Below are 288,358 nucleotides of genomic sequence, written 5' to 3' on the forward strand. Positions count from 1 at the left end.
CTTGGTCGGATTCAATGCTGCGGGGGAGTCCCCATCTCGTAAAGATGTGGTGGGTTAAGATCTTTGCGGTGGTCTTTGCCGTGTTCATTCTGGATGGGAATGCCTCTACCCATTTCGTAAAAGTGTCTATGATGACTAATACATACTTGTAACTATTCCTGCAAGGGGGCAATGGTCCTATAAAATCGATCTGGAGGTTAGTCCAGGGGCCATTAACGGGGTGGGTGTGGCTACGTTGAGCTTTCTTTGCGTATCTGTCCGGATTGTTCTGGGCACAGATAAGGCAATTCTCAGCGTAGTGCATTACGTCTTCTTTTAAACTCGGCCAACAACAGAGCTGCCTGAAGTGGGCTGTAGTGGGATCAATTCCCTGATGTCCATGACTGTCATGGAATAAACAAATAAGCTGATTCCTGTCCTGTTCAGGAACCACATAAAGGGTGTCTTTTAACACCACACTGTCATGTGTGGTCAGTGCATTTTCCAAACAAATTGGTTTACCGGATCAAGTGAAAGGTGGTGGGAGTTCAAAGAGTCGATTCCCAAAATGTGTTCTGCTGTGTGGGGTAGATCGACTAAAACTATGGGGTGCTTTGTCGTTATATTGACAATCTGAATAGGTACAGGGGCTGTGATGTGTCCCTGCTGTGAGTGGCCTGTGAAGCCGCTGAGGGTGATGATGGCTGTGTTGGGCCACGTGTCTTTCTGGAATATGGTGGAGGAATTAATTGTGGTGCAGGACCCTCCTGTGTCCCAGAGAAATTCGATGGGCTGTCCCCTTATCTCTGCTGCAACTGCTGGTCGGCTGGACCTATCCCAAAGGGTGTCGCAGACCCAACTGGGGAAGCCCGAACACCGTCAGTCCGTCTGGTCTGAACGGGTGCTCACACTATGTATGGGCTCTGTCCTATTCTTATTCAGAGTGCCTGCCTGCTGGGCTCTCTGTGGGGCATTGCATTCTCGTGCAAAGTGTCCTAATTGTCCACAGTCGTAACACTCCTGTGGCTTTTGTGGGGGGCTGTTCCTGCCTTCGTTCAACCATGCGGGGATCTGGTGCGTTTTCACCGCTTGGCTGTCTGTTTCTGCCTGCTGTTCCTCGGGTTTCCTAACTGTGGGTTTGTTTTGTACAGACTGCTTCCAGGCGCGGGACAATCTTTTTAAAACCCATTTCTCATTGTGGGCTTCCTCTGAGGGGTCATAATTCGTGCAGGCTTTTTGTCCTGCCTCTGTGGCATGGGAGATAAGGGTGCGGGTCCATTTCGCCATACCTTCTTGGGACAAATGGGCGCAGTTTAGATTACCGAAAACTGCTATGAAATGAATCCACAGGCGTCCAGCAAACGCTGTGGGGTGTTCTGTCTTTTTCTGCCTGCAGTTATACAGGCCTTCCACGGGGTCACCTGTGTTGTAGCCGATCGCGTCTAGGATCGCTGGTGCATTTCTGCAAGGGTGCCTCCTCCTACATTCTGTGGGTCGGGAAGAGCTGCTACGACCGAAGGGTCTAAGCTCAAAACTGTGAGCTTCACGTGCTCACGCTCGTCCAGGCCGTACATGGTCACCTGCTGCTTTACTCTGGCAAAGAAGTGGTGGAGGTCTGAGGTGGGGAGGAACGGTGTGATTTTCTCGCATGCGTCCCATAATTGGGTCACGGTTAAGGGGGTGGTATAAAGAAATTCTGTATCTCCGTCCGATGTGACTGTGCGGTGGGTGGTTACTGGATTCATTGGTGCCTGAACTATCTGCTCTGTGGGGGGTTGGGGCGCTTTTCTCTTCTGGGGCTTTCCTTGCGCACATGTTCCCTGAACCTATCTATGCGCGGTCTCATTTAATTCTTCGCAATCCGGGCCGTCTTCTGTATCTAACTGGGATCCAAAGGTGCTTTGGAATCCATTCTGAACTGAAAGCAAAGACTGCAGTTCTGCAATCTGCTTCTGGCACTTTGCATGATCTAATGAGCTTTATCTGTGCTCCGTGGTGGTAGCTTGGAGTGCTCGTAATGCTGCTTTCAGGTCGATACACTGCTTTTGCAATGCCTCTACCTGTTTCTCTGTTTCCTCTCTTACCAGGACTGCATGTTGCGTGTCCTGATAAGCCTTTTCGTACTGTGTCTGGAAGCTGTTTACGTGCGCCAGACAAGACTGGTGTGCCCTCTCGGCATCATCCACCTCTCTGTCCTTTGCTGCTAACTTCCTTCTTAATTCTAGGTTCTCTTTCTCAACCTCACTTACATCGACCTTACTCATTCGATGTACTCCTTCTATCTCTTTATGGAGCGTCCGAATGACCTCCTCTGTGCCTCGCAATTGTGCCAAACAGGACACGATTGCCATTGGCTTGCGAGCTTTTCCCAAGCTTTTCTTATGAATCTCTGACAGGTTCTCCCACCAAGTACGTCCTATACTCCCGGGACCTGTTTCCTCATTTTCACAGAATTTGCTCCAAAGGGGCCATCCTTTCCCTTTGAGGTATTTTCTGATTTCCTCTTCCCAAACGGGACACTGTCCTACTCTACTGCTGGTCGCTGCGACCACGAGTTCTTCGGGGTTCATGAGGCGTTGCATTGCCTGCATTGCCATCTTTCCTCTCTAAATACTTGTCTTAAAATTTGGAACAAGGGGTATTAAGGCATTGCAAAGGCAGTGTATCGACCTGAAAGCAGCATTACGAGCCGTGAGGCAGCAATGCTAACCATTATGCTACCGTGCTGCCCTGAAATCAATGTCGATGGTCTGGACACTTGGTGTTCAAATAACCAAAAAGTGTAGTATGCAAGGTAGGTGGATTGGTCACGCTAAATTGCCCCTTAATTGGAAAAAATGAATTGGGTACTCTAAATTTTTTTTAAAAAAATAACCAAAAAGTATCTCAATCCTGTTTTCTCAATTCTCAAATGGCCAGCATTCCAAGGGAGGACAACTCAACCACTTCAAAAAAATACACTAAAGCTCTCCTTGAAGCATGGCAACATTCACTGGGAGGAGCTTGCTACCACTTGTTCTACATGGCAACAGCTTGTTCTTCAAGCTGTATCATGCTTTGAGTCACAATGTCTTAATGATGAGACAGAGCAGTTTCTCTCCAATAAACTTACCATTCTACTTGTGCATCATATTCATGAAGCCTCAGAAGGAGTACCAGTCATTTACATACCTGTTTGCAGGAAGACCCTGGATGTTTAGCTCAGGGAAGTAAAAAACTTTACCCCGCTAGATATTCTCCCCATACTGCTTATATTATGTTTCTTTGCTATTCGTGCTACAGATCAGCCTGTGTCTGTTTTTCTATCAGCTGCTCCCATGTTTAAATATAGAAGCTGTAAATCTACAAATCTCTTGGCACTTCTAGATATGTTTTATTATTGACTGGCAAGGCAGACAGCAATATTAATGGTCCAGTGGGAAGAATGAGGCAAAGAAACAAGTGGACTGACCATCCAGCTGTGGAAAAGAAAGAAAGAGGAATGAATATACAAGAGAAAAAATTGCATTTGGGAAGAATAAAATGAAAGTGTAAAGAAAATGTTAATATTAAGAGAAAATTAAACGTAAATGACAATACAGTATAATCACTGATAGTGGTCTGAAAACTGTGATTGTGGAACCAATTATTTCAGGAAAGTCTGTCCTCAAACAGCAGTTCTGCTAAACAATGCAACAGGGACTGTGATAATCACATACTCGGACAAAGCAAAGTCAAAGTCATATACTATAAATAAATTTTCAAACTCTTTTAAAATCTATTTTTGGCTAACGAATGAACAGAGTGGGTGTTCAGTTTGAGATGCAAATTACATAAACTACACTTGTCAAGGTGAATGAGGACAACTAATGTTTTAAAACTTGAACTATGAAACTATTCATATATACTTACAATATTCTAAATGCATTTTGCTTCTTTCTAAATGCGTTGCCACTGACAGAACGTACGCTTACTGCCGGCGATCAGTATGTTTGGTATGGAATGAGATGTGCTTTTTCTTTTTTTTTAACAAACAATTTTAATGAGGTATTTTTTGGCGTTACAAACAAACACAGTATAAAAATAGAGTACAAAGAATAATAGTCATAGTGCAACCGCCGACATCCGTCCCTCCAAGGCCCGCCTATTTAACCCCCTACTCTATGCTACCCTAGCCCCGCCGCTGACGATTAATTCTCCACAAAGAAGTCAATGAATGGTTGCCACCTCCGGGCGAACCCTGACACTGACCCTCTCAAGGCGAACTTGATCTTTTCCAGGCCGAGAAAGCTCGCCATGTCGGTTAACCAGGCCTCTGACTTCGAAGGCTTAGGATCCCTCCAAGCTAGTAATATCCGTCACCGAGCTACCAAGGAGGCAAAGGCCAGAACATCTGCCTCTTTGTCCTCCTGGACACCCGGATCTTCCAAAACCCCAAAAATCGCGACCCCTGAACTCATTTCCACCCTTGTCTTCAATACTCTGGACATGACGTCCGCAAACCCCTGCCAGGAACCCCTAAGTTTTGGACATGCCCAGAACATGTGGACATGGTTCGCTGGTCCACCCGCACATCTGACACACTTGGCTTCCACCCCAAAAAATCTGCTCATCCGGGCCACTGTCATGTGCGCCCGGTGCACCACCTTGAATTGGATCAGGCTGAGCCTTGCGCATGTAGCGGTCGCGTTGTCCCTGCTCAACGTGTCCGCCCATAGGCCGTCCTCCATCTCACCCCCCAGTTCCTCCTCCAAATTACGCTTCAGCTCCTCTATCTGCGTCTCCTCCGCCCCCATTAATTCTTTGTAGAAGTCCGAGACGCTCCCCCCCCCCACCCATCCCCTAGACACTACCCTATCCTGGATCCCCCTTAGTGGCAGGACTGGGAAGGATGATACCTGCCTGCGCAGAAAGTCCCGCACCTGTAGATATCTGAAGTAATCCCTGCTGCCAACCCAAACTTCTCCAGCGCCCTCAAGCTGGGGAAGCTCCCTTCCAGAAACAGATCCCCCATCTTCTCAATTCCCGCCCTTTGCCAGACCCGAAACCACCCATCTAAGCTCCCCGGAGTAAACCGATGGTTGTCACATATTGGGGATCAAACCGATGCACACACTGCACCACCTCCTCCACTGACCCCAGATCCTCAGGGCCGCCACCACCACGGGACTGGTGGAATATCTCGCCGGCGGGAACGGCAGAGGTGCCGTTATCAGCGCCCCCAAGCTGGTGCCCCTACATGAAGCTGCCTCCATCCGCTCCCAAACCGCCCCCGTCCCCACCACCCACTTCCTTATCATCGCAATATTGGCCACCCAGTAATAATTACTAAAGTTTGGCCCCCCCCCCGCGATTCCTCTCGAGCATCACCTTTTTCACCCATGGGGACTTACCCGGCCAAACAAAGCCCAAAATAATTTTGTTGATCCTCTTAAAAAAGGACCTCGGGATGAAAATCGGGAGGCATTGGAACACAAATAAAAATCTCGGTAGGGCCGTCACCTTAACCGTCTGCACCCTCCCAGCCAGTGGCAGCGGTAGCGCATCCCATCTCCTAAACTCCGCTCATCTGCTCAACCAACCGGGACTGGTTCAATTTGTGTAACCAGCCCCAGTCGCGCGCCACTTGTATCCCCAGATATCTAGTTGTCCCCCACCAACCTGAATGGTAACTTCCCCAGCCGACCCTCCTGACCTCTTGCCTGGACTATAAACATCTCGCTCTTTGTCATATTCAGTTTGTATCCCGAAAACCGGCCAAATTCCCCCAGAATCGCCATAATCTTCCTCATCCCTGCCCCTGGATCTGCTACATATAGGAGTAGGTCATCCGCGTACAGCGATACCCTATGCTCCACACGCACCCCCCTAACCAGCCCTTTCCAACCCCTTGAAGCTCTCAGAGCAATTGCCAGCGGCTCTATGGCTAACGCAAACAGCAGTGGGGAGAGGGGACATCCTTGTCGTGTCCCCCGGTGCAGCCTAAAATAGTCTGAGGTCGTCCTGTTTGTCCTTACACTAGCCTCAGGGGCCTGGCACAACAACCTGACCCAGTCGATAAAGCTCCTATCAAACCCAAACCGTCCCAACACCTCCCATAGATAGTCCCACTCCACCCGGTCAAACGCCTTCTCTGCATCCATGGCACCAACTACCTCAACTTCCCTTCCCTCCGGGGGCACCATAATCACATTAAGCAGCCTTCTTATATTGGCCATTGTCGTGTTGGGTGTCCTGATACACAAATGAGCCAACATGGCTGTAGATGGTACAACTTGATTTTATTATGTTAACTAACAGATGTAACTAACTATAGACTAGGGTACGTTCGCTACCAGCTAACCTATGGACCTTGCCCTATCACTAATGTTGGTGAGGCACTCAGCACATGGTCTATGTCTGAGTGTCACGCTGCAAGCTCTGTGTCCCGAGCTGTCTCCTACCAGAATCAGCGGGAACTCTCGTGTTCCCCCTTTTATAGTGCGTGTGCTCTCACTAGTGATTGGCTGCGATGTTGTGTGTGTGCTGGTTGGTCCAAATGCCTGTCCATCAGTGTGTGTGTGATTGCACCATGTAATGCTGATCTGGATACCATGACAGCCACCAACTGCCTACCCTTGACAAATCTGGTTTGGTCTTCCATAATCACCTCCGGCACACAATCTTCAATCCTGGAGGCCAAAACTTTGGCCAGCAGCTCCACGTTAAGCAGCGAGATCGGCCTATAGGACCCACACAGCTCCGGGTTCTTGTCCCACTTCAATATTAACGAAATGGTGGCCTATGACATCGTCGGGGGCAGCACCCCTCTATCCCCCACCTCGTTAAAAACCTTGACCAGCAACGGCCCTAATATCCCTGAAAATTTCTTGTAAAATTCCACCGGGAACCCGTCCGGCCCCAGGGCTTTACCCGACTGCATTGCCTTCAAGCCCTCAGATATTTCTTCGGCCCTAATCGGAGCCCCCAGCCCATCCACCAGCTCCCTGCCCACCCTTGGGAAAGTCAGCCCGTCCAGAAAGCGTCTCATCTTCTCAGGCCCCATGGAGGTTCCGAGCGATAGAATCCACTGTAAAAGTCCCTGAACGCCCTGTTTAACTCAGCCAAGTCCCCTACCAGGTTCCCATCTCTGTTGACCACCTTATCAATTCCCCTGGCGACCTCCCTCTTCCTCAACTGCTGTGCCAGCATTCGCTGGCCTTCTCCCCATATTCATAAAACGTCCTCCTCGCCTTTCTAAGCTGTTCCACTGACTTTCCCGTGGACAGCACCCCGAACTCAGCCTGCAGCCTCCGACGTTCCCTTAACAGTTTCACCCCCGGTGTCACCGCATACCTCCTATCTATCCGTAAGATCTCCTTGATCAATTGGTCCGTCTCTGCCCTGTCCGTCCTGTCCCTATGAGCTCGGATTGAGATCAGCTCCCCTATCACCACTGCCTTCAGCCCCTCCCAGACCACAGCTGCTGAGACTTCCCCCGTGTCATTGACCTGCAGGTAGTTCTGTATGCACTTCCTTACTCTCTCGCACACCGCCTCGTCCGCCAACAAGCCCACGTCCAATCGCCACTGCGGGCGCTGGAAGCTCTCTTCACTGACCTGCAGTTCCACCCAGTGTGGGGCATGATCCGAGATAGTGATGGCCGAGTACCCCGAGTCCACCACCCCCGCCAGCAGATCCTTCCTCAAAATGAAAAAGTCAATCCGGGAATACACTTTATGTACATGCGAGTAGAAAGAGAACTCCCTAACCATCGGCTGCCTAAACCTCCATGGGTCGACCCCTCCCATCTGCTCCATGAACCCTATCAGCTCCTTTGCCATCTCTGGCACCCTCCCCGTTTTTGAACATGACCGGTCCAGGCTGGGGTCGATGACTGTATTAAAATCCCCTCCCATCACCAGCTTATGCAAGTCCAAATCCGATATCTTCCCCAGTACCCTCTTTATGAATTCAACATCGTCCCAGTTCGGCGTATACACGTTAACCAATACCACCTTCCTCCCCTCCAGCTTACCGCTCATCATGACATAACGGTCCCCCCTCTCCGAGACTATACTACCCGCCTGGAATTGCACCCGCTTATTAATTAAAATCGCCACCCCTCTCGTCTGGGTATCCAGCCCCGAATGGAAGACCTGACTGACCCAGCCCTTCCTCAGCCTAACTTGATCCGCTACTCTCAGGTGTGAAATGAAAAGAAAATCGCTTATTGTGACAAGTAGGCTTCAAATGAAGTTACTGTGAAAAGCCCCCAGTCGCCACATTCCGGCGCCTGTTCGGGAAGGCAGGTGTGTCTCCTGCAACATCACCACGTCCGCCTTCAGAGCCCTCAGATGCGCGAACACACGGGCCCTCTTGACAGGCCTATTCAACCCTCTAACATTCCAGGTGATCAGCCTGGTTGGGGGGCACCGCGCCCCCCCCCCCCCCCCCCCCCCCCGCCGATCAGCCATCCCCCTTCCTGGGCCCGCCCCCATCCCATGCGCTGCGCCTCCATCGGCCTGCCTCCAGGAAGCCCCAACCCCCGACCTCCTCTCTATCCCCGCCCCTAGGTCCTTCCCTCATCAGCAGAGTAACTCCCCCCCCCTAACCCCCTCCACCCAGCAACATTGCCCTGTAACCTCCCCCCTGTCCTATGTTGAACCAATACACAACCCGCACTATGCTTCCATAGACTAGCTCTTCCAGCTAGCCCGGTGGCCCTCGCCTCTGTCGCCAAAACGTCTCCCACCTATTGTTCCCTACTCCCCTCCCCCCCCACCCATCGAAACCACTTCCCTCATCAAACCAAGACCGAACAATCTCCTAATTTTCTATTCTCCTCCTGGGGAGAATAGAAAAGCAATAGTTGTAGGAGATTCAATGGTTAGGGGAATAGATAGGAGATTCTGTGGTCGCGAGCGAGACTCCCGGAAGGTATGTTGCCTCCCGGGTGCCAGGGCCAGGGATGTCTCGGATCGTGTCTTCAGGATCCTTAAGGGGGAGGGTGAGCAGCCAGAAGTCGTCGTGCACATTGGTACCAACGACATAGGTAGGAAAAGGGGTGTGGAGGTAATAAACAAGTTTAGGGAGTTAGGCTGGAAGTTGAAAGCCAGGACAGACAGAGTTGTCATCTCTGGTTTGTTGCCGGTGCCACGTGATAGCGAGGCTAGGAATAGGGAGAGAGTGCAGTTGAACACGTGGCTGCAGGAATGGTGTAGGAGGGAGGGCTTCAGGTATTTGGATAATTGGAGCGCATTCTGGGGAAGGTGGGACCTGTACAAGCAGGACGGGTTGCATCTGAACCAGAGGGGCATCAATATCCTGGGAGGGAGGTTTGCTAGTACTCTTCGGGAGGGTTTAAACTAATTTGGCAGGGGAATGGGAACCGGATTTGTAGTCCAGCAACTAAGGTAGCCGATATTCAGGACGCCAAAGCATGTAATGAGGCAGTGGGGAAGGGAACACTGACAAAGGAGAGTATTTGCAGGCACGGAGATGGGTTGAAGTGTGTATACTTCAACGCAAGAAGCATCAGGAATAAGGTGGGTGAACTTAAGGCATGGATCGGTACTTGGGACTACGATGTAGTGGCCATCACGGAAACTTGGATAGAAGAGGGGCAGAAATGGTTGTTGGAGGTCCCTGGTTATAGATGTTTCAATAAGATTAGGGAGGGTGGTAAAAGAGGTGGGGGGGTGGCATTATTAATTAGAGATAGTATAACAGCTTCAGAAAGGCAGTTCGAGGAGTATCACCCTATTGAGGTAGTATGGGTTGAAGTCAGAAATAGGAAAGGAGCAGTCACCTTGTTAGGAGTTTTCTAAAGGCCCCCCAATAGTAACAGAGATGTGGAGGAACAGATTGGGAGAAAGATTTTGGAAAGGTGCAGAAGTCATAGGGTAGTAGTCATGGGCGACTTTAACTTCCCAAATATTGAGTGGAAACTCTTTAGATCAAATAGTTTGGATGGGGTGGTGTTTGTGCAGTATGTCCAGGAAGCTTTTCTAACACAGTATGTAGATTGTCCGACCAGAGGAGGGGCAATATTGGATTTAGTACTGGGTAATGAACCAGGGCAAGTGATAGATTTGTTAGTGGGGGAGCATTTTGGAGATAGTGACCACAATTCTGTGACTTTCACTTTAGTAATGGAGAGGGATAGGTACGTGCAACAGGGCAAGGTTTACAATTGGGGGAAGGGTAAATACGATATTGTCAGACAAGAATTGAAGTGCATAAGTTGGGAACATAGGCTGGCAGGGAAGGACACAAGTGAAATGTGGAACTTGTTCAAGGAACAGGTGCTACGTGTCCTTGATATGTATGTCCCTGTCAGGCAGGGAAGAGATGGTCGAGTGAGGGAACCATGGTTGACAAGAGAGGTTGAATGTCTTGTTAAGAGGAAAAAGGTGACTTATGTAAGGCTGAGGAAACACGGTTCAGACAGGGCATTGGAGGGATACAAGATAGCCAGGAGGGAACTGAAGAAAGGGATTAGGAGAGCTAAGAGAGGGCATGAACAATCTTTGGCGGGTAGGATCAAGGAAAACCCCAAGGCCTTTTACACATATGTGAGAAATATGAGAATGACTAGAGCGAGGGTAGGTCCGATCAAGGACAGTAGCGGGAGATTGTGTATTGAGTCTGAAGAGATAGGAGAGGTCTTGAATGAGTATTTTTCTTCTGTATTTACAAATGAGAGGGGCGATATTGTTGGAGAGGACAGTGTGAAACAGATTGGTAAGCTCGAGGAAATACTTGTCAGGAAGGAAGATGTGTTGGGCATTTTGAAAAACTTGAGGATAGACAAGTCCCCCGGGCCTGACGGGATATATCCAAGGATTCTATGGGAAGCAAGAGATGAAATTGCAGAGCCGTTGGCAATGATCTTTTCGTCCTCACTGTCAACAGGGGTGGTACCAGGGGATTGGAGAGTGGCGAATGTCGTGCCCCTGTTCAAAAAAGGAACGAGGGATAACCCTGGGAATTACAGGCCAGTTAGTCTTACTTCGGTGGGAGGCAAAGTAATGGAAAGGGTACTGAAGGATAGGATTTCTGAGCATCTGGAAAGACACTGCTTGATTAGGGATAGTCAGCACGGATTTGTGAGGGGTAGGTCTTGCCTTACAAATCTTATTGAATTCTTTGAGGAGGTGACCAAGCATGTGGATGAAGGTAAAGCAGTGGATGTAGTGTACATGGATTTTAGTAAGGCATTTGATAAAGTTCCCCATGGTAGGCTTATGCAGAAAGTAAGGAGGCATGGGATAGTGGGAAATTTGGCCAGTTGGATAACAAACTGGCTAACCGATAGAAGTCAGAGAGTGGTGGTGGATGGCAAATATTCAGCCTGGATCCCAGTTACCAGTGGCGTACCGCAGGGATCAGTTCTGGGTCCTCTGCTGTTTGTGATTTTCATTAATGACTTGGATGAGGGAGTTGAAGGGTGGGTCAGTAAATTTGCAGACGATACGAAGATTGGTGGAGTTGTGGATAGTAAGGAGGGCTGTTGTCGGCTGCAAAGAGACATAGATAGGATGCAGAGCTGGGCTGAGAAGTGGCAGATGGAGTTTAACCCTGAAAAGTGTGAGGTTGTCCATTTTGGAAGGACAAATATGAATGCGGAATACAGGGTTAACGGTAGAGTTCTTGGCAATGTGGAGGAGCAGAGAGATCTTGGGGTCTATGTTCATACATCTTTAAAAGTTGCCACTCAAGTGGATAGAGCTGTGAAGAAGGCCTATGGTGTGCTCGCGTTCATTAACAGAGGGATTGAATTTAAGAGCCTTGAGGTGATGATGCAGCTGTACAAAACTTTGGTAAGGCCACATTTGGAGTACTGTGTACAGTTCTGGTCGCCTCATTTTAGGAAGGATGTGGAAGCTCTGGAAAAGGTGCAAAGAAGATTTACCAGGATGTTGCCTGGAATGGACAGTAGGTCTTACGAGGAAAGGTTGAGGGTGCTAGGCCTTTTCTCATTAGAGCGGAGAAGGATGAGGGGCGACTTGATAGAGGTTTATAAGATGATCAGGGGAATAGATAGAGTAGACAGTCAGAGACTTTTTCCCCGGGTGGAACACACCATTACAAGGGGACATAAATTTAAGGTGAAAGGTGGAAGATATAGGAGGGATATCAGAGGTAGGTTCTTTACCCAGAGAGTAGTGGGGGCATGGAATGCACTGCCTGTGGAAGTAGTTGAGTCGGAAACATTAGGGACCTTCAAGCAGCTATTGGATAGGTACATGGATGACGGTAAAATGATATAGTGTAGATTTATTTGTTCTTAAGGGCAGCACGGTAGCATTGTGGATAGCGCAATTGCTTCACAGCTCCATGGTCCCAGGTTCGATTCCGGCTTGGGTCATTGTCTGTGCGGAGTCTGCACGTCCTCCCCGTGTCTGCGTGGGTTTCCTCCGGGTGCTCCGGTTTCCTCCCACAGTCCAAAGACGTGCAGGTTAGGTGGATTGGCCATGATAAATTGCCCTTAATGTCCAAATTGCCCTTGGTGTTGGGTGGAGGTGTTGAGTTTGGGTAGGGTGCTCTTTCCAAGAGCCGGTGCAGACTCAAAGGGCCGAATGGCCTCCTTCTGCACTGTAAATTCAATGATAATCTATGATTAATCTAGAACAAAGGTTCGGCACAACATCGTGGGCCGAAGGGCCTGTTCTGTGCTGTATTTTCTATGTTCTATGTTCTATGTTGATTACCATAGGAGACAGCCCGAAACAGACAAAGACCCCCACAAAGAACCCCCCTCAATAGTGCAAATTAAAGTAATACAGAATAAAAAGCACCCACCAACCACCCCTATCAAAACACTGAAAACCCAACAAAATACGAATAACTTTTACTTTCCCATCTACACCGAAACTTCAAAAACAGAAAAAAGACAACAATCAAACCGTATATACATCGCTCAAGAAAAGAGAAAGATACTGCCAGTTAAGTCTGAAAAGTTCTCAGTTCTGCGCCAGACCCTTCTGCTTGGCAAAGTCCATTGCCTCTTCGGGCAACTCAAAATAGTGATGCTGGTCCTCATGTGTGACCCAAAGGCACGCCGGGTAGAGGAGCCCAAATTTCACCTTCTTAAACAGGATCTCTTCACTTGCCTGAAGCCTGCCCTCCTTCTGGCCACCTCAGGTCCTGATAGATGCGCAATATGCTATTGTCCCACTTGCAGCTCCTGGTACGCTTGGCCCACTGGAGAACGCACTCCTTATCCAAAAATCCTGTGGAACCGAACCCAGAAACTTCTGGAACATACTCGCCACAAAAGACCGACAATTCTTAAGTTCTGCCGCCGAGCTCTGTTCTCCAGATCTTGCACCTTCTCCAGCAGCCTCTTCTGCTGATCCTTCAGCATCCCCACCTCCAGCTCAACCACTGTTTGGTGCTCCTCCTGGTCCGCCAGCACTTTCTCCAACTTCTGGATCGTCCGATCCTGGGCATCCAGCCTGTGTTCCAGCCGATCGATCGACTCCTTTATCGGGTCGAGACAGTCTCGTTTCTGTCTGGCAAAGCCCTCTTGGGTGACCTGCATCAGCTCCTCCATCGATGGCTTGGCCGTCGCAGCAGGAGTCCGAACATCGGTCACGTTATCTTCAGTGGCCACTTCTACCCTGCCCTTGCTTCTCTTTCTATTTCTTCCTTTACGGTCCCTTGGGGTTCTCCGTTCCATGCACCACTGTGTGGATCCAGTGCCTAAATGTCCGCACCTTCAAAGCCAAAACTCAAAACCACGAAAAAGTCGGGGGAAAAGGTCCAAAAGCCCGGCCAGATTGGGAGCCACCAAGTGTGTGATTTACTCCCTCATAGCCACCACTGGAAGTCCCGAGATGTGCTTTTTCATACTTACTTTGAGTGTGTATCCCAATTAAATAATGCAGCAGGAAGTTTTTGAGAGTTAAAAATAAAGAAGGTTGTTTATTCTCACATACCCTGAATTAAACACAACCTTCTATACACTCATTCTCATTCACATGCACAAAGATTAGATACAGATAAAAGTCATGTACTTATCCCAGTCTTTGGTTTATGACTTCTGGTCTCCCACTGGCAGGCCTGTTGTTAATTGGATGGGTTCGAGCCTTTAAAGGAAGGTTATTATACAGCATAGAATTCACACCAGGGTTGTGAGGTTTTTTTGAGTCACATTTCTCAGCTTGTTTCTCAGGGAAACTTTAACTGGAACAGGCTGCACGGTAGCACGGTAGTTAGCTCTGTTGCTTCACACGTTCTCCCCGTGTCTGCATGGGTTTCCTCCGGGTGCTCCGGTTTCCTCCCACAAGTCCTGAAAGCCATTCTGTTAGGTGAATTGGATCTTCTGAATTCTCCCTCTGTGTACTTGAACAGACACTGCAATGTGACGACTATGGGCTTTTCACAGTAACTTCACTGCAGTATTAATGTAAGCCTACTTGTGACAATAAAGATTATTATTATTAGATGAATTAGATCTGACCTAGGCTCTGTACATTTGAAACATCGCATCCTAATTTTTGTATTTCAGCCTCCTTAGGCTAAAGGTCAACGCTAAGTTAGTCTTTTTGTCAAGAAGGGGTACTTTTTTTGTTACTTTTTGTACCTGTATACTGGCTTTAGGAATTTGTGTACATGCATCTGCAAACCTGGATATGCACCTCCCTATTCCTTCATCCAATTCATGGTTATATATAGTATGGAGAAAAGTTGGGGCCTCTGAGAAAACCATTTGTCACATGCTACCAGTCAGGGAATGTTCACTTTATCCCTGGTCTCTGTCTCCTGCCTTCCAACCAATTACCAATCATTGTCACAAGGTTCCCTCCAATTTCATGTGTTTCAAATTTTGCCAATATCTGGTTCAGAAGCTTACCAATACCTACTGGAAATTCATATAGACAACATTTTGTCTCCGATCAGAGATTTGAGTAAATTCCCCCAAACTGGTTTTAAATAGAACCCAGAGAATTAACAAGTGTGTTTGGAAGGCAGTGGAAACAAAGGTTAGAAAATAGACAACATGAGTTTGTCAGTGTAAATATATACTCCAGTATATATGGGTGGAAGGGATGTCAGTTGGGGTGTTCTTTGGTGGAAGTGATCATAATTCATTTAAATGTAGGGTAGTTTAGAAGGTTGGTTAAGCTCAGTTGGTTGGACAGCTAGTTCATGACACAGAGCAAGGCCAACAGTGCGGGTTCAGTTCCTGTACCTGCTGAGATTGTTCATGAAGACCCTTCCTTCTCAACCTTGCTCTCACCTGAGATGTGGGAATCCTCAGGTTAAATCACCACCAGTCAGTTCTCCACCTCAAAGGGGAAAGCAGCCTGTGGTCATCTGGGACTCTGACGATTTTACTTACTTTTACGTTAGTTACCGAAAAGGACAAAGATTGACTCGGAATAAAAGTTATCAATTGGGTATTTTTATTAAGTTGAGATGTGCTTTAGCTAAAGTGAACTGGAAATAGCTACTTGAAGGTAAGTCAGTGTCAGATCAGTGGGAGGTATTGGAAGAGACGGAACTAAATATTTCCATAAATCTCCAGCTTAATTTTTGACTCCACTTTCCTATTTAACTACCATGCAGAGACATGATGGTAAGTTTGCTTTTAGTTTTGATAATCAGATCATTATTTGGATTAAAAACATCATAAATCCAAATGCCGACATCTGCAAAATTCTGCTCAACATCTTTTTGCAAATCCTGTGACTAGTCTGTTTCGTATTTTTGGCTTTTAGCTGAACTACTAATTTTCCAAATATGACTTTTGTCAAAATGTTTGCGATAATTCAATTGTATTGTAGTAAAACCATGTACTCTGTAACATCCTTAAATAAGTTAAGGAAGTTTTCCTCTTTCTAATTCTATACTCGTTTTTAAAAATTGAAGCTGCTGGTGACCAATATTGATTTATTAAGTGATTTCATCACACTTTTAAAAATGTATGGATGTGTTCTGCACATAACCCAGAAAGATTTAGTGTAGCTTGGCAATAACAAACATTGGGAACCACATAGTGTGCTCAGGTGTACTTTTGTAATCAGCTGTAATTATACAGTTCACCAGTGCAGCCTAACAATGGTGTAAAGAATAATCTTGGAGTATGAGAAGCAGAGTTTGCATCCTGTATAAGAACGAGAACGTTTCTTTATTATGTTTTTATATGACTTCAAATAAACAGGTTCAATATGAAAACAGGGTTCAGCTACCTGCGGCTGAAAAATAATGGATTTGTTTCTGTGATGGGATTGTCAATACATGACAAATCCAAAGATATCCAGTTTCGATCATTGAGAGACAGCCTTTATTGATAGTGCCACTGCCTGATTAGATCAAAGTGTGTTTGGCGGCTGGGCTATCCTTTGAAAACACTGATATACATGGGTCAGCAGTCTGAAGAAAACAAACACAATTAATTATCTTAAATGGCTGTAGCATAAAAAAGCTTTGTTTTAAGAGGAATGCCAAAAACAAATGCACCATTAGATGTCTAGGGAACTAATTTTGCATATCATATTTGTTTAAATTTTAGAAAATTTCCATTGCTTAACATGTGAGAAGAATTAATTCCAAGATCAAATTAAGTTGCTTGAACATCAAAGTAAAATCTGACATCACTAAAGGACAGCCCTCTGTTCTCTGAGTGCCTATGGTCTCAATTACAAAGGGCAACTAAAATAGGCTCCGTATGAGGTCACATAACTATCAGAAGTTCAGTCATAAGCCATTAAAATAAGTGCAAATGCGTTGGACTGCTTCATTGTGTTTTCAAACTGAATTGTTTAAATTACCTAGAGTGTTAGAATGAACTCATTCAAGGAGTCATTGAGGAAAATAGCATAGATGCAATTAAGGAGAAGCTCATCAAACACGAGGAAGAAACAAATAAATATAAATAAATAAAAGGAACTAACTTTGCAGGGCTATGGGTTAGTGAGCGATGGGGACGCACTGGATTGCTCTGAAGAGAGCAGGCATGGACATTGGCCAGAAACTGAACAGGTTCATATAAATAATATGGTTACAAGAGCAGGTCTGTCACGAGGAATCCTGTGGCAAGTAATTCACCTCCTGACTCCCCAAAGCCTGTCCACCATATGCAATGATGTGGAAATGCCAGCGTTGGAGACTGGGGTGGGCACAGTAAGAAGTGTTAAAACAAAGAACAAAGAAAAATACAGCACAGGAACAGGCCCTTCGGCCCTCCAAGCCTGTGCCGACCATGCTGCTCGACTAAACTAAAATCTTCTACACTTCCTTGGTCCGTATCCCTCTATTCCCATCCTATTCATGTATTTGTCAAGATGCCCCTTAAACGTCACTATCGTCCCTGCTTCCACCACCTCCTCCGGCAGCGAGTTCCAGGCACCCACTACCCTCTGTGTAAAAAACATGCCTCGTACATCTCCTCTAACCTTGCCCCTCGCACCTTAAACCTATGCCCCCTAGTAATTGATCCCTTTACCCTGGGGAAAAGCCTCTGACTATCCACTCTGTCTATGCCCCTCATAATTTTGTAGACCTCTATCAGGTCGCCCCTCAACCTCCGTCATCCCAGTGAGAACAAACCGAGTTTATTCAACCGCTCCTCATAGTTAATGCCCTCCATACCAGGCAACATCCTGGTAAATCTCTTCTGCACCCTCTCTAAAGCCTCCACATCCTTCTGGTAGTGTGGCGACCAAAATTGAACACTATACTCCAAGTGTGGCCTAACTAAGGTTCTATGCAGCTGCAACATGACTTGCCAATTCTTATACTCAATGCCCAGGCCAATGAAGGCAACCATGCCTTATGCCTTCTTGACTACCTTCTCCACATGTGTTGCCCCTTTCAGTGACCTGTGGACCTGTACACAAAGATCTCTCTGACTTTCAATACTCTTGAGGGTTCTACCATTCACTGTATATTCCCTATCTGCATTAGACCTTCCAAAATGCATTACCTCACATTTGTCTGGATTAAACTCCATCTGCCATCTCTCCACCCAAGTCTCCAAATGATTTAAATCCTGCTGTATCCTCTGACAGTCCTCATCGCTATCCGCAATTCCACCAACCTTTGTGTCATCTGCAAACTTACTAATCAGACCAGTTACATTTTCCTCCAAATCATTTATATATACTATGAACAGCAAAGGTCCCAGCATTGATCCCTGCGGAACACCACTAGTCACAGCCCTCCAATTAGAAAAGCACCCTTCCATTGCTACTCTCTGCCTTCTATGACCTAGCCAGTTCTGTATTCACCTTGCCAGCTCACCCCTGATACCATGTGACTTCACCTTTTGTACCAGTCTACCATGAGGGACCTTGTCAAAGGCCTTCCTGAAGTCCATATAGACTACATCCACTGCCCTACCTGCATCAATCACCTTTGTGACCTCTTCAAAAAACTCTATCAAGTTAGTGAGACACGACCTCCCCTTCACAAAACCGTGCTGCCTCTCACTAATACGTCCATTTGTTTCCAAATGGGAGTAGATCCTGTCTCAAAGAATTCTCTCCAGTAATTTCCCTACCACTGACGTAAGGCTCACCGGCCTGTAGTTCCCTGGATTATCCTTGCTACCCTTCTTAAACAAAGGAACAACATTGGCTATTCTCCAGTCCTCCGGGACATCACCTGAAGACAGGTCCAACAGGTTTATTTGGAGTCACTAGCTTTCGGAGCGTAGCTCCTTCATCAGGTGAGTGAAGAGGTAGGCTACATAAACACATATATAGTCAAAGTCAATGATGCAAGATGATACTTTGAATGCGAGTCTTTGCATTGTCACAGATAAAAGAGGTGTGAATTGTCTCAAGCCAGGACAGTTGGTAGGATTTTGCAAGGTCAGGCTAGATGGTGGCGTTGGTGGTGGTGTGGGGGGGGGTTAGTTAAATGCAGTGGGACATGAATCCAAGGTCCCGGTTGAGGCCGTACTAATGCGTGCAGAACTTGGCTATCGGTTTCTGCTCGGCGATTCTGCATTGTCGTGCGTCCTGAAGGCCGCCTGGGAGAACGCTTACCCGACGATCAGAGGCTGAATGCCTTACCTCTTCACGCACCTGATGAAGGAGCTATGTTCTGAAAGCTAGTGATTCCAAATTAACCTGTTGGACTTTAACCTGGTGTTATAAGACTTCTTACTGTGGCCACCACCTGCAAGGCACAGGTCAGGAGTGTGATTGAATACTCTCCACTTGCCTGGATGAGTGCAGCTCCAACCACACTCAGGAAGCTTGACACCAACCAGCACAAAGCAGCCTGGTTGATTAGCACCCCATCCACGAACATTCACTCCCCCCACCACAGATGAATAGTGGCAGAAGTGTGTACCACGTACAAGATGCACTGCATGAACTCACCAAGGCTCCTTAGGCAGCACCTCCCAAATCCACAACTACTACCATCTTAAAGGCAAGAACAGCAGACACAGGGGACCACCACATGGAGGCACCCCTCCAAGCCATTCATCTTGCTTACTTGGAAATATATCACCGTTCCTTCACTGTCACTGGGTCAAAATCTTGGAACTCCCTAACAGCACACGCAGTTCAAGAAGACCGCTCATTACCACCTTCTGAAGGGCAATTAGGGATGGGCAATAAACACTGGCTTAGCCAGCGATGCCCATATCCTATGAATTAATTTTGAAAAAGATGTGCTTATGGCCTCCTTCTGTGCTACAGTGGTTCTATGAATACAAGGATACGTTGACAGGTTTAAATGAGGAAGAGTTGGAGGAAACATAGAAAATAGACGCAACCCCATCCACGCTCTCAAGACTAACCGCAACATCATTATCAAACCAGCAGACAAAGGAGGGGCCTTTGTCTCCTCCTTTCATACTGAACAGAACAGACTACTGCAAAGAAGCACACCGACAACGCAACAACCAGGAACACTACAGACAGTTACCCGCAGATCCGACCAAGAAATACACCTGCCAACTCAACAGACTGATCAAGATGACGGATCCAGACCTTCAGAATACCCTACGTGCTCTCATCCCACGTACTCCCTGCGTTGGAGATCTCTACACAAGGCCAACACGCCAGGCCATCCTATCGTATCAGGCATGGGACTCTGTGTGAGAACCTCTCTGGCTACATCGAGAGCATCTTGAAACCCATCGTACAAGGAACGCCCAGCTTCTGTCACAATACGACGGACTTCTTCCAGAAACTCAACACCCATGGACCAGTTGAACCAGGAACATTCCTCGTCACAATGAACGTCTCAGCACTCTACACCAGCATCCCCCATGATGACAGCATTGCTGCAACAGCCTCAGTACTCAACACCGACAACTGCCAACCTCCAGATGCAATTCTTCAACTCATCCGCTCCATTCTGGATCACAACGTCTTCATCTTCGACAACAAGTTCTTCATCCAGACACATGGAACAGCCATGGGGACCAAATTTGCACCTCAATATGTGAACATCTTCATGCACAAGTTTGAACAAGACCTCCTCACTGCACAGGACCTTCAACCGACGTTATACACCAGATGCATCAGTTACATTCTTTTCCTTTGGACCCACAGCGAAGAATCACTGAAACGATGACATCAATAAGTTCCATCCCACCATTAGACTCACCATGGACTACTCTCCAGAATAGGTTGCATTCTTGGACACACTGATCTCCATCAAGGACGGTCACCTCAGCACTTCGCTATACCGCAAGCCCACGGATAACCTCACGATGGTCCACTTCTCCAACTTCCACCCGAAACACGTTAAAGAAGCCATCCCCTATGGGCAAGCCCTCGATATACACAGGATCTGCTCAGACGAGGAGGAGCATAACAGACATCTACAGACGCTGAAAGATGCCCTCATATGAACGGGATATGGCGCTCGACTCATCGATCGACAGTTCCAACGCGCCACAGCAAAACAACGCACCGACCTCCTCAGAAGACAAACACGGGACACAACCGACAGAGTACCCTTTGTCATCCAGTACTTCCTCAGAGCGGAGAAACTACGACATTTTCTTCACAGCCTTCAACACATCATCGATGAAGATGAACATTTTACCAAGGTCATCCCCACACCCCCACTACTTGCCTTCAAACAACCGCGCAACCTCAAACAAACCATTGTTAGCAACAAACTACCCAGCCTTCAGAACAGCGACCATGACACACACAACCCTGCCAAGGCAATCTCTGCAAGACGTGCCAGACGGTCGACATGGGTACCACCATTACACGTGAGAACACCACTCACCAGGTACATGGTACATATTCGTGCGTCTTGGCCAACATTGTCTACCTCATACGCTGCAGGAAAGGATGTCCCAAGGCGTGGTACATTGGCGAGACCATGCAGACGCTGCGACAACAGATGAACGAACATTGCGCGACAATCGCCAGGCAGGAATGTTCCCTTCCAGTTGGGGAACACTTCAGCAGTCAAGGGCATTCAGCCTCTGATCTTCGGGTAAGCGTTCTCCAAGGCAGCCTTCAGGACACGCGACAACGCAGAATCGCCGAGCAGAAGCTTATAGCCAAGTTCCGCACACATGAGTGCGGCCTCAACCGGGACCTGGGATTCATGTCGCATTACATTCATCCCCCACCATCTGGCCTGGGCTTGCGAAATCCTACCAACTGTCCTGGCTTGAGACAATTCGCACCTCTTTAACCTGTGATTTTCCCTCTCTCTGGATCTGTAAAGACTTAATTATATGCAAAGTGTAGCCACCTGGGTTGGCCACTTCCCGACTTAAAATGGTGACCCGCAAAGACTGCAGGGAAATTCAACCAACACAGGCAAAAACTAGCAGGTGCAAAGTTTCCTGTGTATTAGACTTTGCAGAAACCCAGACAGCACTGAAACCAGCAGCCACCTGCATATTAATGAGCGATCCCCGGGAACAACTGAAACAGTTAAGGTGAATAAAGCCAAGCCAGATTCCTCGGGGCCAGCAGGAGCCAAGACAAAAGAAAACCAACGGACACTCAGGGACCGCCCAGCGATCAGGGAACGGCTCCAGTATTGGAGAAATCGATCCAAGTGATCGGAACGCAGTCCAATCACTTGGAACCAGGTACGGGGTCCGCCCAAAGGGGAGGGAAGCCCTTGGGGACTATAAAGTAGAGTCCCCAAGTTCAAATCGTCCTTCTTGGCAGGGTCACTCAACAACTCAAATCAATCCTTGACAGTGAACGGCCTAGCTGCCACAACAACCAAGTAAGTCTCCGGTCAACGCACGCTACGAGATAGGCGCTCCCAGCTACCAGTCCATACCAGCTTTTGAATCCTGCAGACTCAGGATCGAACGAAAGGCCATTTGTTCCCCTGACCTGGTGGGCCAGTTCCGAAGCTAAGTATAGGCCTTTTAGTGATAGAGATAGCCTAGTAAGTAGAGTTTTATGCATGAGTAGTGTGTTACTGTGTATAATAAATGTGTTTTGATTTGAATCTTACTAATTGGTGTGTTGAGTTATTGTTCAGTACTTGAACTTGAACCTCGTGGCGGTATCATAAAGATACCTGGCGACTCTAGAGCAAAGGTTATAGAAACAGAGCAAATTAAGTAAAGATACAACGGGCAACATTTAAGAGCCAACCAAACGTTAGCAACATTTAGTGGCGAACTCTGACGGGACCCAACTTAGGAGTGGCCTAACCACTCCGGGAGAAACCAAAATTTGAATTAGAAGTCCAATTGGGAACAGAAACAGTCACAAGTGTTCAAGCAGTTCTGATCAATCCTCATAATTCGGAAGCGTGTTAATCCATGCGTAACTAACAGGGCTATAAGGTAAAACTGATAGATTTTGTTGCGAAAAACTGTCGGGAGTTTGTATTCCGGAAAGTAGCGAACGCCGTACCCGTGTTTACAGCACCGCCTTAGCACACCTCGTTCCAAATTTAAAAGAGCATTCAGATAAAAAAAATGGCAATGAAGGCAATGGAACGCCTTATGAACCCTCAAGAATTTGTGGTCGCAGCGACCAGCAGCAGAGAAGGACAGTGTCCTGTTTGGGAAGAAGAGATCAGGAAATATCTCAAAGGGAAAGAATGGCCCCTTTGGAGTGAATTCTGTGATAATGAGGAAACAGGACCCGGGAGTATAGGACATACTTGGTGGGAGAACCTGTCAGAGATCCATAACAAAAGCTTGGGAAAAGCTCGCAAGCCGATGGCAATCGTGTCCTGTCTGGCACAATTGCGAGGCACAGAGGAGGTCGTTCGGACGCTCTGCATCGAATGAGCAAGGTCGATGTTAGTAAGATCGAGAGAGAGAACATAGAATTAAGAAGGAAGTTGGCAGCAAAGGACGGAGAGGTGGATGATGCCAAGTGGGCACACCAGTCTTGTCTAGCGCATCTGAGCAGCTTCCAAACCCAATATGAAAAGGCCTATCAGGACACGCAATGTGCAGTCCTGGTAAGAGAAGAGACAGAGAAACAGGTAGAGGCATTGCAAAGGCAGTGCAGCGATTTAAAAGCAGCGTTAAGAGCACTCCATGCTGCCACCACAGAGCACAGACAAAGCTCAGTGGATCATGCAAAATGCAGGAAGCAGATTGCGGAACTGCAGTCTTTGCTTTCAGTGCAAAATGGGTCTCAGAGCACCTTTGGATCCCAATTAGATGAGGAAGATGGCCCTGATTGGCAAGAATTAAATGAAACCACGCATAGGTATGTTCAGGGAACATGTGCGCAAGGAAAGCCCCAAAAGAGAAAAGCACCCCAACCCCCCACAGAGCAGATAGATCAGGCAGCCATGAATCCAGTAACCACCCACCTCACAGTCACATTGGAAGGAGACACGGAATTCCTTTACACCACCCCCTCAACCGTGACCCAATTGCGGGACGCGTGCGAAAAGATCACACCGTCCCTCCCCACCTCAGACCCCCACCACTTCTTTGCTAGAGTAAAGCAGCAGGCGACCATGTACGGCCTGGATGAGCGTGAGCAAGTGAAGCTCACAGTTTTGAGTTTAGACCCTTCAGTTGTAGCAGCCCTTCCTGACCCACTGAATGTAGGAGGAGGCACCCTTGCAGAGATGCACACGGCGATCCTAGACGCGATCGGTTACAACAGAGGTGACCCAGCAGAAGGCCTGAATAAGTGCAGGCAGAAAAAGACAGAACACCCTACAGCGTTTGCTGACGTCTGTGGATCCATTTTACAGCCGTTTACGGCAATTTAGACCGTGCCCATTTGTCCCAAGACGATATGGCCAAATGGACCCGCACCCTTATCTCCCATGCCACAGAGGCAGGACAAAAAGCTTGCACCAACTATGACCCCTCGGAAGAAGCGCACAACGAAAAGTAGGTTTTAAAAAGATTGTCCCGTCCCAGCAATCTGTCCACAACAAACCCGCAATTAGGATACCCGAAGAACAGCAGGCAGAGGCAGATATCCATGCAGTTAAGATGCACTAGAACCCCACATGGGTAAACGAAGGCAGGAACAGCCCCCCACAGAAACCACAGGAGTGTTACAACTGTGGACAATTAGGTCACTTTGCACGAGAGTGCAATGCCCCGCGAAAGCCACAGAAAGCCCAGCAGGCAGGCACTCTGAATAATAACAGGACAAAGCCCATACATAGTGTGAGCACCCGTTCAGACCAGACAGACCTGAACGGAACAGACTGTCGGTGTTCGGGCTTCCCCACCTGGGTCTGTGATACCCTTTGGGATAGGTCCGGCTGACCAGTAGTTGCAGAGAAAGTACGGGGACAGCCCATCGCATTTCCCTGGGACACAGGAGGGTCCAGCACCACAATTAATTCCTCCACCATGTTCCAAAAAGACACGTGGCCCACTACAGCCACAATCAACCTCAGCGGCTTCACAGGTCACTCACAACAGGGACACATCACAGCCCCTGTACCCATTCAAATTGGCAATATTAAAACAAGACACCCCATAGTTTTAGTCGATCTACCCCACACAGCAGAACACATTTTGGGGATCGATTTTATGAACTCCCACAACCTGTCTTTTGACCCAGTAAACAATGTGTCTGGAAAATGGCAAAATCCGCAAGAGCCCCCTCAACGCTCACAGTAGGTGAGTATGCAAACAAGATTAGCGCAGTTGCCGATTTCTGGTTTGACCCGACCACGATTAGCACAGACAAGCAGGTTAGGGCAGTTCTGCAGAAGCACAGGACAGCATTCGCGACCCACAAACACGACTGTGGCCGGATGACTGGTTCCGTTCAAATCACAGGACCTGATCCTAGACCCCAAAAGCAATACCGATTTCCCCAGGAGGCAGAGGGAGAAATCTCAAAAGTTATCGATAGCTTATTAGAGTAGGGCGGACTTAGATCAGTAGCCTCTACTAATAATGCCCCGATTTGGCCAGTGAGAAAGCCCGATGGATCATGGCGACTGACCATTGATTACCGGGAACTCAACAAAGTCACCCCCGCAGCAGCCCTCACGGTAGCCACAAGTTCCGAGACCATGCTCAAACAGGGACTCAACTCACAATATTTTACGGTTTTGGACATCAGTAACGGATTCTGGTCCATTCCATTGGCAAAAGCGTGGCAATACAAATTTGCCTTCACTTTTAAAGGTCAGAAGTACATGTGGACATGCCTTCCACAAGGATTCCACAACTCCCCCTCCATTTTCCACCGACAGCTGGCAAATGGTTTATCGAAATGTTCTCGCCCCGAATGTCTGGTCCAGTATATAGATGACCTATTACTGCAGACAGACACCAAGGCAGAGCACATCGAGCTTCTGTCCGAACTCCTGGAACTCCTACAGCAAATTGGATGCAAAGTAAACCCCCCAAAAGCCCAAATTCTGGAAAGCAAAGTGGTATATTTGGGAACGATTATCACGCATGGTAAACGCGAGATCGAGAATAAAAGAATTGACTCGATTGTCAAATTGCCCCTTGCCCAGAATGTTTCAGCCCTCCGGTCGTGTTTTGGACTGGTTGGCTACTGCCAAAACCATATTGACGGTTTCGCCACCAAAGCAGCACCCCTCTCGGAACTCCTAAAGAAAGGAGCCCCTTGGGAATGGCTTCCACAGCACACGGATGCTGTAGATGTTTTAAAGCGCGCACTCATTGCAGCCCCCGCACTACAGGTTCCAGACCCGCTTTCCCATTATGCTATAGAGATAGCTAGCACAGATCGTACCCTTTCGGCCGTGCTCCTCCAGGAACGGCACGAACAGTTAAGACCCATGGTTTACGCCTCCAGAGTTTTAGGTCCTGTGGAGCAAGGATTTTCGGCCTGTGAAAGGCACCTGGTCGCAGTTTTCTGGGCAGTTCAGTACTTTTCACACATCACCGAACTAAACCCCATCACAATCCTCACGGAACACATCCCCACCCAACTTTTACTAGACAGATGACTTAAGGACGGTACAGTAAGCCAAATCAGAGCAGCCAGATGGACCCTTCTGTTGCAGGGACGGGACATCACTGTTAAAAGGACCAAGACCCACATTTACCTAGCTGACAACCTTCAGTACCCAGGCACCCCCCACGAATATGAAATCATCTCTCCGCACCACAACACAGGCCCGTTTATCGCAACAACACCCCCCAGAAAGATAGGTAGTTCACACCAGAGCCCCCAGCGCACAGACACGTGCGCACCGTTGAGAATATATGTGGATGGTTCTTCCACTATATTAGACGGGAAGCGCATTACAGGATGCGGCATCTATGTTGAGGACGCGCAGGGACGCGCCCTAGAAGAAATCTCATTAAAACTACCAGGACACTTAGGCGCGCAAGCGGCAGAACTAGCAGCTGTTGCGTACATTGTGGATCACCCAGATTCCTTCCCCAGCCCAGCAGACATATACTCGGACAGCCTCTATGTCAGTAACAGCCTCGTAGAATTCCTACCCCTGTGGAAAGCAAGAGGATTTGTTTCCGCAGACGGAAAACCCCTCCCTTCAGCCCCATTGGGGCTGGTTTAGCACACTGGGCTAAATAGCTGGCTTTTAAAGCAGACCAAGGCAGGCAAGCAGCACGGTTCAATTCCCGTACCAGCCTCCCCGAACAGGCGCCGGAATGTGGCGACGAGGGTCTTTTCACAGTAACTTCATTTGAAGCCTACTTGTGACAATAAGCGATTTTCATTTCATTGCTCCGCCACATTTTCGAGAAAGCACAGGGCAGGACATTTGGAATTGTTAAAGTTCGAAGTCGCCACCGTTCCTCCCCCCCTGGAAATGTAAAAGCCGACGCACTGGCTAAAGCAGATTCCAGACATGGATATTTTTGGAATCCCCCGAAAGCACCTCAGTGAATGCAGTTCAGGTCTCGCAGACTAATGTCGAGGATTTAGTGCAGGCCCAGAAGCAAGATAGCAATCTCAGGGAGATTTTGAAAGGAAAATTTACAGCACCTTACGTTAGGTTTAAAAATGCACTGGCCACACATGACAGTGTGATCCTAAAAGACACCCTTTATGTGGTTCCTGAACAGGACAGGAATCAGCTTATTTGTTTGTTCCATGACAGTCATGGACATCAAGGAATTGATCCCACTACAGTCCACCTCAGGCAGCTCTGCTTGTGGCCAAGTTTAAAAGAAGACGTAACGCACTACGTTGAGAATTGCCTTATCTGTGCCCAAAACAATCCGGACAGATACGCAAAGAAAGCTCAACTTAGCCACACCCGCCCCGTTAATGGCCCCTGGACTAACCTCCAGATTCATTTTATAGGACCATTGCCCCCTTGCAGGAATGGTTACAAGTACGTATTAGTCGTCACAGACACTTAAAAAAATATATATATATTTATTAAAGTTTTTTAACACAATTTTTCTCCCTTACAAAGAATAACCCCCTCCCCCCCCCCCCCGTAACAAAAAAAAACGATAAATCGCGCAGAGCAAGATATATACATGGCAAAATGATATATTTACACAGCTTTGTACACTGGCCCTCACCCGTACGTGCCAGTTTCCCCAACCCTTCATGTTATTGTAGCGCACAAAGACTCCGTGAGACGAATAGAGTGAAGTCGATGAGGCTTTATTAAGCGTGTCTGTTCCCCCGCAGCTCGATAGTAGAATGGCCTGCGGGGGAGGACTCCGGCTTCTTATACTCCGCCTTCAGGGCTGAGCTAGAGGTCAACGGCCAACCAGGACCCGGGGTCTGTCAGCCAATGACATTAGGGCTTCCAGTCCCACATGACCCCCAATACATACTACCACATTCACCCCTTGTCAAAAATGAACCCGGCGGGGTGATGCTTCGTATGGTGGTAAGGGTTTACAGGGCTGGTCCTGGGAGGAAAACATTCACATGGCAATACAGTATTGTACAATTTTGTCCTGTTTCAACTATTTACAGAATGTATCGGGAGAAAAGCAAAATGTTCTTGTGAAAAGTCCATATATTGATTTAGATCGACGCCACAAGTCGGTCGGGCGGTCTGGTCGTCCGTGTCGATCGCCTCAGCCCCGGTGGTGGTGGTGGTGCTTGTACCGGTGTTGTCGTCTCCGGGAGCCTTACGGTTTCAGCTTGGGCTTTATTCTTGGTCGGGCCTGAGGGGAGGGGAACCGATCCTCCTGGGAAGGGGGCGGTCGCGGGGTGCGGCGGTGGCAGGAAGGGGGGGGGTTGGGTGAATGGTGTCGGGGGGGTGTGTGTGTTGCCGGCGGGCGCCAGATCCCGCAGGGAGACCGTGTCCTGTCAGCCGTCGGGGTACTCCACGTAAGCGTACTGCGGGTTCACGTGGAGGAGGTGAACCCTTTCGACCAACGGGTCCGCCTTATGTGCCCGCACATGCTTTCGGAGCAAGATGGGTCCTGGGGCCGCCAGCCAGGTCGGCAGCGACGTTCCAGAGGAGGACCTCCTAGGGAAGACAAGGAGACGCTCATGAGGCGTTTGATTAGTGCTCGTACATAATAGCGACCGGATGGAGTGGAGAGCGTCCGGGAGGACCTCCTGCCACCGTGAAACTGGGAGGTCCCTGGACCGTAGGGCCAGTAGGACGGTCTTCCAGACCGTGCCGTTCTCCCTCTCTACTTGCCCGTTCCCCCGGGGGTTGTAGCTGGTCGTCCTGCTTGAGGCTATGCCCTTGCTGAGCAGGAACTGGCGCAGCTCGTCACTCATGAAAGAGGACCCCCTGTCGCTGTGGACGTATGCGGGGCAACCGAACAGTGTGAAGATGGTGTTCAGGGTTTTAATGACTGTGGCCGCGGTCATGTCAGAGCAGGGAATGGCGAATGGGAAGCGGGAGTATTCATCCACCACATTAAGAAAGTATGTGTTGCGGTCGGTGGAGGGGAGGGGCCCTTTGAAATCGAGACTAAGGCGTTCAAAGGGGCGGGAAGTCTTAATCAGGTGCGCACCATCCGGCCTGAAAAAATGCGGTTTGCATTCCGCGCAGATGTGGCAGTCCCTTGTGACTGTACGGACCTCCTCTAAAGAGTATGGGAGATTGCGGGACTTGATAAAGTGGAAAAACCGAGTGACCCCCGGGTGGCAGAGGTCCTCGTGGAGGGTTTGGAGGCGGTTAATTTGTGCGTTGGCACATGTGCCGCGGGATAGGGCATCGGACGGCTCGTTCAGCTTTCAGGGACGATACAAAATCTCGTAGTTGAAGGTGGAGAGCTCGATCCTCCACCTTAAGATCTTGTCGTTTTTGATTTTGCCCTGCAGTGCATTATCGAACATGAAGGCTACCGACCGTTGGTCAGTGAGGAGAGTGAATCTCCTGCCGGCCAGGTAATGCCTCCAATGTCGCACAGCTTCCACTATGGCTTGGGCTTCCTTTTCCACTGAGGAGTGGCGGATTTCTGAGGCGTGGAGGGTCCGGGAGAAAAAGGCCACGGGTCTGCCCGCTTGGTTAAGGGTGGCCGCTAGAGCTACGTCGGAGGCGTCGCTCTCGACCTGGAAGGGGAGGGACTCGTCGATGGCACGCATCGTGACCTTTGCGATATCCGCTTTGATGCGGCTGAAGGCCTGGCAAGCCTCTGTCGACAGAGGGAAGGTCGTGGTCTGTATTAGGGGGCGGGCCTTGTCTGCGTACTGGGGGACCCACTGGGCGTAGTATGAAAAAAAACCCAGGCAGCGTTTCAGGGCTTTTGGGCAGTGCGGGAGGGGGAATTCCATGAGGGCGCGCATACATTTGGGGTCGGGGCCTATTATCCCATTGCGCACTACGTAGCCCAGAATGGCTAGGCGATTCATGCTAAAAACGCACTTGTCCTCGTTGTACGTGAGGTTCAAGGCTTTGGCGGTCTGGAGGAATTTTTGGAGGTTGGCGTCGTGGTCCTGCTGGTCGTGGCCGCAGATGGTTACATTGTCGAGATACGGGAACGTGGCCCGCAACCCATGTTGATCAACCATTCGGTCCATCTCCCGTTGGAAGACCGAGACCCCGTTGGTGACGCCAAATGGGACCCTTAGGAAATGGTATAATCGCCCGTCTGCCTCGAAGGCTGTGTACTTGCGGTCACTTGGGCGGATGGGGAGCTGATGGTAGGCGGACTTGAGGTCCACGGTGGAGAAGACTTTATATTGGGCAATCCGATTGACCATGTTGGATATGCGGGGGAGAGGGTATGCGTCTAGTTGTGTGTACCTGTTGATGGTCTGGCTATAGTCTATGACCATCCTTTGTTTCTCCCCTGTCTTCACTACTACCACCTGCGCTCTCCAGGGACTATTGCTGGCCTGGATTATGCCTTCCTTTAGTAGCCGCTGGACTTCGGACCGAATGAAGGTCCGGTCCTGGGCGCTGTACCGTCTGCTCCTAGTGGCGACGGGTTTGCAATCCGGGGTGAGGTTCGCAAACAAGGACGGGGGTTGCACCTTGAGGGTTGCGAGGCCGCAGATAGTGAGTGGGGGTATTGGGCCGCCAAATTTGAACGTAAGGCTCTGTAGATTGCATTGGAAATCTAATCCCAGTAAGGTGGGGGCGCAGAGTTGGGGAAGGACGTTTAGTTTGTAGTTTTTGAACTCCCTCCCCTGCACCGTTAGGGTAACTATGCAGAATCCTTGGATCTGTACGGAGTGGAATCCTGCAGCTAGGGAAATCTTTTGTGCGCTGGGATAGGTGGTCAAGGAACAGCGTCTTACCGTGTCGGGGTGGATAAAGCTCTCCGTGCTTCCGGAGTCGACTAGGCATGGTGTCTCGTGGCCGTTTATTAGCACCGTTGTCGTCGTCGTCTGGAGTGTCCGGGGCCGAGCTTGATTGAGCGTAATTGAAGCGAGACGTGGTTGTAGTAGTGGAGTGGGGTCCGTTGTTGCCGTCCAAGATGGCGTCGGGGATGAACAAAATGGCTGCCCCCATACATCGCACATGGCTGGGGGGTCACAAGATGGCGGCGGGGTGGACAAAATGGCCACCCCCACGCGTCGTACAGGTCTGGGTTGGTCCAAGATGGCGGCTCCCTTCCTCCCCTCGTGGTGGCCGGGACCCAAAATGGCGGAGTCTGCGGGTCGCACATGGGGCGCTGGGGGGGGTGGGGAGCGTTAGGACCGCGCGGGGCTCCCTCATCTCTGGGGTCAGCGGTGGTCGGGACCCAAGTTGGTAGCGCCGGCGGGTCAGACATGGGGCGCGGGGGGGGGTTTGGGGGGCGTTAGAGACGCGCAGAACTCCCTCTTCTCCGGGGAGAGTGGTGGTCGGGACCCAAAGTGGAAGCGCCGGCGGGTCATACGTGGGGACGGGGGGGGGGGGGGGGTTGGGGAGCGTACGCGGTGTGCAGGGCTCCCTGTTCTCCCGGGACCGCGGTGGTCGGGACCCAGAGCGGCTGCGCCTCTGGGTCGTACATGAGGCGCTGGGGGGATTGGGGAGCGTAAACGGCTTGCAAGGCTCCCTGTTCTCCCGGGACAGCGGCGACCTCGCGGGACTGGCACACAACCGCGAAATGGCCCTTTTTCCCGCAGCTCTTGCAGATTGCTGCGCGGGACGGGCAGCGCTGCTGGGGGTGTTTCGCCTGGCCGCAGAAATAGCAGCGGGCGCCCCCGGTGCGACTTGGCGTTTGGACCGCGCAAGCCTGTGGGGTGTCCGGGGGAGGGTGGGTTTGTCGCGACGGGTACGTACGGAGCCCAATGGGCTGCCGCGCGGTCGGGGCCGTAGGCGCGGGTATTACGCGCGGCCACGTCTAGGGAGGCTGCTAGGGCCCGTGCCTCTGAGAGTCCTAGCGACTCTCTTTCTAGAAGTCTTTGGCGGATTTGGGAGGAATTCATACCTGCCACAAAAGCATCGCGCATTAACATGTCCGTGTGTTCATTTGCGTTCACCGAAGGGCAGCTGCAGGCTCGTCCTAAAATCAGCAGCGCGGCGTAGAATTCGTCCATCGATTCTCCGGAACCTTGCCGTCTCGTCGCGAGCTGGTAGCGAGCGTAGATTTGGTTAACTGGGCGGACATAGAGACTTTTCAGTGCTGCGAACGCCGTCTGGAAATCCTCCGCGTCTTCGATGAGGGAGAAAATCTCCGTGCTCACCCTCGAGTGCAGGACCTGTAGTTTTTGGTCTTCTGTGACCCGGCCGGTGGCCGTTCTGAGGTAGGCCTCGAAACAAGTCTGCCAGTGCTTGAAGGCTGCTGCCGCGTTCACTGCGTGGGGGCTGATCCTCAGGCATTCCGGAATGATCCTGAGCTCCATAGTCCTTTTTAGGCACACTTAATAAATTGTAGCGCACAAAGACTCCGTGAGACGAATAGAGTGAAGTCGATGAGGCTTTATTAAGCGTGTCTGTTCCCCCGCAGCTCGATAGTAGAATGGCCTGTGGGGGAGGACTCCGGCTTCTTATACTCCGCCTTCAGGGCGGAGCTAGAGGTCAACGGCCAACCAGGACCCGGGATCTGTCAGCCAATGACATTAGGGCTTCCAGTCCCATATGACCCCCAATACATACTACCACAGTTATCTCTTGCTCATCCACCCTCCCAGGCAGTCCCCCCTTCCCCCTTTCCCCCCCTCCCAGGATGTCCCCCCCCCCCAAGGTTGCTGCTGCTGACCGACCTTCCTCTAACGCTCCGCGAGATAGTCTAGGAACGGTTGCCACCGCCTGTAGAACCCCTGCGTAGACCCTCTTAAGGCGAACTTAATCCTCTCCAACTTTATGAACCCAGCCATATCATTTATCCAGGCCTCCAGGCTGGGGGGCTTCGCCTCCTTCCACATTAGCAAGATCCTTCGCCGGGCTACTAGGGACGCAAAGGCCAGAATTCCGGCCTCTTTCGCCTCCTGCACTCCCGGTTCATCCACTACTCCAAATATTGCTAGCCCCCAGCTTGGCTTGACCCGGACTTTCGCCACCTGAGATATTGCTCCCGCCACTCCTCTCCAGAACCACTCCAGTGCCGGGCATGACCAAAACATATGGACATGGTTCGCCGGGCTCCCTGAGCACCTTCCACATCTGTCCTCCACCCCAAAGAACCTACTCAACCTCGCCCCCGTCAAATGTGCTCTGTGGACCACCTTAAATTGTATCAGGCTGAGCCTGGCACACGAGGAGGAGGAATTAACCCTACCTAGGGCATCAGCCCACAGACCTTCCTCGATCTCCTCCCCCAGCTCCTCCTCCCATTTACCCTTCAACTCTTCTACCAGCGCTTCCCCCTCTTCTTTCAACTCCTGGTGTATTTCCGACACCTTGCCCTCCCCGACCCATACACCCGAGATCACCCTATCTTGAACTTCTTGTGCCGGGAGCAACGGGAATTCCCTCGCCTGTCGCCTCACAAAAGCCCTCAACTGCATATAGGGGCAGCACGGTAGCCTTGTGGATAGCACAATTGCTTCACAGCTCTAGGGTCCCAGGTTCGATTCCGGCTTGGGTCACTGTCTGTGCGGAGTCTGCACATCCTCCCTGTGTGTGCGTGGGTTTCCTCCGGGTGCTCCGGTTTCCTCCCACAGTCCAAAGATGTGCAGGTTAGGTGGATTGGCCATGATAAATTGCCCTTAGTGTCCAAAATTGCCCTTAGTGTTGGGTGGGGTTGCTGGGTTATGGGGATAGGGTGGAGGTGTTGACCTTGGGTAGGGTGCTCTTTCCAAGAGCCGGTGCAGACTCGATGGGCCAAATGGCCTCCTTCTGCACTGTAAATTCTATCTAAAGGCATTTCCCGGGGGTAACTCAAACTTCTCCTCCAGTGCCCCTAGGCTCGCAAATGTCCCGTCGATGAACAGGTCCCCCATTCTTCCAATCCCCGCCCGATGCCAGCTCTGGAACCCCCCGTCCATCTTCCCCAGGACAAACCGGTGGTTACCCCTGATCAGGGACCACACCGATGCTCCCATTGCACCCCGGTGCCGTCTCCACTAGCCCCAGATCCTTAGCGTTGCCGCCACCACCGGGCTCATGGTATACTTTGTCAGCGAGAGCGGCAGCGGTGCCGTCACCAACGCCCCAGGCTCGTTCCTTTACAGGACGCTATCTCCATCCGCTTCCATGCCGCCCCCTCTCCCTCCATAACCCACTTGCGGATCATCGCCACATTTGCTGCCCAGTAGTAGCTCCCCAGGTTTGGCAGCGCCAACCCTCCTCGGTCCCTACTGCATTCCAGGAACCCTCTCCTTACTCTCGGGGTCTTATTCGCCCACACAAACCCCATAATACTCCTGCCTACTTTCTTTAAAAAGGCCTTAGTGATCACGATGGGAAGGCACTTAAACACAAACAGAAACTTTGGAAGGACCACCATCTTGACCGACTGCACTCTACCCGCCAGCGAGAGCGGTAACATGTCCCATCTTTTGAAATCCTCCTCCATTTGCTCCACCAACCTCGACAGATTCAGTTTATGTAGGGTCCCCCGACTCCTGGCTATCTGGATCCCCAGATACCGAAAGCTCCCCTCCGCCCTCCTCAGCGGTAGGTCCCCTAGTCATAGACACTTTTACGAAATGGGTAGAGGCATTCCCATCCAGAACGAACACAGCAAAGACCACCTCAAAGATTTTATGAAAGGCACAGAATTTTTATTACGACTTGACTTGACCAGCCCCGAAGTGACGGCCCTCACACACGAGAACACAGCCAAGAAATTGGTTGAAAATGTAAAAACGGCTCAGCTAGCAGCTGCAGTAAAATTAGGCACTAGAAAGAAACAGAGCAAGGCCTGTTTCGACAAGACAGTGCATGCAACTGAGTTTGAGGGAGGACAGCAGGTCATGCTCTCCATTTACAACCCCAGCACATTCCTGTCACCGAGGTATTCGGGTCCGTACTCCATTGCGGACAAAGTAAGCCCCTCCATCTATAAAATTAAGTACCCCAATGGAAAGACCGCGTGGTTCCATATTAACCAGCTTAAGGCATATGGCCCACAGTCCAACCACACACACCACGTCATTGCTCGACGCAGCAGTCCACACCCCGCCCACAGCCAACGTATCCCTGGCCTCCCCCAACACGTCCACCCCACCCACGGACTCGCCCTCGACTCCGCCCCCGAACTATACATTCCGCCCCGAAACGCCCACAGACAGCAGCAGCAGCAGCGACAGCGACTGTGACACAGACGATCGCCACAGCACGCCTCCCTACTATCCCCATGTAACAGGCCCCACACCCAGCGAATCTGAACACGAGTCGAGTGCTCCCTTCCTGATCGCATTCCTCAACAAACCTCACTAAGATCACCGCCCTACGATGACGACTTTGACTCCGTCCCCACAGAATTAGACACAACTTTTTGGCACCGTGACAATTCATACAGGCTCGTCTGGGACGACGAGATGGGCCCTAAGTCACACCATGCAGCTTTATCAACTCTCATCCATTCCAGAGTATGGCATCCGGGAGAAGAGGATGACATTGAGTCTGACTCCCAAAACGAGAACCTCTTTGCGACCCTGTTCGCAACTGATAATTGAGGTGTCCAGATGATGTTTTAAAAAGGAACCGCTTGGGAGAAACGGTGTCCTTTCTGATGGAACCTACAGCATGTTGTTCAATGTTTGTTCGTTAGTGTTATTGTTATGTGTTGTTTGTAAACTCGGACGTTCCACGGCCACACACCATATTTGTCGGCAGAAACCTGCGAAAACTTGCCAGCACGCTTATCGGCAGAAACCGCTGAGAGCTTGCCCCCGTTCATAACTGCTCTTCTGGTTCGACAGTAGAACCTTTACAGCAACTCCCCACGATGACTACATTTTTGCCCGTTCTTGCCGGTTGCTCAGGCAGTGGAGAAACGGCATTAGTCTCCGCCCTGCCTGAGGACCCCCCCTCTGGTCAGCTACGCTCGGGTAGAGCACATACGGCATTGATCACTGTCCTACCCGGGGATTCCATCCAAATCTTACCCGCCGCGGCCCATACGCACCTCATTTCGGCAATTTTCGTTCAAAAAGTTTTGTTTGTTTTCAGGCGACCCTTAGGTTGCCAACCCTGTGCTATTTACATCTTCAAACATTTGGATGGTAAATCGCACAGTCTGCGAGACGGCTCGCACTGTTTCAGTATTTTTTAAGTGTGTCTTGTCCTGAATATTCGCTTTTAAAAAAAAATGAGGGAGTCACACATGGTGACAAATTGTGAAGGGAAATTGGCACTAAAGGACAGACATGCTAACGCACGAGATATTAACCAAGATAGTAACAGAAACTATGCTTGATCCACAGAATTCCAGAAGCTCCAGGAAGAGAGAAGAAACGGAAAGGAAGAGACGAAAAGGAAAGAAGAGAACAATGAAGACGGCATACGTGTTTTTCGTCATAATGTGTATTCGGTTGCGCGCAGATGCTACCCCCCGACCCCTACCACACAGGCCGTGAATGATTCCCACCCCTACCATACACTACACCCTGAAATAGTTAACCCCGAGATAGTTACCGACACCCCGACCTGGTGTGGTACGTTTATAACCTGGTATTCACTATCATTCGTAATTGAATCCCTTCTAGTATTGGCGATACTCTGCAGCATTGTGCAGACTATCCGCATGAGGAAATGGCGAAGGAGAGCCTACCGCTCTCGCACCCCGGTATACAGAATAAGATCCCCTAGTTTCGGTTATCACCGGGACCCGAACCCCTTGATCTACAATAAAGAACATTTGTGTTGCATCTTTTGTAAATAAAGAAATGTGTTTTGTGTACAATGGAAATATTGTACACCTCTGTGCCTGACTGCCAAGCCAGATGAAAATGTGAATGCTGTTATTATTTTTGTATTGTTAGGAAGTTAGTATGATTGGATGTTTATGTGAGTGTAGTTTATGAGAGATAGTTAGAGGTACCGTTTTTTTTGTTTCTGTAATGCATGTCCCTATTATGACACAGCGCCACTTAGAATTGTTAGTTAAAATTTTCATTGCATAGTTATGGTCAGTGTAGAGGCCATGGAGAGTGCTCGCTGGGTCAGGGAATGAAGACAACACAGTTATGTGATCCTTCACGCTTCGCGTTAGAATCATAGAATTTACAGTGCAGAAGGGATCACAAGGAGGGAGTGTAGCCACCTGGGTTGGCCACTTCCCGACTTAAAATGGTGACCCGCAAAGACTGCAGGGAAATTCAGCCAACACAGGCAAAAACTAGCAGGTGCAAAGTTTCCTGTGTATTAGACTTTGCAGAAACCCAGACAGCACTGAAACCAGCAGCCATCTGCACATTAATGAGCGATCCCCGGGAACAATTGAAACATTTAAGGTGAATAAGGCCAAGCCAGACTCCTTGGCGCCAGCAGGAGCCAAGTCAAAGGAAAGCCAACGGACACTCAGGGACCGCCCAGCGATCAGGGAATGGCTCCAGTATTGGAGAAATCAATCCAAGTGATCGGAACGCAGTCCAATCACTTGGAACCAGGTACGGGGTCCGCCCCGAACGGCGCGAAGCCCCTGGGGACTATAAAGTAGAGCCCCCAAGTTCAAATCATCCTTCTTGGCAGGGTCACTCAGCAACTCGAATCAACCCTTGACAGTGACCTGCCTAGCTGCCGCAACAACCAAGTAAGTCTCCGGTCAATGCTCGCTACGAGATAGGCTCTCCTAGCTACCAGTCCATACCAGCTTTTGAATCCTGCAGACTCAGGATCGAACGAAAGGCCATTTGTTCCCCTGACCTGGTGGGCCAGTTCGGAAGCTAAGTATAGGCCTTTTAGTGTTAGAGATAGTCTAGTAAGTAGAGTTTTATGCATGAGTAGTGTGTTACTGTGTATAATAAATGTGTTTTGATTTGAATCTTACTAATTGGTGTGTTGAGTTATTGATCAGTACTTGAACTTGAACCTCGTGGCGGTATCATAAAGATGCCTGGCGACTCTAGAGCAAAGGTTATAGAAACAGAGCAAATTAAGTAAAGATACAACGGGCAACATTTAAGAGCCAACCAAAAGTTAGCAACAAAAGGCTTCCATTCAAAGTATTGTCTTGCATCTTTGACTTTGTCTATATATATGTTTGTGGAAACTACCTCTTCATTTACCTGAGGAAGGAGCGGTGCTCCGAAAGTTAGTGATTCGAAACAAACCTGTTGGACTTTAGCCTGGTGTTGTAAGACTTCTTACCATAGAAAATAGAAGCAGGGGAGGCCATTTGGCTGCATCCGTTATGATCATGGCTCATCATCAAGTTCCATACCCTGATCGCACCTACCCCCCATAACTCTAGATCCCTTTAGCCTCAAGAGCTATATCAAATTCCTTCTTGAAATTACACAATGCTTTTGCCTCAACTACTTCCTGTGGTAGCGAATTGCACAGATTCACCACTCTCTGGGTGAAGAATTTTCTCCTCACCGCAGTCCTAAAAGGTTTACCTCTTATCCTCAAACTATGACCCCTACATACTAGTGCCAGTTGTCAACAGTTCTGCCTCACAGCACCAGGGACCCAGGTTCGATTCCAGCCTTGGGTGACTTTCTGTCTGAAGTTTGCACGTTCTCCCATGTCCCGTGTCTATGTGGGCTTCCTCTGGGTGTTCTTGTTTCCTCCCACAGTCCAAAGATGGGCAGGTTAGGTGAATTGGTCGTGCTAAATTGCTCCTTTGTATCCAAATATGGGAAGGTTAACTGGGATTACGGGGATAGGGGCAGGATAGTGGGCCTAGGTAGGGTGTTCGTTCAGAGGGTTGCTGTAGACTTGATGGGCCGAAAGGTCTCCTTCTGCTTTGTAGGGATTCAAGGGATGGATTCTAGGACGAATGGTCTGTTTTTGTGTTGTAAATACTGTGGTGAGCCACTGTTGTTCTATTATTACTGTTGTCATCGACATCCACTATTGTATATACTTACTGTTGTTGCTGTTGAATTGTTGTGTTGATGCTGCTGTTGGCTCCGCCCCTCTGAGGAGGTATATAACAGGCTGTCAGTGCGGGAGAAGCTACAGGTTGGCACACATCTAGAACAAAGAACACAGACAAATTACAACACAGGAACAGGCCCTTCGGCCCTCCAAGCTTGCGCCGATCCAGATCCTCTATCTAAAACTGTTGATTAAAGCCACTGTTCTTTGGTACAAACTGTCTCAACTGAATTGATGGTCATCAATTTAATCAACTAGTTTTTTTTCCCAATGGACGCTGCTCTGAAACCTGATCACCTTGAACTCAACCTGCAGGCAGCTGAAGCTATGGCTATCTTCGAGCATTGGCTCAGTTGTTTCGAGGCCTGCCTCGACTCCTCAGCCGCCGTGGTCTCCCCGGTACTCAAACAGCGTCTACTCAACGCCCGGGTGAGCTACAGAATTTTTCGGCTAATCAGGGACGCGGCCTCGTACATGGAGGCAGTGGAGCTGCTCAAAGGACAGTTTGTGAGGCCAGTGAACGAGGTACTCGCTCGACACCTCCTGACCACGGGGCGTCAGGGCCAGGGTGAGTCGCTGGCTGAATATCTGCGCGAACTGATGGTACTCGTCCGGAGTTGTAACTGAACTTCCAGTCGGTCACGGCAGTACAGCACGCAGAGCTGATGATCCGAGACACCTATGTGGCAGGAGTCAGGTTTAGCTACATCCGGCAACGACTTCTCGAGAAAGGGTCCTTCAATATCGAGGAGACGGTGGAAGTGGCCTTCCAGAGCATGGATGCCTTTCCATCCGACCACGTGGCATCCTCGGGGGCGTCGGAGGGGCAGCCACCACCCGACCTGGGCGTGCCCCAAACCTGCGCCGCGCGGCAGTCTGCCAGCCCCGGAGGGACGTAGTGTTCCTTGTGCGGGCAGGGCCAGCACCCCAGGCAGCGTTGCCCAGCTCGAAACGCGACCTGCAACGAGTGTGGCAAGAAAGCGCACTTTGCTAAGGTATGCCTGGCCCGACCTAAAGTCCAAAAATCAAAAGCCTGCCAGGCCCGGCCTGAGGGTCACAAACCCTGCAGCGTGGCATCGTGCCTGCCGGGCCTACCTCTTCTGATGCATCGTACGCCTCGTGCGACCAGTGGGGGCAGCTATCTTGGTCACCATCTTCGACGCCACCCGCCACGAGCGACTGGTGGGGGCCGCCATTTTGGCTGACATCCTCGACGCTACCCGCCACGTGCGTCTCATCGGGGCCGCCATGTTGGGACCATCCCGCCACTGCCGCTACCTGTCACCCGCAACTCGGCTCGATTCAGCTCGACCAGTCCCGGCCTTATCACCTTCAAAACGCCATGATGACCATCCGACTCAATGGACAGGAGACGTCCTGCTTCTTCGTCTCTGGCAGTACAGTTAGCTTCGTCCACCTAGATATGGTAAGGCGCTGCTCCCTCCGGGTCCTCCCCGTCTCACAAACCATCTCCCTTGCTTCCGAATCACACTCTGTGTAGATCCGGGGGTATTGCATCGCTAACCTTGCGATACAGGGCATCGAGTACGCCGATTTCAAGCTTTGCGTCTCCCCCATCTCTGCGCCATGCTGCTACTAGGTTTAGACTTTCAATGCAACCTCCGAAGCCTGACCTTAAAGTTCGGGGGTCTCCTGCCCCCTCTCACCGTCTGCAGCCTCACGACCCTGAAGGTCGCCCCTCCCTCGCACTTTGCGAACCTCACCCCAGACTGTCAGCCCGTCGCCACCCGGAGCAGATGGTACAGTGCTCAAGACAAGGCCTTCATCAGGTCAGAGGTCCAGCAGCTCCTGAAGGAAGGGATCATTGAGGCCAGCAACAGCCCCTGGAGAGCACAAGTGGTGGTCGTCAGGACCGGGGAGAAGAACTGGATAGTAGTCGACTACAGTCAGACGATCAACCGGTACACGCAGCTCGATGCTTACCCTCTCCCCCGCATATCTGACATGGTCAATCAGATTCCGCACTACCGAGTCTTTTCCACGGTAGACTTGAAGTCTGCGTACCACCAGCTCCCTATCTGCTCGGAGGACCGGCAATACACTGCCTTTGAGGCAGACGGCCGCCTCTTCCATTTCCTCAGGGTTCCCTTTGGCGTCACCAATGGCATTTCGTTCTTCCAACAAACGATGGACCGAATGGTCGACCAGTACGGGCTGCGGGCCACGTTCCCGTACTTGGATAATGTTACCATCTGCGGCCATGATCTGCAGGACCACGATGCCAATCTTAGAAAATTTCTCCGCACCGCCCGACTCCTTAACTTAACGTACAATAAGGAGAAATGCGTTTTCCTCACAACCCGGCTAGCCATCCTCGGCTATGTCGTGGAAAACGGAGTCCTAGGGCCTGACCCCGACCGCAGGTGCCCCCTCCTGCAGCTCCCCCTTCCCCACTGCGCCAAGGCCCTGAAGAGATGCCTGGGGTTCTTTTCTTATTATGCCCAGTGGGTCCCCAATTACGTGGACAAGGCCCGCCCAGTTATTAAGTCCACTACTTTTCCCCTGACGGCTGAGGCCCGCCTGGCCTTCAACCGTATCAGAACCGACATTGCCAAGGCCACGATGCACGCCGTGGACGAATCCATCCCATTCCAAGTGGAGAGCGATGCGTCAGACTTTGCCTTGGCAGCCACTCTTAACCAGGCAGGGAGGCCTGTCGCCTTTTTTTCCCATACCCTCCATGCCTGAGATTCGATACTCCTCTATCGAAAAGGAGGTGCAAGCCATTGTGGAAGCTGTGCGACACTGGAGGCATTACCTGGCCGGCAGGAGATTCACTCTCCTCATAGACCAACGGTCGGTTGCCTTCATGTTTAACACACAGCGGGACAAAATTAAGAACGACAAGATTTTGCGGTGGAGGATCGAGCTCTCCACCTCTAACTACGAGATCTTGTATCATCCTGGGAAGCTCAATGAGCCCTCAGATGCCCTTCCCGCGGTATCTGCGCCAATGCGCAAGCGGACCGGTTACGGGCTATCCACAATGACCTCTGTCATCCGGGGATTACCCGGCTTCTCCACTTCGTCAAGGCCCGCAACCTGCCCTACTCCACTGAGGTCAGGGCCATGACCAGGGACTGCCAAATCTGCGCAGAGTGCTAACTGCACTGCTAACAGCCAGACAAGGCCCACCTGGTGAAGGCCTCCCGCCCCTTCGAACGCCTCAGCATTGATTTCAAAGGGCCCCTCCCTTCCACTGACCGTAACGTGTACTTTCTCAATGTTGTTGATGAATACTCACGTTTTCCCTTTGCCATCCCATGCCCCTGTCATCAAGTCCCTGCGCAGCATCTTCACCCTGTTCGGTTTCCCTACCTACATACATAGTGATTGGGGCGCCTCTTTTATGAGTGATGAGCTGCGTCAGCACCTGCTCAGTAAGGGCATCGCTCGAGCAGGACTACCAGCTACAACCCCAGGGGAACCGGGCAGATGGAGAGGGAGAATGCTACGGTCTGGAAGGCCGTCCTTCTGGCCCTATGGTCTAGACGTCGCCCAGTCTCACGCTGGCAGGAGGTCCTCCCCGATGTGCTCCACTCCATCCGGTCACTCTTGTGTACTGCAACTAATGAAACCCCTCACGACCGGCTATTTGTCTTTCCCAGGACGTCGATCGCCGGGGTCTCGCTTCCGTCCTGGCTAACGACACCTGGGCCTGTCCTCCTCCGGAAACACCTGAGGAGCCATAAGGCCGACCCCCTGGTCGAGAGGGTCCAGCTCCTCCACGCGAACCCTCAATATGCTCACGTGGCACACCGCGACGGACGGCAGGACACAGTCTCCCTCCGGGATCTGGCTCCCGCGGGTACCCCAGTGCCCGCCATCACCGCGCCCCTTCCGTCTACCTCCCCATCTACACCAACATCCCTCTCTGGGTCCATTAGCTCCGCCCCTGCGCCGTCGCCCTGTCCGGGACCCTGTTGTGAGGACGATATGCTCCCTCAGCCGAAGGTCTCGACACCTGTGCCCACACAGCGCCGTTCGCAGCGGACGATACGGGCTCCTGTGAGACTTAACCTATGAGCCCGCTTCACTCCCGCAGGACTTTTATTTTCTTAACAGGGAGTGAATGGGGTGAGCCACGTATGGTTATTGTACATACTCACTGTTGTCCTATTATTACTATTGTCATCGACATCCACTACTGTATATACTTACTGTTGTTGCTGTTACCGTTGCTGTTGAATTGTTGTGTTGATGCTGCTGTTGGCTCCGCCTGTGGCTCCGCCCCTCTGAGGAGGTATATAACCGGCCGATCTGAGACAGGCCCTCAGTGCGGGAGAAGCTACAGGGTGGCACATGTCCAGTTGATTAAAGCCACTGTTCTTTGGTACAAACTGTCTCGACTGAATTGATGGTGACCAAATATTATGCAATGCATATTGTATCATCTGACAATCTTTTTCTGCCTTTGTGTAAAATCTTACATGTCAATAAATATCTCAATTTTAGTGTTAGTAATGGTTTGATCACGCAGCATTTACTGCTTTTAAAATAGGACAGGAGAAAGTGATAGGCAGCTATGTACGTATTCTCTGGTGCATTGTAAAATAATTGATAGATCCATCCTACTTGTGAGCACCTATAAAGAATATGTTTCATTCCATAGGAAACATCCTCTGATCACAGAAATGACCTTTTTGCTACTAGCAGTGGGGGAAATTGCTAAAAAATAAATAAAGCCTGAATAATAGCATCTGGGGTTGATTTGGTTGTAAACGATATTATTAAGAACTGAAGATTTTACAGGACATGAATACGACTGCGTGACTAGTGCATGCTTGAAGTAATGGAAGCAGACAGCCTGAGTGGAATGAGGCCTGCTGTGCAACGCATCACAATGAAAGAAGCAGCAATGAATGTTAAATATGCGAATGATTTACTACAATTCCTGTGGCATTGAAGTTGTAGCCAGGGCACAAGTGGGAGGGGAGGGTTTAAGATTGCGGAATATGAGTCAACAACAAAACATCTCTCTCTTGCAACTGCAGAAATCCCATTGCTGTTGAAGAAAAGGCGGGCCAGCTTTCCTGTCAGCAGCGGACTTTCTGCAGAACTCTGCCACAGCGATCCATCCAAACGTGCTGTGTTTTTCCCAGACATCATTCCAGAGGATGTCCCGGTACTAGCTGCTGCTGATTGGCGGCTGCTGGGCCCAGGCCGCTGCTTGTGCATTGGCTCTGCCGCTGTCACTCTCCGCCCTACCTACCCAGGGATAGGCCGCTCAGACTGGGGTAGGAGGCCGCAGGAGGCGCAGGTCGTGCGGCGAGAGTCAAGTATGGCGGCTATTATAAGGAGGTCAGCGAACTTCTCCCTCAAATACAGTAACTATGTTCGCCACCGTGTGGGTAAGGCGTCTTTATTTATTTTGTCCACAGTTAACTGCCGGATTGGTTATAAGCCATGTTGATACTGAAGGTTTTCCGGTTTAAAAAAAAAACATGTTCCCTTAGGAAGCAAAGTGAAAACCGATGTACCTTGGTGGGATTTCTGCTCTTCTCCCTCGGTTGACATTTCCCGCAGAAACACTCGACTTGCTTCCCTTACTTACCCTGAAGTAATAAAGCTTGAGTCCCAGCGTGGGACATTTCTCACTGATTATATTTGCAGATTGTGGAGTGTTGCACACTAGTTGACAGTATTGTTTTTTTTTGGGTGTTGCTCACCCATCCTGAAAGGTACCAATAGCTCAATATCCAGGACTCACAGTAACTTTAAGCAAATTTGGCTTTCAAAGTTTAAATTTTTTTTTTTTTTACACATGTCATTGTTGGCATCAGATGTTTGCCCTTGATGACATTTGTCGCATCCTGTTGGTCCAAAGCAAATCAGTTGTGAAATATGCTTGGTGTTCTTATTAAATATGGAATTGGATTGGACTTTGGCTATTCAATTCGGTAACAAATGAATTGCGGGGTTTTCAAGCAAAAGACTTCAAAATTGAAACTTGGTCTTGCAAAATTGCTGACCACCTTAAATTGTATTACTGTTGTGTTGATTTTCCTAAGCCCACTTTACCTGAAGTTTAAAAACGGAACCGATTGACTGGAGGCACACTGCAGAGGGGAACATTTTTTAATCGTACTTTTTCCTTCATTTTACTGCTCTGTAGCAAACATGCATCGAGGCCAAGGGTGCTACTCATCATATGTTTGTTAAACAAATATTGACAAAAGCTTATGTAATTATAAAGGGCAGTCTTGTTTATCGACAAGCATTCTCATTTGCCCCCATCATTTTTTTATTCATATATGCCCCATCATTTTTTTATTCATATATGGGATGTGAGCATCGCTGCCTAGGCCAGCATTTATTTTGCATCCCTAGTTACCCTTCAGAAGGATCTTCTTATTCTATGCAGACTTTTTGTCGAATATATTGAATTCAAACTTCTCTTCAAATTAATTCATGCTCTTGTCTCCCTCTACTTTTGTAACCAGTTCCAGTCGTGCCTCTCCCCAACACCCTTGTTTTTTAAAAATAGCTTTCGGATCCTCACCATCTTTTGTTGCGGCGTCCTCATATTTTAGAACTTGCTCCTTAATCCCACCTGCTTTTTTTGCCCCTTCAACCAAAGAATCTGGTGCATGACCAAGCATCTTTAAAAAAAATTTCTTGCATTTTAGGATGTTTTTCTATGTTAAGGACATCATGTACACACATTCTTTTAAAATCCTACATTGACCCTGGTGATGCCTACATGCAACCTTCAGCTGTTTTTGGCGTAGAGTGATCGGGAATTCTTGGTGTCAGGGATTTGGGCAGGACATTTTGCACTACAAATGTTTCCCCAGCTGAGGTCAGCTGTTGATTGAACCAAGATTGACATCTTCACAGGTCATTGGGAAAGCTTTTCAAAACCAATACAATTTATACTCCGTGTCCATATCACCATAAATGCTGGTCATTCAATGCACTTAATTACATTTATATAAAACACAAAGTGAAAAAATACTGTGGGAAAGGATAGGAGTCAGAGTTTTAGGCGAGGTGGAATTAATCTAGAATGGAAATGAGAGATCAAATGAAGACATTGGAAAAATTGAGATGACAAAACATGTTTCAGTGATTGAAAATCTGAGCAGGACAGAGATGAGAAGTATTGTGGAGTAAATTACTTTGGCTACAAAAATCATGTGGGGTTTGGAATTTAGCTCTATGTCAGGTTGAATGACAAGATTTTGGATGATCTGCTTTCAGCTGAGTGAGTTTTTCTAGGGAGAGGTTGATAGTGGCAAGGGAGCGTCTGGTTTTATTATTTAGCCCAAAATTAACCACTTGCTCTTTGGAATCTTTAATGATAGATGCTTTGACTCATCAATGGGTTCAAATCAGATAGGTTGCATTGACATCACAGAGACAGTCAAAAGTATTGGAGAAGTAATGGTGAGTTTCATCCGTACATTATATTTATTAAAACTGACTTTGTGATCATACACAACATCGCCAAGGGGCACCGCATAGATATGGAAGAGATGGGGGTACAAGGAGGGCATCTTAGGAGCAATGGGAAGAGAAGCCAACATTGGACATGCAACAATTTCAGATAAGTGAGAGTGTAACCATTGAAGAATATTCACATATAGTTGTACCATAGAAGAACAGGGGTGGAGGGGTTGGCATGGTAAGACCAAACTGCAGAAAGATCAAGGATGGCAATCAAGGCAAAGTCATAGTCACAGAACAAATCATTTATAACTAATGAGGGTGATGTTGATTCTGCAGTGGGGCAGAAGGTAGTCTGACGGAATTTGATGGGCATGGAACTGGGTGAAGATGATATGCTTGAGGACATCGGTGAAGAAAGGGGGACTGGAGGTGTGGCAGCAGTTGAAAGAAACTAATGGGTCAAGGATACACTTTGAGGAGGAGGAAGGAAGTAGATCAGTTGGGTATATTTACGTACTGAGATTGACCCATGACCCTATACACCAGTTAATTAGTAACATTAGGATGCCAGAAATCTTATCTTGAGATTTGAGTTCTTCACAATTCAAAACTAGTTGCGGCATTGTATCAGCCTGCATAGTTACTACTCTTCAAACTGTTCTTAATTGACAGTAAAGTGCTTTGGAATGTCCTGAGATTGTGATAAGTGGAAGTCTTTCTTTTTGTGTCAACAGATTAAAAATGGTACATCACCAAATACCAGACATTATTGTTTGCTCCATACACAAACTTATTTCTAAAATTCATTAACCTCCATATCTGTTGCTGAAATTGAGGAGCAACTTTCCGTTTGCAAAGATCCCAATCAAAAAATTAAACTTAGTGACCTAAACCTGTTTAAGACAAATAAATGTATCCCAACATCATAATGTGGTGTATATTCAATACTATAAAAGTGCTGTTATTAAAAAAAACCTATATATCATATGATTTCCCTTGAGCAGCGTTATAGGAGGCAATCGGATAAATGTACCAAATTGTTCAAGGTGCAAAAGAAAATATCCAGTATTTTAGTGCTGGGTGCTTGTGGTATTCACCTGAAAATAGTGAAAGCATTTCAACCTGTGAAATTTCCTGGCCAAACAATGATTGAATTGGCTCAAACAAAAACAGAGCTGATGTTTTGAGTGTGGATGACTCTTTGTCAAAGCTTTGAATTGGCTCACCTCAGCTTCACAATAGATGCGGGATTTAAAACTAAGAAGTCTTAAGTATTGTATGTCCATCATATTTCACACGGCACATTTTGTTACTGATCTCTGATTAACCTCAATATTTTACAAGCAGTTAGAATTCCTATGATTCCCACAAGAGGACAAGAAGTGAGAAGAACACAAGATGAAATGCTTGGTCTAACGTTTTAAACATAATCATTATCCTGATCTCAATCTCAGACTGTTCATCATGGACATTTATCTGTAAGAACGTAATCATTTCTTTGATTTCAAAATGCAAAGCAATTAAATATCTCCGCTTTAAAACCGCAAAAACCTATACTTTAGCAGCAGCATTCTACATGATATAAAAATGAGAAGCCCAACAGGACCCACCTCCATGCCACCACCAAGGCAAAAGCCAGGTCATCTGCTCTGCACCAGTCCACAGCTCCGAGGCTGTGTTGCCATCAGTCGCCATCCTTCATTTGTCCTCCAGTGGCTCCGAATTCTCATAGAATGCCTGAAACACTTCAGTCCACTTCTCTGGGGGCGGAAACCCTCCTGTCCTGCAAATGCCTAACCTGCACAATCTCCCTGGCTGCCTCTTGCCGCCTCAATTGGTGAGCCAAGGGAAGACTGGCCTTCTCTCCATACTCATACACCGCCCCTTTCGCCCACCTCAATTGCCGCACCGTCCTATCCATGGACAGCAAGTCAAACTGCATTTGAAGATTTACCTTGCACGTCAAAAGCTCCAGGGTCGGGTATCTCGCATACCTACAATCCGCCTCCAGAATCTCATCCTCCAGTTTCTGTCGCTCCTCCCTAGCCTCCCTGTCCACATGTGCCTTAAACGCACTAATCTCTGCCCTGATCATCACCTTCAACGCCTCCCACAAAATTGAGGGTGACACCTCCCCGTCATCATTATTTTCCATATACTCCCGTATGGCCCTCGAAATCCTCACGCAAAACCCCAAGTCCAATAGCAGCCCTAATCCAACTGCTACCCCCTGTGATGCTCCTGACAAACCTCCAATACCAAGTCCACCCAGTGTGTGGCATGGTCTGAAATAACCATCGCCGAGTACTCAGCTTTCCTCACTTCTGTGAGAAGAGTCCGACTTATAATAAAATAATCAATCTTCGAATACACCTTGTGTGCCAAAGGGAAAAAAACAAGAACTCCTTCCACCATCTCCTCCTCCCTCCAATCAAGGATGCGTAAACTTCCAGGATCCACCCCTCTCACCACCTCCATCAACGGCGATAATACCATCCCAGCCGGGACCATTGATTTTGGCCAAGAGCGATCCACCTTTGGGTCCAAAACAGAGTTCATATCACCCCCCAAAATCAATTGGTGGGTGTCCAGACCCTGCACCGTCGCCAGCAACTGTTTCATAAATGATGCATCGTCCCAATTCGGGGCATACTCATTCACTAGAACCACCTGCTTCCCCTCTAATTCAATTCCCGTACTGGCTGAGAATTCTGAATTCTCCCTCTGTGTACCCGAACAGGCGCCGGAATGTGACGACTAGGGGCTTTTCACAGTAACTTCATTGCAGTGTTAATGTAAGCCTACTTGTGACAATAATAAAGATTATTATTAATTAATGCCTCTACTACCATCACATATCGTCCACCCTGATCCGCTTCTATCCTCTCTGTCTGGAACTGAACCTCTTTATTTATTAGGATCGCCACCCCCATGCCCTACTATCAAAACCCGAATGAAACACCCGGTTCACCCAGGCTTTCCAAAGCATAGACTGATCACGTATCTGCATGTGAGCCTCTTGTAAAAACACCACGGCGGCTCCTAGACTCTTTAAATTAGCAAACACCCTGACCCTCTTTACTGGTCCTCCCAGACCTTACACATTCAAGGTGACTAACTTTGCCGGGGGCCTATCACCCCCCTCACCCTTGAGTCGGCCATTATCACCGTGATGCGTCATCCCCCCCCCCCACACACACACACACCACACCCTGTTCACTAGCCTACCTAAGGTGTCCCCCCAGGTCCAGCCCCAAATCAGTCAGAAGAAAGGCCTACAACCCAATCACCCAAGCTCATACACGCCTGACTCTCTCCTCCCAATCCCAGCATACCCACCATGCTTCCCTTTCCTTCCAATTACCATAAAAATCCCCTGCGCTCTACCATTCCCCATGACCCTAGTTCCCAGGAAAGAAATCCCATCACCATCGGACCGCATCTTGAGCAGTCCCATCACTTGCCCAACCAGCAGGCGCGTAGATGCATTAGCTTCGTTTTAGCGAGTCTCCACAGGTGTTTGTGGCCTCCGCACTGGCGTTATCAACCACCTCCTGAGTGTGTACCCCCTGTCCACGAGGAGACAGCCATCGAACCACAGCTGTCCCTCAAAAACGGCTGGAATCTGCGAGCGTCCCAAGATGTAACTGTTATGGATGCTCCCCGGAAAATAGGCACATACCTGCATTATGCGCATCATGCGCAAATAAGTTGGACATTGAGGGAGTGGTATCCCTCACGGTTCATGAATGGGGCTGTATGTTGCCATGTGGGTGCAATTAATCACACCCTGCACCTGGGCATGCCTGCTAAGCGGGCTAAGTCCATGGCCCTGGCTCGTCTGTCCCAGTCCAAGTTTATATACATGTGGGCCGTGGCATATAGAGCATCTGTTACCTCCTTATGCATTTGTGTGCAGCTGACTGGAAAATGCCACACTGGTCACTGCCCTGAAATGAGCTGCCGGCATAGAAGTTCAGAGCGGCGGTAACTTTAAGGGCCACGGGCAGTGGGTGTCCTCCCATTCCATGTGATGGCAGTTCTTGAGGACCTGTAAAAGGTGGTCCACTGTCCCCTTGGACAGACGCGGTTCTTATGGTTGTGAATCTCTGGAATTCCTTGCCCAGTGAAGCAGTTGAGGCTCCTTCTTTAAACGTTTTTAAGAAAAAGATAGATACCTTTCTAAAGAATAAAGGGATTCGGGGATATGGTGTACGGGCCGGAGAGTGGAGCTGAGTCCACAAAGATCAGCCATGATCTCATTGAATGGCGGAGCAGGCTCGAGGGGCCAGATTGCCTACTCCTGTTCCTAGTTCTTATGTTCTTATGAATGATGTGGTACTTGAGGGCAAAGGGTGTATGAGTGCCCAGGAAAGGTAATACTCTTCTGAGGTTGGTGTATGGATCAGCGGATGAGAAGTGCCGCGAGAAAGAGAGAGCAATTGGAGCAGGAATATCTTTGTGGTGCACCACAGGTAAAGATGGCGGAGGGCAAGAGCAGCGCTGTCCGCCCTGTGGTCAACAGAGCAGATGGTGCAGTGTTTAAATGACAAATTCCAGTAGCAGAGGAAAGAGGCCTTGGAGGATTTGGCCAAGATTGTGGAGCTGCTTAGGGAGGCGATTAAGCGGGTCGAGCAGAGGAGGAGGCTCAGGGTCTGGCGATCCAGAAGGTGGAGGAGTCGGTGGTAGAGCATGAGGATCGCTGACCTCGCTGGAGGCAGAGATGGGGATGGTGATGAGCAGCCAGAAAGGGCAGAGATAGAAATTGGAGGACCTCGAGAACTGCTCCAGGAGGCAGAATTTGAGGATTGTTGGGATGCCTGAAGGCACCGAGGAAGCGGAGGCTGCCAAATACGTGGCGAGCATGCTGGAGAAGCTGATGGGGGAGAGGGCATTTGACTGGCCCCTCGAGGTGGATCGGGCACATAAGAGTGCTGAGGAGGAGGCCGCAGGTGGGAGAACTGCCGAGGGCTTTGGTGGAGCGGCTGCATCGGTTCCTGGATAAAGAAAAGATCCTGAGGTGGACGAGGCAGACCAACAAATGCACTTGGGAATGAGCTGCTGATTTACCACGACCTGGGTATGGAGCTGGCTAAGCGAATAAATGCGGACTTTTGCAAGAAGGGGGTGAAGTTTGGGGTTTTGTACCCTGCCCCATGTAGATGACACATCATAAACAGGAATTTTATTTTGACTCGCCGGAGCAGAGTTTGAGAGACTTTGAGAGACCATGGACTGGGAGGACAGTGAAGTGTGGGGCACATTGGATGGATAAATTGGGGCAGGTTTCAACGGGGGAGCGGTGATGGTTAGTGTGTCTTTTGTCTCTCTTTGTTTGTTGGTGGTTCGGGGGGAGGGGTGGGCTGTGAGGGTGAGGGAAGTCAGAGGCCTTGGGCGGAGGCCATTATGCTAGCTGGGCTGGCTAGTTAAGCACCGCACTGAGTGGATTTGAACGTAGTTCAGGGGGAGGCCCATTGGCCGCAGTGGAGGCTTGATGTGGGGCTGCTGGCGGAAGAGGGTTTGTGAGAGCGGGTGAGGGCTGCCATTTGGGGGTATGTGGAATTGAACGATAATGGGGAGGTCACAGTCCCAACACTGTGGTAGGCACTTAAGGCTGTAGTTAGGGGGGAATTTATTTTGATCCGGCACATAGGGAGAGGGTGGAGCGTGTGGAGAGGGTGAGGCTGGTTGAGGAGATTCTGAGGGTAGATCGGAGGTACTCGATGGAGCCAGTAGAGGGGTTGTTAAAGGAGAGGCAGAGGCTCCAGGTGGAGTTTGTTAGGGAAGGGAGAGGGGCAGTGTATGAGTACGGGAAAAAGGTGAACAGGGTGCTGGCCCATCAACTGAGGAAGCTAAACAGCGGTGAGTGAGATTGGTAGGCTGAGGGACAAGGGGTAAGGTGGTGACGGATCGGGAGGGGGTGAATGGGGCGCATTTGACGCCTTCTGTAGGAGGCTGTATGAGTTGGAGCTTCCTGCTGGGGAGGAGGGGATGCGGCGGTTCCTGGATGGGCTGGTGTTCCCTAAGTTAGAGGGTGCAAGGACTGGGGGCCCCGATTGGGTTGAGGGAGGTGATGCAGATGAGGAAGGCCCCAGGGCCGGATGGGTGCTCAGTTGAGCTCGGGCCGTTGTTGGTGACGATGCACAATGAGGCGACGGATGGGGGGTTGCCCCTCCCCACATTGCCGCAGGCATCCATTTCCCTGATCTTAAAGAAAGATAAGGACCTGGATCAGTGTGGGTTATACTGCCCGATATCACTGCTGAACATTGATGTGAAGCTGTTGGCGAAGGTGCTAGCATCGCAAATTGAGGACTGTGTGCTGGGGGTGATAGAGGAGGACCAGACGGGATTTGTGAACAGAAGGCAGTTGCGGGCGAATGTGCTACTTAATGTAATTGTGATGAATTTATGGTAGAAGTAGTGGTGGCAATAGACGCGAAGAAGGCCTTCGATGGGTGGAATGGGTGTATTTGCTGGAGGTGCTTTGGCGTTTCGGGTTTGGGCAGGGGTATGTTGTGGATTGGGTTCGGTTGTTGTAAATGGGCACCAGTGGCGAGTATTTGGATGAACTGGATGAATTCAGGGTACTTTGGGTTACATTGTGAGATGAGACGGGGGTGCCTGCTCTCTCTGTTGCTTTTCACGTTGGCGATAGAGTTGATGGCAATGGGCCATCATTATGGACCACATTATTAGATTTAGACTGTGGATTAGTATTAGGAGATTTATCAACTGCTCGATGCAGAATTAAAATATGGAATAGTTTCCTCTGAAAAGCAGTGAGTTATGCTGATTAGCTCCTTTTAAAGAACTGGGAAAATATGGGATTGTGATTTATAAGACATGGCTGGGTAGCGAATTAATCATTGTAGAAATGAACAGGACAGAGTTGTAAGTTGCCAAGTTGGAAGAATTGAAATTGGCTAACTTGGCATAAACAAGACATTGACCTGCACCTTCCCAATCTGTGATTTACTACTATTTTAGATAATAACTCTGCAAACAAGCCAATCCCATATTTTTGTTGCTGTCACTGATTTTTTTTTTTGTGAAGTTTGAATGTAACTTGCGAAATATGAAATGCATCATTGTGTCATTTGTTAAAAATGATCTAACAGTGTCTTCCAGATCAATGGCTTCGAAAGTCCCAGTGGGATTTATTGGGCTGGGCAACATGGGTAATCCAATGGCAAAGAACCTCATAAAACATGGCTATCCCATTGTTGTTGCTGATATCTTCCCAGAGTCGTGCAAAGAAGTACAGGATTTAGGAGCACAGGTAATTCGATAATATTTAATTTTAATGAAGCATGTTCATTGTGACAACCAGAAACAAATCACCTTTTATCTTGTTATTGCGACTCATTTCTACGTCCTAATTTTACACTATGAATCAGTTACTGTAGATAAAGTAACCCTGGATGAGTTTCATATGACGATAATTAAATAGCTAGCTAGCCAAATTACTGAGGTCCTTACCCTTTATCTTTAGGGAATTGGTGCAAATCGATTTAGGAACTGAGGTTTAGAAAGTGAAAGGGCCATGTCACGAGCATCGTTAATTGTGGGTGAAGTATTAGAAGGCAGGCTTGCAATGGGTGGGAAGGAGCATATGAGGAGAGAGCTGGGTTAGTATCTGACCAGAGGCTGCAATATTTGTGGAATTTCATATATAGACAGTGAAATGTTGCTTAGGGCTTGTTTTGCATTGTGCCATAACTGAATTCCAAGAGGCTTGTTTGCACTTAATTCTTTCCATTCAAAGAAATAAGAAAATACGATTAAAGAGTCTAAAGGGTGACGTAGTGATGCTGCAGGAGACCCATCTGAGGGTGAAAGATCAGGTGAGGCTCAGGAAGGGTTGAGTGAGTCGGGTTTTCCATTTCTGGTTCAATAGCAGGGCTTGGGGGGTGGGGAGAGGGTAGCGGTATTGGTGGGCAAGCGGGTGAGGTTTCAGATGGATAAGGTGTGGCAGACTAGGGATGTAGAGGGGAAGTTGGTGGCACTGGCGAAGGTGTATGGCCCCAACTGGGATGATGCAGGGTTTGTGCAGAGGGTGCTGGGGCCATCCCGGATCTGGATGCCCACGAGTTAGTAGGTGGGGGCGGGGGGGGGGGGGGGGGGGGGGTGGCGCTTGTTGGCCTAGTCAGAGGGGGGGAAGAGAGAAATGGGTTCGAGAGAAATGGGAGGAGTGGACCCGTGGAGGTTCCTGCACCCGAGGGAGCAGGAGTATTCATTTTTCTCCCCAGTGCGTAACGTGTACTTGAGAATAGACGTTTTTATGGTTGGGAAGGCGTTATTGGCCGGGGTCAAAGGGTCGAAGTATTCAGCGATATTGATTACGGTCCATTCAAGCAATCATACTGATTTAGCTGTGAACTTAGCCAAAATGTTCTTGTATAGTTGCAATATTGACATGTACCCAACAATGAGGAAAATTGCACAGTCCGTTTAAAACAAAAGTAGAACCAAGTAAAACTGAACAGTTTTTATCCCCTTATCTAAGGAAAGATATACTGGCATTGAAGGCAATCCAGAGAAGGTTCACTTGGTTGATCCCGGATATAGGTGGATTTTCTTATGAGTAGAAGCTGAGTAGATTGGGCCTGTACTCCTTGGAGTTTAGAAGAATAAGGGGTGACCTTATTGAGACATATAGAATTCTTATGGGGCTTGTTGCTGAGAGGTAGTTTCCCCTTGTGGGAGAGTTTAGGACTAGAGGGCATAATCTCAGAGTAAGGGGTCACCCATTTAAAAGAGAGATGAGGGGTCGACCATTTAAGAGAAGGGAGTGAATCTGTGGAATTCTTTACCGCAGAGGGCTGCGGAGGCTGGGTCGTTAAGTATGTTCAAGGTTGAGATAAACAGATTTTTAATCAGTAAGGGAATCAAGGATTATGGGGATAAGGTGAGAATGTGGAATTGAGTATTATGATATTGCATCGGTCATGATCTCATTGAATGGCAGAGCAGATTTGATGGGCCGAATGGCCTACTTCTCCTACACCTTATGGTTTAAATCCAATCCAGCCAATTACTGCCCCATGAATTTACTTTCGGCTCTCAGCTGTTACGGACAGAGCGAAAGAGATGTGGGCTAATTCCCCCCCCCCCCCCTTCTCTCACTCTTGGCTGACCGCACCTTTGAGTGCTGTGAATTAAAGAACTGATTTAGTGCCCTTAGTGTTGGGTGGGGTTACTGGGTTATGGGGATAGGGTGGAGGTGTTTACCTTGGGTAGGGTGCTCTTTCCAAGAGCTGGTGCAGACTCGATGGGCCGAATGGCCTCCTTCTGCACTGTAAATTCTATGATAATCTATGATTTTGAAATTGGCTTACTTGCAGGTTTAAATCAGTAGTAAGGATAAATATTTATTATCCACAACACCCGAAATATAGACACAGGCATCCATTCCTCACTCCCACCAAATACACACATGTACACAGACGGAAAGATGACTTCTAAAGATTCAGCATGTACTGAGTTATCTTAAAGAATAACAAAAAGGTTACTTCTAATCAGTCCTCAAGATGGTAGTTGAAACTGGTTGTAGACAAATATAATGGTTGGATGTTTCATGGGATTGATTGACACTGGTTCATCCCAAGCAACAGCAAACTTCTGGCTTTCCAGTTGTAGTTGGTCAACCCCTGGAGTGAGGAACTATAATATTTCAGGTAAAAACAGATATCTCCAGTTCCCTACCTAATGTGATTTCTGAGACAGGGTCCTTCCTTGTGTTTTTCCAGATATATCTTGCCTCTAGTCTTGGTAAGGCAGACTGAACTTTTTGGGCTGTTCTTGAAATAATAAGTTTAATGGGTCTGCACCAGAATCCCAATCTTTGGTTAAGATCCTGGACTAAAACCCAACTTTTTACTTTGGAAAAGTGTGAAGAAATGTTACTGCACCGCAGGTGTCATGCACTGTCCAGCAGACAGCTTTTATGGTAACATTTTCTTTAATTTAAACATAGAATTAAACACAACAGCAACAAAGGAGTAACTTAAATTTAACAGTTACAACATTTGGCTTGTTTTCTAATATATTATATATATATAAATATAATATAGAATATACTATATCCTCTATATTCCAATTAAGCAAACCCATGTATACTACAACACCACTGGTGAATAACGTTAGCAATCAGGTTTAACTTGCTTTTCTTGAGACTCTTTTAAAAAAAATAATCTTTTTATTCTCCTCATTTTCAACATTTTCATCAACAAACAATTAAAGATAACTAAATCCCTCTGTGGAGAGATAACAGAGTTAACCTTTTGAGTCTGGTGACTCTTCATCAAGGTCAGCTTTGTCTGCCACTGTTTATTTTAGTTAAAAGTAGAGTTATGAGATTTGTATTTGTACACTGCTTTTTTAATGCATAAGAAGACACTAAAATTGTCAGACAAGTAATCACGTCATGAAGGAGATGTTTGATCAAAAGCTAGTGGAAGAGTTGAACTTGAAAGAGATATTAAAGGAGTGGAGGAGTTTAGGCAAGGAGCTCTTGAGAGTAGGCTTAGGCAGATGAAGGAACAGCCAAAATTTGAGGCGAAGGGAGGAAGAATACGCAAAAGATCAGAGTCAGGAATCAGTGGCTTGGTGACGATTCTAATACTGACGGGTGGAGCTAGGAGGGTCATTGAAGAGGTTTAAATGTAAAGCTAAGAATTTTAAATTTCAGGCATGGGTAAGTTTTTCAGTTGCCTGAGGTACAAGCAGAGATGGCCTATGTTAAAAGTGGATAAAGGTTCCTTGGTGATACTGAGAATATACAGTTAGATATTGGCTCAGTTGAAAACAGGGGCAGAAGTTTTGAGGGTTTGGAATTTATGTTTGGGGTTCAAGGTCATGGCTTCAGGGAGGCAGCTCTTTTCCTGCATTAGGAGGGTATTGAATGTAGTTATGGCACTGGCGGAGAGGAGGGAGACAGAGGTGATGGTGGCTTGAACGCCGAGAAGCATTTGACCGGGTAGAGTGGGGGTACTTGATAGCGGTTTTGGAACGGTTTAGGATTGGGCCATGATTTGTGGAGTGGGTAAGATTGGTATACAGGGAGCCGAGGGTGAGTGTCCGCACGAATAGCATGAATTTGGGGTATTTTGCTCTGCACCGAGGGACTAGGCAGGGATGCCCTATGTCTCCCCCTGTTGTTTGCGCCTGAGATTGAGCCTTTGGCCATCGCGTTGAGAAGTTTGGGGGTGTGGAGGGGGATATTGCGGGGGGGGGGGGAGTGGGATGGAACATAAGAGTACCTTTGTACGCAGGCGACTTGCTATTATATGTGTCGGAACCGAGTGCGTCGATGGGGGGTATACTGCAAGTGTTTGGGCCTTTTTCGGGGTATAAGCTATATTTGGACAAAAATGAATATTTTGTGGTGTCCCGACCAGGTTAGGGGGGCTGCCATTCCGTAGGGCGGCAACTCACTTTAGATACGTGGGGATGCAGGTGGCACGGGATTTGGGGTGCAGGTGGCACGGGATTTGGCGGGCTTCGTAGGTATATTGCTAGTTTAGTGAGGAGGGTGAAAGCGGATTTGGCAAGGTGGGATGGCCTTCCTCTGTCGCTGGCAGGTCGGGTGCAGGCAATTAAGATGACCCCGGTTTTTATTTATTTTTCTGTGCCTGCCAATCTTTCTGCCAAAGATGTTTTTTAAGGAAGTAGAAAATATGATTACCTCGTTTATTGGGGGAGGGGTGGGGGTGGGGGCAGGCTTAGGAAGATGCTGTTGCAGAGCGGATGGCAATCGGGGGTTGGGTCTCCCGAATTTATTGTGTTGTTACTGGCCGGTGAATGTGGAGAAGGTGAGGGGCTGGGTTAGAGGGGGGGACTCCCAGTGGGTTAGAATGGAGGAGAGTTTGTGCAGGTGGTCGCAGCTGAGGGGGTTGGCAACAACACCGCTCCCGATGGCCCCGGGAAAATATTCGGGGAATCCGGTGGTCGTGGCGACGCTGAAGATCTGGAGGCAGTTGCGACAGCATTTTATGCTGGGGGCGGGGTTACGGGAAATTCCGATTCTGGGGAATCATAGATTTGAGCCAAGGAAGTGGGATGGGAGTTTTCGGAGATGGGAAGAGAGGGGATTTAGGGTGTTAAAGGATTTGTTTCTGGGGGGCCGGTTTGCGAGGCTGGAGGAGCTGGGGGAGAAATATGGTTTGGGGCAGGGGGAATTGTTTAAATATATGCAGGTGCAAGATTTTGCTCGGATGGAGGTACAGAGCTTTCCGGTGGCGCCGGCCCCCACACTGTTGGAAGAGATACTGATGACAGGGGGAATGGAGAAGGGAGTGGTGTTGGCGATTTATGGGGTGATTCTGGGAGAAGATAAGGTATTGCTGTATGGGAATTAAGGCAAGGTGGGAGGAAGAATTGGGGGAGGTTATGAAGGGGTTGAGGTGTGAGGTGCTCCGGAGGGTGAATGCTTCAACTTTGTGCATGAGGTTGGGACTGATACAGTTGAAGGTGATGTATAGGATGTACCTCACAAGGGCGAGGATGAGTCGACTCTTTGAGGGTGTAGAGGATATTGGTGAACACTGTGGGGGAGGGCCCGCAAATCACGTTCATATGTTTTGGTCCTGTCCAAAACTGGAGGGGTATTGGAGGGAGGTCTTCAGGGTAATCTTGAAGGTGGTGCACGTGAGACTCGAACCAGGTCCCCATAAAGCCATATTCAGGGTGTCAGCTGGGTTTGGAAGCGGGTGCAGGGGCAGATGTCTTAGCCTTCGCCTCGTTGATCGCCCTAAGGTGGGTCCTGTTGGGGTGGAGATCAGCTTCTCCATCCTTGTGCATTGGCGTGGCGGGGGGATCTGTTGGAGTTTTTAACGCTCAAGAAAGTGAACTTCGAGTTGAGGGGAAGGATGGAAGGATTCTGCAATCATGGGCTTTGTTTATTATACATTTTGAAGAATTGGATGGCATTGATCATTGGGGGGGGGAGGGGGTTGGGTGGGTGGTTTGGAATGTATAAGTTATTGGTGATTATGTAGGAATTGATGGTGGATTCCTGATTCTTTTTCTTTGCTGTTTTGTATTTAAGATGTTGGGAGCTGTTTGGGGGTGGGTGGGATAAAGGGATTGTTGGCCAGGGGATTGCCACTGTATTTGTTACTCTTGATTATTTGTTGGTGGGTGTAAATTTGATGAAAATGTGAAAAAGGAGAATAGAAATATTAAAAAAAAGAAGGTCCTGGCTTCAATCTTCTTAACGTTTTCAGTGAAGAAAATTGAGCTCATCCAAGACTGGATGTTTACATGGTTTGCAATAATAGAGGTAGTGGAAGAGAGAGTGTTCCGGGAATTGTGAGCATACTTGTGGAAGCTGACCGATGATGTCACCAAGGGACAGCATATAGTTGAGGAATAGCAGCGTCATGGAAGAGAAGCCAATACTGGAGGTGTTCTGATGACAATCAGATTGGTAAAATGGAACCAAGTGAGGGAAATTTCACCTGAGCCGGAAACAGGAAACTAGTTGGAGAAGAATGGTCTGGTTGATCATGTCAAAACAATGCACTATAGTTGCGGTCACAAATATGACTTTGGCTAGGGCTGGTTTAGATCTTTTGCAGAGATGAAACCTTATTGGAGAGAAATAAATGGTATGGGAAAATGGAAATTGGTTTGATAGCTGCACAACACATTCCAGGATTTTGGCGAGGAAAGGAAGTTTGGAGATGAAATGGTAACTTTCAAGGAGAGTGGGATTGACGGTAAAGCATGGCTGTGTTACGCCACTCGGGCTAGTGCGCGGTCCCAGCACCACTTGAACCAAAGTCGCAACACAATTAAAATATTTTAAAAAGTAATTTAAAAAAAAAATGTTTTTAAATATTTTTATTCTCCTTTTTCACATTTTCTCCCACATTTACACCCATCAACAATAAACAATAATCAGCAAGATATGTCAATCCCCATAATAACAACGATCCCATCCGCCCACCAACCCCCAAGTAATTTTTTTTTTTAAAGAGTACCCAATTATTTTTCTTCCAATTAAGGGGCAATTTAGCGCGGCCAATCCACCTACCCTGCACATCTTTGGGTTGTGGGGGTGAAACTTACGCAAACACGGGGAGAATGTGCAAACTCCACACAGACAGTGACCCGAGATTGGACTCGGGTCTTCAGTGCCGTAGGCAGCAGTGCTAACCACTACACCACCGCCGCCCGCACACAATTGAAATGAACTATTAATTCATAGAAAATAGCTCAAACTTTTGGTCTCAAAAATAAACAATATATCTCAAAAATGAATGGACAGATTTCAACAAAATGTGGTATGCATACATGGTATGCCGCAAGGAGGAACTTATAATCTTTGGGCAAGGTGTAGATCCGGATTCAGGTCCTGGAATCTTTCTAAAGGATCCGTTAAAATTGGGAGGTGGGACAAATTGACTTTTTTCTGGGGGTTTTATTTGAAATGTTGGTGATTATTTTAGATGTTATGGATTGTCTGAGTTGATGTGGTGGAATTTTTTCACTGCTGTCAAAATGGGAGCGGAGTTTTCAGAGAAGGTTGTGAGAAGAGTTGTGGGAAGGGTCCAGAGGAGGTTCACAAGAATGATCCCTGGAATGAAGAACTTGTCGTATGAGAAATGTTTGAGGACTCTGGGTCTGTACTCGTTGGAGTTTAGAAGGCTGAGAGGGGATCTTATTGAAACGTACAAAATACTGCGAGGCCTGGATAGAGTGGATGTGGAGAGGATGTTTCCACTTGTCGGAAAAACTAGAACCAGGGGACACCATCTCAGACTAAAGGGACAATCTTTTAAAACAGAGATGAGGAGGAATTTCTTCAGCCAGAGAGTGGTGAATCTGTGGAACTCTTTGCAGCAGAAGGCTGTGGAGGCCAATTCACTGAGTGTCTTTAAGACAAAGATAGTTATGTTCTTGATTAATAAGGGGATCAGGGGTTGTGGGGAGAAGGCAGGAGAATGGGGATGAGAAAATATCAGAGCAGACTCGATGGGCCAAGTGGCCTAATTCTACTCCTACGTCTTATGGTCTTATGGGACGTGAATTGGTTTGAAGCCTCCTCAGTGAGGTGGAAACTCTTAATTTATAATGTTGGGTTAACACGGCGTGGTGGAGGCATGCTTTTATTGAATGCTGACTTCACTTGTTGCCCTTGGGAAGGTAGTGCTGAAGGTAGCCCGCCGTCTCAAACTTGCCCCTCACCTGAGATGTGGTTATCCTCAGGTTAAATCACCACTAGTCAGCTCTACCCCTCAAAGGGGAAGGTAGCCTATGGTCATCTGGGATGATGGTGACTTTACACTTACACTAAGTGTTGAGCTGCCTTCTTGAACTGCGGCAGTCTATGTGGCATAGGTATACCCACAATGTTGTTGGGAAGGGAGTTCCATGACAAGAGGGAGCTGGGGGGCAAAAGCAGCTGAGCTGATGGCCTCAATCATGGTAACAAAGTCATCCATGAGCTCCTTGCATTTGTTGTTCTTGAGGTTGAGAGGTGTTTACAGTAATCATCAGTATTGGAGAGAAGAAACCATGAGTACATTTTGCTCTTCAGCATGACCCTGAAGTTTGAGTGTCCTTGACGGGGGAAAGTAGGACCTGTTAGTGTTTGATGTGGTTTAGTTGGACCTGGTGAAAGACAAGCAAGCCAGTGCCGGATACACTGAGATCTGCCTCCTGAATTTGTGGCAAGGAAGAGCCTCGGCAGGAGGCAGTGACGTTTTTGTTGGGGCAAAGGTGGAGATGAAGGAGTGACTGAAGAAATTGATGACTGCTGAAGTACCTTGGAGAACGTGCAGGGGGAGAACGTGCGTGGATTTCCTCCGGGTGCTCTGGTCTCCTCCCACAGTCTGAAGATGTGCAGGTTAGATGGATTGGCCATACTAAATTGCCCCTTCGTGTCCAAAGATGTGTAGGTTAGGTGAGGTTATGGGGATAAGGCGTGGGTGTGGGCCTAGGTAGGGTGCTCTTTCAGAGGGATGGTGCAGACACGTTGGGCTGAATGGCCTCCTTCTGCACTGTAGTGATTCTATGGGAGCAATTCCCCAGCAAAGTGTTATTGCAGCTACCTGTTTCATAACTACCAAATATACTTAAAACTGTAGAATTCCTACAATGCAGAAGGAGGCCATTTGGCCCATTGAGTCTGCACCTACCCTCTGAAAGAGCACCCTACATTTACAAAAAGTAATTTTGCATTCGACCAAAATGTACTATAACAGACATTTACTTTGATAAAGAAACGTCAGTCGATGGAATACTCATTTTTGGTAGCAGCATTTTTGTTTCCCCAAAATGTTACATCTTTTATTTTATTAATGTTTTTTATTGGGTTTTTGAACAAAGTATATTTACCGTTATGTACACAGGATAAGAAACACACATATATAGAAGAGAAGGGCACACCCAAACATACCAAAGAGAAGAAAATAGTAAATAGTAAAAAAAAATACAATAAAAAAAATATATAGAATAACTGGTAGGGTAAGGTGCACCAGCACCAGCTCAACTGCAGCAACTCTGTACAACTGGCAAAATTATTTACAACACAAAATAGGCGACTGTTTGCGGGGGGGGGGGGGGGTTGGAGACCGGGGAGGTAAATATACATTCGGGTACCGGAGAGACCGTTGCAGTGGACAATACTCGAATGGATTTGGTGTTGTCGCTTCTCCCGGACGGATCTCGCTGCCGTCTCACGCTCACCGCCCCTTCTGCCGTTCCTCCCGTCTTTCGTCTTCATTCTCCTCATTCTCTACTCCTGGAGATGCCCTGTTCGTTATTGTATCTCGTGCCTTCCTTCCGGCTCTCATTTCCCCCCCACCTCTCTGATTCTCTTCTCTTGTTCCCTGTCTCTTCCCCCCCCCCCCTTCCCGTGGTTCGCCTTTCTTTCCTCGTAGGCTTAGCTGCCCCCCCCCCCCCCCCCCCCCATGCCCCGGCTGCTCCCCCCTGATTCTTGGTCACCTCTCGTTCGTTGGCCACAAACAGGCCCTGGAACAATTGCGTGAATTGCTCCCACATTCTGTGGAAGCAGTCGTCTGATCCTCGGCTGGCGAATTTGATTTTCTCCATTTGGAGAGATTCCGAGAGGTCGGCCAGCCAGTCTGCAGTTTTGAGCCGTGCTGCTAACTGCCAGCCGAACAGGATTCTACGGTGGGCAATCAGGGAGGCAAAGGGAAGGGCGGCCGCCCTCCTTCCCAGGAATAGATCTGGCTGGTCTGAAACCCCAAAGACTGCCACTTTCGGGCATGGCTCCACCCTTATCCCCACCACTTTGGATATTGCCTCGAAGAAGGCTGTCCAGTACCCTGCAAGTCTGGGGCAAGACCAGAAAATGTGGGCGTGGTTGGCCGGGCCTCCTTGGCACCGTTCACATCTATCCTCCACCTCTGGGAAGAACCTACTCATACGGATCCTTGTTAAGTGGGCTCTATGTACCACTTTTAGTTACGTCAGGCTGAGCCTTGTGCACGTGGAGGTGGAGTTGACCCTATGCAGTGCTTCGCTCCAGAGTCCCCACCCTATCTCAATCCCCAGGTCCTCCTCCCATTTCTTTCTTGTTGCGTCCAGTACGGTGTCGGCCCTTTCTATCAGTCGGTCATACATGTCACCACAGTTTCCTTTGTCTAGTATGCGCTTGCGTCCAGTAGTTCTTCCAGTAGTGTCTGTCATGGCGGTTGTGGGTACGTCCTTGTCTCCTTTCGTAGGAAGTTTTTGAGCTGTAGATACCTTAGCTCATTCCCCCTGGCTAGCTGGAATTTCTCTGTCAGTTCATCCAGCATTGCGATCCTGCCGTCCGTATATAGGTCCATGACTGTCAGTGTCCTTCCGGCCTGCCCCCACCTTTTGAAGGTGGCGTCAGTCAGCGCTGGCGTGAACCTATGGTTATTGCAGATGGGAACTTTGTCCGACATTCTGGTCAGGCCAAATTGCTGCCGTAGTTGGTTCCAGGATTGGAAGGTGGCTATCACCACCGGGCTGCTGGAATGTTTTTTGGGTGGGGATGGGTATGCCGCCGTGGCGAGGGTCCGGAGGGAGGTCCCCATGCAGGAGGCCTCTTCCGGTGATCCATCCCCTTGTTCGCTCGGCCGTCGCCGCCTAGTGGTAGAATTGTAGGTTTGGGAGGGCTAGTCCCCCCTGGATTTTGTTTTGTCCAGCGCTTTGAAAAAGGCCTTGGGGATCAGGATGGATCTGAATAGGAAGAGGTACCTGGGCAGCACGTTCATTTTGATCGTCTGGACTCTCCCCGCGAGGGAGAGTGAGAGTGTGTTCCATCTTTGCAGGTCCTTTTTTACTTCCTCCGTCAGACTGGTGAGGTTCCATTTGTGGATCCCTTTCCAGTCATGGGCTATTTGGATCCCCAGGTAGCGGAATTTGTGTTGGGCTTGTTTAAACGGCAGTCCCGTTAGTGCTGCCCCCCCCTACTTGTGGGTGTCGCTTTTGCTCATGTTGAGTTTGCAGCCCCAGAAGGCGCCAAACTCTTTCAGGAGAAATGTCACATCTTTGAAGTAAAGACTAAATTATGATAAAACTAAGAATTGTTGGTTTCTGCAACGTAAACTGTCATGAGACATTATGACATTGTAGAGGTAGCGGAGAGAGAACTGAAATGAAAGTTGCCATAGTCCCGGAGGACCATAAGCTTCACTCCCCTTTGAGAGAGAGCTGACTGGTGGTGATTTATCCTGCGGGTCACCACACCTCGGGCAAGGGGCAAACTTGAGAAAGCGGGGCCTTCATGGATAACCTCAGCCAGTAGGGGAATTGAACCTGAGCCGCTGCCATCGCTCCGCATCACAAACCAGCCATCTAGCCAACTGAGCTAACTACCCGTAGGAGTTGAGAGTGTGTTTGTGAAAGCTGACCCAGTGTCTCCAGATGATGTTTGCCAAGGCAGATAAGCCATTGCTGGAGGTGCTCTGCTGACAAATTGGTAAATATGGAACTGGTTCCACCTACGACAATGAAGGCAAATAAAACAGAAATATCAAAAGAAGCTGAACAGTGAGGCAATCTCACTTGAGGATTTGACTTGTGAAAATTGCAGCAATTATCAGGATGTTGGATGAGAGTGTGTATATTTAGAAGTTCTACTGTTTCTTGTGGGGGTTATAAATTGCTAATAAAATAATTGAACATTGTCTTGTCCTTTAACTGTTTTCTTTAGAGATTTTACTACTGATGTTAGAAAAGGCGAGTATGATACAGGGAATTCAAGCGACTGTTACAGCCTTAAATTCAAAGCAGCAGTTCTGTTACAGTAACCGTGTGCCTGCCGCCTCTCTTGTGGATCCAATAATAAACTATGACAAGCATTGATTGATCACTCATTTTTTGATTTAAGAACTACTTAATAGCTGCTAAATAGCTTGATGAGACCAGTAATAGATTGCTGGTGTTTCTCTGGCTTGTGGAATTCAGTTTATAAAATTGATGTGAACACTTCAGCTGTGTGGGCAAACTTGTCTTTAATTGCATGCTGTTCAAGTTCCAATGGAACAATCTGTGTCCAAAGAGGTTCCTGCCAATCTATGCTTACTTTTAGGTTTATTTAAATGGAAATTGTGCACAACCTAATGGAGACCTTTAAGATAATGAGAGGGTTTGTTAGGTTAGACATACAGAAAATATTTTGAATAAAGAGAATATTTTGACTTGTGGGTGGGAGGTGAGTCCAAAGCTAGAAGATAGAATTATGATTAAAAAAAAAAACAATTTCCAATTAAGGGGCAATTTAGCAGGCCTGCGTCTGCTATGGCCGAGGTTGTTGGCCTTTCGGCCATAGTTGCAGCCTCAAAGGTGTATGGCAAAGCTGTCTTCTTTTTGAGAGCCATGCGGGCGGTCCACCTCGCCCTGGAAAAAGGGCTCACGGTGGGCGAGATCTGCCTGGCGGTGGACCCACTGGAGGCCACTGCCGAGAGAGTTATCCTCTCTAATGTCCCACCTTTTATTCCCACTGAGCTCCTCCTCGCCCAGCTCCATCAACTGGGGGAGGTACGATCAGGGGTGATACCGCTCCCGCTCTGCCTCAAAGACCCCACCCTCAAGCATATTTTCTCCTTCCAGCGCCAGGGCTTTGTTTGCCTGGCACGGGAGGAGATCCTGAAGGGGCATTTGAGATCCCTTTTGGGGACAAAACCTTTTTAAAAAAAAATAAATTTATTAAAGTTTTTTAACACAATTTTTCTCCCTTACAAACAATAACCACCTCCCCCCCTCGTAACAAAAAAAAAAAGGGAAATCGCGCAGAGCAAGATATATACATGGCAAAATGATATATTTACACAGCTTTGTACACTGGCCCTCACCCGTACGTGCCAGTTTCCCCAACCATTCATGTTATCTCTTGCTCATCCACCCTCCCAGGCAGTCCCCCCCCCCCCCCAAGGACGCCCACCCCCACCCCCCCCCCCCCCCAAGGTTGCTGCTGCCGCTGACCGACCTGCCTCTAACGCTCCGCGAGATAGTCTAGGAACGGTTGCCACTGCCTGTAGAACCCCTGCGCAGACCCTCTCAAGGCAAACTTAATCCTCTCCAACTTTATGAACCCAGCCATATCATTTATCCAGGCCTCCAGGCTGGGGGGCTTCGCCTCCTTCCACATTAGCAAGGTCCTTCGCCGGGCTACTAGGGATGCAAAGGCCAGAATGCCGTCCTCTTTCGCCTCCTGCACTCCCGGTTCGTCCACTACTCCAAATATTGCTAGCCCCCAGCTTGGCTTGACCCGGACTTTCACCACCTGAGATATTGCTCCCGCCACTCCTCTCCAGAACCCCTCCAGTGCCGGGCATGACCAAAACATATGGACATGGTTCGCCAGGCTCCCTGGGCACCTTCCACATCTGTCCTCTACCCCAAAGAACCTACTCAACCTCGCCCCCGTCAAGTGCGCTCTGTGGACCACCTTAAATTGTATCAGGCTGAGCCTGGCACATGAGGAGGAGGAATTAACCCTACCTAGGGCATCAGCCCACAGACCTTTCTCGATCTCCTCCCCCAGCTCCTCCTCCCATTTACCCTTCAACTCTTCTACCAGCGCTTCCCCCTCTTCTTTCAACTCCTGGTGTATTTCTGACACCTTGCCCTCCCCGACCCATACACCCGAGATCACCCTATCTTGAACTTCTTGTGCCGTGAGCAACGGGAATTCCCTCACCTGTCGCCTTACAAAAGCCCTCACCTGCATATATCAAAAGGCATTTCCCGGGGGTAACTCAAACTTCTCCTCCAGTGCCCCTAGGCTCGCAAACGTCCCGTCGATGAACAGGTCCCCCATTCTTCCAATCCTCGCCCGATGCCAGCTCTGGAACCCCCCGTCCATCTTCCCCGGGACAAACCGGTGGTTACCCCTGATCGGGGACCACACTGATGCTCCCATTGCACCCCGGTGCCGTCTCCACTGACCCCAGATCCTTAGTGTTGCCGCCACCACCGGGCTCGTGGTATACTTTGTCGGCGAGAGCGGTGCCGTCACCAACGCCCCCAGGCTCGTTCCTTTACAGGACGCCATCTCCATCCTCTTCCATGCCGCCCCCTCTCCCTCCATAACTCACTTGCGGATCATCGCCACATTTGCTGCCCAGTAGTAGCTCCCCAGGTTTGGCAGCGCCAACCCTCCTCGGTCCCTACTGCGTTCCAGGAACCCTCTCCTTACTCTCGGGGTCTTATTCGCCCACACAAACCCCATAATACTCCTGCCTACTCTCTTAAAAAAGGCCTTGGTGATCACGATGGGAAGGCACTGTAACACAAACAGAAACCTCGGAAGGACCACCATTTTGACCGACTGCACTCTACCCGCCAGCGAGAGCGGTAACATGTCCCACCTTTTGAAATCCTCCTCCATTTGCTCCACCAACCTCGTCAGATTCAGTTTATGTAGGGTCCCCCGACTCCTGGCTATCTGGATTCCCAGATACCGAAAGCTCCCCTCCGCCCTGCTCAGCGGTAGGTCCCCTTTCCCTCTTTCTTGGTCCCCCGCCTGTAATACAAAGAGCTCACTCTTCCCTACATTGAGCTTATAGCCCGAAAACTCCCCAAACTCCCTTAGAGTCTGCATGACCTCCACCATCCCCTCCATTGGATCCGCCACGTACAGCAACAGGTCATCCGCATATAGCGACACCCGATGCTCTTCTCCCCCTCGGACCACCCCCCTCCATTTATTAGACTCCCTCAATGACATGGCCAATGGTTCGATCGCCAATGCGAACAACAGGGGGGGCAGGGGGCACCCCTGCCTCGTCCCTCGGTACAGTCGAAAGTACGCCGACCTCCGCCGGTTCGTCACTACACTCGCCATGGGGCTCTGGGGACAAAACCTACCGTATCTTCTGCTCCGCGGGTGGTGTGCGGTGCCATGCCTGCAAGAAGGTGGGGCATATTAGAAACAATTGCCCCACCTCTAACACTGCTGCTGATGGTTCCGCCACCCCCTCTACTTCCACTGGTGTGGAGGTGAGGGGACAGCCGCGTGGCTGGAAGGCTGAGAGGAAGACCAACAGGGCGATTCGCCAGCGGTCAGGTTTGGATCCTTCTGACACTCTGACCCTGACTGACCCAGTGCCCCTGGGTACTGACTCGGGTACAGCCGTTATGTCTCACCCCACCATCAGCCAGCAACACCCTCAGCCCGGTGACATTTCGCCATCGGATGCCGGGCACGGTGACACTTCTGCGCAGGCCCTTGTGGGTGGCGGTAGTGAGATGCGCGACCTCAAACCAGAGGGTGCTCTGTCCCAGCCACAAATTCTGGAGAGAAGCATTGAGGGACAAGGAGTCAGCCTGGAGGGGCCTCCAGAGATCGAGGTGTGACCCTCTCCCCTGCAAACGGCGTCAATCCAGGTTCTTTTGCAGAGATGTCACGCCCAGTCCCCAAAAGAAAGGACGTGGGGGGATAGTGAGGAAGCTGCTGCTGTCCCCCAAGCAGGGTGCTTTGGGGTCGGACGGGACCCTAGAGGGCCCGTTCCACCCAGTACAATTTAGCAGCCCAGACTTGGTACATTTTACGGGTGAGGCGGTCAGCGATAACTCCTTGCTTCTTAGGTTCTTAGCGGGTCATAGTTTGTAAGACCCTCTGTCCCAAACGCTGTCTTCGGGCACCTCTGCCACCATCCCAGATCTGTTTCCCGAGTTAATTTCGGGGCCTTCCGAAAACCAGGAGGTGGGGGTGGAGCAGGCATCTGCACCACCGCCTCCCACTGGCCCAGGACCCTGGGAGGAGCCTGAGGAGATCCCGGTGGCGGGATCAAAGCAGGCCCTGGGTTGGTTGGTGGGCCCAGTGTCCGGAGAGGAGGGTGTACATGAGGCTCTTTGCAGTGGGGTGCAGGGCTCACTCGTGCCTGACACTGTGTCGCCCATCACCCGCTCTGGGGGACTCCCGGAATCTGGCACATCTGAATTGAAGGTTCTTTTGTTTTTGTGCCTCCGTAGATAGTTCATGCAGTATCCTATTGGGTCCCCCTCCACCAACATCCCAACTTCCTCCCTCCCCATCCTCCTTTCCCCTCTCTCCCCACCACTCCCCATCCTTTCCTTGCTGTTGGTACAGAGGCGAGGATATCTGGCCTCTCCAGCACAAAGTTTAGTGAATGTACCATTTGTTTTTTGTAGATATGTGTTGTGAACTGTTCTAATGATCCTAACCCCCCCCATCCCGTACATTGGTACTGAGGGGAGGGCACTCTGTTTCTCCAACACAAAATTAGTGTTTGACTCTGTATATATTTTTAACTGTTTTAATAAAAAGATATGGCCAATCCACCTGCCTGCATATCTTTGGGTTGTGGGGGTGAGACCCAGGCGAAATACAAGATGTTTAACAGGGAATTCATTCCCCAGAGTGGCAAGTGTGTGGACCATGCTGCCTTAAGGAGCATTTGCGACAAATGGTACATATGTCTTTAGTGAAAGCTAGATGAGCACAAGAGGGAGAAATGAATAGAGTATGCTGTTAGGGCTAGATGAAGAGGCCAACGGCTCTATAGCCAGCGCAAGCAACAGGGGGGAGAGGGGGCATCCCTGTCTCGTCCCCCAGTGCAGTCTAAAATAGTCCGATGTTGTCCTATTCATCCGTACACTCTCCACAGGAGCCTGATACAGTAACCTGACCCAGTCAATAAAGCCCTGTCCGAATGTGAACCGTCCCAGTATCTCCCACAGATAGTCCCATTCTACCCGATCAAAAGCTTTTTCTGCATCTATTGCGATCACTACCTCCACCTCCCTACCTTCCGGGGGCATCATGATCACATTTAACAGCCTTCTTACATTGGCCACCAACTGCCTGCCCTTAACAAACCCCGTCTGGTCCTCCCCAATAACGTCTGGAACACAATCCTCGATCCTGGAGGACAAGATTTTGGCCAGCAACTTGGCATCTACATTCAACAGGGAGCTCAGCCTGTGGGACCCACACAGCTCCGGGCTCGTGTCCCGCTTAAGAAATCGTTGCCTGTGACATCGTCGGGGACAACACCCCTCTTTCCCTTGCCTCATTGAATTTCCTCAACAACACCGGCCTCAATATCCCTGAGAACGTTTTATAAAACTCCACTGGGTACCCGTCCGGACCCGGGGCTTTACCCGCCTGCATGGCCTTCAGACCCTCCACTATCTCTTCCATCTCGATCGGGCCCTTTTACCCACTCCCCGTCCATCTTTGGGAAATTCAGCCCCTCCACGGTGTGCCTCATCCCTCGGGTCCCAGACGGGGTTCCGACCTGTACAGCCTGCTGTAGAAGTCCCTAAACGCCATATTCACCCCTACTGAATCACCAACCAGGTTTCCATCTCCATCCTTTACTTTCCCTATCTCCCTAGCTGCCTCCTTCTTCTTAAGCTGCTGTGCAAGCATTCTGCTGGCCTTCTCTCCATGTTCAGAGATCGCCCCCCTCGCCTTTCTCAGCTGCTCCACAGTCCTCCCTGTGGTCAGCAAGCTAAATTCCGTCTGTAACCTTCGCCGTTCCCTTAAAAGCCCTGCCTCTGGGGTCTCCGCATACCTCCTATTAATCTGTAGTATCTCCTTTACTAGTCGGTCCGTCTCTGCTCTGTCCACCTTCTCCCTATGGGCCCGGATCGAGATCAGCTCCCCCCTGACCACCGCCTTCAGTGCTTCCCACACCACCGCTGCTGAAATTTCCCCTGTGTCGGTGACCTGCAGGTAGTTCTGAATACATTTCCTCAGCCGCTCGCACACCCCTTCATCTGCCAAAAGTCCCACATCCAACCTCCAGTGCGGGCGCTGGTTACTGTCTTTACTAACCTGCAGGTCAATCCAGTGCGGAGCATGGTCTGAGATTGTAATCGCCGAGTATCCTGTGTCCACCACCCCAGCCAGCAAGGCCCTGCTCAAAATAAAGAAATCAATTTGGGAATACACTTTATGCACGTGAGAGTTGCAGGAGATCTCCTTCACCCTCGGCTGCCCAAATCTCCATGGATCCAACCCCCCCCATCAGCTCCATGAACCCTCTTAGTTCCTTTGCCATTGCTGGCACCCTGCCCATTTTCAAGCTTGATCGGTCGAAGCCAGGGTCCATAACTATGTTGAAGTCCCCTCCCATGACCAACCTGTGCGAGTCCAGGTCCGATATCGCCCCCAGCATCCTCTTCATCAACTCCACATCCTCCCAATTTGGCACATACACATTTACTAATACCACCTGCACCCCCCCTAGCTTCCCACTGACCGTAATGTACCAACCTCCCACGTCCAAGACTATTCTACCTGCTTCAAACACCACCCACTTATTGATCAGGATCACGACCCTTCTAGTCTTTGAATCTAGTCCCGAGTGAAAGACCTGACTGACCCAGCCTTTCCTCAGTCTCACCTGGTCCGTTCCTCTAAGGTGCGTCTCCTGCCCGCCCCCCCCCGATCAGCCATCCCCTCTTTTAAGCCTGCCTCCAGCCCGTGCTCCGCGCCTCCACCGGTCCACCCCCAGGCAGCCCCCACCCCCAACCTCCTCTCTGTCCCTCCCTCGTCAGCAGAACTTTCACCCCCCCTCCTGTAACAACACCCTGTAACCTAACCCCTTTACTAAACCAAACATATGCACCCCCCCACTGCGCTTCCGAGAGCTACCTCGCCCAGCTAGCTTGGTGACCCCCATCCCCGGTGCCAGATAGTCTCCCACCTATTGTTCCCCCCCCTTGCTCATACAAACAACATCAAACAATCCCCACACAATTGCCCAACAGAAACACACCAAGATCAAAACAAGCACACCTCCATCCCCCAACAGTGCAAATGAAAACCTTAACTCACTCAGCTCTACCGCTGGTTCCAAATCAATGCAAACGGCATCATAAACATCTTCCATGAAACTCAAAACGAGAAACGTTTTACAAAAACAGAGAAACAAAAACATGAACGTTGCAGCCAAGTTCAAAAGTTCTCAATCCATCACCAGCCCTTTCTTTGTCGCAAAGTCCAATGCGTCATCAGGCGACTCGAAGTAGAAGTGCTGATCCTCATGCGTGACCCAGAGACTGGCTGGGTATAACAGTCCAAACTTCACCTTTTTCTTGAAAAGGATCGACCTGATCTGGTTGAAGCCTGCTCTCCTCAAGGCCACCTCTACGCCCGGGTCCTGGTAAACCCAGAGGATGCTATTGTCCCATTTACAGCTCCGTGTCTGCTTGGCCCACTGTAGAATGCGCTCCTTATCCAAGTACCTGTGGAATCTCACCACGATTGCCCTCGGGGGGGGGGGGGGGGGTGCCTCCCATTTGCGGCTTCCTCGCGAGTGCTCTGTGAGCCCTATCCACCTCCAAGGGACGGGAGAGTGCCCCATCCCTCAGCAGCTTCACAAACATGTCTGCGATGTATGCCCCAGCGTCCGTTCCTTCGGACCCCTCCGGCAGCCCGATGATTCTTAGGTTCTGCCGGCGGGACCTATTTTCTAGGTCCTCCACCTTCACCAGGAGCTTCTTCTGCTGGTCCCTCAGCATCCCCACCTCCAGCTCCACCGCAGTCTGATGTTACTCCTGATCAGCCAGCGCCTTCTCCACTCTCTGGATCGCCCAATCCTGGGCGTCCAATCTATGCTCTAACCGCTCAGTCGACTCTTTTATCGGGTCCAAGCAGTCCCGTTTCTGCGTCGCAAATCCTTCCTGAATGACTTGCATCAGCTGCTCCATAGACTGCTGGGTCGACAAGTCAGAGGTCCGAACCTCCACCATGCTGTCTTTTGTTGCAGCTACAGCCCAAGCTTTCTCTATCTTTTTGTTTCTGCCCTATTGAACACTTCTAGTCCTTCTCACCATGCAACGAAATGGGAATTCAGTAAACAATTGCCACTAACATCCGTTTTACAATTCAAGTTCAGTAGGAAAACGGGGGAAAGGTCCAAAAGTCCGACCCGAGCGGGAGCCACCAAATGTGCGACTTACTCCTTCATAGCCGACACCAGAAGTCCAGGTGGCAGTTTTTCTGTACAGTCTGGTGCACACAATGAAGCTTTAAAATAAAATGGATTTAATTCACAAAATGTAAGGAACGCACCTGAGTGTGGAGCTGTGCTCCTCACAATCTGGGGTAGGCTTGATGAGGAAAGTGGAGTGCTTCTGGGCAGGCTTAGAACATAACAGGTGATAGTTACTGACCACTGCCCTCTGATTACCTATATCTGGTGACCCTCTCTCCCCACTCCCCCGCCACGCTCTCTTGTTAAAGTATGTAAAGTTTGATTTTCATTTTGAGAAGTGAAAGGATTCAAAGAAACTCTTGGCATCACATTAAATAAAGCATCCATTCAGTCGTGCATGTCCACTGACCGTTCTAAACCTTATTTTGTTGGTTTGTGGCATCTTCTAAACAGCACATTTGATTAACTGCATGTCTCACTAGCAGCAATTCCTTACGCTTGCCAGGGTGAGCACTGGACGTCAGTCTGCTCTCTGCCTTGGAGAAGACTGAAAGATGAGGAGGCGGTCACTGCCTGGGCCCCAGTGCAGGGCACAGACTCAGAGGAGGAGGACCTCGTGAGCCCAATCTCAGATTCTTTGATTAATGGCATCGTGACTCATGGCTTGGGAACTGCTGTCTTAGAATTTTTTGAGGATCTAAGTGAATGTCATGTATTTGAATTTTCAAATAGCATATGATAAGGTGGCAGATAAAAGCTGTTCGACAAGATAAGGACTCATGGGTTTGCGGGTAATATATTGACATGGGTTGATAATTGGTTGATAGGCAGAAAGTAGAATGAAGGAAGTATGAGGTTGATTTTGGTTGGCAGTCTGTTGCTAGGCACGTGCTCAAAGGTTGGTGCTTGGGCCTAGGCTAGTTTCAATCTATATCAGTGTTTTTCAAACTTTTTTTCCGGGACCTATTTTTGCCACCGGCCAACCTTTGTGACCCAACCCGGCCGATCTTCGCGACCCACCATTTTCTCTTACCTTGTTTCCTGCTGACAAAATGGAGGAATCGCAATCGCGCCCAATGCACGTGATGTCAATGTTCGGGGGGGTGGGGGCGTGACCTGCTCTCTGCCTCCCTTCAGGCAGGAAGATCACATGGAATTTTTAAAAAATCTTCTGCGTCTCCGATTGCGCAAATTCGGGGGCACAGCTGCAGCAGCCGGTTTTTGTTTTACAAGTTCAGGGGGGGTTTTATTTGATAAAACTTTACGGGAAAAAAATGCAGAAACTGAAAATGTTTTCATCCTCCAGAAATTGGAGGTTCACCACATTTCACCTAAACATTACAATTAAAAATGTAAAAAAATCAAAGACACTTAAAAATCAATGAACTGGTAACGCCTCCAAATACGACCTGCAGGCACTTTGTTTTGGATTGTTTAAAAATCAAGATTAAAAAAAGTTGACATCTCCTGATTGAAGTTACAGTTGCAGTGAAACCATTGTTCGATCACACACCATTCTTGGATTAAGAAACTTCCACTTAGCAGCATCAAAGTTCAGAAAGCAACCAATCACATCATTCTCCCTGAACATTTTGCAGCCGGCTTTTAACAATCCAGCTGTGAACGGCCTTCAAAAAGGCTGCGACCAGATTTTTAAAAATGCGGCCGCACTGTGCATGCGTGCCCGCTCATTGGTGCGCATGTGCAGTGCGGCCGCATTTTAAAAATATGTTGGTGGCCATTTTGATGCCCGCTTGCAGCCGGCATTATTAAAAGCCGGCTGCTGCGTCTGTTGCGCGCGGATTTGCGGGAACGGGATGGATGGCTCCGCGACCCACCTGCAGGGTCGTGCCCGACTTTGACAATGCCTGATCTCAATCAATTACGTAAACAAAGGGACTGACTGTGTGTAATGTATGCACATTTTCTGACGATAGAAAGTTTTAAAAAAACTGTATTTTATTACAAACATTTATCAAAAACAGGTTACAGCAAATAAACACCTTGGGAAACATGTATTCCAGCAATCAACTGTACAGTCTATACAAATTCTTTCCCTTTTTCACCACTCCCCATACCCTGCGACGAACAGCTCCTCAAACACCGTCGCAAACATCCCCCACCTTTTCTCAAACTCCCCCTGCTGATCCCCTTAACTCATACTTTAACTTCTCTAATTGCAGGAAGTCGTACAGGTCACCCGACCAAACCGCTACCCCCGGTGGCGATGCCGACCGCCACTCTGGTAAAATTCACCGCCGTGCAATCAGAGAAGCGAAGGCCATGACATCGGCCTTCCTCCTCTCCATGAGCTCCGGCTTCTCTGAAACCCAAATATCGCCACCAAAGGGTCCGGGTCCACGCCCTCCTCCACTATCCTGGCTAAGACCGCCGTGAACACTCCCGCCCAGAATCTTCTCAATTTTTCACAGCCCCAAAACATGTGCACATGATTCACTGGCCCCCGTCCACACCTCTCACACTCATCTGCTACCCACTGATAGAACCCACTCATTCTCGCTGGAGTCATATGCACCCTGTGCACCACCTTAAACTGTATCAGACTCATCCTTGCACAAGAGGAGGCCCCGTTTACCCTTCGCAGTGCCTCACTCCGTACTCCCCAATTGATCTCCCCTTCCAACTCAGCTTCCCATTTCTTCTTGATTTTCACCAGCCACTTGCCCCCCTGCTCCCCCAGCCACTTGTATTTATCCCCTTCCACATCCGGAAGCAGCAGTCGCTCTGGTAGGGTGTATCCTGGCTACCTAGGGAACCCCCTCCAGACCTTTAATGCAAAGCCTCTGACCTGCAGATACCTGAACTCACTCCCCACTCCCCCTCGGCTGCTCTACCCTCTCCCTAAGCTCCTCCAGACTGGCGAACCCTTCCTCCAAATACAGATCCCTCACCTTGACCAGCCCCACTTCCTTCCACCTCCTGTATACACTTACCCCCCCCCCCCCGACTCAAACCCATGATTCTCGTAACACCGACATCCCTTCCACCCTAAAATGCCTCCTGAACAGATTCCTTATCTTCATCCTGGACTGCACCACCAGGCTCCCTGAATTCCTACCTGGAGCCATTGGCAACGCTGCTGTCACCATAGCCCTCAATCTAGACCCCTTACAAGACTCTTCCTCCATCCTAACCACTCTATCCGTTTTCCTTCCCACCACCGCCGCACCTTGTCCACATTCGCCGCACAATAATAATGAAGCAGGTTCAGCAACGCCAACCCCCCCATGCTGCCTCTGCCTCTGTAGCAGGGTCCTCCCAACCCGTGGCACCTTCCCCACCCATACTCCAATTTCCGAAAAAAGTCCTTTGGTATAAAGACCTGGAGAGCCTGAAAAATAAACAAGAACCTCAGCAAAATATTCATTTGCACCCTTTGTACCTGCTCAAAGCCTTTTTTTTGTAACATTTTGGAAAGCCGCTCCCCACCCCTCCCGCCGCCCGCTCTGCTGTAGATTTTTCCACAAGAAGCCTCCACATGTCAGTCTACTTTGACCAGCTCCTGCTTTATTTCAGTGAAATCTGACTTCCCCCTGATCCAAAACATTTTTTGCAGACCATCTTTTTCCTTTTCCGTAACAAACGTAATTGTACGATATTGTGGTTGCTCTCACTAAAATGCTCCCCCACTGCTATCTCGAACACTTGGTTCCACAGAATTAGATCCATCACTGTGCCATTCTTTGGGCCTTGTACACAACGACATTAAAAAACTCTCCTGAATGCACTTGAAGAAATTCACCCCCTCTAAACCCTTTACACTATGACTATCTGAATTATTGTTGGGGGAAGTTGAAATTCCCAATTATAATTACCCTATTGTTATTTTTACACATCTCAGTGAATTGTTTGCATATCTGCTCCTCTATTGCCCACTGACTATTTGGGGGCCTATAATACACTCCTAGCCTTGCCTTCTTGTAATTCCTAAGCTCCATCCACAAAGCCTCATTTGAAGACCCTTCCAAGGTATTGTTCCTCCTTACTGCAGTAACTGACTCCTTAATTAATAATGCAGCACCGCCTCCTCTTTCACCTTCCGCTGTCTCGCCTGAAGATATCATACCCTGGAATGTTGAGTTGCCAGCCCTGCCCCTCTCAACCACATCTCTGTAATGGCAAAAATATCACCATTCCCCCTGCCAATTCATGCCCTTAACTCATCAGTCTTACCCATAATGCTCCTAGTATTAATGTCGAGGCCACCCAGACTCGCCATACTCTCTTGGAACTTAACATGGCTAAACTCCCTCTGTCTTTGTTCCTCACACAGTACTGACGCTTTCCCCCTGCCGAACTAGTTTAAACTCCTCCCAAAGCACTGGCAAACCCACCCACAAGGATGTTGGCCCGGTCCCATTCTGGTTCAGGTGCAACCCATTCACTTGTACACGACCCAGCTTCCCCAGAAATGATCACAGTGATCCAGGTATCTAAAACCCTCGCTCCTGTCCCAACTTGAGCCACGCAGTCATCTGCCATATTCTCTTAGTTCTGTACTCGCCTTGGGGATGCACCACAGTGTCTCCAGCCGCCACTTGAGCTCCGAAACCTGGAGCAATCCAGAGCTCAAGTTACTGCAGTTGGAGCATTTCCTGCACAGGGGGTCATCTAGGATGCTGGAAGGTCCATGACTTCCCACATATGACAGACCACACATTCCACTTGACTGACTTAATCTGCCATGTCTTAAACTTACTTTGTCTTACTTGCAAAATTTAAAATTACCTAACATTAAAAGATACTCCTCTTACCTTAACTAGGTTTCTGTGCCCAATTCTACTTGAACCTTGTTTATTTATTGTAATTACTTTTGCCAAGTACAAAATTATTAAAATGTTTTAATTTAAAAGCTAGAACTCTGACCTTTCCTGAATGTAGCTTTAAATTGGAGAGAAACAACTTACCCCTACTGACCAATCAGCTCTCTCTCCCTTGTGGCCTCTACTCCAGTAGCAGGCCAGGACCACGCATGACCAATCAACTTATAGCTTTCATGTGATGTCACTGCACACTTTGTTTTCAAACTGAATGTGTTCCCAGACACGGGGGAGCTCCTCTCTCAACACCCGTGGGTACCTCGTCCTAACCCGTGGGTATCTCCCCTCCTGACCCGCGGGTATCTCCCCTCCTGACCCGCGGGTATCTCCCCTCCTGACGCGCGGGTATCTCCCGTCCCGATCTGCGGGTATCTGCCGTCCTGACGCGCGGGTATCTGCCGTCCTGACGCGCGGGTATCTGCTGTCCTGACGCGCGGGTATCTGCCGTCCTGACGCGCGGGTATCTGCCGTCCTGACGCGCGAGTATCTGCCGTCCTGACGCGCGAGTATCTGCCGTCCTGACGCGCGGGTATCTGCCGTCCTGACGCGCGGGTATCTGCCGTCCCGGCGCGCGGGCATCTGCCGTCCCGACGCGCGGGCATCTGCCGTCCCGACGCGCGGGCATCTGCCCTCCCGACGCGCGGGCATCTGCCCTCCCGACGCGCGGGCATCTGCCGCCCCGACGCGCGGGCATGTCCCGTCCCGGCCATCGGGTATCTCCAGCAGGTCTGGTTCTCCGCACCCGCGGGTATCTCCCGCAGGTCTGCTTCTCCCGCAGGTCTGACTCTCCGCATCCGCGAGTATCTGCCGCAGGTCTGACTCTCCACATCCGCGTGTATCTCCCGCAGGTCTGACTCTCCGCATCTGCGAGTATCTCCCGCAGGACTGACTCTCCGCACCTCGAGTATCTCCCGCAGGTCTGACTCTCCGCATCCGCGAGTATCTGCTGCAGGTCTGACTCTCTGCATCCGCGAGTATCTCCCGCAGGTCTACTTCTCCTGCACGTCTGACTCTCCGCACCTCTGGTATCTCCCCCTCAGGTCTGACTCTCCGCACCCGCGGGTATCTCCCGCAGGTCTACTTCTCCCGCAGGTCTGACTCTCCGCATCCGCGAGTATCTCCCGCAGGTCTGACTCTCCACATCTGCGAGTATCTCCCGCAGGTCTGACTCTCCACATCTGTGAGTATCTCCCGCAGGTCTGACTCTCCGCATCCGCGAGTATCTCCCGCAGGTCTGACTTTCCGCATCTGCGAGTATCTCCCGCAGGTCTGACTCTCTGCACCCGCGGGTATCTCCCGCAGGGCCGCCTCGCCGTACCCGCGAGTATCTCCCGCAGGTCTGATGCTGCTGCTCCTCCTGAAGGCAAGTGCTGAAAGCCACGTTCCTTGGGCTGTATTTATCCCCTCTCCGGTCCCGCAAGCATCTCTGGCAGGTCTGCCAGACATTGTATTGCATTTGCCAAGTATTTGCCCACTCAGCCAGCCTGTCCAAGTCACCCTGCAGGCTCTTTGCATCCTCTTCACAGCGCACACTGTCTCCCAGCTTAGTGTTGTCTGCAAATCTGGGTATATTGTACTCAATTCCTTTGTCCAAATCAGTAATGTATATTGTGAACAGCTGGGGCCCCAGCACTGAACCCTGTGGTACCCCACTAGTTACTGCCTGCCACTCTGAAAAGGACCCGTTTATTCCCACTCTCTGCTTCCTGTCTGCCAACTAGTTCTCTATCCACGTCAATACATTATCCCCAATACCCTGTGCTTTAATTTTACTCACTAATCTCTTGTGTGGGACCTTGTCAAAAGCCTTTTGAAAGTCCAGATACATAACACACTGGTTCACCCTTGTCCACTCTACTGGTCACATCCTCAAACAATCCCCGAAGATTTGTCAAGCATGATTTCCCTTTGGTGAATCCATGCTAACTTGGACTGATCCTGTCCCCACTTTTCAAATGCCTAGTTATTTCATCCTTAATAATTGACCTCTAGACTTCGATGGTGACCATGGAGTGAGTGGTCGCGCATTTGATGGCTCCCGCTCGTGGTGGACGTTTTGGATCTTTTCCCCGGCTAACTGCGGAGCTGAGTGTTTGTAAAATATGCAGGGGGGGGTTTGAAGAAGAGAGTATCTCACCGTTGTATGGATTCGTGAACCAGAATTTGACGAAAAGGGTTTGGGCAGGGTTTTGTAGACTTGGTCGGGTTGCTGCGCCAGGCACCGGTGTCGAGCGTGCGGACGAACCGAGTGAGCTTGGATTATTTTAGGCTGCACCGGGGGGGCGAGGCAGGGATGTCCACTTCCCCCACTGTTGTTTTCCTTGGCAATAGAGCCACTGGCAATGGCGCTGAGAGCGTCAAAGGACTGGCAGGGGATCGTACGGGAGGGTGGAGCACAGGGTCTCTCTATATTTCATTTTTCATTTTCATTTTTCATATGCGAACAACCTACTTTTGTATATTTCTGACCCGCTTGGAGGGAGGGGGGGGGGGGGGGGGCGCGCGGGGGGATTGGAGAGATTATGGGGATTCTAGGGGAATTCGGACGGTTTCCGGGGTACAAATTGAATTGGGCAAAAGCGAGGTCTTTGCGATTCAGGCGAGAGGGCAGGAGAGGAGATTGGAGGGATGCCGTTAAAGGTGGTGGGAGGGAGCTTTCAGTATTTGGGTATCTAGGTGGCAAGGGAGTGGGAGCAGCTACACAAGTTGAATTTGGCTCAGTTAGTGGAGCAAATAAAGGGGGACTTCCGAAGGTGGGATACGCAAACGTCAGTGGCGGGGAGGGTGCAGAGGGTAAAGATGACGGTTCTCCCGAGGTTTTGTTCGTATTTCAGTGCCTGCCTATTTTTATTCTGAAGGTTTTTTTTAAGAGGATGAACACTGTGATCTCTGGGTTCGTAGGTAAAGAAGCTGCTGCTGGAGTGTAATCGAAGGGAGGGGGGGCGGGCGCTACCGAATTTCAGGAACTGCTACTGGGCGGCGAACATAGCAATGATCAGGAAGTGAGTAGTGGGGGTGGGGCCGGTGTGGGAGCGGGTGGAGGCGCCTCTGCCGTTCTCGCCGGCTCGATACTCCACAAGTCCAGTGGTAGTGGCAGCCTTGATGGAGTGGGGACAGTGGTGGATGCACATGGGAGTCGAGGGGGCGTCGGTATGGTCACCTATTTGTGGCAATCACCGGTCGGGAGGCTGGATGGGTGTTTCCGGAGGTGGCAGCGAGCTGGGATCGAGAGGTTTGGGGACCTGTTTGCTGACGGCAGTTTTCCGAGCTTGGAGGGGGAGTTTGAGCTGCCGGAGGGAATGGGTTCCGATACCTGCAGGTGAGGGACTTTGCATGGAGGCAGGTTTCAGCCTTTCCACACCTACCGCCCCAGGAGATACAGGACAAGGTAGTGGGGGAGGGGATGATCTCAGAAATTTATAAAGAACTCATGAATTGGGAGGGAACCTCGATGGGGGAGGTAAAGCGAAAATTGGAGGAAGAGTTGGGCAAGAAAATAGTGGTGGGATTGTGGGAGGAGGCTCTGAGTAGAGTTAATGCATCCTTGTCGTGTGCCAGGCTTAGCCTGATACAATTCAAGATGGTCAACAGGGCGCATATGACTGTGGCCCGTATGAGCAGGTTCTTTGAAGGGGTGGAGGATTGGTGTGTGCGGGAGGGCCCCCAAATCCTGTCCACGTGTTTTGGGCATGTCCAAAGCTTAGGGGATTCTGGCAAGAATTTGACGATTTCACGTCCATGGTTGAAGATGCAGGTGGTTCCAAGTCCAGAGGTGGCGATGTTTTGTGTGTCGGAAGACTTGGGAGTCCAGGGGGTGAGAGAAGCTGATGTTTTGGCCTTTGCCTCTCTGGTAGACCGGAGACGGATCTTATTGGCATGGAGGGACTCGGAACCCCCCAAAACCGGGGGTATGGGTTAGTAACATGGCTGGGTTTCTTAGGCTTGAGAGGATCGATGCTCAGGTTTGCCTCAAGGTGGCAGCCTTTTATCGACTTCTTTGGGGAAAATTAAGCTGTCGGCAGATATAAGGGGGGGGGGGGGGGCGGGTGGGGAGAGTAAAAGGAAAGGGGGAGGCACGGGGGTGTTGTTTGAGGTGGGAAAGTGGGACGGGGGAACTGTATATGTAAGCCACGTTGGCTGGGTTTGGTTGTTGGTTGGGTGGGTGTTATTTGTTCTGTTGTTTTTGTTCCTCTTGAAAATTGTTTACAAATTATATAGGCCTTAATAAAATATTTTCAAAAAACAAAATTGACTCCAGCACTTTCCCCACCACCAATGTCAGGCTAAACGGTCTATAAGTCTCTCTCCTTTTAAAACGTGGGGTTTCATTATCTACCCTCCAATCGATTGGAACCCTTCCACAGTCTCTAGAATGCTGAAAAATGATCACCAATGCATCCAATATTTCGAGGGCCACCATCCAAGTGCCTAAACACTCTTTTCAAGCGAGGCAGCGCTTCAGTGCACCTCCTTCAATCTGGTCTATTGCTTTTGCTGCTCCCGGTGCATACTATTCTCCATTGGAGAGACTAAACGCAGACTGGGTGACTGCTTTGCAGAATACCGTTGGTCCGTCCCCAAGCAGGACCCAGACTTTCCTGTCACTTGCCATTTCAACTCACCGTCCTGCTCTCACGTTCACATGGCCATCCTTCCTTCTGCACGGTATGTTCTATTGGCCTGCTGCAGTGTCCCAGTGAAGCCCAGCGCAAACTGGAGGAACAACATCTCATCTTCCAATTAGGCACATTACAGCTTCTGGACTTAATATTGAGTTCAACAACTTCAGACCGTGAACTCTCTCCTCCACCTTCACACCACTTTTATTTCCATCAATTTATTTTAATTTCTTCTATCGATCTGTTTTTCCCTCACCATTGGCCCCCATCCCCCCACTGTTGGAGTGGAGGGTCCATTGGTGCTATCCATAAAGACCAGCTCTGCATGGAGCTGGAGGGAATGAACCTGTCTGCCCCAGCAAAGTGACACTCAGCACAATAAGAGCAGTGCAGTACTACCACAGGTAGGCCACGGATGTTGCACTTAACTTCGAAGTCTTGAGCGAACTGAAGTCCGCATTGTGCACGTCACTCTTTTTTCCGGGCCTGACATCGCCGTGATTTCCTGGAAGGCCTGATGAGATCTCGGAAACCAGCTGTTTTAATAAGCACCGGTGAGAATTCAAATCAATGCAAATGGCGTTCACACCACCAGGCAGCAGGAGAACCGACCCACCATTAGGAGAATTGTAAACATTTTATGCTGGCAGGTTTCTGACTTACAATTTCCACTGGATTCACCACTGCTCCCCGCCATGGCAGGATGGGAGAATTCTGCCTCACAGGTTGCTATCAGTTACACTGTGTAATGCTGGGGAATGTAGACAGATTCATTCTCGTCAAACCACAAAACCGAGGTCATTATGTTTAAATAATATAGTCAAAGGATAAGTACAGGCACCAGACACCCGAGAAGTATTTTATTTTCACACAATCTTTTACTTCCGCTTGAAATGGCAAACATTGATTTAATATCTTATCCTGATGTTGCAGCACTCCCTGAGAACTGGCACTCCCAGTGTCAGTCTACATTTTGTGTTTTAGTCTCTGGAATGGGAGTACTACTACTTCACAGCTGACACTTGCATTTCTCCCACCCCCATTTTTCTTTGCTTCTCCGATCATCGTTTAATGCTTTAAAACATTTTTTTAGAGTACCCAATTCATATTTTTTCCAATTAAGGGGCAATTTAGCATGGCCAATCCACCTACCCTGCACATCTTTGGGTTGTGGGGGCGGAACCCACGCAAACACGGGAGAATGTGCAAACTCCACACGGACAGTGACACAGAGCCGAGACCGAACCTGGGATCTCGACGTAGTCATAGATTATCATAGAATTTACAGTGCAGGCAGCAGTGCTAACCACTGTGCTGCCCCTAACCATTATTTAATGCTGATAGGATTAGATAACTTGATGTTTCTGCATGTTTTTGTATTTTTCCACTGAAACCTTTTGGCTTTTCCCTGCAGGTTAATTGGAGACCGTTTGCTTTTATTTATTTAAACAATTTTGATCTGTTAATTTAGCTGTATTAATATTTGTAATTATCCTACGTGTACTTCGGATGACACCTTTACTTGTCCTTAATTGAAGGTTTTTGGAGTTACCTCTCCAAAGTGTAAAACCGGCGTAAAACCTGTTTCCTCACTTCTTCATACTTGGCCTTTTAAAATTTGTCCCCAAATTGTTTAAGCTATTTACTTGCTTGATTTCTTCCTATAAAGAATAGTTTTGTCCACTTTTGTTTTGTAGATCATGGACTCTTCTGCTGATGTAGCTGAGCGAGTTGATAGGGTCATAACTATGCTGCCATCAACCCCTAATGTGATTGAAGCTTATACTGGTCCAAATGGCATTTTGAAGTAGGTAACTCAGTATACTGTTTAATATTTGTTTCAAACAGTTGTAGTTTATGTCAAAGTAGCACTGGAAATCAGAGCTCTGTAGTCACAAGTTTCATTCTGTAATGTACTATACTGCATATTCCCTCAATGAGCCATCCTCCATCGAATATTTCATTCAGATATTAAGTCTAAGCACAGATGTTTTGAATTATTGGTTATGTATGAAACAGATTGTCATGGTAGGTTGTTTTAAAAAATATATATATTTAGCGTACCCAATAATTTTTTTCCCAATTAAGGGGCAATTTAGTGTGGCCAATCCATCTAACCTGCACATTTTTTTGGGTTGTGGGGGAAACTCACGCAGACACTGGGAGAATGTGCAAACTCCACACAGACAGTGACCTCGGGTCAGGATTAAACCTGGGTCCTTGACGCCATGAGGGAGTAGTGTTAACCACTGCGCCACCATGCAGCCCATGGCAGACCTAATTTTTGGATTTAAACAGCATCTAATCCTATGTATTTTGTCGGTGTCTTTATCAAATATTAATTGTCTTCATTGAAACTTTGTTCAATCCTGCCCGGTTTTAATTCTTTATTGAAGTAAAAAATTTAGTACATGTTTTGTAATGTTGCAATGTTTTTTCCCAAGCGTTTGCCAAACAACTGTGTTTGGGATGAGAGTGAGGAACAAGCTTTTTATGAAGGAGTTGATCCAGCCCTGAAATTTTCCGGCACTTCCCGCCGGCGGGATCTTCCAGTCTCGCTAATAGCGAGTCTCCTGCGCGCAGCAGGTTCCCTAACAGTGGAGTGTGTGAGCCACAGAAAAGACTGTTGACATCGGCTGGACTGGAAAATCCCACCGCCGGCCGATGGCAGGTCACCTCCGCCGCTGTAAAATAAATTGGGTTTGGTGGAAAATCCAGCACCATGATTCGTTCTAGCTTCTCTGAGCAGCTCTCTGGCTGGTGCTTCTGATAATGGGCCTACCTGAGTTGTCCATGTTGTTGTATTCTATGATCTTGCCGTTGCAATGAAACAATGATGTTTAACTAGAACAATGATTTGTTGATGAATACATGGAAAGATAACAAACTGATTGCTGTACAAAGTTGCTAAATGGGTTTGGTGAAGTCTCCTGGAGCTACCCTATGTGCGACTGTCCTGTTGTACGTCTTACTACCAACTGGCGAGTGTCTTCCATCACGTGACCGATGTCTGACACCACCAACTGTTTGGAGGTCGCATTACTAACTATGTAGAAAACTATTCACAGGCATATCGCCACATCCCCCTTCCTTTGGACATGTTAACATTTATATACAGCAACATGATTTGTATTATCCTTTTTAAAAATAAATTTAGAGTACCCAATTCTTGTTTGCCAACTGATGGGCAATTTAGCGTGGCCAATCCATCTACACTGCACATCTGTGGGTTGTGGGGGTGAGATCCACACAGACATGGGGAGAATGAGGAAACTCCACATAGACAGTGACCCGGGGCTGTGATCGAATCCGGGTCCTCAGCGCCGTGAGGCAGCAATGCTAACTACTGCGCCACAGTGCTGCCTCAATTTGTATGATCCTTTAGCACATGTTATATATTTTTATACAGATGCAACTGTGCTTCAATCAACATGATATGCCTGATGAATGTGTCACTGGTGCACAGCTCATTTCACATCTCCGACATATCACCCCACTGATCTTCTGGGCTCTTATCAGCTTCCCGTCGTCGCTTTTGTTTCTGGAAGACCGATTTATGTGCGGGTCTTTTTTGTGTTAGCCTCTTGACGCGGTGCATCCTGAAGACCGGTATCCTCGCTCACCAGGCCTTGTCACAAGTTTCTTTAGTTTTTTAACACATTGCTTTTTGCTGCGTTGTCATGTACTTTCTGGCCTGTCGGCCACATTGGCGATGTCTTCTTGTTTAGCGTCACAAGTGCCGGCCACATTGCTGATGTTTTCTTGTTTAGTATCACAGGTAGGACACATAGTGTCCTCCACCCTCCTTCTCTTCCTCTTCTTTTTTGCGAGATCGAACTTGTGACTGCGCCTTTTTTTCTGCTTGGCTTTGGTAGCACCCGTTACCGCTGGCCATGGGAGTGGTTGCTTGTGAATCATCTGCTGAGACATCCCGTGCTGGTATACTTCTGAGGGACTGTTATGGTCAAGTCTGCACCTTCAGTAGTGGGCTTCAGAGCCTCGCACTCTGGTGTCTGGGTTCGATCCACATCCCCAACGTTGGGTGCTGTCTCTGCATCCTGTGTTTGAGCCCCAAGTGATGGCTCCTCGTCACTCGATATGATGATGCATGGATCATCTTTTCCTGAAGAACTGGATAGTGGCTCATCCTCTTCTTGTAGTATGATATTAGTATCATCCGTCGTTGTGGAACTGCATACAGATACAGCCATTTGCTCCTCTAACTTGTCTTTCAGTGGAGTGGCCTCGAGTATTGGGGAGTTCACTACCAGAACCATTTTGTGGGCTTGAGATGATTCACCGTATGCCTCTGGAGCCAGTTTCTCCAGAATGGGTATTATATCTTCCGTTATGAGTTTGTTCGCAGCTGAGTTCTCATCCGAAGTGTCTGCTGCTGCAACCTCACTTTCAGTCTTTGCATACGCCATCTTAGAGCTTTTACACTTCTCAGTGTCCTGCGCAGACTGGGCATCCCTTGTGATCACCTCGTCACTCCCGCCAAACCACCAGAATGGCGTTTCACGGTCGTCCCCTTCTGGCTCATCATCTTGAGTATTCACTTTCCTCATCGTAATCATGGTCTTTGTAGTTTTCATCGTCGTAATGATCATCACCATAGTCAGTGCCATCATACTCATCATTACCGTCTTCCGTGTAACACTGCTCGTGGAATTATGTGTTCATGCAGGAAATTACTGATTTTCAAGTCGGCAGCGAGTCTTGCTGCAGAGCTTCCATCTAACACTCCGTGCTCTGGAACCTCAGGAGGAGTGAAGAAATTGAAGAAAGAGTCCGTTAGTACAATTTTCGTAACTATTGTACGTGCATCCCGACCCTGATGCGACTGCTTCGTTTTAATGGTTTTCAATGTGACATTTATTTATTTCTTCCAGTCGATGTGACACCCTATGCATCCTATGATTGCAAATACAAAGAAGTCTGACCCATTAGGCTGTGACGCCATCTGGTATGTTTTTACGAGTACCTCATTTGTGAAGTACTCATTCGGTTCAAAGTTAAACTTCAGAGTGAAGCTCATTGGCTATCCCGGATCTGAGAAATTTACGGCTACATCTTGTAGATGCTGCAGGATAGGCTCATCATGCTCCTGTATTATGTCACTGAGCAAATCCTCATATTTGAAGATTGCTAACCAGCACTCTGAAGTTCTTTGGATTCCTCCACTTTCGCTATCGCTTGTATATCATCGGATAACTGCGCCATTGTATCTCGTTGCGAGTCTCAATACTCTTCTGTCGCCTCGCTGTCTGGGACGTACAGCCGCTCAACTAGGTTCAGGGCCTCACACGCATCCGAACCTATGATGGTCTCGCGTTTCGTGTCCACAATGGAAAATGGTACAATGTGACTTCTGTTGTTGTACCCATGCTTCAACTTCACATACACCCAGCGTCTCAATCTCATTCCCACTGTAGTCTATCAGCAATCTTGGTTGATTGCCAACTTTCAGTTGAACTCGCAGCCCATGACCTCGCAGCCTGTGCTAATCGGACAGACTGGGAGGTTTGCTCTCGCACTCGTGTCGAGCTTGCATTTTATCCATGTCTCGTCCAGCATCACAGGAATTGCCCATCTGTTTTCAACGGTATCAGTTGGATCATCACTATTATTACAACTAGTCAGTAAGACTTCTTCAGTTTTCATACTCTGATTCATCGTGTCCTTGGTTGAAATCAGATCAACAAAAAATAATTCTACAAGGGGCATCTCATCAATTACGTGGACTGACCCTGTTTGGTCCACCGTAGGACGCAAAGAACATTGTTTCGCAAAATGATTTGTAGGCCACACTTGGAACATACTTTTCCATATACGGGACATTGCTGTGGCCCATGTCGATTGCCACATCTCTAGCATCACCGCCGCTTAAAAGGGCCGCCTGCACCGAGACCACTTTTTTTAGTGAACTGCGTCACAGTGCTAATGGCGCTGGCATCTTCTTCCATTTCTTTTCTACGGATATTTTATTGAGGCATTTATATAGTAACACAACAACCAAAACGCACAAATCAACCCAACAGGGCTGCAAATAACCAACTCAACAAACTAACCCACCATCCCTCCCCCCACTTCCCAACTCCCCTGCCTCCCCTTTTTATCCCCCCTCCCCCGCCCACTGCTGACATCTTAACGTTTTTCGAAGAAGCCGGTAAACGACTGCCACCTCTGGGCAAACCTTCCACAGAAGCATGCAAGGCGAACTTTATTTTTTCTAACTTGACAAACTCTGCCAGGTCACTCACCCACACCCCCGGTTTCTGGTGGCCCGAGTCTCTCCATTCCAATAATATTCATCTCCGGGCTACCAGGGAGGCAAAGGCCAAGACGACGGCGCCTCTCACTCCCTAGACTCCCGGGTCTTCTGACACTCCAAAGATCGCCACCTCTGGACTTGGGGCCGGCATCATCTTCCATGTTGGCGCCAAAATGTTTCAAGCTGTGTGTGCTGATCTGCTCTGCAGCCAGCTCACTTGCGTGGCAGATCTTAATCACATTTTCTAATTTCAGATCTTCTTCCCATAACAATCTCTCAAGGAGTTTATCATTAGATATCCCAAATACTATTTGGTCGTGGATCATCAATGACTTTAGATTACTGAAATTGCAGGACTGGGCCTTCAGACTCAAGTCGGTTACAAAGCTATCAAAAGATTTGCCTGGTTTTTGGGTACGCGTACAAAATATGTATCTTTCAAATGCTTTTTTTCGGAGAGCAATGCCGATCAAAATACTTTATCATCTCATCGTAGCTCTTGCTTTCCTCTTCGCCATCAAAAATGAAGGTATTGTAGATTTCGATTGCTTGAGGAGCTGCTACCGTGAACAGCAACACAATATGCCGCTTGTCAGGCTGTGCCTGCAGGACAAGGGCTGAAACATAGAGTCTAAACTTTTGTTTGAAAACACGCCAGTTTTCATCTACGTCACCCGAGACTTGAAGCTGGTGGGGTGCCTTTAAACCATCCATCTCTAACTTCACCATTGTTTGTTGCATTGAGTTGTAGATAGCCGTAGCTCACCCGGTCAGCGGAAGAATCTTCCCTTTTTCGTTCTTCGGCCTGTTTCGCCTTGACATTTTTTGTTCTTGCCTTTAAATGTTCTGCACACCTGGTACCATGCTGTGTTCTGTGATCTTGCGTTGCAATGATTTTTTAATGAACATATGGAAAGATAACAAATAGATTACAGACAAATATCCTAAATGAGTTTGGTGAACTCTCCTCGAACTACTCTATGTGCGACTGTCCTGTTGTTCTACTGTCTTACTTCAACTGCCGAGTCTCCCACTACGCAACCGATGTCTGACTCCACCAACTGGTTGGCGGTTGCATTACTAACTATGTACCATAATATTCACAGGCATATCACCACACATGCCTAGGCCATTGGCCAGGTTTTAGCATGCAAAGAGATTGTGCTGTCAAGTTTAATGGCAGTGTTTTGTGTTGTAAGAAATGTAAAACCGTTTTTAAGGGCTAAAGTTAAGAAGCTTGGAGCTGTCTTTGTCTTTTGACATTGGAAGGAGCAAAGTCAAGCTTGTAAACCTTTGTAGCATTCTGTTTATGCTGCATACCTGTTCGTTCACATAGCTGTTTGGTTCTTAGTGAGAGTCTCATCCTGAGAATGAATATTCCTTTGCTTGTTGAAGTCATGGAGAATCATTTGGTTGCATGTGATATATTCCAAATCGTTACAGTACTGTGGTATGGTAAGGGTTCACCGTTTGACCCCTCGATATTTGCTTTTTGTAGGCATTTTCTTAATAAAAACAATCCTCTACTTTTTAAAAAAAAATATATATATGCCTCCAGATGCCTTTAGGAATAAAATAAGAAAGGATACAGGATTTTACAAAATGAAATGGGTCTAATTCATAAGATATAGGAGCAGAATTAGTGCCATTCAGCCCATCGAGTCTGCTCTGCCATTCTATCATGGCTGATATATTTCTCAACTGCTACCTACAATGTTACAGACCAAGAGCTGGATTGCGAAATCAGCCAGAGCATCTCCTCCCTAGAACGGGATTAGGCAATTTAGCCTTCCGAGCCTAACACCCTCAACGTGAACATGGCTGATTCCATCCTGGCCTCAGCTCCACCGCCCTGCCCGACCTGGAATGAAGAACTTGTCGTATGAGGAACGGTTGAGGACTCTTGGTCTGTACTCATTGGAGTTTAGAAGAATGAGGGGGGATCTTATTGAAACTACAGGATACTGCGAGGCCTGGATAGAGTGGACGTGGAGAGGATGTTTCCACTTGTGGAAAAACTAGAACCAGAGGACACCATCTCAGACTAAAGGGACGATCCTTTAAAACAGAGATGCGGTGAATCTGTGGAACTCTTCGCCGCAGAAGGCTGTGGAGGCCAAATCACTGAGTGTCTTTAAGACAGAGATAGATAGGTTTTTGATGAATGAGGGGATCAGGTTTTTGATGAATAAGGGGATCAGGGGTTATGTGGCGAAGGCAGGAGAATGGGGATGAGAAAATATCAGTCATAATTGAATAGCGGAGCAGACTCAATGGGCTGAATGGCCTAATTCTGCTCCTATGTTTTATGGTTCTCCATAACCTTTCAACCCATTCAATAGTATTTATTTTTAAATGGGCAAGATGCGTAAATATGTTTGGAAAATCAGATATAAATTGTGTAGGAAGGGTGAAGAAGGGGTGGCAAGGTGGCGCAGTGGTTAGCATCGCTGCCTCACGGCGCTGAGGATCCGGTTTCGATCCGGGCCACTGTCTGTGTGATCTCACCCCCACAACCCTAAGCTGTGCAGGGTAGGTGGATTGGCCACGCTAAATTGCCCCTTAATTGGAAAAAAAAGAATTGGGTGCTCTAAATTTATTTTAAGAAAAGGAAGGGTAAAGACATGCATTGTATAAAAGTGGAAAGATAGTTTTCAGCATAGTTTATGATATGCCTTTGTATGTGAAAACCTTTTCCTGTGAAAATAAGGTCATGCCTTATTCCTCTGATGATCCAATGTCTGTTGTGGTATTCTTAACACCTGCACTATATACTTTGACCTCAAGACCTCTTGAGTAGGGACTTCTCCTGATAGCTGTCCAATCTACCTTACCAGAAAGTATGTAGGTGGAAATAGTAACAGGCTCAGCTGTAATGTCCTAAAATCTTCTGACGTTCACAGGATTTCTTTGGTAACTGCAAGTGATGCCACTGAATGTCAATCCCAGTTGCTATTTTCTGGAAATTAGAGAGAAGATTTTTTTCAAAGGAAGTAAATAAGTCTTGATATACTACATTAGAGTGCATTGGTTTTTTTTCTGGTGAATACATAGTCAATAGCTTTGAAGTCAATGGATTTTGAACTAACTTTCCATATTTTCTTTCCAGGAAAGTCAAAAAAGGTTCATTGCTAATTGATTCAAGCACTATTGACCCTTTAGTTTCGAAAGAAATAGCCAAAGAAGCAGAAAAGACTGGAGCTTTGTTCATGGATGCGCCTGTATCTGGAGGTATGTAAGAAGTTGAGGAATATTTTATAAAGGAAATATCTACAAAAAGCCTCTCCACTATGAGATAGCCACAAAATCTAACTATCCAGAAACCAGGGCCTGCATTTTCCATTTCAGGGTGAAGTTAATGTGTTGATGCTGGGGACGGGAAGATTCTTTTGATGATCCAGTTCTGATCCATTTTCCTGGGCTGAAGCTCCTGATAGGAGGGAGACCATTAGTGTCAGCCTAGAACCTCCGGAACCCATTCCACTGTAGCAGTCAGTTTTCGTGTGGTGAATGGGAAAAGAGTGTTTTTTTTCCCCAGGAGAGGGATATCTGGGGTGGAAAGCAATAGACCTCACTGCCTAAATTTTCTAAAATTCTCTTGTGGTTCTGCTTGATTTTGTGGGATGCTATGTGGCATACAAAAAGTTACAGTATGCCAATAGATCAAATCTCAATTTTATTATGATTGGAAGTTATAGATCAGTAGTTTTGATTGCTATGTTAAACATATCTTTACCGTTATCTGGTCTGTTGAAGCATGGGATACAGGAGGAGGTGAAATAGATGGTGCTGGGGATAGCAGGTAGCTTGTAGAAACTGAATAGAGAGTAGTGGGGCGCCATTTGTTGAGAGAGTGATAGTATGTAGGAGCATACAAAAGCAATGGTGACCTGGGAAAATCAGGAGCATGCTCAGCTACGGGCGTGGCATTGCGGGCATGAGATGGCAGGAGGGAAGGGTAGTAGTTGGTGAATAAATTCCCATCACTTTCCAGAATAAAGGAAGTTTTCTTCTCCCATGTAATTTGGGGAAATCTATTCTAAAATAGATGTGACCCTTCCCACCAGGCTGAACTACTACAATTATTTTTTTTACACAATTCTAGTACTTTAGAAATGTTGAAAATCCATTTAAAGAACCATAAGCAAATTATTGGCAATGAAGGGAACGTGTGTAGGTAGTGACACCGGTCGGTGTTTGGGGATTTGTTTGTGACAGGTGGATGGCATTGGTTTGAGATCTGCTGGAAGGGAATTCTGGACATGAGGGACCAGAAACTTGATTTTAAGACTCCCAGCATGGTTTGGTAATATGCACAATCATGACACAGCACCTTGAATACGGGTCTCAATTACAGATCACTGTCGGTAGTTGTAGATACATAATTCAGTGTGATTTAAATACTGTCAAAGAAGTGTTGTAGGAATTACATATGCATTTTCTCTGTCGCATGTGCATAACTTAAGTATTATCAGCAGATACACGTGAGAGAGAAGATTTGGCGTACGTTAATAAGGTTAAACAACGAAGGGCATAATATCAGGGCCGATGGTTTACAATGACTAAAACAAATTTTAATTTCATTGTAGGGCATTGTGCGACTTTTTAGAAAAATTCTGTGACCACATACACTTGTAGCTGCACAACCTTCATTTTCTATGTATTCTAATACCCAAGCATGTAATTTCTGACCTGTTGCCATTTTTTAATGCTGCAGCTACATGGGTGGTATGCACCATACACCTGTTGGGGTTAGATAATCCTATATTTAGTAATACTGAAGAGGGAAGTATGGATTTGGGATGGTTGTGGGCATTTCTGTCACTGAAGAATGATTCTGAGGTTTGACAAACTGGCGTGTTGATCCTGCAGTTTATCCAAAGTAGGGTAGATATGCAAAGATGTGACAGCATTGGAGAGATTTCCTGTAGCTTGAATTCATGTGGATAGGTCTGCAGCGCTTGAATGAACTGTGGAAGGGTAACTTTGGTTTTGACATAGAAATATTGAACATGTAAGCAAGAAAGTGTTGTTGAATAAGTTTGCTTCAGATGTTGGTTAGATCATAGTTGAAGTATTATATGTAATCTGGGAAGTTTATATGATGAATATTTGTCCTATAATAATTAGTTGGAATAATACTAGGAATGAGAGGTAATATTTGTGAACTTTGAGGACACCTAAAGCAAATCTTCAGAAGTATGAACATTTTTTAGAGGGTGAAATGTGATGGATTGCTTCCATTCTTTTGCACGACTGTGCCAATAAGACGTGGACTTCCCATTATGTGGAGGGGAGAGTTTTGTAACAGCGTTATTAAAATATGGAATCCTTTATAAAACATATTATTGGGATTGGAGTCAACAGCTTGAGTACTGCATCCAGAATAGTAAGCTATATAGTTTCCGCCAGCGCTGTGAATTCTGCGAAATGTGCTTGACGGAGTGGCAACTGGTTGCCTGATATGTCAACGAAAAGGGTCTGTGACTCTAATCGAAAATATTTCTTGGTGGATGGGACAGATCGCATTTAAACATTTTAACCAGATGTGTAGTTATTTTGAAAGCTTTGATAGACTTTGAATGATATTTTTATTTTTTTAGTTCAGGAAAGAAATACTGTGCTGAGTGGAAATTACCTGCACATTTGGCACCAGCTTTTAAAAATCGGATAGTTACAAATGTATCCATTGTTTGAAACAAATTATTTAGAATGGACGCTTACATCATGATTTATTATTTATTGAGTAATGAGACGAAGAATGTTACAATTACAGAGAAATATGAGATTGTCATGTTTTGGGGACTGTCTCTTTAAGGTAAAATCAAGTCGTGAAGGGGTCATGTGACCTGCAATAAATTCTGTCTGATCACAAATCTTGGTGACTTGGTTGCTATGGGGATAAGAGGGGGCCAAGTCAAAAGACTCCGGATTACTGCCCAAGCCACGTGCAAATTCGCATAGGGAGGCAAGAATAAGGGAAGTTAACACGTGGCTGAAAGAGTGGTGTGGGAAAGAGGGGTTCCTTTTCATGGGACACTGGCATCAGTTTTGGGACAGGGGGGACCTATACCGTTGGGATGGTCTCCACCTGAACCGAGCTGGGACCAATGTTCTAGCGAAAAGAGTAAATAGGGTGGTCAATAGGACTTTAAACTAGAGATTAGGGGGAAGGGAAAGTCAGGGAACCAAGAGGTGAAGTAATCAGTGGGAAGCGTAGCTGCTTAGGAATACAAAAAAGCACGAAAAGACAGAACTCAGGAGAGGTTACGATAGTCTCCATCCCACAAAATATGCCACAGTGTATGGAAAGGCTCAGTAAACCAAGGTCCACCACACTAAGAAAACAAAAAGGGACGGTCAATAAAGAATTAAAGGTGCTATATTTAAATGCGCGCAGTGTACGGAACAAGGTAGATGAGCTTGTGGCCCAGATTGTGACTGGCAGGTATGATGTGGTAGGCATCACAGAGACGTGGTTGCAGGGGGTTCAGGACTGGCATTTAAACATCCAGGGATTCACAACCTATCAAAAAGACAGAGAGGTGGGCAGAGGGAGCGGGGTTGCCTTGTTAATTAGGAATGAAATTAACTAAACAACATAGGGTCAGATGATGTGGAATCTGTGTGGGTAGAGTTGAGGAACCACAAAGGCAAAAAAGCCATAATGGGAGTTATGTACAGGCCTCCTGACAGTGGTCAGGACCAGGGGCACAAAATGCACCACAAAATAGAAAGTGCATGTCAGAAAGGCAAGGTCACAGTGATCATGGGGGACTTCAATATGCAAGTGGACTGGGTAAATAATGCTGCCAGTGGACCCAAGGAAAGGGAATTCATTGAATGTTTACAGGAGGGCATTTTGGAACAGCTTGTGATGGAGCCCACGAGGGGACAGACCATTCTGGACTTAGTGTTATGTAATGAGCCAGACTTGATTAAAGATCTTAAAGTAAGGGAACATTTAGGAGGCAGTGATCATAATATGGTAGAATTCAATCTCCAATTTGAAAGAAAGAAGGTAGAATCAGATGTAAAGGTGTTACAGTTAAATAAAGGTAACTACAGGGGCATGGGGGAGGAACTGACGAAAATCGACTGGGAGCAGAACCTAGTGGGAAAGACAGTAGAACAGCAATGGCAGGAATTTCTGGTAGTAATTGAGGACACAGTACAGAGGTTCATCCCAAAGAAAAGAAAGGTTATCAGAGGGGAGAATTAGGCAGCCATGGCTGACAAAGGAAGTTAGGGAATGCATCAAAGCAAAAGAGAAAGCCTATAATGTGGCAAAGAGTAGTGGGAAGTCAGAAGATTGGGAAGGCTACAAAAACAAACAGAGGATAACAAAGAGAGAAATAAGGAAAGAGAGGATCAATTATGAAGGTAGGCTAGCCAGTAACATTAGGAATGATAGTAAAAGTTTCTTTAAATACATTAAAAACAAACGGGAGGCAAGGGTAGACATTGGGCCGCTCCAAAATGACGCTGGTAATCTAGTGATGGGAGACAAGGAAATAGCTGAGGAACTAAATAAGTACTTTGCGTCAGTCTTCACAGTAGAAGACATGAGTAATATCCCAACAATTCAGGAGAGTCAGGGGGCAGAGTTGAATATGGTAGCCATCACAAAGGAGAAAGTGCTAGAGAAACTAAGAGGTCTAAAAATTGATAAATCTCCGGGCCCAGATGGGCTACATCCTAGAGTTCTAAAGGAGATAGCTGAAGAAATAGTGGAGGCGTTAGTTATGATCTTTCAAGAGTCACTGGAGTTAGGGAAAGTCCCAGAGGATTGGAAAATCGCTGTTGTAACCCCCCTGTTCAAGAAGGGAACAAGGAAAATTATAGGCCAATTAGCCTAACCTCGGTTGTTGGCAAGCTTCTAGAATCCATTGTTAAGGATGAGATTTCTAAATTCTTGGAAGTGCAGGGTCGGATTAGGACAAGTCAGCATGGATTTAGTAAGGGGAGGTCGTGCCTGACAAACCTGTTAGAGTTCTTTGAAGAGATAACAAATAGGTTAGACCAAGGAGAGCCAATGGATGTTATCTATCTTGACTTCCAAAAGGCCTTTGATAAGGTGCCTCACGGGAGACTGCTGAGTAAAATAAGGGCCCATGGTATTCGAGGCAAGGCACTGACATGGATTGACGATTGGCTGTCAGGCAGAAGGCAGAGAGTTGGGATAAAAGGTTATTTTTCGGAATGGCAACCGGTGACGAGTGGTGTCCCGCAGGGTTCAGTGCTGGTGCCACAGCTGTTCTCTTTATATATTAACGATCTAGATGACGGGACTGGGGGCATTCTGGCTAAGTTTGCCGATGATACAAAGATAGGTGGAGGGACAGGTAGTATGGAGGAGGTGGGGAGGCTGCAGAAAGATTTAGACAGTTTAGGAGAGTGGTCCAAGAAATGGCTGATGAAATTCAACGTGGGCAAGTGCGAGGACTTGCACTTTGGAAAAAAGAATAGAGGCATGGACTATTTTCTAAACGGTGACAAAATTCATAATGCTGAAGTGCAAAGGGACTTGGGAGTCCTAGTCCAGGATTCTCTAAAGGTGAACTTGCAGGTTGAGTCCGTAATTAAGAAAGCAAATGCAATGTTGTCATTTATCTCAAGAGGCTTGGAATATAAAAGCAGGCATGTACTTCTGAAGCTTTATAAAGCATTAGTTAGGTCCCATTTAGAATACTGTGAGCAATTTTGGGCCCCACACCTCTGGAAGGACATACTGGCACTGGAGCGGGTCCAGCGGAGTTTCACACGGATGATCCCAGGAATGGTAGGCCTAACATACGATGAACGTCTGAGGATCCTGGGATTATATTAATTGGAGTTTAGGAGGTTGAGGGGAGATCTAATAGAAACTTACAAGATAATGAATGGCTTAGATAGGGTGGACGTAGGTTTCCATTATCAGGGGAGACTAGGACCCGGGGGCACAGCCTTAGAATAAAAGGGAGTCACTTTAGAACAGAGATGAGGAGAAATTTCTTCAGCTAGAGAGTGGTGGGTCTGTGGAATTCATTGCCACAGAGGGCGGTGGAGGCCGGGACGTTGAGTGTCTTTAAGACAGAAGGTGATAAATTCTTGATTTCTCGAGGAAATAAGGGCAATGGAGAGAGCGGGTAACTGGAGTTGAAATCAGTCATGATTGAATGGTGGAGTGGACTCGATGGGCCGAATGGCCTTACATCCGCTCCTATGTCTTATGGTCTTATGGACTTGCAGCGAAGATGCAAGGTGTTCACACTTATGGACAATGGCAAAGGCATCAGTGCTGGCTGTGGGTAGACTGTTGGCCTCCAAATCACGGGGAGGGGTTAGGAATTCTAGACTTCATAGACAGTTATACTTTAGGCTGAAATCAGAACAAAAGTGCTGGACGTACTCAGCAGGTCAGGCAACATTGGTGGAGAAAAACAAAGTTGACGTTTCAGGTCGCTGGCCTTCCATGAGAACATTAACTCTGTATCTCTACACATGTTGCCGGACCTGCTAAGTATTTCTCACACTTTTTGTTTTCATTTCAGAATTCCAGCATCTTCATGATTTTGTTTTGCAAACTTTAGGCTGCCTGATTGATTCCAGGATAGCATAGAGTTGAGGATCCAGATGATAGCTAATTAGCATTTCTACCTGGATACAAGGCTCATGTGATTCAAGGTGCCATGAAGATGAGCTTTGAAGGAAAAGTTCACAGAAACAACTGTGGGTTATGGTTTTTTGAAGATATCACTGAAACTCTCAGATTCTTGCAGACTAACTTGTGGCTGAGAGAGAGAGCAGGGAAAAAAAAGGGAACGAGACCCGCACCTGAAGCAGTGAAAACGCTGACCCAGTTGTTCACACCGAATGGAGATGGGTGTTTTCACTCAGATTTAAGAGACCAAGGCTTTAAAGGAGGCTGGAGGATTAATCTAACCTGGGCTAGAGTGAAGCAATCTGCCGTGTATCATTAACAATGAGTCAGTTTTGGGATTAGACATTATCTGGCTGGGAAAGGGACAACGTCACAGGTCTTTGACAGTGGAGAATAGCTTTGGATTGGTCCCAGGAGAGTAAAGTGTCCACTTAAGAGACTTTCAGTTTTATAAGTTAAACGGGAAATCTTCTCTGTACTTGAGATTATAAGTTGCCTACTGATACTAACATAATGTTGATTTTAGTTTGTTCCTGTAAAGGTCTTAAAACTTAAAATCTTGTCATGTGATCCTTCCAAACAATGACTGGACCCTCAAATGCCTTTTTTTAAAAGGGTATTTGTCCCTACACTGATCATAACAAGGAAAAAGAGGGGTATCTGCTCTCTCTGGCTATCATAATGTTGTTAAAACCTTTGCTATAACCATTGTGAATGTTTTATTTTCTCATTAAAACTCCTGTGCTAATTTCTTGTTGTGGTGCAGTTCCATGTATTTGGGCAACTTGTGCCTTGTTGTAATAGCAGATGTAGACAATGAATGTTCGTCGGATGTTTGACTCTGGGGATACTGTAACCTGAACTTGTACCAATGCCCATGCACACATGACTCCAGCAGGGGTCACCAGATGATGGAACATAGCTCTGTCCTTTCCCCGCCCAATTCCTGTATGAGGCTTTAATGCCACTGATGGCATGCCTCCTGCTGCCCCAGCTGAGATCAGCTAACTTTGTATAGACAAAAAATGTAGTTGTTTATTGTACTACCGTGACTCTTCATAAAGATCCTGCCTGCTACTGATAGAGTTATCCATGGTTAGATTAAATTACATTTTTGAAAATTTGAGCATTGAAAGTTGCTGCTGATTGTGACGTGGAGAAATTCAGCTCTTAAAACAATGGTGGTTTTCCCTTGTATATTCAGTGATACTTTGCTGCTTGCCAGCTGACTTAATTGTGGCCAGGCTCCCCATTTAAAAATCACCCCAGATGAGATACATTATTCAGAACACTGGACTACAAAGTACTGCCTTGCAGTCTATTAGCATGAATAATATTTTACAAAGTAAAATGCCCACTTCTAAAATAAAGTTTAGGTTATTGCTATTTTAAAATAATTTCTTGATAAAATGGCATTATGTTTTTGGCCTCAGTACGAAAATGATTGATTATAGACTTTGAGGCCTGCTTTGTGACGGTACCTGTCCACATAATTGTCTAAAACCCATTTCAAAGGTAATCATTTATTTTTATTTATTTATTTATTTTTAAATTACTTTTCCTGAGTTACAAAGCCAGGACTCCGAGTGCGGACAGGGGCAAACCCCTAATCCAGCTCCTTGCCTGTTCCAAAAAACAATTCAAATTCAGATTGTATCCAATTCATGGTCTCCACATGAGAGACATACCAGATCTGAGTGAGCCAAAAGGCCGAGCAGATACTACACTTGATCTTAGCCAAAAGGCCGAGAGGCGATGAAGTAGTAATCATTTATAACACTGAAAATATTGTACTTTCATTCCCCCAGAAAAGCTTCAATTGACAAAACAGTTCACTGGCATTTTCCTTTCCTAGTCCTGAATTGTTAATTGTACAGCAAGTCTTATAAACAGCCTCACTAATTGAACAAGCTGTTTCTAAGAATATTGTTTGTTCTTTTTTCCCCCAACACCAAAACTTTCCCTTGAAGCTGATTCACTGGCCACTACTGCTGGGACATTGCACAGAGGCTACATTTTATACTCGAGTATAGACAGTGAAGGACAACAGCCCCATTTCATCACTAAGAGCATCAGGTTCAGCTAACTAAGTAGAGTACTTGACCTTCTGATTCAGTACCATATCATGCAGTATTTACTTTTTGCTGAACTACCTGGGAGCTAAGAGTAAATTGTAAGTGTGGACTTGGTTCAAACCCAGCTTGGAGATGAAAGAGCAGTATTCACACCCCCAGCATTACTGATTTCACCGGTATTTGAGTTTAAGCAAAATGCCATTTAAATTTTTTTTTCACTGTTTCTTTAACCAATAAGGTAAGATACTGATTTAAATTTTGATTTATTGTCACATGTACTGGGGTACAGTGAAAAGTATTGTTCTGCATACAGTCCAGGCAGATCAATCCATACATGAAAAACATAGGACATACGATAAATACACAATGTAACTACATAGGCATATGGAGTATGGTGCTATAACAGTAGAGAAGATGCGTAGAGAAATCAGTTCAGTCCATAAGAGTGTAATTCAGGAGTCTGTTAACAGCTGCTAAGAAGCTGTTTTTACACCTGTTAGTGCGTGTTCTCAGACATTTGTATCTTCTGCCCGATGGAAGAGAGAATAACCTTGGTGGGAGGGGTCTTTGATTATGCTGCCCACTTTCCAAAGGCAGCAGGAGGTGTAGACAGAGTCCGTGGATGGAAGGCGGTTTTGCGTGATGGACTGGGCTGTGTTCACAACTTGGGCCGAGCAGTTGCCTTACCAGGCTGTGATGCAACCAGATAAGATGCTTTCTATGGTGCATCTGTAAAAATTGGTAAGAGTCGATGTGGACTTGCCGAAGTTCCTTAGTTTCCCGAAGAAGTATCGGCAAGTGTTTCTGAATCATGCAACATTGTTTAGTAGCAAAACTGGATTTCATGATTTCTTTCTGCCTGCCGTTAATTTTGATGAATTCTTGATTGTGCGTAATTTAATGGAAATCTAAATGTTCCAGTGGTAAATCTCTATGTAAAAAAAATTAAAACTAAATCCAAGGGGCTTTTCACAGTAACTTCATACTTGTGACAATAAAAGGTTATTATTATTATTATTAAGGTCTAGCCATGATTAACAGTTTGTTTATTAAATCCTCATGCCTCCTGATCCTTGAATTGTTATCATTAGAGGGTATTATATACAGGTTAATAAATAATGTAATTGAGGAAAAGAGCAAATAAATTAAAATATTCTAGCTGAGAGACTCACCTCTGAGGTTGTTTCTATTTATTCCATTTCTGACAGAGCCTCACTGTGCAAGCTGCCTCACATATGTGATACAAGTTTTGGCAGTTACTAAGCAGCCACATGTCTGTTTTGTTATGCAGGGAAAACTGATATTCGTTTTGGCACAATATCCCTCTTATAAAGCGGGGAAAGCTCCAACCCACTTATCAGTGGAGCAGCTAGTTATGATTTCATCAGCAAGGATAGTAATGGGCTGTAAAAGATTTAATAATTTAAAAAAAAAAATCCAGTTGGCTGCTTGATGAGCTGGGTTTTTTGTTTTTTTGGCAGAACCTTAACTTCTGTACAGGAGGCATTTGTATTTTTAGCGAGTGTCTTTGTATGTTGAATTGCTTTGAAATGGAGTTTAGGAAGTTCAAATGGTAACTATTTACTTCAGTGCCAAAATCAGTACATTCTAATGATTGCCTTTTTTAATATGATAGCTAGTAGACACACACATAATCGTATCAATCTGTCATTGATTTAAGGAGATGTCTGGTATTGTACACATCAAATGCTAAGATTACTTTAGAGTCTTCTAACATGAGTTAATGACAGCTTTACTCAACTTAGGACTTAGTGGAAAATGAAGCTGGGCTGTAAATTACCTCTCCAAGTCCATAAAATTTAGGATATGGGGATCGTGTGGCCCTTGATTTTAGATTGTTTGTTTATCAGCTGGCGCCTGGTCTGGAGTTAAGATTTGTAGATGTAAATCTCTGACAGAACTTGGAAATTCCTGCAGGCTACTTTCTTTATGACTTGGGGTAAATTGAGTTGAAAGCTCTTCCTTAATCATGAATAATGATGCATGTACGTTAATTTCTGAACCATTTTACCAAAGTCCCTTTGTTTGTAGGTTTGGAATTGTGACCCTTCGTTGATGGGTGTGTTAAGAGGAGTTGCTGTTATCATAGCTGTGAATAAACTTTTTCAGAATGATTCGCAAGCGCATGGAATGTTTTGTACTTTTCTCATGAGCCTGATAGTGAAGTAGTAAACTCTATCCCCGAAATCAAACATGCACTTTCAATAAAGTTGAAGAAGTACTTTAAATTAGATGAAGCATCATTTGACCAAATTAGTTTAACAATCAATTACACCTTTCTCTTTTGCCACAATATGTACTGATTTATAACTTAGTTGGAATCTTGAAATGAAAATGTAATGAATGCCATCAAATGATCGCCCAGCCACTGAAAATAATACAATCAAAGCTGTTGCAGTCAGTTTGGTCGTCTCCAGACGTTTACAAGAAAGCATTTCAATGTGCATTCGCTTGGGACTTTGAACCAACTGGTTGTGAGAAGTCGAGTTGATGTCTTCATTTATACAGAATAGTCACTGTCCTATGTACTCAGGGGAACATTTTTAAAACTTGTTTTCTGGATGTGACATGTATTCATTCATTGCTCATCCCTTGTTCCCCTGAGAAGGTGCAGTGGTGCTGCCTTGGCCCTTGTGATGACGCTTCCAGCGGTGTAAGTGAGGAATTTGCAGGATTTTAATCCAGTGATAGTGAAGGAATGGCATTATAGGTCCAGCATTGGATGTTGTGATTTGCTTTACTCAGTGGTAAGTGTTTACAAGGTTGGGAGAAACTGTCCGAGGACGTTTGGCCGGTTCAGTTCTTCCTCCTCCATCTTCCCCTCCTTGACCCGTGATCTTTTTCCAAATCTGTTCACTACTTATTCTGAAGATTCTGACTCGTGTCACGATAGAGTTTCACAGAAACTCCCTCCCCTCACTCAAGTGGTTGCTTTTCAAGTGTGAACTTGACTGCTGGTGTTATCAGCAGTCGTCTTTGAACCTAATCCTGCCCTCACTTCATTTCCACACATGTGCATATTTCATCTCCATTTATCGTGTCTTCCTGACTTCGAAGCATTCTGGTAACCTAAGATGACATGAAATATTGTGTAAATGCTGAATTCTTAATCTGTGCTTCTACAGTAGCAAGTTTGTTGAAACAAAATTATTTTGAGAATATCTTGGCATCCCAATCAATATTCAGGTCTCTCCATGAGTAACTGTCCATGACGGACACATAGCTTATAAATCAGATTATGGCAGGCTGTTCAACTTTGGCCATCGTCACAACTGAGTTCAGCCATGTCATTTGCTTGAAGAGGCTGCATGTGCTTTTTCCAACAAGAATCATTGGAGAACAAAACTGAATAGTAATACCCGAGGCCTGGGCTGAGACCAGTTGTAGCATTCCTTGCTAAGTTTGACTAACTCAGCACTAGATTTGCTCATGAGAAAATTGGGCATTGAACGTTGGGCGAGAAATTCAATTTGCAACAATTCAATCGGATCCTACATAGCCTACTTGTGACTGACTGACTATTTTAACAATTAAAGGACTACAGTGACTGCACTCGTTAATATTAAATAGGCTGTTCTCCACCCTAAATAAACTAACTGAAATTAAAAGCATTTTATAAGTGAAATGTAATTGTATTTGGATCGCAAATATGAACCTTTTGAATATTTTGTTAATGGAGCATATGTGACTTAATATTTTAGTGATGCCACATTTTAATGAGGCAGGAACTGCATATTCATGCACAATTCAATACTCCTGTAGAACATTCCACATTTTTACATTACATTGCCTGCAATTTATTCCCTTTTGGAAGAATACCTAAAGATTTGTTAAACTGGTCGCTTGTCTGAGTGCATTCTTTTATATTCTTATAGACAGATTGCCTTTCAAAGAAAGTATGCAAACTTGAAAAGGTGCATGTATTGTGTGGACTTTTCATGAACACTTTTAATGGTTGTATTTTACTTGGGTTTTCATATCCGTCTCCATCAAGATCTGGACAAGTAGATGCATTACAACTGGAATAATGCTGGACTCACTGGAACTGGCACAGTTCGTCTGGCATACTTCTGTGATGAGGTGCATTGCAACTGCCCCATCAAGTTATCAGTGAAAGTCCATCTTTCTCTTCTCTCCCACTACCCTGTTTGGGAAGGAAAACTTTTTTTTGGGAGAGTACTTAAAATGTGTGTATACGTGTGTGGCCACATGAAACAGGCCACACTTGTTGAGTGATCCAGTTTCCTCCCTAAGTAGGGGCATTGCTGCACATAACAGTGCTTAGTGCTCTGAAGGAAACTAACATCACCAACCATGACAAATAAAGCTTAGCCCATATGTTGAATGGCATTGATTGTCATTCTGTGTGCTGAACTTCAGATTTCTGTCGAATTTCTCCAATAATTTGGACAATTTTTTTTCAAGATGATTCAAATACATAAAGAAAGTTTTTAAAATAAATTTAAATGACCCAGTTCAGTTCAGCTGCTAACCTAGTTGAAATAATATGGAAAAACCAAGGTGAAGAGTGAAGGTGAAGGCCAACCAGATTTGAAATTTGTAACTAGGTGACCCCTGGTTTGGAATTTCCAAGCCTGAAAATTGTCGATAATAAGATTGTGGGAGGTGAGGACCTCATAGAATGGTTGCAGTGCAGAAGGAAGCTAAGAAGCCTGATGTGTCCATGCCAGCTGTATGCTAGAGTAAGTCCCACACCCTTGACTTATCCCATAGCCCTGCAAGTTCCATCCTTTCAGATGATTATACCATTATCCAAAAAGCCTTGATTAAATCTGTCTCCAACATACTCTGGCAGCGCTTTCCAGAACCTAACCACTCCTGTGTTTATGAAAAAAAGGTTTCTGCTTGTCATTGCTTCTTTTGACAATCGCCATAAGTCCTCTGGTTTTTGACCCTCTTGTCACTTGGAACAGCTTTTCCCTATTTACTTTGTCCATGGTTTTGAACACCTCTGTCAAGTCTCCGTTTAATCCTCTCTAAAGAGAACAGTTGCAATTTCTCCAATCTATCCACGCAATTGAAGTTCCTCCTCCCTGAAACCATCCTTACAAGTTTTTTCCTGCATTCTCTTTAATGCCTTCACATCCATCAAAAGTGTTGCGTCCACATTTGGGCACAATACTCCAGCTGAGGCTGAACCAATGTTTTATAAAGGTTCAGCATAACCTCTTTCCTTCTGTACTCTATGCCCCATTCTAACGCTTTGAGTTCCTAGGAAAAAATATGTTACTTTATTTATATGAAAGTAATGTCTTCTATATAGCTTTGATAAATATATTAGAATATAGTCTCCATAAGTATAACATACGTGTAGAAATGTGGTAAATACCCAGATGTAATTGTGTGAAGATAATCCATTAAAAGAGATTAAGGTTAATACTCTCGTGTATATAGTACCAGCAGGTGGCATTGCAGCCAAACCTGTTCAGCAATTGGAGCTGTTAGAAGAGGTACCCCCCCCCCCCCTCCTAAAATCTCAATGCTGCAATAGGAAATTTGAGTGAAACGCCATTGGAGAATCTTGTTTAGTTCTAAATGATATAAGCTATATACAGCTGTGAAAATGATCTACCATCCTGGATTAGATTGAGTTGAAAGTCCTGCAAATTGATTTCTAACAATGCATTGCATTATTTCTTTCTCAGCTCAAGGGCGTGTTTGCTCGCATGCAATTACTTCGATTATAGCTATTGACATACAAGTGGAAATTGCTGTTCAGAATTACATGATGTTTTGGAGCCATGCCTATTTACCTGTTATTTTTTAAACTATTGCAGATATTCATTGAGCCGCTGTATGCACATAAATTGCAGAATTTGTTGGATTGTTTTTTTCCTTTGGTAAATGTTGCTTTCCCTCTGTCAGAATAATAATTGTCACAAATAGGCTTCAATGAAGTTACTGTGAAAATCCCCTAGTCACCACATTCCGGCACCTGTTCGGGGAGGCCAGTACAGGAATTGAACCCGCGCTGCTGGTCATGTTCTGCATTACAAGCCAGCTGTTTAGACCACTGTGCTAAACCAGCCGCTACAGAATGCTGTGATAGTAATTGCCCCAAATCAGATTATTCTCCAGCACTTTTTTCTGTGATCTTGTTGAAATGCTCTTTTTGCCTTGCAGTCTTTGCTACTATCTTCTGGGCGGGATTCTTCATTCCTCGCAGATAAAATCGGGAACTGATCGTGCGGAGAATCACGCCGCGCGGCAAAATTGGGATTTGCGCAGGCGGCAAATCTGTTGTGGGTCTCCGTGCCCGCCCCGCCTGCCGTAGCAAGTTTCCCACTGGCCCAGTCGGGTTTTCCGCCCTAACTTGGTGGGACCATACAAATAGCTCATTGGAGCTATTTTGCATGTCATTGGAGGGCAGGGCGCACCATTTACAAGCCAGGTGGGATGCTCTGCCCCCCCCAGCCGAGAGTCCCGCTGGCGTGAATTTGTGCAAGTATCGAGGAGTGTGAACCTGGCGCCTTGGAGTATGAGGGGTGGCAAAGTGGTAATTAGCCATCTAACACTAGCCACCAGCATGCAAAACTGGCCATTCCCGAGAGTTGGGGGTCAGGGGGACTTGTGCTGGGCTGGTGGGGTTCAGGTCAGGGTCTTCCATGGGATGGGGCTCCTTTGGCTGCTTTCCCTTGAACTTTTAGATACTGACTGACTTTTGTTTTAAAAAGAAAAATGTTTTTATTGGTTTTCACATTTTTATAATACACATTCCACTTCATACTTTAAACTTACAACTTTCATCACCATGTATAGTATTGTGCAAAGCAACCAAAGAAAACATAAAAATTACAAGCGAGAGATAAACCAAAGAAGAAGAAAGCAAAAATGATACAAACAAACCGAGGATCATTTTACATATTTACATGCCCCCCCTCCCCCCGTGGATGTGGGCCCTCTTTGGCTGCTCTGTTTTAGTTGGACTGCCCAGTGTCCTGTCTGACTGCTTAATAGGTTTAATGGCTGAAGATGGGGAGAACAGCCAATGGAGCCCATCCCAAGGATGACGCCTGATTGTAGCCCAACCAGCCTAGCATAAGCCTCCCTGACACCCACCTCTCACCTCCCAGGAAGGACCGCTCGGCACGCTGGTGAGGGTACTTTGGATTGCAAGCTGCCAGGTTGGCGCTGCCAAGAGACATGGCATGGAGGGGGAAAGTGGGGAGCTAAAGGGAGGATCTGGGGGAGTGAGGGGGAGGCTGAAGGAGGGTGCTGATGTCGGGACCCTTACCAACGCTTAGGATGCACTTCTGCCCTGCCTGCTTTGCGGATTGGGGATCCACTCCAGCAGCTAATTGAGATCGGGACACCCTTTAAAGATGGCGCTCCAGTCTCGGAGGCCTGGGACCTGAGTGATTAGGTCCCTCCCCTCTCAGTTGCAGCATGGACTCTGGCATGCCATGGAATGGCGCGTTGGGGGGTTTAGTGCCAGCGGGGACCAGTCCTGATTCTCTGCTGGTGGGAGCACCTAGACTCCGGAATGGAGAATCAGGCCTCTGTCTCTGACATCTTTATGGACTCTTGCTGTTTCTGGTTGACATGTAATCTAGCCCAGGGCTTTTCAAAGTGCGGGTCGCAACCTGCGGGTGGGTGTCGAGAGGGCTGCAGAGCGATCAGGCGCGCTGTTCCCGCAGTGGTCCCGATCACTGGAGAAGCGGCCAACAGCCGATACTGGCTCTTACATTGGGTTTTTAAAAAATACATTTAGAGTAGCCAATTATTTTGTTTTCCCAATTAAGGGGCAATTTAGTGTGGATAATCCACCTAACCTGCACATCTTTGGATTGTGGGAATGAAACCCACGCAGACATGGGGAGAATGTGCAAACTCCAAACGGACAGCGACCCAGGGCCGGGATTCGAACCTGGGTCCTCAACGCCGTAGGCAGCAGTGCTAACCACTGCGCCACTTTGCCGCCTTTCGGCTCTTACATTGAGAATGGCAACTGCTGCCACCTTTTAAATGGAAATAATGAGGTTGTGTGGAGCCTTTAGGCCAGAAGTGGCAGCAGAGAGCCGGTCACGCTCCCTGCACGCACATTTGACGTCAAGCGCCCTCCATGTACATGCTTTTGGCACCAAAACAGAGCACTGTTGCTTCCATTTTCCAGCTGCTGGCAAGCAAGGCAAGTGAATTGTGAAGGTGAATGGGTTTCTTAAAAGTAAGAGATGGCCGTAGATTCAAATAGGCAGCTTACCTATTGGATAGAATCTCACAATAGAATCTGTTGGAGAGAGCTGCTTAGGAGAGTCTAGGGCAGGACATAGCAGTGCTAGTGTTAGCTCTGTACTGAGCTCCAGGGCCTCTGGTTAACAGCCTACAAAGAAGAAACTTAACTTGGGAACAAAGCAATATAAAGGTAATTTCTTGAGTTATGGTTTTGTCAACTGCCAATGCAAATAAGATTGCAAAGCCCCTGTGTGTTATATGCAGGGAATTACGGGCAAATTAGAGGAGAAGCTTCTTATTTTGAAAGAGAACTGGTGGGTGAACAATTCCTTCTGAGGTTGAGATCCCAGAGTTAGTTATTAACTTAGAGCCGTTGGACCTGACCTGTGACAGCACATTAAAAACTCAGCAAAAGCCCATGACACTTGTCTGGAGAGTCGAGAGATAGAAAGGAGTGAAGATGATAAATACATACATTTGTAAAGAAGCTACGGTCAAGTGGTTTTATAAATAAAAAGTGAAATTTTGAAATTTGCATTAGCAGATCGAGAGGGACTTGATTTTTCCAGCTGTTTAATTAAAAAGGGGAGTGAAAGGCTTTTCGAGCTTGCAAAACTTTCATAAGTAAACAAGGGAAGGTTATTCAATTTTATTTGACCCACAAGTGATGGCAATGGGAAAGATATGAAAGATTTTAATATTTTGGTAAACTTAAGTGGGGGTGAGGACAATAGAATCAAAAATGAAAGGGAAAAAAATATGCTTACGGCAAAGTATTGAGCGGTGTTGTGTTGACTGGAGGGGGGGGGGGGAGACCTCTTGGGAACAGCTATGTGCTGGCAGAAGGTACAAAGTTTGAATCAGCCTTCAATCAAACCAGAAAAGTATTGGGCTGCGGAAATCAGTATTGTTTATGATGTTTCTTGGATTTCCACAGCACAGTGGAAGTGAGTTTGAGAGACTGGTATACATTTACTCAAACAACAGCTGTTTACCCTTGGGTAATGTTACTGGATTTGTATAGTTAAACACCTGTAAGGGAGTGTGGGTTGGAAGGTATTGACTTGTAGGTCTGACCAAGTAGGATTTTTTGAGAAATGTTTTGGAACACTATTTTTAACTGTATAACTGTAATCTTGTGTGCTTTTAAGTGTGCTTTAAGTTTTCTTTTCTTATTAATCTCCTAACTTTGAATTTTAAAATCCCATAAGTGTTGCTGGACTTTTTGTTGTTGGGACCATTATGGTTTCTTCATGCTTTCAGAATACAAAATAATGTTACTGCCCGTAAGCCAAGTTTACCCTGTGATTTTGTTTGCTCAGCAATTAGCATCTGCTTTGGTCATAGCATAAGTAACATTCGCGCCACAAAAGTGGCAGGCAATAACCATCTACAACAGAGAGAATCTAACTATTGTCCCACAACATTCAATGGTATTACCATTGCTGAATCGCACACTATGAACATCCCTGGGGGGGGCTACCATTAACTAGAAACTGAACTGGAGCAGCAATACAAATACTGTGGCTACAAGCAAATCAGAGGCTGTGATTGCTATGGTGAGTAACTCGCCTCCTGACTATCCAAAGCCTGTTGACTATCTGCAAGGTAAAGTCAGGAGTGCATTGGAATACTTTCCACTTGTCTGAATGGGTGCAGCTCCAACAACACTCAAGAAGTGGGGCATCAATCAGGACGAAGTAGCCCCCTTGATTGGCACCCCATCCACCACCATAAACATTTATCTCATCCACCACTGATGCACAGTAGCAGAAATGTGTTACCATCTGCAAGATGCAGTACAGCAACTTAGCAAGGCTCCTTCGACAGCAATTCCAAACTTGCCTGCTCTACCACCTAGAAGGACAAAGACAGCAGATGCATGTTTCCCCCCAAGTCACACATCATTCTGACTTGGAATTATATTGCCATTGCTTCAATGTTGCTAGGTTAAAACCCTTTAACTCCTTCCCTAACAGCACTGTGGATGTGCCTACATCATGTGGACTGCAGTGATTCAAGGCTGTGGCTCACCACCATTTTCTCGAAGACAATTAGGGATGGGCAACAAATGCTGGCCTATTCAGAGACGCCCACATCCTATGAAAGAATTAAAAGAATATTTTTGCGACCCTTGCTTTCATCTATGATGTCCTTGCCTCCAGCATAATCTTCAGTCCTTCCAAACCTTGTTATTCATCCTGATTTGGTCTGCATCTTTCCTTCAGATCCAAGGAATGTGGACCTGATCACATACAATGCTTAACAATCCATCATCAGGTCTGGTTGAAACACGGAAGTGCTGTCAGATCTTATTCTTCTCTGCCAAAACTATCCATTACTGTAGATTCGCCCTGTGGAGTAAAGAGAACACGCTTTGACAAAGAATTATCGGACTCGAAACGTTAGCTCTTTTCTCTCCCTACAGATGCTGCCATACCTGCTGAGATTCTCCAGCATTTTCTCTTTCGTTTCAGATTCCAGCATCCGCAGTATTTGCTTTTATAAAGAGAAAACGTTTCTCCTTCAATTTCACCCATGGCCAATTTTCCATGGAATGACAACCCAAGCTCCCTTCTTGCGCCCAAACTGGGTGACATGTAAATGGTTTCCTCTCCTCCAGTTCTGCCCTTTTCCTTTCAATGATCCCCGCTAATACATCCCTCCTCAAACACACCCTTCATCCCTCTATCCTTGCAAACTACTGCCTCAAACAAAGAACAAAGAAAGGTACAGCACAGGAACAGGCCCTTCGGCCCTCCAAGCCTGCGCCGACCATGCTAAACTAAAATCTTCTACACTTCACTTCTACGTATCCCTCTATTCCCATCCTATTCATGTATTTGTCAAGACACCCCTTAAACGTCCCTATCATCCCTGCTTCCACCACCTCCTCCGGCAGCGAGTTCCAGGCACCCATTACCCTCTGTGTAAAAAAAAAAAAAAAAAATTTGCCTCGTACATCTCCTCTAAACCTTGCCCCTCGTACCTTAAACTTATGCCCCCTAGTAATTGACCCCTCTACCCTGGGGAAAAGCCTCTATCCACTCTGTCTTGCCCCCTCATAATTTTGTAGACCTCTATCAGGTCGCCCCTCCACCTCCAACGTTCCAGTGAGAACAAACCGAGTTTATTCAACCTCTCCTCATAGCTAATGTCCTCCATACCAGGCAACATCCTGGTAAATCTCTTCTGCACCCTCTCTAAAGCCTCCAAATCCTTCTGGTGGTGTGGCGACCAGAATTGAACACTATACTCCAAGTGTGGCCTAACTAAGGTTCTATACAGCTGCAACATGACTTGCCAATTTTTATACTCAATGTCACGGCCAATGAAGGCAAGCATGCCGTATGCCTTCTTGACTACCTTCCCCACCTGTGTTGCCACTTTCAGTGACCTGTGGACCTGTACACCTAGATCTCTCTGACTGTCAGTACTCTTGAGGGTTCTACCATTCACTGTATATTCCCTACCTGATTAGACCTTCCAAAATGCATTATCTCACATTTGTCCGGATTAAACTCCATCTGCCATCTCTCCGCCCAAGTCTCCAAACAATCTAAATCCTGCTGTATCCTCTGACAGTCCTCATCACTATCTGCAATTCCACCAACCTTTGTGTCCTCTGCAAACTTACTAATCAGACCAGTTACAATTTCCTCCAAATCATTTATATGTATATTACGAACAGCAACGGTCCCAGCACTGATACCTACGGAACACCACTAGTCACAGCCCTCCAATCAGAAAAGCACCCTTCCAGTGCTACTCTCTGCCTTCTATGACCTAGCCAGTTCTGTACCAATCATGCCAGCTCACCTCTGATCCCGTGTGACTTCACCTTTTGTACCAGTCTGCCATGACGAACCTTGTCAAAGGCCTTACTGAAGTCCATTTAGACAACATCCACTGCCCTACTTGCATCAATCATCTTTGTGACCTCCTCGAAAAACTCTTATCAAGTTAGTAAGACACGACCTCCCCTTCACAAAACCGTGTTGCCTCTCGCTTGTACGTCCACTTGCTTCCATCGAGCAGCTGTTCCTTATCCAAAGCACTTAAATGTTTCACTAAATCTGTCTGCAACTCCCATGTTTGAATCTCGACAATCTGCTTTCTGCTTCTGCCCTGACTAAAAAAAAAATTACTTAAATTGCAAATGGCATCCTCTGTGATTGTAACCATGATGCAGTAAGTATCCTTCTCCAGCATTACCGTGGCTGTCTCTGCTTTGTTCTACATTTAATACTCCACTCATAGCGAAGGCAGCTCAATCATTATGATTTCTTCAACCGTTGCCACAACAAAATCATTTCTTTGCCCAATTTTTGAACACTCTTGCGAAGGGTCTGATGCCCATTTTGTTGATTATACCTGTTGTAGTTGCTGTAGTCTATGCAGTGACACATGTCACCATCTCTACAAAAAGCCTATGAAATTTAGGATCCACCAAGCATTCTTTCATATTATTGGGCTTGGAATGCTATTCTGTTATTGTCACATCTTATGCCTGTTGTCACGAAGCACGTTGATGTTATCTGCGAGGGTATCCCAACTTGGAACACCGGTTAATGGATGGTTTTGTTTTTGTAATGGTGTGAGGAGACAAGGGGGGTGGGAATCAGAGCAGTAAGGCAGCAAGTGCAGAGATGGGATGAGCATGGTACCAGGACCAGGCTGGCTAAGAGGAAGGGTAAGCTGGGGGAGGTCGAACTCTGAGACTGGAGGTCTGGAGTTTATCTGCTTCAATGCACAGAGTATAACGGGTAAGACAGATGAACTTAGATACTTGATTCATGAGCGGAACTTGGATGTGGTTGTGGTAACGGAAATTTGGTTAAAAACGGATCAGGATTGGCAGCTAAATATTCCGGGATATAGGTGTTCTAGGCGAGACGGGGGGAAGGTAAAAGAGGTTGGAGAGTTGTAATACTGGTTCGAGAACATATTACAGCTGTTCAGAGGAGGACACCTTGGAAGAATTGAGTAACGAGGCACTGTGGCCAGAACTCAGAAACAGGAAGGGGCAGTCACTATGATGGGGGTGTACTACAGGTCTCCCAACAGCCCACGAGAGGTTGAACAAATACATCAGCAGATTCTGGATAGATGCAGAATTATAGGGTTGTTGTAGTGGGAGACTTTCATTTTCCTCATATTGACTGGAAATCCCTTAGGGCTAGGGGTCTGGATGGTGAGGAATTTGTTAAGTGTGTCCAAGAAGTTTTTTTGGAACAATATGTGGATAGTACGACCAGAGAGGAGGCTATATTGGACCTAGTACTAGGGAATGAGCCTGGCCAGGTCATCAAAGTTGCAGTGGGAGAACATGTGGCGAACAGTGACCACAATTCCGTAAGCTTTTGGGTACTCATGGAAAAGGACGAGTGTTGCCCTTGGGTTAAGGTGCTAAATTGGGGGAAGGCTAACTACAACCAGACGAGGCAGGATTTGGAGGCTGCTGTTTGGAAGAGACTGTTTGAGGGTAAATCCACATTTGGCATGGGGGAGTCTTTTGAGGAAAAGTTGATGGGAGTGCAGGACAGGCATGTGCCAGTAAAAAGGAAAGGCAGGATTCAGGAACCGTGGATGACCAGGGAAATTGCGAGTCGAGTCAAGAAGGAAAAGGATGCATGCGTGAGGTCTAGGCAGCTAAAAACAGATAAAGCACTTGAGGAATACAAGGAAAGTAGAAAAGAGCTCAAGCAGGGAGTTAGGGGGACAAAAAGGGGTCACAAAATGTCCTTGGCAGACAGGATTAAGGAGAATGCCAAGGCATTTTATAGTATATTAAGAACAAGAGGGTAGCTAGAGAAAGAGTTGGTCCACTCAAAGACAAAAGAGGGAAATTGTGTGCCGAACCAAAGGAAATAGGTGAGATCCATTATGAGTATTTTGCATCGGTATTTACAAAGGAGAGGAACACAGTGATTGGTGGTGTCTCAAGGAATATGTAAATACTTTAGAACAGGTCATTATTACGAGGGAGGAAGTGTTAGATGTGTTTAAAGAGCATTAAGGTAGACAAATCACCAGGACCAGATGGCATCTATCCATTGATGGAGACAAGAGATGGAATCACTGGGCCTCTAACAGAAATCTTTGTTTCCTTGTTGGCCACAGGTGAGATCCCAGAGGACTGGAGGATATTGTACCATTATTTAAGAAGGGTAGCGAGGATAATCCGGGAAATTATAGGCCAGTGAGTTTGACGTCAGTGATAGTGAAATTGTTGGAAAAGTTTCGCAGAGACAGGATCTATGCACATTTGGAAGTGAATGGTCTTATTAGCGGCAGCATGATTTTGTACGAGGGAGGTCGTGTCTCACTAATTTAATTGAGTTTTTTTGAAGAGGTGACAAAAAGGATTGATGAGAGAAGGGCTGTGGATGTTGTCTACGTGAACTTTAGTAAAGCATTTGACAAGGTTCCTCGTGGCAGGCTGGTGCAAAAGGTTAAATCACATAGGGTCAGGGGTGAACGTGCTAGATGGATTCAGAACTGGCCTGGCATAGAAGACAGAAGGTAGCAGTGGAAGGGTGTTTTTCCGAATGGAGGTCTGTAACTAGTGGTGTTCAGCAGGGATCGATACTGGGACCTCTGCTGTTTCTAATATATATAAATGACTTGGACGAAAACATAGCTGGTCTGATTAGCAAGTTTGCGGATGATACTAAGATTGCAGGAGTTGCGGATAATGATGAACCACCAAGGGCTGGTTTAGCTCAGTGGGCTAGACAGCTGATTTGTGATGCAGAACAAGGCCAGCAGCGCGGGTTCAATTCCTGTACCAGATTACCCAAACAGGCGCCGGAATGTGGCGACTAGGGGCTTTTCACTGTAACTTCATACTTGTGACAATAAAAGGTTATTATTATTATTAAGATTGTTAGAGAATACACCAGGGTATGGATGGGCTGCAAAATTGGGCGGAGAAATGGCAGATGGAATTTAACCCGGACAAATGCGAGGTGATGTATTTTGGTCGATCCAATTCAGGTGGGAGCTAGAAAATAAATGACAGAACCATCAGGAGCATAGACGCACAGAGATCTGGGCGTTCAGGTCCACAGTTCCTTAAAAATGACAGCACAGGTGGAAATAATGGTAAAGAAAGCATATGGCATGCTTGTCTTCACCGGACAGGGTATCGAGTATAAAAGTTTGTTACAGTTATAAAGAACGTTGATTAGGCCACATTTGGAATACTGTGTCCAATTCTGGTCACCACACTACAAGAAGGACGTGGAGTACAGAAAAAGGTTTACCAGGATATTGCCTGGTATGCAGGGTATTAGCTATGAGGAGAGCTTGAATAAACTGGGATTGTTCTCCCGAGAGAGACGGAGGTTGAGTTGCGACCTGATAGAAGTTTATCAAATTATGAGGGGTATTGATAGGATGAACAGTTGGAGGCTATTTCCCAGGGCGGAAATGACAATTAGAAGAGGGCACGAGTTCAAGGTGAGGGGGGGGGGGGGGTAGGTTCAGTGCAGATGTGCGCGGGAAGTTTTTTTACACAGAAGGTGGTGATGACCGGAATGCACTGCCAAGTGAGGTAGTTGAGGCAGAGACGTTAGCAACCTTTAAGATTTATCTAGATGGACACATGGACAGACGGGGTATAGAGGATATAGGCGGTTGGTCTAGATAGGACACATGATCGGTGCAGGCTTGGAGGGCCTAAGGGCCTGTTCCTGTGCTGTACTGTTCTTTGTTGTTCTTTGTTTGTCGAGGGAAACTGTTTCTACTCATGAGCTATCCGTCTCAAATTCTTATCCAAAATGCCTTCTAATCATCTTATTGGGAGAGGTGGCCAGCCTTTTGAATGCTGTTTACTGCTGTCTCTGGGCAGATTTCTACCTGTTGCTGGGCGGGTTGTATCCCATTATGTTTTGTTAAGTTCGTTTTACTGCTGTTGCTATGCAAATTCATGACACCGTAAATGAGGGAGGTGGACCTTTTTATTTTAAGATGTAGCATGCAATATAGACTATTTCCCTCGACAAGGTGAACTCCAGGGGGTCAGATGACTTGTGCATTTTATACAGATACAGCGACAGACATATCTGGGCATATCTCTGAGAAGTTACTTAAAATATAAATGGCTTTCCCTGATGTTGATTGACTACACCTCTCCATTTCAATCTAAAACATTTAAAATGGCAGTGGCTGCCAGACTTGCCGGCCCTGTGAAGATGGAATTACAAATAAAGACATTTTGGTGGCTATTCGTAACTGGCATGTTTGATGGGATGTCAAATGTCCTCCATTGAATGATAAATTGCCTCACCATCAACACATTGTGTGCATAAAGGAAAACATTGATGCCATTGTCATGTGGCAGAAAGTGAAGAGAAGGGTGAGATAGTGAAGCAGTACAGACATAGGTCTTGACGGGCATGGAGCAGGGCAAGGAACCAAGACTGCGCCGCAAACAGCCACTCGAGAGGACATCAGGGAGGAGGGAGACCCCGGAGCACAGGGGCGCACCTGTGTGGCATACACATAGCTGGTGGCCGCATTGGGTGCCCTCTGGGCAAAGGGAAGCCCCTGAGCGCTGGGGCCCAACCCCATGGTGAGAGCGGTGACCCTGGCCATTTTGGACGGCCCCTAGCAAAGGGAAACGTCCACCAGATAAGTATGGGTGATCCCACAGACAGGGGGGGGGGGTCAGAAACCCCCCACCAGGATTGTTCCCTGGAATGTAAGGGGACTCAACGGCCCAGTGAAAAGATCCAGAGTGTTCGTCCACCTAAGAAGCCTAAAAGCAGACATAATCTACCTACAAGAGACGCACCTGAGGGAGAAGGACCGACTGCTGGTAAGGAAGGGCTGGGTGGGACAGACGTACCACTCATGCTACGGGAAGAGGGCTGGGAGGGTAGCAATATTAATGAGCAAAAGGACGAGGTTTACGGGAACCAAGACCGTTACGGACCCAGCGGGAAGGTACATCATGATCAGCGGTGTCCTGGAAGGGGCACCTGTCGTACTGGTAAATGTGTACGCTCCCAACTGGGACGGCTCAGAATTCATAAAGAAGACCATGGCGGAAATCCACGACCTTGACACACACCGACTGATTATGGGGGGGCGTCTTTAACAGCGTGCTGGACCCACTGACCGACCAATCAAACCCCAGAAAGGGGAAAACGTCTGGCACGGCTAGGGAGCTAGGGGCCTTCATAGAACAGATGGGGGCGGTGGACCCATGGAGTTTCCTGCACCCGGGAGAAAAGGAGTTTGCGTTCTTTTCGCAGGTGCACAAGGTACACACCCGTATCGACTTCTTTGCAGTGGGGAAATCGGTACTTCCAGGGATCACTGGAACGGACTACTCCGCGATCGTTATCTCTGACCACGCTTCACACTATATGGATATGAGGTTGGAGAGAGGCTGGGCCCAGCGCCCCACATGGAGGCTGGACATGGATCTCCTGGCCGACAAGGCTTTCTGCCAAAAAATATTGCAGGCCACAGGCGATTACGTTAGTAACAACCAAAACGGGGCGGTCTCACCCTCCACGTTTTGGGAGGCACTGAAAGCCGTGATCAGAGGAGAGATCAAGGCCTACAAGGCAAGCAGAGATAGGGAAGAGAGGGTGGCCAGGCAACAGCTAGTGGACTCCATTCTGGAAGTACTCCGAGGCCCCGACCGTAGGGCTGCTGGCGGAGAGGAAAAAGCTGCAAATGGACTTTAACCTGCTATCCACTAGGAAAGCAGTGTACCAACTCCGCCAGACATGGGTGACCTTCTACGAACACGGAGACAAGGCTGGCCGCCTATTGGCTCACCAGCTGCGAAAGCGAGCAGCCACGAGGGAAATAGCGCAGGTTAAGAATAGCAGAGGCAGACTGGTAACAGAGCCAAAGGAGGTCAATCGGGCATTCGAGACCTTCTACCGGGGACTGTACACCTCCGAGCCCCCCGACGGGGATGCGGGAATGAAACAGTTCCTAGACAGACTGGAACTACCAGTGGTGGGGGAAGACAGACGGGAGGAGCTGGAAGCATCAATAGACCTGGGAGAAATCATGGAGAGCATCAGCTCCATGCAGGCGGGGACGGCACCGGGACCCGACGGGTTCCCAGCGGACTTCTACAAAAATTCGCACCAGTTCTGGCCCCACACCAAAGGGACATGTTCGCGGACTCTCTGGCAGGGGGCACCCTGCCCCCCATGCTGGCGCAGGCCACAATTTCACTGATACCCAAAAAAGATAAAGACCTGACGGAATGTGGATCATTCAGACCCATTTCACTGTTGAACGTGGATACGAAAATACTCGCAAAGGTCCTGGCCAAAAGGCTGGAGGGCTGCGTACCAGAGGTGGCCACAGAGGACAAAACGGGCTGTGTCAAGGGTAGGCAGCGAACATCAGGCGGATGCTGAATGTGATAATGACCCCCCCCCCCCACCCCTCACCCCGGGGAGAGAACACCAGAGGTGATTGTCTCCCTGGACACAGAAAAGGCCGTTGACAGAGTTGAATGGAGCTACCTCATCGAGGTACTGGAACGGTTTGGCCTAGGAGCGGGATTCACCACTTGGCTGAGGCTCCTGTACAACTCTCCCAAAGCGAGTGTCCGAACTAACACCACCAGTTCTGAATACTTCCAGCTACAGAGAAGAACAAGACAGGGCTGCCCCTTGTACCCACTCTTGTTCGAGCTAGTGATCGAACCCGTGGCAATAGCCCTGTGGGCTGCAAAAAGCTGGAATGGAATCCGGAGAGGAGACAGAGAGCACAGAGTCTCACTCTGTGCAGATGACCTGCTCCTCTATGTCTCAAAGCCACAGGAGGGACTGAAGGCAATACTGCAAATACTGAAAGAGTTTGGAACCTTCTCGGGCTACGAACTTAACCTGGGCAAAAGCGAGGCATTCCCAGTGAACCCAAAAGGGGGAGGGACAGAGCTGAAGGGGTTCCCGTTCAAAACGACCCAGAACAGATTCCGTTACCTGGGGATCCAAATAGCCAGAGACTGGACACAGATCCACAAGTGGAACCTGACCAGCCTGGTGGAGGAAGTAAGAAAAGACCTTCAACGGTGGGGCTCACTCCCACTCCCTGGCGGGAAGAGTGCAGATGATCAAGATGAACGTACTGCCAAGGTTCCTCTTCCTGTTAGATCCATCCCGATCTTCATCCCCAAGGCCTTTTTCCAAAACATAGACAGGCTAATCATGGCGTTTGTGTGTGTGTGGGGGGGGGGGGGGGGGGCGGGCAAGAACCCGACAATTCCCAATCCAACACTGCAAAGAGGGAAAGTCAGAGGGGGCTTGGCTCTACCGAACCTACAATACTGCCACTGGACAGCAATGGCAGAAAAAGTGAGGGAATGGGTACAAGAACCCGACACAGATTGGGTACAAATGGAGGAGGCATCCTGTAAAGGAACAACCCTCCGGGTCCTGGCCACAGCAGCACTCCCATCCTCCTCAACAAGATACACAGCGGGCCCAGTGGTAGCGGCCACGCTGAGAACGTGGACCCAGTTGAGACAACACTTCGGGATAACCAAAATGTCCCTGTGGTCTGATCTGCCTAAATTGATGACACAGTTGGAGGAAACTGGGGAAACCACAAGAGAAGAGGAAGGGTGCTGACATCAATGGGTGGGTGGGTGGGGGTGGGGGTGGAGGAAGGGGGGATATCATAGACCGATCCAGAGGGCAGCAAAATGGACGTACAGTTAGTCAAATGAAGGCCAAAACAAACCTCACTGTAAAATAAAACAAATTAGCGCAGGCAAGAAAAATCATAGATTATCATAGATTATCATAGAATTTACAGTGCAGAAGGAGGCCATTCAGCCCATCGAGTCTGCACCGGCTCTTGGAAAGAGCACGCTACCCAAGGTGAACACCGCCACCCTATCCCCATAACCCAGTAACCCCACCCAACACTAAGGGCAATTTTGGACACTAAGGGCAATTTATCATGGCCAATCCACCTAACCTGCACATCTTTGGACTGTGGGAGGAAACCGGAGCACCCGGAGGAAACCCACGCACACACGGGGAGGATGTGCAGACTCCGCACAGACAGTGACCCAAACCAGAATCGAACCTGGGACCCTGGAGCTGTGAAGCAATTGTGCTATCCACAAGGCTACCGTGCTGCCCCTGCAAAATGTACAAAATGTACAAAAATGTAATGTATATAAGTAGCAACTGTTTATAAATATGGGAAAAGCCAATAAAAAGATTTTCAAAAAGAGAAAAATGTGGTAGAAAGTGGCTTGTGATAGGAAATACATTGTGAATCCACAAGGGCAACTTGGTGGATCAACCTGGAGCAAAGACCTCATCTTGCCAAGCAAAAGGGACAGACCTTTCCCAGAAAGGAATCATTTTGTGCAGAGAAATGGAGCTTTTCTGATACCTGCAAGATTATATTTTTTTCCACAACAGAGGCTCGACCACAGCTTTGACTGGAAAAGCCAGAAACCTGCTGTTGCTTGGGATACCATTGTGAATTCATCACCAGAGACTCGCAACCTCTATTGTTCCTTCAGTGAACCAAAACGAGAATTTTCAGGCTTGTAACAATAGAGTAATATTGACTTCCGGGACTTTCAGTAATCTAAGTCATCTTTTCTTGTTTGCGTTTGTGTCTGCATGAATGTGGGGTGGCTATTTGTTGGGATTACATTCCGGGCATTGTGAAAATTGAATTAAACTTATCAGAAAGCCTGTTTTGTGTCCGTTCTTAAAAGTCGCAGCACCCGACGGGTTAAATGCTTCTTTTCTAAAATACATCTTGTGGTCAGTCAAGAGGTGGGAAAAAGAGAGAATTTAGTCCACATCTCTCCCCAGTCCCCAACAATCCAAAAACGATAGTTAAACACTTGTGGATTGATTCAGTTGCTATTCCTTTTGCATATTTATACTGCTTTTTTTTTTCTCCGATATGTATTTTCCAATGAATTTAAATCTCACTTTGCTTTAAACTGAACACAACTAGTTGTGCTTTTCTGTTTTCTAACTGAAGCAGTGGTCTCTTAGAGGGTGAGACTGGGGAATTAATAACGGGAAATTAAGAAATGGCTTTGAACAAGCGTTTTGTATCTGCCTTCACCGTAAAAGACACAAATAAGAATGGTCGGAAATCAGAGGAAAAATGGAGGGAGAAACTTAAAATAATCGCCGAACGAGAGAAAAAATAATGGGATTGCTGATGGGTGTTAAGGCTGACGTATCCCTGGACCTGATGGCATACATCCTAGGGCCTTAAAAGATGTGAATGCATTTGATTACAATCTTCCAAAATTCCCAAGATTCTCCAATCCCAGTTGATTGGAAAACCATAAATTTAACACCTGTTCAAGGGAGAGAGGCAGAAAGCAGCAGACTATAGGTCAGTTGGTTGAACATCTGTAATTGGGAAAAATGCTAGAATCTATTATAGAAGAAAAAAGACAATCGGGCAAAGTCAGTGTGGTTTTGTAAAAGGGGATTTGTATTTGACAAATGTATTAGCGTTTTGGGGGGGATTTAACAAACAGGGTCGTTAAAGGGGGACCAGTAGATGTAGTGTATTTAGATTTCCAAAAGACATTTGATAATGTGCCACATAAAAAATTGCTGCGTCACAAGATAAGAGCTTATGTTGATGTTAGGGGTGATATATTAGCATGGATCGATGACTGACTAACTAGTTAGAAATGGAGAGTTGGGATAAATGGAACATTTTCAGGTTGGCAAACTAAATTGTGGAATGCCAGAGGGATCAGTGCTGGGGCATCAACTATCTATGACCTATGTTAATGTTTGGATGGAGGGACTTGGTGTAATGTAGCCAAATATTCTGATATGAAGATAGGTAGAAAAGCAATTTGAGGAAGATACAAAGAGTCTGCAGAGGGATATAGATAGGTTAAGACAGTGGGCAAACAATTGGCAGATGGAGGTGTGGGAAAATGCCAGGGTTGTCCACTGCAGCAAGAATAGAAAAGTAGGATATTATTTAAATGAAGAGAGACTGCAAAATGCTGCAATGTATGGGGAGCTGGTTGTAGTGTTAGGTTGTTCGGGCAGAGCAAGGGGTGAGACTGGGGAAACCATGCTGGCCATGTTATGATGTGGACAGCTGTATGATAGTATACTGTGACTCAGAGTCTGGAAGGAGCCAGCATGGAGACAGCGCCCATGCAGGACTGTACATTGGAAATGTATAAATTATGATTTGTTCAACCATACCAGTCTCCAGACCTCAAGAACCCTACGACATCATGACAGTGAAGAATGGGGCTTGAAATCCGAGAAGCTCGAGAAGTCCAAAGAATTGCAAGTTAGGTGGATTGGCCATATTAAATTGCCCCTTAGTGTCCAAAGATGTGCAGGTTAGATGGGGTTACGGTGATAGGGTGGGGAAGTGGGCCTAGGTAGCGTGCTCTTTCAGGGGGCTGGTGCAGGCTCGATGGGCCAAATGCCCTGTAGGAATTCTATGGTTCTGAGGAACCCAGAAGCTCAAAGCATGAAGGACGAAAGAAACTGTGGTCTGATCTGCCTAAATTGAAGACACAGTTGGAGCTTAAAAAGAAACTCCATTGCAGCTTATAAAATGAGCTTAGGGGCTCCACCACAACATGTAGAGGTCCATTGCCAGACCTGATCAAATGCAGAATCGAGGGACTGAACTAGGTCACAAAAGGCTGAGCAAAATTTTTTAAAAAGAAATAATCATTCTGAAAGGCAGAAGGGAGTGCAGCTGAGGACTCCAAGGAGGTCCATTGTGAATACCCACAGAATACAGATTTAAAGGACCTAACTGAGCAAAATGCACTAAAGAAGCAGAAATTACATTTGAAAAAAGGCAGCAATCGGGATCAACAGTAGCATCCTAGAGTGTAGCTAGAAGAAAACTGCAACAAAATAAAAGTGGTGGCCAAGCTCGAATGAATGAAAAAATAAGTTTTAAACAGAAGGCAGAACTTAAAATTTGACACCGGTGCGTCCTTCTGATTAAAAAGTTCACCAGTTGGCTCAAAGTTCTTGTTTTGAAGGTTTCTTACAGAGAGAATGTTTTTGAAAAAGATGTTATAGGAGCAACAAGAGCCCACTGAAAATGACCAGCATGGGAAGAACAAAGAGCAGAAAGAACACGACGACTGCGCAGCCGTTTTTTTAAAGGGCAACAACATTTAAAAAAAAAAAATTTAGAGTACCCAATTCATTTTTTTCAATTAAGGTGCAATTTAGCGTGACCAATCCACCTACCCTGCACATCTTTGGGTTGTGGGGGCGAAACCCACGCAAACACAGGGAGAATGTGCAAACTCAACACGGAGAGTGACCCAGAGCCGGGATCGAACCTGGGACCCTGGCGCCATGAGGCTGCAGGGCTAACCCACTGCGCCACCGTGTTTGCCCTTGGGCAACAACATTTAAAGCTGTACTCTCCTGTGTGATAGAAACAGCTGTGGGCAGCAAAGTTACATTACCAGACCAATTTAGGCTAAGGCAAGAGCCATACCAGACACAAAATTTGGCATCATAGAGAAGAACATTTTTAGATAACCGGAGTACACGATGATTAAGCAAGAAATCAGAAGAGGTACAAGTTAATACGTTTTTATACTTGCTTGGAGTAATTGCAGATGAAGTCATCTTAAGACAAGGTGTAGATGAATCTTCAACCACATTTGGTGAGATATTAAAAGCCGTTGACAAATACTTTATGTAGAGACTACAGATCTTTAAAAAGGTCTAGAACACCTCCAATAAAGCACTGAAGGGGCAAGGAAGACCCCAGAGCAAGAAATTGGACATCCCAGGCCGTGGGAGACAACATCTAAGCAAACCACAAGATGGTTGCAGACTGTCAGCGCATTGAAGTGCACAAGATGATGGAATAGTGCAGAAGAAACAAGAGGCTAAAAAGGTACGGCTGAAAAATATAGCTTTTTGAAAATGCTGACACATTACTCAATTTGCAACAGCAGGTGGCAGTGCGGAGCAAGTAATTGGCTGTGAATGAAAAAGAGCTATCTGAGGTAATTGAAAAGAAATATTACCTGCAAAAGCTGTTCTAGAGGAAAATTTTTGTATCAAAGCTGAGTTAGAAGAACTCAATCGGAAGTTCAGACAGATACAACAGCAGGTGAAAAAGGTACTCAAGGAAATCATTGCCCTGAAAGACTATTTGAAGAATCAATACATGATCCTGGAATAACAGGAGGAGTTAAAAAAGCTGTTAAACACTAAGAAAAAACTGCATTTGAACTGTCTGTAGCGACAAAGCAATATACTAAAGCACAGCATGAGTTGGCAAGAGATCAACAAGAAAATAAACAGTTGAAATAACAGCTAATTGCACTTCAAGATCAAGTGCAAAAAGAATACATAACCCTTCATGAAGAAATGAAGATTGTCTTAAACTATTCAAGGTACATGATCAGTCACGATCTGTTTGATAGGCAGAGCATACTCAACAGTTCGCATGGCCTACTTTTGCTCCTATATTCGATGTTCCTTCCTTGATAGCAGAATGAATGAAGGTAGAACAAAGGTGAAGAGAGTCTGTTGACTCACAAAACTCAAGGCGAAACAAATAGGCAAGGCAAAGGAAAACCTGCTGAAGGACCTTCACACAAGGAGCCCTCGGTTCAAAGCTTGTTCTTCTGGAAAATTATGAAGAGACGCAAAATGAATTTAATCTCACTCTAAAAGAACAAAAGAGTAGGTTGGCAGAGAACCTTTCCAAGTTGCGCGCAGATATTAAAGCTATGAGTAGCACGATTATAGAACTGAAGCAAGTTAAGACTTCACTCCGGAGACTAATCTGGCCAACAGTGAAACTACAATGACGGACAATGTCAAAGCTCTGCTGCAGACAGATTTCAAATGACTGTGCTGTCAGTCATCATCAACTGGAACATTTTTTTTTTACTACTTTATCAGAGTTACAAGGCCAGAGCTCAGCGGCAAACCCCTAATCCAGCTCCTTGCCTGCTCAAAAAAACAATTCAAATTGACTCCAATTCATGGTCCCCACAAGAGAGGCATACCAGATCCAGGCATTACCTCACGCTCATCTTAGCCATGTTCACAAATCAGAGTCCACTTACCAATCAATCAGCGCTCTCTCTCTCTCTCTCCTCATACAGTATAAATTTGTTGTTTCCCTCGGATTTGTATTCTTGCAAGATGTGCCAATGAGTGCAAGATGAAAAACTTTGAAAAAGAAAAGTAGCTTTTTTATGCAATACTCAAGTTCTATTCTATTGAACGTGGTATTTGTATACAAAAGAGTTATTTATCGTAGGTTTGAAGCAAATTGCTCCCATTCTTATGAGACAAGTATCTAGAGGAGCGATAGATCTATTATTTTTATCTTGAACCCCAGTTAAAAAATTTTGAACAGACTGAATACTGATGGTAAAAGTACCAAGTGATTTTTATTTGTGCAAGGCAAAAAGAAGGGAATTTAGGAGGGGTGGTGATAATGGGTGACATGCTTTCAAATGACTCAAGCTTGTAGTCTTGTTGGAGTCTTCCGCATATTATTAAATTATTTGCAGCTTTGTGCTTGCTACTTGCTCACAGTAGGGACTGATTTGGCACAACAAAGCTTTTTTTAAACCAGGCGGAGGAAAATCTTCATTGCATCATGTCTAGACTGGATATGAACCTGGGTTGCAGAAGCAAAAGGACAGGAGTTTAGTTTTTTTTGCTTTGGGGACTGACTGGCAGAGACTGCATAGTATTATGCTTGTCCCTAAAAATTGATGCTCCGAGCATGAGGCATATGAGCTCATGGAGCTTTGCATGAATCCTCAGCCTCTGACTAAAACCTGGCGAGAAGTTTATTTTGGTTGAAAAAAAAAACTGGATTGCGTAAAGGACCTTCTCCCATGATTTGGTTATCTTTAATTTAGTTGATGCTTCTTGTTCATTGTTACATAACAAACATTTCTGATTAACTGCAGTACCTTGTACTGTCTCTAACTTTCATGCTGGTATATAAGACATCATTTAAATGTTATATCCTTCAGAGATTTAAAGCCCAGAGTAAGAAAATTCTTGTTGAGGAATATTGGCAAAAAGGACAATCACAAATTTGGAATGTAACCTAACTTGGACAATAAAGATTGATACTGAATATTTAATTAGTCAAGATATGGCACGACGCACAAGTTCAGTGCATGTGTTGGTATGTTCATGGATCTCGGGATCTCTGGGGTCAACCTGGTTCCTTGAACCTGATCTCTTGAATCAAGACATCCTTTGAGATTTTAGCTTAAACCGGCTTAACTCTAACATTTATACAACTCCCTTTATAGCTTTAAGACTTTAACTCTAGTGGGTCCTTTTCCAACACACAACTTCCCAGTCTACCTTAACTGATGATACTTCCAGCCCACCTTACCTGCTGGAGCAGGACACTTTACACTGGAGCTACCCAGCTGCTTGCTGAATATTTTCTCTCTTTTTTTTCATCATTACGTTAACCCTAGCAATCCTCCACTGATCCCTAATATTGAATGTTTACTCCAATCCTTAGCCCTGTGACCATTACTTTGACGATTAAGCTTAATAGATGGGTGTGTCCAGAACCAGGGGTCACAGTCTGAGGATTCAGGGTAAACCATTTCGGACAGAGATAAGGAGACATTTCTTCACCCAAAGAGTGGTGAGCCTGTGGAATTCATTACCACATGAAGTAGTTAATGCTAAAACATTGAATAGATTCAAGAGGCGGCTAGATACAGCACTTGGGGAGAAATGGGATCAAAGGCTATGAGGAGAAAGCAGGATTAGGCTATTGAGTTGGATGATCAGCCATAATTGTGATGAATGGCGGAGCAGGCTCGAAGGGCCAAAAGGCACCTATCTTCTATGTGTCTATGTATGTAACATTACTTGTGGCAAATACCCAGCGACTGGCAATTTCCTATGCAGATGCTAACTTCCGAGCAAGTGTCCTACAATATTTGCAACTATTTATCAATGGAAAGAGCAGAAGAGCACTCCTAGCTTTCCCACAACAATTAAAACTTAATTTGTGCCTTTGTACTGGAGTTCTTGGAAGATTCTAGGCCCAAGAAATTCCTCTAGCCAATCAGCTTTGCAGACTTGGCTTCTGTTCTAACGTCTAAATTTGTACCTTTGACTGGGGGCCCTGGAACATTAATCTTCAGGCCACATTCCTGGCCAATCAGCATTGTAGCTTTGGCTTCTGTTTACTCGAAAGCGGGACCCGCTGGAGCCTACTTGTGCAATTATGTCCTAAGCTATAATTGCAGTTCACTTCATTTGTTCTTTCTCAAAGCTATATCATGGTATTTGGCACTAAAGATGTGTCACTCAGACTTTCTTCACAGCGTATCCCCAAATTCATGAAACATCTCAGTAAGGTTTTCATCACTAAGGTTTTGTATAGTAAAATTTGATAATTTAAGCCTTAATAATTACTCAAAAATGCCAGTGAGGTGAAGTCTAACAGCACCTAAAAAGTTCCATATTTTGACTCCAGGATATCTCAATTCTAGATGGGAGATATATTTCAATGTGAACCACAGAAGGAATTGTGCCTCTTGTGTGTGAAGGACCAATATTTTCAGGAAATTATCTCAAGATTTTAGTCCGTTGCAGACTAAAATGTTAGCTTTCCCAATTTCTAACTGGCATGCTGTATATTTGATTGAAGCTTATTGGTCTGTTAACAATTAACAGGGCCTGAAGCATCTGGTGACATTAAAGGCCATACTATTAGAGCAGCAGTCATTTCATGGGCTCAATTATGCTGCATTAGGTGTTCAGCAAATCTGGAAAGCAGCTACATGGAGTTATAGAAGTATTCTCATTAGATATTGTTGTCTTGATTTTATAGCAAGCTGGCAGTTTGACAGGGGTTTGCTGCTATCAGGCTTTGGCATACTACAAACGGATTCTCTTGGTTGCTAGGAGATTTATGCATGATATTTGAATGTCCAATGAACAAAGAAATATTTCTGGCCTGTGACATACAACATTTGCAGGGAAGTTAAACAATGCGTTGGAGCAAAGAAAAGACGAGAAGACTTGGTCGGTATCACCACACATCTTGTCATTTTCTTTCAATTAAAATGATACTTCATTGAGTTATGCTTTTCCGTGCATCATAGTGACAAATGGCCTTTCAGATTTTTCTGTTTAATCACAATCGTTGAAAATGAAATGTTCTTTGAAATCCATTTGTAGCCTTGTTTCTCCTCTTTCCCATTGCTTTCAAATACATACTTCTGACTTTGTCTTTCTGTCGATTTTTGAACCCGCAGTTCTGCTGCCTCGGCCCAAAACACTGAAATTTCCTCCCTAAACCCCTCATCCTCTTGTCTTCCTCTCCTCCTTTCAGACCAGACATAAATCCCACTTCCTTGCACAAGGGTTTGATTACTCTCATAATCTCTCCTCCTTTAGCTTGGCATAATGTTTTTACATATTGTACTTCTGTGAAGCTCCTGGGACACTTGCATATGAAAGGCATTATATAAATGCAAGTTGCTCTCAATGATGTATGTTAGCAAATTTCTTAGTGGTCACCATCATAGCAAAGGGTTGTTAGTCCAGCAGTAATACATTTGCTCGTCATTCACACATGGTATTTTAGTAAAGTTTCTTCAAGTTGTCAGATTTGGCCTTCCTTTTATATCAGACAACATGAAGTAATACAACCTAGTTCTCAGCCTCTGATTACCTCAGATGCGCACCAACCCAAGAAAATATCTCACAAGCTGGAGTGACCAGCTCCCACCTTGCATGTGGCTGTAAGACCCAGAGAATCTCTGCCCCGCCTCTCGAGCGGATCAGTTTCTATTTTTGTACTAAAATATAATCTGGGCCTGTGCTTAGTTGAGGCTGCATTTTTATGTGTTTATCCAGCTTTTTTGGCCTTTGTATTTTGTTTATGATAGTGCAAGTACTTAGGCCAAATGTTTATCCTGTTCCCTAGACCTGGATGTTTTCATTCTCTGTCTTGCATTTCCAAACTGTCTTGTCTATACTGAGACAAGATTAAGATCTCCCTTTCTCCAAGATTTACTTCAACCACTAAAATTGTTCAAGGGAAGGAATACTGGGATGGATAGATTATTCAATTATCTTAAAACAGCTCATCAGTGTTTTGGGAATTTATCTGAATCGGTAATTTTTATTTCTGATAAATGGGGTTATATTTTTAAGACTATATTTTAAGTCTTTTTTTTACAGTTTCAGTATTAAATATTGTTTTAAAGAAAAACTCCCTTTTCTCTATTTTTGTTAAAAAAAAGTCCACTTTCCCAATAGAAATTGTGAATAGATATGGTTTAGTGAAAAAAAAACTAATGTTAGGGCACCACGGTAGTGTGGATCTCACGGCGCCGAGGTCCCAGGTTCGATTCCGGCTCTGGGTCACTGTCCGTGTGGAGTTTGCACATTCTCCCCGTGTCTGCGTGGGTTTCACCCCCACAGCCCAAAGATGTGCAGGGGAGGTGGATTGGCCTCGCTAAATTGTCCCTTCATTGGAAAAAATAAATTGGGTACTCTAAATTTAGGGAAACCCCCCCCCCCCCCCCCCAGAAAATCTAATGTTGTAGTACCACGTTCCAAACTTTATTTTACATCTAATTGAGTGGTTAGCACTGCTGCCTCCAGCGCTGAGGACCTGGGTTTGATCCCAGCTCTGGGTCACTGTCTGTGTGAAGTTTGCACATTCTTCCATGTTTGCGTCGGTTTCACCCCCACAACCAAAAAATGTGCAGGTTAGGTGGATTGGCCACGTTAAATTGCCCCTTAATTCGAAAAGAATAATTGGGTACTCTAAATTTATTAAACAGAATCCAATTAATGAGTTTTCTTTGGAAGCTGCCGCCTTCCCAACTGGCAATAGAAATTGAGAAGACAATAAGAAAACTAAATAAACCAGAGGGCGGTGAATGATATAGATGCAACGTGCTATCCTTTGATTGATGGACCTAATTCAGCTAATCTTGCTGAGGGTTCACTTTCTCTCAAAGCCAGTAGTTTCACTTTCAAGGTTCAGCCCTCAGTTCCAGAGGATGATTCCTTAAAGTAAATTGGTGATCTGATATATGATATAGCTAGAAATATTTATTTTTAGCAGGTTTTTCAGCAATGTTCATAGTAGAGAACATAGTAAAGGTTAAGCAGCTCCTTTAAGGTTTAAACAAATTACTGCGGATGCTGGAATCGGAAACAAAAACAGAAAAAAGTGGACAATCGCAGCAGGTCCGACAGCATCTGTGGAGAGAGAAGGGAGCTAATGTTTTGAGCCTGAATGACTCTTTGTCAAAGCAGGAGAGAACTGGAAATAGGCAGATATATACTGGGGGGGTGTTTGCACGTGGAGCGGTGGGGCTGGAGAGAGGGCCAATAATCGGTGGAGATTGATAAAAATGGCATGGACAGAAAGACAAGGAATGTAAATAGGGGTGATCAAGGCTAAGAAGGGTGCTGATAGTGGCACATTAAGAGGTCAGAATGTGTTAATGGCAGAACAAAGGGAGCAGTTTGTAAAGGGGCAACTGGGAACAGGGAACAGATGGCCCTGGTTTGGGGGCGGGGTGGGTGGAGGGAGACCATGGTGAGGGAAAATGGATCAATGGAAGAAATTAAAATAAATTGATAGAAATAAAAATGGGGTGAAGAAGAGAGTTCACAGTTGGAAGCTGCAGAACTCAATGTTAATGCCAGAAGGCTGTAACGTGCCCTATCGGAAGATGAGGTGCTCCAGTTTGCGCTGGGCTTCACTGGAATATTGCAGCAGGCCAAGGAGGGACATGTGGACGTGAGAGCAGGACGGTGAGTTGAAATGGCAAACGACAGGAAGGTCTGGGTCCTGCTTGCGGATGGACCAACGGTATTCTGCAAAGTGGTCACCCAGTCTGCGTTTAGTCTCTCCAATGTAGAGTAGATTGCACCAGGAGCAGTGAATGCAATAGACCAGATTGAAAGAGTGCACATGAAGTGCTGCCTCACCTGAAAAGAGTGTTTAGGCCCTTGAATGGCGAGCAGGGAGGAGGTAATGGGGCGGGTGTTACACCTTCTGCGATTGCATAGAAGATGCCCTGGGAAGAGTGGCAGGTGTTGGGAGTGATGGAGGAGTGGACCAAGGTATCCTGGAGGGAACAGTCCCTATGGAATTCTGATAGGGACTGAGGGAAAGATGTGTTTGGTGGAAGCATCATCCTGGAGTTGGCGGAACTGGTGGAGGATTATTCTTTGAATGCAGAATTTGGGGGGGGGGTGAAATGTGAGGGCAAGGGGGTCCCTAGCCAGGTTCTGGGAGGGAGGAGAAAGGGTGAGAGCAGAGGTGCGGGAGATGGGGCAGACATGAGAACCCTGTTGACTGCAGTGGGTGGGAAACCACAATTAAGGAAAATTGAAGACATCTCCGGAGCACCGTTTTGGAAAGTGACATCATCGGAACAGATATGACAGAGGGAAGGAACTGGGAGAATGGGAACTAGTCCTTACAGGATATGGGTTGTGAAGTGCTGTAGTTGAGGTTGCTGTGGGAGTTGGTGGGTTTGAAGTGGATACGAGTCATCCCCAGAAATGGAGATGAAGAAGTTGAGGAAGGGAAGTGTAGGAGATGGACGATGTGAAGGTGATCGAGGGGTGGGAGTTGGAAGCAAAATTAATAAGTTTTTTTCAGGTCCAGGCAGGAACATGAAGCAGCACGAAATAGTCATCAATGCACTGATAAAAGAGTTGTAGAATGGGCTCTATTAAGAGGCAGGCAAAACTGGGAACAATGTGGGTACCCATAGTCACATCTTTGGTTTGAAGGAGAGAAACAAGTTAAAGGAGAAATTATTCAGTGAGAGGACAAGTTTAGCCAGACGGAGGAGCGTGTTGGTGGATGGGGATTGTTCAGGCCTCTGTTCGAGGAAGAAGCAGAGAGCCCTGAGACCATCCTAGTGGGGAATGTAGGTGTAAAGGGATTGGACATATATACACTTAATGGAGGTATAAAGGGATTGGACATATAAAGTGGAGGCGGTTAGGGCGGGGAACAGGACATTGTTGGTATGATGTAGCCATGATGTGGAGATGTCGGCGTTGGACTGGGGTGGGCACAGTAAGAAGTCTTACAACAACAGGTTACGGTCCAACAGGTTTGTTTTGAATCACTAGCTTTCGGAGCACAACTTCCTCAGGTGAATGAAGAGGTGGGTTCCAGAAACACACATGTAAACAAAGTCAGTGATGCAAGATGATACTTTGAATGCAAGCCTTTGGAGGTAATTAAGTCTTTAGAGGTCCAGACGGAACGACTGGAGAGAAGGATAATCACAGGTTAAAGAGGTGTGAATTGTCTCAAGCCTGGACAGTTGGTAGGATTTTGCAAGCCCAGGTCAGATAGTTGGGGGGGGGGGGGGGGGGGGAGAGCGTGAATGTAATGCGACATGAATCCAAGTTCCTGGTTGAGGCCATACTCATGTGTGCGGAACTTGGCTATCAATTTCTGCTCCGCGATTCTGCGTTGTCGCGCGTCCTGAAGGCCGCCTTGGAGAACGCTTACCCGAAGATCAGAGGCTGAATGCCCTTGGCTGCTGAAGTGTTCTCCGATTGGAAGCGAACATTCCTGCCTGGCAATTGTCGCGCGATGTCCATTCATCCATTGTCGCAGCGTCTGCGTGGTCTCGCCAATGTACCACGCCTCGGGACATCCTTTCCTGCAGCGTATGAGGTAGACAACGTTGGCCGAATCGTACGAGTATGTACCGTGTACTTGGTGGGTGATGTTCTCAAGTGTAATGGTGGTACCCAGTGTTACTTTCCTTGCCTTTTCCGCCAAGATAGCCAGATATGTAGTGTTGACAAAGAATAAACAAATAAGATATTTGAATCAAAACAAATTTATTTTACACTATTAAACGAAATGAAATTTGTACATTCTACTGAGTTACAGATAATAAACGAATGATACTGAATCTGTCGTATAGCATTCAATATTCTATCTAACTATTAGACTACACTATAACTAGACATCGTGCTGTCTCTACATTCAATTCTCACTCTGCTCTCCTCAGCTTCTCATCATGTTCTCCCAGAATTCCTAGAGATGCTGACTTGTATGCAATGAATTAGTAACGCCACCTAGTGTTTTATTTACACATAGCTTCTGATGTTAACCCTTTACTGCACTATATACATATCATTACACCCATGTCGCTGATCTGGCACGTCTTGCAGAGGTTGCCATGGCAGGGTTGTGTAGTGTCATGGCCGTTGTTTTCCTGAAGGCTGGGTAGTTTGCTGCAGCAATGGTCTGTTTGAGGTTGGGCGGTTGTTAGAAGGCAAGTATAGGGTGTGTGGGAATGGCCTTGTCAAGATGTTCGTCTTCATCGATGATCTGTTGACATTGATATGATGTAGGGCTGCAGAGGGATTGCAGATGTCGGTGGGAAGGGACTGGACAAGAGAAGAAAGTATGGAGTCAAGATAGGAAGATATGAGTTCAGTGGGCAGAAACTAGCAGACATGATGGGTCTACCGAGACAGTCCTGTTTGTGGATTTTGGGGAGGAGGTAGAAATTGATTAATATGTAATATTTACAGCATGGAAATGGGCCTTTGGTCAAAGGATTCATTTTGGCATTCAAGTTCCACACAAGCCTTCTTTCACCCTTCAGTTAACCTCATCAACATATCCCCTATTCCTCTCTCCCTCATAATTATCTAGCTTCCCCTGAAAATGTTTATGCTATTCACTGCAACTACTTATTTTGGTACTGAGTTCCACATTCTAATATCTCTGGGTAAGAAAAATCACCTGAATTGCCTCTTGAATTTATTCTTAACTGTCTTGTACTTATGGCCCCTAGAGAATGATATTGTTCGAAGTGGTGAACATCAGTGCAGCCAACTCTTGTCCTTACCCCATTTCCAGAGAGGTATGTTTCTCACAGAGGTTTCTGGTTTTTCACTCACTCCAGTGACAGATCTATAGATATGTGCTCACCCCTGACTATCACTTTTCTTCCTTCTTTCCTTTGTCTCTTGTTGGTGAAGCCAGTTACACTGCAGATTGACTTAATGTTGAGCTTAATTGAATAAAAGTGCCAATGAGAAATATAGTTGAAACACAAATGCAACATTTTATTCCCTCTGAAAATATACTAAGCTGCGTGAGAGCCGTCACTAACTACGTCCAAGGTACTTACTGTTGCCTGAGCTTAAATTCACAACAGCTTACATTATGGGGACGATTCTCCGATATGGAGGCCAAGTGTTCGCGCCGTCATAAACGCCGTCGCGTTTCACGATGGCGCGAACAAGGCCCGGGCATGACCTACTCTGGCCCCCAGAGGGGGCCAGCACGGCGCTGGAGCGGTTCACGCCGCTCTAGCGTCCTTACGGCGCCGCGCCAACCCGCGCATGCGCAGTTGGGGCAGCCCAAACCTGCGCATGCGCAGTTGGGCCGCGCCATCCTGCGCATGCGTGGGGAATGTCTTACGCGCGCCGGCCCCTCACCAACATGGGGCCGGTGTTCTGGGGCCGCGTGCGGAAGGAGGTAGGCCCGGGGGGGGGGGGGGAGAGAGGCCCCGATCGCGGGCCATACCCCATCGGAGGCCACCCCGGTGAAGGAGCCCCCCTCCCTCCCCCACAGGCCGCGCCCCCCCCCCCCCAGGGTTCCCGCAGAGTTCCCGCCGGCAGCCACCAGGGGCGGACGGCACCAGCGGGAACCTGTCATGTCGTAACGACCGCTCGGCCGGAGAATTGCCGCTCGCCAGTTCTCCGAGCGGCCCGGTGCGAATTGCGCGCCGCTGGTTTCCGGGGGGGTGGCAGAATCACGTGCAGGGGTCGGGGCGGCGTGGCACGATTCGCGCAGTGCCCGGCGATTCTCCCACCCGGCGTGGTGGTGGGGGGGGGGGGGGGGGGGGGAGAATAGCGCCCTATATAACTCCTTTAATAGAAAGAAATGCCTGATGACATTTCACAAGGGCATTACAAAGCAAAGTCCTAAACCGAGCCATTTGCAACTGCTTCATCAATGATCCTCCCTCCATCTTAAGGTCAGAAATGAAGATATTTCTGATTGCAAAGTGTTCACTCCCAGATGGAACTCCTCAGATACTGATGAAGTCCCCATCCACACACAGGAAGATCTAGACATTATTCAGGCTTGGTCTGATAAGTGGCATGTAACATTCATGCCACACAACTGGCGGACAATGGCCATCTCCAACAATACAGAATCTAACTTTCTCCTATTGATATTCAATTACATTATCATTGCTGAATCCCTCAACTATCATTCTCTTGGAGGTTGCCATTGACCAGAAGCTTAACTGGGCAACCATGTACGTATCATAGCTACACGAGCAGGTCAGAGGCTGGCAATTCTGTGGAGGATAACTCACCTTCCGACTCCCCAAAGCCTGCCCACCATCTACAAGCCACAAGTAAGGAGTTTGGAGAAATACTATCCACTTACCTGGATAAGTGCAGCTCCAACAACACTCTGTAAGCTCCGCACCATCCAAGTCAAAGCAATCTACTTGATTGGCACCTTAACCACAACCTTAAAAAATTGCTTCCTCCATCAGGGTGTATGTGGCAGCAGGGTGCATTATCTGCAAGATGCACTGCAGCAGGGCTCCTATGATAGCATCCTCCAGATCCATGACTTGTACCACCTAGAAGGACATGGGCCTCAGGTGCATAGGAACACCATCACCTGTAAGTTCCTTTCAAAGTCACAGACCATCTTGACTTGGGAATATACTGCTGTTTCTTTGGTGTTACTGGGTCAATATCATGGAACTCGCTTCATAAGAGGACTACACCACAGGGACTGCAAAGTTCAAGAAGGTAGCTCAACGTCGCCTTCTCCAAGGCAATCAGGATGGGCAATAAATGCTGGCCTTGTGAAAAACTACATCCCCTGAGAGGAAAATGTTTTGACACTGAACCTTGTGATATTAGGGCAGATGGCCAATAGCTTGGTTTAAGAGATATTTTAAGGAGCTTCTTGAAGGACAGAATAGAGAGGCAAACAGCTTCAGGGAGGGAATTCCAGAGCTTAGGGCCTAGGCAACTGAGGGAATGCCCACCAATGGTGAACTGATGAAAATCAGGAATAAAAACAGAAAATGCTGAATAAACTCAGCAGGCCTGGCTGACTTGTTGAGAGAAACAAGAGTTAAAGTTTTAAGTCTGAATGACTCTTCAGATCTAATGAGAGGGAGAAATGTGATGGATTCTCTGCTTTGTAAGAGGGGGTGGCGCAGCTGGAGCAGCAAAGTGGAAAGTCGATGATAGGTGTGAGTCGGGAGAGATTGCACAAAGATGTTTAGGGCACAAGTCAGAGAAAGTGTTAATCGCAGTGTGAAGGAAACTATGGAAGGTGTTAAACGTGGCATTAAGGTAAGAGAGCAGAATGTGTTAATAGAAGAACAAAGATTAATGCACAGTGAAAGCAAAATTTAACAAATGACGGATGGTGGAGGGGGGGAAATTTGGATAAATAAAAGATGTCAAGAGGCAGAGAACGGCCGCAGTCTAAAGTTGTTGAGTCCAGGGCTGTAAAGTGGCTAATCGGAAGATGAGCTGCTCCTCTAGTTTGTGTTGGATTAACATCAGGGATGTTCAGAGGGGTGTGGGACCGGAGGAGATAATGGAAACAGGGTGGGGTGAGGCAATGCAGGAATTTGAAAATAAGGATGAGAATTTTAACAACAAGTTTTACTTAACCGCGAGCTGATGTAGGTCGGCAAGTACAGGGTGAAGGGTGAAGGTAACTTTGTGAGAGTTAGGACGTGAGCAACAAGAGTTTTGGATAATTTTACATCTACAGAAGGTGGAACATGGGGAAGTTACCCAGTAGAGCATGAAACATTCAAGTGTAGAGGTAACAAAGATATGGATGAGAGTTTCAGCAACAGATCAACCAGGGCAGGGGCTGAGTTGGGCCATGTTACAGGTGTAGAAATAGGCAGTCTTAGTAATAGAGTGAATATGTGATCTTAAGTTCAATTCTGAGTCAAATATTGACACCAGAGATGTGAACAGTCTGCGCAGACAGTAGTCTGAGAGGGCTGAGTCAGTGATGGGGCTGAAGACCCTCCTGGTATTTAATCAGAGGACATTTCTGTTTATCCAGTGTTGGATACCAGAGATGTTTTCTGGCAATTTGGGGAGTGATAGTGAGGCCAACTGGGTGTAGACAACATACATTTGGAAACGGGCATTGTGTTTTTAGCTGGCAATATGTAGATGTGAAATAGGAGGGAGTCAAGGACAGATCCTGGGAGATAGCAAAGGTAATGGAATTGGAAGAGAAGTGTTTGGAAGCTCTGGAATTCCCTCCATACACCTCTCAAAGTCTCTACATAGCTTGCCTCCTTTAAGACACCAACCACTTTGGCCAAGCTTTTGGTAATTTGACCTGGTATTTCCTTCTGTGACTCTGTCATACTTGGTTTTTAATACTCCTTTGTGAAGCCCTTGGAAGGCTGCATTATATTAAACACACTATTTAAATATAAGTTGTTGTTGTAATCCTCTGGCTATGATTAGAGAGGTAATAATAGAACCAGGCAGATGCGGTTCTGTTCACACTCAGCGCTGCCCAGAGATAGTCCAGCTCTTTGTAGTTCAGTGCCATGTCGCACAATATTTTTAATTACCGTGATACTGAGAGCACTCGTGTATCAGTATTTTTTCCAAACATGAATGCTGACTGTGGAGTTAACATTCGTCTTCAAATTAAACGCATGGTAAACACAAAAACAAAATTGGACATTGAAACAATCATGTATCATAGAATCCCTACAGTGTAGAAGGAGGCCATTCGGCCCGTCAAGTCTGCACCGACCCTCTGAAAGAGCACCCTAACCAGGCTCCCACCTTATCCCTGCAACCGCGTAACCACACTTAACCTGAATACTCACTCTTCCAACTTCTTCCATCGGGCAGGAGATACAGAAATCTGAGAACACGCACGAACAGACTCAAAAACAGCTTCTTCCCCACTGTCACCAGACTCCTAAATGACCCTCTTATGGACTGACTTCATTAACACTACACCCTGTATGCTTCATCCAATGCCAGTGCTTATGTAGTTACATTGTATATGTTGTGTTGCCCTGTTATGTATTTTCTTTTATTCCCTTTTCTTCTCATGTACTTAATGATCTGTTGAGCTGCTCGCAGAAAAATACTTTTCACTGTACCTTGGTACACGTGACAATAAACAAATCCAATCCAATCCAATATCCCTCGATACTAAGGGACAATTTTAGTATGGCCAAACCACCTAACCTGTACATCTTCGTTCTATGGGAGGAAACCCACGCAGACACTGGGCAAGAGTACAAACTCCACACAGACAGTGACCCAAGATTGGAATCGAACCCGGATCCCTGGCGCTGTGAGGCAGCAGTGTTAACTGGGCCACCATGCTGTCTTTTAGGTACTGGATAAGTGATAAGAGGTCCTGTACTTGTTTTTTGTTTCACCAGCTGAAACAAAGACCACATAAAGAAGAAAGGCGAAACAATTGTGCAAAAAGATGCTGTACAACAATAACCAGTTTAGTGGTTAGTGTGTGGGAAAACAGATCAATAAAAGAGGTCAGTGGTTTACCGACCTGAGCATCTGGTAAACCTGTTTTATTGGGTGTTTATTGGTACAGTCTTTTGAAGTTTGAGGTGCAATGGAAAATGCATTCTGCAGGATTTTTCAGTTTCCAGTTCTCTCCAACATTGTTCCTTATCCAGATACTGCCTCCAGAAGGAATAAACTGCAGGTGCTGCAAATATAAAATGTCAAATATCTCCACTCGTTCAAAACTGTCTCCTCAATGCTGATGAATTTGTAGTACTTTTACCCGCATCATTCAGTCTAAGTACTGTTGGTATATGCAGCCTTAAGTTCCTTGATCACTGGATGAAACATTACTGTGGTAATGTTACTGGAATAGGAATCCAGAGACCCAGACAAATGCTCTGGGGATACAGGTTCAAATCCCAGCATGGCAACTGGTAGAATTTAAATTGAATTAATAAACCTGGAATTAAAAAGCAAGGCCCTCAGTAATAGTAACCATGAAACCATTGTTGATTGTTGTAAAAATCCATCTGGTTCACTAATGGCCCTTTCGGGAAGCAAATCTGCAGTCCTTACCTGGTCAGGCTTGCATGTGATTCCAAATTCACAGCAATTTGGTTGACTCTTGAATTACCTAGCAAGCTACTCAACTGTATCAAACTGCTGTGACGTCTAAAAGGAATGAAGGACCACCCGGCATCAACCAAGGCAAAAGAAATGATAACGGCACATCCAGCCCTGTCGATCCTGCACAGTCCTCACTAATATCTGGGGACTTGTGCCCAAATTGGGGAGCTCTCCCACAGACTAGTCAAGCAACAGTCCGACATCGCCATACTCATGGAATTATACCGTGGAGACAATATCCCAGTCATCACCATCATTATCCCTGGATATATCAGACCCAGCAGAGGTGGTGGCACAGTGGTATACAGTCGGGAGGGAATTTCCCTGGCAGTCCTCAACATCAACACTGGCCCTCATGAGGTTTCATGGGATCAGGTCAAACATGGGAAAAGAAACTTCTGACTGCTTACCACCCTCCGCTGATGAATCAGTACTCCTTCGTGTTGAACACCACTTGGAGGAAACACCGAAGGTGGAAAGGGTGCAAAATGCACTCTGGGTGGGGGACTTCAATGTCCATCACCAAAAGTGCTTCAGTAGAACCACTGCTGGCCAAGTCCTAAAGGACATAACTGCCCGACTAGGTCTGCGTCAGGTGGTGAAGGAGCAACAAGAGGGAAAAACCTACTTGACTTGAATGTTGCAAAGACTATAGGCCCTGACAACATTCCAGTGCTGAAGAATTATGCTACTGAGCTAGCTATGACCCTAGCCAAACTGTTCCAACATAATGACAATACTGGCATCTACCCTGTAATGTGAAAAATTGCACAGGTATGCCCTGGCCACACAGAGCAGAACAAATCCAACCTGGCCAATTATCGCCCAATCAGTCTACTCTCAATCGTCAGCAGAGTGATGGAAGGTGTTATCGACAGTGCAGTTCAGCAGCACTTACTCAGCAATGGCCTACTCACTTGCGCTCAGTTTGGGTTCTTTCAGGGTGGTGACTGAATGGCGACCTGATTGAGGTGTACAAGATTATGATGGGTATGGACAGGGTGGTTAGGGAGCCGCTGTTCCCCTTAGTTTAAGGGTCAGTTATGAGGGGACACAAGTTTTAGGTGAGGGGCAGGAGGATTTGAGGAAAAAACTCTTTTTTACCCAGAGGGTGGTGACGGTCAGGAATGCACTGCCCAGGAGGGTGGTAAGAGACGAGTTGCCTCACACCCTTTAAAAAGTACCTGAATGAGCATTTGGCACGTCATAACGTTCAAGGCTATGGGTCAGGGACTGGCAAATGGGATAAGGTAGGCAGGTCAGGTATCTTTCATGCATGGTTGAAGACTCGATGGGCTGAAGGGTCCCTTCACTGTATTATTCTGAGATTCTGTGAAGTATTCGTGGCCACACTGAGTGTGGAACCAACTCGGACAACACTACGGACTAGTAGCAATGTTCGGCACGGCCCTCATCTGCAAGAACCATCAATGAACCCGGGTGACATGGGAAACCTCCTTTAAAAGCTGGAGACAGGACTAGGGGACACTGACGGTAGGGGACCTATACATAGAAGGCTGGACAGCGACCCTGGGGAAACTGACGAACAAGCTGCAGATACCAAAAAGGAACAAGTTGCGATATACGTGCAACTAAGGAACATCCTCCATAAGGAGGCAGCAAAGTTCACCCAACGCCCTGGACAGATTTCTAACCTCAGACGAACTAGGGGACGGTAACTGCGCCAACATGTATGGACAACTACTGGAGGAGAGGAAGTCACCTCTGGACGAGACGAGGGAAAAATGCGAGGAAGAACAAGGCATGGAAATAGGGGGAGGACTCTGGGTCAAGGCACTGCACAGGTCGAACCACATCTCCTCATGTGCAGGGCTGAGCCGCATGCAAGTGCACAGGGTGCACTTGACCACAACACGCATGAGTGGGGTCTTCCTGGAGGTGGAAGTCGGGTACCCGATCACCAGGGTCCTAAAGCAAACAGGGCCCAAACCTCCAGTTATTTGTAACAGATTACGTTAATTCCCAGTTTGCGGTATAATGTATATTGTACATTTTCACCAGATCTCCTGTTCTTGTTTCTTGTATGTTTAAACAACAAAATTGTTACAAGTCAATTGTAAAAAAAACAATAAAAACTTGTTTTTTAAAAAATGAGATGTTCACTGATGATTACACAATGTTCACCATTTGCAACCCCTCAGATACGGAAGCAGTCCATGTTCATAGACAGCAGGACCTAGACAGCATTCAGGCTTGGGCTGATAAATGGCAAGTGCCATTCATGACACACAAGTGCCAGGCAATTACCATCTCCAATAAGTCCGAAACAGACGATCACCCATGGCATTCAATGGCATTACCACTGCTGAAATCCCTAGTATCAACATCCTGGGGTTAGCAATGACCAGAAACTGAACTGGAGTAGCCATATAAATACTATGGCTACAAGAGCAGGTCAGAGTCAGGGAATTCTGTGGAGAGTAACTCACCTCTTGACTCCCCAAAGCCTGTCCACCATTTACAAGGCACAAGCCAACCGTGTACTGGAATACTCTGCACTTGCCAGATGAGTGCATCTCCAACAACGCTCAAGGAGTTCATCATCCAAAGCAGCCCTCATCATTGGCACCCCATCCACCACCTTAAACATTCACTCCCTCCACCACCAATGAACAGTGGCAGCAGTGTGTAGTATCTACAAGATGCACTACAGGAACTCACCAAGGCTCCTTCACTAGCACCTTCCATGCTCATGACCTCTACCACCCAGAAGGACAAAGGTAGCAGATGCATAGGAGCACCACCTGCAAGTTCCCATCCAAGCCACATACCATCCTAATTTGGAACTACTTCAGTATTCCTTCACTGTCGCTGGTCAAAATCCTGGACCTTTCTTCCTTGCGGTACTGTGGATATTCCTACATCAGATGGACTGCAGCGGTTCAAGAAGAGAGCTTACCACCTCCTTCCAGGGGCAATTAGGGATAGGCAACAAATGCTGGCCTTGTCAGCAATGTTAACCACCCATGAAAGAATTTTTAAAAACAGTAAAATTTTGTATGAATGGCACAAGAGTATTTGCCTGGTTTGCAATCATTGACGGAGGAGTGGCACTTGCTATTTGTTATTTACAGCTGTGCACAGATGGTGCCCTCAACATGACATTTGAGACTATGTTAACAGGGCAAGCAGCAGCGTGCCTTTATCAGATTGAAGAATTCTTATTGAAGCACGTGGATTCAATGTAAAATCATGTGCAGAAAGAAAAATAAAGAGAGGGAAAGAAAGACTGGGTTCAGAGGGATAGATGAAAAAAAAAGTTCAAGTAAATTACATGTATAATTTTATTGAAACACAAAGAGATGAGACACCGGCCTGTGATCATATGTTTGCCAAAGAAATCGTGAGGTAATAATTAAGACTTGCCATTCCATTAAAGATTCATTTGCACTAGACTGGACAAACCCTAAGTTTGTCTTCGGGTTTAAAAACCTACGTTTTTGTGGTGTTTGTGTTCTCAGCAAGAAACCTGTGTAGCAAACCTTACGGACAAATCCGAAAACAACTTTCCAGTTGCCTTGTTTTAAGTGTCTGTGGATGCTGGAATTTGCTATCTGATTTACTGTGTAATAATTGAACACTGACTGATAGCTTCTCCGTTATTCCTACCACAAAATCTGAATGAATAAGTACAGCACAAAGGTAGAAAATGCGAGCAATGTAATTATGTTCTAAAATAAGTCAAAATGGCTGTGTGAAATATCGGATTATCTAAGGATATTAATAGACTCTGTGCTCAATTTGTGGAGCAGCAATAGAGCAAAACTGGGATGCTGAACTAAAAAAACAGAATAGTAGATGATGCATTGGTGGAGAAAAAAAAATCAGGCATCAGATTTATAATGATCTGGTCAGAACACTGGGACTTCGATGTTGTGGCCATTTCGGAGACATGGATAGAGCAGGGACAGGAATGGATGTTGCAGGTTCCGGGGTTTAGGTGTTTTAGTAAGCTCAGAGAAGGAGGCAAAAGAGGGGGAGGTGTGGCGCTGCTAGTCAAGAGCAGTATTACGGTGGCTGAGAGGATGCTAGATGGGGACTCATCTTCCGAGGTAGTATGGGCTGAGGTTAGAAACATGAAAGGAGAGGTCACACTGTTGGGAGTCTTCTATAGGCCTCCAAATAGTTCTAGGGATGTAGAGGAAAGGATGGCGAGGATGATCCTGGATAAGAGCGAAAGTAACAGGGTAGTTATTATGGGAGACTTTAACTTTCCAAATATTGACTGGAAAATATATAGTTCGAGTACATTAGATGGGTCGTTTTTTGTACAGTGTGTGCAGGCGGGTTTCCTGACACAGTTTGTTGACAGGCCAACAAGAGGCGAGGCCACGTTGGATTTGGTTTTGGGTAATGAACCAGGCCAGGTGTTGGATTTGGAGGTATAGAGCACTTTGGGGACAGTGACCACAATTCGGTGACGTTTACGTTAATGATGGAAAGGGATAAGTATACACCGCAGGGCAAGAGTTATAGCTGGGGGAAGGGCAATTATGATGCCATTAGACGTGACTTGGGGGGGATAAGATGGAGAAGTAGGCTGCAAGTGTTGGGCACACTGGATAAGTGGAGCTTGTTCAAGGATCAGCTACTGCATGTTCTTGATAAGTATGTACTGGTCAGGCAGGGAGGAAGGCGCCGAGCGAGGGAACCGTGGTTTACCAAAGAAGTGGAATCTCTTGTTAAGAGGAAGAAGGAGGCCTATGTGAAGATGAGGTGTGAAGTTTCAGTTGGGGCGATGGATAGTTACAAGGTAGCGAGGAAGGATCTAAAGAGAGAGCTAAGACGAGCAAGGAGGGGACATGAGAAGTATTTGGCAGGAAGGATCAAGGAAAACCCAAAAGCTTTCTATAGGTATGTCAGGAATAAGCGAATGACTAGGGAAAGAGTAGGACCAGTCAAGGACAGGGATGGGAAGTTGTGTGTGGAGTCTGAAGAGATAGGCGAGATACTAAATGAATATTTTTCGTCAGTATTCACTCAGGAAAAAGATAATGTTGTGGAGGAGAATGCTGAGCCCCAGGCTAATAGGTTAGATGGCATTGAGGTACGTAGGGAAGAGGTGTTGGCAATTCTGGACAGGCTGAAAATAGATAAGTCCCCGGGACCTGATGGGATTTATCCTAGGATTCTCTGGGAGGCCAGGGAAGAGATTGCTGGACCTTTGGCTTTGATTTTTATGTCATCATTGGCTACAGGAATAGTGCCAGAGGACTGGAGGATAGCAAATGTGGTCCCTTTGTTCAAAAAGGGGAGCAGAGACAACGCCGGCAACTATAGACCGGTGAGCCTCACGTCTGTAGTGGGTAAAGTCTTGGAGGGGATTATAAGAGACAAGATTTATAATCATCTAGATAGGAATAATATGATCAGGGATAGTCAGCATGGCTTTGTGAAGGGTAGGTCATGCCTCACAAACCTTATCGAGTTCTTTGAGAAGGTGACTGAACAGGTAGACGAGGGTAGAGCAGTTGATGTGGTGTATATGGATTTCAGCAAAGCGTTTGATAAGGTTCCCCACGGTAGGCTATTGCAGAAAATACGGAGGCTGGGAATTGAGGGTGATTTAGAGATGTGGATCAGAAATTGGCTAGCTGAAAGAAGACAGAGGGTGGTGGTTGATGGGAAATGTTCAGAATGGAGTTCAGTCACAAGTGGAGTACCACAAGGATCTGTTCTGGGGCCGTTGCTGTTTGTCATTTTTATCAATGACCTAGAGGAAGGCGCAGAAGGGTGGGTGAGTAAATTTGCAGATGATACTAAAGTCGGTGGTGTTGTCGATAGTGTGGAAGGATGTAGCAGGTTACAGAGGGATATAGATAAGCTGCAGAGCTGGGCTGAGAGGTGGCAAATGGAGTTTAATGTAGAGAAGTGTGAGGTGATTCACTTTGGAAGGAATAACAGGAATGCGGAATATTTGGCTAATGGAAAAGTTCTTGAAAGTGTGGATGAGCAGAGGGATCTAGGTGTCCATGTACATAGATCCCTGAAAGTTGCCACCCAGGTTGATTGGGTTGTGAAGAAGGCCTATGGAGTGTTGGCCTTTATTGGTAGAGGGATTGAGTTCCGGAGTCGGGAGGTCATGTTGCAGCTGTACAGAACTCTGGTACGGCCGCATTTGGAGTATTGCGTACAGTTCTGGTCACCGCTTATAGGAAGGACGTGGAGGCTTTGGAGCGGGTGCAGAGGAGATTTACCAGGATGTTGCCTGGTATGGAGGGAAAATCTTATGAGGAAAGGCTGATGGACTTGAGGTTGTTTTCGTTGGAGAGAAGAAGGTTAAGAGGAGACTTAATAGAGGCATACAAAATGATCAGGGGGTTGGATAGGGTGGACAGTGAGAGCCTTCTCCCGCGGATGGAAATGGCTGGCACGAGGGGACATAGCTTTAAACTGAGGGGTAATAGATATTGGTCAGAGGTAGGTTCTTTACGCAAAGAGTAGTGAGGCCGTGGAATGCCCTACCTGCTACAGTAGTGAACTCGCCAACATTGAGGGCATTTAAAAGTTTATTGGATAAACATATGGATGATAATGGCATAGTGTAGGTTAGATGGCTTTTGTTTCGGTGCAACATCGTGGGCCGAAGGGCCTGTACTGCGCTGTATTGTTCTATGTTCTATGTTCTATTGTTTTTATTGATCACTGAGACACAAGATATTCCATTTCCAAGCATGGTGAAGAGAAGAGGAACAAGACAGAAGAAACTTGTGCTCTTTTAGCTTTGGAACATGGTGATTGTTATAGAGATAGTAAACAGTAAAGGAAAAGTTAATCCAAAGCAAAGTTCAAAAAAAATCATAATACAAGAAGAAGATTTGAACTGGGACATGTAAAGTTTAGATTAATGTTCTGAGTTTCTTCTTGTGGAGAGTAATCATCACTTTGGGGCTAGTAGCTTATTTTAAAAAACATTGAATACGATGATGGGAACTGTAGGATCTTCCAGGATGGATTACAGTTAAAATTAATAAAATGTGTTTCCCCATCCGTGTCAAATTTATGATGTCTGTTATTTTCTGTGGTGCCTTTCAATGGGACAGTAAAAATGCTTTATACCTCTCATGACTAACAACTATCAAGTTTTGCCTTTTGGCTCTGCAATTTATCCCTCTTTTAGTCATCAGCCCTATACCCTCCTGTGTGTTCAGATGGAACTCCTGCATATTTTCCATTACTAATACTGTTTTCAGGAGGTTCAGACCATGAAACTGTTGTGGGATATTGGCACACATGCTAATTTATGAACATTTATGTTGAACTTGGTACATCTTCCTTTTAATGTAGTAGAGGAAGGCATTATGGAAAGACAGTTGCAAATATGTCAAGTATTTGTATGCTGGTAACTGTTTTTCACTTCTTTCATTCCAAATTTGTTTCCCCATAATAACTCCTAAATGTCTAAGAACCTAAGTCTATCCAAGCTTTACTTTTTCTTCCAAATATGAAAAATCTTAATATCTGATGGGCAACTTGTGTCCACAATAGCTTGCATTCAGCAGTTCTATATACCTCTCTCCCTCCTTCTATCTTGGTCATTATTGGGCTAACTTCCACCGAGTGATGTAAAGTGATGTCTAAGTGGAATTACAAGAGTTTAAAGCATACTTACCAGCTCTGGAAAACTTTGTTCAACGACCCGCTGGCTAAAGCTGCTTGGAGCCAGAAGGGAAAGAGCCCACAAAGGCCCTGGCCCAGTGCAACGCCAGTGAGCACAGCAAGGCTATTCCCACCCCCCTCCCCCGCCCAAACCACTTTTTACAACACTGGCCAGAAAACATGTAGGTTCGAAGGCCAATGAAATTGTCAGGTCACGGAGATGGCAAATACATGGGATTTGGCTGGTAAGGAGGGATGTGTCAAGTAGTGGGAGGGGGTTGTCAGGCAGGGAGAATCGGGTAGTGGAAAGGGAGACGTTGGGGAAGGTGTATCGGGTAGCGAGAGGGGGAATATCGGATAGCGGTGTGGTCTTAGGGGAGGAGGTGTCGAATAGAAGGGTGGTGTTGGAGAGGAGATGTTGGGTAGTAGGAGAGGCGTCTTGGGAGGGTGGTGTCAGGTAGCGGAAAGGCAGTGTCAGATGGGGGAGGGGGCTGTGTCAGTTGGGGGATGGGGTGTGGAACCTGGGATAGGGGAGGGGGAAGAGGTGTGTCGGGAGGGGGGGAGTGGATTTTTGTGTAGGGGCAGAGGACGCTGGAGAGTTGACGGGTAGGGGGAAAGGCTGTGTTTGGTGGCGGATTTCAGTTGGGGGAGGGCGTGTCGAGTAGGGAAAGGATGTGTGTAGGGCAGGTGTGGGGGGGCGGGAAGGGATGTTGGGAGGGGTAGGTTGGAGAACGTAAAGAGGGAGTCATGACAGGTCGTAGGACGGGGGACGGATTTAGAGTTGGGTGGCGTGGGCTGGGGGTGGGTGTCCCATGCTGGACTTGGTCTGGGTGTCCTGGTGGGGGACTCGGTCCTGTGTGTCTCATGCGGTACTCGGTCTGGGTGTCCCGTGGGGGACTCGGTCTGGGTGTCCCGTGGGGGACCCGGTCGGGGTGTTCTCTATTACCATTGGCGTTAACTTCTGATATGATAGACATCCTATTTTAAGATTAATGTGTAAATATTTTTAAGCTTCTCCATCATGGGAGTAGTTTTTGTTTCTAACCTTCTCAGGAGATTAAACCTCTCCGTTTGAAGATTTGATGTGGGGCACAATGCAGACCAAACTACCGACACATTCTCGGTGAAATTTATTGTGAAATGAAATTTCTATACGTCTACCAGGTCATTACAAATGATGAGCAATGGAAGACCCGGCAAGTTGGTGCTAATTTTCAATTCCAGAATTACATTGTTAAGAGTTGCCTCTCTGGTAGCCCAGAGACAGATCCTTCTGGGATGGAGGGACTCAGAGCCTCCGAAACCAGGATGTGGGTGAACGATCTCGCGGAATTCCTTCAGCTGTAAAAAAAAAAATGAAGCTCACCTTGAGAAGATGTGTGGAGGGGTTTACCCAGAGATGGAAACTGTTTATTGATTTCTTCCAGGATTGTTAAGTCAGCGGGGGGAAAAGGGAAGGACTTTGGGGTTAAAAAAGGAGACAGAGTGGGTGGAAGATAATTGCAGGGAGGGTGGGGTGTGACTGTTGGTTATTGATTTGTTCTGAGATTTCCTGTTTGTTCTCTTTTGGTTGTGTTTGATGTGTGTGTATATTCTATATATATATATGTGCCTTAATAAAAACATTTTTTTTAAAAAGAAAAGAGTGTTATTTGATTGGCTGACTTTGTGTGTTTTTCTCATTTGTAATTGGTAGCATTTCCGACCTATTGGATATCAAATATTCATGGGCGCACAAACATCAATGGTTATTGCAGCCCATCAGAAAAGTTTGGTCTTACTGTTTATAATTCTGCATTTGCAGAAAAACACTGGGTGTGAAGCATTCATTTGATTTTATTTTTTTTATGCTATATGTAAGTATCCCTCTATATTTTAAAATGATGTCAGTAATAAACTTTAGCTATCACATTAAAGGAGAACGTTACTGTGGGGAGGCAATAACTTTTTAGAAATATGTTATGCAATCCTGTGTAGATTTTAATATCGTCAAACATGAGGATCTAACTTGTGCTTGTGTCACTGACCTAGACTTCTCACAATGCTTTGCACCCAAGACCCAGCTTCACAATCTTTCATTCATTAGTTAACAAAGTTACTGGGTTCAGCTGAGGTGTATACATAGCGTGGCTACTAGTTTTTAAAAAACTAATTTAATGAAGGACGAGCATTGATGGATTTTGACCCAAATTAACATAACCGCATTGTCATAGGAAGGAAAGGGGCATTTATTGAAAAGCTCATCTACAGCCTCAAATCCCCTTATTTGTATTTCATAATTGTTATGATGGGGTTATAAGAACAATATCAGTGATTTGATAGGCTATTGTAAGCCAAGCTCTGAAGTAGTTGAGTCAAAGAATATCTTTTTAACAATAAAACTATGACCTACATTTGTAAATAATTGAAGCTCCTCTGGGATACATTAATTTGTAATAATTCACATCACTTGTTAATAATGATCCACATTTTTAAATAATAGAGCCAAAATAGCTGAATCCGAAGCAACATTTTTGTTGCATCAAGTAAGCGAAGATAACACGTGCACATCAACAACATGAAATAATCGTTTTTCTTGATGTATCTAATGGATATCATAACAATGAAACAACAAGATTGATATTAAAGAAGAAGAATTGTTCAGATTAATGCCTCATCCAGTCCCTAATTTATAAAGCATTAACAATCAATGGTACCCAATGGCTTCATATTCCCTGTACAATTCCGATTTGATTCAGCAAATATATACCTGGCTTTTCTATTCACAGTCCTTATGTTATTTTATTAAAAAAATGTTTTATTCTGAATTTTGTTTAGCAAGTGAAAACTATTGCACGAGTTTGTAGACTAACATTTTAGTGTCAAAATCTGCCTTTCTCAAATGCATTATTAGATGTTAATATTTTCCCCTTGTTCTTCAGACCACCATTTTAAACAAGATTTATTAAATGGTCAAGTTCTTAGTAATCTGCTTCTGCATGTGGAATTGTTATTAACCATAGGGCAACACAGCACACGCTTAGCATAAATTAATGGGCAGTAATCGTTGAACAAAATGAGTGCATCAAATAGTCATTATTTTACACTCATTAGCCAATGAGAAACATATTGTATGTTCTGTTAATTCACTTGAAACATGCGTTTCTCAAGTTATTGGTAGATATATTGCCTGGTAATAATATTTGAACTTGTTGCGGGCCACCTCTGGTAGTTGAAATACTGCATGTGGGAGCCCCTGCAGTCACATCACACTGTACCAAGAGAGTTACTAACCGGGAGTAAATGAGGTAGTTTTGATGAGTGGAAAAATATGAATTGCCTGTCTGTTTAAGATTAGTTTGAAGAGTAGTTAGCTGGCTGTAATAGGGCACACTTGAGTAATTGCATTTGTATAACAAGCCCAGCTGAAGAGAATTGACAGGCGTAGAGATTTGTCTGGCGAGGATCTCCAGATGGACATGACCACACAGCAGCTGGGTGGCACATTTCTCAGCATGGTTAGCAATGCCCAGAGTGTCAGCTGTTCCCTATGACCACAGAACCCTGGTAGACCAGCTGGTGGCTGCTGACAGGCAGCAGCCCTGGTAGACTTTCTCCTCAAGCCAGTTGTCAGTGAGCAAAGCCAGCAGGGATGACCAGCACAGCATAACGATTCACTGCTGAGAGTCATTAGAAGAGCTTTAAAACATGCTTTTGCCAAGAAGCTAGGTATATGAACCAGAAACACGCACTGCTTAATGTTTTGAGCCATTTAAACAAATAAAAAATCACTGTTTTTCTAACTTTCTGTCAGGTGTCTAGCTGCTTCCTTAAATAAAATAACGATATCATTGTTTTCATTTTTTTATACATGGCAACAGTTGGGGCTCCTCCAAGAGAAGAGGGGAGAAAATATGGCTGGAAAACCTGGCTGTTCACACGCTGTTAGGCATTCTACTAATGGAGCAATTAGTGTTACAGGTCAGGTTTAGAAACATAGATCCAAATAATATTTCTTGCTGGGGGTCACAGGCACTTCATAATGACATCAGAACTGTTCTCTGCTGTGACAGGAAGCTACTTGTTCTGCTGCACCGGACAGCCCCTTAAAATAAAGCTACTGATTTTTTTGTTGTTGTAAGAAGGGCTTAGTTCTCAAGAATTGAATTTATTGATGCTTAACCTCTTATCCTTTTACCACGCCACTTGATCTTACATTTCCGCAAGCTTCCTTTATCTGACTGTGCTGAAGACATTATGAACTGTAATAAAACTAGAGGGAACATACTTAATCTTTAAAATGTTAGGACGTAATGAAAGATTACCCAATGTAACAATGATTTGATTGAACATCATATAAAATGAATATGTAATAATAATAATAATCACTTTTTGTAGCAAGTAGGCTTCAATGAAGTTACGGTGAAAAGCCCCTAGTCGCCACATTCCGGCGCCTGTTCGGGTACACAGAGGGAGAATTCAAAATGTCCAAAGACTGCACGTCGTTTGTGACTTGTGGGAGGAAACCGGAGCACACAGAGGAAACCCGTGCTGCTGGCCTTGTTTTGCATTACAAGCCAGCTGTTTAGCCCACTGTGCTAAACCGGCCCCTTGTATGTGCGCTCTGTCTACTTAACATGTTAGAAAATAGATGGCATAGCAGCAGAAAAAGAATATCCTCACTTGCCTCCTTTTCCCTTTTTGTTTTCTGGACCATCTTTTAACTAAATGGAAAGTCTAGGCCAGGACAACTCTGCTGATCCATCAGATACAGATATATAGAATTGTGTCCAATTTTGGTCTATTTATTTTTTGTTTCTTTATTAAAATAAATTTGGAGTACCCAATTCATGTCTTTCAATTAGGGGGCAATTTAGCGTGGCCAATTCACCTACCCTGCACATCTTTGGGTTGTGGGGGTGAAACCCACACAAACACGGGGAGAATGTGCAAACCTCACACCGTCAGTGACCCAGAGCCAGGATCGAACCTGGGACCTTGGCGGCGTGAGGCTGCAGTGATAACCACTGTGCCACCGTGCTGCCCCCTTATTTTCTGTTTCTGTGCTGACAAACCAACCAATTGTGCAAATCACCTTTGTACCATTCACATTGATGAGTGCGCTAACATTTGACGGCAATCATATTTTTCTCCATACAATCACTTTTACTTTCAGTAGACCGGCTGGTGATGCTGAGCCAATTCTTGAAGAAGCTCCATGTGGAGAGAGTTTTTTTTAAAAAACTTGGTTTTAGACAAAGATTTTTCAAAGATGATTAAATTAATGCCCTTGTTGGAACTTAATTCAGTTGTTTCTGCTAGCTGGGCAACAAAATAAAGAGTAATATTTGGAGGAGCATTTTAGGCTATGAATTAAAGCAATCAAATTGAAAGCTGGTAAGATTGCAATTTTAATTTTATTTAAAAAGTTCAAATGTAGAAGTTTTCTGTATCACATTTTGCATTATTGCCAGGTTTATCACAGCAAAGTGCTGATTCTGAGCAAATGCATGGTTTGGAAGTTTCATATTTTAGAACTTGTAACGGACCTTCAGTTATCAAAGGGTTTTGTTCCCATGCGGTCGTATTCCAGGTTTTGGTGCCATGTATATTATGGGTGCAGGCAGCTCATTTAATCTTTTTTGTTTTCTTTCCTGAAATATTTTTTCCTGGAGGCAACCATGTCTACTGAGTAGCTGGTTCATGCTCTCTCCTGGTTCAATTGAGATGATTTTACTTTGAATATCCATTTATTTTTTTTCCCCCTAAAAAATTTTTTTTTCCAATCAAGAGACAAATTTAGCATGGTCAATCCACCTACCCTGCACATGTTTGGGTTGTGGGGGTGAGACCCACACAGACATGGGGAGAATGTGCAAACTCCATACGGACAGTGACCCAGGGCCGGGATCGAACCTGGGTCCTCGGTGTCTTGAGACAGCAGTACTAACCACTATGCCACCATGCTGCACAAGTATCCATTTATAAGTTTTAAAAAAAATAATTGTTCTGTATTTATTAGCTTTCTCAGGCTATGAAAATGCAGAACAAATTCTACCATATTGAATCCTTTTCCTCCGTTATTTTGGCACTGATTCCCAGATGAGCATGTGCTCTAATTTTTTTGTGCAATGGTACTAATGTTTAACTGAACCTACATTGCGTGAAGAATAGCCTAATTGCTAATGGTGAGCCTGGATTCACTATCCAAGTGGCAAGTTTCAGTTGATGCTCTGTCTTTACTGTGTGTTGTTTTAATATATATATATATATATATGGATACAAGGTATTCATGTCACTTGTGGTAGGGGTGGGAGTCTTCTGCATAGAGAAAGAGAAAATGAGCTTCATGATCTTACATAAGTGTTCTTCCTATCTAGAGAAATCAGACCAGGACTATGCCACTTTCTCTCTCTGCCAGGTGAAACATAAAAATCAATATGCAGCCGAGGGAGGAGAGGAAAGGGCAAACTTTGTGTTTGTTGAGTTGTGTCTATGTTCTTTCTAGATATTTCATCAAAATAGAATGTGATATTTATGTACAATATACGGCTGTTAAATGCAAACTATTTAAGAGTGCAATGTTTCATTTTTGTATCAAGCTACAATGTCGCGGGGAACAATCTGAAATTTCTAGTTAAATAGATGTGAGGGGAAAATTGAATCCATCTTATAAATTGCCGCAAAACACTTAATACTGATTTGATGGGCAAATTATTAATATCTCTGAAGTGTTAGCACTAATGTTTGTTATTTTGTGAATGTTAAATTGCTGTTACAACCAAGCGAGGAACCTTGTTAAGTTTATTCTTATTTAAGAGAGAAGCACAAGAATTAGGTAGCCCACTAGAGGTCATTGTTCAGTTGTAGCCTATTAATGAACCAGAAACATCTGAGAGGGCAATAAATTACACTGTGGATTTTTCTAATTATGAATTCGTGCTTAATCATTCAATGACAAGTAGGTTGTGGCAGCACATCTATGTATTTTGCATACACAGTTATGCTAATGTGCTATTATATTTCAGTAGATGTTGGTTCTTCATCATTAGAGCAGTTCATTAAAGAAAGCTGTCTTGCCAAATCATAATTGCTGATTATGGGTAATAATTAACTTTTCTTCCCCTCTTGATTCTGTCTGTTTAGTCAAAAAGACCCGGTTTGGCTTTTCCACGCTTTTCTTACCTTCTGTCTTATTCTGTTCCCAAGCTCTATGTTGCTGTGTCAGCATGCCATTCTGATAGTTATCAGAATTCAAACTCAGGCTAATTAAAAGTCACGCTGACAGTTGCTCTGATCTGACTTTGACTGGTGTTTGATGGTCATTATGGGCAAATAACGAACCAAGGCCACAATTGCAACAGCTGCCAGCTCTGGACTGTGCTGCAGCTAACTAGTAAAGGCCACTCAGTAATAATGAATGCATCTATCGACTGACTGATTTTCTGCTTCCAACTGAGAAATGGTGAAATTACTTTTATTGCTGTTTTAATTTTCTTGTTTTTTTGGGGGCCATTTGACGTTGCTCTTAACACTGAAAAGGGCTATTGTATTTTCAATGAGAAATACAGACCTCACAAAATCTGTATTAATAAAATCAGCTAAAGTGGTTTTAAGCATTGAGTTGTAAATGAACATATGGTTTTCAGTATTTATGACTGAAATCACCTACTGTGTACTGTATACTTCACGACTGAAGAGGAGAACAAATAAGTAGTTCATTTTTCCTGAAAAGAAGGCAGAAGTAAATCTCGTTTAGTTTGCATCTTCATTATGGAATGGCTTCATGCTGACTTGAGTTACTTAATGTACAGTAGGGATTTTAAACGAGTTTAGATTGATTACCTTTAAAAAGATCAATTGTACCACAACAGTGAGTTCCACCAAACTCTCTTCTTCCAAAAAAACCCTCCTTGTTATTTCATTCTCTGCTACTGTCCACAAACAAGACACCCAAGTCATGAGTGTGTGCGGGGGAGAAAAATTATTTTTTTAAATTATCCTTCATCGGTTATAACTACCTTACAGCGTATAGCTCTTGGTTGTGTCATCTCCATTTAATTCATTTCACTCCAGTTGTCAGTGAGAAGTCTTTGCTTCAACCCTAAATCCATAACTTAGATAAAGTGCTATTGGAAGAAAAACATAAAATTGATTTTAACATTCCTCATTGAACCTTCACATTAAAGTTGAGGCCTGTGTTTTAGCTAATTTAAAATGTTGAAGTGTGATTTTTTTAAATTGAAAAGTACTGTTCAAGTACCATGCACTTGATTGCTCAAGGATCAGTACTGAAAATTGCTCAAGGATCAGTACTGAAAATTGCTCAAGGATCAGTACTGAAAATTGCTCAAGGATCAGTACTGAAAATTGCTCAAGGATCAGTACTGAAAATTGCTCAAGGATCAGGACTGAAGATTGCTCAAGGATCAGGACTGAAAATTGCTCAAGGATCAGGACTGAAAATTGCTCAAGGATCAGGACTGAAAATTGCTCAAGGATCAGGACTGAAAATTGCTCAAGGATCAGGACTGAAAATTGCTCAATCATAGAATTTACAGTGCAGAAGGTGGCCATTTGGCCCATCGAGTCTGCACTGGCTCTTGGAAAGAGTACCCTACCCAAGCCCACACCTCCACCTTATCCCCATTACACAGTAACCCCACCCAACACTAAGGGCAATTCTGGACACTAAAGACAATTTATCATGGCCAATCCACCTAACCCGCACACCTTTGGACTGTAGGAGGAAACCGGAGCAACCGGAGGAAACCCATGCACACACGGGGAGAATGTGCAGACTCCGCACAGACAGTGACCCAAGCCGGGAATCGAACCTGGGACCCTGGAGCTGTGAAGCAATTGTGCTATCCACAATTCAACCGTGCTGCCCTCAGGACTGAAAATTACTCAAGGATCAGTACTGAACATTGCTCAAGGATCAGGACTGAAAATTGCTCAAGGATCAGGACTGAAAATTGCTCAAGGATCAGTACTGAAAATTGCTCAAGGATCAGTACTGAAAATTGCTCAAGGATCAGGACTGAAAATTGCTCAAGGATCAGGACTGAAAATTGCTCAAGGATCAGTATTGAAAATTGCTCAAGGATTAGTACTGAACATTGCTCAAGGATCAGTACTGAACATTGCTCAAGGATCAGGACTGAAAATTGCTCAAGGATCAGTACTGAAAATTGCTCAAGGATCAGTACTGAAAATTGCTCAAGGATCAGTACTGAAAATTGCTCAAGGATCAGGACTGAAAATTGCTCAAGGATCAGGACTGAAAATTGCTCAAGGATCAGGACTGAAAATTGCTCAAGGATCAGGACTGAAAATTGCTCAAGGATCAGGACTGAAAATTGCTCAAGGATCAGGACTGAAAATTGCTCAAGGATCAGGACTGAAAATTGCTCAAGGATCAGGACTGAAAATTGCTCAAGGATCAGTATTGAAAATTGCTCAAGGATTAGTACTGAACATTGCTCAAGGATCAGGACTGAAAATTGCTCAAGGATCAGGACTGAAAATTGCTCAAGGATCAGTACTGAAAATTGCTCAAGGATTAGTACTGAACATTGCTCAAGGATCAGGACTGAAAATTGCTCCAGGATCAGGACTGAAAATTGCTCAAGGATCAGTCCTGAAAATTGCTCAAGGATTAGTACTGAACATTGCTCAAGGATCAGTACTGAAAATTGCTCAAGGATCAGGACTGAAAATTGCTCAAGGATCAGGACTGAACATTGCTCACGGATCAGGACTGAAATTGCTCAATCATAGAATTTACAGTGCAGAAGGTGGCCATTTGGCCCATCGAGTCTGCACTGGCTCTTGGAAAGAGTACCCTACCCAAGCCCACACCTCCACCTTATCCCCATTACCCAGTAACCCCACCCAACACTAAGGGCAATTCTGGACACTAAAGACAATTTATCATGGCCAATCCACCTAACCCGCACATCTTTGGACTGTAGGAGGAAACCGGAGCAACCGGAGGAAACCCACGCACACACGGGGAGAATGTGCAGACTCCGCACAGACAGTGACCCAAGCCGGGAATCGAACCTGGGACCCTGGAGCTGTGAAGCAATTGTGCTATCCACAATTCTACCGTGCTGCCCTCAGGACTGAAAATTACTCAAGGATCAGTACTGAACATTGCTCAAGGATCAGGACTGAAAATTGCTCAAGGATCAGTACTGAAAATTGCTCAAGGATCAGTACTGAAAATTGCTCAAGGATCAGGACTGAAAATTGCTCAAGGATCAGGACTGAAAATTGCTCAAGGATCAGGACTGAAAATTGCTCAAGGATCAGGACTGAAAATTGCTCAAGGATCAGGACTGAAAATTGCTCAAGGATCAGTATTGAAAATTGCTCAAGGATTAGTACTGAACATTGCTCAAGGATCAGGACTGAAAATTGCTCAAGGATCAGGACTGAAAATTGCTCAAGGATCAGTACTGAAAATTGCTCAAGGATTAGTACTGAACATTGCTCAAGGATCAGGACTGAAAATTGCTCCAGGATCAGGACTGAAAATTGCTCAAGGATCAGTCCTGAAAATTGCTCAAGGATTAGTACTGAACATTGCTCAAGGATCAGTACTGAAAATTGCTCAAGGATCAGGACTGAAAATTGCTCAAGGATCAGGACTGAACATTGCTCACGGATCAGGACTGAAATTGCTCAATCATAGAATTTACAGTGCAGAAGGTGGCTATTTGGCCCATCGAGTCTGCACTGGCTCTTGGAAAGAGTACCCTACCCAAGCCCACACCTCCACCTTATCCCCATTACCCAGTAACCCCACCCAACACTAAGGGCAATTCTGGACACTAAAGACAATTTATCATGGCCAATCCACCTAACCCGCACATCTTTGGACTGTAGGAGGAAACCGGAGCAACCGGAGGAAACCCACGCACACACGGGGAGAATGTGCAGACTCCGCACAGACAGTGACCCAAGCCGGGAATCGAACCTGGGACCCTGGAGCTGTGAAGCAATTGTGCTATCCACAAGTCTACCGTGCTGCCCTCAGGACTGAAAATTGCTCATGGATTAGTACTGAACATTGCTCAAGGATCAGGACTGAAAATTGCTCAAGGATCAGGACTGAAAATTGCTCATGGATCAGTACTGAAAATTGCTCAAGGATTAGTACTGAACATTGCTCAAGGATCAGGACTGAAAATTGCTCCAGGATCAGGACTGAAAATTGCTCAAGGATTAGTACTGAACATTGCTCAAGGATCAGTACTGAAAATTGCTCAAGGATCAGTACTGAAAATTGCTCAAGGATCAGTACTGAAATTTGCTCAAGGATCAGTACTGAAGATTGCTCAAGGATCAGGCACGAAAATTGATCTAGGTTTAGTACTGAAAATTGCTCAAGGATCAGGACTGAAAATTGATCTAGGATTAGTACTGAAAATTGCTCAATGATCAGGACTGAAAATTGCTCAAGGATCAGGACTGAAAATGAAATGCAAACAAAATCCACTGGAACGCAGAAGAAATTTCTGTTTATATAACAACTTTAATATCTTCAGGACATCACACTTACAGCTAATGAATTGCTTTTGAAGTGACATTACTGTTGTTTTACAAATGCACAAAACAATTTGCCCACAAAGACAGTGGGATAAACGACCAGTGGAGATGTTGAATAACCCGCCTTTGCCTTTCCACGTCCATCTCCTTTTAGGTCTTCCCTAAAAACTGTCTGACCAAGCTTTGTGGTTACCTCTCCCATATCTCCAGTTTGTTTGATTCAGTGTCCACTTATTTGATTATACCTCTGTGAAATATCTTGGGATGTTTTTTCTGCTTGAAATGCATCAGATAAATGCAAATAATAGCAGTATTCTGAATATTAGACAAAATTCTACTGATTTTATCCAAATGATCCCAAGGGACCTTTTTATGACCACTTGAACAGACATACAGAATTTTATTTTACATAGGAATAGGAGTAGGCCATTCAACCCCTCGAACCTGCTCCACCATTCAATGAGATCATGCAGACCTGTGGTCTAACTCCATATACCTGCATTTGGTCCATATCCCTGAATACCTTTGCTTAACAAAAACTGTCTGTCTCAGATTTAAAATGAACAACTGATTTAGCTTCAGTTGCTGTTTGTGGAGGAGAGTTTCAAACCTCCTTTGTGTGCAGAAGAGCTTCCTAACATCTCTCCTGAATGGTCTGACCATAATTTTTAGACTAATTTTTAAACTAAAATATTTAATCCAAAATGAGCATCTCCAACAATGTAGCACTCCCTCGGTACATCTTTGAAGTGCTCACCTCAATTATGCGTTTATCCCTGGAGTGGTGCTCCCAGTGGAATGGAGTGCTTCTGCCAATGGGCCCAACTTTGTAAATACAGCAGAGACACTGCTCCCAATTATTATTACTTTTTTTGCAGCTCTTTTTATTGGCTTTTCTCATATTTATAAACAGTTGCTGTGTATATACATGACATTTTTCTTGCCCGCGCTTATTTACTTTATTTTACAGAGGTTTGTTTTGTCCTTCATTTAACTAACTCTATGTACATTTTGTTGCCCCCTGGATTGGTCTATGATCCCCCCCCCCCCCAAATTGGCGTCAGCACCTCCCTCCTCTCGGGTTGCGCATTCTTTTGGTTTCCTATCTATCTATTTTTTCCACCTTAGCTTACTCCTCGTTGCTGGCCTCGAACAGGTTTTGGAACAGGCCGACAAACTGCCCCAAGTATCCAGGAAGCCTTTCTCCAACCCTCGGATGGCGTACTTAATCTTCTCCAGGTGGAGAAATTCCGAGAGGTCAGCGAGCCAGCCTGCAGCTGTGGGTGGTGCTGCTGATCGCCAGCCGAGCAGGATTCTCCGGCGTGCGATTAGGGAAGCGAAACAAGGGGGTTGGCCCCCTTCCCCATGTGTAACTCTGGCTGCTCCGATACCCCGAAGATTGGCACTATTGGGCACGGCTTCGCCCTCACCCTCACAACCTTGGACATTGCCTCGGAGAAGGCTGTCCCGAACCCAGCAAACTTGGGGCAAGCCCAAAACATGTGGGTGTGGTTGGCCGGGCCCTTCTGGTACCGCTCACATTTGTCCTCCACCTGCTCATTCGGATTTTGGTCAGGTGCGCTCTGTGCACCACTTTGAGCTTAGCCATGCGCAGGAGGAGGTGGAGTTCACCCTGCTCAGGGCTTCACTCCAGAGTCCCCATCCCACCTCTGTCCCCAGTTCGTCCTCCCATTTTTGTGTGGTCTCATCCAGTGGTGTTCGAGCTCTGTCCAGTAGCTGTCCGTATATTTTCCCACATAGCCCCCCTTCTCACTGCTTGTGCCTATCAGGTCCCCTAGTAGTGTGTTTTCTGGGACCTCTGGGTACCCCACTGTCTCTTTGCGGAGGAAGTGTTTTATTTGGAGATATCTCAATTCCTGCCCTTTTGTTAGTTTCCACTTCCTCGTCAGTTCGTCCAGTGTCGCCAGTCTGCATGCTATGTAGAAGCCCGACCGTCAGTGTGCCCCCGTCCCGCCTCCATAGTTTGAAGGTGGTATCTAGCATGGCTGGGGGGATTCTGTGATTGCCGCAGATGGGGGCCATGGGTGACATTCTGGTTATCCCAAAGTGATGTCTCAACTGGATCCATGTTTTTAGCGTGGCCGCTATCATTGGGCTTGTTGTGTATCTTATTGAGGAGGACGGGAGTGCTGCTGTAGCCAGGGCCCGGAGGGTCGTTCCTTTACAGGATGCCTCCTCCATTTGTACCCAATCTGTGTCGGGTTCCTGTACCCATCCCCTCACTCTTTCTGCCGTTGCTGCCCAGTGGCAGTATTGTAGGTTTGGTAAGGCCAAGCCCCCTTTGACTTTTCCTCTTTGCAGTGTCAGTTTGGGAATTATCGGGTTCTTATCCCTCTCCCCCCCCCCCCCCCCCCCCCCCCCCCCCCCCCCCGCCCCACACACACAAATGCCATGATCAGAATCTCTACATTTTGGAAAAAGGCCTTGGGGATGAAGATCGGGATGGATCTATAAGGAAGAGGAACCTTGGCAGTACGTTCACCTTGATCGTCTGCACTCTCTCCCCACCAGGGAGAGTGGGAGTGAGCCCCACCATTGAAGGTCTTTTCTTACTTCCTCCACCAGGCTGGTCATGTTCCACTTGTGGATCTGTGTCCAGTCTCTGGCTATTTTGATCCCCAGGTAACGGAATCTGTGCTGGGCCTTTTCAACAGGAGCCCCTTCAGATCTGTCCTTCCCCCTTTTGGGTTCACTGGGAATGCCTCGCTTTTGCCAGGGTACGTTTATAGCCCGAGAAGGTTCCAAACTCTTTCAGTATTTGCAGTATTGCCTTTAGTCCCTCCTGTGGCTTTGAGACGTAGAGGAGCAGGTCATCTGCATAGAGTGAGACTCTGTGCTCTCTGTCTCCTCTCCGGATTCCCTTCCAGCATTTTGCGCCCCGTAGGGGTTCGATCGCTAGCGCGAACAAGAGTGAGGATAAGGGGCAGCCCTGTCTTCCTCTCTGTAGCTGGAAGTATTCGGAGCTGGTGGTGTTAGTTCGGACACTCGCTTTGGGAGCGTTGTACAGGAGCCTCACCCAGGCGGTGAATCCTGCTCCTAGCCCAAACCGTTCCAGTACCTTGAGGAGGTAGTTCCATTCGACTATATCGAAGGCCTTTTCTGCATCCAGGAAGGCGATCACCTCTGGTGTTCTCTCCCCGGGGGAGGGGGGGGGAGGAGGGGGCCATTATCACATTCAGCAGCCGCCTTATGTTCTCTGTGAGCTGCCTACCCTTGACAAAGCCCGTTTGGTCACCTGTGGCCACCTCTGGTACGCAGCCTTCCAGCCTTTTGGCCAGGACCTTTGCGAGTATTTTCTCATCCACGTTCAGCAATGAAATGGGTCTGTATGATCCACATTCCGTCAGGTCTTTATCCTTTTTGGGTATCAATGAGGTTGTGGCCTGCGCTAGCGTGGGGGGTAGGATGCCCCCTGTCAGTGAGTCCGCGAACATGCCCCTTCGGTGTGGGGCCAGGACTGATGCAAATTCTTGGTCAAAGTCCACCGGGAACCGATCGGGTCCCGGTGCCTTCCCCGTCTGCATGGAGATGATGCTCTCCATGATATCTCCCAGGTCTATTGGTGCTTCCAGCTCCCCCTGTCTGTCCACCCCTACCACTGGTAGTTCCCCAGTCTGTCTAGGAACTGTTTCATTCCCGTGTCCCCGGTGGAGGGCTCGGAGGTCTACAGTCCCCGGTAGAAAGTCTCAAAAGCCCGATTGACCTCCTTTGGCTCTGTTACCAGTCTGCCTCTGCTATCCTTAACCTGCGATATTTCCCTCGTGGCTGCCTGCTTTCTCAGCTGATGAGCCAATAGGCGGCCAGCCTTGTCTCCGTGTTCGTTGAAGGTCCCCCGTGTCGAACGGAGTTGGCATACTGCTTTCCTAGTAGATAGCAGGTTAAAATCCATTTGTTACTTTTTCCTCTCCGCCAGCAGCCCTACGGTCGGGGTCTCGGAGTATTTTCTATCGACTTCCAGAATGGAGTCCACTAGTTGTTGCCTGGCCACCCTCTCTTCCCTATCTTTGCTTGCCTTGTAGGCTATGGTCTCTCCTCTGATCACGGCCTTCAGTGCCTCCCAAAAGGTGGAGGGTGAGACCTCCCCATTTTGGTTGTTACTAATGTAATCGCCTATGGCCCGCGATATTTTTTGGCAGAAGGCCTTGTCGGCCAGGAGGTGCGTGTCCAGTCTCCACGTGGGGCGCTGGGCCCGGCCTGTCTCCAACCTCACATCCATATGGTGTGGCGCGTGGTCGGAGATAACGATCACGGAGTATTCCGTTCCTGTGATCCCTGGAAGCACCGATTTCCCCACTGCAAAGAAGTCGATACGGGTGTACACCTTGTGCACCTGCAAGAAGAATGGGAACTCCTTTTCTCCCTGGTGCAGGAACCTCCATGGGTCCACCACCCCCATCTGTTCCATGAAGGCCCCTAGCACCCTAGCCATGCCAGACTTTTCCCCCATTCTGGGGTTTGATCGGTTGGTCAGTGGGTCCAGCACGCAGTTAAAGTCGCCCCCCATAATCAGTCGGTGTGTGTCAAGGTTGGGGATTTCCGCCATGGTCTTCTTTATGAATTCTGAGTCGTCCCAGTTGGGAGCGTACACATTTACCAGTACGACAGGTGCCCCTTCCAGGACACCACTGACCATGACGTACCTTCCCCCTGAGTCCATAACTGTCTTGGTTCCCGTAAACCTCGTCCTTTTGCTAATTAATATTGCTGCCCTCCTAGCCCTCGTCCCATAGCATGAGTGGTACGTCTGTCCCACCCAGCCCTTCCTTACCAGCAGTCAGTCCTTCTCCCTCAGGTGCGTCTCTTGTAGGTAGATTATGTCTGCTTTTAGGCTTCTTAGGTGGGCGAACACTCTGGATCTTTTCACTGGGCCGTTGAGTCCCCTTACATTCCAGGTAACAATCCTGGTGGAGGATTTCTGACCCCCCCCGGTCCTGTGGGATCACCCATACGTATCTGGTGGATGCGCCCCTGCACTTCGGGGTTCCCCTTTGCTAGAGGGCAGTCCAGAATGGCCAGGGTCGCCGCTCTCAGCATGAGGTCGGACCCCAGTGCTCCAGGGTTTCCCTTTGTCCACAATGTGGCCGCCAGCTGTGTGTACGCCACGTGGTTGCGCCCCTGCACTCCGGGGTCTCCCTCCGCCCTGATGCCCTCCCGAGTGGCTGTTTGCGACGCCCTCTTGGTTCCTCGCCCTGCTCTATGCCTGCCGAGGCCTATCTCTGACTGTTCCCAATTATAAAGTGACGGCATCATGGTAAAATATTATTTATTTTTATTTCTTCTTGCGCCTCTTGTTTTTCTGATGAATATTCCATTAAAAAGCTTTGGTGGGATCCTATGATAGATTTTGCTTTTTACAATTTTAATCTTATAATTTTTGACATTCTTCCTTCTTCATTTCTTCTGCACGTTGTTTTGAATTTGATTAATGTCCATGTGATTTCAGGAAGGAAATAAAACTTGGTTCTCAAATCGCTTGTTTTCTTCCCCCTTTCTAACTTTCTATCCATGGATTTGATATACTCATTGAAGTGCATTCAATAAAATTGCCTAACTTCTTTAAGCATGTTATTCTTCTGCCTTGATTACGTCCTCTGGTCTTCCCCAAATCTCAATACAGCATTCTTGTGGGTGGCACGTTGGCACAGTGGTTAGCACTGTGGCTTCACAGCGCCAGTGTTCCAGGTTCGATTCCCGGCTTGGGTCACTGTTTGTGTGGAGTCTGCACGTTCTCCCTGTGTCTATGGGTTTCCTCCGGGCGCTCCGGTTTCCTCCCACAAGTCCCGAAAGATGTGCTGTTAGGTAATTTGGACATTCTGAATTCTCCCTCACTGTACCCAAACGCCGGCGCTGGAATGTGGCGACTAGGGGCCTTTCACAGTAACGTCATTGCAGTGTTAATGTAAGCCTACTTGTGGCAATAAAGATTATTTTATTATTATTATTTCATTTCTTGGGTAAATCCCAAATATCCAAAAGTTGCTGTCTAATTTGTGCCACTCTGCCATTAGCTTTGTGAAAACAATTCTGTTGTCTGCTTCACAACTGAAACGCATTTAATGTTCTAGAGTTGCTGTAACAGTACAGGGGCAAGTTTAACTAAGTTAGTTAATCATTAGATGCTATACTACAACAAAATGGCCCATTAAATCCAGTTACTATCAGAGTGTATAGAACTGAGACGTCCAAACCAGGAATGTCTGAGATGCAGTTCCTTATGTGCAATGCTGTTTCTTTTTGCATTAGAAAGTAAACTTGGAGAAGTTTTGGTGTGACTCATAACACAGGGACACATCTTAAGTTCTGGACCATTATATTTTAGTTCTCCATATTCTCCTCAACAACTGAGATTTGATATCCCTGAAGACATGTGTACCTTCCGGTTGCGTACGGGCTGCAGTCGGCAAGCCTGCCACTGGTAGTGGTACGTGGAAGCGGGCTAGGTTTTCTGGGCTGTGGCCTGAATTAGTATAGACCCGTTGATGCAGCTGTGCTATTTCCGTGCCCGGCCGGCCCCGTACGAGGCCTAAGCTAGATGCCAAATTGGATTGATTGGAGCATTTGGCATTATACGCGCCATTCAGTTCTCCGATTGTGCTGCCCCGGCTGTCCCTGTAATGAAGCAGTACAAGCTCCGTATGCCTGTGCGATGATTATAAGATGACGGTGAACCATGTCTCTTGTCTGCACTGTTGCCCAGTCCCTTGCATCGAGGATTTGTACGCAAAACTCCATGGTGGTCACACCTTCTCGAAGCTGGATATGAGCCACTTGTACCTCCAGCTGGATTTGGACCTTGACATGTGATGTTTCATGATGATAAATACGCAGTATCCCAGTTGCTTTTCGAGGTCTCCTCGGCATGTGACATCTTCCTAGGGTAATGGAGAACATCCTCCGGGGGTTCCCTGAGTAGCAGTGTATCTGGACGGTGCCCTGCTTACGGGATTCATCAACCAGGAGCATCTACAGAACCTGGTTACGGTTCTGATGTTTCGAGGGGGCTGGCGTCCGCCTCCGGTGGGAGCCAAGCATCTTCAACGTGGTTGAAGTCATGTATCTGGGTTACCGCATGGACCGCCATGGCCTACACCCTTTAGAGGACAAGGTGTGGGCCATCCGACAGGCCCCTATGCTGGAAGGACCGTTGGAACTCCATTCTTTCCTGGGCCACGTGAACGATTGCAGGAAGTTTATCCCGATCCTGGCTACCCTGTTAGCCCCTCCCGACTGTTGAAAAAGGGCCAATCTTGGGAATGGGCCGAGCCGCAGTTGGCGGCTTTCTCTGAAGTGAAGCGGCAACTTTGATCCTCCAAGTTGTTGACCCATTTTGATCCATCGAAACGACTCATTCTGAGGTGCGACACATCTCCTTATGGGGTTGAGGCCATCCTCACCCACAGCATAGATGATGAATCGGAGTGCCCCAGCGTGTTCGCATCCAGCACTCTCACAGACGCGGAGAAGAACTATGTGCTGATCAAGAAAGAGGGTTTGGCCATAGTCTTTGGAGTAAAACATTTTTACCAGTATGTCTACGGGCATACATTCACAGTATTCGCGGACCATAAGCCCCTGTTCAAGCAGGTTGCGGCGATTTCCGCCAATGGTGTCTGCTCAGTTCCACCGTTGGGCCCTGTTTCTGGCCACATGAGGATATACTCTGGAACACCGTTCAGGGAACAAGATCTCCCACACGGATGTGTTGAGCCCCCTCTCCATTCCCACCAGACCGCTGACGCCCTCAATGGCCGATGAAGTGGCCGCCACCCTCCTTGTCGGTCACAGCATCTTGCACCCGAGGTTGGACCCAGGTATCCCGCATCCGCCTCACCATTCAGTATGGGGCCCAGCACCGAGCTTTGCCGGAAGACTTGAAGGCCTATACTTCCAAAATCCAGGAACTAAGCGTCGAGGACGGCGTTATTCTGTGGGGAACACGGGCACTCCTGCAGGACTTCCACAACGGACACCTGGGTGTGTCAAATGAAAATGCTGGCCCGCTACTATGGCCCGGGATTGAAGCCGACATTGAGCAGTTTGCCCAGCTTTGTGTGCCCTGCCAAGACCTGAATAAGTTGCCCCCCCCCCCCCCCCCCCCCACCACCACCACCCTCGGGCGCAGCGCTGCTCCATCTGCGGGAATGGCCGGGGCAGCCCTGGTCCCGCCTCCGCATTGACTTCACTGGTCCTTTCCAGGGGCGATGTGTCTCATTGTTGTGGACGCCCACACCAAGTGGATGGAGGTCAACCAAATGCAGATGACTACTGCTCGGACCACCTTTGAATGACTGCCAGATCTTTGGCATGCATGGCATCCCTGAGGTGTTGAACTGGGCAACGGGAGCAGCTTTTACAAGTGCAGAATTTGGCGCTTTATGACCGCCAGTGGGATTCACTACGCACGCACTGCCCTGTACCACCCAGCCTCCAATGGGTTGGCCGGACGGGCCGTCCAAATCTCAAACATGGCATGAAGAAGCAAACATCTGGAACTTGGGAGACTTGACTGGCACAATCCTTATTCTGCTATCTGATCATGCTGCATGCCACGGTGGGGGTCGCATTATTGATGGGACGTCACTTCTGTACCCGATTTGAGCCTGGTCACCCCGGACATTGCAGGGAATGTCTGCTGCGGACAGGACCAGGATTGACGCGGATGCAGATAGTCACACATCTTTGTGGGTTTCGCCCCAGGAGATACAGTATATTTTGGCGACGGCACAGCATAGGTCGCAGACCAGTTGGGAGTCAAATCAACACGTGGGCCACCTCCGTAGCTACGTTCCTGAAGTTCCGTACGCGATGCTGCATTCCCCAGTCCCACGTGTTCCCCCACACCGCTGCCACCACTGTCACCACTGCTGCAGCCCATTGCCCTCGGCTCCTGCTGCCATCGTGATCCGGAACACTGCGATGCTAGACGTGGACCCATCCAAATCCGACATGGACATTCAGGCGCAGGCGAATCGCCGCCGTGCCGATTCCTGACACCGTGCAGGCCGCCACGCTGGCCCCGCCACAACATTCCGTGCACAAGCGCCGCTCTCCTGCCTGGTCTACAATTCTGGACCCTGCACAGACAACACTCGGGTGAGGAGAACGAGGGTTCCTTGCGTCTGGTTCCCCGTGACCTCCACAGAATATGAACTTCCCCGGCAACTGGATGAACCTCCCCCTTATCGATGGCAGCCCTCATAGTATAAATACTCCGACCTGGGTGCAGATTGGGGAGAGAGTTTGGGGAGTGGAGAGTTATTGTATGCAGAGAATGAAAGAGTGTTTTATCATCCAGCAGGCCGTTCCATGTGTGTTCACTATGCGGATACTACAGTATTCAAATACAAGGGATAGAATTCTCCGTTCCAGAGGCACCAACAGAGAATCCGCGGGTGGTTCACGACGGGAAAATTGGCACAAACCCCTCACTGATTCCGGCACTGGTGCCGCATGGAACACCCACAGATCACACGGAAAACGGACGGAGAATAGGCGGGTACTGGGCCGCGCATGCGCAGGGCTGATGAGCCACACCGGTCGCGCCGGAAAACATGGAACATGGCACACCCCCTCGCCCTAGCAGGAGCCCCCCCCCCCCGGCCAGGGGCAAGGATCTGGGACGAGTGTGGCGGTGCTGGACACTGTCCACAGCCGGCACGCAGGATTCCCGACCGCCGGGAGCACAAGTGGCCGTTGGGAACTCGGCCCATCGGGGTGGAGCACCGCTGGTGGGTCAGCTGATGACAGGCCAATGGCGTTGTGATTGCACACGGCACGAGTCCTGGTGGCGCCGATTTGGACGGGGTGGAGCATCGCAAATCGGTGTTAAACCACTGCCTGCCCCACATCCGGCGTCAGAAGCCATTCTCCACCCGATCGCCAATCCCGATTTCAGCGTTGGGCCGCGGAGACTTCCGGCCAATGTCAATTAATACACCCAGATGTCTATTTCACCCGTAGCTATTTTGACTTCATACATGGAAGGCATGCAATGCTAATTTTTCTTTGTTTATGTTCGTTGATGGCATGTGAGCATTGCTGGCAAGGCCAGCATTTATTTGTCCATCTCTAGTTGCCTTTGAGAAGGTGGTGGTGAGCCCCCACCTTGAACCTCTTCAGTCCGTGTGGTATAGATACACCACAGTGCTGATAGGTGGGGATTCCTGCATTTTGACCCAGTGATGAGTGTCATCATTTCCACTTGTCCATAGTTGCATTATTAACTTGCATAATTTATTCAACTTATTTTGTAAGTGTTGGCTGCCTTCCCTTATTCAACCAACCTTTCCGGTTTGATATTATCTGAATATTTATCCCGTGTGTATTGAGATTAGATATATTATAAATATTATGACATAGTACTTTCCAATCTGCAAGGAAGGTACTTTCTTAAAGCAAAAGAAATTGGACAGCAAGATCTTTCCCTTCTAAATCTATGGATGTAATTTTAAAGATATGGACCTACTTGCAGTCACAGCATGAACATCCCCCTCCCAGGTTTCCTGACTGATCTCAAATGCTGCCGGCATGGTGACAATCCTCCCTTTGTCCAGCATATCTCAGAGTGAAACATCGTTCAGGCCCACTTAATTCACTCTATGCAACTCATTACCTCCAAACCTGAGCTACCAGCCTTCAGTCACTGTCATCTTTGTTTCACCATACAGCCATGCCTCACAGTCACCTTCGTAAATTTTGTCATTGCATCCTCTCTACAGAAACTCTTTCTCACACTTGTAACTCTTTGCTTTCTCCCCTTGCAGTGGAAATGAATGCAGAACTGCAGGGAGTGGCTGAGAATCGGGGTTGGGAGAGGGGTGGCAGGGGTTAGATAGTTACCTTGACACCTACTGGGAATGTTTCCCCACTTGGCCCATATTGAAGGCAACCTTGTCCCAGTAGGCTGAAGAGGTTTGCAACACACTGACATGAAAGCCTGAGCCTCAAGAGACACTGGTGCTCAGACATTGAGAAAACTGATCCTCTGCTGATAGACCCTGTGTTGGGGCGATCACCTTCTGGAGCTCTGTGTTTTTTTATAAGTTTAGAGTACCCAATTCATTTTTCCAATTAAGGGGCAATTTAGCGTGGCCAGTCCACCTCGCCTGCACATCTTTGGGTTGTGGGAGCGAAACCCACGCAAAGACGGGGAGAATGTGCAAACTCCACACGGACAGTGTCCCAGAGCCGAGATCGAACCTGGGACCTTAGCGCCGTGAGGCAGTAGTGCTAACCACTGCGCCACCATGCTGCCCCTCTGGAGATCTGTGTTGATCTTATCTGATGTAGAGTAGCATGTGACTTGAGGAGAGGGAGGCCAATGCAGCTCCTGGTGCTTACCCCTCTCCTCTTGTTCACCTTCAGAGGTTCAAGATCAATCCATATAAGCTGCTCCCAAACTACAGTGAAAACTGGTACCAAAGAAGACCAGATCAAGGTGATTAAAGTCCAAGTTAGGTGAAATGACTCCAAACATTTGGAAATCACCTGTGAAGCAATGAAGACACACTCAGAACAAGTGCTCTGAACATGGTCCGGCTGGCACCGATGCAGTTTCACTGTCATGACCATCAATTTCAATAATCAATGGCTCCCCACTGTGCTTTTACTTTGTTCTGGTGAGTTTCCACACAGTTCACCAAACCTATGCACGACTGCTAAAGCTAGAATGTAGGATTAAAGACTCAAATAATTGATATTTTAAATATTTAGATGACTTGACAGCTCCACAGAGGGTTTCCCATTCACCTACCAACATGCCCCCATTCAAGCTGGAAGTCAGCAGGATCAGGTTGGGTTTCTGGCCACTGGTAATTTTCAGAGCTAGAGCCTCTCCTGCTCCCCACCTCACACACACACACACTTGACCCCCTTGCAACCTATGTCTACCACAAGCAACTTTGAACTGTTTGTCTTCACACTTTCTACGTGTTTGTACATTCCAAGAATGAGGTTGGATCCACAAAGGCCCAGATCAGCATTTTAAAATTTTCATTGTTCTACTTTTCTTGCAATTGCCACAGATTGACTGATTATGATTAGTATTAAAGTAGGGGAAAATAAATTGTATGGTACTAGGTTAGGCACGTATATTTAAAAGATGCATTAATTTTAAATAACTAAATGTGGTGATGCCAAATATACGCTCAACTATAGGGTCAGATTTTGGGGTCAGAACCTTCGCCCTGATAACAAGAAACTTGCAGCGAGAGGGCCTAGTCCTAGAGTTGTGTTGTGCGAAAATAAATTAATTTTACTTTATTTCACTTTAATTTTCTAACTAATTAAGTGGGCGATGATCAATCGGAGTGGGGGAATGGATTCCCTTTTGAAACTCCATCAGAAAATTATCACCCATGAAATATAATCAAAAAGATAAAATATTAATCAGTAGAGTTCATAAACCGATGCAATGCAGTATGAATGCAAACTGACACTTGAAAGGCGATAGACAGGAAAGAAGTAGATAAGAAATTACTGAAACAATATGTAACAACAATATCTTATGGAATAGGATTGCAGAATTAAGCATCACTTACACAGGGAATAGGCATGAAAATTTAAATCAGTCCCTAAATAAAGAGGTGTATTTTAAACTGATTTAGATTGACTAAGGCATACACAAAGTCATACATCTGTGCATGTGAAGCCTCTGGAGTACTGTCAAACACCGAAATGGGAATGACAACAGAAACTGGTTACAAATAAAACATGGCATGGTCTTAAACCAATTGTGCATGCTTATCTTTGGCAGAAAAGAAAACTAATTGAACATGATAAAGTGTAAAGTTAATTAACACACACAAGTTTGTTGATTACCTTCGCAGGATTATATTTTTCTTTTGCTAGCAGCCTTCCATCCCAGCTGTCTCCCTTTCAGAAAATGTCATTGGTAAACAATAGAGACACCATAACAAGTCGTAAATGGCTCCAGTGACAGCAGCCCCTAGTGAAGCTGCATCTGTAGAAAATGATTGTGTCTGATTACCTTTTGAAGACAGCAGTGCAGACATTGCATATTAAGTGCCACTTCTGCATCACTTTACTTTGCACCTGATGTATCCATTACAAAAACAGCTAAAATATATTTTCTAAATACACTTTCACTGTCAGTGTCCTTGTTGGAAGTTGAAGACACCATTTTCAGATTGGCATTAATCTAATTCTAAGAATTATGATCGTTTAGTGAAACAGTTGCTTTCATCTGCCCAGCACTTTAAGTAAGAAGCACGTGTAAAATCCTTAAGAGCTTACTTAAGTTTTTTTTCTCCTTTAACCACAATAAAGACTTGAAATAAGAAGCAGGCAAAATTCGGACAGCTTCATACTAACCAGAACCTGCTGTTGTAAAACAGGGATTGAACTGAACCCATTAGACCAGTGAAAGGTTTGTGTGAGCTTTTAAAGAACTGTATTAATGATTGAGGTTTGAAAGAGAAGAGAGAAGGACTAAACTATTCATGCTTGAAATGAGCTGCAGATTTTTTTATTAGAAGGCTAGATATTTGATGAACCGACATTCGAGGTAGTTTTTATATTGCGTTACCTGCAAGCTGAATTGCTTTAACTACTAGGAGATCATACAAAATGTCCAGACTTGCTTTTTAACAAAAATATCTTCCTTCATATTTGAGCTGGTGAGGGAATTGATGTATAGAATATTTTTGTAAGGTTTTGTTATGAAAGATTTATCAACCATTTCCCAAATTACATTTTGGCTGTATTAATGCATTATTCCTTCATCTAACATAAGTGTTTATACAACTGAAAAACTGCAGCTGTCGAAAGATTAACCAGCTGAGGAGTGTTGTCAGCATTAGTTCAGGTCTAATAAATGACACTATGAAGCTATTTATCAATCCCTCGTCCAGAATAAGAATTTGGCCTATGATTAATAGTATTCCGTTTGTAAGCTTTGACTATGCCTGTGTAATTATTGTGCTTGTTTTTAGATACGCCATGTTGAAGGGATGAAATAAAAAAATATTTCAAATTTAGTGATACCAATGGTGATGTGATTGTTTCAGGTGTCGGGGCTGCACGGGCTGGCAACCTTACATTCATGGTCGGGGGGTTGGAAGGAGAATTTAATGCTGCCAAAGAATTGCTAAGCTGCATGGGAACCAATGTGGTTTACTGTGGAGAGGTTGGAACTGGACAGGTAACGAAACCGAGAAATTGGTTTTTATTATGGAACCACATAATTTGATCAAGTTAAATGCTCCCTAGTGTCAGTCTTTCACAATGAGTAGCTTTTTTTTTTGTAAGTATAAATACATGTAAAGCATGGAAATTATAACTAAATGGTGTGCTAAATTAACTATGAATTGTCAGTGATTTAGAACATGTGCTGCCCATCTCCGAAGAGACTTGAGTGGGGGATGTAATTTGAATTTGGCGATCGTACAAAATGAATAACAGCTTTACACTCCACCCAATTTTCTTTTCAGAAATCAGTAGAATAGATCATCGGGTAGGGTGTAAAATGGGTTGCCAATTTACTGTTTCCCATTTTTGCATTGTCAGTGGTAAAATTTCCCACCCAAAGATAGGAGGTTTATTCCAAAGATGCGCAGGTTAGGTGGATTGGCCATTCTACGTTTCCCCTTAGCGTCCAAGAGGCTAGGTGGGGTTACTGGTTATGGGGATAGGGTGGGGGCGTAGGCCTTGGTACAGTGCTGTTTCAGAGAGTCAGTGCAGACTCGATGGGCTGATTGGCCTTCTTCTGCATTAGTGATTCTATAATCTGTAAATCAAGCTGGTGTTTAAGAGTAACTGAAGGCTAAGATACTTCCAGATCAACTCATTTTAAATTTCCATGTCACATTTTGAATTAGTGTTGTTGTAATTTATTTTGCTGGTATTTAAGTGCATACATCATTTTAAAGTTGTTTACCACTTTCATCCATTGTGACCTCTGTTTACAGGCAGCAAAGATCTGTAACAACATGCTTCTAGCTATTAGTATGATTGGAACTGCTGAAACAATGAATCTGGGAATCAGGTTTGTTCATTATCTCTGTTTTTGCTTTACTCCTCATATTTTCTTTGCTAGAATTATTAAAGTTACTATACCTTTGAATCATATCCTCCTACAGTCCAAAGGTTTGCCATGATAAATTGCCCTTAGTATCCAAACAAAAAGGTGAAGTGGGGTTACAGGGATCGGGTGGAGGCGTGGGCTTAAGTAGGGTGCTCTTTCCTAGAGCCGGTGCAGACTTGATGAGCCGAATGGCCTCTTTCTGCACTGTAAATTCTATGATTCTATGATGATTCTAAACATCCAGCTTTTGCAAGGAATGCTCACTGGGGCATAACTGATTCCAGCATTCATTGCCAGACCAGGCTTGACCACATCTGGTATTAGCAGGACTCTCTTCCCTGCCAAAAGTTCCATTTACTTCAGGATGTTCCAGAATAGTGTTTTTCAAACTTTTTTTCCCGGGGCCCACTTTTACCAAATGGACGACAGGGACCCACACCCCCGACCTGCGCGATCCACGCTGGCCGGCCTTCGCTTACCTTTTATGTGAAAGGGGGGCCTAATGTGAAAGGACGGCCTGCTTGGTCCTCACAATCTCACGTCAATGCGAACAGCCTTGTGGTCTTTGGTGTGTGTTTAATATGCTGTCACAGGTCAGGTACAGCAGCTTAGTTTTTTTCATTTGGAGTCAGCTGTAAGTTAATAGCTGATTCTAGGGTCTCGACTTCAAAAGGAATTTTTCACCCATCACTTCTCTTTCAAAATTTACAACTTCTCATGTGCTCGTAGTTCCCTGCATATAACACACATGGGCTTTTCATTCTTATTTGCATTGGCACAATTGACAAAACCATGGGATTTAATGGAAAAATGTCTAAGTACAACCGAGCTGCAAGGGTACGTTACCACCTCTCTCCTCGCATCAGTTCCGCCTGCCACCCCTCAAATTCCATCCCCCCACAAAATCACTGGCTGACACCTCTCATCCTCCCCACATCCAATCTTCGTATTTGCTCCTCCGAACCCACTGCTACCCACCAGCACAACTTGGTGCTGCCCAAGGTATGACTTACTCTGTCAACGCTCATGGCTGAGGGCCTAGACAACTTGTCCCAGTCGATGAGGGTCATATCCCAGATGCAGGTGGACATTGCCGAGGCACTCCAAAGCATGGCCCAGTCACTGAGGAGCATCACTGAGGGTGTCAACACCATGGTGGGGACAATGGGGAGCCACCAGGACTGGCAGAGCCAGATGGTGCAGAGGCTTCTGGAGCTCACTACAGCTGCCACTCAGTCCATTGGAGACACGCCAGGATCTGACTGGCAACATCAGGGAGGAGGAAGCGCTGGAGGTCAAGCCCTCGAGAGGACGTCCACCAAGGGCATCACAGGGCACAAAAAGCAGCAGGCTGCCTCCACCTTGATGTGCATCCTGGGGACATACTGGACCATGAAAGATCAAGAAAAGAGATAATCACTGAGTGGGCACTGGGAGGCAGGGGGTAGACACCATCTGTAGCTGGGGGAAATGGAAATGTCAAATGTCCACAATTTAAACATGTTACACTTGATACAGGTGAAGCCTTTGTCACATTAATTTTCACAGCGAGCCTGCCTGCATCCCCCATGCCGACCCTGTTCAGAAGATGGGTGTGAGTGCGCTGTCAGCAGAGAGAAAGGAGTCAGACATTGGCACAAATGGAGGAGCATCTTAGCTAACCTCACAATAAGTGACCATCACTCTCCTGCCTTGTGTATTGACCTGCTGACTGTGCCCACACAGGCTCCTTGGGGTGATGTTGTACAGACCCTTGGACGGTGGAACAGGGTAGTTAGGGAGGGGTGGATTGAGGTGAAGGAGGGGAAGGGTTGAGACGAACAAAGCACATCTTAGGAGAATCGGGTGAGCATGAGCGCCTCCCTGGTCCTCTGGGAATGCCAGATCCTTCCGCCACCTCTCCCCTATCCTCGGGCATCTCCTGAGCTCCTCCCTGGGCTTGTCCTCCTGATCCGGTACTCCTCCTCAGAAGAAGCCGTATGTCCTCCTCCACCATGTCGCTCCGCTGCTGTGCCAGGTTCTGGAGGGCACAGCAGCCCACGACAAAATGGGCGACCCTCTGGGGTGGTGCAGCACCAGAGCGGTCTAGGCATCGGAACCACATTTTGAGCTGTCCAATGCACCACTCAATGGCAGCATGAACCTCGTTATATCGGGTCTCTGGCCTCCGCATTGGGGTCATCAGCCAGGACCTCAGTGGGTACTCCTTATCCCCCCTGGAGCCAACCTGTCATTCTGGGGTGGTCATTGAAGACTCTATGGCTCTCTGAGTGTCCCAGGAAGTAGCCGTCACGCATGCTCCTGGAAAGTGTGCATATAATTACATGATCCGGAGGCAGTGGTCGCCACAAGTTGAACGTTCAGGGAGTGGGAAGCCCTTCCCTGTTAAGGAAGGGCACTCTCTGTTCCCCGTTGCATGCATGTCATCTATTGCTCCCTGAACCTGGAGCATCCTGGCAACGGCAGCAAATTCTGCAGCGGAGTCATCTTGGTGGACTTGGTCCATCTCAAAGTTGATATAGTCGGATGCCCAGGCATACAGGGAATCCGTGACCTCATGGATGCACTTGTGGACTGTAAAGCCTGGGAAATGCCGCAAAACTCCCCCCTTGAGCCCTGCATAGAGGTTAACTTCTCTAGTGACCTTCACGGCCACCAGAAGCGGGTGTCCTCCTCCAGGGGCTGCACTGTGTCTTTGCTGAGATGCCGTCTCTGCGGCACATGCTAATTGTCATCTCCTCGAAAGACCAACGATGCCCGTACCCCTTGTGATTTCGCTGGTATCCCCCCTTTGCGTTCTTCCTCGGCCTGATGGGCGGTCGGGTTTCAAGGTGTGTGGCAGCGCCCTGCACATTGGGTGCTGCCTCCAGCCTTCATCGAGGCTGCTGCCGCCTTCTCCGATGCCTGGCTGTCTGGGCTGCCACCAGCAGCGCGAGGGTAGCCTCTGCTGGACCAACATAGTCAGCCACATTTTGTATATCAGTAAGGAATTGGAGAAGGGGCGAGACCGACAATCAGTTAGGGCTTCCACCTTGGGGCACCCCAAACCTCCTTCACCCTTGCGTATCCCGCCCTCTCTCAAAGTGCCATCCAGTGAGCCAGTTGTGCTGGAAAACCTCGTTCTGCACGTTCGTCCCCGGCCACAGCCGGAACCCCAGACCCCTGCCAGGAACATTAGGCAGACCGTACTCGGGTGCCCTTCCCTGATGCACACGCATATCCTTTGGTCGCGAGGATACCCCCAATGCTGAAGCCCAGCTCTTGAGTGTTTGATTATCGGTGAATTACAAAACAACCATGATATCACTGCATCCCCTTTCCTTTGAAGGAATAACTTAATACATTATCATCAGTATATTTGCGTGTGATATCATGAGCCTATGCTGCCTCGCTGCTGACGCTTCGAGAGGTCAAGCTGTTGAGGCTTCAAAATTTGATTGAAATGCAATCCAATAATCATCATCTGAGACATGGCATGTGTACCATGAAAATCCACTGGAGAATATTTTGTTTATTAAATGGTAAACAGTACCTTTGTACAAAAAGATGAAAGCCAACTACTTAATACGTAAATCTCACGAAGCACTCATCAACAAGGAAAAGGCACCATGCCATACACACACAAGTACCTTTTCGATACAGAATATCAGTACAAACACAAAGCTACAGCAGCTCATTTGTACAAAGAAAATCAAACGCACTGTTTCACCCCATGCAGGTCATCTGCAAAATGGAGGACCATTGCTGTGCGGTTGTTTTACGTATCAGTCTCTGTCCATGAGCCTCCGTTGTACAGGTCTTGTTATATGGCCTAATTTCATTGGAACCAAAGCTCGGTATCCACATGTTCCACCAGTGTTCAAGGTGCAGTAAAACAGCCTCGATGCCCAGCGTGTTTGATTCACAGCGACACGCTTGTCGTCATGCAACACTCACCACACTTACAATAAAATCACCAGCAGTCCGCAAAAGCATTTGTTCAACACCTTCATCAAGTTGCTCATTTGGATCAATCTACCTCTCTCTCCTCCAGCTCCCAGCAGTGGAAAATCGCACCGATCCAGAGCACACCAGATGAGAGAAAGAGCTCCCCTTCCCCTTTTCCAGCACAGGCAGCAGGTCATCTTCTCATCCTCCCTTTCCTTACTGCAGGCTACAGAAAAAAGAAAGAGCAGCAGTAGCCTCTTGGCATTAGCAGGCACAAGCAGCAGCAAGCAACAAACACAATCTGCAGCACCACCTTGGAATATTTTGTTTATTAAATGATCAACAGTAACAAAGATTTGAAAATCCATTGTGTGACATTCCACATAGCGCACTAACCATTAAACAACAAGGAAATGTCACCGTTCCATATTGGTACCAATGCAAAGCTGTATAGGCTAATTTTCACAAAAATCAAACGCATGGTATAAGCCATCGCAGGTTCCTCAACAGAAATTGAAGGCAAACCTGAGAATGTGTGTCCAGAACTTTGTCCATCAATGTGTTACTTTTTCAATGTATCAGTGCCATTCTCGGTCCAGGAGCCGCAGCTGTGCAGGCCCTCCCACACGGCCCAATCTCACCAGAATCAAATCCTGGCATCCACATATTCCACTGGCGCTCAAGGTGCAGTTGAACATTCTTGACTTCCAGCGTGTTTAACCTGCAGTGCCGTGCCAGTTACAGGCAGCACTCACCACTCCAGCAACAAAAGCATCAGCAATCTGGGAAAGCATTTCTTCAACAGCATCATCAGATGGACCATTTGGATCAATTTTGTGCACCAGGTTCCGCAACGTCGTCTTGTTTCAAGCCCGGTTGCCTTCTGAACTCATACGTCCCCCTGAGCCCGGTATTCTAGGACCCAGGTATCTTGGGGAAAATATTGCCCTAATTTTTGGCACAGAAAAGGAAGGAAACAGCAATAGCAGCCTCCAGGCATTTGCAGCAACCAGCAGGAGCAAGCAGCAAACACAACCTGCAGCTGTGAAATGCTTTCTCAACTAACGAGGCCAATTCCTCATTAGCAATAGTGTACAGATGTGAAGCTAGAGGTATTTCACAGTCAAAGGGAATTAAAGTGACCGTCAGCATAGAACTAAGAGCAGGGCTCTTTCCTGGAAGCTTTTGGTAGGACAGGCAGGCAGAAGCTGTAGTTGCCCCTGTTATGGGTAGCCACAATATTTAAAGATGGTTTCAAAGCCTCTCAGCCGAAAAGCCCCTCATCCACCCACCAGCCCATGGACGACCCCCGACCTGGAACTCCCTGATCAAGCCCTGAGGGGCCCCCTCCCCAAGCACTGGGCAGCAGCTCTAGTGCCCTCGAGCTGCATGCTGGAACATGGAAATGGCTACTCGCCTCCTCATTTCCCAATGCAGCCATCGCGCCAGCTTCACATTTAAAAAAAAAAGAATACTAAACGACACCCACGTAATGTCTCGCTGGGGAGCTGGATAATTCCCAGGAGCCCGTTGCTTTCAACTTGAATCTTGCTGATGAGATGGAAATTAATGCAAATAAGGGTTAATGATATGCTTGCCATATTTGGGTGTGAATCGAAACTTCATCAGGAAAATACCGGCTAGATAGCAAACTGATACACGCCCTGCGTGAACTTTGATTTTTGGCTTTTCTGCTATTTGGCATGCCCAGATTGCATCTAATACCTCAAGAAATCATCTTTATACTGCTTGGCTACTGAATTAAGTCTCTTCTTTGTAGGCTGTTAACCAGAAGCCCTGGAGCTCTGTACAGAGTAACAATAGCACTGCTCCGTCCTACCTTGGGCTCTCTTGAGCTGCTCGCTCCAGCAGATTCAGTTGTGAAATCCTGGCCAGTAGGTACACTGCCTATCTGTGTCTCTGGCCTTCTCATACTTGAAAATGATCCCTCGGAGACTTCCGGTTGCGGCTATGCTGAGCTAAGTAGCACGTTCGGCAGCTCCGCCAGAAACTGACTTTTGGGCTCTTTTAGGGGCCCCAGCGGCATTTGTTCAACCATTCCCGGTGTGGGAAGGTGACAGTACGATTTCCTTGGCACTGTATGGATTGGACTAGGAGTGGAGCGGTGAAAAAAGTAATTTTGGTGCAGCGAAAAGTGCGAGGGAGGAAAACCAAGATGGCGGCGGGTGGAGACCAGGCAGCATTGGCGCAGTGGTCGCAAGAGCAGCAGGAGTTTCTCAAGCGATGCTTCACGGAATTGAAAGCAGAGCTCCTGGAGCCGATGAAGGCTTCGATCGACAAGCTGGTCAAGACCCAGAAAGCCCAAGGGGCGGTGATCCGGGGGGTGTGGCAGAAGGCCTCGGAGAATGAGGACGAGATATTGGGCCTGGCGGTGAAGGTAGAGGCGCACGAGGTGCTGCATAAGAAATGGCAGGAGAAGTTCGAGGACATGGAGAATCGGTTGAGGAGGATGAACCTGCGGATTCTGGGTCTTGGAGTGGAGGGGTCGGATGCTGGAGCATAGGTGGTCACGATGCTGAACACGTTGATGGGTGTGGGTGCCTTCCCGATGCCCCTGGAGCTGGATGGGACCCACCGAGTCCTGGCGAGGAGGCCCAAATCTAACGAGCCGCCTTGGGCGGTATTGGTGCGGTTCCACCGCTTGGTGGACAGGGAGTGTGTCCTAAGATGGGCAAAAAAGGAGCGGAGCAGCAGGGGTGAGAATGCAGAGGTCCGTATATACCAGGACTAGAGCGCGGAGGTGGCCAAGAAGAGGGCCGGGTACAAACGGGCTAAGGCGGTTCTGCATCGGAAGGGGGTGAAATGCGGGGTGCTGCAGTCGGCGCGACTGTGGGTCACATTCAAGGACCGGCACCATTACTTTGAGACACCGGAGGAGGCGTGGACCTTTATCCAGGCCAAAAAGTTGGACACTGACTGAGTGTCGGTTGTGAGGGGATGTCGCGGGGGGGGGGGGGGTTACTGTGGTTATTGGGGGATGTTCTGTTCTATTCTATACTGTTTCCTTGGGTGCTGGGTGGGGTAGGGTGAAATGGTTCAAAGTGGGGGTTTTGTGAGATTGTGGGCGTCGGTGGTTGGAAAGATGGGGCCCCGTTGGGGTGGAGGCGAGATGGGAGGCCCGAGGTGGGGGAGCTGGGAATAGGCCGCAAAAGGGAGCTGCGCCAGAGAGGGCGGGGCAAGTTTGATGGAGAGCCCAGGCTTTTTCCCGCGCCAGGGTAGGAAGGGGGCGGGGGCGGGGGGGAAGGGCAGTGTTGGAGGGGAGCGCTCACTGATGGACAGGAGAGGGGGGTGACTACCACACTGGGGGGTCGATGGAGTGGCGGGGAGTGGCCGAGGTCAGCAGGAGTCAGCTGACTTACGGGAGTGCTATGGGGGGAGCAACGCAGCTAGGGGGGGGGGGGGGGGGGGGACTGGGTTGCTGCTGCATTGGCCAAAGGGGAGCTAGGGCTCGGAGAGAGAGTTGGGGCGGGGGTCTGCCGCTGGGGGGAATGGAGAGTGCGGGAGGCACGTGGCTGGCCTAGAAAAGGGGATGTGTAATCGGTGGTGGTGGTGGTGGGGGGGGGGGGGGGGGGGGGGGGGAGGGGGAAGGGGAAGGGGAAGGGGAAGGGAAGCCCCCTGATCCGGCTGATAACTTGGAATGTGAGAGGCCTGAACGGGCCGGTCAAGAGGGCCCGTGTGTTCGCGCACCTGAAGGGACTGAAAGCAGATGTGGGTATGCTCCAGGAGACACATTTGAGGGTGGCAGATCAGGTTAGGCTGAGAAAGGGGTGGGTAGGGCAGGTTTTCCACTCTGGGTTGGACGCAAAGAATCGAGGGCTGGCGATTTTGGTGGCGAAGCGGGACTCGTTTGAGGCGCTGAACATCGTGGCAGACAATGGAAGTAGGTATGTGATGGTGAGTGGTAAGCTGTAGGGAGTGCGGATGGTATTAGTGAATGTATATGCCCCGAATTGGGACGATGTTGGATTTATGCGGCGCATGTTGGGCCGGATTCTGGACCTGGAGGCAGGGAGCTTGATAATGGGGGGGGGGGGGGGACTTCATCACGGTACTGGATCTAGCATTGGACCACTCCAGGTCTAGGACGGGTAAGAGGCCGGCGGCGGCCAAGATGCTGAGGGGGTTTATGGACCAGATGGGAGGAGTGGACCCATGGAGGTTTGCCAGGCCTGGGGTCAGGGAATTTTCTTTTTTTTCCCACGTCCATAAAGCCTACTCTTGGATCAACATCTTCATTATGAGCAGGGCACTAATCCCGAGGGTGGAGGACACGGAGTATTCGGCCATAGCCATCTCAGACCATGCCCCGCATTGGGTGGAGCTGGAGCTAGGGGAGGAGAGGGACCAGCGCCCGCTGTGGCGCCTGGATGTGGGCTTGGTGGCGGATGAGGAGGTGAGCGGGTGGATCCGGGGGTGCATTGAAGGCTATCTAGAGGCTAACGATAATGGGGAGGTGCAGGTGGGGGTGGTCTGGGAGGCGCTGAAGGCGGTGATTAGGGGAGAGCTAATCTCCACTAGGGCCCACAAGGAGAGGAGGGAGAGATTGGTGGGGGAGATTTTAAGGGTGGATAGGAGGTATGCAGAGGTCCCCGAGGAGGGACTACTCTAGGAGCGACGAAGCCTCCAGGCCGAGTTCGACCTGTTGACCACCAAGAAGGCAGAGATGCTGTGGAGGAAAGCTCAAGGGGCGGTGTATGAGTACGGGGTGAAGGCTAGCCGGATGTTGGCACACCAGCTTCGGAAGCGGGAGGCAGCGAGGAAGATTGGGGGAGTTAGGGATAAAGGGGGAACATGGTGCGGAGTGCGGGGGGAATAAATGGGGTATTTAGAGACTTTTATAAGGGGCTGTATAGGTCTGAGCCCCTGACGGAGGAGGGGGGGATGCGTCGATTTTTGGATCGGCTGAGGTCCCCGAGGGTGGAGGAGGAGCAGGTGGCTGGGCTTGGGGCATCGGTAGGGCTGGAGGAGCTGACTGAAGGGGCTGGGGAGTATGCAGGTGGGGAAGGCACCGGGGCCAGATGGGTTCCCGGTGGAATTTTACTAGAAGTACATGGACCTGCTGGGCCCTCTATTAGTGAGGACTTTCAATGAGGCGAGGGAGGGGGGGCCTACCCCCGACAATGTCCAGGACGCTGATCTTGAAGCGGGACAATGACCCATTACAGTGTGGGTCGTATAGGCCAATCTCGCTCCTCAACATGGACGCAAAGCTGTTAGCGAAGGTGTTGGCTACCAGAATTGAGGACTGTGTCCCGGGGGTGATTCACGAGGACCAGACGGGTTTTGTGAAGGGAAGGCAGCTGAATACCAATGTGCGCAGCCTCCTTAACGTAATCATGATGCCTGCAGTGGAGGGGGAAGCGGAGATAGTGGCGGCGATGGACGCGGAGAAGGCCTTCGATAGGGTGGAATGGGGGTACCTTTGGGAAGTGTTGAGGAGGTTTGTGTTCGGGGAGGGGTTCATTAGTTGGGTTAGGCTACTTTACGAAGCCCCGGTGGCGAGTGTGACCACGAATCGGAGGAGGTCGGAATACTTTCGGCTGTACCGGGGGGCGAGGCAGGGGTGCCCCCTATCCACCTTGCTATTTGCGTTGGCAATTGAGCCTTTGGTTATGGCTTTAAGGGAGTCCAGGAACTGGAGGGGGCTGGTCCGGCAGTTGGGGGGGGAGGAACACCGGGTAGCGTTGTATGCCGATGACCTGTTACTGTAAGGTGGACCCAGTGGGGGGATGCGGATTTTTCTGGGTATAAGCTCAAGGTGGGGAAGAGTGAGCTCTTCATGGTGCACCCCGGGGACCAGGGAAGGGGGATAAACGAGTTTCCATTGAAGAGGGCGGAAAGGAGTTTTCGGTACCTGGGGATCCAGGTGGCCAGGAGCTGGGGGGCCCTACACAAGCTCAATTTGACGCGACTGGTGGAGCAGAGGAGGAGGAGTTTAAAAGGTGGGATATGCTGCCATTCTCCATGGCGGGTAGGGTGCAGTCGGTGAAAATGACGGTGCTCCCGAGGTTCCTTTTTGTATCCCAGTGCTTCCCCATCCTGATCCCTAAGCCTTTTTTAAGCGGGTCAGCAGGAGCATCATGGGATTCGTGTGGGCGAAAAAGACCCCGAGGGTGAGAAATGTGTTTCTGGAATGGAGTAGGGACAGAGGAGGGTTAGCGTTGCCTAATCTGTGTGGATACTACTGGGCTGCCAATGTGGCGATGATACGCAAGTGGGTAATGGAGGGGGAGGGGGCAGCGTTGAAGAGGCTGGAGATGGAGTCCTGTGTGGGCACAAGTCTGAGAGCGCTGGTGACAGCACCGCTGCCGCTCCCGCCGACTAGATACACCACGAGTCCGGTGGTGGCAGCGACTTTGAAAATTTGGGGGCAGAGGAGACGCCACAGGGGTGAGGTAGAGGCTTTGGTTTGGTCCCCGATCCGAGAGAACCATCAGTTCGTCCGGGGAGAATGGATGGAGGGTTCCTGAGCTGGCACAGGGCAGGAATTAGAAGGATGGGGGACCTGTTTTTAGATGGGACGTTTGCGAGCCTAGGGGCGCTGGAGGAAAAATTTGGGCTTCCCCCCCCGGAAATGCCTTCAGATACATGCAGGTAAGGACGTTTGTAAGACGGCAGGTGAGTGAGTTCCCGCTGCTTCCAGCACGTAGGATCCAGGATAGGGTGCTCTCGGGGGTGTGGGTTGGAGAAGGCAAGGTCTCTGCGATCTACCAGGAGATGCAGGAGGAGGAGACCTCGGTGGAGGAGCTAAAGGGTAAATGGGAGGAGGAGCTTGGGGAGGAGATAGACCAGGGTACGTGGGCGGACGCCCTGGGTAGGGTTAATTCTTCCTCCTCTTGCGCCAGGCTTAGCCTGATACAATTTAAGATTCTTCACAGAGCGCATATGACAGGGGCGAGGCTGAGCAGGTTCTTTGGGGTGGAAGACAGGTGTGTGAGGTGCTCTGGGAGCCCAGCAAATTACGCCCATATGTTCTGGGCGTGCCCGGCGCTCAATGGGTTCTGGAGGGGTATTGCGAGGACGGTGTCTAAGGTGGTGAGCACCCGGGTTAAGCCGAGCTGGGAGTTAGCACTATTTGGGGTATCGGACGAGCTGGGAGTGCAGGAGGCGAAAGAGGCCGATATTCTGGCCTTTGCGTCCCTGGTAGCCTGGCGGGGGATTCTGCTACAGTGGAAAGATGCGAGGTCCCCAAGTGTGAAAGCCTGGATCAGCGACACGGCAGGGTTCATTAAATTGGAGAGGGTAAAATTTGCCTTGAGGGGGTCTGTGCAAGGGTTCTTCAGGCGGTGGCAACCGATCCTACAATTTCTAGCGGAGCGTTAGGAGGTGGTCAGCAGCAGCAATCCCGGGGGGGGGGGGGGGGGGATGGGGTGTACTTTGTGCTTCCTACTGTGTTTATGTAGTTGTAAGATGTTTATGCGTTTTTTGTTTTTCTTTTTTCTGTAAGGGGGGGGTGTTGAAAATATGTAAAAATTTGAATAAAAATATTTTAAAATAAAAGAAAATGATCCCTCTTCACATTCCTCTTTCCGTGCTTGCCAACAGCTAGAAAATGGAAGAGATTTTCCTCCGTGATTTTCCATATACAGTGCTTGACGTCAAGTGTACGTGCAGGGCATGTGACCTCACTGCTGCAGCTTCTATCTGGAAGACTGTATACAGCCTCATTTCCTTTTCATTTAAAAGCCAGCACCAGCTGCCATTCTCAATAAAAATGCCGGTATGAGCCGTTGGGCACTTCTTACACAGTCAGGAACTTCACGAGTGATTGCTCCGCGACCCTCCTGACAATTGCCTGCGACCCACACGCAGGTCGTGATCGCTTTTTGAAAAATCCTGTTCTAGAAAGCACTGATTGCTGTTAGTGGCTTTTCTCCACTCTGATCACCCCTTTCAGTTCATCTTTCCGAGTGTGATGAGCTCCTGGGCTTTGTCATTAAGTAGGGGCTGGTTTAGCTCACTGGGCTAAATCGCTGGCTTTTAAAGCAGACCAAGGCAGGCCAGCAGCATGGTTCAATTCCCGTACCAGCCTCCCCGAACAGGCGCCGGAATGTGGCGACTAGGGACTTTTCACAGTAACTTAATTGAAGCCTACTCGTGACAAGCGATTTTCATTTCAGATAGTGAAAATCTTTTAACCTGCCTCCGCTGGTTTCCCCTTTCTGTTGCTGCCCTATTCCTGAACCCATGTCTCTTTCGAGTCTATTTCTCCATATGTTACCTCCAAGCTTACCTTGTTCATGAGACTCATCTCTGCTTCTTTAATCCCCTTTCACTAAACTGCTGAACACTAATTTCTCTTCCTGACCCCGTACCAGGTCATAGTGCAAATGGTTCCTTCTCCTCAGGTACTGTCCTTTCTCCTGAAAAATTATTATCATCATCCCACTTCAAAACACCCACTTTTAATCCTCACAGTCATTCCATTGCCAACCAGCTCCTTCTCTCTGAAGTTTTTATATATGTTGCTGCTTCCCATAGCTGCTACCTATCTTAACTACAACTACATGTTTGAATTTTTGCAATGAAATTTCCAACCCTGATATTACACTGAAATGGCCCGAAGCAAATTCATGAAGAACATAAGTTGTGACTATAATGTACTGCCCATCATCATCTTGCTGTCTCTATTGCTTTGACACAGTTGGTACCATTATAATGATTTGTAAGTTTGTTATGTTTTGGGACTGTGGGTGGGGTTTCCTGGCAATTCCTGCTGGCGGAATCTTCTGGTCCCACCAACGGCAACCCCCCAACGTGGGTTGCCCAGCGTCAGGGTATGCAAACAAAAGGAAACCTTTTGACAGCGGCGGGACTGGAAGATCCCACTGCCGGACAATGGCAGGCCACCTTCGCAAAACATACCTCGGGCGTGTACAAAATTCCACCGTGTGCTTAATTTAGGGTAAAATGAAGGGGATTGTGTGACCTGTTTTGATGCCTAACAGTTTTGAGAAGCGAAGGGTTTCTGAGATATCCTTGAAACTCTCAGACACAAGCAACCTGCCAGGATCTGGATGAAAGGGAGCAGTTAGAGCCTGAAAGTTTCTATAATTCCCTGAGAGTGGGAGCGCAAACACTCAGATTGCAAAGACCAAATTTACATGGATTTGAAATGAGGTTGGAAGATTCACCTAGCTTGCGCTACAAGCAGAATCTCCAGGAAGAGCCCTCACTGTGAAGGACGGTTCTGGGGTTAAAAATTACCTGGATGATAAAGGAAAGGAACATAGGTAAACCTACAGGATCTAAGTTTCTAATTTAGAATGGGTCCAGGAAAATCGAATGACTACTTACGCGACAGTGTAAATTTTACCTGTAAAGCTGATTTTTTTAATGTTAAAAGTTAAAGGTGAAAGTTCTGTTGTGTAATTTAAAATGTAAGTTAATAGTGATTTTAATTTATTCATTACAGTAAAAGTCTTAAAGCATGAAATCCTGTTATGTTGTCATTTGAGCTATGAAGCAGAAGTTCGAATTTCTGTTTTTAAAGATAATGGTCTCTCAAGAGATTGTAACAAATTTGATTGCCTTCAGTTATATTCACTTTTACTTTCTAATCATATTCAAAGCAACTCCAGCAATGCCTTCTCCCAAGGAAGTATCCTTACCCCCCACCCTTTCCTTCTCAACATGCTATCCCTTTGCGACATCACCCAAAGTCATGAGTCAGGTTTTACATGCACACAGAGAACATCTACCTCTGTATATCCATCACTCTCTTGATCTGTCCATCAAAATGTTTGTCATCAGGCTTGTGTGACATCCAGTTTTGAATCAAATACAGTTCCTCCGGCTAAACGTTGGTCACACAAAATCACTGGCTTTGATCACTGCAACTAACTCTTTATCATTGCCAATAATTCCATCACTCAGCGGATGGAGGCTGCTTCGTGCAGGGGCACTAGCTTAGCAGCCCTGGTCACGGCGCCTCTGCCGCTTCCGCCGCCACGGTACTCCACCAGCCTGATAGTGGTGGCGGCTCTTCGGATCTGGGGCCAGTGGAGGAGGCATGTAGGGGAGGTAAGAGCATCGGTGTGGACCCCAATCTGCGGCAACCACCGATTTGCCCCGGGCAACATGGACTGGGGGTATTGACTGTGGAGGAGGGCGGGGATTGTAAGGATGGGGGATCTGTTCCTTGAAGGGAGCTTTCCGAGCATGAGGGCGCTGGGGGAGAAGTTTGGGCTGGCGAGAGGGAACGACTTTAGATACTTACAGGTGCAGACTGGTGCCGTCCTTCTCACGTCTCCCGCCGAAGGGGAGGCAGGACAGGGTAGTTTCTAGGGGAGAGGGTAGAGTCTCAGACATCTACAAGGAGGTAATGGGAGCTGAAGATACGCAGGTCAAGGACCTGAAGCTTAAGTGGGAAGAGGAGCCGGGGGAGGAGATGGAGGACGGTGTCTGGGCAGAAGCCCTGAGCAGAGTAAATACGACCGCAACATGCGGCAGGCTCAGCCTGATCCAGTTTTACCGGGCCCACATGACGGTGGCCCGGATGAGCAAATTCTTTGGGCTGGAGGGCCGGCTAACCATGTACACATGTTCTGGTCGTGCCCTAAACTCGGGGGGTATTGGCAGGGATTTGCAGATGTCATGTCACGGGTATTGAAAACTGGGGTGGTAATGAGCCCGGAGGTGGCAATCTTTGGGGTTTTGGAGGATCCGGGAGTCCAGGAAGAGAGGGAGACCGACGTTCTGGCCTTTGCTTCCCTGGTAGCCCAGCAACGAATACTGTTAGCATGGAGGGACTCAAAGCCCCCGAGGGCTGAGGTATGGCTATCGGACATGGCGAGCTTTCTTGGCCTAGAGAAAGTCAAGTTCGCCTTGAGATGTTCGCTACTAGGGTTCTCCCGAAGGTGGCAGCCATTTATTGACTTCTTCGCAGAGGAGTAAGCGTCAGCAGGGGGGTGGGGCGAGGGTAGAGTAGAGTAGCGTAGGGGGATATTGAGGCAGGTCCTCGCGTGAACAGAGCCGTGGTTTGCACTATGTTTAATTTGTGTCTTGACTTTTGTTTCGTACTGTACAATGTCACTTTTTCTGTATGCCTAAAATACCTCAAAAAAATTGTTTGTTTAAAAAAAATAATAATAAATCCATCACTCTCCCCAGTCACTGTCAGGTTGATCCCGAGCTGAATTTTCAACCCCATATCCTCTCATGCTTTTTTTCTCTGCAATACTACACATTTCTGACCCTGTCTCAGCCTATCTGCTGTTCAAAGTCTCACCCATGCCATTGGCCCCTCTGTGGCCAACTATTCTATGCTCCCCCTCATCACCTTTTCCTTAACCACACTCTATGAACTTTGGCTCATCTAAATTTTAGTTGCCTGTATCCAATCCTGCACAAAGTCCTGTTCAACTGTCATCTCTGATAGCCAATGTTGTACCGTTATTTAAAAAGGGTTGCAAGGATAATCTGGGTAATTCTAGGCCAGTGAGCTTGACGTCAGTGATAGTGAAATTGTTGGAAAAGATTGTCAGAGATAGGATCATAGATCATAGAATTTACAGTGCAGAAGGAGACCATTCGGCCCATCGAGTCTGCACCGGCTCTTGGAAAGAGTCCACTTAAGCCCATGCCTCCAAACTATCCCTGTAACTCAGTAACCCCACACCTACACCTTTTTGGACACTAAGGGCAATTTATCATGGCAAATCCACCTAACCTGCACATCTTTGGACTGTGGGAGGAAACCGGAGCATCCGGAGGAAACCCACACAGACACGGAGAGAATGTGCAGACTTCACACAGACAGTGACCCAAGCCGGGAACCGAACCAGGGATTCTGCAACTGTGAAGCAACTGCGCTAACCACTGTGCTACCTATGCACATTTGGAAGTGAATGGTCTTATTAGCGACAGACAGCATGGTTTTATACGAGGGAGGTCATGTCTCACTAATTTAATTTAATTTTTTGAGGAGGTGACAAAAATGATTGACGAAGGTAAGTGCTGTGGATGTTGTCTACATGGACTTTAGTGAAGCATTTAATAAGGTCCCTCATGGCAGGCTGGTGCAAAACATTAGATCACATGGGGTCTGGGGTGAACTAGCTGGATGGATCCAGAACTGGCTTGGCCATAGAAGACAGAGAGTAGCAGTGGAAGGGTGTTTTTCCAAGTGGAGGTTTGTAACTAGTGGTGTTCCGCAGGGATCAGTTCTGGGATCTCTGCTCTTTGTAATACATATGAATGACTTGGAAGAAAGTGTAGCGGGCCTGATTAGCAAGTTTGCGGATGATACTAAGACTGCAGGAGTTGCAGATAGTGATGAAGATTGTCAGAGAATACGACAGGATATAGATAGGCTGCAAAACTGGGCAGAGAAATGGCAGATGGAATTTAACCCGGACAAATGCGAGGTGATGCATTTTGGTAGATCCAATTCAGGTGGGAGCTATAAAATAAATGGCAGAACCATCAGTAGCATAGAGATACAGAGAGATCTGGGCGTGCAGGTCCACAGAACCTTAAACGTGGCAGCATATGTGGAAATGGTGGTAAAGAAAGCATATGGCATGCTTGCCTTCATAGGACGGGGTGTCGAGTATAAAAGCGCGAAAATTATGTTACAGTTATATGGAACGTTGGTTCGGCCACATTTGGAATGCTGTGTCCAATTCTGGTCACAGCACTACCAGAAGGACATGGAGACTTTGGAGAGAGTACAGAAAAGGTTTACCAGGATGTTGCCTGATATGGAGGGTATTAGCTATGAAGAGAGATTGAATAAACTGGGATTGTTCTCCCCAGAGAGATGGAGGCTGAGGCACGACCTGTTAGAAGTTTATAGAATTATTAGGGATATAGATAGGGTGAACAGTTCGAGGTTTTTTCCCAGGGTAGAAATGACAATTATATGGGGCACAAGTTCAAGGTAAGGGGGGAAAGGTTCAGTCGAGATGTGCGAGGGGAAATTTTTTACCCAGAGGGTGGTGGTGGCCTGGAGCACTGCCAAGTGAGGTGGTTGAGGCAGTTACGATAGTGACCTTTAAGACTTATCTGGATAGGCACATGAACAGACGGGGTATAGAAGGATGCAGGCGGTTTTGGTCTAGATAGGACACGTGATCGCCACAGGCTTGGAGGGCCAAAGGGCCTGTTCCTGTGCTGTATTCTGACCGTGCTGACGCATATTTATTGCCAATCCCCCAGTACCTACAATTCTAAATAGTTACCTGTGTGTTTTAAAAAAAATATATTTATTAAAGTTTTTGAACACAATTTTTCTCCCTTACAAACAATAACCCCCCCCCCACGTAACAAAAAAGAAACGAGAAATCGCACAGAGCAAGATATATACATGGCAAAATGATATATTTACACAGCTTTGTACACTGGCCCTCACCCGTACGTGCCAGTTTCCCCAACCCTTCATGTTATCTCTTGCTCATCCACCCTCCCAGGCAGTCCCCCCTTCCCCCCGTCCCCCCCCCCCTCCCAAGACGCCCCCCCCCCCCCCCAAGGTTACTGCTGCTGTCCGACCTTCCTCTAACGCTCCGCGAGATAGTCTAGGAACGGTTGCCACCGCCTGTAGAACCCCTGCGCAGACCCTCTCAAGGCAAACTTAATCCTCTCCAACTTTATGAACCCAGCCATATCATTTATCCAGGCCTCCAGGCTGGGGGGCTTCGCCTCCTTCCACATTAGCAAGATCCTTCGCCGGGCTACTAGGGACACAAAGGCCAGAATGCTGGCCTCTTTCGCCTCCTGCACTCCCGGTTCGTCCACTACTCCAAATATTGCTAGCCCCCAGCTTGGCTTGACCCGGACTTTCGCCACCTGAGATATTGCTCCCGCCACTCCTCTCCAGAACCACTCCAGTGCCGGGCATGACCAAAACATATGGACATGGTTCGCCGGGCTCCCTGAGCAACTTCCACATCTGTCCTCCACCCCAAAGAACCTACTCAACCTCGCCCCCGTCAAGTGTGCTCTGTGGGCCACCTTAAATTGTATCAGGCTGAGCCTGGCACACGAGGAGGAGGAATTAACCCTACCTAGGGCATCAGCCCACAGACCTTCCTCGATCTCCTCCCCCAGCTCCTCCTCCCATTTACCCTTCAACTCTTCTACCAACGCTTCCCCCTCTTCTTTCAACTCCTGGTGTATTTCCGACACCTTGCCCTCCCCGACGCATACACCCGAGATCACCCTATCTTGAACTTCTTGTGCCGGGAGCAACGGGAATTCCCTCACCTGTCGCCTCACAAAAGCCCTCACCTGCATATATCTAAAGGCATTTCCCGGGGGTAACTCAAACTTCTCCTCCAGTGCCCCTAGGCTCGCAAATGTCCCGTCGATGAACAGGTCCCCCATTCTTCCAATCCCCGCCCGATGCCAGCTCTGGAACCCCCCGTCCATCTTCCCCAGGACAAACCGGTGGTTACCCCTGATCAGGGACCACACCGATGCTCCCATTGCACCCCGGTGCCGTCTCCACTGGCCCCAGATCCTTAGCATTGCCGCCACCACCGGGCTCATGGTATACTTTGTCGGCGAGAGCGGCAGCGGTGCCGTACCAACGCCCCCAGGCTCGTTCCTTTACAGGCCGCCATCTCCATCCTCTTCCATGCCGCCCCCTCTCCCTCCATAACCCACTTGCGGATCATCGCCACATTTGCTGCCCAGTAGTAGCTCCCCAGGTTTGGCAGCGCCAACCCTCCTCGGTCCCTACTGCGTTCCAGGAACCCTCTCCTTACTCTCGGGGTCTTATTCGCCCACACAAACCCCATAATACTCCTGCCTACTCTCTTAAAAAAGGCCTTAGTGATCACGATGGGAAGGCACTGAAACACAAACAGAAATCGCGGAAGGACAACCATTTTGACCGACTGCACTCTACCCGCCAGCGAGAGCGGTAACATGTCCCATCTTTTGAAATCCTCCTCCATTTGCTCCACCAACCTCGTCAGATTCAGTTTATGTAGGGTCTCCCAACTCCTGGCTATCTGGATCCCCAGATACCGAAAGCTCCCCTCCGCCCTCCTCAGCGGTAAGTCCTCTATCCCTCTTTCTTGGTCCCCCGCCTGTAATACAAAGAGCTCACTCTTCCCTACATTGAGCTTATAGCCCGAAAACTCCCCAAACTCCTTTAGAGTCTGCATGGCCTCCACCATCCCCTCCATTAGATCCGCCACGTACAGCAACAGGTCATCCGCATATAGCGACACCCGATGCTCTTCTCCCCCTCGGACCACCCCCTTCCATTTATTAGACTCCCTCAATGACATGGCCAATGGTTCGATCGCCAATGCGAACAACAGGGGGGACAGGGGGCACCCCTGCCTCGTCCCTCGGTACAGTCGAAAGTACTCCGACCTCCGCCGGTTCGTCACTACACTTGCCATCGGGGCTCTGTAAAGGAGCTTAACCCAATTGATAAACCCTACCCCGAACCCAACCTGCGCAGCACCTCCCAGAGGTACTCCCACTCTACTCGGTCAAAGGCCTTCTCCGCGTCCATAGCTGCCACTATCTCCGCCTCTCCCTCCTCCGATGGCATCATTATCACGTTTAAGAGCCGCCGCACATTGGTGTTTAGTTGCCTGCCCTTTATAAATCCCGTCTGGTCCTCGTGGATTATCGCCGGGACACAGTCCTCGATCCTCGTGGCCAGCACTTTTGCCAGCAACTTTGCATCCACATTGAGGAGCGAGATCGGCCTGTACGATCCACATTGCAGTGGGTCCTTGTCCCGCTTTAGGATCAAAGAAATTGTCGCTTCCGACATTGTCGGGGGCAGGGTCCCCTCCTCTTTTGCCTCATTAAAGGTCCTCACCAGTAGCGGGGCCAACAGGTCTGCGTACTTTCTGTAGAACTCCACCGGGAATCCGTCCGGTCCCGGGGCCTTCCCCGCCTGCATGCTCCCCAAACCCTTGCTCAGCTCCTCCAACCCAATTGGTGCCCCCAAACCAGCCACCTCTTGCTCCTCCACCCTCGGGAATCTCAGCTGATCTAGGAATCGTCTCATCCCCTCTTCCCCTCGCTGGGGGCTGGGATCTGTACAGCTCTTCATAAAAGGCCTTAAATAACTTGTTTATTTTAGTCGCACTCCGAACCGTGGCTCCCCTTCCATCTTTGACTCCCCCTATTTCCCTCGCTGCCATCCTCTTACGGAGCTGGTGTGCCAGCATCTGACTAGCCTTTTCCCCATACTCGTAGGTCGCCCCTTGCGCTTTCCTCCACTGTGCCTCCGCCTTCCCTGTGGTCAACAGGTCAAACTCCGTCTGGAGCCGTCGTCTTTCCCCAAGTAATCTTTCCTCCGGGGCCTCTGTGTATCTCCTGTCCACTCTCAAAATCTCCCCCACTAACCTCTCCCTTTCCATACCCTCTGTCTTCTCCCTATGAGCCCTCCCCTGATCACCGCCTTCAACGCTTCCCATACCACCCCCACCTGCACCTCCCCATTGTCGTTGGCCTCCAAGTACCTTTCGAAACACCCCCTCACCTTCCCACACACCACCTCGTCTGCCAGCAGTCCCACATCCAGCCGCCACAACGGGCGTTGGTCCCTCTCCTCTCCCAGCTCCAGTTCCACCCAGTGCGGGGCATGGTCCGAAACGGCTATAGCCGAATACTCCGTCCCCTCCACCCTCGGGATGAGCGCCCTACCCAGAACAAAAAATTCTATCCGGGAGTAGGCTTTGTGTACATGGGAGAAGAAAGAAAATTCCCTGGCCTGCGGCCCTACAAACCGCCATGGGTCCACTCCCCCCATTTGATCCATAAACCCCCTAAGTACCTTGGCCACCGCCGGCCTCTTTCCAGTCCTTGATTTGGAGCGGTCCAGTGCTGGATCCAACACTGTATTGAAGTCCCCTCCCATTATCAGGTCTCCTATCTCCAGGTCCGGAATGCGCCCCAACATGCGCTTCATGAATCCTGCATCACCGCAGTTCGGGGCGTATATGTTTACCAACACCACCCACGTCCCTTGCAGCCTACCGCTCACCATTACATATCGCCCTCCATTGTCCGCTACAATAATCTTGGCCTCAAATGACACCCGCTTTCCCACCAATATTGCCACCCCTCTATTCTTCGCGTCCAGTCCCGAGTGGAATACCTGTCCTACCCATCCCTTTCTTAGCCTGACCTGGTCCGCCACCTTCAGGTGTGTCTCTTGGAGCATGGCCACGTCCGCCTTCAGTCCCTTTAAGTGCGCGAACACTCAAGCCCTCTTCACCGGCCCAGTGCAGCAGCAACCCTTTCCCCCACCCCCCCTCCCCACCCCCCGCTAGACCCCTGTCTAGCTTTTTTGATCCCCCCCATGTCACTCCCGTAAGTCAGCTGACGCCTGCTGACCCCGGCTTTCCCCGCTGTCCCATTGATCTTCCCGCGTGGGAGTCTCCCAATCCATATGCATTCCTTCGTTCCCCTTCCCGCCTTTCTTCCCGCGCGCGGGAAAACACCCCACGCTTTCCAAAGCCCGCTCCGCCCCCCTCTGGCGCAGCTCCTGTCGCGGCCTTGTCTCTCTCCCCCAGCCCATGTAACGTTTCCTGCGCGTGATTGACCCCCTATATACAACAACCATCACACATCAAACCCCAAAACATCCCCCCACCCTCACAAACCCTCAGTTAGAGTCCAACCTTTCAGCTTGTACAAAGGTCCACGCCTCTTCAGGCGTTTCAAAGTAATAGTGTTGGCCCTTGTATGTGACCCACAGTCGCGCTGGCTGCAGCATTCCGAATTTCACTTTCTGGTACAATGCCGCTTTGGCCCGGTTGAAACCCGCTCTCCGTTTTGCAACTTCCGTGCTCCAGCCCGGGTATATTTGGATTTCTGCATTGTCCCACTTACTCCTCCGCTCCTTCTTGGCCCATCTCAGGACCCACTCTCTGTCTGTGAACCGGTGGAACCTCACCACCATCGCCCTTGGCGGCTCATTTGCCTGGGGCTTCTTCGCCAGCACCCGATGTGCCCCGTCCAACTCCAGCGGTCTCGAAGGGGCCTTCGTGCCCATCATCGCCTTGAGCATCGTGCTCGCGTATGCCCCAGCATCAGCCCCCTCCACTCCCTCAGGGAGACCCAGGATTCGCAGATTCTTTCTCCTCGACCTGTTCTCCAGGTCTTCGAGTCTTCCCGCCCACCTCTTGTGTAGCGCCTCGTTCTGCTCCACTCTCACCGCCAGGCCCACGAGCTCGTCCTCGTTCTGACTGACTCTTTTCTGTACCTCCTGGATCTTAGCTTCGTGGGCCTTCTGGGTGATCCCGAGTCCTTCAATTGCCGAAAGCATAGGCGCCAACATCTCCTTGCGCATCTCCTCGCGCTGCTCCTCGAAGCAGCGCTTGATGAACTCCTGCAGCTCCCCTTTGTCCCTGGCCGCCGCCATTTTGTTTTCTTTCCCTCGCTTCTCCCGTTGCTCCAGTGCCGCTCCTTTGGCCATTACACCTCTGGTCCGTTTCATAGAAGTTGGAGGGGGACCTCTCTCTTCCATTCCCCACGGGTTGCGTCAAAAAAAAAAAAAAGTTCAGTTGGGGCTCCTTTCACCAGCCCAAAAGTCCGTGGTAGCGGGAGCTGCCGAATCGTGCGGCTTAGCTCCGCGTAGCCGCAACCGGAAGTCGAGAGGGAATCCTTTTGGCAGTGTTCGCTTCACCAGTCTGCCCCAAAAAGTCTATGGAAACTCCTGAAAAAGGTCTGAGAGTCAGTTCCAGACGGGAGCTGCCGAATGCGCGACCTACTCCTCCATGGCCGCCACCGGAAGCCTCGCCCCTGCTTCTTCAATGGCCTTGGTAGATCTTTTCACAGTTGTTCCCTCTGCTTCTAGAATTCACCTTTGATAGAGGCCCTCAAGTCAGATTGCAGTTTTAAGCTTGCCCTTCCCCCGCCTGCATGCAGGAAGAGGCTTTTGTCTACTCCTGCAGCTCAAGCCAAATCTTTTACTGTTTCTGCCGGGTCTGGTTACCAAAAGACATAACATTCCTGGGGGACACTGTCAGGGGAATGCTGCAGTCTTCTTCCCACACCGTGAAATGTCAAACAAATGCCGTGGGGCCCTGTAAAAGAGCCCAAAAGTCCGTTCCAAGCGGGAGCTACCGAATATGCGACCTAGCTCTGCATAGCCGCACCCGGAAGTCGAAATCTCTATTTCAAGGATCTTGAAGAAGTGGTATCAATACTCTCAAAAATGGAGGAAGGAATAAAACATTCCAAATCTGCACAGTATGGTCTTAATCAATGTCTCAACATGTGTTTGCAGTAAACACCTGTTCAATGTTCAAGCTGCACTTACAGAGGTTAAATATAGCTCCTAAAGTTCTAAACCACTGCATTTATTCTTGCTGTTTATCTTATTATACCGTATATTTGAAAATTAAAACATTTATTAGAGGAAGGCTGTAAAATGTGTTTAGAGCTTTTAAGTTTTGAGAGAGTAAGAAATCTTGAATATACGAATGAGTGTTGCTGTCTTTCTCTAATTAGCCCCGCCTCTTCATCTTTTTCCACAATCTTAACAGCAGATAAAGCTTTCAATGGTCACTGCAAAGACTGATAAATGCAGCATAACTTAGACCATTATTTCGTCAGACAAATTACAGTTGGTATTTACATATTTTAAATTTTATATCAAACATATAACATGCATTAAAAGTACTAATCAACTGCAATATTAGTTGCCTCTCAGGAACCTGAATAATTGTCCTTCCATTATCATTGATATTTTCCTAAAACTCAGAATATATATTTTCTTTTATTCTCTTTCAGATTTAGAGTATCAAATTATTTTCCCAATTAAGTGGCAATTGTTGTGTGGCCAATCCACCTACCCTGCACATCTCTGGGTTGTGGGGGCGAGACCCCCGCAGACATGGGGAGAATGTGCAAACACCACACGGACAGTGACCCAGGGCCGGGACTGAACCTGGGGCCTTGGTGCCGTGAGGCGGCAGTGCTAACCACTGCGCCACCGTGCCACCCAACACAGAATATATTTTAAAGTAGCATTAAGCATGATTTTTTAAAGTTACCTATCTTGCCAATTTCTCACTCCCTTTATGAAGGTATTTATTTTGTTTCTTGAGGCACATATCCATGGGCACTTCCCACCCCCACCCCCTCTGCACACTGCCCACACATATACACTACCCCCTCAAAGAACCAACTCATCCTCGCCACCGTCTTATGAGCCCTACGCACCACCTTAAACTGGATGAGGCTTAACCTCACACATGATGAAGACGCGTTCAACTTCCACCAGCCTCTGCCCATGTCTCGGTAATATGGTTATTACAGATCGGCACCCTCCAGCCCCAGATGCTTTCTCAACTGATGGGCCAACATCCTGCTCTCCTTTTCCCTATACTCATACACGTCCTCTGCAGCTGCCCCACCACCTTCCCCATAGAAACTAACCCAAACTCCACCTGGAGCCTTTCCCTTGCGCCCAAATTGATATGACCCCCCCCCCCCCCCAGACTCAAGCCCATCAGTTATCAGTTTTCTTTTTAGTATAGTAATTGTGTAGTTGGCATTTCACATATTAAACTCGCAGTCGATTTTATTAAAACTCTGCTGTGTTTTACCGACGTTTTGGAGTACATTTTGTAGCAGATTTTTCAGTTGCAGCCACAAATTTAATGCAGTAGTATTTACTGGTGATAAACCTAAGAGGAGACATTTACTTTCAATTTAAATTTGAAGATGTGATTGTTCAGCTACTGTGGCCTTGCCTCAGATGTGAGGCCATTTCTACCTATTAAGTTGTCATAATGTAACTGAGATAAAAGAGGAGTTTAGCCAGAGGAGACTAATTGGATTGTCAATATATTTCACCATTTACATTTTAAAATCAACTCTCTGGAACAGCCATTGTGATCTTTATTTGGTGTTGAAACTGCAGATTGACAAAGTACAGAGCACTACTCTCACAGTATGTATTCTGTTTTGGGGTCAACGTGGTGCCACAAATGATTTTGTTCTTGCCTATTAAAATCCACTTAGTACATGGCTAGATCATTCTAATTTCAGTTGATAAATATTACTGCTTTGACAGCTGAATACTGAAGGATTTGAAACCAGCCAGTAAAGAATCTTTCGCTTTGTAAATCAAAACTATAATATCCCTTGTAATAGGCAGCAAAAAGGTAAAATTCTGCTGTCTCTGCAGTTTTAAAATTAATACAATTTCGCTGGAGGGTGTCCATTGTTGGATGGCACCATCACTGCACTGAATCTGTTAGGGATATTTGAATAAAACCCAAAATAATGAGCAGTATTTTGTCATTGGTAAATTGGGTACATTCTAGGAGCATTTGCTCTTGGATATCATCATTAATCTATTACCAGCTGAGGAAAGGGCTCGATTAGTGTGTGAAAATAACATTTTCTAAAATCAAACTAAGCTGGAAGAGCATGATTAGCTTGTTATCGAAGTAACTAGAGTTTAAAATACTGAGGCCTTGTAATACTGTGCAAGTATCAGTGAACAAACACTTAACTTTTACATATAATTTATTTTTAATTCTAAGGGAGCATATAACTTGTAAATAAATACATTACTGTCTTCATTAAAATAGCAGAAAATGAATTGGATGCCAGCAATGAAGTATGTATTTGTTAATAGACAAGAGTAATTTCAGGGCCTCAGTAAGCTCAGTAGTGTTTTCCTAGTTTCTGAGAGCAAGGTAAGTTCATAAGATATAGGAGCAGAATTAGGCCATTCATCCCATCGAGTCTGCTCCGCCACTTGATCATCGCTGATATGTTCCTCATCTGTTACCTACAACGCTACAGACCAAGAGCTGGATTGCAAAATCAGCTAGACCATCTCCTCCCTAGAACACATGAACTAGGAGTAGGAGTAGGCAATTTTGCCTCCCGAGCCTAAACACCTTCAATGTGATCATGGCTGATCCCATCATGACCTCAACTTTTTTATTTTTATATTTTTATTCAAGGCATTTTCACATAAACAAACAAAAGCAGAACAACCAAACAACATTGTAAACAACCAACACCCGCTCCCCTAATACCGACCCTTCTCACATCCCATCTTCCCCATTTTAACCCCCTTACCCCTCCCTCACCCCCAGCTGACCCCTCAAACCTCCTTAAAGAAATCAATACACTGCTTCCACCTCCGATTGAACCCATCAACCGACCCCCTCAAGACAAACTTGACCTTCTCCACCTCCGGAATTCTGCCAGGTCAAACACCCACTTTCGGCAGCTCCGGGTCCCACCACCCCAGCAAAATCCGTTTCCAGGCTATCAGGGACGTAAAGGACAGAACATCGGCCTCTCTCACGCTCTGGACTCACGGGTCTTCCGGCACCCCAAATATTGCTACCTCTGGACTCAGGACTACCTCCACCCCCAGCACCTCGGACATAATGTCAGCGAAACCAGAACCCCTTCAACCTTGAGCACGCCGAGAGCATGTGAACGTGATTCGCGGGTCGCCCCGCACACCGCTCACATCAAACTCTATCCCCTCAAAGAACCTACTCATCCTTGCTACCGTCATATGCGACCCATGTATCACTTTGAACTGGATGAGGTTTAACCATTCACACGACAAGGACGCATTCACCCTCCGCAGGGCCTCTGCCCATGACTCGGCCCCCACCTCCCGTCCCAGCTCCTCCTCCCACTTGCACTTTGTGTCCCTCAACAGGGCTCCCTCCCAATCCATCAAGCCCTATAGACTTTGGACACATTGCTCTCCCCTATCTCCTCCTTCGACAGCACCTTGTCCTGCAACCCAAGTGACGGCAGCCCAGGAAATGCGGGCACCTCTCGCCATACGAAATCTCGGACCTGCAGGTAACTAAAACCCTTCCCCTTGGGCAGCTCATACTCTTCCTCCAGGTCCTCCAACCTCGCAAATTTGCCCCCTATGAACATCCCCAAATTGTTCGATCCCTTGCCACCACCCCCGAACAGTGCATTCAATCCAACCCCCAGCACAAACCTATGATTGTCACAGATCGGCACCTACACTGAAGCACCCTCCAGTCCCAGATGCTGCCTCCGCAGCCCCCACACCCTTCGGGCCGACACCACCACTGGGCTCACAGAATACCTGGCTGGCGAGAACAATAATGGCGCCAACAGACAACCCCTCAAACACGTACCCCTGCACGATGCAGCTCCCATCCGACCCCTTCTCCACAGCCCATTTCCTAACAATAGCAATATTCACCGCCCAGTAGTAGCTCATTATGTTCGGCCCTCGACACCCTAAGCGCCATTGCCAGCGGCTCTATAGCCAAGGTGAAAAGCAGTGGGGAGAGTGTACACCCCTGCTTCATCCCCGGATGCAGTCCAAAATACCCCGACCTCAGTTCGTCCGGACACTTGTGACCGACGCCTTTTACAGCACTCGTACCTAGTCCACAAACTCCTGTCCGAACCCGAACCAACCCAGCATCTGCAGCAGATACTCCCACTCCACCCAGTCAGATGTCTTCTCCACATCCAACACTACCACTACCTCCACCTCCTGCCCCTCCGAAGGCATCATGACTACATTAAGCAACCTTCTCACGTTTGCCGCCAACTGACTCCCCTTCACCGAAGCCGTTTGATCCTGGCCTATTACCCCGGGAAGCAATCCTCGATTTGCGAGGCCAACACCTTCGGCAACAGCTTGGCATTTACATTTAATAACTATATTGGGCGGTATGACCCACAGTGCTCCGGATCCTTGTCCTTCTTTAATATCAGGGAGTTCCCCCTCTCCCTCGCTTCATTATAGCATTATACACCCTCACCAGCAGTGGCCCCTGGTCCGCCCCAAACTTTTTCTAGAATTCCACTGGGAACCCGCCAGCCTCCAGTGCCTTCCCTCCCTGCATTGCCCGATACTGTCCATCATCTCCCTCAACCCAATTGGGCCCCGAATCTCTGAACCAACTCCTCTTTTGAGGAAACTCTAACCCTTCCAAAAAACGTCGCATCCCCTGCTCCCCAGCCAGGAGCTCTGACTCATTAGATGTAGTTTCTCCTCAAATCTGTTTTAAATTTGCTATCTCTTATTTTAAGATTATGACCTCTCGTTTTAGAGTGCCCCATAAGAGGACGCATCCGCTCCTCAACTACTTTATCCATACCTTTTAACATCTTGCGTACCTCAATTTGATCTCCCCTCATTCTTCTAAACTCTAGAATAGGCCTAAACTGTTCACTCTCTCCTCGTACAACAAACCCCTCATCTCTGGAATTAATCTCGTGAAGCTCAGTCTCTAGACTGGTGCTTTATACAAGCACAGGTTACCTTGGGCACTTTGTTCTGGGGTGAATAGTATAGAGTAACAACTATAAACTGTTATCTGAATGTAAAGTGAATATCAAAATTTATCCCATATGTTGGAATTACTTCAAGGGATATTTTCAACACGTTTTTGTCTGCTGAATGCGATTCAACACTCAAACCAATTAGTTCTTGTACTGGGACATTCCAAGAAATTGAAGGATCTCCATAACCGGAATGGCAATCGGAACATACAACATTGGTAACTTACCAGTTTGCATCTACCGTTGCATCTCTTCACTGGCTGGTTTAGCACAGTGGGCTAAACAGCTGGCTTGTAATGCAGAACAAGGCCAGCAGCGCGCGTTCAATTCCTGTACTGGCCTCCCTGAACAGGTGCCAGAATGTGGCGACTAGGGGCTTTTCACAGTAACTTAATTGAAGCCTACTTTTGACAAGCGATTATTATTATTATTATTATTATTATTATTATTATTATTATTATTGAATAGCATGTTGAAAGACTTGGAGTTTAATGTGGAAAGATGCTGACGCATATCAGTTATTTAAAATCATTGAGGCACGCAGTGGTTAGCACTGCTGCCTCACGGCGCTGAGGACCCGGTTTCGATCCCGACCCCGGGTCACTGTCCATGCAGGGTTTCCACATTCTCCCCGTGTCTGCGTGTGTCTCACCCCCACAATCCAACGATGAAAGGTAGGTGGATTGGCTATGCTAAATTGCTGCTTAATTGGGGGGGGAAAATGAGTTGGGTACTTTAAATTTATATTTTTAAAAATTTAAAGTCATTGAGGCAGACCTTTTGTACAAGATTTTCAGTGTTGTGCACGCACTCAAAAATAATGCTCGATGACATTCCCGCTCAATTCTTCATTGCTACCTCAGTATATAGATTGTATAAGTGTGAACAAAGCCACAAGGGATGAATAGTTAACCTCCTTGAGTATTTTTGAAGAAGGGTTACCTTGGAATTTACAAGCTAGTGAAGAGCCACTTACTGCAAGTGTTGAAAATGTGTTAAATGGTAACAGATGTGTTTGCCATGTTATTGGTGCATTTTCACTGTTCATGATTAAGACACTTAATAGGTTATGTTGGTGTCTTTCTTGCTGCATTTTCCATCCTCGCCCACCTCCACCAAATGCATTCACTTTGTCTGTTCTATGCAAAACGGGAGCAAAGGATGTTTGTTTAAAATAGGTGCTTGGTAGTACAGAACTTGAGCTTTTCTGAAAATGCAGACATGCTGTTGAAGCTTTTTGTATTGTTTTGCACTCAGCAAGGCCAGATCTCAACAGGAACAATAGTTCACATTGCATGAGAAGAGGATGCTGATTGGTTGGCAAGTGGAGTCTAATTGGTAGAGGCATTGCCAAGGAGCATGCACCAGGGAACCGTTAACTGCCACACTTTGTTTAGATTCAAACCAGGCAGGACAATGTTAGTTAAGACATTGCCATGGGGAAAAACCAGGGAATGGCTGTCCCCCAAGCTTTTGTTAGTTGAAAAAGACACAGTGTGTAGATATGTTATTTCTGTTTGGCACAGGATAGGGCCCAGTGTGTGAATGTACATAACTTCCAGCACACATTAGTGAGCCACACTGTGAGCCTGACTGATGATTTTAAATTTGGTGTCAGTGTAATTCTTAGCACAATCAAGATAGTTTAGCAAGTGTTGTCCAATTGCGGAATTGCATCTAATATTGGACATCATATGCTGAGATTTTGCAAGCACGAGCTGGTTGAGTAAGGTCAGTTGTTTGCCTTTTACAAATAGCTAAAGGGACATGCTGTTTGTTACTATCCACCAGTTGATGGGACATGCAGCCTACATACCTAGCATCACACTGACACTGAAATTCATATAGCTCATTAATCGTTTGTGTGATGGGTTGACGGTGGCGTCCTGTTACTGGAGAATTCCACTTAAATCTTTAATATTTATTATTGTCACAAGTAGGCTTACATTAACACTGCAATGAAGTTACTGTGAAAATCCCCTAGTCGCCACATTCTGGCGCCTGTTCGGGTACACAGAGGGAGAATTCAGAATGTCCAATTCACCTAACAAGTACATCTTTCGGGACTTGTGGGAGGAAACTGGAGCAGCCAGAGGAAACCCACGCAGACACGGAGAACGTGCAGACAGCGACCCAAGCGGGAATCAAACCCGGGACTCTAGCACTGTGAATCAACAGTGATGGGCCGAATGGCCTCCTCCTGCACTGTAAATTCTATGATTCTATGATAACCACTGTGCTACCGTGCCATGGAGCAACACACTTGTGTTGCTACTGCACAGAAGCAGCGTGGAACAGCGAGCTTCATCTGTTGCTCAAAAGTTTTAGATACCTTGCTCTTTCGGGGTAATCTGAGATAGATTGGGTAATTTTCAGAACAGAAAGTGACGGTCTGTTCATGAGTCTGCCTGATATACAGCAAGCAATATCTGATCAGGCTAGCCATTATTCTGAAGGATAGCTTTGATGTGTCTATTTTGGCATCAAGCTTGCATGGTGAGCATATGGCTCATGCCCTATTTACGAGGTTGCTAATCGTATAGTTTGTGGAACTGTAGGAATTCCAATGCATGTATTGACCAGTGAAAGTGGGCTTGTGATAGATAGTAATGCAGAACCCACTGGCAAATCTCTCAACTAACATGTCCAGGACAGCCAGCTAATTTTACTGGTCCATTTCAGTGATGAATTTGAGCGTACGATGGAGCCCATTAAGATGTATACAGAAATTCCTGCGTGCAGCTGCAAATTCCAATATAGCAAACATATCATCCACATATTGGAAATATGCAACGTGGAGGAGGTTAAGGGCCATCCATCAAAGATGCTTTTTTCATGGAAACTGAAAAAGATGTTGCAGATAGTTGGGCTTAGAAGGATCCCATGGCAATACCATGGAAAATGGTCTTAACAGGTTCTAGCAGAGTCGGGCAGAAGCCACACTTTCTGGGCATACCAGCACTAAACTGTGATGAACATGCCTGTGGCTTGGCTCTTGGGGGCAGGGGTTGTCCATTCTACATTGGCAGCCTGTGCCCAACAGAGAGAGACCCACTGATGCAAGGACTGCCCACACAGGAAGGCTCCCATTCGCCCATTAAACAAAATCCCTCTCACCTATAAACTCCCTGACTGGCCCTAGAAATCCCACCTCACCTACCTTTCTTCCAGGACTCTGTGTGATGATCCTGCTCCTTGGCCTTACTGCTGTACCGGCAGTGACCACTGCTGCCGTGGTGCTGCCAGTACTGGAGAGCTACTGGCCTCTGGGCAGTCATTCGCAGAGGTGGGCCATTTGTCCTGAAGCTTATTAGGACCCCATTGCCAACTAGTGTCTCAATGAAATTGAATTGGGTTGGATGGGTGCCCAGAATGGCCATGGCTGTCTTGCCACTTGCTCTTCAGCCGGTGGGTGGTCCCGCTGCCGTGCTCACTTAATTCCACTCATAATTTTTCCACTTTTTCTTTTGAGAGTCAACCAAGAATTCCCAGTTCAATTGCCAGAACCGCGTGAAGTTCCTGTGCGGACATTATACTTGACTTCATCATCAGCCTGCCGCAGATGCATCTGTCCATGATAGTATGAGCAGCAGACATGTGAAAATGAATTCCATCTTCACATTGAGGTTTTCCTCCATCATGTGTGGCAGCATGCTAAATGGGCTAGTTTTCAATCAGATCTAACAATCCAAGACTGGGCAACCATGAGGTGATTTAGACTATCAACAGCAGCAGAACCGTACATGACCACAATCTGTAACCCCATGGCCTGGGGAACCTCCTACTCTGCCATTGTCACTAAGCCAGGGGATCAACCTCAGTTCAATGAAGAATGCAGGAGGGCATGCCAGGAGCAGCATCAGATCCCAACAGTGGCTAGGATACTGGACAGAAACCCCAATATTTTATTTTAATTTTGTAAAACTGTGAGAAAAGGAAACCTCGCTCCAGAGTGTCATGAAAAATAGGAATATGGTGTATTAAAACAAACTTTATTCCTAGCACAGTATTAAATATCTTTTAACATCACACAAGTAAATAGCTTACAGTTACCCCTTAAACAATGCTAATAAATATACTGGCTCAATAACCCTTAACTGCTATCTTTATTCCCACTCAAACAACTGAAAAAGCTATCTCCGCTCTCAATCGACTTTCAAAAACACCGGCTGTACAGAGATGTCAGTATACTCTACTTTGAGAAAAAGAGATCTTTTGCTTTAAAAAAAAAAAGGACCTGAATCCTATCAGAACCATGCAGAAACTCTGGCTGTATTGCTTCAGAAGCTACTTCTCGGCTTGTTTCAGCTCGCCTTCCAATCAAAAATTCTGAACTGCTTGGAAAGAAACTACTAGTCTGTCTACGGGCATACCTTTAACTGCAGGCTTGGAGGGCCGAAGGGCCTGTTCCTGTGCTGTAATTTTTCTTTGTTGAACTGCAGTGAGAGCAGATGCTTGACAGCACTGTGGGTGTACCTACACCTAATGGACTGCTGCGGCTTAAGAAGGTGGCTCACCACCTTCTCAAAGGCAAATAGGGATGGTCAATAAATACCGGCCTTGCCAGTGACGCCAGCATCCCATAAATACATTAAGAAGATATAGACAAAATTCACCTGAAAATGTCAGAGCTGGCCTATTTCAATCTTAAGTACTCTTTTTCTAATAAATTTAGAGTACCCAATTCATTTTTTCCAATTAAGGGGCAATTTAGCGTGGCCAATCCATCTACCCTGCACATCTTTGGGTTGTGGGGGTGAAACCCTCGCAAACACGGGGAGAATGTGTAAACTCCATATGGACAGTGACCCAGAGCCGGGATCGAACCTGGGACTTCTGCACCGTGAGGCAGCAATGCTGACCATTGCGCCACATGCTGCCCTCAATCTAAGTACTCTTAATAAATTATGCGTTTCAGTTACTGTGAGCCAACCTCCCTGGAATTGACTTTTACGTGTGACGTCTCATTCCTTCTGTTTTTAATTGTTGGAGATTTTTTAAACCTTTAGATTTTTTTTGTTTTCTGTCATTTTTTTCCCCCATAATGTAATCATTTGCTCCTTCCATTTCGTTTTTAATGCATCAGATTTGACTTTGCCAATATGGGAGAGTAATTATTGGAACACATATTAAGGTTGCTTTGTGGCTACTCGATCAGTTTTCTGTTCCTATATTTCAAGTTATACAGATATAAGAGTAATTCATGTTCTCTGCATCAATATTTTCTGTTAAAATGTTTTGTTTATATCTGTTCAAATAATTTATGATGCAGGTAGGGTTACAGGTTATTTTTGTTTCCATTATATTCATTTATACTACCTATGTAGATTTAGACCCACAAATACATTTCAGAATAAACTACTCGCATTCAAATCACAGTACTTTCAAGTTGAAAGATCCACTGCAAACGGTGTCAAAAATGTAACATTTCCTGAGGATACATACTTCATTAAATCATCTTGGGGAATATAATTTTCACCATTAGAGCACTCTTCTCCTTTTTAACCTTCGGAAATCACTGGTAAAAATTCTAATTTAATGTGTACGTCAGTTCTGTTCTTCTCATACAATTGATGTAAAAGCAAAATGCTGTAGATGCTGGAAAACTGAATTGAAAACAGAAATTGTTGGAAACACTCTGCAGGCCAAGGGGATCTGTGAAAAGAGAAAATGGGGTAACCTTTTAATTGATGAAAAGTCATCAACCTGAAACGTTAACTCCTGTATCTGTTTCCGCAGACGATGCCTGACTATTTGTTCCAGCATTTTTTACCATTATTTTATTTGATGTACCATTGGAGTATTTTGAAACGGGTTAGGGCTGATTTGTGTGTACTTGAATTCAAAGGAAAATGATGCAACATGGAACTGCTTGGTTTTCAACCATTGACTATATTTATTAATGACTTGGACAACACTACTATCTGAGATTGGTGGTATAAAATAGTATTTACAAAGGGACATTGACAATTTAAATGAGTGGACAGAGCTGTGGCAGATGGATTTCAACCCAGGTAAGTGTGAGGTCATCCATATTGCACCAAAAAGAATGGATCTCAGTCTAGTTTAAATGCTAGAAAGCGGGAAACAATAGGAATCTAAAGAGATTTTGGGCCCATGTCTGCAGATCACTGAAAATGTAGTGGTTAGGTAGGGATAATAATCAAAAGAACTAATGGAATGTTAGAATTTGTATCTAGGGCTAGAATATAAAGGGAAGTTTTGAAACAGTTATGCAAATCCCTAATTAGGCTACCTCTGGAATATCGTGGACAATTCTGGGCAATGCACCTTAAAATGGCTATACTGGTTATGGAAGGAGGGCAGTGCAGTTTCCCCACCATGTTTTCAAGGCTGCAGGAGTTAGGTTATGAGAGAGATTGCATAAACTGAGCTAGTAATCTTCCGAGTATAGAAGATTGGCGTGGTTTGAGGGTTTCAGGATTTGAAAGGTAGATGGAAGCCTCTTGCTGATTGGGGTCTCCAAGTCAGGGGACTAATCTTAAATCAGAACCTGATCATTCAGGTCTTAAATCAGAACCTGATCATTCAGGAGTGAAGTTAGGAAACACTTAACAACAACTTGTACTTGTATAGTGCCTTTGACTTCATAAAATGTGTCAAGACGCTTCACAGAGGCACTGTAAAGCAAAATCTGACACAAAGCCACACATCAGCGCAGGGGCCCCAAGACGACTCAATCAACGAGGATGTTTTAAGGAATGTCTTAAAGGAGGAAAGTGATATAGAGAAATAGAGAGGTTTAAGGAGGGAACCAGAGCTTAGGGCATTGGCTACTGGAAGTGTCACATCAATGGTAAAACAATTTAAATTGAGTATGCTCGCAGAGCTGGAGGAGATTAGAGATGGAAATGATGAACTGATGCACACCAAAAACAAGGCTGGGAATCTTGAAATTAAGGCGTTGCTTAATCAGGAACCTGTGTAGGTCGGCGATGAAGAACTTGGTGAGAGCTAGGGCACAGGCAGTAGATTTTTGAATGTCATCAAGTTTAAGAAAAAAACATTTTTTAATGAATTTAGAACAATAAAATAAAACGACCCCTGCCCTCAACAAAGCAGCAACTCCCCACAAACAGTTGACAGGGATTAGCTCTTCAAAAACAGAATGAAAGGCCGCCATCTTTTACAAAACCCCTCAATTGCACCCCTTAACGTGTACTTAATTTTCTCAAGATGCAAAAAGTTCATAAGATCCCCCAGCCATACAAAGGCATTGGGTGGAAAAGCTGACCTCCACTCCAACCGCACTCACCAACGAGCGAACAGCGAGGCGAAGGCTAAGACATCCAAATGTTTTTAAGTTAATGAAGGGTTAAACATGGGAGTGCAGTTGGAACAGTCAGGTTTACAAGTATCAAATGCATGGGTGAAGATTTCAACACCAGATCAGCTAAGACTGGCAGTCTAGGGTGATATAAAGATAGAAATAGGTAGTCTGTGTCGTGATGGCATGAATATGTGATTGCAAACTCACCTTGGAGCCTTAAATTATACCAAGGTCCTGAATAGTCTGTTTCACCCCTCAGTCACTGGCCAGGAGTGGGATGGAGTCAGTGACGAGGGAGCAGAGTTTGGCAGGTACTGAAGACAATGGCTTTGTTCTTATGAGTTCTCAGTTGGAGGAAATTTCTGGAAGTTAGCCATGCAATTTTGACAATTTAGAGACAGTGCCAGAGTTGAGGTAGAACTTTGTGTTGTACATATACATGTGCAAACTGACATTTGGATAGGGTCATTGAAGGGAAGCATGTAAATGAAAAGTAGGCTGAGGCCAAGGGTAGATCCTTGGGGATAACAGTGGAACAAGTGGCAACATGTCGGGTCCATGTTTGTGGAAGCCAGTGCTAACGGTGCCCGGTTGAGACCTCACAAGCGTGGCCGTTGACTGCCCGACACCGGCTGCGTACCGCATCCAGGTATTCAATAGGCTCATTTAAATCTCATTATCTGGATCACGCACAGAGTGACACACAATTAGCCTAGCGCGGAGCCCGATTTGGGGCTTTCACCGGATTCACCCTTTGTGCCCAGCTCCGCGACAGATCCAACACAGTAGCTGAATCACACCCTCTGTCTTTGTAATATCTAGTCTTGATTCTTTGTGCATGTTTAGGCTTTTTTATTCTTTCCCTTCTTGCTATTCTCTGCCCCTCATTTCAAATATTACTATTTGACTATCTTCCCTCATCTCTGCTCTTGGATGTACCTCATCTTTCAATGTTTAATCCTTTGCGCTCACTATTTATAGTCCTCTCTTCAGTTACGCGGTTTGCAAGAACACTGGTCTCAACACGGTTCAGGTGTAGACCTTCCCAAGGTTACAGCCCCCATTTTGCCCAGTTCTGGTGCCAGTGACCCACATACTGGAACCAACAATTGCCATTTTAATACCCTATGCCACTTTGCAGTCATCTACCCTAAGTGTTCAAATCTGTATCCTTGCACTTAAGAGAATGGAGATGAGGTTTGTACCAGGGTGAACAGCCAGGGTGATAGAGAGTAATAGAATTCTTCCAGCGATTCCCCAGGGGTTTGTCGCCTTGTTGCAAGCAGATGCCGGGCGTAGACCTGGTTTACCGGGCGAATATAATGTCCTTTTAGCAGCTCTATTGTTGCCTCAAAGTCTTCTGCTTCCTCGATGAGGATGTAAGTCTCCGGGCTCACCCTTGAATGCAGGACTTGCATTTTCTGCTATCCTGTGGGTGCGTTTTCGGCCGTCCCAAGATACACTTTAAAGCACGCCAGCCAGTGCTTGAAGATTGCCGCTGAGTTCGCCGCTTGGGGGCTGAGTTGCAGACACTCCGGCTTGATTCGGAGCTCCATCCTTTCTTTTTAAAAAAAACTAGCTTATTAAATTGATGCACGATCAATGACCACTAAAGCGAGGTTGTAGTCCAACTGAAGGCTTTAATAAGCTAGATGTTTCCCCCAGCAGCTCAGGTACAGAATTTAGGCTGCTGGGGCGGCACAGGCTCTTGTACCCCACCTTGCACGGTGGAGCTACCATACATCCTAACCAATAGAAAGCATACACTTTCCACCAATGGTGCTCCAGCCTATCAGGTACCGTAATACCTCTAATACCACACTCGTATACATAAACAAATGCTGATAGAGCTGGCCTTTTCAGGAACATTGGGGCTCTGGTCAAAGCAACCTTTGGGAGTTTTAAAAAGCACCAACGAAACCTCTGAGAAATTTCAGCTGTGTCCTCCATGGGACTTTCTCAGAATCAAGTACTAAATCTGGTCATCCTCAGCCAGCAGCAATTGCATTGCACTGTTGGACCAACTTTCATCATGGAGATTAAGTATTATTGCGGTGGTTGATAGACGCAACAAAAAAAAAAGGAAAATCTTGCCTGCCTCTTCCAACATGCTACAATCTCAGCACGCTTCCTTGTTTCTCTCTTTCTCTCTCTTCCCCCCTCCTCCTCCTCGTGGCCCCCCGCCCCCCAAATAAATTTACTTTAGGTTGGGGTGAAAGGCATATTCAGAGATTTTGCTAACTGGCAGCAGCGTTGTATTGCTGGGAGTGATGATGAAAGAATTCAGTTTAGGAACAAAGTTCACCATAACATTACTAAATAGCCATTGCCAAATTTGATAGTGACGTATAACATTTTGTGAAACCTGGCAGAGTGCAAGCACTTGGGAAGCTTTAATCTTGCTGTACTTGGACTGTGATTTCCCCTTGGGCCCATGTACAGAAGGTTTGTTTATTGCAATCTGCAGTACAGAAATCTGGAAATGTGTATCATTTACCAATCATTATATTGTCTGGACTGTACATCTCTGGATAATAAACCCTTTGAGCGCTGTGTTCCATACTCGCCAAAAGGTGCAGTTCTTCAAAATCTTACCACCAATTTTTTTATTTCTGTTGGTATCTTTTCTGTTTGTTTGTGGCAGTGAAATGAATGCACAACAGAGTTAGCCAACCTGCTGTACGTAAAATTTTCAATTTCTTTGAACAGTGTACAGCTTCCAAACATATAGCTTCTTCAGGTCTCCATTTGATTCTCTTTCTGACCCAGCATAATTTAGAGTTACTTGTTAACTGTTAATTGTTTCATGCATCAGTGCTTTTGCTTCTTCTAAACCTAGAAAAGAGCCTTCATACACACCAGATTTTAGGGAGATCAGCTGGCCATTTGGGGAACGGTTTTCTGTCAGGAGTGTCCCAGGTGATTTTCCACAGGATTATGGTAATATCCTATTTATATGTCGACGTTGAGCTTCTTTCAAAGAATGGAGGTGGATGAATATATGTGGAGTAATATAACATTTAGCATATCAGTACTATCTGAAATATTTTCTTAGCTGAAGCACCAACACATTTAATTAAAATGAATAGAATAGAAAACTATGATTTTTTTTAAGTGAGTTCTATTTTGAAATATTAATGCTAAACGTAATCAAAATTAAAATTAGAATTAAAGTTAATTATAATATCAGAGTTTAGGAATGCAGGAATGTTCTGTACCTCAATTCCCATTTTCCCACCTTTGCTTCAAATCTCTTACTTAATGAAAATCATTTGGGAGAGGGGTGAATTTTAAGTTTCTGGCAGGAAAAGTGCTTCCTGATTCCCTTCCTAACAGCTTTAATTGTAAGATTGTGTTCTCTTGCTCTTGATTCACCCTGACAAAGGAAATAGTGTATACACGTGTATCCCATCAGCCTTTTAATATTTTATACAGATTATTTCTGAATCTTCTATACTCAAAGGAGGACGAGCCACGTTTATTCAAACTTTTCTCATAATTTGACCCTCCGATCACTGATATTCTGTTGAATCTGCACTATACTCCTTTCAAGGGCAGGATATCCATCTTGGGGTGTAGTGCCCAGAACTAATTGCAACACTCCAGTCATGGTCTAACCAAGGATTAATACAACTGAAGCATAACTTTGTCCCCATTGTATTCCAATCCCCTTCAGATAAAAGCCAACATACCATTATCCTTTTTGATTGCTTTGTGTACCCATATGCCAGCTTTTAATGATTTCTGTACTTGAGCGACCAAATCTCTTTGCTCATCTACATACAGTCCCTAGTTTTTCACCATTTAGTAAATACTTTGATTTGTCTTTCTTTCACCTGAAGTGGGACCTGACACTTGCCCACATTGAATCCCATTTGCTCACTCACTTATTTGTCAGTTTGTTGTTTGTGTCTGTCACTGTCTTATTTTACAAAACTGAAAAAAAACATGTACTGGAATGGTTTGAAAATAAACCTCAGTCATAAAATTGCAGATTTTCCAACTTGTGTACGTCGAACTTTAACTTCAAAAGTTGTTGTTCCATAATGGAGCATGCTATAACGAAAGTGTACTTGCATTGAATTTGCAATGACCAAATTATACAGCAACGTTGAACTAGCGCTTTTAACATTGAAAAATATGTCACACTGCTTTACAGAGGCATGACTAACAAAAATGGACATGAGCCAAAGAAGGCACTATTAGGAGAGTTAAAAGCTTTGTCGAAGTGATGGATTTAACAGATGAAAGGGAAGCGGAGCAGTGAATAGTTTTTGAAGAGAATTGGAAGTATTGGGGAACTTTGAGCCAATGCAGGTTAACGAGGACAGAAGTGAAAGGTGTTTTTTTATTTGGTCATGGGATGCGAGCATCGCTGGCTAGGCCAGTATTTGTTGTGCATCCCTAATTACCCTTGAGATGGTGGCAGTGACCTGCCTTCATGAACTATTTCAGTCCTTTATTGTAGGAACATCCACAGCGCTGTTAGAAAGGGAGCTCCAGTATTTTGACCCAGTGACAACGAAGGAACGGCGATATATCTCCAAGTCAGGATGGTGTGTGACTTTGATGGGAATTTGCAGGTGGTGGTACCCCTGCTACTCTTGTCCTTCTAGGTGGTAGAAGTTGCGGATTTGGCAGGTGCTGCTGAAGGACCCTTGGTGAGTTGCTGCAGTGCATATTATAGATGGTGTGCACTTTGCTGCCACTGAGCATTAGTAGTGGAAGATGTGAATGTTTCAGGTGGTGAATGAGGTGCCAATCAACTGGGCTGCTTTGTCCTGGATGGTGTTGAGCATCTTGAGTGTTGTTGTAGCTGCACTCATCCAGGCAAGTGGAGAGTATTCCATCACATTCCTGACTTGTGCCTTGTAGATGGTGGACAGGCTTTGGGGAGTCGGGAGGTGAGTTACTTGTCACCCCCACAGGGCCATCAGTCACTTCTTAAGTTTTGCTTTTACTGAAAACTGACTTCTGTTCTCCTATTAATACATTCTGCTCTCTTAACTTCATGCCACCTTTCGCACCTTCCATAGTCCTTCACACTGCAATTAACATCTCCTTTGTCTTGTGTCCTAAACATCTTTGTGCAATCTCTCCCAACTCACCTATCACTGACCTTCTACTTTGCTCCGCCTGTTCCACCCCCACTTATACAGCATATAATTTGTCACATTTCTCCCTCTCTTTAGCTCTGAAGAAGTCACACAGACTGAAACCGTTAATTCTGTTTCTCCCAACAAATGCTGCCAGGCCTGCTGAGTTTATTGAGCATTTTCTGTTTTTATTAAGGATAGCAAATATATGGGAACACCACCAGCTGGAAGTTGCCCTCCATGCCGCACACCATTCTGAATTAGAACTATATTGGCTTTGCTTCACTGTTGCTCGGTCCAAATGCTGGAACTCCCTCCCTAATAGCACTGATGGACTGCACCAGTCCTAGAAGGTTGCTCACCACAATCTTGTCAGGGCAATTAAGAATGAGCAATAAATTCTGGTCTAGCCAGTGACATCCCAAGAATAAAATAAACTAACTACATGTTCAAAATACTCTATTTAATTTGTTGAACATAATTTTCCTTTTCTAAAACCACATTGGAGTCTCGCGCTGACGATGTTGTGGAAAGCCTGAAGGAATTAATATTTATCAGGCACTTAACCGGCCAGTCTCAGGGCTTCTCCAGGATTTAGGGCCTCAGGGTAGAAACCCCATATCTGCTGGCAGTGCCGCCTGAAACGGTGGTTGCTGCTGCTAATGCACCCTTGGAGAGGTTTAGAATCGCTATGGGACCGCAAACTACAGGTGAAAGGGCAGGATGAAGGTTAAAGGGAGATGGTCACCAGGTGGGAGTGAGGGGACTCAGAAGAAAGGATGGCGGATGGCTTTCAGTGCCTGCCCACCCACCCCCGATCAGTCACCAATCGCCTTTGAACATAGGACCCTCCAAGGGGTGGCTATTTGGGTTTGCTCATTGGTCTCCCTGCATAGCAAGTCCCTTGGTGCAGTGGTTGAATACCAATGGTGGTGGCATAAGGCCCTCAAGTGGAAATTAAGTGCCCACCTAAGGGCCTCAATTTGCATCCGGGCAGAAAGCCATCCACAGGCCTTGCCATCTCGCCATAATTGGATGGAATCAGGAAGGGGTGGAGTACCCATCCCTTAACCTCCTACCCACTGGCACAGTTTTGTATCGACACCTGAAACTCAGAAGATAGGCGATGGGTGGGGGGAAAGCATAGTTGAAGTCTTCAGTGCGAGATTGGATGAGACTGAGACAGAGGCAAGCAGTTGAAAGAACTCAGTTGAAGCAAGCAGTCATTGTAATAGAAAGGATATAGGGCAGCATGGTGGCGCAGTAGTTAGCACTGCTGCCTCACTGCGCTGAGATCCCAGGTTCAATCCCAGCCCTGGATCACTGCCCCTGTGGAGTTTGCACATTCTCCCCATGTTTGTGGGGGTTTCGCTACCAGAACCCAAAGATGTGCCTGGTAGATGGATTGGTCACGCTAAATTGCCACTTAATTGGAAAAAATGAATTGGGTACTCTAAATTTTTTAAAAAGTAATAGTACGGATACGGGGTCAGAAACTTGGCTCTGGATGGGTTAGGAAACCTCAACGATCTAGTATAAACTGGAAGGAGGATACAATCAGTGGCAAGAGTTTGTGGCAGGAGGCAGTAAGGTGATGCCTTAATTATTTACAATGCTCATTTGGAGAAAATTGTGAGTAGAGGAGACGCGAATATTGGACAAGCATTCGGCCAACACAGAGAGAGTTTCCTGGTGGGAAGGTAGAGTTAGAAGTCGAGTGTACATGTGGAAGATGAATGTGTCTTTGATGATGTTGATCAGGGACAAGTATACAGGAGGTTGAGAAGGGAACCTAGAATAGATCCATGAGGGAGTTTGGAGATGACAATAAAGGGATGGGAAGAAAAGCTATTGCTGCAGGTACATTAGTTATGTTTTGACGGGCAATAGCGGAACTAAGTCCCACTGAACTGAACAACAGGGGATAGCTATTGCAGGGGCATAGTGTAGTCCACCATTCGAGAGGCTGCGGCAAGGACAAGGAGGGACAGTGTGCCACCATCGCAGTCATATTTGTGACTTGGATTAAGGCCTTTCCAGTGGCAGAAACCCAAATTTGTCACAAAGCAGAATTCCATTTACCACTAAATGTAGCAAATATCTGAAAATCAGCTCTGCTTAGAAATTCACCATATGTTTTATAAAATTAATGTTTTTACAACACCATCAATTTAAGTTTCTGGCATGTATATCCGGTACACACTGAGTTAATATTCCTGTTGAGCCATGGTGGTTTGTTCTCCTTTTTATCAGTGACCTTTTCTGCAGGATGGTAGAATTATTCTTTAATAGAGGCTTTGGTTATCTCCTACAGATTTATAGGTTTCTAAATGGCAAGAGAGAAAATTGATATCAGCAAGTATAAATTTGCAACAAAATATTATAGTGTCACAAAAAGTATGCTACATAAGTAATCATTTGATGCACTAAACTTTCTCAATAGGTAGATTTACTATATTTAAAAAAGAAATTGTAGCACATACATTGTTAATGGGTGCATGTGTTAAGGTGAAGTCCTATTTTATTTAATAAATTGGTCAGGGTTTTTCTGCACTAAGGGATGCTGGAATGGTTGTAAGTGTGTGCTAGTATGCCCAGTGACATGTTATTATGAGGATTGACAGCATCTGTCAAGCATTTTGATAGCCTGAGCAGTAGATCACTCAAACAGCAACAGTGTTCCTATGTAGAAAATATCACATGTTCCTCCCAATTTACAGGGAAACAGCAATAACATTTTATCATGGTTGAGGGCCCAGTAGCTGCTTCCTATTAAACTTGGCCTTTTGGATACCTGTCCAGGATTAATTTGTTGATTTTCAAATGGAAACTCAGACCCTCCACTGAAGCATGACTTGCTCGGAGAGGCACAATCTGAATGACAATTATGTTGTAGGCAGGTTTTAGACCATTACAAACATGGACCCAGCGGAAAGAAAAGATTTCAGTAACTGATTTTAATAACATGTCCAATTTAAACTGTCAGTTATGTGTGCACTTGTGGGATGGTTTTTAGAAGGATAACATAACAAAACGTTCTAACATACTATTATAATGATACACTTGAAAAAATGTTTTTGAATTAAAGAATAACGGTTCCCCCAAAGAGATTTATATCCTGTACTAAATGCCAGGTTTTGAAAGTTGCAGATTAAATTGTGAGCTATCTCTGGAGATTTCATTCATGACTGTAATGGTTACTTTCCATTTCTTACATTTAATAAGGAAACATAAATCAAATTATGATTTTTTTTCCCCCCCTTATTGCCATTGTTATTAACTCTACTTCATCCTCCACAGCATCCTTTGACTTCTATGGGGGGAGGGATTAGGGATAAAGGAAATATAATTTGAACACCTATGCATATTTACAATATAATTATTAGAATTTGTTTTAACGTGATTAGGCATGGACAAATATCGACATTTCTCTCAAAACCAATTGTCTTCTACAACAATAACCTATAAACATAATGGGTAGCTGAGAAACCATCTTTAACCTAACCTGGTGACCTCTGTAAAATGTAAGGTGAGGAATACTGCAGAAATTTAGTTGCAGTATTATTAGTACTTAAAGGTTTTTAAGATTTGAAATGATTTGATATACACTGAAATTATTACAAAACAAAACTGTTCAATGTTTTAGTCTCCATTTATAAGGAAAGCAGCATTTCTATTGCAAAGTTAACCTTGGATGTTAAGAAGGGATTATGATAGGGCAGCACAGTGGCGCAGTGGTTAGCATTGCTGCCTCACGGTGCCAAGATCCCAGGTTCGATCCCAGCTCTGGGTCACTGTCCATGTGGAGTTTGCACATTCTCCCCGTGTTTGGGTGGGTTTCGCCCCCACAACCCAAAGATGTGCAGGGGAGGTGGATTGCCATGCTAAATTGCCCTTAATTGGAAATAATTAATGGGGTACTCTTAAAAAAAATTTTGAAAAGAAAGAAGGCATTATGATAGTATTTCTAGGGCAGCACGTGGCGCAGTGGTTAGCACTGGGACCATGGCGCTGAGGACCTAGGTTCGAATCCTGGCCCTGGGTCACTGTCCGTGTAGAGTTTGTACATTCTCCCCGTATCTGCGTGGGTTTCACCCCCACAACCCAAAGATATGCAGGTTAGGTCGATTGGCTATGCTAAATTGCCCCTTAATTGGAGAAAAAAAAAAATTGGGTTCTCTAAAAAAAATTTAACGTTAGCATTTCTGTTTTTCCCCCCATTGGTATGATTATCTCTTGTGACCTGAGCAGATAGTAGTTCATTTTAAAGAGCTGCTTAGGTCGTGCTTTGTGATTCATGGGGCCCAATTAGTTATGAGCCATGTTATCTTTCCCTCAATGTTTAGCATATTGAAACAAAAGTATTCACACTTGAAGTAAATGCTAGGTCAAATTTTCGAGAAGTATTTAATTGCTGTTTTATATATGCTAATGAAAATCATTGTTTATTAAATACAATCTTGATTTTTCCCTAGCATTATCAAATGAGTTGTTGTATGTTAGCATTTAATTCTGATATTTCTCCAAAATGAAAAGGTCAGCAAAGTGTGGAAAATTGGAAGTGCTTCATTAAGAAGAATAATCTTAACGACATGACTTTTTAAAGAAAAGTCACTTTGAAGATTCAATTTGAATTTGTTAAATTATTTTCCTCTCTCTTACATATTTCTGTCCTTTGCTGAAAGTACTGGCTCTCACTGGATTAAGCCTTGAAAGCACTTGCTGCCTGCTGACATCTAACTTAAGTGATCGTTGTTTATGTGTGAGCCCAAGTGTACGTATCAGCAGGCTGTTTAGCAATGATGCCTGTTCCAGGCATGCTTGACCGTCACCTGGCACCTCTGGTTGCACATTTCCATGTGTCACTAGATAACCACCAAACCTAATCTGCACAAAATAGGTGTAGTTTTACAGCCCCTCCCGCCAACGGACTTTTCTGGTCCCTCCGATCAGTGGACCTTTGAGTGCTCATCGCATTTTACTGCACTACTCCTGCCACGAAGGACCATAAAATTCACCCCATTATGAAACTAGTTTCAATATTATGATACTGCTACTGAGGAGGAGCATGGGAACACCACTACCTACGAGCTCGCCTCTGAGGTCGCACAACATCCTGACTTGGAAATAATCGCTGTTCCTTCATTGTCAATGAGGCAAAGTCTTGGAACTCATTACCGAATAACCTTGTGTGTGCACCTGCACCACAAGGACTGCAGCAATTCAAGAAAGCAGTTCACCACCTTCTCCAGGGACATTGGGAATGGGCACAAATTGCTGACCTTGCCAATGATATTCATATCCCATGAACAAAAAAAAATGCTGGGCCTCAGCAGCAGGTGGCAGGGCTGCCATCGATGTAATGCCACCCTCTCTGTTACTGTAGGATATCAATTGAAGCAGAACAATCATTATCATTGATAAGCCATTAGAGATCAAAGGAGAGAGGCAGTGGATTAATGGACATCCTGTAGGTACAATCTTTCTATGTGGTGCGGGCCTCCCCAGAAATGTGCTTTTGGAACAGCAGAAATTTACATCAAAGCTGACTCAGAACCAGACCCATATGAACTGCTATTGGCATGTACATTATTTACAGAGCACTGGACTCTCAGTACTGCAGTACGCAGCTTTGCTGTTTCATAAAGAAGATGATTTTGAATTTCTAGGTAACTATATTGTACTGATGGGCTTTATTTATACAAACGTATGAAATACGAGCAGAAGTAGGTCATTCGGCCCCTGTAGCCTGCTCCACCATTCTGTAAGATGGTGGCTGATCTGTTTGTGTACACGTTGCACGTTCGCATATACTCACGATAATCTTTGATTCCTCTGAAAGAGAGCCCTATCGTGGCCCATTCACCTACCCTAAGCCCACCTAACTTTTGAACATCTAAGGGGCAATTTAGCATGGCCAATCCACCTAACCTGCACATCTTTGGACTGTGGGAGGAAATTGGAGCACCCAGAGGAAACCTACGCAGCCAAGGGGAGAATGTGCAAACGCCACACAGTCACCCAAGGTCGGAATTGAACCCTGATACCTGGTGCTGTGAGGCAGCAATGCTAACCACTGTGCCACCATGTCATCTACAGACTAGAACTCTTTTGCACAAGTGCAGAGATATGTATAAGAATGATACCAGAAATGTGTGCGTATGCATAACCAAGGCGTAATACAGGCTTAGCATAACTTCTTTTTATTTTCCCAATTAAGGGACAATTAAGTGTGGCCAATCTACCTACCCTGCACATCTTTGGGCTGTGGGGGTGACACCCACACAGACATGGGGAGAATGTGCAAAACTCCACACGGAGAATGACCTGGGGCCGGGATCGAATCCGGGTTCTCGGCGCCATGAGGCAGCAGTGCTAACCACTGTGCCGCCGTGCCGTCCTCAGCCTTAGCATAACTTTGTATCTTTTTCCATTTTTTCCCTCTGGAAATAAGCCTAGATATTTTTAGTTTCAATGAGGAAAAAAATAGCAATCTATCATTAAGGTTAATCAGGGTTCAAATCTTTCATTATTGCACAGTAATAATCACTCCTGATTTATGCTCCACCATCCTAATAATCTAAATACAAAGCAAATAAAACTAACAACTCCATCAGGGGAACAACAGAAAGATTCTAGTTGTCTCTGAGCCGGTTGGAAAAGGATTAAATTGCAGTTAACTGGGGCATGACCAGATCACCACAGTTTATACTCTTAAAGGAATTGCTGCAGGAACTGCCAGTGCAAAATATATTGCAATTAGCAGACATGATTTCCATAATGACACCTGGGTTTGAAAAAGCCCTTTATCCCACTCTTATTGTTGTTTATTTTCATACCTTCATACAAGCACAAAATAAGTAATGAAACAGAAAATGCCAGAAATATGCACATAATCGGACCCTCCCCCCAAAAAAATTGTGATATTATAAATTTTTATCGGAGTTGGTGTGGACAGGCCTGTTTCTTTAGAGTGCTTGTAAGAAAAAAATGGATTTTCTTTTAATGGCGTTGCTAACCTGTGGTGTAACTTTTCTTCATTGGTGTATTTGCAGCTCCTCGATCCTTTGTCCTCTTTCCCACTTGCACCGTCCAAATAATCTCCTATTCTTCTGAACAAATTATATTACCTCACATTCATCTGTGGTGAACTTCATCTGCCAAGTATTTGCAGGTTCTGCAAGTTTATAATGTCTTCCTGTAATTTGTTGAAGTCCTCCTCAGATTATCCATCCCAATTTGGTTCATTCTCAAATTTAGAAATTGTTTTTATTTGTTTTCTCTTTGAAGCCAACTCGTAATCCATTCTGCCACTTGTACTATGACTCCGCATTCTTTGACTGTATTCATTGGTCTATTATGGGTACCTAATCAAAGGCCATTTGAAAATCCAGATAAATTACATCTACTGCATTTCACTGTCTACTCACTGTTACCTCCTCTCAAAATTCAGTAAGGTTGGTCAAGTGAGATTTTTCCTTTTGAAATCCATGCTGACTATTCATTATTGTATTTTTCTTTCCAAGATGTTCTTCTATTCTCTCCTTAGTTAGGGATTCAATTATATTTTTATCACTGATGTTAAGATGACTGGCCTATTATTCCTAGCACATAATTTTTCTCCTTTTTTATATATAGGTGTTACGTTAGCTATCCAGCATTGGTTAGCTAATTGGATTTTCTTATCCAATTACTAAACATATGTTGTAATGCCTCTGATATCTAAATGGGGCTGCTAATTGTGTACAAAGCCCCACAAACAGCAATGTGATGAATGATAAAATAATATCTGTTTTGAGAGATGTCAGTTGAAGGGTAAACGTTGGCAGGTGACAGGGAGACCTCTGGTGCTTTTGTCGCTGGTATCTTTTCTGCCCATCCATATAGCACTGGATGTAGCAAAGGCTCGGGGCCCAACGGTATCTTGGTGGTGGCATCATTGAAAACTTGGCGCCAGAATTAGCACCACCTCTCGCCAAGCTGTTGCAGTACTCGACTCAACAAAGTGGAAAATTGTTGAGTAGAGTCAATCTGTCTACAAAAATCAGGACAAATCCATTGCAGACAATTACTCCCTATCGGTCTACTGAATCTTGAGCAAAATTATGAAAAGTGTCAGTGACAGAGCTATCAAACTGTACTCTCAGTTTGGGTTCTGTTAGGGCCACTCAGCTTCAGACCTTATTACATGCCTAGTCGAAACATGGTCTGAAGAGCTGAACCCAAGAGGTGAGATCAGAATAACTGCCCTTGACATCATGGCAGCATTTAATTGAAGTGCCTTAGTAAGATTGAAGTCATTGGAAATCGGAAGAAAACTCTCCCCTGGTTGAAGTTGTACCTAACACTAAGGAAGATGGTTGTCTGTACTTGGACATTGCTGAAGGAGTTCCTCAAGGCAGTGTCCTGAGCCCAACCATATTTGGCTGCTTCATGAATGACCTTCCTCTCATCATAAGGCCAGAATTGAGTTGTTTACTGAGAATTGCAAAGTGTTCAATTCCATTCGCAACTGTTCAGATACTGAATCAGTCCATGTCCACATGCTGGAAAACCTAGGCAATATTCAGGCTTGGGTTGGGATGTGACAAGTGACATTCATGCCACACAAGGTGCCAGCAAAAGAGAATCCAACCATCTCCCCTTGAAATTGAACAATATTACCAGTGCTGAACAACACTGATAATCAGCATCATGGGGGTCATCATTGACCAGATATTTAACTAGACAAACCACATAATTACTATGTCTACCTGATCAGGTCAGAGACTGTCCTGTGGCAAGCAACTCGACTCCTGGCTCTCCAAAGCCCATCTACCACTTACAAGGCACAAGTCAGGAGTGTGATGGAATACTCTCCACTTGCCTGAGTGAGTGCAGCTTGAGAAGCTAGAAACCATCCAGGACAAAGTAGCCCGCTTGATTGGTACCCCAGCCACAAACATTCAGTCCCTTCACCACTGATGCACATTGGCAGCAGTGTGTACCATCTGTTAAGATGCACTGCAGGAACTCACCAAGGATCCTTAGCCACCAATTGTTGGAGTGCAGCTCCAACAAAACTCAAGGAGCTCAACGCCTTCCAAGACAAAGCAGCCCACTTGGTTGGCACCACATCCATACCTTGATTATTAATTCTTTCAATCACCAATGTACCATTTCTGCTGTGTGCATCATCTACAAGGTGCACTGCAGCAACTTGCCACGGTTTCTTTGACAGCAACTTCCAAACCCATGACCTCTAACATCTGGAAGAAGAAGGATAGCAAGTTGAAGGGAACACCATCACCTGTAAGTTCCTCTCCAAGTCGCACATCACTGTCCTTGGGTCAAAATCCAGGAACTTGCCACATAACAAACGATCAATGGAATTTATGCAGTAGGTTTGAGGTGTTGCATTTTGGCAGAAGGAATAGGGAGAGGCAGTATAGACATAATGGCATTGATCTAACAGATGTGCAGAGACTGACGGTTCTGGGATTCACATGTTTGAAAGTGGCAGGAAATATTGCGAGAGTTGTTCACAAAACATATGTAATCTTTGGCTTTATAAACAGAGGCATGGAGTACAAAAGCAGGGAAGTTAACCTGAACGTTCATGGTTCGACCACAGCGAGAGTATTGTGCCTAGTTCTGGTTACCATACTTTCAAATGATTTGAAGGTCCAAAGGAGGAAATTGACCAGAATGGTTGCAGGGAAGAGGAATTTTAGCAACAAGGTTAATTTGGAGAAGCGAGGACTGTTCTCCTACGAGCAAAGGGGATTGAGGGGAGATTTAATAGAGATGTACATGTTTATGACAGGTTTGGATAAAGTATATAAACAAAAACTGTTCCCCTGAGCTTACTAATGCACAGACTAAGGGTCACAAATGCAAGGTTTTAAGCAAGTGACCCAATGGGTGTGTGAGGATGAACATTCTTAATCAGCAAATGGCAATGATTTGGAAGTGGCTATCTAAAAGGGTGGTGGAAGTAGTAATTCCAAACGTACATTGGATGGGCACTTGTGGGAAATGAACTTCCAGGGTTATGGGAATAAAACGAAGGCAATGGGACTACCAGGATTTGTCTAGAGAGCCGACAGAGACTCATGAACCAAAAAACTTCCTTCTGTGCAATTATGATTCTATAACAGCATTGTGGTTCTACATACACCAGCAGACGGCAGCAGTTCACCACCATTTTCTCGAGTGGACAACAAATGCTGGCCGTGCCACATTCTATGAACTAAGTTTTTACAAAAAAAAAAGAAAGAAATCATTTTTCAGGGGCCTTCTTGCCATTTAAAAAAAAATTTAGAGTACCCAATTCTCGTTTTCCAATTAAGAGACAATTTAGCGTGGCCAATCCACCTACTTTGCACATCTTTTTGCCTTGTGGGGATGAGACGCACGCAGTCACGGGAAGAATGTGTAAACTCCACATGAGCCAGGATGGAACTTGGGTCCTCAACGCCGTGAGGCAGCAGCGCTAACCACTGTGCCACTGCTGCCCTCTTGCCATTTAGAGTTCATTAAAAACCTTCAGCAGCAATCGGGCCTCTGTATCTCTGCACCATTGTTGCGTTTATCCTATTGCAAAGTAAGGTAAATTTAACCTCAACAGCTGTTTGGATTAGTATCCCCGTGCTGGGTGCAGCATCAATCACCTCTACCATGTCATGAACAGCATTTAAGTGCAGCCATAGTTTGTGTTGCTTTTAGAGTAGATGCTGCTACAATTCACTGGGATTCTGCTGTCGAGATGAACGCTGCACAAACTTTAAGTTGATGTTGTCAGAGTCTTTTGGTTCCAAGGAATCCCAAAGTGAAATCCTATTGCATCTACCACCAAGATGCTCAACAATGCAGCTGATTCTTTCCCCATGTTTGTTAACATGGTCTTTCAATTGGTGGCACAGTGGTTAGCACTGCTGCCTGGCAGCTCCAGGGACCTGGGTTCAATTCCGGCCTCGGGTGACTGTGTGGAGTTTGCACCTTCTCCCTGTGTCTGCGTGGGTTTCCACCGGTGCTCCGGTTTCCTTCCACAGTCCAAAGATGTGCCGATTAGATAGATTGGCCATGCTAAATTTCCCTTTTGTGTCCAAAAGGCTATGTGGAATTATGGGGATAGGGTGGAGGCATGGGCTTAAGTAGGGTCTTCTTTCCAAGGGCCAGTTCCGATTCGATGGGACAAATGGCCTCCGTCTGCACTGCAAATTATGTGATTCTATGATTGCGGAGAGGTTTTATGATGCTTGGCTTTTTTTGTAACTATTACTCTTTACCCTTCATTCACCATTAGCCCTGTGCTAAGCAGCCCCATTAGATAGGGGCTGTTTAGCACAGGGCTAAATCGCTGGCTTTGAAAGCAGACCAAGGCAGGCCAGCAGCACGGTTCAATTCCCGTAACAGCCTCCCTGAACAGGCGCCGGAATGTGGCGACTAGGGGCTTTTCACAGTAACTTCATTTGAAGCCTACTTGTGACAATGAGCGATTTTCATTTTCATTTCATTTCATTCCTTACAACTTGTGCCACCTTCTCAGTAGTGTCAATGATTCGCTTTCATGTGATTTCTGCCTAGCTGTGTTGAATATATGGTTGTGTGCATATCTGGTTCTGAATGGTTAGACTGTTGATAACAGACAAAGTTCTACTGACCAGTGCGGTTTGGAATTTTTGGAAATGCTTATTTCACTGTGCTCTATAAATGTTATATCTGTGGCTGAGTTAGCATCAATGGAGGAGCTGTAAAGCTATTCGGGACTGTGGATTTAATAGAGGTTAACATGACTGACTATTTCATAAGCATATATGTACCTAATGGTGGGTCAGCATTGACCTGCTTTATTAGGATTCCAATATCATAAGTGGTCTGTCGACTGACTGGTTGCATTTGTCCTTTGTGGACACTTGCGGAGGGCTTCCTCGCTGTTGTACCCTGCCTATATCCTCCAATAGCTCTCCTGTGTAATATAACTCCTTTACCTGCAAAAATACAAGCAGAGAGTTGTCAACATTGAATTAATTATAGTAGAAATTTTGTGATATCTATCAGTAATGGCCATGGAAATGTGTCTTGCATTATGCTACTCCACATTGTTAGTTAACAGGTATTATCACCTACAACTTGGTGCTTCTGCATGAGCGTGAGAACAGCATTCGATAGTCTCAGATAATGGCCATGTAAAGTTGACATTTTTTTATGTGGATTTGACATTGCTTCTCTCAAAATGTCACCTATTTATATTTAATTATTTTTGACTTTTCATGTAATAAAGTTCTGTGCTGTTCCTCACAGTCTGCCATTCATAATATTAGGAATAAGGGTTTGATTATGACCACAGTTAGTCATTTTGTTTATCTATTTGCATACTTCCAAGTTAAATGGGCATATTATTGTGCTCTTTTTCACATCATGACATACCTTTGTGCTTTAATTATATGTTTAAAAAAGCATTTTTTGCAACCTCATGTCAACATTTCTAATCCTCACCAAAAAAGCTCCAGGCTTTTCTCTCGAATGCTTGACACCAATGCCTGTAAAGCATCATAGTTGAATTTGCAACTTTGTGTTTGATATCCAACCACTGAGTTTAAGATTTGTTGGCTAAACCGCAGCATTGGTGAATTAAAAATTTTTTTTGTTTTAATTTAAGAGTACCCAATTTTTTTCCCAATCAAGGTGCAATTTAGTGTGTCCACTCCTCCTACCCAGCACATCTTTGGGTTGTGGGGGTGAGACCCATGAGACCTGGGAGAAAGTGCAAACTCCACACGGGCAGTGACCTGAGGCCGGGAGCCAACCCGGGCCCTCGACGCCATGAAGCAACAGTGTTAACCACTGCATCACTGTGCTGCCCCTTATTTTGTGTAACTTTTAACAACGCTCATGATTGCAGCTTTTAACTTCATCAATATGCCAGCATTCGCCAATTGTAAAACATGCAGCATTTACCATCCCCATAGTGAATTGGTATTCTGAAATGTAAAATGACCTGTTTTTAAAAGTCGGAGGAAACATGTGTCACGTGTTTAAATTTGAGTAACCATGTTGATTGAATCAGGAAATAAAGGTTCATACTGGAATTTGTTTGTATGTGTTACCTATGGCAATCCTGGGAAATATTTATTGACTGATTAGTTGTTAAGATTCAACAATTCCTGAAACAAAGTGTAGGATAAGCAAAACAGAATGTTGTGTGGATATTATTTTGACACAATTTATATCCAGCCTGTGCAATCCAGAGAATACTGTCTCTTTAAAGTTTATTGACCATGTATTTAATAGCTTGGTTCAATTTGTATATGCTGGGCTGAGTTAGAATCACTTTAATGTCATGTCATAAATCCAAAATAAATGCAGTATTATTTTCGAAGATGCTTGCTAGAACGAGACAAATGGTTATGTCGGGTCAAACAGCAGATAACTGGTCAACCGTACCTGCACTTTGACCTTAAAACTACTCATCTGTAACTTTTGACAGGCTGGGGCTTGACCCGAAGCTACTGGCAAAAATTTTGAATATGAGCTCAGGTCGATGCTGGTCAAGCGACACCTACAACCCAGTACCAGGAGTGATGGACGGTGTGCCTTCTGCTAATGATTATCAAGGTGGCTTTACAACAACGTTGATGGCAAAGGTACTATTTTCAAAAATAAGAAATAATTAGAACTCCATTTTTATTCTCTGTCCCCTTTAGATCACCCGTGCCACATGCTGTTTAGTCTACTGAGAGAAGTCAGGAAGACTACTCAAAGGATTTTAATGTCATTCAACAGCCAGCTGATTGGAGGTGCTTCACATTAACATTGGCATTGAGGCCAATTATTGAGCATCAAATCCTGTCCTCACTGGGATCAAGTAACTAGCACACACCGTGAAACTTTGGATTTTCTGGACCGTACCACTTTACCTGCCTAGAGAAATTGCACACTTCAGTCCATTTGTGTTCCCTTTTGATGGTCCAGCCAATATGACAACCTCATTATTTGGCGACTTGCGCTATCATTTACCTGGAATAGTAAAGATGTGACATTGAGAAACCTACTGTGGTTTGGATGAATGCACTTCCCGTCTCGCTACTTTCTAAATTTCTCTATATTAAACAACATGTCCTGATGAGAAGTGCAGTTTTACTCCCTCTCAGTCTATGATGAATGCTGTAGCTCTGGGGAAATGTCTGAACCTCACTCTGTATACCTTTCCACATTACATGGAAATGGCAAATCCAGTACCTCAATCTATTGAGCCATGTGAACAATGCTTTGGAATGTCATTGTGCCGAGTTACTACATTATTAGTAAGAACATGTATATACACGATAGTCTGATAAAAATGCACATCCGATATTTACTTCTTTTGAAGAGCTAAAGATCTAAAATTAAAAAAGTAGCTTGGCTAACGAGATTTGTGGCTTCTCTGGAGAGAAAACATGTGACTGTTTTCATTGTGGGTGGGTCTTTTGGGAAAAGAAGTGACCCCCTAAATCGGATCGAACCAAACAACATGGGGGAAAAGGACAAAAGAACAGGAAGGGATCAGAGCATTAAGTCCCATCACAAAGCATAGTTCAACATATAATTGGCCAGCAATATACCTTGAAAAGATTGCAAGAGGTAAAAACTAGTTGTCTGCCTGGAAAGTGTTGTGTGTGCACTCCTCACCACCCAGGCCCACTTCACACAAATGTGCACTTCATATCACAGAAAATGGACCTGATTTCTCAGTAGCTTGGTTGTAGTTTCGAAAATATGATTGATTTTCATATGCTTCACTTTGTTGCCGAAAAGAAATCATGGAATGTACTTGTAATTTATTGTAATAATTGTGCAGTCATTTGTGGCCTGAATAGGGCCACAGTGCTGAGTTCTAAAGTGAGGTTTAATAAATCATTCCCTAACCATCACTCCATTTCTTCCACTTAGGATCTGGGATTAGCACAGAACACTGCCACAAACACGAAAACCCCTGCTCTTCTAGGAACCTTGTCTCATCAGATTTACAGGATGATGTGTGCACGGGGCTATGCCCAGAAGGACTTCTCTGCAGTGTTTCAGTTCCTGCGTGAAGAGGAGAATATTTAAACTTGACCAACGCCAAAATGCATCTTGAGAAGTAGTCATGAGAATGTCAGTGGGTGTTCAAGTAACTTCAGTTTTCCAACAAAAAAAAAGGACAGGATAATTCTATAGCCATAAATCACGTTCCCAGAGATGCTGCCTAGATTTGTATAATTGTGCACCCATAAGTTCCTGATTTAACTGTGCGGCATTAGAGGTTTTTAGAAACTGATTTGCAAACAAGATGACAAAAAAATGTTTTGAGAAATGAGACTTACACATTATATGGGTTTATTCTTTATTACACGGTTAATGGTAAGTAGTTAACACTCTTGTTTTATGTTTTTTGAGTTTCATTACCAATTGCTTTACTGAGAATTGATAAATTATGAATTTTCCTTTTAGCTTTCTGTTTTGTATTCCCGGATAATACATAGATCAGTGGTCTGTTACATAATATAAATAGATGGCAACTATTAAATTTTCTTTAAATATTTAATTAAAATGTGATTGTAAATTGAAATAAAATTCTATTAATTATGTGCTGGATTCAATCATTTGAGTTTTTTTGACTTAATTCAGAACTTTGGCTAATTTATTTTGAGGTCTCACGGTAAGCTATGGAGAGGTGATAAAAGGCGCAGGGATTCCCCCTAGTTTCCACTACCCAGTTCATTGTATCATGTTTTTAAAAATTTATAAGGATGAATGCACCAATTCAACGCATGTAGTTGACTATTTACGTGCTGATTGTAAAGAGTTCAGTCAGACTGTCTTTCTTGAGTTAAACAAGAGGTTCGTTTTTACTGTGCTGAAAACCCACCCAGGTAAAGATATTAAAGTACTGAAAAAATGAAACACTGTTGCAGCGTGCGCACACACGCATACAAAATTACAAGTTACAAAGTAGAGGAGGTTAACCTTTGGTCAAATTAAGATTCAACAAGCAATGGCAAATAAGAAATGGATTGGAAATCCATGGTGCTGTTTGTAGCTGAGACAATCCTTAAAGTTGTAGTCCTTGGTTTCCTCTCTTGGAAAAACTGCTGTGGAATTTGAAGCTTCTTTTAGCATGTCTCTCTGTTTGCTGTCCACAGTATGAGAGAAGCAAAACCAGGGTCCAACTTAGTTAAGAGAGAGAGGCAGGTAGCCTTACTGCTGCTTTCAGATGTTCATTCTTCAGACTGCCCCAAAGCAAGCAGGGTTTGGTTAGAAAATAAATTTCAAGGGCAGCACGGTGGCGCAGTGGTTAGCATTGCTGCCTCACAGCGCTGAGGTCCCAGGTTCGATCCCGACTCTGGGTCACTGTCCGTGTGGAGTTTGCACATTCTCCCCATGTTTGCGTGGGTTTCGCCCCCACAACCCAAAAAGATGTGCAGGGTAGGTGGATTGGCCACGCTGAATTGATCCTTAATTGGGAAAAAAAAAGAATTGGCTACTCTAAATTTAAAAAAAAAAGGAAATAAATTTTGAAAAGGTGGACTTGATCACCTGAACTCTCTTCTTGATGATTGGAGATTCCACAGAGGTGGACAGACCTTGGCTATTGTTATGACCCAGGTGATTAACTTTAAAATTTAAAGCCATCACTTCTGAATGACCCATTCTTCCATGTGCTGTGCTAGGAAGGAAAATAGCAAAATCTCCATTGCTGCCGTAAACACTCCACCTCTGTCCTGACTAAAATTAGAATGTAGCTATGAAGTGATGCAAATGGTGGCAGCCGTTTTAAGTTTGAGTATGTCTTTGGAGTAATTCATGACATAAGAAGTGGTGAAATTCCACAGAGGGTTGTTTGGGCATGTTGAATTTGTAATCCACATTGGAAACTTCCAGAAGCTGGGGTGGCACAGTGGTTAACACTGCTGTCTCACAACGCCAGGGACCCAGATCCTATTCCGATCTCGGGTGACCGTGTGGAGTTTGCACCTTCTCCCCATGTCTACATGGGTTTCCTCTGGGTGCTCCGGTTTCCTCCCATAGTCCAAAGATGCGCAGGTTAAATAGATTGGCCATGCTAAATTTGCGACTTAGCGTCCAAATGTTAGGTAGGGATGGGGCAGGGAATGGCCACGGGAGGGTACTCTTTCAGAGGGTCGGTGCAGACTCGATGGCCGAATGGCCTCCTTCTGCAGTGTAGGGATTCTATGATAAGCTTGACCAAATTGCAGTTAAAGACAAGTTGGGTCAGATCTTTGGACAGTGTTTTTGTTTCAACAGTTGAAACTGCCCTTTTTGAAGAGTCCTAGAAGTGAGTCCAGCAGATGAAATTGCAATTTAATATCTGACATCAGCACACCTCCATATCATAGTCCACAAAAAAAGTGGATTGAGAATGCCCAATCTCATTTCAGGTCGAACCCTAACTGGCAGAGGGAAAAGACTTTCACCTCATCAGTTGAATATTCGGTTGAATAAACTTGGTTTGTTCTCACTGGAACGACGGAGGTTGAGGGGCGACCTGATCGAGGTCTACAAAATTATGAGGGGCATAGACAGAGTGGATAGTCAGAGGCTTTTCCCCAGGGTAGAGGGGTCAATTACTAGGGGGCATAGGTTTAAGGTGAGAGGGCAAGGTTTAGAGTAGATGTACGAGGCAAGTTTTTTACACAGAGGGTAGTGGGTGCCTGGAACTCGCTACCGGAGGAGGTGGTGGAAGCAGGGACGATAGTGACATTTAAGAGGCACCTTGACAAATACATGAATAGGATGGGAATAGAGGGATACGGACCCAGGAAGTGTACAAGATTGTAGTTTAGTCGGGCAGCATGGTCGGCACAGGCTTGGAGGGCCGAAGGGTCTGTTTCTGTGCTGTACTTTTCTTTGTTCTTTGTTTGTTATCAATCTGCCTGATTTTAACCTAATTTTAAAGAATATGGAAAAAACATTAAGAATAATGGATATCACTGGATTTAAATGGAAATGTTTTTATTCTTAGATAGTCCAAAGAAGTGTAGGTGAGGTGGATTGGCTATGCTAAACTTGCCCCATAGAATCCAAAATTCTGTGGGTTGGGTGGGGTTGCGGGGAAGTGGGCCTGGGTGGGGTTGCGGGGAAGTGGGCCTGGGTGGGGTTGCGGGGAAGTGGGCCTGGGTGGGGTTGCGGGGAAGTGGGCCTGGGTGAGGTGCTCTTTCAGATGATCGGTACAGATTTGATGGGCCAAATGGACACCTCCTGCACTGTAGGAATTCTACGGATTCTATATTTTGTTCTTATTTCATATGATGATATGCATTTGTGTCCATGTCCCAATCTTCCTACTTTACCTGTACGCTCTTTCTATTTAAAAAGTCAATGTTGAATTAATTAATTTCTTGATTTGGGTCCTTAGAATTGCAAGGTTGTTCTCTTCCTTGTTTTGTAGACCTGACTGAAGATTTTTTTTAAAGTATTCATTTTTATGGGATGTGGGCGTCGCAGGCTAGGCCAGCATTTGTTTCCCCTCCCGAGTTGCTCTTGAGAAGGTGGTGGTCAGCTGCCTTTTGAACTGCAGCAGTCCATGTGGTGTAGGTACACCCACAGCGCTGATTGGGAGGGAGTTCCAGGATTTTGATCCAGCGACAGTGAAGGAACGGCGATATATTTCCAAGTCAGGATGGTGAGTGACTTGGAGCGGACTTCCACGTGGTTGCATTCCCATGTATTTGCTACTCTTGCCCTTCTAGATGGTAGTGGGTTTCGAGGGTGCTGCCGAAGGAGCCTTGGTGAGTTCCTGTAGTGCATCTTTTAGATGGTACACATTGCAGCCACTTTGCCTCCGTGGTGGAGAGGATGAATGTTTGTGGAAGGGGTGCCAATCAAGTCGGCTGCTTTGTCCCGCATGGTGTCGAGCTTCTTGAGTATTGTTGGAGCTGCATTCATCCAAGCAAGTGGGAGTGTAACATCGCTCCTGAGTTGTGCCTTGTAGATGGTGGACAGGCTTTGGGGAGTCAGGAGGTAAGTTACTCCCCACAGGATTCCTAATCTCTGACCTACTCTTGTAGCCACAGTATTTATATGGCTCGTCCAATTCAGCTGGTCAGTGGTATCCCGGGTATGTTGATTGTGAGGAATTCAGTGATGGTAATCCCATTGAATGTCAGGGGGGCGATGTTTTGATTATCTCTAATGGGAGATGGTCATTGCCTGGCACTCTGGGCGGCACGTAGCACAGTGGTTAGCACTGTTGCTTCACAGTGCCAGGCTCCCAGGTTCGATTCCCGGCTTGCGTTACTGTCAGTGCGGGGTCTGCACTTTCTCCCTGTGCCTGCGTGGATTTCCTCCGGGTGCTCCCAATTTCCTCCCACAAGTCCCGAAAGACGTGCTGTTAGGTAATTTGGACATTCTGAAATCTCCCTCTGTGTACCTGAACAGGCGCCAGAATGTGGCGACAAGAGTATTTTCACAGTAACTTCATTGCAGTGTTACTGTAAGCCTACTTGTGGCAATGAAGATTATTATTATTGTGTGGCATGAATGTTACTTGCCACTTGACCGCCCAAGCCTGGATATTGTCCCAATTCGTGCTGCATTTTCACGTCGACTGCTTCAGTACCTGAGGAGTTGCAAATGATGCTGAACATTGTACAATCATCAACGAATATCCCCACATCTGATCTTGTTTTGGAAGGAAGGTTATAGATGATGAAACAGCTGAAGATGGTTGGGCCAAGGACACTAACCTGAGGAACTCCTGCAGTAATGTTCTGGGACTGAGATGACTGATTCCAACAACCATCTTCCTTTGTGCTAGGTATGACTCCAGCAGTGGAGAGTTTTCCCCCTGATTCTCATTGATTCCAGTTTTGCTAGGGCTCCTGATGCCATATTCGATCAAATGCTGCCTTGATGTCAAGGGTAGTCACTCTCACCTCACATCTGGAGTTCAGTTCTTTTGTCCATTTTTTAACCAAGGCTCTAATGAGGTCAGGCGCTAAGTAACCCCGACGGAATCTAAACTGAGCATCGGTGAGTAGGTTATTGCTGAGTAATGTGGCGGTATCCACTCTATATTAAAAACTGATTTTATATTAAATCATGTATTCACTCTATATTAAAAACTGATGACTGATGAAGTCATTTATCTCTTGTAAACCATTACTTATCGCAATAATGTTTTTCAACCAATATTACAGACATTATCTTTGTAAGAGTCCAGATGCAGTGAGCTCACTTAAGTCTTGTGGCCTTGTCTGGGAATAAGCTCTGCCAACTAAGGGAGGATATCACTTGTCTAATGACCTTGCCACTAAGGGAGGTTACTATCTGGCAAGAGGCCATGCCAAGAAGGGAGGCTGGTGTTTTTCTGGAGATAGCTACCGGAGGTATCAACCTCGTATTTTTAGGAATAAGTGCCCTGCTGGACCTCCCTAGAAACCAAGGTCTTGCCGACCAAGAGAGAGACTGTTCTTTGTTCGAAATAACTGGGGAGTCAATCTATTTTTCAGAAGCTGATGCTCTGTAAAAGACTCCCTAACTACAAAAAAGATATAAATGTTTAAGAACAAGCTGCGAAAGTCAGAGTTTCGCTTGGAGAGCTGTTTAGGAGATTGCTGGTGTTTATTTGACCAAGCTGCTATCTAGAGTCGTAGAGTTCTGCTCATTGATTGAGTATCGAATTCCGGGGCTACTAGTCGATGTAAGTATGAGATGTTTATAGCTTAAGCAAATATGTAGTTAGGGCGGTCACAGGCTAACTCATAATATAACCTGTATTTGTCAAACTATCATTTATCAAAAATACTTGTATTACCTTTTTTCTTTAAATAAATTGCATATGTATTTTACCACACAGATCCGTGTCTATTTTAATAAATAAGAGTGACATTTAACTAAGACTCATCATATTCTCAGCCTTTGTGGCTATCTGAAGAGGGTCACTTACCCATGCCTGGTTCTCAAGAATTAGAAATATTTAGTTGAAGTTGAGGAAAAAATAGCAATCCAAGTCGCAGTCTATCCTATACACTGAAGGAAGTGAAAGAAAGGCACATTGTGGATACTATAATTAGAACCCCCAAATAGTGAGCCTTACTTTAGATATTCACAAGACCTTGTCTGGTAGCTTACAACCTCGACTACTCGGGAAGATCTTAGATAGAATACTCCTCGACTGTCACATCTGGCGCCCAGCGTGGGGCCTGAGATGTATTCTCGGGTCTTAACAAATAGACACAATAACTCTGTCGCTAGAATATATTTAATTTATAAGCTCAACTAAAACAGTGCACCATGACCCTTAAATAAGGTCAGAACAATATAAAATGAAGCGCTAATACCAGCAAAATTAAATTGAATTTGACTACTATTGTTAAACTGTGTTTACTAGTAGGAAAGACCATGTATATATATTTTTTAATACTTTGGCTATGGCAGTTCAAGCACATCTCTGGCGTGATCCACCAGCAAACCCTGATCCTTTTGCGAATCAAACATTTAATGTTCCAAAAGGAACTTTACTGGTTGATCATTTACTTGCATTGCAACCTCCCTTCGCAGACGGACAGAGATTTAATCTTGAAATAACAGAATGTTTCCCGGGGAAAAACCACAGACAAGACTGTCAGCTTAAATTAACTCGCCGAATCAGACCGGGTTGTAGTGTCCAGCCAAATGATTCAGTACCATTTGTAGTCTGTCACTCAGAAGATATAGACCCGCTCAATGCTAGCAGCGTTGTGGTGTTAACACATGCTTATCCCGTTCCGGTCCCACAAACCCCTGCCTTCAATCCAGGGAATCCCTGGGGAGACGCTATAATTATTCTTAGTGACCTTAATACCCCGCACTTTTGACACCGGCTCAGACAGAGATAGCGAGAAGTGCCATTGCAGGGATGAATCACACACTCCTGACAGCACCTAAACCGGCAAGCGGACCAGCGACCCCTGGCAGAATGAGATCAGTAATTGGGGAACACACCGTGTCCGTATTTAAAGATACCTTCGGACCAATTTCCCCTGATGATAAACAAGCACTTAAATAGTTTTTTTGAGAAAATGTCCATGTTAGAAATATTCTTCTGACCATTAACTCCAAGAGACAAACAGCAGCTGCTGCGAGTTACTGCTCAAGCAGGATTTCACCTCCCAGAAGTGGAATGTGGAACCTTGTTTCAAATTTTAGTTGCTGCCCATAAGAAAATTTATGCCCATGGAATGCAGTGGGGTTTCCAAAACATTCTTTTAAACGCCCTTAAAGTAGGGAGCATTAGAGAAACTTTCCAGCTTGCCTAACAATTACAATTTGATTTTGCTCAAGTCGGCCGATTGTTATTGAAATCAGTCACTGACTCAGCCCACCGCCTGCGCCTACAGGATGCAGCACACGGTCAACAAAATCAAGCTGCTAAATACCATGCAGTTATTCAGGCTTGCGGAGACCTTGAGGGATTTTGCCAGCTGTCAGCTACCGAACTAGAAGGACATAGGGACATCCCCTCCACCTCTGGGACACAACCCAGGGGGGGAACAGGAGCACCAGCTGTTCCTCGTACTCCAGGTAGGAGACAACCCCTGCCGGAAGGTCCTCAGGAACTCCTACACGAGCCCCAGCCTCAGATCCTAGACAGCAGCCTTTTAGACAAACTCCCAGGCAGACACCACCGGGAAGCCTAGGGACCCACAACAGGCAGCACCCCGACGCCTATTCGAGGACAGGGGTCCGCGATACCCCCAGCACCCTCCTCAACAAGGACGGTATGAGTTCCGAGATAGAGCTAATATCCGCCCCCCGGAAGATACCAGGATGATCGAAATCCACAGAGGCAACAACAACAATACCAGGATCAGCCTAGAACTAATGGCAGTACTGGACAAAACAGAGGCCAAGGTAGAAATTCTAAAGGCGGCCGCGTTCCGGCCAAAATCCGAGTGTACACTACCTCTAAGAATCACTATTGACTAACAGGCAGGTCCGCTCACAAATTCTCCAAAATCGCTCCCACTCAATTCCCATACGTAAATGCCACCCTGTATCTTAATCCAAAATTACTAACCACTACAATAGGGGTAATTTTACTCCTAGATACTGGGGCGGAAATTTCCCTCATAAACGAAGAATTTGCCCGCTACTATTCCGTAAACAGACCCATAATAGTGTAAAAGGCATGACTTCAGAAGTAAGACAAATATCATTGGTACAGATCACCCTTCTAGCTAATGATCAAGTAATTAGATGTCAAGCTGGACTATGGCAAAATTTAGACAAAGATCATGATTGTGACATTATCCTATCCCAAGACATAATTCAAAAGTATAACTTACTTCAATTAGCCCCTCGGCATAATAGAAAAAAACAGTTAGAGGAAATTCTTAGGGATAGCCCGAACAAACAGACAAAAGCACAAATTAAAAACTTAATTCTCAGACACTGGGACTTATTCCAAAAACATCAGAATCACTGCGGACTAGTAAAAATTCAACCAGTCACAACCGGAGTCAACGACTTCCCGGTTCAGAAACAATGGTTCATCCAAGACCCGGATTGCAGAGCCGCGCTCCAAAAAACAATCGACTCCCCATGCCAACAAGGCGTTCTGATTAAAAGATCATCTCTGTATAATTCCCCTATGTTTGGGGTTCCCAAAGCTAAAGGCGGAGTCAGACTTTTAGTCGACTACCAAGAACTAAACCGCGTTACAATTCCAAACGCAGCCCAATCCGCTTGCATACAACAAGTCACACAACAGATTAGCCGAAAAAAGTACAAATCCACTTTAGACTTATCCAACGGCTTCTGGTCACACCCGATCCTCCCCAAGGAGTATGATTACACAGCGTTCACTGCTCCTAACGGCCACCAGCACGTCTGGACCCGACTCCCGCAGGGCTTCCGCAATTCGCCTCAGCTCTTCGCGGCCGGAGTTATTTCAACATTAGCGCCCATACGTCATAAGTACGATATCGACATCTATGTAGACGACGTGTACGTGACAACCGACACCCGTTAACAACACTTAGAAGCCCTGGACGAAATCTTTACCCTCTTAAAAATCCATTGATACATAGTCGGTCTTAAGAAATGCCAATTGCTTAAATAATCAGTTGAATACCTCGGTATCAATGTCACAGACACTGGCCGAGGCCTTACTGACTCCTTTTCCGAGAAACTCTCGGCTATTAAGAATTCTACTTCCCTTAAACAATTACAATCTATACTGGGACTGCTTAATTTTGCACTGATGTTTGTACCAGCATTCGCTCCACTTTCAGCTCCCTTGTATGAGTACTGTATCCCGACAAATAAACCTTTCTACTTCCCGGAGCATGCAAAGGAAGCTCTTACACAGCTAATTCTTGCAGTAAAAAATGCCACTGACCTGAGCTCAAGAGACCCATCCAGCGATATCTGTCTTATCCCTTGGATCGCTTCCCGAGCAGCCTGGGCAGCCTGCTTCGATGAGGGGGCCACAACGCCATTCCAATACCTCTCCCTTAACTACTCCCCCTGTGAACAGAGATTGACCGCCTTAGAACACTGCATGGTCCTCATCCTACATGCCGTAAGTTATTTGCGTGAGGTTCAGGCCACTGCACGCATTATAATCAAAACGGGTTTTCCCCAACGAAGATCACAGGAAGGAATGCCAGGGAACAAACGCAAGGCAACCCAGGCCAGATACACTAAGTGGCACCATCTTTTATATGATACCTCCCTGAGCTTTGAATACATTGAAAAATACTCGCAGGATATACTCCATTTTCCCGGTTTTGAAAAACTGGACAAAGAAGAGGACCCGGATAGTCCGAGTCTCAAACTTACCGTATCTCCCCTCGAGGACTTTGACCTTGTCATTTACTGCGACGGATCGGCAATGCCCATCCCTGATAGACAAGGCAGTATGTGCACAATAGCTGGTAGTGGGATAAGACTAGGTTCTCATTCAAATGGAACCTTTAACCCCACCAAATCAATTTCAAGGACCCTGGATCCCTATAATGTCCAATATGCAGAAGCACAGGCATTATTATTGTCTTGTTGGGTGTTCTGATGTACAAACGATCCAACACGGCTGGAGATGGTGTAACTCAATTTTATTAACTACTTAACTGTAACAGCACACTGCTAACTTGGGTACGTGCATTATCAGCTAATCTGTGGACCCTGTCCTATCACTATCTGGGTGAGGCACTCAGCACATGGTGAATGTCTGAGTGGCAGGCTCTGAGCTCGGTGCCCTGAGCTGGCTGCTGCTGGAATGAGCGGGAACTGTAGCGTCCCCTGTTTTTATAGTGCGTGTGCTCTCACTGGTGATTGGCTGCGATGTGTGTGTGTTGGTTGTTACTACTGCATATCCATCAGTGTGTGTGTGATTGCACCATGATATGCTGATCTAAATATCATGACATCCCCCCTTTTCGCAAAGAATATGTGCCTACATGATAATAAATAAAAGAAGTGTAGTGAGTGCATCTAATCATGTGTGTGCAATATTTACAACAATATGTACATGTGGCTATACTATATACACAGGAAGGTGCCAGGTGCAGAAACTAACTATGTTACACCAAGAACGAAACCAATGTTATTAAACAATAACAAAATCTTAAACAGTATGGCAAAAAGTCTGAGACAGTATGTCAGAACAAGTCAGTGAGTCCAATGTGAAAAGGTTCATAAATTAAGTCTCTCAGGTGGGCGACGAATTCGGGTTGACCGCCTCAAGGGTGGGTCAGGATCCACCGGCTGGGGAACGGGCCGGGCCACGGTCGAGTGAGGAGGATGCAGGGTGTCCGGAAGGTCAACAAAGTCCATTGCAGGGACAACAGGAGGGCGTGGCACCGGTGCAGGATCACATAGCGAGCGCGGAACCAGATGAAGGGCACTCCGATTGCGGCGGCAAATAGAGCCATCAGGCGGACGAACCAGGAACGAGCGGGGAGCTATCTGTCGGAGAACCTCAGCGGTTGCCGACCAGCCACCCTCCGGAAGGTGTATGCGGACATTATCTCCAGGCGCCAGGGCATGAAGATCAGTCGCCCGAGCATCATGTGTCACCTTTTGTTGCTCACGCTGTTGCTGCATCCGCCGAAGTACCGGAGCATGGTCGAGGTCTGGGACGTGAATGGATGGCACATTGGTCCTGAGGGTGCGACCCATAAGCAGCAGTGCCGGCGATAGGCCCGTGGACAGTGGGGCCGAGCGATAGGCCAGCAAGGCGAGGCAGAAGTCAGATCCTGCATCAGCAGCCTTGCAGAGGAGCCTTTTAACGATGTGGACGCCCTTTTCTGCTTTGCCATTCGACTGAGGATGCAGAGGACTGGACGTCACGTGTGTGAAGTTGTATCAGCTGGCGAAGGAAGACCATTCCTGACTCACAAAGCAGGGGCCATTGTCTGACATCACGGTGAGTGGGATGCCTTGACAGTCGATGACGTGGTGTCATGCAGGCGTATGACCTCTGGATAGCTGGAAAAGTAGTCGATGATGCTTATGTAGACCCTGCCGAGCGCATGGAACAGGTCCACGCCCACCTTTGACCAGGGGGCGTGACCAACTCATGGGGCTGTTGGGTCTCACGGGGTTGTGCCGGCTGAAACTGCTGACAGGTGGGGCAATTGAGCACAGTGTTGGCAATGTCCTTATTCCCGGCCAGTACACAGCCTCTCCGGCCCTCCGCCCGCACTTCTCAACGCCGAGATGGCCTTCGTGCAGTTGTTCTAAAACAAGCCAGTGCATGCTGTGTGGGATCACGATGCGGTCCAGCATCAGGAGGACACCATCAACGACTGCCAAGTCATCCCGAACGTTGTAAAACTGGGCATTGTCCCGTGAGCCACCTGTCCGTCATGTGGCGCATCACATGTTGCAGAAGGGGGTCGGCTGCAGTCTCACGTCGAATGTGGGACAGGCGTGCATCAGTGGCCGGCAGATTGGCAGAAGTGAAGGCTATATGTGCGTTCACTTGGCAAACGAACCCCTCAGGGTCAGACGGCGTGTTGACTGCCCTGGACAGAGCGTCTGCTATGATGAGGTCCTTACCCGGGGTGTAGACAAGTTGAAAGTCGTACCTCCGGAGTTTGAGCAGAATGCGCTAGAGGCGAGGGGTCATATCATTGAGGTCCTTTTGAATGATGCCAACCAGCGGGCAATGGTCAGTCTCCACAGTGAACTGGGGAAGGCCATACACATAGTCGTGGAACTTGTCAATGCCAGTCAACAGGCCTAGGCACTCCTTTTCAATCTGCGCATAGCGCTGCTCTGTGGGGGTCATGGCCCGTGACGCATAGGCGACCGGGGCCCATGATGAGGCGTCATCCCGTTGCAGGAGGACCGCCCCAATGCCGGACTGGCTGGCGTCAGTCGAGATTTTCGTCTCCCGTGCAGGATCGAAAAACGCCAGTAACGGGGCGGTGGTGAGCTTCACCTTGAGCTCCTCCCATTCACGCTGGTGGGTGGGAAGCCACTGGAATTCAGTTGTCTTCCTGACAAGGTGCCGGAGAGATGTAGTGTGGGAAGCAAGGTTAGGGATGAACTTCCCCAGGAAGTTGACCATTCCGAGAAAGTGTAGCACCACCTTGTCTGTGGGCTTCTGCATGGCCGTGATGGCTGCCACCTTGTCGGCATCCGGCCGCACCCCCAACCGGGAGATGTGGTCCCCCAGGAACTTCAGCTCGGTTTGTCCAAAAGAGCATTTGGCTCGGTTAAGACGCAGGCCCTGGTCCCGTATCCGTTTAAAGACGCGCTGGAGGCGACTGATGTGCTCCTGCGGTGTGGTGGACCAAATAATGATGTTGTCTGCATAGACGCGTACCCCTTCGATGCCCTCCATCATCAGTTTCATGATGCGATGGAACACTTCAGAGGCCGATATGATGCCAAATGGCATCCTATTGTAGCAGTATCTGCCAAATGGAGTGTTGAAAGTGCACAGCTTCCTACTGGACTGATCCAAATTGAATCTGCCAGAAGCCCTTTGAGCTATCAAGCTTGGTGAATATTTTTGCCCGAGCCATCTCGCACGTGATCTCCTCACGTTTGGGTATGGGGTAGTGTTCCCTCATTATGTTGCGATTTAAGTCTTTCGGGTCTATACAGATCCGGCGCTCGCCCGAAGGCTTCTTGACGCACACCATGGAGCGGACACATGAAGTCGGCTCCGTTTCCCTGGAAAGCACTCCTTGGTCCTGAAGGTCCTGCAGCTGCTGCTTGAGGCGGTCCTTGAGGGATGCTGGGACCCTGCGAGGTGCGTGAACTACCGGGGTGGCATCCTGTTTAAGCCGGATTTTGTACATGTAGGGCAGTGTGCCCATGCCCTCGAAAACATCCTGGTTGTGCGTGAGGATTGAGTTGAGTTGCGCCCTAAAGTCTGCATCTGGGAAATCGGACGTGCCTTCTGGAGAGAGAGAGTACACGCCGAACGAGGTGGAGGATTTTGCACGCCTGTGCGCCGAGCAGAGAGCCCTTTTAGGAGCCCACAATTTTGAATGGTAGTATGGCTTTACGTGAGTTGTGTGTCACTTCGAGCTGGCACGACCCCGTGGCGGGGATGACGTTGCCATTATAGTCAACGAGTTGACAGTTGGATGGCAGAATAGGTGGTTTAACCTTCAGGGTCTGGAATGCTGACCATGCGAGGAGATTGGCTGAGGCACCAGTGTCCAGGCGGAATCTGATCTGGGATCGGTTGACCGTCAGGGTGGCACACCACTCGTCGTCCGGATCAATGCTGTGCATTGACAGCGGCTGGTGCTTTCGACTCGGGGACAGCTTGTTCTTGTTGATGACAGCAACGCGGAAGGGCTCCCTGTCCTCAGTGTCACTGGTCTGTGTGATGTCGGGATTGGACTCGGTGAACGTGGGAATTGCCCGAACGTTTCTGCAAGGCTATTTAAACGGGTACGAGTTGGCAGGCTGAGCTGCTCGACAGCAGGCAGCATATGGCCCAATCTGCCACAGAGTAGGCATTGTCGCGCTTTGGCAGGACATTGCCGCTTTAAAAGGGCGGAGCCACAGTTGCCGCACGTCGTGACATCAGTGTTTCTGTTGCGCCTCCGTGCATGCGCGGTGCGGTCTTGCATAGTGCACGCCTGCGCTTCGCGTTCTTCTGCGTCAGCGTCCCCCCTTTTGGCGCGTACAAGTTGGGAGGCCTCGGAAAGGGCATTAAATGGCCGGCCTCCTCCAGGCCGTGGCCCGGGAGGTACTCGATCGTCTGGACCCACTCCGCCTTGTGGGGCCTGTGCCGCGTCGTTTCGGCCGCCTGTATGTGTGAGTACCGGCTGGTGATGTTCTCATGCAGGACGCAGGTCTCGACGGCAGTCGCCAGGGAAAGTTTCTTGACCCGAAGGAGCTGCTGGCGCAGGGTGTCCGACATGACTCCGAAAACTATCTGGTCGCATATCATGGAGTCAGAGGTGGTCCCATAGCCGCAGGACTGCGCGAGGATGCAGAGGTGTGTTAAATAAGACTGGAAAGGTTTGTCCTTACCCTGCAGGCGCTGCTGGAACAGGTACCTCTGGAAGCTCTCGTTTACTTCAACGCTGAAGTGTTTGTCAAACTTCAGGAGCACCATCTTGTATTTGGTTTTGTCCTCGCCGTCCGTAAATGTAAGGGAGTTAAAGATGTGGATGGCGTGTTGCCCCGCCATGGAGAGAAGAAGGGGAATCTTCCTGGTGTCCGATGCAGTCTCCCTGTCTGTGGCCTCGAGGAAGAGCTGGAAGCGCTGCTTGAACAGTTTCCAATTGACCCCGAGATTGCCAGCGATTCGGAGCGGCGGCGGGTTGATGTTCTCCATGGTGCAGGACGGCGGATTGCTGATACGTTGCAGGTAGGTCTCACAGGCGCTGGCTTGCGTCCACTTCTGGTATCATGTTGTGTTGGGTGTTCTGATGTACAAACGGTCCAACGCGGCTGGAGATGGTGTAACTCAATTTTATTAACTACTCAACTGTAACAGCACACTGCTAACTTGGGTACGTGCATTACCAGCTAATCTGTGGACCCTGTCCTATCACTATCTGGGTGAAGCACTCAGCACATGGTGAATGTCTGAGTGGTAGGCTCTGAGCTCGGTGCTCTGAGCTGGCTGCTGCTGGAATGAGCGGGAACTGTAGTGTTCCCTGTTTTTATAGTGCGTGTGCTCTCACTGGTGATTGGCTGCGATGTTGTGTGTGTGTTGGTTGGTCCTACTGCATGTCCATCGGTGTGTCAGTGTGTGTGTGATTGCACCATGATATGCTGATCTAAATATCATGACAATTATTAGCCTTACAAGAAATACCTTCTAATGATACCAAAACATTCATCTGCACTGATAGCACCTATTGCCAGAAGGCTGTGAATTCCTTCTTACCAGTATGAGGAAAGAATACCTTTAAGACAGATAAAGGAAAACCAATAACTCATATATCTTTATGGCAAAAAATTGCCCAGCAATTAGACAACAACGGCATGTTACCATTATGCATGTCCCAGGCCACACAAAAGGAGGCCCCCACAGCATCGGTAACCAAATGGCAGACAATGCTGCAAAACAAGCAGTGACCTTAGAAGATCTAGGGATAGAACATGTAACGGTCCTGGTAATTACAAGACAAATGTACAGTGACAATCAGGATGATGAGTTATGCCTACTTATTTCCGGGAAAACCCCACGCGGGTACCCATCCGACTATAACTATCATTGCAACAAAATGGGAAGAGTCTTGGTTACTATTCCAGGAAAGGAGGCTAAGGTTATCCCACCGGCAAAGAAACGCCTAAGTTTAATACAGGAGGCCCACGTTAACCATGGTTCCGGCCATCCTGGAGCCAAGGCAACAATGGCTAAACTACTGCACCTATTGGTGGCCTTATATATTAACTGATTGCAAAGAATTAGTGGCAAATTGTCCTAAGTGCCTCCATACCTCGAAAGGAGGAGGAGTCACCAGATCTAAATTCATTTCAAGAGCAAAACCAGACGCCCCGCACCATGTGTGGCAGGCTTATTATGTGGGACCCTTTACGCCCTCTACTGGGCACTCTCCTTAGACAGGACAAGACCAGTACATCTTAGTAGTTGTTGACACCTGTACCTCCTACACATGGTTGGTGGCCACAACCTGCTGTACGGAAAGCGCAATGGTCAATGCATTCGAAAACATAATTTTTCCCAGCGCTGGTTCCCCCATATGTCTCCACACAGATCGTGGATCTGTCTTTGTTGGAAAGACGTTCCAGAAAATGTGTACCGACAAAGGTATTAAATTGGAACACAGCACTCCTTTGCACCCGCAATTAAGTGGGTCGGTGGAGCGGCGTAACCAAGATGTGAAGCTTTGCATGACCAAACTGCTAATGACACGAAGATGCAGTTGGGCCAAATTGGTGCCGGAGGTACAGCTGGCATCAACAATCTACCCCTGAGTCACGTAGGACCCGAAAAACACATCACACCGTACTTTTTAATGTTTAAGGTACAAATGAATACCACCCAGCAGGCATCTGAAGGAGTTAGTCCTCAGTACAACCCAGAATTAGCCCAATAAATTATTGGCTTATTGTCTCAAATGCAGCCTCTGAAACCGCCAGAACCCAATGAGTGGCCACCACAAGAAGGTGACTGGATACAAGAAAAGAAAAATCCTAAGAATACCTTACTTAGACCTAAATGGAAACCCCCCGTTTGTGACAAACAGGTCCAAGGTCGGACGCTTCTAGTTGACCACGGGACGAAAGGTGCCAAACTAATATCCATTGATAAATGTCTACCAGTTCCCAAAGCCTTTGAACCACAGGTAACAACAAAATGACAAGTTGGTATGCGCGATATGAGGTTAGATCCCATAACAGCACGATAGCTCAAGTGGATAGCACTGTGGCTTCACGGCGCCAGGGTCCCAGGTTCGATTCCCCACTGGGTCACTGTCTCTGTGGAGTCTGCACGTTCTCCCTCTGTCTGCGTGGGTTTCCTCCGGGTGCTCCGGTTTCCTCCCACAGTCCAAAGACGTGCAGGTTAGGTGGATTGGCCATGATAAATTGCCCTTAATGACCAAAAAGGATAGGAGGGGTTATTGGGTTACAGGGATAGGGTGGAAGTGAGGGCTTAAGTGGTTCGGTGCAGACTCGATGTGCCGAATGGCCTCCTTCTGCGCTGTATGTTCTATGTTCTATAACAAGCCAGAATTAGATGAACCTCCAGAGGAAATATCTCTGATTCAAGTTGTTACTACACCTGGGAAGACCTGTCTCAAAGGTCACCCTCAACTTCTAAAGTTTAAGGCCAAAGTACAAAAGATCATACGTTCCCAAAAGAGATGGTCCAAAAAGCAGAAATGCCAGTGCTGCTGCCTTACCGCACTAGGCATTACCTTTTCACTTATCCTTCTTAGCCTCATACTTGGCACTATTATGGTCTCCCTCACTGCAACGCAAACCTTTGACCTAAACTCTAATATAGGCCAGGACCTTAACTATACAGAACTGAATAATAATGACAATAATAACAGGCAAAACCGACACCTTTTATCATTGGAAGAACCAAACTCCACGGTCTCCGTACCTTCAGAGACACCGGTTCAACGATCATGGGTCAAAGATGGTATTATTGCCTATACTGACCTCCAGCCCACAGTAAGGGCGGTAGGAACTATCATGGTTTCACACACCTTAGTCCTAGACACAGATGTCATTTCAGCTCAACTCATTCTAAAAGAATATAGACATAAACATGACCTCCAAAAAGCAGTGTCATCTGCTATCAGACAGCTGACATTGACTTCTCCCCAGCTGAAGCTTGCTCAATTCACTGAGCCAGAAGAAGACATCCTTCAGTATGCACACTGTTATATCGTCACGCTGCCCGAAGCCCGGCCACCGGTCACTCTAAAAGCGGACCAATGTACTCCACTACTATCCTTAGATGAATACGCATTTTCGGACAATGGACGACGATCAGTCATAAATTTCTTCTCTCTCCACACAGAGAGGGTGCGGTGCCAAATGGCATATTTGCGCAATTTCAGAATCGACTCCTACTGTTCCTCGCCAGGCTCTAACAGGCCTAGATTCAAAATGTCATCAATCACTCGACCCCTGACTACCATATGCCTCAACTTATGGCTGGTGATCATATTATTTGTTCCACTTCCTTCTACGGGCCCTGGTACAAAGAATCCAGAGACCCCGTTAAAGATTCCATTAATTTCCTCAAGTCATTAGCACGAAATCCGTCGAACAACAACCTTCCCGATACGTGCCTACATACCCTCCAAGGCACCAATCACTCAGGTTCATGCCAAGATTTCTTTCAACCTATCACTTTTTGTGACATTTGCAGGCACCCCCTATGGGTTGCCCTCCTCAATCAATCCTTATCAAACCATACAATTGGCATGAGATTGAACAGAAAAGGTATGGGAGCTTGTCCACTCGAAAACAGCACCATTACTAAACCCTATTGGCGTTGTACTAATAACCTCACAGCCTCTATCTGGACAGATAACAGTGACCAGAATATCACCTTCAGATCTCTCTATCTTGTCCTATTAGAAAACGAGACCCTCCTACACTCGCTTCACCACACGTTACCTCCGATTCCCTTTTGGAACACTACCCTGGCAGACAGCGCAGGAAATTCGACTGCAGCAATTGACTATGCCTGGCTCCAACAGCTTGATTGCCACCGCAGGAATAAACTCTCCTCTTTCATCTCTAACTTCAAACGCGACGTTCATCTTCTTGAACTTCCCTCAGGCCTCGCACATATTGCATACAATCTCACCGTGCCTCAGACCATGGCCAGCTGCGAATGCAGATCTATTTCCGCTCAAATAGTTAAGGGACAACAAATCTCAGTCGACCTTTTCTCCAGGTTTTTATCCTGGAATAAGGAACTGACGAACAACCAGCAGAATATTGCTCACCATATTATTTCCCTCGGAAAACACTCGGCCCAGGGACTCGCCCTCTCAGCAGCAGCTATGTGAGACTTAGGGGCCAAACTATCGATCACTAAAACGTATACGCAACTACTTAGAATTATCAACGCTATCCAGATGGGCCATGTCTCCTGGGAAGAGTTAGAACAGTCAATCGATGAATATATATCTTCAGACAAACATCTGGTTGGTTTACAAAGAGGAGGAACAACTGTAAAATTTTATAACGTCATTACTTCTAATCACGAAGATCCTGCTGGGGGTATATTAGGTGGTATGGTAACTAGATATTACCAAAGACGTCGGTATAAGATTCAGCTTGTATTCTCAATACCTATGTTTTATGAAAATGGAATGTCATTATTTACCTACTTTTTAACCAATATCGGCATTCCCCACTGTAGGGCCAAACACTGTACCCTGATACAGATAAAACCCGACTATAATGTTGGTATAAGTGAGCTGCCCCTGAAAAACCAGATGGCCTTATTACACGCCTCAACTAACATTACCTGGCCCACGGCTAAATTACGCCCTCAGGGATCTTTCTACATCGCTGAAGACTGGACACCAGTTAACCTCTACGATACCAGTGCCCATGGTTGCCCTGTAATAGCCACGCCCATCACACAGGTGTTCCGCTCCTACTTCTCCATGGCCAACGGGTCAACCATTATAGCCAGAGCAAAATTTTGCGAGGATTGCTCACTTCCAGTCGGCACCTGGCTGATTACCCCGATGGTTAACCACACAAGGAGTTTTGGCTATTTATTACCGCCAGTCACACAACATAAGCAGTCTACCTACTGCCCCCCCAGTGGTAGATCCATTCCCAAGGCTGCTTATCTCACAAATACTGGATGCCGCAATGGTCATCATACAGGAGCCATTAGTCCTTACATATACTAATTGGGACATCGAGAAACAGATAAAACACCTCCAGGCCCACTTGGAGTCAATAGACACTTCCTATACGGGAGCCAGGAGAGAATTCTTTACTGTATTAGGTGAGACCATGAAAAACGCCTTCCCGAGACTACCACATGCATTCTCCTCTATTATTGACTTCGCCGTCAACACGGCCTCTAGAATGCTTAGCTGGTTTGGCGATATGTTAGGACTGGGGAAATACCTAAAATATGGTTCAATTGGGGTTGCACGCATAGTACTGACACGTTTCCTTCGCCCCAATAGATAACTGACAGTTATGGATCAATACCAAAAGAGAGACGAGGACATAATTCAAGAATTCACTTTCCAATCCTACTTCTCTTCCCAGTCATTAACGGAATTATATGAAGAAGCTCTTGTCAAGCTTTCACTAAATACTAGCGCCGGCACAGGAGATAAGTATCCACAATGTATGAGCTCGAATGGTTCCGCTCCAGGCGCTCTTTATTTCCGGGTCAGGCCGTCATTGTGGTTCTCACTAGGCCTCTCACATCCAGCCCTCCAGACTACAAGCAACCTGCTTGCAGTGAGACACTTGTGCATTCCCTCTGCCCTTATGGCCTCATGCCCACTTTGTGACTTTTGTTGCCCATCTTTTGATCCTTTATCTTGTCACTCACGCCATGTCCATTCCTGGCGCTACGCCCTGTGTTGCCAACTTCTGGACAACACTAAGGTTATGAATTGGCATCCTTATAAAATTGCCCTTAAGTCTTTTTATGAGGCTACATCCTACGCCCTTCCAGTCCCACTTGACCGTTTCGCATTAGCGAACTCACCTTCAATACAAATGAGCATCCTTGGCTATTACCTTACCCCTCCACGCGCTGCGTTTTTCACCCCACACGACTCGCACAATGTGGCTTCTACCTCTGCTTTATTGACAGATAATTGTGACTCTTCGCTGAGGGAAGAGCCTAGCATTGGGCTTAGACTGTATGTACTTCCAGGACTAGAAGACGTTGATGTCAATACGTTCGACCGTAACTTCGATGTGTCTCTCTCTGACTAAAAATTATAAGACGAAAGAACAGTTTTTACGACCCTTCCACTTCCCCTTTTTGGTTACTTGGACACTAGTATTTCCACCGGTCTGCTCAGCAGCCTAGGTGGCCAAGAGGAGGATATGACCAGCAACCTGTGAATTATGACTTGCGGATTATGTCCCCCTAGTCTGCCTCACCTTTCAGTAACACTTTCCCAATTTCTCAATATATAGTATTGACCTAATACTTTCCCAATCTTGTATTCTCCATTGCCTTATGAACAAAGAACTTTGATATTATTAAAGGAGGATATTTTGTGGCATTTGCCTTTATACCTCTTACCCTGCTTATATTGTGCCTTATCAATACTAGATTGGCCCCGATCACCTTGGAGCTCCAATAGCCAAAGCCAAAATTTGAACCAAAGCAGAAGACCAACCGAAAACAAATCTACAAACTATTATGTCTTCCAATCCAACCGTCTGCTCCCCCTACTGCAACATCCTCCAGCAATGGGGCTCAGCAAATCAATACTACTCAATCCAAACCAATCAACAAAGACAAGAGACTCTCTATACTCTGCGAAAGCTGCAACAATTATACACAGCAAATTGATATACCAATTCCTATACCCACGCTGGACCGAGGACTGGACCTCTTGCCTCACCTTGATGACCACGCCAACAGACGATCATCTAAATTTCAACTTCTATACGCACCAGCTGGAAAACTTGGATAAAGACCCTGGACATAGAGACACGTTAACCTTTTGCAGATCTAACAATGGCACCTTCACTTGCAACAAAGTGCAGTTCCAAGTTGGAGTAACTGAAGGAGAAACTTCTCATTCCTATACTTGCCCTTACATCCCAGAGCGATCAAAAGAAACCCGTTTGCAAGGACTTATGAGCAAGGACTTCCTGAAAGCCCATACTAGCCATTGTAATCTAACCACAGGAATGCCTATCTTTGCCCACAATCATCCCGTGAAGCAAAGGCACCTTACACAATTCCAGTGTGTAACCTGTTCCAACCAGAATATTTACTGGAAGTACTCTCCCATTTGTCTGCACTGTTTGATCCAAGCATGGGAATTTAATATGGAATTGGAAATTTGTTTTAACTATGACTCAAGGTCCTCTGACCCAATAATCTCAGATCCCCAAGTACCTGACAACTATGAAGCCGATTTTAGGCTGGCAGAAAAGATAATCCTGAAATTAACTTCTTATAAAATAGCACCTCAAATAGGATGTACCCCTGAACAAGCCCTCAAAATACTGACCATGGAAAAAGAAACAGGTCAGCAAACCCCATTCAATCCAATATGTACACTCTGGACAGGAGGCTATGCCAACTGCCTCCAAACCAGGCATAAATACCCAAATACCATGACACTAGCAGAGCTTCTACAGGCAGACACCTTCCGTATGATCTACCCAGATGATGGTAGATGGATGGTCTGCCTGGAAAGGATAGTGTCCCTTAGAGGACAAGAAGACGTCCATAAAGTAATAATACAAGCTGATGCCCAAAACTTCCAAGAAATATTTTCAGTCCTTTCAGAATGGGAAAATATCCTCTATGCCAAGAACGCCCGAGATGAGAACAGATTAATTGATCAATTTAAGAAAGGATTCAAGGAATTCTCCCTCTGTCATGGATGGGGACACAACCAAACCCCATGGCCCCCGGCCTATGAGCACATGGAAGCTAAATTTTCCAACCTTAAGCTGAAAATGGTCTGTGACAAAGTAAGTCACGAAATTGGATTTGGTCCATGGCAATTGGATGCCCAAATAATACGCCAGATGGAAATAGCCAAATTAACCATGTATGGACATTCTCCGCTCCATGTGAGTACCTACCAAATCTACCTGAACGACCCCAGGTCATCAAACCAGACTTTTGCTGATTGGGTAAAAAAGAAAACCTGCTGCCAGGAACTGGCCGAATGGATTTCGAGCGCTGCAGAAAGCAGCACTAAGATAAGCAAGTAGTGATGTCCACCATAGATAGGATAGATGGGACTTACCCCACCTCGGCACTAACTCTAACTGACTAGACCTGCCTTATCTTTCCAGATTGGCCAACCCGGCTATGTCTCTATATACTTGGAGGATACTCAGCCGATGGAGAAAGATCATGCTCATTACTCTTGTATAATCTCCGATTTTAATCCTAATTAGCATTAGAAAATCTTAGGAATAGCTTGCCTATAACAGGAAACTGTAACATTATTGTTGAATGCATTAACCTTAGATTACTGTTATATTAAACCATGTATTCACTCTATATTAAAAATTGATGACTGATGAAGTCATTTATCTCTTGTAAACCATTACTTATCGCAATAATGTTTTTCAACAAGTATCACTGACATTATCTTTGTAAGAGTCCAGATGCAGTGAACTCATTAAGTCTAGTAGCCTTGTCTGGGAATAAGCTCTGCAACTAAGGGAGGTTATCACTTGTCTAGTGACCTTGCCACTAGGGGAGGCTACTGTCTGGCAAGAGGCCATGCCAAGAAGGGAGGCTGGTGTTTTTCTGGAGATAGCTACTGGAGGTATCAACCTCGTATCTTTAGGAATAAGTGCCCTGCTGGACCTCCCTAGAAACCAAGGTCTTGCCGACCAAGAGAGAGACTGTTCTTTGTTCGAAATAACTGGGGAGTCAATCTATTTTTCAGAAGCTGATGCTCTGTAAAAGACTCCCGAGAACTCCCTAACTACAAAAAAGATATAAATGTTTAAGAATAAGCTACGAAAGTTAGTTTCGCTTGGAGAGCTGTTTAGGAGATTGCTGGTGTTTATTTGACCAAGCTGCTATCTCGACTCGTCGAGTTCTGCTCATTGATTGAGTATCAAATTCCGAGGCTACTAGTCGATGTGAGTATGAGATGTTTATAGCTTAAGCAAATATGTAGTTAGGGCGGTCACAGGCTAACTCATAATATAACCTGTATTTGTCAAACTGTATCATTTCTCAAAAATACTTGTATTACCTTTTTTCTTTAAATAAATTGCGTATATATTTTACCACACAGATCCGTGTCTATTTTAATAAATAAGAGTGACATTTAACTAAGACTCATCATATTCTCAGCCTTTGAGGCTATCTGAAGGGTCACTTACCCATGCCTGGTTCTCAAGAATTAGAAATATTTAGTTGAAGTTAAGGAAAAGAAAGCAATCTAAGTCACAGTCTATCCTGTACACTGAAGGTAGTGAAAGCAAGGCACATTGTGAATGCTATATTTCGAACTCCCAAATAGCGAGCCTTACTTTAGATATTCACAAGACCTTGTCTGGTACCTTACAACCTCGGCTAATTGGGAAGATCTTAGATAGAATACTCCTCAACTGTCACAGTAAGTGCCCCTTGATAGTAGTGTTCATGGCTCCTTCCATCATTTTGTTCGATAGTAGACTGATAAGGTGGTCATTGGCCAGGTTGGATTTGTCCTGCATTTTGGACAGAGTATGTACCTGGATAATTTGGATTGGGGTTGGTTGTATTGTGTTTGTTACTTTGAAAAATGAAAGAATAAATTTGTATTTGTATTTTAACATTTTATACATAAAAAGGAAAACACATCCCACCCTAAGCAAAACTTATACAAAAAAAACAGCCCCCCCCCCCCCACCACCCTTCTCCCACACTCCAACCCTCCACGCCCTCCCTAGGAGCTGACGGTGACCATCTCCTTGAATTGCAGAATGAATGGGCGACATCTTTTGTGGAACCCCTCGATCATGCCTCTCAGAGGAAATTAACTTTTTACTTGGGGTGGGGGGGGGGGGGGGGGGGAGTTATGACAGTTTTGTCATCGTCATTAGACTTTTAATGACAGTTTTTATAAAAAAAAGATTTTATTAAGGCATTTATCAATTTTTAACAACAATTTTCAAGAGGAAAAACAACAAAGTAAATAGCACCCATCCAACCGACAACCACACCCAGCCAACGTGGCTTACATGCACAGTTCCCAGTCCCCCTCCCCACAAACTATTCTTGCCTCAACCAACCCCCCCCCCCCCCCCCGCCCCCCCCCCCCCCCCCCCCCCCCCCACCTGCCTCCCCCACTCCTTTGTATCTGCTGACAGTTTAATTTTTCCCAAAGAAATCGATAAGCGGCTGCACCTCCGGGAGGCAGACCCTAGCATCGATCCTCTCAGGGCAAACTTGAACTTCTCAAACCCGGCCATGTCACTAACCCACACCCCCCGATTTTGGGAGTTCTGACTCCCTCCACGCCAATAAGATCCGTCTCCGGGCTACCAGGGAGGCAAAGGCCAAAACATCAGCCTCTCTCTCCCCCTGGACTCCTGGTCTTCCAACACACCAAAGATCGCCCCCTCTGGACTTGGAACCACCTGTACCTTCAATACCGTGGATATCGGCAAATCGTTGCCAGAATCCCCTAAGCTTCGGACATGCCCAAAACATGTGGTCATGATTTGCGGGCCCTCCCGCACACCGCTCCCACCTATCTTCCACCCCTTCAAAGAACCTGCTCACATGGGCCACAGTCATATGTGCCCTGTGGACCACCTTGAATTGTATCAGGCTGAGCCTGGCACACGACAAGGATGCATTAACTCTACTCAAGACATTCTCCCACAAACGCGCCTCTAATTCCTTGCCCAACTCTTCCTCCCATTTTCGCTTACTTCCCATATCGGGTTCCCTCCCATTCCATGAGCTCTTTTTAAATTTCTGAGACCTTTCCCCTCCCCCACTCCTGTTTTCGACACTGCCTTGTCCTGTAGCTCCTGGGGTGGTAAGTACGGAAATGCCGAAATCTGCCTTGTGCAAAGTCCCTCACCTGCAAGTAGCGGAACCCGTTCCCACCAGGCAGCCCAAGCTCCTCCTCCAAGCACGGAAAACTGCTACCAATAAACTGGTCCCCTTACCGCTCAATCCCAGCTCGCTGCCACCTCCCAAACCCGTCATCCAGCAGCACCCCCCGGTGCAAATCGGTGATTGCCACAGATAGGTATCCATACCGACGCCCCCTCCACTCCCATGTGCTTCCGCCACTGTCCCCACACCCTCAAAACCCCACTACCACCGGGCTTGTGGAGTACTGAGAATGGCAGAGGTGCCGTTACCAGTGCCCCTAAACTTGTGCCCCTACATGATGCCACCTCCACCTGCTCCCACACCGACCCGCCCCCCACTACCCAGTTCCTGATCATTGCTATGTTCGCCGTCCAATAGTAGTTCCTAACATTTGGTAGCGCCAGCCCCCCTCGGCCCTGCTCCAGCAGCACCTTCTTTGCCTGCGGGATTTTACCCGCCCATATGAACCCAGAGATCATCTTTTCACTCTCTTTAAAAAGCCTTCAGGATAACTTCCGGGTGCGGCGATGACCAGCTGAGTCGCACGTTTTGGCAGCTCCCGGTGAAAACGGACTTTTGGGCTCTTGATAGGAGCCCCAACGGCAATTTTGACAGCTAAAAACACTGTGCGATAAACCTGAAGGGAATCCCCCCTGGATACGGATGAAAAAAGGAGGAGAAAGTGGCCGGATTACAGTGGATCCTTTAGAACAGCGGCAAGGAAGGCAAGCAAAAACCAAGATGGCGTCGGAAGGTGGCAGTTTAACATGGGGCCCTGAACAACAAGAGTTCTTGAAATGCTGTGTGGAAGAGCTCAAAAAGGAAATGAAGAAAGAGCTGTTGGCCCCGATACTACAGGCGATCAAAGGGCTAAAGGAGGAACAAAAGTCCCAGGAGCGGGAGCTTCGGGTCGTGAAGGCAAAGGCAGCCGAGAATGAGGACGACGACTTCCGGGTGCGGCGATGACCAGCTGAGTCGCACGTTTCGGCAGCTCCCTGTGAAACGGACTTTTGGGCTCTTGATAGGAGCCCCAACGGCAATTTTGACGGCTAAAAACACTGTGCGGTAAACCAGAAGGCAATCCCCCCTGGATACGGATGGAAAAAGGAGGAGAGAGTGTCCAGATTGCAGTGGATCCTTTAGAACAGCGGCAAGGAAGGCAAGCAAAAACCAAGATGGCGTCGGAAGGTGGCAGTTTAACATGGGGCCCTGAACAACAAGAGTTCTTGAAATGCTGTGTGGAAGAGATCAAAAGGAAATGAAGAAAGAGCTGTTGGCCCGATACTACAGGCGATCGAAGAGCTAAAGGAGGAACAAAAGACCCAGGAGCGGAGCTTCGGGTCGTGAAGGCAAAGGCAGCCGAGAATGAGGACGATATACAGGGCCTGGTGGTGAAGACGGAGACGCAGGAGGCACATCAGAAACGATGTGTGGAAAGGTTGGAGGCATTGGAAAACAACGCAAGGAGGAACAACCTGAGGATTCTTGGTCTTCCTGAAGGTGTGGAGGGAGCGGACGTCGGGGCATATGTGAGCACGATGCTGCACTCGTTAATGGGAGCGGAGCCCCGGCGGGTCCGTTGGAGGTGGAGGGAGCATACCGAGTGATGGCGCGAGGACCGAGAGCAGGAGAAATTCCCAGAGCCATAGTGGTGAGAATCCTCCGTTTTAAGGATAGAGAAATGGTCCTTAGATGGGCGAAGAAAACTCGGAGCAGTAAATGGGAGAACGCGGTGATCCGCGTTTATCAAGACTGGAGTGCGGAGGTGGCGAGAAGGAGGGCGAGCTTTAATCGGGCCAAGGCGGTGCTTCATAAAAAGAAGATAAAATTTGGAATGCTGCAACCGGCAAGACTGTGGGTCACATATCGAGGGAGGCACCACTACTTTGAGACGGCAGATGAAGCGTGGACTTTTATTGTGGAAGAAAAACTGGAATGAGCGGGTTATTAAAAAGAACGTTCGAACAAAGTGGTGGGGCGAATGTGGGGGGCAAAGAGGGGTTTTATGTACTAATCCTGCGATGTGGTAACTTTTCTCTCTCCCACAGGTGGTGATGGGGGGAGGAGGGGAGGTGGAGGAGATGGGCCAAGGGAGAAGCGCGGGCTTGGTTCCCGCGCTATGATAATCATGGCGGGAATAGAGAAGCAGGAAGGAGGGGGCGTCGCACGGTGCGAGCCGAGTCACGGGGGGAAGCCGAGGTCAGCCAGAGTTTGCTGACTTCTGGGAGCAACATGGGGGGAGTAATTACGCTAGCGGGGGATCTAGCGGGGGGGGTGGGAGGGGGGAATTACTGGGTTGCTGCTGCTGGGAGAGGGGGGAGCTGGTATGGGAGAGGATGGGCCGGGGGGCACCGCCTGGGGGAGATACAGCTGCGTGGGAACTGCGTGAGGAGCTGGAAAAAGGTGATGACTAATCGACAAGGGGGGGGGGGTAGGAAGCCCCCCAACTCGGCTGATCACGTGGAACGTGAGAAGGCTGAACGGGCCGATAAAGAGGGCACGGGTACTCGCACACCTTAAGAAACTTAAGGCAGATGTGGTTATGTTACAGGAAACGCACCTGAAACTGATAGACCAGGTTAGGCTACGCAAAGGATGGGTGGGGCAGGTGTTCCATTCGGGGCTAGATGCGAAAAACAGGGGGGTGGCTATATTAGTGGGGAAGCGGGTAATGTTCGAGGCAAAGACTATAGTGGCGGATAACGGGGGCAGATACGTGATGGTGAGTGGCAACTACAGGGGGAGACGGTGGTTTTGGTAAACGTATATGCCCCGAACTGGGATGATGCCAATTTTATGAGGCGGATGCTAGGACGCATTCCGGACCTAGAGATGGGAAAGCTGATAATGGGGGGAGATTTTAATACGGTGTTGGAACCAGGCTGGATAGGTCGAAGTCCAGGACTGGAAGGAGGCCGGCAGCAGCCAAGGTGCTTAAAGATTTTATGGAGCAGATGGGAGGTGCAGACCCGTGGAGAATTAGCAGACCTAGGAGTAAGGAGTTCTCGTTTTTCTCCTATGTCCATAAAGTCTACTCGCGAATAGACTTTTTTGTGCTGGGTAGGGCATTGATCCCGAAGGTGAGGGGAACGGAGTATACGGCTATAGCCATTTCGGATCACGCTCCACACTGGGTGGACTTGGAGATAAGGGAGGAAACAGGAGGGCGCCCACCCTGGAGAATGGACATGGGACTAATGGCAGATGAGGGGTGTGTCTAAGGGTGAGGGGGTGCATTGAAAAGTACTTGGAACTCAATGATAATGGGGAGGTCCAGGTGGGAGTGGTCTGGGAGGCGTTGAAGGCGGTGGTTAGAGGGGAGCTGATATCAATAAGGGCACATAAAGGAAGCAGGAGAGTAAGGAACGGAGCGGTTGCTGCAAGAACTTTTGAGGGTGGACAGACAATATGCGGAAGCACCGGAGGAGGGACTGTACAGGGAAAGGCAAAGGCTACATGTAGAATTTGACTTGCTGACTACAGGCACTGCAGAGGCACAATGGAGGAAGGCACAGGGTGTACAGTACGAATATGGGGAGAAGGCGAGCAGGTTGCTGGCACACCAATTGAGGAAAAGGGGAGCAGCGAGGGAAATAGGGGAGTGAGGGATGAGGAAGGAGAGATGGAGCGGGGAGCGGAGAGAGTGAATGGAGTGTTCAAGACATTTTATAAAAAATTATATGAAGCTCAACCCCCGGATGGGAGGGAGAGAATGATGGGCTTCTTGGATCGGCTGGAATTTCCAAGGTGGAAGAGCAGGAAAGGGTGGGACTGGGAGCACAGATCGAGGTAGAAGAAGTGGTGAAAGGAATTAGGAGCATGCAGGCGGGAAAGGCCCCGGGACCGGATGGATTCCCAGTCGAATTCTATAGAAAATATGTGGACTTGCTCGCCCCGGTACTGACGAGGACCTTTAATGAGGCAAAGGAAAGGGGACAACTGCCCCCGACTATGTCTGAAGCAACGATATCGCTTTTCTTAAAGAAGGAAAAGGACCCGCTACAATGCGGGTCCTATAGACCTATTTCCCTCCTAAATGTAGATGCCAAGGTCCATGGCCAAGGTAATGGCAATGAGAATAGAGGAATGTGTCCCGGGGGTGGTCCACGAGGACCAAACTGAGTTTGTGAAGGGGAGACAGCTGAACACGAATATACGGAGGTTGTTAGGGGTAATGATGATGGCCCCACCAGAGGAAGAAACGGAGATAGTAGTGGCGATGGATGCCGAGAAAGCATTTGATAGAGTGGAGTGGGATTATTTGTGGGAGGTGTTGAGGAGATTTGGTTTTGGAGAGGGGTATGTTAGATGGGTGCAGCTGTTGTATAGGGCCCCAGTGGCGAGCGTGGTCACGAATGGACGGGGATCTGCATATTTTCGGCTCCATAGAGGGACAAGGCAGGGATGCCCTCTGTCCCCATTATTGTTTGCACTGGCGATTGAGCCCCTGGCGATAGCGTTGAGGGGTTCCAAGAAGTGGAGGGGAGTACTTAGGGGAGGAGAAGAGCACCGGGTATCTTTGTATGCGGACGATTTGCTACTATACGTGGCGGACCCGGCGGAGGGGATGCCAGAAATAATGCGGATACTTGGGGAGTTTGGGGATTTTTCAGGGTATAAATTGAACATGGGGAAAAGTGAGTTGTTGTGGTGCATCCAGGGGAGCAGAGTAGAGAAATAGAGGACCTACCGTTGAGGAAGGTAACAAGGGACTTTCGTTACCTGGGATCCAGATAGCTAAGAATTGGGGCACATTGCATAGGTTAAATTTAACGCAGTTGGTGGAACAGATGGAGGAGGATTTCAAGAGATGGGATATGGTATCCCTGTCACTGGCAGGGAGGGTGCAGGCGGTTAAGATGGTGGTCCTCCTGAGATTCCTTACTCTCCTGCTTCCCGAGTGCCTCCCGGTGGTGATCACGAAGGCTTTTTTTAAAAGGATTGAAAAGAGCATCATGGGTTTTGTGTGGGCCGGGAAGACCCCGAGAGTGAGGAAGGGATTCTTACAGCGTAGCAGGGGTAGGGGGGGCTGGCACTACCGAGCTAAGTGAGTATTATTGGGCCGCTAATATTTTGATGGTGAGTAAGTGGATGGAGAGGAGGAGGGAGCGGCGTGGAAGAGATTAGAGAGGGCGTCCTGTAGGGGGACTAGCCTACAGGCTATGGTGACAGCCCCATTGCCGTTCTCACCGAGGAACTACACCACAAGCCCAGTGGTGGTGGCTACACTGAAGATTTGGGACAGTGGAGACGGCATAGGGGAAAGACTGGAGCCTTGGGGGGGTCCCCGATAAGAAACAACCATAGGTTTGCCCCAGGGGGAATGGATGGGGGATATGGAATGTGGCAAAGAGCAGGAATAACGCAACTGAAAGATCTATTTGTGGATGGGAAGTTCGCGAGTCTGGGAGCGCTGACCGAGAAATATGGGTTGCCCCAACGGAATGCATTCAGGTATATGCAACTGAGGGCTTTTGCGAGGCAACAGGTGAGGGAATTCCGCAGCTCCCGACACAAGAGGTGCAGGACAGAGTGATCTCAAAGACATGGGTGGGGGATGGTAAGGTGTCAAATATATATAGGGAAATGAGGGACGAAGGGGAGACTATGGTAGATGAACTAAAAGGGAAATGGGAAGAAGAGCTGGGGGAGGAGATCGAGGAGGGGCTGTGGGCAGATGCCCTAAGCAGGGTAAACTCGTCGTCCTCGTGTGCCAGGCTAAGCCTGATTCAGTTTAAGGTATTACACAGGGCGCATATGACTGGAGCACGGCTCAGTAAATTTTTGGGGTGGAGGATAGGTGTGCGAGGTGCTCGAGAAGCCCAGCGAATCATACCCATATGTTTTGGTCATGCCCGGCACTACAGGGGTTTTGGATGGGGGTGTCAAAGGTGCTTTCAAAAGTAGTGGGGTCCGGGTCGAACCAAGCTGGGGGTTGGCTATATTTGGGTTGCACAAGAGCCGGGAGTGCAGGAGGCGAGAGAGGCGATGTTTTGGCCTTTGCGTCCCGAGTAGCCCGGCGCAGGATATTGCTAATGTGGAAAGAAACCAAGCCCCCGGGGATGGAGACCTGGATAAATGACATGGCAGGGTTTATAAAGCTAGAGCGGATTAAGTTCGTTCTAAGGGGTCGGCTCAAGGGTTCACCAGGCGGTGGCAACCGTTCGTCGAATACCTCGCAGAAAGATAGATGGAATGGAAAAAAGAAGGCAGCAGCAGCAGCAGCCCAGGATTGGGGGGGGGGGGGGGGGGGGGAGGGGGGGGGGGAGGATGAACCAGAAGGACTCTCAGGGTTGTTAATATATACTGAATAATATGTATAGGTCGTTGCTACAGACAATTATATAGTGGACTGTTAAATTATATTTTTGGAGAGTGTTACTTGTGATAAGGCAGTTGCCAATTAGGGTTAGTTTTCATTTTTGTTATTTATTATTTATTCATTTTTGTTTGTAAAATAGGTCATTGTTATTTGTGTTGTTATAATATTGTGTAAAGGATGCACAATGTACTGTGTTGGTTGACCAAAAATTTTCAATGAAATATTTTGTTAAAAAAAAGCCTTCGGGATAAAAATAGGCAGTCACTGAAATACAAACAAAAACCTCGGGAGAACCATCATCTTTACCCTCTGCACCCTCCCTGCCAGTGACAGCGGGAGCATATCCCACCTTCGTTTGCTCCCATTCCCGCGGACTTGGATTCCCAAATACTGAAAGCTCCCTCCCACCACCTTGCATAGCATTCTCTCCAATCTCCTCTCCTGCCCCCTCACCTGAATCGCAAAAGACCTTGCTTTTGCCATATTCAATTTGTACCCCGAAAACCGACCAAATTCCCCTAGGATCCTCATAATCTCTCCAATCCCCCCGCCCCCCAGCGGGTCAGAAATATTCAAAAGTAGGTCGCTTGCATAAAACGAGACCCTGTGCTCCACCCCCCCCCTCCCGTACTATCCCCCGCCAGTCTTTGATGCTCTCAGCGCCATCACCAGTGGCTCTATATTCAAGGCAAACAACAGTGGGGGAAGTGGACATCCTGCCTCGTCCCCCGGTGCAGCCTAAAATAATCCAAGCTCACTTGGTTCGTCTGCACACTCGCCACCGGTGCCTGGTACAGCAACTGGACCCAGCCCACTAAACCCTGCCCAAACCCAAACCGCCCCAGGACCTCCCACAGACACAGCCACTCCACCCGATCAAAGGCCTTCTCCGCATCCATGGCAACCATCACCTATACCTCCCTTCACTCGGAGGGCATCATAATCACGTTTAGCAGCCTTCTGATGTTAGCCGTTAACTGCCTCCCTTTCACAAACCCCATCTGGTCCTCCCCTCTCGCCCCTGGCACACAATCCTCTATCCTCAAGGCCAAGATCTTGGCCAGCTGCTTGGCGTCTACATTTAAAAGGGAATTGGCCTATACGACCCGTATTGTTCTGGGTCCTCAGGATAAGAGAGATCGACGCCTGTGATATCATTGGGGGCTGCTCCTCCCCTCGCTTCCTAGCCTCATTAAACGCCCTTACCAGCAAGGGCCCAGCACGCCCTGAAAACTCTTTATAAAACTCCATCGGTACCCATCCGGCCCCGGGGCATTGTCCGACTGCATCGCCTCCAGCCGCTCCACCAGCTCGTCCACCACTTCAAACATCCTAATCGGGGCCCTCTGGGCCCTCCACCAGCTCTTCTTCCACCCATTGGAAACTCCAGTCCCTCCAAACACCGCCGCATCCCCTGCACCCCGGCTGGTGGTTCTGACTCGTACAGCCTACTATAAAGGTCGCTCAACACCCCGTTGACCCCCACCGGTCCAAGATTGTATTCCCCCTTCTATCCTTCATTCTCCTATCTCCCTAGCTGCCTCCCGTTACCTTAGCTGGTATCCTGCTAATATCCCTCGATATTCATACAGCGCCCCTCTCGCCTTTCTCAACTGCCCCTCCGCCTTCCCTGTAGATAGCAACCCAAACTCCATCTGCAACTTCTGCCACTCCTTCAGCAACCCTGCCTCCAGGGCCTCTGAATACCTCCTGCTGACCTGGAGGATCTCCCTCACTAATCTATCCATCTCCGCCCGCTCCACCTTCTCCCTGTGTCCCCGTATCGAGATAAACTACCCTCTCACCACTGCCTTCAACGCCTCCTGTATCATAGCTGCCGAACCCTCCCCTGTGTCATTTATCTCCACATAATTCTGGATGGCCTCCCTTCCCCGCACACACACCTCCTCATCCGCTAACAGTCCTACATCCAACCTCCATTGCGGGCGCTGACCCCCCCTCCTTGCTCACCCGTAAATCCACCCAGTGTGGGGCATGGTCCAAGTACTCAGCATCCACCACCCCCGCCAGTAACATCCTATCCATGGCGAAAAAGTCAATCCGGGAGTATATTTTGTGTACATGGGAATAAAAAGAGTACTCCTTCCTTCTCGGCCACCTAACGTCCACGGATCTACTCCACCCATTTGTTCCATAAACCCCTTTAGTTCCTTCGCAGCCACTGACACCCAGCTTTCGAACTCGACCGATCCAGTCTGGGATCCTTGGCCGTATTAAAGTCCTTCCCATGGCGCCAAGAATCCTAAGCCCCCACTGATTCCCCCCCCCCACCGCTTGACCATCCTCCCACTGTAAACTTTACAATCCCCACCAACACAAAGAAAGAAGAGCAACACCACCATCCCCCATCAAAAACAAACCCAAAGCCCAAAACAGAGCTACAGCCCCAAATACAGTGCAAAAGTGCAGAAGAAAACCAAAATACAAAATAAAAACATCCCCTCCAGAATTCAATGTCCTCATTCTCCTGCCAGTCCATTGACTCGAATAAATTCCATCGATTCCTCTGGCGACCCAAAATAGAATTCCCGGCGTTCATACGTTACCCACGGATGCACTGGGTGCAGCATGCCGAACTTCACCCCCTTTTTAAAGTGGGCTAACTTTACCTTGTTGAAGCTCGCTCTCCATTTGCCCAGCTCCGCACCCGGTCCTGATAGACACGCAGCTCGCTCCCTTCCCATGTACAGCGCCTCATCTGCCAGGTCCACCTCAAAATCTGTTGCTTATCCAGGAACTGGTGCAATCACACACCATCGCCCCGGCAGCTCGTTTCTATGGCTTCCTCATAAGTGCCCTGTGCGCTGGTCCATCTCCAAAGGCCGAATGAATGCTCCTTCACCCAACAGCTTCTCGAGCATCCACACCATGCACCGGTGTCTGCTCCCTCAACGCCCTCCGGAAGGCTCACAATCTGCCTGCGCGACCTATTCTCTGGTCCTCCACTTTATCCTGCAGCCTCTTCTGTTGATCTCTCATCAACCCCATCTTCTCAGCCATCGAGGTGAGCTGCTCCTCGTGCTTTCCCACTGCCTCCTCCACCTTCCAGACCGCCTGGCCCTGGGCCTCCAACCTCATTTCCATGCAGTCAATCCCCACCTTTATAGGATCCACCACCCTGGCCAGATCCTCCAAGTTCTCCTTCTCTGCTGGGCAAACCTCTCGTGGAGAAAGGTCACAAACTGCTCCGTCGACCACTGGGCCGGCAGACTCGGACCTTGACCCTCTGCCATCTTCCCCTGTGTCGCAGGTTCCACACCAACGTTCAACAGTTGTTCCCTCCTTTTTCGACCACTTCTGGTCCACGAATCCAAAAACCGGTGGATACCCTATTCTTCCACCTCTCCTGCACCTTATACCATCACTCAGCTCTGCCGTTAGTTGGGGTACAGGTCCAAAACGTCCACCATGAGCGGGAGCCACCAAATGTGCGACCGCTCACTCCATGGTCACACCAGAAGTCTCGATGTTAACGTCTCAAGGTATAGGAATTTCATTAAGTCCCCCAGCCACACTAATGCATAGGGTGGAGAAGCTGACATCCACCCCAATAGAACCCGCCTGCCAGCAATCAGTAGGCATAGGCTAAAACATCCGCCCCCGTCTGCAGGCCCGACACTCCAAATATGGCCCCTAGAGGATTGGACTCCAAAACCATTCGCAAGATTGCCAATATGGTGCTGAATAAGGAGCCCCAAAACTCTCAACTCAGGGCAGGACCAGAACATATGTACATGATTAGCCGGGCCCCTCCCTACACCGTTCACACTTGTCCTCCACTCCCGCGAACAACCGGCTCATCCTCAACCTCGTTAAATGCGCCCTATGCATCACCTTTAACTGTATTAACCCTAGTCTCACACACAATGTTGTGGCGTTCACCCTGTGCGAACACTTTACACCACACCCCCTCCTCCAGTGGCATTCCCAACTCTTCCTACCACTTGGCTGTAACCCCTTCCAGTGATACCATAACCTCCTCCAGAATCCTCCCATAGATCCCCGAGATACCACCCTCCTCCATACCCGCCACCGACAGAACTCTCTAACAACCTAGGAGGGCGGCACCACAAGGAACATCAAAAATTCCTTGCAAAATCCTGCACCTGCATATATGAGAAAGTATCTGACCGCGGGATCCCAAACTTCACCGCCAGCTCCTCCAGATTCGCGAACTGCCCCACGAGAAACAAATCCCTCATTCCTACCACCCCCTTGTCCTCCCAGCACCAGAACCTAGCATCTAATCTAGCTGGTTGAAACAGGTGGTTTGCAAAGCTCGGCGTCATCTTCGACACCGCCCCTCGTTTAAAATGCTGCCGAAATTGTCTTCAAGTCCTCAGTATAGCTACAACCACTGAGTATTTCCCTGCGGAGAACGGAAGAGGCGGCAATACCAGCACCTGCATTCCCTGCCCCTTACATGAACCCGACTCTATCCTTACTCAAATTGCCTTCTGATCCCTGCACCAACCCAGCACCTTGGTATTCTCTGCTCAATAGTAATAATCAAATTTGGCAGCGCCAAACCCCCAACCATCGTCGTCTCTGCAGCACCGTTTTATGAATTCTGGCCGCCTTGCCCACCCAAATAACCAACGTGATCATCCGGCCCACTTCCAAAAAGAATGCTTTCAGCAAAAACACCTGCAAGCATTGGAATAAAAATAGGAAACTGTGGCAACATATTCATCTTTATCGATTGAACACAGCCTGCCAGTGATAGAGAAAGGCTGTCCCACCTCTATACATGCGCCTTGACCCTACCCACCAGGCTCAGGAAGTTCAATTTATGGAGCCAGGCCCAACCTGCGCTACCTGTACCCCAGATACCTAAAGTGGGTATTCGACAAACAAAATGGCAACCCCCCTCCAAATGTGCTGTTTTCCCCGGCGGAGAGACCGAAAAACACTCTGTCTTCTCCAAGTTCAGTTTGTATCCCGAGCAAGCCCCAAATTGAGTCAACAGCCCATTATATCCCCACCGTGGGCACAAGGTCCAAGACATACAAAAGAAGATCATTGGCTGATAGAGAAACCTTATGCTCCTCCCCATCCCTCACTATCCCCCCGCCATTTATCTGACTGCCTCAGCATGATGGCCAGAGTCTCTATCATCAGTGCAAACAGGAGGGGGGACAGTGGACCCCTGCCTCGTTCCCCGACACACTGAAAGTATTGTGAATTCAGATCATTCATACAGACACTCGCCTTGGGCTCTTATATAGCAATTTGACCTACGACAGAAACTTGGGCCCTATCCGAAACCACAAACAAGTACTCCACTCCACCCTATCAAAGGACTTCTCCGCATCCAGAGGTTATCACCCCCCACCCCTCGGGGGGGGGGGGGGGGGGGGGGGGGGGGGAGCACCATGTTCAACAATTCGAGGGCAGCTGCCTGCCCTTTACAAACCCTGTGTGGTCCTCGCCAGCCACCTCCGGAGACACTCCTCCAACCTGACCATCAGCACCTCAGCAAGAATCTTGGCATCCAATATTAATAGTGAAATTGGCTGGTATGATCCACACTCCACAGAGTCCTTGTCTTTCTTTAATAATAGCGAAATGGATGTCTAACTCCTGGTCTCCGGGATTGCCCCCCTTGCCCTCTCGTCCTCAATCATCTCCACCAACAGTGGTACCAACCGATCCGCAAACATCTTATAAAATTCCACCAGGAACCCATCCAGCCCCGGTGTGTTGCCTGTTTGCATTTTCCCTATAGCCATCTGAACGTCCTCATTCCCCATATTGTACATTGCTCCCTTTACCCACCTCAACTGGCGCACTGCTTTACCTTTAGACAACAGACCTAACTGGCCAAAAACTCCCGTGGGATCTTCCGAGTATTTGCCGTCAACCTGCAAAATTCCATTTACTAGTCCCTTTTCCTCCTCAACCTGCACCTATGCCAGATTATCTCCCGTCTCAACACCGCTTTCAAAGCCTCTGATAACATCAATGGTGAAACCTCCCCATTTTTAGTAACTCCACATACTCATCAATCACCCTCGCCACCTTCACACAAAACCCCAAGTCCGCTGGCAACACCTTATCCAAACTCCACCCTAGCCGCCACGCTGGCCCCCTCCACAAGACCACATCCACCAGTTGTGGGACATGGTCAGTGATGATGATAGCTGAGTATTTCGCTCTCCTACCCTCCACCAAGAAGGACATCCCTATGGTAAAGAAATTGGTCTGTGTACATGTTATGTACTGGAGAAAAGAAAGAATAATCTCTGTCCCCTGGATTCAGGAACCTCCATGGGTCCCCCCCCCCCCCCCCCCCCCCACCGTCTCATTCATGAACGCCACCAACATCTTTGCCCCCCCTCAGAGGGGCCAAAACCTTGGCTTAGAAGATCGACTTTCAAGTTCAAAACTATATTTAAGTTCCCCCCGCCCAAGCCCTCCACCACCCACATCCATAACAAAGGACCGCAAGCAAACACCCAAACCATCCACATCAAGTATCGAAACTCCCCCGCCACTAGCATATCCTGAAACTGCCATTCTCCTCCTCTCCAACCCAAAACAACTCCCAGAGAGAAGAAAATCAACCCATACCACATAAAAACACCCCAAACAAAATGTAACTTTATAACAAAAACTTACATACAAAGAAATTAATGGGGACAAACAGCAAATAACAGATCAAACTCATCCCAACCACCACAACAAAGTTCCAATGCCCATCTTAGTTCAGTCCCAGTTCTTCAGCCCTGGAGTTATGCGTGACCCTCAGCCTTGTCGGGTAGACCACCCCAAACCGTACTCCACTCTTGAAAAGCTCTGCCTTCACTCTTTTGAAGGTCGCACACCTTCTTGCCAGCTCCACCGGTATATATGTGAATACCACTGCCTTCCCACCTCACTTCCCACTTCTGCTTGGCCCATCTCAGGACCTGCTCCTTCATCTGATAGCTGCGGAAGCACACTATCACAGCTCTTGGTGATCATTCACCCTTGGCCGGAGCGACCAGTGGACCATATCCAACTCGAAAGGGGGAGGGGGATTCCGCCCCCCCAAAAAAAGTTTTGCGAACCTCAAAAAACACTCCATCGGCCTCAAGCTCTCCACACCCTCAGGCAGCCCCATGATTCTGAGGACTGCGGAGCTTAGATCTGATCCGTTGGTTGTGGGATCCCTTAGCTTTTTTTTTATCACTTACTGCTTATGTTGTTTGGCACACAAGTAGTTCTATGTTGTAGCTTTGCCAGTTGACACCTCACTTTTTGGTATGCCTGGTGCTGCTCTTGGCATGCCCTCCTGCACACTCTTGGCATGCTGTTCTGCACTCTTCATTGAACTAGGGTTGATCCTCTGGCTTTGTGGTAATGGTAAAATTGTATGCTGGGCCATGAGGTTACAGATTGTGGTTGAGTACAATTCTGCGCCTCATTGATGCCCAGTCTTGAGTTGCTAGATCTGTTCTGAATCTATCCCATTTAGCACGATGGTCGTGCCAAAAGGCATAATAGAGGGCATCCTCAATGTGACGATGGGACTTTGTCTCCACAAGGCCTGTGCGATGGTCACTCCTACTGATACTGTCATGGACAGGTGCATCTGGTATGTTTTTTCCCCCTTATTGGTTCCCTCACCACCTGTTGCAGACCCAGTCCTTTAGGACTTGGCCAGCGCGGTCAGTACTGGTGTTACCGAGCCACTCTTGGTGATGGACATTAAAATCCCCCACCTGGAGTAAATTCTGTGCCCTTGCCACACCTCAAAGTGATTTTCAACATGGAGGAGTACTGATTCGTCAGCTCAGGGGGGAAGGTACGTGATAATCAGCAGGATCTTTCTTTCAGGCTTTTTGACAGTGGCCCACGTTTGACCTGAAAAGTCCTGAGTCTTCATGGGCTCCAGGGTCGATGTTGAAGAATCCCAAGGCAACTCCCTCCAACTGTATACCACTGTGCCGCCGCCACCTCTCCTGGGTCTGTCCTACCGGTGGGACTTTACAGGGTGGTCTGTCCAGTTTAATTCCTTTTTGTAGTGGTTTTGATTCAGCTGAGAGGCAGGCTAGGTCATTCCATCAACCACATTGCTGTGGATCTGGAGTCACATATAGGCCAGGTGAGGTTTCCTTCCCTAAAGGACATTAGTGAACCAGCTGGGTTTTTAACAACAAGAATGATTTCATGGGCATCATTAGACTCTTACTTCCTGATATTTATTGGATTGAATTTCCACTATCTACTGTGGAGGGATTTGAACCCAGGTACCCCAGAGTATTACCCTGGGTCACTGGATCACTGGTCCAGTGACAATACCACTATGCTATCGCCTTCCTGTTTGCTACCTGATTTGCCACAGTATAGAAGCCAAGGTTATTTTCTTTCCCGAACCAATTAGCTTCCCCTCTCCTCCCTGATTGTTATGATGCAATTCCAAGTGTGCCTGTTGCTTTTGATAGTTTGGCAGGATGCCATTGGTAAGGGTCCTTCCAGTTTGTTTCTGTTTATTCCCTTATATCCCCTTTCTTTTATTTTTGCCGTTGCATTTTTGATCCATGGATGATTTATGGACATGTGTCTTTAAAGCAGCCTGTGCAAAGAACAAAGAACAAAGAAATGTACAGCACAGGAACAGGCCCTTCGGCCCTCCAAGCCCGTGCCGACCATGCTGCCCGACTAAACTACAATCTTCTACACTTCCTGGGTCCGTATCCCTCTATTCCCATCCTATTCATATATTTGTCAAGATGCCCCTTAAATGACCCTATCGTCCCTGCTTCCACTACCTCCTCCGCTAGCGAGTTCCAGGCACCCACTACCCTCTGCGTAAAAAACTTGCCTCGTACATCTACTCTAAACCTTGCCCCCTCACCTTAAACCTATGCCCCCTAGTAATTGACCCCTCTACCCTGGGGAAAAGCCTGTGCCTTTAATTCACACAGAAGGAACCAGAAGGCTGTGCTGTTTTAGACTGGCTGACATCAGTGCTGACTGAGTTTGATTGATTTGGCTGATGGGCAATGAATTGGCCTAAAGGGCTTTGCCCTTGCCTGATAATAGGTGGTGATTGGATCTGATCCTACTGGAACGTTTTCACAATCACGAGGTTCCCGTTTGGTTTCACTTGTGATGCTGCAGCTTTCATGGTGGGTTCTAATTAATTCCCTTCACATTCTCTCCTAATTAATTCTCTCGAAAACATCTAACACATCCTCTTCAGAAGGCCACTGTGAGGGCTGACTCTCCAGCAAGACTGGGTGTCATTCTCTTGAGACTGCAGAGGTTTCAAGTCAAACCACAAACTGAAACCAAGGTTGGAATAAAGTCTCTATACAGAAAGATATAGGCCTGAATATGAACCTCAAGCAGAAGGCCTAGTTTGATAAGAAATAAAACACCTTTCCAGAAAACCTAGTGCATGTGAGTACTAAATTTTCTAACCTGCTGGGTCCCTGAATGAATGACTCTGAAAGGAAGACCATTACCAGCTACAAACCAGAGGCTTTGATTAGCCGGCGTGCTGTGAGGAAAGCATGCTAAAGAACCACCATTTGAAGCCAAGACTCTTACCTTTTGACCTTCATACTTATCATTTTTTACACCTCCCCTCCTCTGTGTTTGTCTGTCTTGTGTGTGTGGGTAGAGGGTGGGGCAGTCATGTTTACTGCATATTTCACCATCATTCTTGTTATAACTAAAAAGTTATTATGTTTCTACTTATAAATCTGGTGACTGTAATTATTGGGCAGCCAAGGGCCAAAGACTTTGGGAGGTTTTAAAATAATTATTGGTTAGTTCACTTATGTTGTGAGTCTGGGGCACGTGGGGCTGGAATTGACCACACTTGCCCAGGGTGGTGTAACATAATTTGGGGGCTCGTCCGTGATCTTTCGAATGGTAGATGGCAAATTTGGGTTAGTGTAAACTAAAAGAGACACTGGTTGATAGTGGTATAACAGGATGCCTCTGGAAGCCATTCAAAATTTTCTTGAGATGGGAGACCGATCTCTGGTTTATTTAAAGGAGCTTTGCAATGACAAGTTGGTCAAATTGATAGGTGCATTAGAAATAGATGTATCGGCTAGAGCTAAGAAGGTGGAGATAATTGAAGTGAATGCTCAATGTTTAAATTTCAAAGAATTGCAAGAAACGCAGCCTGGGTCGTGGCAACAATCAGTAGAATTGGCAAAAATCCAGTAACAAATTAAACAATTGGAAATGCAGCAAAACCAAAAAGAAATGGAGCTGAGGCAGAAAGACAGAATAAAAGAAATGGAGATGAAAAGGAGGGGGTTAGGGCAACACGGTGGCACAGTGGTTAGTATTGCTGCCTCATGGCGCTGAGAACCCGGGTTCAATCCCGGTCGCGGGTCACTGTCCATGTGGAGTTTGCACATTCTCCCCTTGTCTGCGTGGGTCTCACGCCCACAACCCAAAGATGTGCCGGTTAGGTGAATTGGGAAAAAAAAGAATTGGGCACTCTAAATATATTTTTTAACAATGAGGAGGTTGGAATTAGAGAGAGAGAAAAGAGAGAGGGAAAGGAAAAAGAGAGAAAGGAAAGAGAAAAAGAAATGGAGATGGAAATGGGAACGTTTGAACTAGAGAGAGAGGAAAAAGCAAAAGAGAGAAAGTTCCGGATAAAGGCACTGGAAGTTAATGGGAAGCTGCCAGAAAGAAGAGGGGAGCTAATATTAGAATGGAACCCAGTGACGATATGTTTTAATTTATACAGGCCCTCCCAAACTTTGATGAGAAGGAGGTAGAAACATTTTTTAGGGCTTTTGAGAAAATAGCAACTCAAGTGGAGTGCCCAAGAGAAAAATAAACATTACTCATGAAGAGTAAACTGACATGGCGGGCACAGGAGGTTTATGCTTCTCTGTCAGAGCGGAGCTCTAAGAACTATGATGAGGTAAAAAAAAAGGCTATTCTGCATACATATGAATTGGTCCCTGAAGCATAGAAGCAAAAGTTTTGGAATTTAAGGAGGCAACTGGTACAGTTGTATGCAGAATTTGAAAGGGTTAAGCAGAACAATTTTGGTAGGTGGGTACGAGCATTGGGAGGTGGAACTATCCATGAGGCTCTAAGAGAGGTCATTCTCTTAGAGGAATTTAAGAATTCCCTACCTCCTATGGTAAGAACCTATGTTGAAGACCAGAGGATGAAGACTGCTAGGCAGGCAGCAATTATGGCTGATGATTATGAACTGATCCATAAATGTAAACTTTTGTTCCATCACCTCCATACTTTGGAAAAGGATTGGAGAGTGAAACGGAGGCAGGTAGCAAGGATGTTGCAAGGAAAGTCCGTGGGACTCGTGGGGGTTCATAAGGAGGATTACGAAAAGTGAACAAAAGTGGAGAATGCTACAGGGCAGACTGTAACTTTAACTAGCCTTAGGAGACCTGAGGTAAACATTCTGTGGGAGCAGGTGTGAGGAATGAGGTGCATGAGATATTGTCAGATTTTTGTCTAAGGGGAAGATCGCCCCATTTTCCTCAACCCAAAACTATTTTAAGGGACACAGCTGCTACTCAAGCTCTTGTACAGGAGAAGGATGTGATTTTCCTTCCAGAAATCTCAATGAAAGCTGAGGTATTAGTGGAGGGGATAGGTGGAGATTATATCCTGGATCCATTGTATAAAGTACAATTGGAGTGTGATTTGGTGTCAGGTTCAGTAGTTGTCAGAGTGGTTAAGGAATTCCTCGTGGAAGGAGTAAACTTATATTTGGGGAATGATTTGGCAGGAGTGAAGTTTGTTGCTTTACCCATAATTGCAGAGAGTCCAAGGGCACTTGAGATGCCAACAGTAGGGTATGTGGGAGTGAGAAAAACGCATTGGGCATTAAATGGCTCAATGAAAGAAATGTTCAAAGACATTGATCATATATCAGGTGACAATGGTAGTGAATCTGACTTGGCTGATACTGATGTAGTTGTCTCTGTGGGAATGATTCCTCACAGAATTGTCAAAGATAAAAGCTAGTAGAGTACCAGATTCTGAGAACTCTAAGACTGAAGGTAAGCCTAATAGCAGTGACAGGGATGAAGAGTCAGATGAGGATTCTGAGTTCAATTTCGCTTCTTATTGTGAAGTAATGATTTTTTTTTTTAAATTTAGAGTACCCAATTCATTTTTTCCAATGAAGGGGCAGTTTAGCGTGTTCAATCCATCTACCTTGCACATCTTTGGATTGTGGGGGGGAAACCCACGCAAACACGGGGAGGATGTGCAAACTCCACACGGACAGTGACCCAGAGCTGGGATCGAACCTGGGACCTCAGCGCCGTGAGACTGCAGTGCTACCACTGTGCCACCGTGCTGCCCTCTTGTGAAGTAATGATGAAGAGCTGTTACTGAATAGACCTATCACTAATAGACCTTGACGAAGTGGCACACAATTCTTCCAAAGCTAGTAAATAAGACAGAAAACTAGAAGAAGAAAGTGACTTAGACTTTTCTAAAAATAATTGGTTCCTGCCTCTTGTAGTAAACCCATTGCCATTCCCATCAGGGGCAAAGATTTCCCAGAGCATGCCTGCTAAGAAGGAAAATATATATGATAGCGTGGCATCAGTTAGCCAGGACGAGAACAGTAAGAACTGTGAAGTGATACCAAGTGAACGGCTGGTTAACCCACATCCTTTTAAAGGTCCGCAGTGCCTCTTCAATGTACAAGAAGCAAACAGCAAAGGAGATGAACTAATCAGTAAACAATTCTTATAAAGAATTAAGGGGGAGGTGGCTGGAGAATCATGTAGCGGTTCTACTGCCGTACCTGTTAACAACAACCAGAAAGTTCATGGCGCCGATAACATGCCATCATCTGTTTCTGAAAGTAAGGAGGAACAATTGAAATCTGGAAGGCGCAAATTGTTTCAGCCCGTATTACCAAATGGGAATACGGGCTGTGATTATGAATGTTCCAATGAAGAGGAGAAAACTGTAACACAAGAATGGTGCATATAAAGTCAACCATCTCTGAGAGGATTGAACCCTCAGCAGCACTTGTTCTGAAGGTAACCATGTGAAGGACAAGGAGTAATGTAAAGCTGGAGGGGTTAAAGAGTGTTTGTTAATTAAAAATGAACCAAATGTTTCTCTCAGCATTGACATACTACTTGCAGTTTAGTTGTAGAAGATACTCGAAATTTGATTAAACATTCATTGGACAATCAGAAATGACTGACTGCATTACCTGAGAGACAGAAGGAGTGTAGACAGGGGACACTCCGTTAGTTACTCATGGTGCAGACAGAAGAAACTCTGAACCAATAAAGTCACATCCGCCTCGGCTAAAACCAAAGACTGGCTCAGTTAGAGACTGAAATACAACGCATGCTAGACATGTTGCAGAAACAAGCAAAACTGCTTGTAGAGGTTGGGGGATTGACCGCCATGTTGGAGGACAAACTGGTGCTGGCTGCCCTGGACTTTTCCCGGCCATAATCCACTTGTGTTTAGCAAGATGTTGAAGAATCGTAACGCAAGATTATTTTGTTGGAGTTTACAATAGTTCAATGTTAAAATTGTACATATTCCCAGAAAGGATAATGTGATTGCGGATGTTTTGTCATGGGTTTAAGGGTTGACTAGCTTCCAGTGTGGAGGCTGGGAAGGGGACTTGTACACTGGGGATGTGTTTGTGATTCATGTCTTGCATACCTCGTAATGAAACGTCCATGCCCTAAAGTTGCATTCTTTTAGTGGGGAGGTATGTAAGGGTCCTTCCTGTTTATTTCTGTTTATTCCCTGTGTATTCCCTTATTTCCCCTTTTTTTATTTTTGCTGTTGTGTTTTATGATCCATGGATGATTTATGGATATGTGTCTTTAAGGCTTCCTGTGTCTTTAATTCACACAGAAGGATCCAGAAGGCTGTGCTGCTTTCGACTGGCTGGCATCAGTGATGACTGGGTTTGATTGATTTGACAGGTGGCCACTGAATTGGTCCAAAGGGCTGTTCTTGCCTGGTAATAGGTGATGATTTTTACAGTGCAGAAGGAGGCAATTTGTCCCATCGAATCTGCACCAATCCTTGGAAAGAGCACCCTACTTAAACCCACACCTCAAACCTATCCCCATAACCCAGTAACCCCACCTCACATTTGTGGACACTAAAGGCAATTTAGCATAGCCAATCCACCTAACCTGCACATCTTTGGACTGTGGGAGGAACCCGGAGCACCCGGAGGAAACCCACGCAGATACGGGGACAATGTACAGACTCCACACAGACAGTGACCCAGCCGGGAATCAAACCTGCGACCCTGGATCTCTGAAGCAATAGTGCTAGTCACTGTGCTACCATGTTGCCCCTGGTTTACAACTGGTAATGGTATTCCTTGCAGAGTCTTTCATGGTCTCAGCAGGTTAGAAACTTTAGTACTCACAGGCAACAGGATTTCTGGGGCGTGCTTTATTTCTTATGAAACTGGGCCTTCTATTTGAGGTTCACATTCAGGCCTATATCTTCCTGTATAGACACTATATTCCACATCAAACCTTGTAGGGTTACAGGGATGGGATGGGGTGGAGGTGTGGGCTTTGGTGGGATGCTCTTTCCAAGGACCGGTGCAGACTCAATGGGCTGAATGGCCTCCATTTGCTCTGTAAATTCTATGATTCTATGACATTGATCAACCAGTGTGCTATGAGGAAAATGTGCTAAAGAACCACCATTTTAAGCAAAGCCTTAGCTTTTGATCTTGATCCTTATTAATTTTTGCCCCTTTAACCCCCCCCCCACCCCTGTTTGTCTGTCTTGTGGTGTGTGAGTGGAGGGTGGGACGGTTAAAGGGAGTAGTCGGTTAACTTGTCGTTATTCAGTTGTGTTTATTGCATATTTCATCATCATCCTTGTTAGAAATAAACAGTAATTGTGTTTCTATTTACACACCTGGTGACTGTAATTATTAGGCCGTCAAGGCCCAAAGACTTTGGGAACTTTTATAAGAATTATTGGTTAATTCACTTGTGTTTGACTCCGAGGCTTGTGGGGTTGGAATTGACTGTGCACTTGCCCAGGGTGTCGTAACAACATTATTCATACATTTGGGGGCAGCACAGCAGCACAGTGGTTAGCACTGTTGCCTCACGGCACCAAGGTCCCGGGTTTGATCCCGGCCACGGGTCCCTGTCTGGGTGGAGTTTGCACATTCTCCCCATGTCTGCGTGGGTCTCACCTCCACAACGCAGAAAGATGCAGAGTAGGTGAATTGGCCACGCTAAATTGCCCTTTAATTGGAAAAAAATTGGGTACTCTAAATTTATATTAAACATTTTTAAAAAATATTCCTACATGTGGCGCTCAGTTGTTAGTGCCTTCAGGTTTTTTGACAGAGCCTCATGACTGCTGAGGCCAATTTTGTCCTCACCCAACTTTTCCACAGACTTCCAGCAGAAATTACTGGATCGCAATCAAGAGCTGAAACTGTTCTAGTTTTCTTTAATACACTGGTCCCCAAGCCGAGGAGAAGTTAAGCCAATTGATATGTTCCTATTACTGCCACAGGTCAAATCTGCTAATTTGGTGCATACTTGACTTTTAAAGAAATAAATTAGTGTGTGGAATCATACAGAAAAATATAAACCAACTATTCGTTCGTTAAGGGTCAACCCTCGTATAATTAATGCCATTTTTTGTGACATGTATGCAACAAACATCAAATGATTGTTTTCGACAAATGAATTGGAATCATTTATACACCTACAATGTGTGAATGGGCTGGATTTAAACGCTTGATCCAGAAGTGAAATGACAGTGGAGACTAATGGACTCAATCTCTATGGGCGCGATACTCCGGCCCCGTTACATTCTTGCTCAAGCGGAATGAGGCCGGCGAATAGGGGGAGAGGCCAAAAACGAGAACTGCCCTAGGCGCCAAACAGTTTGCCATGCAACCGGCCCACTCCCGTCGGCGAAATTGGGATCTCGCCATGGCCACTTCAGCTAGCTGGGACAGCGGGCTAATTTAGAGGGGATGCCATTTACGGTGGCAAGGGATAGGTTTAGGCATTTGGGGATTACAGTAGCGAGGAATGGACGGGGCTCCTTAAGTGAAACTTAACGAAGCTGGTGGAGGAGGGCAGGGAGGATTTTAAGAGGTGGGATACACTGCACTTAACGTTGGCGGGGAGGGTCCAAGTGGTGAAAATGAATATTCTGCCGAGGTTCTTGTTTATCTTTCAGGCTCGCCCAATCGTGATACCAAAGGCCTTTTTTTTGAAAATGGGTACGATCATCTCAGACTTTGTATGGGTGGGAAAGGTGCCGAGGGTGGGGAGAACCCTGTTACAGAAGCAGAGGCAGCAGGGGGGGTTGGCGTTGTCGAATTTGCTTCATTATTATTGGGCGGCGAATGTGGACAAGGTGCGGTGGTGGTGGGAAGGAGAAGGGGTAGAGTGGGTTAGGATGGAGGTGGAATCTTGTAAGGGATCTAGTTTGAGGGCTATGGTGATGGCAGCTTTGCCAATGGCTCCGAGTAGGTATTCAGGGAGCCCAGTGGTGCAGTCCACGGTGAAGGTACAGAATCAGCTGAGGAGGCGTTTAAGGGTTGAAGGGATGTCGGTGCTAACGCCGCTGTGCGAGAATCATGGGTTTGAGCCGGGGGGGATGGTCAGTGTATACAGGAGGTGGAGGGAAGTGGGCTGGTCACGGTGAGGGATTTGTATTTGGAGGAAGCGTTCGCCAGTCTGGAGGAGCTAAGGGAGAGGGTAGAGTTGCCGAGGGGGAGTGAGTTCAGATATCTGCAGGTTAGGGACTTTACGCGAAAGGTCTGGAGGGAGTTCCCTACATTGCCGGGATACACCCTGCTGGAGCGACTGCTGCTCCCAGACGTGGAAGGGGAGGGAAGAATTGAGGATATATACAGGTGGCTGGGGGAGCAGGGAGGTGAGCGGGTGGTGAAGGTCAAGGAGAAATGGGAAGCGGAGTTGGGAGGGGAAATCAATTTGGGGAGTATCAGTGAGGGTGCGCTGGGGGGGGGGGGGTTACCGCTCACGGCACCCATTCCGGGGGCAACCCTTGACCCTGCCCGTCTGTCCCGCTGACCAGCCATAACCCCAACTGACTGTCGAGGCCTCTGGCCATGCGGCTGAAGGCTTTCGCTGATCGGGAATTGGCAATCGTGGTTAAGTGAGCACTTCACACAACCCAAGTGGATGTGCAGGCTATGTAGCATGTGGGAGTCATTGCCTAGCAGCCCAACCACACCTTGATGCCTGGACACTGTGCTTGAACACTGCGGGAGGCAACACGACACATGCAACATCCAAACACCCAGGGGATGGGACACAGCTCCAGGGACATGTCCACGGGCGGAGGATGGGTGGGTGCCAAGGGTGAGCCAAGGGTTCGGAGGTCAGCTGCATTGCAGAAGAAAGTGACAGAGGCATCATACCTGTTGTGCACAAAGGTGTTTATTGTGTTTGACAATTTCCCACCCTTCTGATGGTGCTGCCCCCTCCCTCACACCCTACCTACCCCCTCCAGCCCCACCCCCAGTGCCCTCAGTGATCCTCGATGTGTTTGGCCCTCCTAGCTCTACCGTTACGTTTAGGTGTCTCCCCAGGATGCACATCAGAGGTGGAGGCAGCCAGCTGCTTACCTCGTCCCGTGGCCTTCGATGTCACTGCCAGGCGTCCTATGAGGGCTCTGATTCCAGAGGGCCCCAGCTCACTTGTTGGTAGCACATGCACAGCCGTGCCGCCCTGTCCCATGTGCTGGCAGTGAGACGCGACCTCATCAGAGGGGTGGAACTCAGGGGAGCTGGTGGCCACTGTTGCCACTCCATGGGACAGGTCCGGGTTGGCACTCAGCGCCCCCTCCTGTTGGTCGGTGCCCACAGGGCCCTGGGGTTCACCTCGGGATGGAGGGGCAGCTGGTTTGAGTTCCGGCTGCTCCTGCTTCTGGCTCTGCCGGCCCTGACGGCTCCCCATGGTCTGCACTATCGCGTTGACGCCCTCGGCAATGCTCCTCAGTGATTGGGCTATGCTCTGCAGTGTCTCGGCAATGCCCACTTGCGACTGCGACAAGCTCCGCAGCATCACGGCCATTCCCATCTTAGAGCAGGCCATTTCCCGCAGAACCTCATCAAGGTCAGCCTGGTACTGGTTCACATCCCCCAATGAGGCGGACATTCTGTCGAGACCCTCAGCCATGGCTGCCATGGGCGGGGGGGGATGGTGAAGGAGGGGATGGGGGGGTTGAAGGGGGAGGGGTGGAAGAAGAGTTAAGGGGGTTGAAGGGATGGGGGTAGATGCTCCCGTGCGGGGGGTGGGGGGTGGGAGGGGGGGAAGAGGTCTTGGAGGGGGGCAGTGAGGGGCTATGGTGTCTACTCACTTGTGCTGCTCGGCTTAGGTTATTGACCTTCTTCCTGCACTGGAGGCCAGTCCTCCTGCTCACACCGGCCGCTCCTCGTTCCTGGCCCCACTGGCTGGCCTATGGCTAACCCGCCATGACTCTCGGGGGAACAGAACATCCCTCCTGGCCTCCACTGCATCTAGCAGCCTCCCCAGATCTGCATCCCCGAACTTGGGGCCGGTCTCCTCGGCGCCATTGTTGCGAGTTGCCTGCGGTTGGCTAAGCAGGTACAGCTTAAGTGCTGTTCAACCTTGTTAGCGGGGGGCTGTTGTACACGGTCCCGGTGAATCAGCTGCCGAGCCTTCATTTGTCTGTGAGGCCGTGTTCAGTGGACCAATTAAGGTTGAATAGCGTTGCCGGCCTTGCGGGCCGAGCGCTGGGAAGCTTGCGGCAATTCTCGCTCGCTACCACACTTCGAAACCTTTCCGGAGAATCGTGCCCTACATGTTTCTTCTGTATCAGTTCCGGCAATCTCAATCTTTCTGCATATATAATTGGATAATATTGTATAACAATTTAATACAAGAGACAGGAATAATATACCTATATCAAATTCTCTTCATTAAGTTAATTGATTGCTTATTCTTATCCTTTTCTTTTGTCCTACAAATTGATTCCTGAAAATATGGAACATCTATTATTTATAGAGAAATATCTCTTTTTTTTTAAGTGCTTGTTTCTGTAGAGCGTAACGTGCACATTAAAACCTTACAACCCCTGTCCTGCTAATTATGGAGCTGCATTATCTATTTGAATGCATTTTCAAATTGTAAGCTAAATGTTATTGGAATACGGAATTCTGGGTCCTGGCCAAATTTGCTGTTGGATAGCTGTGGTATCTCCATTTAATGAAGTTGTTAATCAGCAGATCAACTTCCAAATAGCTCATGAAAACAAGCCATTGCAGCTTATTTATAGATTTAAAGTTGGGTGTTGACACATCATGGCCGTCACTCGCTCTGTATTGGTCTTAACATAATTGTGCAAAGCAATTTGGAGCATGGTGCCCCTTAAAGACTAAGCAAAATATTTGATAATTGTTTTATCTTGAGGCAGGTCAAAGGTCGATACATAAAGCTAAGTTATCAATGATCTAGTGGAGTTTTCATCAATCTTACAGTGGCCAATGCGAAGAACACCCCCGCCCCCCCCCACCGCCTTCACCTGCACCCCAACCTTAACAGAAGTCCCGGCTGCTAGAAGTAATATGATTGATGGCAGCTAATGAGGAACATCCTCATATATTGAGTAGTATTGAGTTTTCTTGGCGCCTGGAAATGAACAACAATCAAAGGTTGGTTTGGGAGAAACATGTGGTTCTGTTGTTTTTATTAAAATAAGGCACAAGTTGAATAATGATGTGGATGCACTGCTGAATAATTGTTTCTTTGAGGGAGTAATTGATTATTCATGCAAGAAACTTTTTTTGAACAGTCTGTGCCTAATGATTAACTAACCATCTGTTTCCCTTTACTTCAGTGAAGTGCTCCAAAGAAACTTCAGTAGCAGTCATTTTGTATTGTTAATAGACCACAAGCTTCTGTTAAATATAAAACTATGAATCTGTGAAATAGATTGAGAACCTTTCAATTGTCTGTATTGGCAACAAGAATTTCCAGGAATTAGGTTCTCCCAGAAATATTATCAAATAACTCTAAATATGGAAAATGAGCTCAGATTTGCAAAGAGTAGTTTGATCTGAAAGAATGTCTAATAACTGAATGCTGGCTCATTATATTGCAGGTCAGATTGCATTAATGGTTTAACAAATATACAATTGCCAAAAAGCTTGGAAAAGTTGGATGCTTTTCAGATACATTCACAAATTGAGATGCAGCTGTTCCTCCAGAAATGATTTTGACACAAAATTTGTACTGAGAATAATGATGAGGCTAACGTCATTCTCCGTTATTACGGGGTAAATCAGACCGCAACTTCTAGAGTGCACATCTGGACGGTTAAATATAGAAATCCAAACGTTGCTATCCGAGTTACTCTACTGCTCCACAAGCTATGTCATAGCAGTGCCCAGCTGGTAGATTCGGCATTGTAATCTGTGTAAAGGGATGAGGCTGCTAGTTACCCACTAAACATGGGCACACAAAGTTAGGACTGGTGCATTCAGGCGCAAGTGAATTTTTAAAGGCATGATTAGTCCTAATTACCAACAAAAACGGTGCAGATTCGATGGGCCGAATGGCCTCCTTCTGCACTGTAAATTCTATGAAACTATGAAAAGCCTCAGTGGCACTGAATATTTCGTTTCACAAATTGGTTGCCTTATTTCTTCAGAACTTAAGTGTTTCAGATTTTTGAAAAGATTTATTGTTACTTTCTCTTTCTATTTTTTATGTCTGTCCTAACATATCTGTATTTCTCAATAACTGACTTTATGTACATGTTTTAAAATGGAATTAAATTTTATACTTCCTGGTTTTAACACTACGTAAATCAGCAAGAATTCTTCAAACTGGAAAAACCTCACTGTTTCTTAGCCTGTCTACACTTGGCACCGATACCCTGTAAAAGGTCCCACACCGGATCTGACACCATAGTTTGCTGCTCAGAAATCTGTGTAAAGTCTGTTTGTCGCGATTGGCGCATTGAACAAAAAGCATATTACTTCACCACTGGCTACAAAATCCATGCCATAACATTTTCAATAGATTTGGCATACACTGCACATTTTCAACCATATTGGTACAAGATACAGGTTTTTATTTTTATTCGAGTGTACATCTACACTTTGTATTAGACATCTGTAAATTGTCTTGTCACTGACCCTCTTACATATTAGTACTTACTTAAGACCAACATCCTATATCTGGAAGAAACAATTAATTTCCTATTTCAACTTCTTTTCCCTTTTCTCTTATAATCAATGATGGATCCAAAGCTAAAGTTTCATAATTACCTTACTCAAGTAATTGTTATTGATGTGTGAGCCTGGATGGTGAGTATTATGAGGCTATTTGGCTGAATCCAAACCTCTCCTCACCTGATGTGCAGACACTTGCACACAAATCCCTGCACACAAAATCAATCATTTAGACTGCGAGCAGACCAGCTCCCAGCACCCTCAGTCGCTCCAGTTTGAATTTTGATAAAACCATTCTCCTAACCTCAGCTTATTGTTTGGTTTCACTTTTGGAAACATGCCAAAACAATTATCAGGAAAAATATGTTGCAGTGCATAACAGACACGTGGTAATCTTTTGTTTAAAACAACTTTGAAATATTTTCACACTCTCATTACACTGTCTTGCTCAACTCTGTGGATTCCAGCTTTCTTACTTCTGTGAATTTGTTTTCTGCATCAGTCATAAGATGTAGGGCGGATTCTACTAGAGGAAATGGAATGTATATGTCTGTGAGAGGCACATGCACACTATTGGGCGGCTTGCAGTCGGTGTCCTGTTGTTATAATGGGTGCTGGCTTGGGGGAAGGGAACCATCTCCAGAGACAGTAAACCTTTTTTTGGATGGTTCCTGCATAATAATATTTTCATTGCAATGTAAGCAGTTCTATAAATCACCTCCATTTCTGGAATATATCTCTGTGTGTAATATGGGTGAAACAGCTATTTCTTATCATTGCTTGAGATGTGGCTTTTTATTCTGAAGGTAAAGTAATAAATAAAACTTAATCTCTTTTGTATTTGCATCTTTGCTCTTTCCTAAACTAAATATCTCTGCAATTGGTATTAGTGTTCTTATACAGAATCTGTAGGGTAAAACATTTTAGATTCAGGACTTTTATGCAAAGCTTCTCTCCAAACCAGAATAATGTAAAGTACTTCCATAATCTGTTATTTATGAGCTGTGGTTACCGTTTTATATCATTCTTCCACAGGATTTGTTTATTTTATGCTAAAAACATTTAAAAGATACATTTAGAGTACCCAATTTTTTTTTCCAATTAAGGGGCAATTTAGCGTGGCTAATCCACCTACCCTGCACATCTTTGGGTTGTGGGGGTGAAACCCACGTAGACACAGGGAGAATGTGCAAACTCCTCACAGACAGTGACCGAGGGCTGGGATTCGAACCCAGGTCCTCAGCGCAGTAGGCAGCAGTGCTAACCACTTTGCCACATGCCACCTATGCTAAAAACATGGCATTACATTCAAAATCTCCAAAATGGTTTCCACAATGGGTGGCACATTCTATGAACCAACAATGCTGTCATTCATAATATCTTGAGAGGGAGGACACGCGGGAGATGCACCCACTGGTTTAAGCTTCTCTCCAAATAGTAATGTGTCTGGGAAGGCTCAGAATTTTCAAATGAATGCCTCTTGGAAATATTATACCCAGTTGCATTTATGATGTACTGTAGCCATCTGGGATGGCAACTTCCAGAACACAAAATGGACGCTCACAGAGACTCTAGGGAAATGTGGAGAATACTAGTCAACAAGCAGGCACAGAGCCTGAATGTATATTTGTGAAGCAATTACCAGACGGAATCGAAACTCTGGGTCGATTAACATATTGATGGCCCATCTCCAAAGGACTGACACTGAGGTAGTTGATACTGTCGCAGACATCCCGACGCCAGCACCCCAACCGAAAGACACAAACAAAGCAAGGCCAACGGCCACCTAAGACACGTCCAGCCATCAGGGCACTCACCTTTTTATTGGTTAGGATCGATGACAATGATCAAGAAGCTGCCCAATTAACTGGGACCAAGTTTAAGGCCCGCCTAAAAGCACGCAAAGCCCCTCCAAGTATAAGAAGGAACCCCCACGAGGCATTCACTCTCTTGGAGTTGGCTCTCAAGCGGAGAGACCCATCCACCAGCATCAACAGAAGCAAGTAAGTTCAAGGTCAACGCTCGCTACCAGACAGACGACCTTAGCTGTTCTCCTGTATCTCTTCGAACCCAACAGCCTTAGATTCGAACAACGGCCATTGTTCCTCTGACTAAGTGGGCACCCAAAGTTAAGTATAGGCGTTAGCGTCAGAGATAGTTTAGTTTGTAGTACTTTGTGCATGCGTAGATCTTACTGTGTGTGTAAATAAATAATATTGACTTTGAACTAACTAACTAGTGTATTGGCTCTTTGATCGGTATTCGGGTTGAACCTTGTGGCGGTATCGAGAGATACCTGGCGACTCTGAAAATGCACTCATAATTAGGATTAAGAAAGGCGACCATATTGACCGCCATATTTATAACCAAATAAATATAGTACGAAGTCTTACAACACCAGGTTAAAGTCCAACAGGTTTGTTTCGATGTCACTAGCTTTCGGAGCGCTGCTCCTTCCTCAGGTGAATGAAGAGGTCTGTTCATTCTCCTCTTCATTCACCTGAGGAAGGAGCAGCGCTCCGAAAGCTAGTGACATCGAAACAAACCTGTTGGACTTTAACCTGGTGTTGTAAGACTTCGTACTGTGCTCACCCCAGTCCAACGCCGGCATCTCCACATCAAATAAATATAGCAATAGTACATGAGCCAAGGACCATAAATAAGTTTTTCATTTTTCTTTTTTTTTCCAATTAAGGGTAAATTTTACCCTGCACATCTTTGGATTGTGGGGGTAAAATCCATGTCGACACTGGGAGAATCTGGAAACTCCACACAGACAGCGACCCGGGTCCGGGATCAAAACCCGGGTCCTTGGCGCCATGCAGCAGCAGTGCTCACCACTGTCCCACCATGCCACCCAATCTTTTAATTTTTAAAAGAAAATTCTTATTTCTAATGACCAAGTTAAAGATGCTCTGCAAATGGGCTTTCAGTAATATCTTAAAATTAATTGGGTATCATTAATCTTTTACTTTGTCTATGCCCTTACTCCTGTATCATTCTGGTTTTTTTTTTCTGATCTCACGTTTCCCCTTGACTTTCTCCCTCCTTCCCAGCCAGCTTTACGCCTCCATCCCGATCCGTGGTGGGAAGGCTCGTGGACAGCTTTCCTGTCCTACCACCAACTGAGGTCTTTCACCAAAGGGACTATTTCTGCCACTGCTGATATTAACCCAGCTTTATGGGTACCCCACTCCACCACCCATGCACCCCTGCCCCCACTCTCCCTGCCCACCACCCCTGCACCCCACCCTCAGCCGTACCACCCCCTACACCTGCTGACGGGGCACCAAACGGCCTGCCCAAGGGCAATGGCAACAGTAGCCCTTACAGGAGCCGCGGGGCATATCATTGGCATGGGCAGCAGACTGCACCCCTGGCAGCAGGGACGGGCGGCAAGGCCAAAAGCCCCCACGATGCCAGGCACCAACAGGGCTAGGAGTGCAGGGGGGAGGGTCCGCAGTGCCAACTGAGGCCACCATGTTGCCCTTTGGACCAGGTTGGGCACGGGGCTACGCACCATGCTAACATGTCAGCCTTCACCCCCTGTAGGCAATGGATATTGTAATTCAACCAGCAATGGTGGCCTTCCTCCTAGTCGCCGCAGCCCTGGGGGATGCATGGTATGAGCTGGAGCTGCTGAAGAAGGAGAAAGCTGCAACAACGGAGCCTTCCCCAGAGGAGCAGGAGGCAGCCCCTGAGAATGGAGAGCTGGCTGCTCCATAGGCCGAGGAGGAGAAGGTTCATGAGGCCTCGTGTGTATCGGCAGTGCCTGTCATTTGAGGACCTGCCGGACCGGGCATGCCTTTAAAGATTCCGGCTGCGCAGGGGGACCAGATGGCATACTTGGCATTGTGGGGGAATGGGAGAGGACACCCGCTCCCTGGTGACCGTCATGGTGACGGTCGCCCTGAATCTCAATGCAATGGAGTCCCACAAGGCGCCGAGTGGGGACCTGCCCGGAATCTCACAGGGCTTGTGCCGTCCGTGCTGTCACAGAGGCCTCATGTGCCCAGTCGCACAATGCAACCATTTCAATGTGGATTGAGCCCACAGGATGCCCGGGTAGCGGGGTTCGCAGCCTTCAACGTGATGCCCCGTGTCCAGGGGGTGATCGACGGGATGCATGGCCCCCCTAAGGGCACCTGCAGATAACAGGGCGTCCTACACAATCCGAAAGGGGTTCCACTCGATGAATGAGCGGCTGGTGAGTGACCATTAGATGCGCCTTATGCATGTCTGCGCCCGATACCCGGTCAGTGTGCACGACGCCTTCGCCCTGGCACACCTGATGGTGCTCCCCCCCACCCCCCGGACTGGGGGGTCGGCGCCTGGGCGACAGGGTTTATTTGCTGCGGTCATGGCTGATGATGCCTAACAGGAAGCCATAGACCGAGGCGGGGACCTGCTACAACAACGGCAATGCAGCATCCATGAGCCTGATCGAACGGTGCTTCGGCATCCTGAAGGTGTGGTTCAGGTGCCTGTACCGCTCAGGAGGGGCCCTCCTGTATGGTGCTGGAAGGGTCGCCCGCATTGTGGTGGCCTGCTGTGTCCTCCACACCATTGCACAGGAGGATGAACGTCAGTCCTCGTCTGAGGAGGGTGTGGTGGAGGGCCAGGATGGGCAGGACATGGGGCCCGGGCAGGCGCAGGAGGCCG

At 46.9% G+C, this 288,358-nt stretch overlaps 1 protein-coding gene, 1 long non-coding RNA gene and 1 pseudogene across 3 annotated transcripts; 1 reads left to right on the forward strand and 2 right to left on the reverse strand.

Annotated features, from left to right (window-relative positions):
• Nucleotides 1-13,882: 13,882 nt before the first annotated feature.
• LOC140425273 (uncharacterized) lies at nucleotides 13,883-44,217 on the reverse strand. The gene is made up of 4 exons (XR_011947805.1): nucleotides 43,276-44,217; nucleotides 39,084-39,189; nucleotides 16,140-16,323; nucleotides 13,883-14,359 (listed from the first exon to the last, which is right to left on the reverse strand). It is a non-coding gene; the product is annotated as an uncharacterized lncRNA (long non-coding RNA).
• On the forward strand, nucleotides 44,046-231,114 carry hibadhb (3-hydroxyisobutyrate dehydrogenase b). 2 transcript variants are annotated; one of them, XM_072509401.1, is made up of 8 exons: nucleotides 44,046-44,465; nucleotides 53,628-53,788; nucleotides 85,026-85,135; nucleotides 92,712-92,833; nucleotides 173,925-174,058; nucleotides 174,825-174,901; nucleotides 228,996-229,152; nucleotides 230,438-231,114. In XM_072509401.1, exons 1-8 carry the CDS (start codon nucleotides 44,396-44,398, stop codon nucleotides 230,594-230,596), a joined length of 990 nt encoding a protein of 329 aa, XP_072365502.1. In that variant the 5' UTR covers nucleotides 44,046-44,395; the 3' UTR covers nucleotides 230,597-231,114. The 2 variants fall into 2 exon arrangements, with proteins under 2 accessions (XP_072365502.1, XP_072365501.1); XM_072509400.1 differs by lacking the exon at nucleotides 53,628-53,788 and having other exon boundaries at nucleotides 44,361-44,465.
• Nucleotides 100,793-101,002, reverse strand: LOC140425956 (U2 spliceosomal RNA; annotated as a pseudogene).
• Nucleotides 231,115-288,358: the final 57,244 nt, after the last annotated feature.

Source organism: Scyliorhinus torazame, chromosome 6 (genome assembly GCF_047496885.1).
Source record: "Scyliorhinus torazame isolate Kashiwa2021f chromosome 6, sScyTor2.1, whole genome shotgun sequence".
Taxonomy (NCBI): Eukaryota; Metazoa; Chordata; class Chondrichthyes; order Carcharhiniformes; family Scyliorhinidae; genus Scyliorhinus; species Scyliorhinus torazame.

Excerpts from the sequence above, each read along its gene's own strand:
- hibadhb (XM_072509401.1), top strand. The coding sequence starts at position 44,396 with ATGGCGGCTATTATAAGGAGGTCAGCGAACTTCTCCCTCAAATACAGT. Across the intron at positions 92,834-173,924 it reads GGATGCGCCTGTATCTGGAG|GTGTCGGGGCTGCACGGGCT; the intron begins GTATGTAAGAAG and ends TGATTGTTTCAG. Across the intron at positions 229,153-230,437 it reads CAACAACGTTGATGGCAAAG|GATCTGGGATTAGCACAGAA; the intron begins GTACTATTTTCA and ends TCTTCCACTTAG.